General features: G+C 40.4%; 4 protein-coding genes and 2 pseudogenes across 6 annotated transcripts in view; 4 read left to right on the plus strand and 2 right to left on the minus strand.

Annotated features, from left to right (window-relative positions):
- The window catches only part of CIMIP5 (ciliary microtubule inner protein 5), a gene marked incomplete at both ends in the record, with an annotated part of 5,557 nt that extends 1,119 nt beyond the window's left edge, over positions 1 to 4,438 (plus strand). The window contains 3 exon segments of the mRNA XM_082672181.1: positions 1,727 to 1,848; positions 4,153 to 4,163; positions 4,165 to 4,438. Of these exon segments, the coding sequence (XP_082528307.1) occupies positions 1,727 to 1,848; positions 4,153 to 4,163; positions 4,165 to 4,438 (407 nt within the window).
- An 11,112-nt stretch (positions 4,439 to 15,550) lies between these two features.
- Positions 15,551 to 27,451, plus strand: SLC66A3 (solute carrier family 66 member 3). Its single transcript, XM_082672656.1, has 7 exons — positions 15,551 to 15,811; positions 18,508 to 18,590; positions 18,665 to 18,734; positions 21,221 to 21,278; positions 23,747 to 23,867; positions 24,601 to 24,642; positions 26,332 to 27,451. The coding sequence occupies exons 1-7, from the start codon at positions 15,669 to 15,671 to the stop codon at positions 26,421 to 26,423; spliced, it is 609 nt and encodes a 202-aa protein (XP_082528782.1). The 5' UTR covers positions 15,551 to 15,668; the 3' UTR covers positions 26,424 to 27,451.
- Positions 27,452 to 28,320: 869 nt separating this feature from the next.
- On the minus strand, positions 28,321 to 166,011 carry ROCK2 (Rho associated coiled-coil containing protein kinase 2; the record flags this gene model as incomplete). The annotated part of the gene is made up of 34 exons (XM_082672788.1): positions 28,321 to 31,710; positions 32,966 to 33,065; positions 41,895 to 42,108; positions 42,196 to 42,457; positions 43,506 to 43,584; positions 44,018 to 44,106; positions 45,110 to 45,180; positions 47,382 to 47,550; positions 48,061 to 48,240; positions 49,026 to 49,120; positions 49,215 to 49,308; positions 51,078 to 51,264; positions 51,429 to 51,532; positions 52,262 to 52,331; positions 57,118 to 57,302; positions 57,670 to 57,830; positions 60,412 to 60,571; positions 63,208 to 63,314; positions 63,699 to 63,945; positions 64,165 to 64,256; positions 64,351 to 64,486; positions 65,065 to 65,113; positions 65,277 to 65,356; positions 67,456 to 67,467; positions 68,045 to 68,105; positions 69,659 to 69,818; positions 70,633 to 70,724; positions 72,817 to 72,955; positions 75,320 to 75,464; positions 84,062 to 84,322; positions 95,463 to 95,600; positions 110,661 to 110,761; positions 111,991 to 112,072; positions 165,871 to 166,011. The coding sequence occupies 33 exons, from the start codon at positions 166,009 to 166,011 to the stop codon at positions 32,978 to 32,980; spliced, it is 4,251 nt and encodes a 1,416-aa protein (XP_082528914.1). The 3' UTR covers positions 28,321 to 31,710; positions 32,966 to 32,977.
- On the plus strand, positions 33,103 to 35,823 carry LOC309833464 (pantothenate kinase 3-like; annotated as a pseudogene). The gene has a single exon. The product of its transcript is annotated as a pantothenate kinase 3-like (transcript).
- Positions 78,062 to 78,615, plus strand: LOC309833795 (large ribosomal subunit protein uL22-like; annotated as a pseudogene). Its single transcript has one exon. The product of its transcript is annotated as a large ribosomal subunit protein uL22-like (transcript).
- Positions 166,012 to 233,196: 67,185 nt separating the features above from the next.
- Positions 233,197 to 254,759, minus strand: E2F6 (E2F transcription factor 6). Its single transcript, XM_082671877.1, has 7 exons — positions 254,173 to 254,759; positions 245,538 to 245,592; positions 242,496 to 242,712; positions 240,781 to 240,937; positions 239,587 to 239,700; positions 237,076 to 237,229; positions 233,197 to 236,614 (listed from the first exon to the last, which is right to left on the minus strand). The coding sequence occupies exons 1-7, from the start codon at positions 254,680 to 254,682 to the stop codon at positions 236,565 to 236,567; spliced, it is 1,257 nt and encodes a 418-aa protein (XP_082528003.1). The 5' UTR covers positions 254,683 to 254,759; the 3' UTR covers positions 233,197 to 236,564.
- Positions 254,760 to 270,310: the final 15,551 nt, after the last annotated feature.

Consider the following 270,310-nt stretch of genomic DNA (forward strand, 5'->3'; position numbering starts at 1 on the left):
TTAGAAAGAATTGAAATGGTGGGCAGGGGTGATGACGTTTAAGAAACTGGGGACAGCGGGGCGAGTCTGTGGTGGCCTGAGCTCGGGTGGAGGAAGTGGAGCTGGAGATCTGTGGAAGAACGCAAGGAATGTTTTAGTGGTAGAATTACGACAATTGCTGATGGATTGGAGAGAGAGAGAGAGAGAGAGAGAGAGAGAGAGAGAGAGAGAGTGTGTGTGTGTGTGTGTGTGTGTGTGTGTATGTGTTGGGGTATAGGGGACATGTACAAAGACAGGACCGTCTAGTGCCATTTAATTTTTCCAACTAATAATAGAATAAAGGAAGTTTTCTTTTTGAAAAAAGGAAAAAGAAAAATAAATTACTCAGAAGAACAGTACAATGGAAACCATGAAAGAAGAGTTAAAATCCTAGGGAACAGGGCAAGAAGATCCAACATACCTTCAAACTGAGCTCCCCAAGGAGAGAATGGGGGACATGAACTACTTGAAGAGAAAATGAGAACTTTCCAGAACCACAGAAATACGTGAATGCACAGATACTGGAGGATGTGCTCCACAACCACAGAAGGGAAAACAAGCAAGGAAGGCACAGGGCCCAGAATGAGGGGAATCCCAGCATGGTGGTCCTGGAGAGCAGCCAGCCCCAGGGAGGGAGAGGACCCAGGGTCCCAGGGCTCGGGCTCTGGAGAAAATTTTTTTTCGTTTTTTGGCCGTGCTGCGTGGCCTAGTTCCCAGACCAGGGATCGAACCCAGGGTCCCGGCAGTGAGAGCGCCAAGTTCCAGCCACGGGACTGCCAGGGAATTCCCTGGAGAAAACATTTAAAAGAAATTGTTTATGACCTGATGCATTTGATTGTGTGGAAAATAATATTGAGAGGGAGCCTTACAATTTATTTGGAGAGTTTGGAATCAATGATCAGTACATAGAAACCTAAGATAATCAGGGAAAATGTCATTATTAACGCTAGAAAAAATTCTAATCTGCACAAAGAAAGGAACTGGGATCATATTATGCAATAAGTAGTATAATTAGTTCATCAATGAATAGGATTTATATAATTAGAAGGATATAAACCATACATATCAAGTGAACCAACATCTATAATGCAATGGTTTTGGAAGAAATGGGGAAGAAGAAAGGGTGAAGAATGCTAATTCATTATCTCCCCTAGTAGAAAGCCAGTAGGTAAGCTTACATTTTTAGGACGTCAAGAAATGGCAGTGCACGTTTATTCTTTCAGAATATGGAGGTGAAAGGCTTGAAGAAACAGCTAAGAAACTGACTCTAGGTTGTGGGTCTCGCGGGGTCTGAGGATTGGGGCAGAGAAACCTGCTTTTCTTCCAAGTCTTACAGAATTGTTTGACTTTTAAAAAATAGATTAAAAATTAAACTACCAGCACAGCTGACACCATTTTTCTCATTGTCACTTTCCCTCCCCCGCCTTACCTTCCTCTGCCACACGCACTGGAAGGTTGCCAGGCTTTGGGGAAGTGAAAACTGGTTTTTCTTTGCGAAATACTGGCAGATACCCCAGCAGACCCCGGCACAGGGTGAGCCAGCATCCGGGTTCCTGACGCACCTGTTACACCCTCTGGCATCAGTTTCCACTCCACTGAAATGTGTGTTCATTGTACAGGCTCCACCAGAAACACTTGTTGATCCTTGGCATCTGTTCCACTTACTGATTTTAGTTCCTCCGTGATGTAATCCATGCATCCGTGGCAGTAACTGATTCCTGTGACCCGGGGACAAACATGGTCAAAATGTCGCAGGGAGGGCTCACACTGCCGCCGTGTTTTCTATCCAGGGGTCAGAATTGGAGTTTCCTGCAAGACTATGACCCCATGGTAAGACAAACCACGTTCCTGTCTGACATACTTGCACTTAGAATGTTTATTTATTCATCTAATGTTTATTGAGGACCTACTGTGTGCTTGATGCAGAAGTGTACAGAGACCAATAAAATACAACCTTGTGTCAAGAAACTCGGGGTCTGGTGGGAAAGAAAAGACTTACGTATTTAGAAATTACTTTTCCCCAGTGTTTCTTGATTTTAGTGAGACGAACCCATTGGAAACGACAGGCATCAGCTGCTGAAATGTTTTCCTTTGCCTGAGGGTGTCCGCAGTGTAGAGTGAGGTGGGGTTGGCGCCACAAAGAGAATGCGTTTGGGTGAACACGCTTTGTAAACTAATTCCCTGTGTCTAATATCACCACCGCCAGTCCATCCTCCACCAGAGTGATTTTCCTAAACTGCAAAACTGACTATATCTCTCCCTGGCTTAGAATCCTTCAGTAAATCTGCATTTTTCAGGATGGTTTACAACACTTCCCATGATCCAACCTTGCCTCCCTCCCCGGCCTCCTTGCTCACCCCACGGTGACCCACAGGTTTTTTTGTTTTTTTTTTTTTGCGGCACGCGGGCTTCTCACTGTTGTGTTTCATTGTGGAGCACAGGCTCCAGACGCGCAGGCTCAGCGGCCATGGCTCACGGGCCCAGCCGCTCCGCGGCATGTGGGATCTTCCCGGACCGGGCCACGAACTCGCGTCCCCTGCATCGGCAGGCGGACTCTCAACCACTGCGCCACCAGGGAAGCCCACACAGGCTCTCTTTTATCCATGCCTCTGTGCATGCTGTTCCCCTGCCTGAAATTCCCTTCCCACTTTGTCAGCCTGATGGCCTCCTATTCATCCTTCAAGACCCCGCCCGAATGGCTCCTTCTGAGAAATCTCCCCTTCCTGAGCAAGCATGACCAGACCACTGTGGTCTTCACCCACTGGCACATCGAATAAAGATGGCTTCATTACTGCACAAACACCCCCAGCACCCAATAACTATTTAGCACTCAGTTCACGTTGGAGGAATGAACAAATGGGAGAAGTAATCTGGCTGTATAAAGCGTGGTTAGAGACCAGATTGGAAGCCAAGCAGTGTAACAAGCCAACCAAGGTGGTGGCCACACTGGCCTGGCCCTTGTGGGCTTTAGGGAAGGTTTGACATCTGTATGGCTGGCCTTGAGGGGTTGCCGTCTGCCCTGCGATCGAAGATTGAGTTCATGGGGCCTGAATTCCTACCCTGAGCCCCTGGCCCAGTCTCTCAGGCTACAGAGCCTCTCCCTGCCCCGGGCTGTGTATGAGCAACCTGACCCCTGAAACCCTCGGCCCGCCCAGACGATGGGACCACCTCAGCGTGGACTTTGCCGGCTGAGAGCCTGGATCCTATTTCTTAAGACTGGTCCTGTCTCTTATGTTTGACACGGGGCAGCACAAAGTTAACTCTAAACAAGGGCAGGGAAGGCTCATCAGATTCGTCCTAACTCAGACATTTACTCACTCCTCCATCCATCAGTTACGGAAGTCACCAGAAAGCATGTCCAGGGCAGCACCGCTCCTAAGACCCCAAAACTGGAAACAAACCCAAACGCCCCCGTGGCAGAACAGATAAATAACTTGTGGAGGATTCACCCAAATCACACGGCGGAATACCGTTTAGCACTGAGAACCAAGGGCCTGCCACCACACGCGGGAACACAGGTGAATCTCAGGAACACATCCTTGAGAGAAAGGAGCCAGAGGGAAGAGACCGGGACCTGTTTAGGTAGAGTTCAACACCAGGCAAAACAAGTCAAGCCCAGGTCGCCCTGGAGGTCGGGGCAGTGACTGAGGGGTTAAAAGGAGGCATCTGAGGTGGGTCTCGTTCTATTTCCTGGTCCAGGTGGGGCTGCACGGCACTCATCGCGTGGGCGCTGGTTGAGCTGTACAGTTGTGACTGGTGCACTTTTCTGTGTGTGCGTTAGATTTCAAGTAAAAATCAACCAAAAAACATGGCGTCCCCACCACGTGTGAGGCGGTGTCTTAGGCCTGGGGGTGGGGTGGAGGGGGTTTAGGGCGTGGTCCCTCCCTCGGCTGGCCAAGCATCACGGTGAAGGGGTCCTGGAAGCACCTGTGTAGGGAGCCCTGGGTGCAAGGAGGAGGGAGTGTGCATCTCTCGGCTGGAGAGTTGAGTCCCGGGTCCGGAGCGGAATCTGGGGTCGGATCACCCAGGCGATGCTTCCTGCAGAGGCCATCTTCTCCCGGCTCCCTTCTCTTTCCTGCTCAGGCCTCTCCTGTTTTCCCACAGCCGGTGACCCTAACAGTCCCCTCTCCTCAGGGCAACAAGGAGCCCCGGGAAGTTGCTGGAGTGCGTGCCTCTCTTCTCTGACATGGTCCCCAATTCCACGAACCAGGCTGTGGGCAGCAGGGTGGACACGCCCCTGGGGAAAGCCCACATCAGCCTGGACTTCTCCTTTGTGGAAGGAATCCGGAAGAAGGAGCTGGAAGACGAGCTACGGCCCATCCAGGAGGAGGGCCAGGCGGGCCTGCCCCCCGCGGGTGTGGGGCAGCGGGGACGCTGCTGTGGGTCCGGCACCTGTGCCCCGGACAGCACCCCTGCATAAGCCGGGGGTCGTCATCTCTGAGCCCCACGCGAGCCTTAAGAGGCCTCCTGGCTCATCTGCGCACCTGACATGGAGAGGACTAAAGAACCTGCCTGAGGCCATATAGCCGGCAACAGTGGGGCTTCCCTAAGGGTCAGGGCCCCATGAGGGGTCAGGAGCGCCGTCCACTGGGCTCGGATCCTGCTGACTCAGCAGCTGCAGCCTTGGGCGCGTTGCTGGGGCCTCTGCGCCACCGTTTCCCCACCCGTAGCATGGTGTGTTCATTTCCTGTCGCTGCTGTAACCAGTGACCACAAGCTGAGAGGCTCAAAACAACACACACGTTATCTCGCGGTCCCGGAGGCCAGAAATCCAACGTGGGCCTCACTGGACTGAACTCAAGGCACTGGCAGCGCTGCACTCCTTTCTGGAGGCTGGAGGAATCTGATTCCTCACCTTCTCCAACTTCGGGAAGCTGCTCACATCCCTTGGCCTATGGCTCCTTCATCCTCAAGGGCAGCAGCGTGGTATCTTCAAATCTCTCTTCCTCTCTCCCTCCCCCACCGTTAAGGACCCTGTGATTACACTGACTCGCCCTGATCAGCTCATGGTCCTCAATGTAATCACATCTGCAAAGCCCCTTTTGCAGGCAAGGTGACATATGCGTGGTCCCATGGACACCTTTGGGGAGCCACTTTTCTGCCTACCACGTATAGGGATAAAATGGTACATTTTGGGGCTTCCCTGGTGGCGCAGTGGTTGAGAGTCCACCTGCCGATGCAGGGGACACGGGTTCATGCCCCGGTCCGGGAAGATCCCACATGCCGCGGAGCGGCTGGGCCCGTGAGCCACAACTACTGAGCCTGCACGTCCGGAGCCTGTACTCCACAAGGGGAGAGGCCGCAACGGTGAGAGGCCCGCGTACCGCAAAAAAAAAAAAAAAAAAAGGTACATTGTGTAGGGTTGTTGTGAGGATTGAATGAGTTACCCTGGGTAATTGTTTAGAGCAGTGCCTGCAACACGGTATGAGGATGTGTTTGCAGAGGACGGCCCTCTCTCAGGAGGGAGAGCTCCATGCTGGTGCAGTCACCCGGGGAGGATGCGGGTCCTCAGACAGGGGCTGCTGAGAGGGTCGGGTCTCCAGTGAGGGTCTCCATCTTCTTTGTTACCCGTGTAATGGTCAGGGTGGTCAGAGCGAGGCTAAAGCCAAGAGGGGGGAGCCTGCCTACAGGGGACCTGAGTCGAGGTGGTGCTGGCCGCCGTCACAGGTTCCCTGGATCCATCCACATCCTCTGTGTTGTGGGGCAGGCAGAGAGGCACCTGGACCTGGGCTCGGGCCAGAAAGGGAAGCAGGGAGCCTGGGGTCCAGGTGACGCTCACGTGAGCAGTGGTGGCCCAGGGCCTGGAGGGAAGGGAACACTTGCTAAGTGCTGGTCTCCTTCCCCTCCCAAGGGTCGTGTTAGCAGCCCAAGAAAACTTTACGAAGGGACTGTTTTCCAATCTGCAGAATCCTTGATCGCCACCAAGAATAGTCCTCAACGGTATCAGGAGTTACTCAGGACGCACTATTTCCACACAACATAAAGCCCACCCCACTTCACTGCCAGCCCTTGACTCCTGCAAAGTGTAACGGAACAAACCAGGCCTGATTCTGACCCAGCTGGGAGGAGACAAGGTCACCCACAACAGGACACAGCCCTTTGCACTTGGACCTGGAGGATGCAGCCTTCTTTTTCAGAGTCTGAGACGGAAGCTGGGTTCCCTGTCCAATCTGAGATCACATGCCTGGGCAAAAGTCAGTGGTCAGTACAGTCAGGGTCAAGGTCACATCGTGGCAGCATCACAGGACAGACAAGTGTCCCCTCTTGGACTGGGCTGGTCCAAGACAGCTGCTGTGGCTCCTTAAAGACTCTATCTGCATTTTTGCCATAAGGATGCTCCATTTTATGTTTATGCCCAGAAAAAAAAAAAAACAGCACAATAAAGTTATTTCCATTAGAGAGACAGGGTCAAAGCAAGAGGTATTCTGGGAACTACCAGGAAGTGAGAGAAATCGAGGTTAAACATCGATGCATATGCCTGCCCCGAGAGGGAAGGCAGGAGGCCGCTGGCTCACACTTCCTGGAGCACGGCCACCCAGAGACGGCGCGGTGTACTGCGCACAGACGCTGTGCCTGGCACATCACCCAAATCGCCTCCTTGCTAAGTATCATTGTCACCATCTGAGAGATTTGGAAACTAAGCCAAAGACTTCATTCAGTCTGGTCTGGGTCCCACAGCTTGCAAAGAGTTGGGATCCCATCTCACGCCATCTCCTCTCCAGGCCTCAGTCTCTACCTCGACGGGGGAGGGGAGACAGATTCCTAGGACATCCCCAGCTCAGGGCTCCGTGCTCTGAGCATTCGGTGAGCGCTGAATCACACAGCTTTGGGGGCTCTTTTAGAAAGTTGGTACCGTCATGCAGTGGGACACACCAGCCCATTTCTTGCTCAAAGGTCCACATGGAGCTGGGGCTCAGCCAGACTTGGCTCCAGGCTTCGGACTGGGTTCACGTCTGTGCACCTGTCTCTCGTGCTCTTGGACCAACAGCTTCCTGGGCACGTGCTTCTCACGGCACGTCACTACAGCCCAAGAGCCAGACCGGGCAAGGCTTCCGTACACCCCATCCGATAACATTTATTGGCCAAAGAAGTCACGTGGCCAGCCCCAGCCTCACTAGGGCAAGAAAGCATACTTCTCCCCCAGCGGGAGGGTCAGAGGGCAAACACCTGACCGATTCCACAAGCTTTGGACGAGAGTTTTCTGTAAGACACATAAAACACCATCTGAAATAGAGCCCTGGGTCTCCGGCTGCCTGCAAAGTCTTTGGACTGAAAGGATCCCAGACCTGGTCTGTCCAGACTTGGACGAGCCCTTCTAGAGCCAAGCACCTGCTCCTGTTTCTGCTCCAGCTTATGCCTGACCCCACCCTGGGGCTGGGGACCCTGGACCTCTCAGCCTGTGGGAGCTTAGACACCAGGTGCGGACTGATGTCTGTCTGTGGCCCCGACACCAGCCTCATGCCTCGTTTGGGCCAGAGCAAAGGAGGCTGGATGCAGCAAGCCTGCAGGGTCAGCCCCAGGCAAGGCAAGAAGGGGCTTTATCAGCAGGTAAATGGGGGCATCGCAGAACCCAGGGGCTAGGAAGCAGCAGGTTCTAGGAAGGACTGGAATCGGGGCTGATGAGCCATAGCGAAGCCTGAAGGCTTCTTTCGTCCATTTTTATCACTGCTTCTCTGAGCACGCCTGCCTCACCCTCCTCTCCATGGCCAAACCAATATCCCTGCTTCCATGGGATTAAAAAATGACCACTGTTCAGGGAACACCAGCCCAGGGCGCCTTCCTGTGCCAGAAAGTAAGGAAGTGTTCAAAACAGCGGGGAGAAATGTCAAAGGGACAAAAGTGCCCACCTGAATGGGCTCCCACGGGCTAAATTTGGGATAATTTGAGCATCTAAATGACATTCATCCCTGACTGCACCTGTGAGAGCTAAAGCCAGTGCCCACAAATCCCACCCGAGAACAATGCTACTAATACAGCATCAACAAGTTCATACCAATAATTTTTAAAATTTTAAGTAGAGGAAGAAAAGCTCTTCTCAGCTGAAGAATACAGGAGAAATGATATAAACAGAAAATTACCATTTTATAACTAATTGATTTAAGCAAGAATCCATAAAAGACGCTGTAACCACTGGGTCAGAGACTCTTAGGGAGCAGCAGGTGGTGAAATCTGGGAGATTCCACCTTAACCAAATACTTATGAAATGTAACCTCCCCATCCTAGGCTGTTGACATCATGAGTCTCCTGGTGGGACCCACAGGGGCAGAGACTCGCCCGGGGAGAGCTCCCAGACACCTCACACAACCTGAGGGCGACTGAGGAAACACCAGGTTCCCCTCAAGACATCAATGTCATAAAAGACAAAGGACAACTGAGGACGTGATCCAGGTCAAAGGCAACCTGCGTTTAAGGTTGTGACCAGCTCTAACGGACACTTTGAGACTAAATATCAGATAATGGACTAAATATCAGATAACACGAGCTAAGTATTAGACAATAGCACTGTATCAGCGTTCAGTCTTCGCAGGGTGATAATTATATCTGGGTTAGGCAGAAGAGCGCCCTCGTTCCTGCAGGATGTATGCTGAAGTATTTACGGGTAAAGCCACGTGAGGCCTGTTACTAACTCGAATGTGGTTGAACAACAACAACAAAATGTGGGTGGTGTGTAAGTCGAAAGACACGTAAAGCAAAGGTGGATAAAAATTTTAACAATTGATAAACTTCAGTGAAGAGCATATAGGTGTTCATTGAACTATTCTTGTAACCTTTCTACGGGTTTGGGGATCTTCAAATCAAAGCGGGGGTGAGGGGAATGGCCATGACCAATGGCCCCTGAGTTGAAGGCTTCCCTATTGAAGAGCCGGGGTGAGAACGGACCACTGGGGCAGCGGTTCTGAATGGGACAGTCAGTCAGTGCTTGATGCCAAGGTGTCTGGGAAGGTATTTCCAGACCTACTTCAGTCAGGGAGCTGCCCTGCTCCGGTCAGCTGTGGCCCTGGGAATGGGGTCAGGTTCATGTGACAGGCTGTGTCCATGTAACCGTGTAGAGGGCAAGAGGCAGCGTTTCTTTCAGATGAGGACACTTATTACGGGCTGCAGAGATATCCCAGTGGGTGTGCACTGAAGAACGCCCCCCCCCCATCCTAGCACTCCCCACCTTCCTGAGGATACAGAGACGCCCTGGAGATCGGCCATCATGCTAGTGCGATGTCCCAGCTGGGACGTGGGGGCTGGGACCCGCACACCTTCCTACGGGGCCCACACCTGACTCCACCTCGGGCCACTCTCCCCCACTGCTTCAGGAGCAAAGCCAGTGCCCACAAATCCCCAAAACGTTTTGCTAGTTTGCACGTGGTAGGGAACTACCATATTTTGAGCACCAACTGTGTATCTCTCAATAACCTTATGAGGTGGGTATGGTTACCCCCATTTTAAAATGAAGAAACTGAGGCCAAGGAGAGTCAAGGGCTTGCCCAAGATCATACAGCCTGTAAGGGCCATGCTGGGAGGGCAGCAGAGGTTTACGCGACACCCAAGTCCTATACCCCACGTCCCGGGTTTCAGAGACATCCCTCAGGCAGCCAGCTCTCCCAGAACAGCAGGGGTGGGCTGGGCCCCAGGCTGAAGCAGCTCTCCTATGGCTGGTCCTGGGGCAACAAGATAAACAGAGTCCAAGACGGGGGTGGGGGGACAAGAAGGAGCCACAGCCGTGTGACAGGACTGGGAACCCCCAGCCAGGACCACCTCGAAATGGGAACAGCCTCCTTGCTTCAACAGGTAAGTGGAACAACTTAACGAAAGTCAAACACCTGGCACACAGCAGGCACTCAGCAGATTCTAGGCACATGTATAGCGGTCACTGCTGTTGTTGGTAAGCCTCTGATGCTTGTAAGATAGCTCTTTGCTTCAAAATAAACAAATGGGACCTAATCAAACGTATAAGCTTTTGCACGGCAAAGGAAACCATAAACAAAACGACAAGACAGCCTGCTGATTGGGAGAAAATATTTGCAAATGATGCAACTGACAAGGGCTTAATTTCCAAAATGTACAAACAGCTCATACAACTCAATATCAAAACAGCAAACAACCCAATCCAAAAAATGGACAGAAGACCTAAATAGACATTTCTCCAAAGTAGACATACAGATGGCCAAAAAGCACATGAGAAGATGCTCAACATTGCTAATTATTAGAGAAATGCAAACCCAAACTACAATGAGGTATCACCTCACACAGGTCAGAATGGTCATCGTCAGAAAGTCTACAAATAATAAATGCTGGAGAGGGTGTGGAGAAAAGGGAACCCTCCTGCACTGTTGGTAGGAATGTAAATTGGTGCAGCCACTGTAGAAAACAGTATGACGGTTCCTTAAAAAAACTAAAAATAGAGTTGCCACATGATCCAGCAGCCCTACTCCTGGGCATATATCTGGAAAAGATGAAAACTCTAATTCGAAAAGATAAATGCACCCCAGTGTTCATAGCAGCACTACTTATAATAGCCAACACATAGAAGGAACCTAAGTGTCCGTCAGCAGATGAATGGATAAAGGAGATGTTGCATGCATATATATATATGATGGAATACTACTTGGCCATAAAAAAGAATGAAATAATGCCATTTGCAGCAACATGGATGGACCTAGACATGATCACACTAAGTGAATTAAGTCAGACAAAGACAAATAGTATATGATATCACTTATATGTGGAATCTAAAAAATAGTACAAATGAACTTATTTACAAAACAGAGACAGACTCACAGACATAGAAAACAAACTTATGGTTCCCAAAGGGGAAGGGTGGGAGAAGGTTCTGGAAGCTGTTCCTGAGAGACTCTTCCTCCTACCTGCTCCTCGTCCTTCCAGTGATCCCGCGCTCCGCTTAGCACCTCGAAATCATGATTAGCTGCCTAAGGAGGAAGATTCTGTAGCTTGTAGTCGAACCCTCACTGACACACTCTTCTTGGCAGAGACCCCTTCTGGACCCCTCAAAGTTCCAGAACATTCTGTTATCTCCCGGTACTCTGTCTGGGTGGCTCATGGGACTCATTTTGAATTTGCCACAGAGAGTGAGCTCCCAGGCACGCAAATCTGTGACTCGAAGAAGAGTGATGTTGACTCTTTCGTTCCCGAAGGCTGTGGTGAGAGCGGGGTGGGCTGCTCTCAAGGTTACTTGATTTTTATAAGATGGTGCAACAGGACCTTCCATGCAGCCAACTATCAGGAAGCCACTCCTGCCCTGAGTCATTGAAGATGAGCTGCACTTTAAATGGATGTCAGGCCTGCAAACCGGTCCATCTGGACCATTTTTCTAGGTTCCACATATATGCGTTATGCGTTAATAACACATATAAGCGTTATGCGTATATGCGTTAATATATGATATTTCTTTTTCTCTTTCTGACTTACTTCACTCTGTATGACAGTCTCTAGATCCATCCACGTCTCTACAAATGACCCAATTTCGTTCCTTTTTATGGCTGAGTAATACAGAGACACAGATGTAGAGAACAAACGTATGGACACCAAGGGGGGAAAGTGGGGGGAGCTGGTGGAGGGATGAACTGGGAGATTGGGATTGACATGTAGACACTAATACGTATAAAATGGATAGCTAATAAGAACCTGCTGTATAAAAAAATAAAATAAAATAAAATTCAAAAATTCGAAAAATAAATGGATGTCAGGGAGTGGCACTTTGAAGTCATTGGGTCCATTACACACGTAGCAGAAGTTTGGCCAAGTAATCAATGTTTACGACGGAGTCCTACAGGGAGGGCAGTCACCATTCTCAGTGCTCCAGCCACTGCTTCTAAGCCCGGTGTGCATTTTATATATATATATAAGTGTATGTGGGGATGTACAGAGTGCATATGAATATATATATATGTCTATTATGGACTGAACTGTGTTCCCCCAAAACTCACATGTTGAAGCCTTAACCTACAATGTGATAAAGTTTGGAGACAAGGCCTTTAAAGAGGTAATTAAGGTTAAGTGAGGCCATAAGTGTGGAGCCCTAATCCAATAGGATTGGTGTCCTTATAAGAAGAGAGAGAGACACCAGGGCTGTACACACGGAGGAAAGGCCACGTGGGGCCACAGCGAGAAGACAGCCATCTACAAGCCGAGGAGACAGGTCTCATCAGAAACCCATCCTGCTGGCACATTGACCTTGGACTTCCAGCCTCCAGACCTGTGAGAAAATAAATCCCTGTTGTTTAACTCACCCAGTCTGTGGTATTTTGTTAAGGCAGCCCATGCAGACAAATATAATACACACACACACACACACACACACACACACACACACACATGCACACGCACACGCATGCGCACACACACGCACACACACACGCACACGCGCACACACACACGCACACACGCACACGAGTGTCCTGAGAGGGCAAAAGCAATGTCATCTCAAGAGCAATGGGCACATCCAGTCCCAGTGAGACAGGCTGGGACCTGGGGCCCTTTATTGGAGAGCTTGCAGCTGGACAAATGTCTCCTTGAGCAACAAAATACAAAGACACTTTAAGGGACCAAAAATAACTGCATGCTTGTGCAGTTGGGGCAGAGTATGAACAGTAAGATACAAAAAGGCCAAAATTCAACTGCCACTTCTGAGGTGCTGGGGGCAAAAGCAGGGTTTCACGCACGACCCCTGCACACAGCACCACCAAGGGGGTGGGCACACCACCTAAGCCACCCTTCCGGTGCGACCCACCAATCTGCTGGGACCCATGTCCCAGTAAAGCCTCGCTTGAATTTCTCATCTGGCTTCTTATTGATTTCTATTGCTTCAAGAGTCCCAGAACCCAGATCAGTAACACCAGGACTAGATCTAGTCCCGGAACTCGGGCTCCTTCAACTTTCTGGAGCTCAGAATCCACACATTCAGAGTCACAGCACTTCATGCTTTTTAATGTGGAACATATTAAACCTATGCAGAAGTAGACAGTCTAGTATAATAATCCCCCATATACCCATCACCAACTTCAAAAATTATCAGCTCATGGCTCTTCTTGTTTCATCTACATCCCCACCCTACCACCCAAAACCCCGATACTTTGAAGCAAGTTCCAGACATATTATTTCATCTGTAAATATTTCAAGATCTCTAGAAGACAAGGACTAGACCCACCGACACACACACTCTTTGTTTTCCTCTGAAAGATTTCTTTCTATGCATCCCATTCTCCCTTAGACGTGGAGAAAGAACTCAATACCTTCTGGGTTTTCCCAGCGGGTGGGGATCACGGCCAAGTGCAGGCTGGAGGATCAGGGACGGAAGGTGGGGCAGACAGAGGGAAAGCCTCAGATGCCCTGCTGAGGTTCACAGCACAAAACCACAATCATGGTGTCCACTGAAAGAAAAACACACATATTAAAAGTTGTGAGTTAAGTTTTTTTTCTTTCTTGGTTTTTGAAATGATTTTATTTTTTTAAATAGATCTTTATTGGAGTATAATTGCTTCACAATACTGTGTTAGTTTCTGTTGTACAAAAAAGTGAATCAGCCATATGCATACATATATCCCCATATCCCCTCCCTCTTGTGTCTCCCTCCCACCCTCCCTGTCCCACCCCTCTAGGTGGTCACAAAGCACCGAGCTGATCTCCCTGTGCTATGCGGCCGCTTCCCACTAGCTATCTGTTTCACATTTGGTAGTGTACATATGTCCATGCCACTCTCTCACTTCGTCCCAGCTTACCCTTCCCCCTCCCCGTGTCCTCAAGTCCATTCTCTATGTCTATGTCTTGATTCCTGCCCTGCCACTAGGTTCATCTCAATATCAAAAAAACAAACAACCCAATCCCAAAATAGGCAGAAGACCTAAATAGACATTTCACCAAAGATGACATACAGATGGCCAAGAGGCACATGAAAAGATGCTCAACATCACCAATCATTAGAGAAATGCAAATCAAAACTACAATGAGGTATCACCTCACACCAGTCAGAATGGCCATTATCGAAAAATCTAGAAACAATAAGTGCTGGAGAGGGTGTGGTTAAAAGGGAACCCTCCTGCACTGTTGGTGGGAATGCAAAATGATACAACCACTATGGAGAACAGTATGGAGGTTCCTTAAAAAACTAAAAATAGAATTACCATATGACATGGCAATCCCACTACTGGGCATATATTCTGAGAAAACCATTATTCAAAAAGAGATGTGAGTAAAGTTTTATTTGGAGACCTTATTGAGGACCATAGCCTGGGAGACAACTTCTCAGATAGCTCTAAGGAACTGCTCAGAAGAGATAAGGGAGAGCCAGGATATATATGAACTTTTTTGCTGGGAAAAACATGTAGTCAAGCATCAAAAGATTACTGCTAAGCACAAAGAACAGACATCTCAAGTTAATGATTTTAGGGCTTTTCTCTGTACAGGAAGATGCAAGAATCTGGGGTCATTAGACGTTTTTCCTTAAATGTGCATCTTAACTAGCTAAAAGGTCAGTAAATCCAAACCACAGAATGCTTCCTGGTTTTCACCACCCTGAATTCCCCTCAGGCACACTGGTGGTGGGCAAGTGCAGTGGCTAACAGGCTTGATCCTATAGAACTGGAACAGCAGGCAGCATTTTCTTCTTTACAGTGGTTTCTGGCATTGTATTTTTGTGACTTTTCTGTTTCGTTGTAACCTTGACTCAGTACCTATATACCATTTTGAGCCTGAAAATGCACCCCCAGCCCCTCAGTCTAAGTTACCTTCTTTTGTCAATAGAAGTCTATTTTTACCTCCTTAAGAAAAAAATTCACTCTCAAGTGCAAGTCTCTGGAGGGGAGTGTTCAGGGTTAAGGACCAAGCCCTCAGGAAGGAAGCCTCCTGCCCTTGGGGAGGACACGTCCCCAGTCTCGGCTGGAGGAAAGCGCGGCCCCGCAAGGACTGTTTCTCCGTATGTAAATCGAGGAGGACGCACAGAAACTAAGTTGGGTCGTTTTAAGTTTTTACCTCTGAAATGCTTAGTGAGAAAAACAAAGGAAAACACTTTTCAGGAGTGAAAAATCCCAACAAAATGGCCCATTCCCCGTGAGGGGTGCCCCTTTGCCCTCCTGCGGTTCAATTTCTGCCCATCCAACCCGTGGGAAAGCGAGAGACGTCGCCCGCAGGCTCAGAACTGCACGAGTTGGTTTAACACGGAAAAGTGAATCAGCAGCGGTCAGATCACGCAAAGGCCAGCGTTGACCTGCCCCTTGGGCAAGAGGCGGACCCCGGGGCGGAGGGAGAGGGCCTGGGGAGGGGTCGGGGCGAGGTGGGGGACAGACGACTGGAGGGAAGAGGAGCGGACCCCGGCCGTCTGGACCCGAGAGGGGCGGCTGCAGGCGGAGCGCTCCCGGGGATGGGCCGGGCTAGCGGGGAGGGGCGGAGCGACTGCGGGGACGGGGCGGACCTGGGGAGGCTTCGGGGCGAGTCGGGCGCCGCGCAGACAAAAGGGCGGGAGAAGGGGCCCTGGGCGGGGTTCTGGGCGGAGATCGGGGCGGAGGGGCGGACCCCGACTGAGCGGCCCGGAGAGGGGACAAGGGAAGGCGGAAGGACCGGTCGAGCCCGGCGGCCGAGTGCTGAGCGGCTCCCCTTCGCGCGGCGGCCGGATCCTCTGAGTCTCGGAGTCCCAGCCTCGCCGGCGCCATGGAGACGCGGCTGCTGTGGTTCTGCAACTGGAGCGTGCTGGGCGTGAGCGCGACGCTCAAGCTGCCGCAGATCTTCGCCGTGCTGGGGGCGCGCAGCGCGCGGGGCATCAGCCTCCCGAGCCTACTTCTGGAGCTGGCTGGGTAAGGCCGGGGCGATCTGGAGCCGACGGGAGCCCGGGAGACCCTCGACTCTAATACAGTCGGGGCGGGGGAAGCGGAGCCGAAAGCGCGGGCCTCTCACTTCCCCTCCGAATTTGCTGCTTCCCCCAGCCTTGCGCGGTAACGAAAGACGGCGCACGCCCATTTTACAGATAAGAAAACGGACACTCAAGGAAATCATCACTCCGCCCATTAGTGACAAAACTAACCATGCAGCTTTGAGCAAGGCCGCTTGCACGTCGAGGCTCTCTCATCTGCATCCTCCCTAAAGCCACCCCCCACCATCCCCGCCTCCGTTCGTGGGTCTCGGTTTCCTCGCTTGTAAAATGAGAGGTTGGACCCTCTGGCTTTTAAAAGTTACACTTTTGGGGCTTCCCTGGTGGCGCAGTGGTTGAGAGTCCGCCCGCCGATGCAGGGGACACGGGTTCGTGCCCCGGTCCGGGAAGATCCCACATGCCGAGGAGCAGCTGGGCCGGTGAACCATGGCCGCTGAGCCTGCGCGTCCGGAGCCTGTGCTCCGCAGCGGGAGAGGCCACAACAGTGAGAGGCCCGCGAACCGCAAAAAAAAAAAAAAAAAAAGTTACACCTTTGGGTGCGGGGGGGCGCGGGGTGTCAGAGAACGTAGAGCTTTTGGGAGGGAGAGGAGGACTTGACCTGGACTTGGGCTTTAACTGGCGCTTGAAAAGCGGGAGCCGAGACTGCTCCAAGGGCCGGTTTTTCTATCAGAATCGGGGATGGGTGCCCTGATCCAGTATTTAAAAACCTGAACGTGACGGATGTTAACTAGACTTATTGTGGTGATCAGTTCACAATATGTACAAATATTGAAACATTATGTTGTACACCTGAAACTAATATAATCTTGTATGTCAAATATACCTCAATTTAAAAAAAATTAAAAAGTACTCTTTTAAATAAGCAAAGTAATAATAATAATAAAGACCTGAACGGTGAAAAGCAGAGTTGTGAGACTTGGTGGGGAAGACGTGAAGCCAGCAGTCTAGCTCCCTGCAAGGCCGGGCCCCCTCCCCTCTGCTCCTCACCAGCCCGGGGACCCCAGTTACCCTCCGGCGGTTCTGAGGGCCGGTCCTCAGCGGAAGCAGTCCTCGGAGGGGCGGTGGACCCTGGTTTCCCGGGCCAGAAGGAAGGCGGGGGGAGAGAGGGAGAAACAGGAGACCTCCAGGGCACAAGGGGTGAGGGGCCACCCTTGGACCTGCGGGGTCCCACCCGGGACACCCCCATCTGAGGGGCCAACTGTAGGATGTGTTTGAGCCACAGGCCCCTTGGGGAAGCACATCCTGCCTCAGAGCCACCCCAGTTCTCTGAGGAAAACAGATAATTACTGGGAGGAGAAGTTCCCCATTTGGGGCGGGGGAGGCCCTGATCTGTACCCCAGGAGGGTAGCCACCTTGGCGTCCTCAGGCAGGAGAGGAGGTAGCCCTGTAGAGAGAGGGGCCCTCCAGGCAGGGGGCTTGTGGTCAGAAGCCTGGAGGCTGGACTGGAAGGAGTGAGGCCAGAGAAAGAGGCAGAAGACATGACCTTAGGTAACATGTTTAAAGCATCCGTGTGTGCAGATACAGAGCATGTTGTCCCCATTTCACAGATGCGGAAGCTGAGGCCCCAGAGGTTAGTAACAGCCGGGGATCGTGAGCCCAGCACCCTAGCCCTGGAGTCTGCACTCCACTTACGGCTCCACGCTCAGCAGGTGATGCCTGCGGGACCAGGCCTGGCAGCCTCGGGAGGGGGGCTCAGCAGGCGGTGGGGGGCAAGCGCTGGCTGGGGTCACCCAGAGTGCCGCCTGATGAGGGCATGGGGCTTTGTGAACACCACGTCCTGGCTTGGAATGTGTGAGCCATTAAGTCCACGTCGTCTGTGGAGGCTCTGGCTCACCCTGGGGGAGCAGGTGCGGGGATGGAGATAGGCCTGAGGGGACAGTGAGGGCGTTTAGGTTCTGAGGGAGTCGGCTGGCCGGGTGTGAGCTGGGGAGGCAGGAAGCTGGGGCCTCTTCTTCTGAGAGGAATGGGACTCTGGGGTCTGTGTCTCCCACCCCTCCAGGCTGAAGCCTGTCCAGAGCTCGAATTTTCTTGAGGAACTGAAGAGTTGTCCCTTCTGTCCCCACCGCCAGCCTGGGCAGCGCTCTGGGAGGCCACCAGACTCATCTAGGGATGTCCTTCGTCTTCAAAACATAGCCTCCCCAGCTCGCTGCTGGGCCCTACGTGCTCAGTCACTTAGAAGCCCTGCCCATGGAGCCCCACCCAGGGATGGCTCTCAGCCCCCCTCAGATATCTTTCTCGGCCTGTGCGGCTTCTTGGGTGCGACCCTCTGAGGGATCTGCCTGGGGCCTCGAAAGAGCCCAGCCTTAGAGACAGGCAGGCCCGGGTCCAGAAAGCCCTGTCTCTTCTCATCCTGCTCAGTGGTTCTGTAAAATTCATAAAATTTGTCTGTAACTGACCATCCAAGGGACTTGACAGACACCAGTGCCCAGCTTCAGAAATCGGGGGGATGATTAAAAATGGATATTTTATCCTTCTTATTCTGTACCTCCCTCCTTGACATTTGCAGACTCCCGCCACCAGTTCTAGGGTTTTGCAAATGAACCTGTGCTCCTGGGTGGCGGCCAGGCCTCCCGGCTGTGGGTCAGGTTGGTCTGAGCTCAGATGCACCCTCCCTCTCCCCAGGTTCCTGGTCTTTCTCCGGTACCAGTGTTACTACGAGTACCCACTGCTAACCTACCTGGAGTACCCCATCCTCGTTGCACAAGGTAAGCGAACCCCTGCGCCCAGCCTCGGCCCTCGGGGCCCCTCCTTCTTCTCACTCAGAGCCTTTCTTTTCCAGATCTCATCCTCCTGCTGTGTGTCTTCCATTTCAAGGGGGATGTGAAACGGGCAGCACCGTACATCGTCCTGTATCCTTTCAGCATCTGAGAATCCGAGATGGAACTGGGGGTGTTCCTTGCTAACAGGATGTTATTAAGCAGGGTCCTTTACCAGATATGTATTCTTTTGGTGTAACTAAAAAAAAAAAAAAATCTCCAATGCAAGATTCCATTTGAGCAAATATCTCCACAGCCTAGAGATGCTCTAGAACAGTCCCTGCCCAGGGGCCACCCCTTTGAGACTAGGGAGCCCCAAGGTGCCCTGACCCACCAGGTAGACTTAGTACCTCACTGCTGAGCTGCAGAAGCACTCCTGCTAAGAGCGACATGTCCAAATGTATTCTTTAGGGGAAGGGAGATATTTCTTCCTTCCACCCAAATGTCCCCATGTAATAACGAGCATGTCTGGCGTGTAACACGCTGCCACTAACACACTTGGTCGTCTTGGCTTCTTACTGCCTGTTGGTGGGTCTGGGCTCCTGATGGCTGGTTCAAAGTGAAAGTCAAGACATTAGGAAGGTCTCCGTGGATTCTGGTCAGTCACACAGACCTATCCCTGCTCACATCACTCAGCATCCTCTGTGAACGAGGGCCAGCCTTCCATCTTCACTCTCCTTATAAAAGCTCTTTTATTCTCTTGTTGAACTTCACTCTCCTTCAAAGGCCAAGAAAGCCTTTTAAATGGCAATCAGTTAATCTGCCGCATCTGTGAAATGATCTGAGCTGTTTGTTTATATGTCTTCAGGGTGGAGGAAAGAGGGAGGGGACGGCCAGGCCCCGTCTGCGCTGAGCATGTGAGGAGGTGGGCGTGGAGTGGTGGGAACTCCCAGTGCCACTGCCATCGGGGTGGCCTTGGGCACTGGCCTCTAAGCTGCAGTTGCCCCATCTGTGAAGAGGGATCATAGTGCCTACCTTTTAGGGTTGTTTCCAGAACGAAAATACCAGGAGCACAGGACGAGCTGAGGACGCGGCAGGGTTGTGGTGGCTCTCGTGCTAAAAGCCTGTCTGCAGAGGGAAGCTGGGTGCGGACTGAGTCCTGACCCTCTGCTGTTCAATGGAGTTGTAAGCCCCCTGACTCAGTTTCCCTTTGCAAAAAAGAGGCATCGTGTGGCTCTACTGCCCCTCAACACTTCGAGGTCAGCCCCAGCTGGTTAAAGGTTTTTGGAAACAGAGCACTTTGAAGAAATGAAAAGCATTGTGTGATTTACTTTTTAAATAAATACAACAGCTTATCTTTGTGCAAATGGTGAGGCTGTAGATTAGAAAACTTGGGTACTGATGGCAACTCTGTAGTATCAGCAAGATGTTTTATGACCTCCTTCTGCCAGTTGTGACTTACAGAGAGCCGATAAGCAGGGCAGCCATATTAACAATGCATTTTTTTAAAAGTAATAGTATGTCCCAGATATTACACAGGACATACTTATGCTAAAAAAGTATTTGTTGTTGATCTGAAATTCAAATTTAACTTGGCGTCCTGTATTTTTATTTGCTCAATCTGGCCACCCTACAAATGAGTCGTCTCTAGGATCTCAATTGCTGCTACTACTGCTGAAGTTTTGTAAAATGTATAGTTGGAATGAATGGAATGAGGTGCAGTGGTACAAAACTGGGCAACATTAGTTTAAGACTTGAATTAGAGAGTGTTCAAAAAGCAAGATTCCATCCACCTAGATTCAGGCTGCCTTTCTGGTGTTGACTAGTATCTAGTTCTACTGACTTTGAGCACAGGGCATTGTCTATTTCAATCTCTTCATTTAAATAATGTTATTAATTATAATCACAGCTGCCTGTTGGGTCCCTATGATGTGCCACAAAGCCATGAGAAGGTAGACAGGGCAGGGAATGTTAAGTCAATTTTGCAGATAAGCAAACCAAGGCCCAGAGAAGGAAAATGACTTGCCCAAGCTCACAGCAGAGGCTCCTGGCCGTCCCCTCCCTGGCCTGGCCACCACCTCCCTGTGTTTGCTTCTGCTTCTCTAGCCGGGCTGTCTTCCTGCAGCATCAATGAGCTTGACGAAAAGCTGGTATCATTCCTCCCATCTCCTAGCATCGCTCACCCCAGCCGTGTCATTTTTACACTGGAGTTAGTGGGAAAGAGGAAATCAGTAAACAGCTTCACGTGACACCAGTTTTGCAGAAGACACCTGCTTTATCATTTGAACCTAAGTACTTCACTGTTGACATTACGTTGGAGAGGTCTGCGTGGTCAGGAGTTAAACTGGCAGTTAAAATCATCAGGGACGTTCCCAGCCCTAGGATCGGTCCGAGAATACAAGGTTCTTTGTAATTTTCTTCCAGAATCTGCTTCTGTGCTTTTGAACTCCTAGAAGGTGTTCACTTGGATCATTTTTGTCTTTTCTGAATCTGACGAGGTCTAGCAGAGCTGTTCCCAGTTCCACACTTAGCTTAGGTGTGTAACCTCTCTGGTCTCGGTTTGTTTCCACACGCACGGGGTTGGGAGGGGAGTGGAGCTGCCGGCCAAGCCACTGCTGTGTCCCTTAGCACATGGTAAGCTGTGTGTCTGCTTGGTTCATCCTCACCCTGCAGAAGTGGATCATAGATCTGGCCATGGTGAGTAAATCGCCCATGGAGAAGAAAGTGTGTTCACAGCAGTCTGTCTACCTCTTCTCTCCACGCCACCTGCCCTGCAAAAAACTTTATAGATCAAATGTTCAACCTGCTCATTTTTCAGCTGTACCAAAGGATGGTGGGATGAAAGCCCAGTGCTATCCAAATATTAAGAACATTATTCTCACTTAAATGTACGGCACAATTTTTTTACTTCCCTTTTTTTGGGGCCCTAGAGAACCGGATTGGGATTGGGTAGGTAGTAGTAGAATGAAGAACTGAGCATAAATTAAAGAGTTTCAGGTTATTATCAGGTAAATAATTACATATGGGTCACGTACTCATTATTTTTCTAACTTCTCCCCCGCACTTTTTTTTTTCTTCCTTGGAAAAGGGTAAGCCCTATACTCTTTTTCCTTGCTTGGTTAAGGGCCAAAAATTCCCTGCTGTGAGAATAGGATTCTGGCCGTGGGTCAGGAAGCATTTGACCAAATGGTGGCTGACGTGAACTTTTCCACCCAATGGGAAAAGAAGCAGAACTAATCGGTGGTCACTGCCTGCCCCACCAAGACTCCTGAACTTCCACCCATCCTCCCTCCAACATCTAGTTGGAAAGTGGACTTGGCTCTCAACCTTATGACATAGGGAAAGCAGATTAGTAGGGTTACCACACTGACAACGAATAATTTTTTAGTATAATTATGTCCCAAATATTACATGGGACAAACTTGTGCTAAAAAATTATTTGTCGTTGATTTGAAATTCAAATTTAACTGGGAGTCCTGTATGTTTGCTAAATCTGGCCGCCCTACAAATAGGTCATCTCTAGGCTCTTCGGAGCTGCCACTGTGGTCACGTGGGTGCAGGTCTGGTTGTTTGGGGGGTGATGTTCCTTCACCCCCAGGAACATCATTCCGGGAATATGCTGCTATAGGCTCGTCAGGAATCAGGTCCAAAGGCTTCGGGTTTTTCTGTTTCTTCTGTTCCCTTCTCAGCGAATGCTCTATTCTGACCACACGGTGATGCTCTAATCGTTCATAAACTGTAGTTCCTTTTTCCCTTGTCAAGCAGGGACTGTCCACAACACGTGTTTCCTAGGTGCCAACTCGACAGCAGCCACTGGGGCCTCGGGACAGGGTGGCTGGCTTGAGGGTCCTGAAGCCCCAGAGAGGAGAAAGAGCTTGGCTTTCAGAGCTCCCGCGGGGCAGCAAACCCTAGGATCCTGTAGGGGAGGGAAGCTGTTTGAATTCATGAAAAACCCAAGTTATAGAAGGTTTACAGTTCTATGGCTTTCAAGAGCGAGTCCCAATTCGGACCGACAGATGTTTTCCACAGAAGTCCTACATTGTACTTTCGTGGTTAGATAAATTGATAAATCACCTCCTCTTAGTTCATTCACAAAGATATGATTAAAGTACTTAAAAATGACCGGCGTGGGCTTCCCTGGTGGCGCAGTGGTTGAGAGTCCGCCTGCCGATGCAGGGGACACGGGTTCGTGTCCCGGTCGGGAAGATCCCACATGCCGCGGAGCGGCTGGGCCCGTGAGCCATGGCCGCTGAGCCTGCGCGTCCAGAGCCTGTGCTCCGCAGCGGGAGAGGCCACAGCAGTGAGAGGGCCGCGTACCGCAAAAAAAATAAATAAATAAAAATAAAAATGACCGGCGCAACAGTCTGAGCACCCTTCACCTTTCCCGTCCTGTTCTCTACTAGACTCTGTGTTATGGGAAAACCTAATAATCTGCAGTTGAATGTGTATCATAAGATTGTGCAAGCCTTGGTTATGCCCCCAAACAAGACCACTTCATGATTCTAAAGACGGGAAACCAGTTGACGGGGTGTTTCAGCTGATGTAAAGCCTGGTGAACAGCAGCCTGGGCCCGGCTTAGGGTGGAGGGTGCTATACTCTTACCTTGCTGGGGAGCAGAGGGCAGGAGCCTCACCACGTGGCTCATCAGAACAGCCAGAAACCCAGAGCCCATGAGCTCCAGCTTGCTGCTTTGAGTTTCTGAGTCTGTCAGTGCAAAGCAGCATGGTTCCCCCCAGGCTCTAAAAACACCATAATATCTATACATCTATTTGTTATTGGCAGGTGGGGACAGATAAGCCTTTGTAGCCAGTGCAGATTCTTTCTTACTCTCAGCTTCCAACTACCTGCTGCCCATCAGTTACTCACTAAGCAGTGGAATTGGTGGGTTATACATAAATGTCCCACTGCTGCGTCCATTCTTTATCACGAAACTTGGGTTTTGTCCTTGTACAAGTTGGTTATTACTTGACATGAAAATTGGGCTTCAGAAGCGATTTCAGGGAATTCCCTGGTGGTCCAGTGGTTAGGACTCAGCCCTTTTCCGCAAGCCACACGACGCAGCCAGAAAAAAAAAAGAATGCTTTAAGTATCTGGTGCTCTTTCAGTATCTAGTTTCTGGTGAAAGTAAGGAACTCCTAACTTTCTCCTGTTTTATCTTCAAACAGAATTTATGTACTTTCATCAGTGCAGCCAGTAAGTTTGCACAGCTCCAGTACCTGTGGAAAAGCAGGGACTCGGGAGCCGTGAGTGCTGTCACGTGGAGCCTTGCTTCATATACCTGTGCGGGTAAGAACAAGCCTCTAATTGGTGGGGTGTCCTTTGTCAGTGTGGGGTGTCTACCCAGAGGAGTGCGTTATGTCATAGACCCTTGAGCTTAAATCCTTTGCAAGTAACTATTCAGATAGACCCTCCCAGTGTATCCATATTTACAAGGCTGATTTAATGCACACCACTCTCCATTTTCTGCCAGTTGCTAAAAAAAAGTGAAAGCACTTTTCTCCAAAAATCTGGCCTAATATTAACAGTCCTCTCTTGTTGTTTGAAAAGCATCATGAGTTTGGTTATATTGAATCCACTAGCTTGTTTTAAAAATGTGAATGTTTATGATGTAACAGATTCGAGAGACGAGAATCATACACTGGCTTTTGCGAATGAATATAATTTGCAGCAGTGGAGTTCTTCTGGAGCCAGTGTTTGGTCTCAACTTTAGAATTTCCACTGCTCATTTGGATTCTTGCAGGAACTACCTAAAATGAATACATGCTATATTTAGGTAGGAACATTTTAAAAGTTCAGAGCTATTACATTAATTAGGTTTACTAGTTTTAGATATTTGAATTATACTTCTTCATGTTTCGTCTATACCTTAAAGGCCCATTTTCTCCATCCAGCGTTCTCTTCTACCCAAATCTTTCAAGAACAGTTAGCATATATTCCTGCATTTAAAACGGAAAGATATTAGCTGAATACCAGAATGTCTGAGAAGTTGATATTTATTGCTGAAATTTTGCTTCTACAGCAAGAATAATGACAACTTTAATGACCACCAGTGATCTGACAAGTAAGCAAAATATTTTTCTGCTCACTTGCTTTTTGAATTTTATGCCATCTGTGCCTCCTTCACTTGTAAACTGTCTTAGGGTTTAACGGAGCCAGTTGGCCCCACTGGAGGCCAGTGACAATACACTCTTGGTCCTCATCAGTCACCATGTATAGTATTAAGCATCTGCTTGCTGTACCTGGGATAGAATATGCACAAGATAGTAGATTCCTATCTTCGTGAAGCTTCCACACCAGCAGTGGAAATGAACAGTGAAGTCATCACACAATTAACTATTGAAAAATATTGTGAAACATTTTTTGAAAGAGTAGGACAGGATGAGCACCGAACATGGGAAACTGACCTAGTTGGAGGGAGCCGGGGAGATTAATTTGAAGAGAGAGATCGGGAGGAGGGAAGAGACTGCTACCAGGAGAAGCATGTGTGGAGGTCATGAGCAAAGAGGATGGAGGGAGCACCAGTGGGGCTGGCGGGAGAGCATGGGGGCGAGTCTAATGCGAGGGAAGGAGGTGGTAGTGGCCAGATGGTCCAGAGCCTCAGAGAATTGCCCACAGGCAGCAGGAAAGGCAGTGACGTAATCATTCGACTCCATGTTCTTGTTCTGTTATTTTTAAAGGAATACTGTGATGGAGGAGGAAATAAAATATACCTGGGTTAACCTAAAGAGAATTTCATTAATTCCTTAGGTTGAGTTTTCAACTCCCAAATAAAGCATATACATTTTTGGAAAATGATTAAAACAGGTGGTGTCACCCATTCTATGAAGACTAGAAATATGTCCCTGGCGTGTAGACCTTTTAAATAAGCTAATCATTGAGAAATATCGCCACGGAACAGCAGGGTACATTTGCTAGTCCCTTCCCGGAGGCTTTTATCTTTGGTTCAAATACTTTCCATCAGCTCTGAGAGAAGGAGTAAAAGTGTTCTGGCCAAAGCATAAACTTGGGTCAAGTGGGGAAGGGAAAAGAGACCTGAGTCTTCCCTACAGGACTTCAAGAATTCTCTGCTTGGAAAGGAGAGTCGAACCATAATTAAACAACAAAACAAACCTCATGTTAATTGTGATTTGTTCTGTATCTAAGGGGACAGCTGTTCCTGAAAGTGATCGATAGATCTGAGAAGAATCTTTTAAAAACAGTTTAGCTATCTTAAAAGTGTTTTACAACCCCAAAGATACATTAAATCTCATAAACCTTATTTATCAGGAGTGTTTGTCAAGTCACTACGGTTATTTTTCTCTTTTTAACAAAGAGCCACATTTTCGTGGTTACCTCAATATAAAACATGCTTTGACGTTTGGGCTAGTTTTTCACAATTACCTTAACTGAGTGCGGTGTACCACCTTTGCTTAATTAACATGGAATGTTCTGAGACACCGTCACCCTCAAGACTTAGAAAATGAGTAACGGGGTTTTAAAAAGTTGTAATATTCACCAACCAGAGTCAGATTCCTCCAAATTAAGCATTTAGGATGAAATTATTCATGAAGTCAGGCCAAGTGACCAAAGGTAGTCATGATAGGAAGATCACTTTTCCAGAAATATTTGGAACCAAAGTTGTTCAAAAGTCCACATGATCCATAGTTCTGTTTCACTTGGGGGGCGGGGGGTGGGCTTCTCCTTAGAGAAGGTGATTTTATGTGAAAACAGTATTTTTTAACACATACTTCTTCTTTTTGACTGATTTCAGTTCTTATACGTTTTGTGATCATGCTGGCCTTAAATACATGGGTAGCAGCTACAATACTTCACTACCAGAAGACCGATGTGAAGTCTGAATGATGGGTATATTATTCCCACATACAGAGTGGATTTTGAATAACTGTACCAGAGGGAAAAAAAGCTCATTGCTAAACCAGGTCTTTTATAAATTTAGCCAACCGTGCCAAAGGTATTTTAGACTTGGAAGAGCCCGCTTCAACGCTTGTTTAAAAACATCGATTTTTAAAATCCCTGTCCCCACTTCATTAGGTTAAGGTAGGGCTCAGACATCTGCAGTTCTGAGAAGGCTGCTGATTGATGGAAGCCTCCCAAGAAGCCCATTTTGAGGAGACAGCGTTGACCCTTATTCTTAAAGTCATGATTAAGTTCCCTCCGAAGAGCTAACTACATCTACTTCTCAGCTTTCACAATCTTTTAAAAAATAAATCCTCTCCACAACACAAACATGAATGGAGTGGGATTTTGCTCAAGTGGAATTGTAGTAAATTACCAGAGTTCACTTTCTGGGATTAATGTTTGTAATATAGACATAACAGGATGGCCTTATTGTATCATATTACTGTATAAAACCTCCTTAGGTTACAGCAAGGATACGAAGGCAAGCAAAAATTTAACTGGCTTGAATTCATATACCAAAGTAATCCACAGTAACTTCATACTGTGCCTTCAAGTAATTCGTAACAAAAGGTACCTGCAGTCTCTACTCATGAAGAGGCAATCCCAATATACTTTGATTCAAGCACAATGCTGCCGTTTTTAAAAGGATCACACCTACACAATACCATTACTGGAATCTGGTACAAAATACAGCTGACCTCGACCAGGTTTTGCCTATTGAAAGTATATGCAGTGCAGGGTATTGCTGGGGTCTACCAAGTTCTTATGGATTTTATTCTCATTATAGTATCATACTCTGAACATGATGTTAAGATTACTGTACACTGTTTTTCTGTAAAAGCTTATCAACTCTAACATTTTAAGAACTCTCTTTCCCCTAATAATTGAATGGCATTATTCTATCATATGCAGTAAGTAAATGATGCTTACTAGAAAATGTTTGTTTCCTATGTAAAATAAACTTTATTTTGAACTCTTCTGAGTCTTAAAACTCAATTGTTTAAATGTGATTAGTTTTAGGTTATGTAAAATGCAGTTTTAAAAAATATAAACTGTGGTTGATCCTTTTAGAACTACTGCTTGGGACCAGCAGGAAGAGAAACGTGGCATCTAAAAGTAAATAATAAATCACTCTGTAGTTTAAAAAATCATAGTTATCATTTAAGAAAATCCAAATGAGTCTTTTCTCATATGCAGTTATAATCTGACCATTAGTATAAATTATGTGATTTTTAGTCCAACATATTTTATTTAGATATACTTTATCAATGCTTAAAGCAACTCCTTAAAGAAAATATACTATCCTAGGTGAAGAGTTCTCCATTTCTCCCCTTTGGGAGGGAAAGGAACAAACATTAGAGCTACCTGATATTCTATACACATCATCATACTTAATCCCGCAACAATTCTGTAAGTGAACAATCTCCATTTTACAGATGAAAACACTGAAGCCCAGACTGAATAACCTGTGCCAGATCAGACGGTTAGCAAGTATCCTAGAAAAGACCCAAAAAAAAAGTGCTTTCCAGAAAACCACCTGTCAGCACAGTATTCCTAACAAACAGGCTCCCTGCCTCTTTTATCGACACTCAAATGAGATTCTCAAGTTTGCATGCCCCTTAAACTACTGACATGAAATCAGACACAAACGCCTAGTTGAAATTCGATTTTGTATTCTCCATGGATTAAATGATAGGGCTGAAGATACCCAAGTCGGTAACCTTAGTTGAGACTTCTTTGCTATATCCATCTTTCAGGGCAGGTAATTTTGAGGGGTAAATTTTAGAATGTTGCAGCATTCCAGGACTATTTCACAGGAAAAGTATGAAAATGCTTATGTCTTAATTTCTTTTATTTAATTTTTTAATATAAAAAGCAGGCATAAAATACAATTACATTACTACAAAGATGCAACAAAATTAAAAAATATCAGGGGTATCATTTTTGTTCAAGGGGACAGCTGATCCAATATTTATGATTATCTAAACCATGCAGTTCATAACTTATTACAATTCCAAACAAAACTATTATGGGGAAGGGAATCAAGGAGAGGCCCCCCAAGCATAATATTCAGCACTGTCACACAGTGCTTATCTTCAAAGTGCTTTACAAACCAGCTATGGTATCTTCACAATATAGGGAAACTGACATCTTATCCCAGGGGAGGAGCGGTGAGTCAGTAGCAGTGTCAACAGAGACCGAGAAACTCAGAAGTGACTTGCTATCATCGGATTTTTAAAACATGTTATTTAAAGTATGTTTCAATAAGGTAATATAGTGTCCAAGTTTCTCTGTTTTACCACCCAAATCCTGTAAGAATAGATTAACAGCAGCAGCATAACTTCTTAAAAATTGTGGTTTGGCAACCTAGAGTATTTCTTCTTGAGGATCTGCACATAAACTGGGATAAAGGAGCTCCTTCAGAGCCAGAATGGTGTTAACTCTAGCATAGTTTAAAAAACACTAACCTTTATTTTAGATTTATTGGTATACTTATCCTTTAGTTAGCTCCAGAGCATTTTAAACTTTCAGACAGATTTTTTTAAATGTTGCTTCTAGACAGCATTTGTTTAATTAATACTTTTCAAAAATGTGCTATACAGTAATCCTCGACAGTAATCCTGGCATCAGTGTTCCTTCTACTTTGTCTCACTATTCCCACAAAAGTAAAAAAATCCAACTAAGAAAATCCCAGTATTCACTACTTCTTAGTTCTCAAAAGGAGGTATTTATGGCTCTAGGAGAAATCAAGGTGTGACAAAATAAGCAACTTTTGGTCTTAAATTTATCTTGGAAGTTTTGGAGCCTCAAGAAAAAGAGAAGCTGGCACGAAATCAGGCTGTTAAACCAAGTCAATGTCATATATTTAATGAGTGTTGGGAAGAGAGCATTTGGATGGGTGTATGCACTCATGTATGTACATGAAACCAGCAACAGGGTATAAAGCAAATTCTTACCCAAGGTCAGAATTTTTTATTAAGCACATTTCCATTAGTTGAACAAACAACCTTATAAATCCTTATGTCAAACCATATAATGTGAAGAATCTTCATGGAGAGATTTTTTTCGCTCCTTAGGATATCTTTTTCCCCCCCAAAAAACTTCACATTAATTTTCCTCATATAGTTGCATCACACCATGATTCTCCATATTCTTTAATATATACAGCATTCAAAATTTAAACTTTTGCCATTTTTACTCAAATATTTCAATTACTCATGTGTAAACTTCAAATTATTTCACCTTAATAAAGTTTATTAAAAATATATATATATATATACTCTCCAATTCAGAATAATATGATAGAGCCTCCCATAGTGTAACAAAATCTTTATATAAAATATTAATTCAGTCTCCTTTTAACAAGTCTAATGAATGGAAATATTTATTCTATATAAATTTTATATATTTTTCATTTTTTAATCTTACTTAAAAAAAAAAAAAAAAGAAAGAGCTGTGCCCCCAAACCAGAACATACCTGCAAGGGAACTGGCATGCATCTCTAGTTTTAGCACAGACAGCATGAAAGAGTGCAGCCTGGATAATGTAATAACAAGATTCAGTTTCAATATATCAGTAGCCAAAGGCCACTCTTCAATTTCCACAATAGTATCTATAACTGGGGATCTAACTCTTTAAACACCCTACACTGACCCCAGAAGGAATCAATGAAAAATGTCTACTTCCTTCATAGAAATATTAGATGATGTATTTCAATATCACACCAAACTCTGTGTATGTGTATGTATATAAAGAAAGATTGATAAAAGACTACGTAATTTTTTTTAACTTGATTCTTACTGATGTACACTGTAGCAGTATAAAACATACACTTTTCTGGGATAATGAGAAATAAAGCAGGAATAGTCCTGCATAAACTGTTAACTTTAACAGCATTTAAAAAAATAAAAATCAAGTTAAGTGCCTTTGAGGCAACTTCTTCCTAGTCACCAGTTTTCTTAACCCAATACTGAAATATTGCCATACACAGTTGTGTGTTTAAGGAATCACATTTAAATATTTAAAATATATCTACAGTATGTCTTAGTTTTCTTTGTATTTGAGATAATTTTTGAAACTTGAGTGTGAAAATGTAAAAATAGTCACAAATATCTTTATCAGAAATAAAAACATACCTAGGGTAGCCAAGAAATTAAAAGAAAACATTTCATAGTCACACACTAATACTGAGGTCTGTAAAAAGGGTTGAATAATAGATATACATAAAAGATATATTAGTTCCAATACTATCCATTACTGTTTCTATCACCAATACTTAAAAAAAATTCTTATACAATCAAAATAGGCTGACATTGATAACTATTATGTGTAAAAATAGTGCACTATTTTTCTTCTGCAAAGCAAATTTGCATCCTAAGCGCTGGTAAACACTTGTTTTTGTTTTTTTTTTTTTAAATACAGAAAAGGGTGGAGATTTTGAAAAAAATTAAATTAAGGCATTCAAAATGGGTAAAGTTGCCTATTATGAAGCATTAGGAAACTGATATAATTAACTTCAAACTTGTTACAGTAATTGCTTAAACATGAACATGCAGTTTCCATCAGGTACACACAAATGAGTGATATAAACTCCAACATTATGGCTTTATACAAATGCATAGTTGCAACTGCAGTAAGTAATGATATCTGATTAATGTTTATAAAAAAATAAAGTGGGAAGTTAAAAAAACCCTCTTGCAGTATTACAGTACTATATAGATGTGTGTGTGTGTGTGCACGCGCGCATGTGTATATATACATACATACATACACACACACACACACACAGTATAATGGTCACTTCTTAAAGATGCAGTCTATATCACTGTAGTGGAATCCATTCCCAGATTCTTCTGGCAAATGTGCTGGTGAAATCTCTCTGCTGAAGCTGAAAAGATGGTTTCTTTAACTCTTCTCAATCCTTTTATTCAATGTAGTGTGAGTGATGCTAAGAGAGCTTTATGGAACAAGTTTGGAAGAGTTGCACATGATATTCTTACTCTATTAACCAATCACTGTTGGTTCAACTTGTTGCTCCAAAGGAGCCCAGAAAAATCTATCCAACATTTAGAATTTACATTGCAGGAATAAAGGGAACATATATGTGTGTATCGGTCTCTCAGGAAAATATAGCTTTTTAATAAATTTTGGGCCATCATATTTCAGTCTTGTTTCAACTGTAAGAATATGATCACCTTGAATAATGACTGCATTCATAGAAGGCAGTTAGCTGGAAAGAAAAGGAAAGTAAAGTTAGTTGATACAGTGCAATAATTTAAGAGATTGTTATCAGTTCTCTGAAAAGGCATTCCATTTACATCAAACTATATAGTCTTCCAACTACTATACCTTTAACACCTGAATCATGCATAAAACATATTTACTGTATTACTTTTCTCATTTTCAGGTACATGCAATTATATTCTTCCTCATATTTTCTCACACTGGCCACAAACATGACACACAAGTTTTAATATGATTAACTGAATATTAGGGTGAGACAATATGTCACTGAATAATTCAAGTGAATGTCAAGTTTGACTTGGGGTTTAACTGTTAGCTGCCTCATGTAGCTGAAAGAAGAGTGCACTTATGGACCAGGTTCTACTTGACTGTTTGACCCTATGCCACATTTTTTACATCTATGAAATGGGAACAAACATGTTATAGTAAATATATGTAAAAATTACTCTGTAAATCCTGGTTATAAACAGATCCCAATAATGTGTGATTTAAGTATGTATTTCGCAACATGTTGCTTAGGTTAAGATAGACCTTACTTCTTTTAAATTCATTCCATATAAAAGGTTTAACGCACGAGTTTCAATTTTCATTCAAACCTTTTAGCCGCTGTTAACCAAACCACATTTTCTAAAAGCACAAGAGCTTTCACAGCATACCATTAGCATTCCTCAGCAAGAGTAACATTAAACTTTCAAAAAGTAAACATTTCACATCACAAAAAAAGCCAAATCAGAAACAGCTAGTTCACAGCATTTATTAGACTTATGAAGTTTTTATGGTTTCAATTCTTGCAAGTTAGAAAGAAGGAAAGAGGAGGGAAGGAGAGAGGGGTGGAGGGAGAAAGGAATCCCATGCTATGTTCACAAACTAATACAGCTGTAGGAACTTGAAAACACTGTAAATTTTACTTCTCTGCATATGGCTTCTTTGGAATGAACAGAAAGTAACAGAATTAGCTCCATTTGTTATTTCTACATGTTTCATTCCTAAGATAAAAAATTACAATTCCAACTGCACTGAAAATATATAGCCAATAAAGAATCTGAACATAGCATTTCACTTTTGTACTTAACATGGAAATTTCAGTTAGAAACATGTCTGAAAACTACTTTTCAAATAAGTACTGTCAAAAACAACTTAATAAAATTTCAAACTGGTCAAAAATAATGAAAACCCAAAGTGCAAACCACATGCACTACTTGGAAATACTAAAACAACTCATTTCTCATTTTTTGATTTACCCATTTACTTCTTCAGAAATCAAAAACATCGTCATCATCATCACCACCATCAACATCATCAAATGACCAATCCCAGTCTTTAAATGCCAAATCAAGCAATCTGCAATAGGAGGTTTGCAAATTTATACTCTAACACTCTTTAGAAACAACAGTTTAATATGCTATGATCAAAAAATCACACTTTGTGCTGTAAGCATTTTAACTTTCCCTTCATTTATAACATGATTAAAATTAAGATGGAAGCACGCAGGGAAATCTTCTTTCTCTTTACATGCAAATGCATATAATCATGTTGACCAAGTATGCTTTCCAAGCTACCAGAGAACTGAGGACAGAGATAATATTTAGGGGTAAGACACAATCTTCTTTCCACTGGGCCCACATGAAGACGTAACCACCCTGATGCCCAGCTTGATTTAAGAACTGAAAGCTCAGTATGTGTCAACGTTCCCTTCACAAAAGTGCCCAGTTAGCTCACATTTTCGCAGAATTGTACCATAAGCCCTAGTATGAAAGGTGAGTAATATTAAGAATGTAGCTTTCTCAATTCCAGCAGGACCCTACTTTTTCAACGGGTCACCAAAAGTTAAGCCTTCCATAAAAAAATTACACATAAAGGGAAAAACACAGGTAGATAAGCAGCATTAGCAACTTATCTTGGCCAAATAAACTGGACTTAGAACAGGGGTATACGTGGTCTTTTCTTTCCAACCCAACCCAACCCAACCATCTAATAGTGCAATCATTTTTATTTTTAAAAATAGGAGTAACTTTCTCATTGTTTATAACTGTGACGTTCATGAGTACATTTGTGCCAAGGACCCATCTATGGTCACTATGTCAGTGGTTCTTAAACTTTAGTGTGTATGATTTATCCAGAGCTATGTATAATGCACATTACCAGGCTTCATCTCAAGAGATCCTGATATAATTAAATTGGGGGTGGGGGGTGGGGGAAGTATTTGCGTTTTAAGATAAATTCTGAGATGAATTCTGATGCAGCTCCTTGACTTTGAGAATCACTGACAGAGTAGGTTGATGGATGATTACCCGACTCAAATTACTCCAATATGTGCTAAATGCAGAATACTTGATTAATAAGCACACAAACTTAGATATAGTTATTTATTCACTTAAAATATATCGCAGCCTAGCATACACTCATACTAATTTTTTTAGGCTTACATGTAAAGTAACTTTTAGCTATGGTTTCAACTACTACTTGGGAGACTGAGATCAGTAAGCCTTCCTGGGTATCCAAGCCACCGCTTTAGCATACTTTATGAAAAATCTGCATTTCATATCCTTCCAAAACCTTTGAAGAATGTGTGAAGCGTGTGCCCATGTCGCAATCTTCAAATTTTAAAAGTGTCATCACTAGGCTATCAGTGTAATGCACGACGAGACTTCCTTAAAACCTCTCCCTCCTCCCCTCCCACTCAGTCATCTAATTCTTGTCATTTCAACTTAAGAATCTTTCTTTAGAGGGCGGCGGCTCGGGGCCCGGGGCCTTTTGTTTGGGGCGGCAGGGGCCCCGGAGCGGCGAGGCCTGCGGTTTCCCCTGCTCGCTCGGTCCCAGCCGCCCCTCGTGGCGGTGGGGGTGGCGGTGGGGGTCCGCCCCCCGGGCCGGGGCCTCGTCTCAGGCGCCCCTGCCCCGCCCGGCCCGAGGGGAGGAAGCGGCCCAGCCACCACCGGAGTCGCCGCCACAGCCCTCTGCGCTCCGGACCGAGGCCGCCTCTCGTCCCTCCGGCCGACGCCATGAAGATCGAGGAAGCCAAGAAACCCTCTTTCCCATGGTGTGGCATGGACATCGGGGGAACTCTGGTAAAGCGCTCATATTTTGAACCTATCGATATCACAGCAGAGGAAGAAGAAGAAGTTGAGAGCTTAAAAAGTATCCGGAAATACGTGACTTCTAATGTAGCCTGTGGATCCACTGGTATTCGGGCTGCACGCCTTGAACTGAAAGATTTAACACTTTCTGGCTGGACGGGGACTTGCACTTTATCAGATTTCCAACCCAGGACCTGCCTACTTTTATCCAAAGGGGAAGAGATAAAAACTTCTCAACATTACACACGGTGCTGTGTGCTACAGGAGGTGGTGCTGACAAGTCTGAAAACGATTTTCACACAGTTGGAAACCCCCACCTGCACAAACTGGATGAATCTGACTGCCTTGTAAAGGGCTTGCTGTAGACAGATTCTGTCAGTTTCAGTGGACAAGCAGGGTGCTATTATTTTGCTAATGCCTCAGAACCTGAGAGATGCCAAAAGATGCCTTTCGACCTGGCTGATCCCTATCCACTGCTGGGAGTAGACACTGGTTCCCAGTCAGTATTTTAGCAGTCCATTCCAAAGACAACTATGAACAAGTAACTGGGACAAGCCTTGGAGGGGCTACCTTTCTGGGTTTACGTAGTTTATTGACTGGCTGTGAAAGTTCTGAAGAGGCTCTTGAAATGGCATCCAAAGGTGACAGCACCCAAGCTGACAAGCTGGTCCCTGATATTTACAGAGGAGATATGGAAGATTTGGTCTGCCTGGTTGGGCTGTAGCATCTAGTTTTGGGAATATGATTTATAAGGAGAGGCAAGAATATGTTAGTAAACAGCATCTAGCAAGAGCTACATTAGTTACTATCACCAATAACATTGGTTCTGTGGCACGAATGTGGGCTGTTAATGAGAAAATAAACAGTTGTCTTTGTTGGAAACTTTACGTGTCACTACTCTCGATAAAACTCTTGGCATATGCACTGGATTACTGTCAAAAGGTCAACTGAAAGCATTGTTTCTAGAGCATGAGGGGTATTCTGGAGCAGTTGGTACACTTCTTGGGCTGCCAAATTTCAGCTAAAGCATCGGGTTTCTCTTTGTTAATAAATGTCATTCGAGAGGAACTGAAGACCAGAGGTGTTATTACTGCATTGTTTGTCACCGGGAACCAAAGGATAAAAGAGTAGCACTATTCCTGTTGATTTTTAAGTGTCAGAATGGTAAGCTGCTATATGTTGCGATATTAAAAAGAGAGCTTCAGTAACGTGAAGTATATTTCTAAGTGAAATGCTTTCCCTTCTGTATACAGCCAGTGTTAAATCCTTAAATGCAATACAGCCTCTGATTATTGAGCCTCCTCTGAAAAAGATCTTCTATTTATTTTATTTTATGTAGCCAACATTGCAGTACTGTATGTTCAAACATGAATCTTAAAGTCTCAGAAATGTTTAGCTCATGAAAAGAATTGATTCTGAGTATTTTTTACAAGTCTGTTCTATGTGTGCTTTGGTTACTAGTAAGTGGACAGTAACATACCCTGTATCGAAACTCACTGAAATGGCAATCAAAGATGATCATTTTTATGTGATTTTAGAAATGTTAAAGCAATATTAATTATCCATTACTGTTGCTTTCCAAACATATCTTCTCCCAAAAAGCATGTTTATGTGATCTTTCCCCAGAAGTATAACCTTTCTCAAATGCCATAATTTAATTGAAATACTATTGTTAAACATTAGCCTGAATTTTAAAATGAATCCTAGAAAATGCACATAATTGGTGATACTGCATTTTTTGTATTTTAAGTTTATCAGATAGTACATTTTAAAATGTTTTTTAATTGGAGGCTTAATTACTTATTTGAAAGTCCATTCAGTGAGGTCCCAGGACTATTTGAATGGAGTATGGTTTATATGTATTGGTAGGGTTCTGTGCTCTTCTCTCTATACCACATTTATTATCTTAGGCCCAAAGTTAGCCATTTCTGTTTAATTAGGTCTGAACCATCAAAGCTAAAGACTGTCTTCTACTGTGAACAGCAACAAAATCATTTACTCTAAATGGATGTTATGGAAATTTAAAAGACGAGTTGTTTTGAAACTATGGGCATCTGAGGCTGTATTGCAGAATTATAAAAGGATCAATGTTTCATACATTCTGGTAATAAAAGCATTATAGTCCCCCCCACACACACACAAAAAAGAATCTTTAACTTGGTTTCTTCTCTCCATTTTCACTGTCAATACTTTAGTTCAGGATCTCATTAAGTCAAAACATACTCATCTCTTGTTGAAAGCCTTCTATCAGAACAAAATCAAAACTCCTATAGCATAGTGAACATGGTCCTTTTCAATCTGGCTCAGAGCTTTCTCTCCAGTGTCATCTTCTACCGCTTCCTGTTATTACCCTCGCCCCACCCTAACCCAAGACAACATTACAAACACATAGGTAATTCTGACAACTAGTGCCTCTACACATAACATTTTGCCTAAAGCTGTCTTTTACCTTATTTCTTTGCCTGGGAAATTACTGATCCGCCATTTTTTTGAGACCGTTCTTGATGTTTTAATGGCAGAATTCTCTATGCTTTCCTTTGTTCTCCCATAACACTTGCTCATGCCTCCATAATAAACAACATGTTAAACAGTACTGTAATTATCTGTTTGATTGTCTGTGCTCCTCCATTAACTGATCAATGGGTATACACTTCAGGCCTGTAAAACTTATTGCCAAAGACTGCTTCAGAAGGGGTTTAGTTTTCAGTTCTACTAGCATTTAGTTTTTTTTTTTTTTTTTCCAGTACGCGGGCCTCTCACTGTTGTAGCCTCTCCCGCTGCGGAGCATAGGCTCCGGACGCGCAGGCTGAGCAGCCATGGCTCACAGGCCCAGCCGCTCAGCGGCATGTGGGATCTTCCCGGACCGGGGCACGAACCCGTGTCCCCTGCATCGGCAGACAGACTCTCAACCACTGCGCCACCAGGGAAGCCCTAGCATTTAGTTTTGAGTTCTACTTAGCAGCACATGATTGGGCTTGTTTCTTTACATCCCACCAATACTAAGTTTCTTAATCCTTACCACTTTGGCAGGTGAGAATATTTTTACAATATAGTTTTAATTTTAATTTCTTTGCTTAGTAATCAGGTTGATCACTTTTTCATATTCATGGTAATGCCTATATGTTCCTCACTAATTTTTATATTGGGAAGAGTCAATTCCCTTTTTCTAAATGACTTATATAAGTACTCCATGCACAAAGATCCTAACCCATCTTTCGCAGATGTATTGTAAAATATGTGGTGTTTTTAAACCTACAAGGCTTTAATTTTTGGTTAGTCAATCTTTTTCTCTTTCTTTGCTTTTATTATTAGGAAGTTCTTCTCTAATCCAAGATCAGATACATATTCCCCTATTTTCTTCTACTTCATTTATGGGTTTATTTTTGACACTTCAGGTTGTATATAACTTTACTATTTTTTTTCCCAATTAGTCTATTAATGTTCTAATATTTAGAACTGAAAAAAATAGAGATGAGATAATGATAAAATAATAGCTCCCCCCACCCTTAAGTTTTAACTGTATTGGCAATGCTTTATTTCTTAAAACTGAATAAACTAGTATTGGTTGCATTTTTGCTTTATACTTTTCTACGTGGCTTAAATAATTTTAAAAAAATCTTTAAAGAAAAAGATAATTAAAGATAAATGCCCCCAGCAGGGACCAGTATTTTGTGTCTTGCACTGGAACAAATTAGGATCTCTCCAAACTGTCTTCATCAAAAGTCGGCATTTTATTCACAAATTTCTTACTTTTCCAGCACAGTATTTTTAATTCAAAATTACCGAGGAAACATTCTTCTAGAATAGCATTTCTATACATTGCTTTATAAAATGTCAATTAATTCAAGTCTACTTGAATCACTGTGAGGCAGTGAAGTATTACAGTTGAGAATGCAGGATCTGGAACTAGACTATCTGGATCTAAACTCATGGCTCTGCTACTTATTAGCTGTGTGACCTTGGGCACACAATGTTTCTCTGCCTTAGTTTCCTCATCTGTAAAATATAGAGATAAATAGCTAAATCACAGGGTGGTTATGAGGATGAATTAGTACAGTTAAAGCTCTGAGAAGAGTGCCTAGCATATTATAATATGCCCTCGAAAATTATTTTATATAATAAAATTATGTTATTTTATATAATAATAGTAGCTAACACTTATTACTTTAAAGCACTTCACTACAGAAAAAGGGAAGTGCTGCAAAGAGAGGTAAAAGGAGAATCAGAACAAAGAATGTCACAGAAGCCAAAGGAAAAAAATATAATGATGCAGTTGTTAACAAAGGAATAAAAAAAAAAGATTAGATGAATATTTATGGATACTATGTTTTAGTGTGTATAGAAATATATATATTTGATGATGTCTAATGAAGCCAAACATTTGTTTTAAGAAAGACAGCATGTGAGTTAGTTCAACAAAAGCTAGACTGACTAGTGCTAAGACTAATATTAAATAAACACAAATGAAGAGGTAGATATTAAATTACTGGTGATACACACCAGAAATTCTGTTCCTAGGTTTTCTTGGATAATCGTTTAAAGCTCTACCCATTCTTCCATAGGAATAAGTTATAAATTAGTAGGGTATTGTAGACCATCCAGTCCAATGCTTGACTCCCCAAGAGCCATGCTACACGACATCAGACTGCATACACAGGACAGATCAAGGAGCGCTGCTCCCTCACATTTCTGCCAAGCAGTCATCTAAATCAGGTGCACACCTGTGACGACAGGGCACTCACTATTCTACAGCAAGCCGATTCTTTCAATTTTGCAAATCTGACTGCTTGATAGTTCTTCCCAGCTGACTGAAAAATATGCCTCTCTGCTTAGTTCTTCCAAGGAAAAATCCTTTAAATCTTTATTTTTATTTATGATCTCCCATCCTTTCAAAACACTTACTCAGAAGACTAAAGTATCCTTAGTTCCTTCACTTGCTACATGTGTATGTAACACCTTCAAATGACCCACTACTCTCTCAGTAATTCTCTTCTGTATACCTTCCAATTTGTGTATGCTACTCGTAAAATGTGACACCCAAAATGGAATGCAAAAGTAGGGTTATTCACCTAAGGACAGACACAGATACAATTTTGTGAGTTAATGAAGCAATGGAGGCACAGATGTTAAAAGCAATGGAAATAATGTTGCAGAGGCATAATAAAATGCAAAACTGTATTTTAAATTTGCCCATCTTTACATTTAAAAATTTCAAGAGCGTATTAGATTTTAAAATTCCAAAAAAAATCCCTGTACATTTTACAGTCAGTTTTGGTATTAGTTTTATCTACATGCATAGTTGTGAGAGAAAGAAATCCCTATTACTTACTGTTGCTATGCAAAATGTATTAAAAAAAATCAGTGAAGAATGATTCGAAGGGCAGGGCCAGAACTAAAAAAAAAGTAACAAAAATCAAAAGTAAATGTGCTTTCAAATAAATCATAATGCTGAACTGGGGGACAAGAAAATTATAAGTCAGCGAGCATGAAAACTTACGTAATTGAAAACATGCCTCACTTGGTCTGAAAACTGCTTCGTAAACTGTCTTAACACATGTAGTGAAATCATTAACTTGTCAAACAGCACAAAAGAATAAAATATACTAAAAAAACTATAGCTCTTATAGTCTTGAATCTAACAAATTATCTTCCTTTCTGGAATCTCAAAAAGAAAAAGAGTAATACCTATTCTACTCCATGAGTATTTTAAAGATCAAATGAAAGAATATATAGAAAGTTAAAAGAGAATATATTGGGTTGGCCAAAAAGTTCGTTCGAGTTCTCCCATAACATCTTACGGAAAAACCCAAACGAACTTTTTGGCCAACCCAACATATGGAAGCACATTGGAAGCTATAAAGCACTATATATTGTCAGGTATTAAAATAGCCTGGCATTTATGCATTAATGGTTCTACAATATTAATAACAGAAATTTAATTTTTAGGTGTTTTGTACAGGGTACATGGAATGACCTTCAGTGTCTCTGAATTCTTTTGAGTTTCTTCAGGTCAATTACTATCATATAATCGCTAATTCTACAATATTTAGTTTTATCATAGCTCACACAAAAATTCAACATTTTCACTGCTGAAACACTAATTCTACCTTTGTCATTCTAAATTATTTCCTTGAGATATTAGTTTCAAGAACAGTTTCATACATGATGTTGTGGCTAGAATGAAAATATTTCTCATAATACAGCCAATACACATCATTATTCATATACTGAAGGTCCTGTGTTAGGGAAGAAAAAGGACACTTGAAATCAGATACATGATCTAAGTATATACTTTATCCTTTAGCTAACCAAATGTTCATTTCAATGGATAGCAGTATTTATTTATAAATACTGCATTAGCTAGTAAGTCAAGAAATGGTTATTCTGAATCAAAAATTACTATAATGCAGCTATATGAAAATGGCTCCATCCAAATGTTTTTGTGCAACAATAATCTCTATCCTTACTCCACATTCCCAACTCACCTCAATTATAAAAAATGCCCACTATATTCATTAGTTAATATTTGCATTTTTAAAGCTGATCTGTATTACTCTTTAAATCTGAGACAAGTTATTATTTTAAACTTATAGATTTGAATTAAGATTTCAGTCCTGCCCCAACAAGTCTCTAACATAAGAGGTTTAAGAGGTTTGCAATAATAAAAACAATGTGTGTGCCTGACACTTAAAGGTCTGTGTGTGTATCCTGTCTACTAAATCAATAAATTAAGTCAATGTGCTTATAAAATCCTAAAATATTGTGATTATGTATTGGGTTGGCCAAAAAGTTCGTTCTTATGGGAAAACCCGAATGAACTTTTTGGCCAACCCAATACATATACATGACAAAAATGAGCCCTTCATATTATTTTTGGTTGAATTTAATATACGTGTGTGATTTAGTAAGTAAATTTATTACATCCAGCTGAATAAATGAATGATACATGCACAATGAAATAGTTTCAAACATTTGGTATTCCATAGATCATGAAAATACCAAAGAAAAATTGCAATTAGGAAAGTTTGTAATTTGAGTATAAACAGCAAAATATTTTTTTAAACACTTTAAGTTTTACCACATTTTAATTTATTACCTTGGTTTGTTTGGGGCAAGCTGTCGACTTGGCCGCCTAATAGACTGGTTTTGTTGTATTTTCATTGAAGTTCTAGGAGATGACCGTGCAAAAGGGTCTGGAGCTGGAGGCTTTTTAGGTATCTTTTTCACTAACCGACTAACCCACTTCTGCTGCTCTTCTGTAGAATTTGCTAATAACAATAGATTCTTTGCCGATGAAATATCATAATACACTATAAAGAAATATTTGAAAAAGATTAATATGTTTAAAATGATCTGAACATAAATAATATTGATGGAGCAAGTAATTTACTATTTACCTTTGCAAGGTGCTATAATTTCCTCCTTTTTATCCATGTGATCTTTATGACACTTAATGTGACAGCGACGGCACTCTAAAGCAGGAGGAGGTTTAAACATATGCCACAATGGCTTCATACATGCCTCACAATTGGTTGGGAAATGATACAGAGTAGGAATAAATTCATGTCCCTTGTGGCAAATATAATTTGATTTTTCTCCCACCGGCTCCACTGGAAATTCTTGTTCCTTCTTACTTTCCCCTTCATTGGCATACAGGATCTATAAACACCAAAAAGAACAATGAGTGATCTTCAAACATAGGTTATTTTTTTATGTAATAATGATTTTATCATTTGTAAATAAAATTAGCCTAAACTATTCAATGAGAAGAAAATGCATTTGATGTTCTAATGTTAGTAGGTTCAAATCAAGAGCTCAGATGAGAAAAGTCAGTGGCCAGTCACTTTGGTTCACATTTCAAAAGAATCAATCCTGTTCAAATGATGCCTCCTTATTTTCTCCATGTCATCTTCCTATGTTTCAGCAATTTTATCAGAATAGGCTAGCAAAAGGTAAATCTGCACTTGATTAGTGTTAGAAAGTTTTTCTGGGAGGGAGTGTTCAAAACACCTGAAGAGATGTGGCAATTATATGAATTGAGGCTCTGTGATTCTCAAAATAGACAACTTGGTGATAACTGCAAATATAGCTTTAATTGAAAAGATTTGTATTTGGAGAGTTGAGGAAGAAAGGAAAAGAGGAAAGGATGTATAATATACTCCAAATAAACATTCTAAGCATTCAGAAAGTAAGCAGCCAACTTTCCCACAGTACACCAAGCACAACGGCTTTTACACAGAAGGAACTTGGTAATTGTTGGTTTGACTAATTTTAAAATGGAAGTAATAAAGGGGAGAATTTGTCTTCACCTTAAACTGGAAGTACAAGGGCTCCTGGGGGCAAAATTTAACTTCACAAGCAACTTTTTTAACTTTCTAGAGAGCTGAGCATAAAACTAAAAACAGGAGAACATTCATGCTCAAAAAATATCATAACCAACCTTGAACAAAAGGATATAGCAAAGGCTGGAAATGTGATATAAACACACTACAGAGTTTAACAAGTAAAATGGAGAGAAGAATTAAGATGTATCTAAATAGCATAAGCATGAAAGTCACAAAGGAACAAACCACCTTTAAATGGGACTAAAATTGAAAGATAATCTGAAAAAGCCCCAAGAATAAAGAAATTTGTTATATCATGTCATGCTGAGAATGTATAAAGGTGAAAAAACAAAACAAACAAACCACAAAATAAAACGGTTTACCTGGAATATCCTTGGAATTTCTTTAGCATCTGCTCTATATACATCTGTCTGTGTAACTGGTCGGACATGAAATAACTTACTATAAAAGATTTTTAATAAAGGAGTTAAGTATTACCAAAGGATCAAATTATTTTAGTTATCCTATACTTATGTCAGAAATTAAAACTGACTACTTTGACCCTTGTTAGAAGGTCAGAGAATATCCTGCTCTATAAATTCAATCACTCCTTGCATTTTGAGAAATTTCCAGTAAGTCAGAAATTTTCTAATTAGTTTCAGAAAATAACATATTAAAGACCCATGAAATAAAGATGTTTTAGCCAACTCTATATCCCAGACTTTCATCTGTATGAAGCAAAATAAGAAAATGTAACAGTATGCTAGCAGCTATACTATATGACTATATACATTGTACTATATGACTAATAAATTACACTAACTTGACGAAAAGGTCACGTTACTCTTAAACTTTAAAAGATAAAGTTCCTAAATATTCTAATAAAAATACTTACTCTATATCTAAAACCATGTAAGGATTAGATTGTTCTTTATCCTGTTCACTGTCATAGAAAAGGATCTTCTTACTACTTACAATCACATACTGTTAAAAAGAAAGAGGAAAGGAATTAATGATTAAAGTTAATATATCTTATTTATTTTTCTTTGAAAATAAATTCTAAATTAGCAATAAAAATCATAGAAAATATAAATTAAATATCTAAAAAGTTATCTTAATGTATCCTTAAAAAAGTCTTCCTCAAAATAACAATAAATTTGTTTGTATACACTTTAAACAAGCAAATTGGGGGGGCGGGGGGGGAATAAATTCAAATATTTTTTGGACTGATTTCGCTTCAAGATCCAATAGCATAAGTAACCTTATTGCTATGGTTTGGATGTTTATATTCCCCCAAATTCATATGTTAAATCCTAACACCTAATGGGATGGTATTAGGAAGAGGGGTCTTTGGAAGTTGATTAGGTCATGACACCAGAGCCCTCATGAATGGGATTAGTGCTGTTATAAAAGGGGTTCCAGAGAAATTCCTACACCTTCCACCATGAGGACAGAGCAAAGTCTGTAGCCTGGAAGAGGACCTTCACCAGAACCCAGCCATGCTGGCTGGCACCTTGATCTGAACTTCCAGCCTTCAGAACCATGAGAAATTAATTTCTGTTGTTGACAAGCTACTCAGTCTGTGGCATTTTTTTATAGCAGCCTAAGGCTAATAAGACACTTATCAAAAATGAACATAATATCGATAATCATAGTACCAGAGGAAAAGAAACAAATGGGACTTTCTGTCATATCCAGAGTTGTTTTCCCACTGAAACAACAAAAGCACCAAGGTCAACAGGCTTCTATTTTCCTGACACCAAAAACTATTTTATTATTAACAACATGGTAGTGATGAAAAGGTTTTTTTCATCACTACATAAAGTATCTTACGTACATAAGATACATAAAATTATATTATTCCAAATCAGAAAGTGCAAACAAGTTTTATGTGTCTAAAAGTTCTAGTTATATATATCTTACAACTACAAAAGTGAAATGGCTGTAGCTAAACTAAAAGCAAAACAAAAGAACCATTTTCAAATACCTTTTTAACCCATCCAAACTTCTTAGTGTTGTTTCGCACAGGCAATGAAAGCCATCCTTCTAGTCTTGATTCTATAAATAAGCACAAGATATGAGAATAAATACAAGTCTCTTAAGAAAATGAGGAATTTAATAAACTTTTAATATGAAAGTCACAAATCAAATATGCCGTTCAGAATTTATCATTATACATCATCTAAAATATAATAGTAATGCAGGATCAGTATAAGCAAGTTATATAATGCAAAACAAAATCCAGGTTATATCACACTGGAAATACATATCCTGTAGTTTATAACGTCAAATGCCCTGTTAATTAAATTCATGCATTTGCAAAGTTCCGCAGAAAAGTTGCAAAAAAGAAAAGCAGCTCTCTATTCTCACCAGTACACCTGTATTAGAATCCTCTATTTTTCCTTTGGAAGAAGGCCTAATTACAGGTATAGTGCACATCTTCTTTGAAGAGAAAACATTTTAAGTGAGTAATTACGTGTTCAGAGAAAATGGACTTTTAGAATGGCTATAATAAAATGAAATAAAATTGTGTAAATTACAGATCAAATATGGCTCATAAGCAGCAATAAACCAAAAGATTCCTAAATTCCAAAATATTAAAATCAATAAGGTTCTAGTTCAACCAAGGAAACTCTTTGAACCCTTAGAATTTGTTCTAATGGTAATTGATCAGTTTATTATTTTAGTGAAATAAATAAGTGAAATAAGCATTTTTGGAGGTTATGCTAATAATAAAAGTGCCTATCACTTAACATCTAATATGTGTCTGAACTGTGCTAGACACTTTATATAAATCTTCTTTAACCCTCACAACAACCCCACAGAAGGTCACATGGGGACACGTCTCTGATTCCAAGGCTTATACTCTCTCTATCACATCAATAACCTTCCAGACTCCATGAACAGAAATGCTGTCATTATAAACAGCCATATTCTCAACTGTCTGGACATGGTCCTATGCCAATTCAAGGGACTAATCAGATGACCTCTAACAATATCGTTAAGACTGAAATCATTTTATTGCTGAGATCTGAAACAACTTCAGTATAATCACCTATGATTTATACTGATATATACCTGGGAAATGTGACGACAATGTAAATAAATATAGCTAGTTTACTTTGAATTCAACTAATAGATTAAATTTTCCTTTACATTCAACTGCTTATACACAAGTTTCCTGTGGCATTTACTTTAAACGTTTTTTGTACTCACACTAACTTTGTGTTAAACATAACAGTTTATGGGTTTTCCATCTGGTTTCTTCACTTAAACTATAAATCTTTTCAGCACAAGGATCAGGTCAAATTGTCTTATGCTTTTTTTAAGGCCCAGCACAATGATGATGCAAGGAAAACCTAAACACATCCTCTAAAACAGTCTACACGTGCTTTTTCTGTACTGTCATTCTTGATATGAAACTTCAGAAAGAATTTCTTCTTGGTTAAAAATGGAAGAAACAGACAGTGAAACCGTATGTTCTTAAATGATATAAAGTACTGCTCCATTTCTTGTAAGCTGAAAAAATAAATCTATCAATTGTAATAGCAATGCCATGTGAAAATACTTAAAAAAACAAATTCTTTGTTCATGCAGCAGTTTCTTTTTAACTGAGACTTGTTAACTGAGCAACTTGTTAGAGTTAGTGAATATTAGTTAATGTTACAACAATTTTTCAAAAGGACTAAAATTATGGGTAGTGGAAAAAAAAACCCAGAGGCGAAAGACTTTCAGGATATCACCTGTACCATTAGGTTCCGATGAAATAGGTAAGTAAGGCACAGATTCTTCTTCTGAGTCAGAATCAGAGTCAAGAAGCATATGAGAACTGGAAGGCTTAGTGGCAATATTGAGAGAAGTAGAGGAACGTTGGTAGGTGAATGACATGGATTCCATAGTGTGTGACTGAGTGATATGAACTGAACACCCAACATAAAAGGAAGTAAGAATGCAGAAAGAAGTTAAGAAAAAATAAAATGAAAGCTTTAAAAGAGAGCTATGTACAATATATAAAGAGTTAATTTAAATAACTAAATATGTGAAATTTACAATTGTATTTTTTAATAAAAAATTTTGTGAAAAATAAATAAATAAAATAATTTAAATTGTCATTGGAACCTCCACTCTAAGGAGTAGGTTTTCCCTTAAAGAAATGACAAATATTTTTCCTCAAGAGCAAAGTCAGTCAATGTCTTAAAACAATCAATTGATTTAATTTAAGACAAAAGTAAACATAAGGACTGGAAACAAATCTGTACCTGGAAACCCATCATCTGCTTCAGCATCCCCTGGTCCACTGCCTATACTGGAACTATCCAGACCAATATGCAAGGCCTGGAGCTGGGACCGCAACTGCTCAATGTCACTGTCTTTACTGTCCAGTGTCATCTGTAGTTCAATTCGAATCTGACTCTCTTCAGCTATTTGCTACAAGAAATTAAATTATGTTAAATTAACTGGATGTTATACATCTTACAATTTTGCTTCCTAGTTCAATAATACAGTAGTCTCTCCTAGTCCAAGGTTTCACTTTCTGTGGTTTCAGTTATCCAAGGTCGACTGCAGTCTGAAAATATTAAATGGAAAATTCCGGAAATAAACAATTCATAAATTTTAAATTACATGCCATTTCTGAGTAGTGTGATGAAATCTCACATTGCTTGGCTCTGCTTGCCTGGGATGTTAATCATCCCTTTGTCCAGCTTATTCACACTGTATATGCTACCCACCCCCTTACAGTATAGGAAAAAATATAATACGTATAGAGTTCAGTACTATCTGTGGTTTCAGGTACCCACTGGGGGTCCTGGAACATATCTCCCTTGCATAAGGGGTGACTACTGTAATTATTAATAGAAATGCTCCATAAGCTATAAAATATATAGACATGAAAATAATTCTACTTCTTAAAAAGACGTCTTCAAAAAGTATTCTTACAGCCTGCATTTCATTCAGTTCTTTCTGATACTTGATCATCTGCTGAGTCAGTTTTTCACGTTCAGATTTAAGCTCCATATGTAGCTTTCTATTCTCCTTTTCTTTTCTCCGCACATCTGTGTCACTACCACGCTTGACAGGTTCTTTCCGATTCATGATCTCGGCCAACTTATTCACAGCCTTAAAAACATAAAGATAAGTATGTAAATAAATAAAATAAATGATGCTGATGATTTCTTGGTCATTCACCAACAGCAAGTTACAAAACCTTCCCTACACACAGGGCCACAAAGAAACACTTTCTATATTTAAAAATACACCCTCTTCATGACTCGTCATCCTTTTCCAACCAATACTCTATTATTTTTTCACTCTCATATTTTCTGAGAACTGTAATTTTAAATGTTTATAGGTTCACTCTAATGTCACCTTCTACCACTTTGGGTTTTTAGTTCCAAGAGAGACTTTTACGAGGCAGATCTTCTTTTATCCTAGAAGAGAGTTTTGCACTGGCATCACACTAAAATACAACATGTGTCCAACCACAGAGCAGAGCATCTTGGACCCCACAAGTATTCATGCTGTATATACAATCATGAGAGCTGAGAAAATAGTAGTTAATAATCATGGTGTCTTTTCAGAGTGACCCTTTTTTAGGCTGTCAGCAAATGGTCATTCTCTACCGTTTCTTAAAAGCAGAAAAATTTATCAGATTACAATAAAAAATTAGGATGGATTGTGATTCCATATGGAAAAATTAAGAAAAACTTTAATAAACACTGAACTCAACAATGTTAATCAAATCTAGCTTCTCCCAACCTGGTAAAAATCACATAATCCTGACTGTTCACAAATACTGATACAAGCAATGACTGCTACAGCCAATCTGTAATGTTAGAAGTAAAATGTAAAAAAGGTAAACTAAGAAAAATTTCAAAATCATATTTAGAGCATATTATACACACTTGAGTTTTGAGTGTTCTCTCTGTTAACAGTTGCTTCTCAAACTGTGCTTTAATAGCTGCAGCACTTATCTCTTCATCCTTCAACCGTGAAAGTTCTGAAACAGAAAAATGTAAAAATTATACTGATAATTCAGCAGCTGACAAGCGTTAGGCATATTGAAAATAAACACTGTTCTTATTAGTACATACGCTCTTGGGCATCTTTCCATTTATTATTTAATTCTTCTTTCTCATTTGCAAGATTGGCAACATCACTAGTCAGTGTCCTATTAGCTTCTTCGAGCTAAGAAATGAAAGTAGAACAAAAATCATATCCTAATTTACAAAATGTTAAGTGTTAAAGCAGTACTTCAAAATGAAAATATCCTAGAATGTTGCTAAAACTCTTGTTTTTCTAAGTACATCTATCTCTACACTTCTTGCCTTTGTCGTACCTTACCAAACTTCACCCTTGATGAAAATTTGCTAACCACACCGACTTCATATGCACCCCAGGAAGCCAAAAAATTGCCCTCTTTCAAAAATCCTTAGCAGTATTTTAAATGAAGAACAATTTAGTAAACTAAAAAAAGCAAATACTATAACAAAGCTCTGCATTCCATCATGCAGAATAAATTTTAAAACCATAATTTCATTTCTTACCAAACATTGCTTTAAAACAGAAAATAAAATTTTACTAAAGAAGTTGACATTCTTTGGTATTCACTTCAAATCCTATTCCTCTTCTTCCTTCCTGAAGGATATTTTATTGTGAATTATATGTTCATCCTTCCCAACCATGATTGTATACTTTTATTACATATACGTGAAATAATATAATGCGGTTTTATGTGATTCTAAACTGTCCATAAATAGCATCATACTGCATTTATTTTTCTGTAACTGCTTTCACTCAACATTATATTAAGATTTAAACTGTTGATATATATAAAGACCTACTTAATTCATTTTAACTGATATAGTAGCTCTGTCTTCTACCACGTTTCATTTATCCATTCATTCATCTATTAAAATAACATATGAATTTTTTGCTATTACAAACATCTATGCTGCTAGGAGTATTGTGTCCGAATTTCTCTCGCACATTTATCTTATTATGGACTTTCTCTGGATTGTATGAGTAAACATCTGCTCATATTTCTAGGTTTTCTCTTTTGGCCAATTTTTCCTTTGGATTATTTAACTTTTTCGTATTGAATTGTGGGAGTTCCACTTATATTCTAGATACTAATCCCTTGTTCAATAAATACATTACAAATACCTTTTCCCTGTCATTTATTTGCTATCTTCTGGTATAAGTAAATTTTGTATTCCATTCTAATATTTAAAAATTATTATTTTTCATAGTTAAAGTTCTTAAGATAGCTAGAATTTACCACTGTATATGGTAAATGATAACAAGAAACTAAATTTATTCCTTTCCACATAAAAATACAGTTATTCCAAAACCATTTATTAAATCTGTATCCTTTCCCATTGATTTGTATACTGCCACTGATACCGTATGCCAAGCTCCTGTATGTGTATGATGAATCTATTTCTGGCCCCCCTACTCATTTCCACTGAACAGGATTAAATATCCCTGTTCTAGTGCCAAACTTTTAAATAACTGTAGCATTTTAATAGGTCTGGATAATTGATAAGGCAAACTCAACTACTTGATATTTTACTTCTATTTGAAATTTTTCTTGCAATTTTTTCAACCTACATATGACTATCTTCATGATTAAACTGCATGATTAGTTTTAAGGTTCTTTTAAACTAAGACTGGTTTAACAAGGGAAAAAAAAACTGTTTTCTTTTTGGTATTTCCCTTTCACTTTAGTCCTTTAACTCTGAATTTACCAACAGGTGAAGCCATTGGAAGTAGTTTTCTTTTGAGCCTCTCTCTGCCAAACACTGAGAAGCTGATGGTTCACTAGGTCAAATATTTTGCAGCCAGCATATACACTTTTTCATTTTAGATCTATGTTACTTTCTTAGTATTTCTAAGGAAGACTTATGATACAGTAATTTAATTAGAACCAAAAAAGAACCAAGCATTTTACTTACAGACGCAATTGTAGCATCTTTTTCAGTGAGTTCCTGTTTGTGTCTAGCCATCATCTCTTTGATCTCCAGCTCTTTCATGATTTTCTCTTTTTCCAAATCAGAATATTGTTCTTCAGCAATTGAGCGAGCCAGTTGCTCAGAATCTGCTTTGGTTAAGGTAATCTCCAGTTGAGCAGCCAAGGAGTCCCTACATTTTAGAGGGATAAAATTTTAATGTTCAATTTTTTACTACAAAGTCAAATTTTTGTCTAATTCACTTCATCAACAAAGTTTTATTTGGAGTATAGCAGGCACTGTTCTAGGAGTGGGGTTCATGGCTATGAACAAAAGAGACAAGGATCTTTTCCTTACCTTTCATCCTGTAATTCCTGTTTCTTCTGCTGTAATTCTTTACAAAGTTTGGTCTTTTCTTCACATTCTTCTTTAAGTTCCCTAACCTGTGTTTTATAGAGGGTCTAAATAGCAAAATATAATAGAAATATGTATCATCATCATCATGAATATTATTTCTATATTCAAAAGCTATCCAGACAAAAAGTCCAGTTGAGCACATACAAATATGCTCATAAAACAGTAATGTTGAGCCCATGAGCAAATTAATAGTTTAAAGAGCTTTTCTATTTTCTGGTAATCAACCAATTAACTGATAAAAGTTCAGCTAATAATTTAGAAGCGTGATTTTCAACTGGATATCACAGTGAGATTTCTCATTAAATGACACAGATTGATAGGATGAAGAGGCAAAAAAAAAAATTACTAATTTAGACAAGAAAATTTTGTTGGCTTAAAATCAGTGAAACAGAGGTGACAGTTACTACTTCGTATTTTAAAACTGATCTCAAAAAAGTACAAATGTTAAAATGACAATTTTCTTTCTTTCATTATGAAAATATATTCTTCCTCAAAAATCAATGCTTTTATTAATCAACTTCATAGGGTATGAATATGTGCTTAGAACCATGTTTTTAGCAATGACAATGGATTTCTGTTAAACTATCTACAGTCTCTTGCCCAGGTGTTCCTTTTGTATGTGTGTGGTACAAAACATTCATACAAAATTCTGTCTGGGGTTTGCTATCAGAATCTATTCTAAAGACAAGATCAGTCTCCTGGTTTTGCAGCAAAAAATTTTTTACAAATTCTACAAATACAAGAATTTTCAAAGTAACACATCTGGAACTTACTGAGAAATACTGCTCTGCCTCAAGCTGATCTTGGAGCTCTTTCATTTGCCCATCTGCATCTTGACGTTCTCTGTGGGGACATTGAATCAAAGGTTTAAATAAGTTAGACACATATTATGCCAGCAACTCTTAAAATGTGGTCTAGGAAACCCGTGGGAGTACTGAGACCCTTTCAGAGAATTCATGAGGTAAAATTATTTTCATAATACTAAGAATCATTGCTATTTTTAAAACTTTAATTATCTCAGTGTATATGGGCTTTTCTCGAGGCTGTATGACATATGATGATTTTATCACTCCAACAGCTAATGGAATGTGTGCTTGTATGCTCCTGTGTTTTAAAATTTTCTCAGTTTCAATTTCTAACACAAAAAATAACTTTAGATATAACTCACATGAACAATAACTCTTTGGGATCCTCAAAAATTTTTAAGAGTATAAAGGGATTCTGAGACCAAACTGCTATATTAAACCAATAACACTAAATTACATATTCTCAGGCATGCATTTGTCATCAGCCCTTTATGCCAACCAAGTAGCAGAATTAAAAGAGCACCTGAAAATTGATTATCTTAGAATGAGTGAAGAAATGACTGGGAGGGGGCCTGCAAAGAGGTAAAGAGTATAGGTTTTTATATCTAAATGTAAATGGTAACTGCACAGATTTGAACACTTTGTAAAAATTACTGAGTTCTACACTTACCATTTGTTTACTTTTTCTGTACATATTTTAATCTTCAATAAAGAAAAAAATTAAATAAAAAATGAGCCTAACAATGCATTTAAGAGGTTGGGTTGAAATAAGTTAAAGTCTAGGCTTATTAACAAAATATATATATTACAGTTATTCCAAGTCAAAGCTAAGGGGAAAAAAGTAAAGTTGGAGAACAACACAACATATGATACAATTAAAAAAACAAAAAACACAAAATAAAATCTGCAAAAAACTCAACCCTATAAATATGGTATACATGTACAGGTACAGGCACAGAAAAGGGTGTGGAAGGATTTTTCAAATAACAGACTGTTAAGATATATTACCTCTGTAGAGATTAACTATGTCTGCATTCATAAAGGAGACTTTATATTGTTTTCGCTTTATCTTTTAATATAGTTCTGAATATTTTATAGTGAGAAAATATTTTACTACCACTTAGACATTTAAAAAATGTATGTATACAGCTGGACTTCCCCGGCGGTCCAGTGGTTAAGACTCCACGCTCCCACTGCAGGAGCCATGGGTTTGATCACTGGTTGGGGAACTAAGATCCCACATGCTGCAGGGCCAAAAAAATAAAATAAAATAAAAATGTAGATAGCAAGAAAAAACTCAGAGATTAAATGATTTAATCACACTATCTTCAATTTAATATTACTTAGGACTTTCATCCTTATTTGCATTTAATATAATTTGGTCACTTTGTTTACTTACTTGGCCCTTCAACTTCTGGGTAAAAAGGAAATTATCACTCAATGTCACTTAATTGTGTAAATTCTCTATTTTATTATTGATGAGTGTATTATTAAAGAATCATGATTTTTATTTCTCTGAGCGGAAAATGTGAAAGATACTAATTAATAACACATGAAAGAACAAGTTTTAAAAATTTAAAATCATCATCACCAGCTAAGCCCGCTTGCAGCAAACCCCAGTGTAATTTTAATATCATGATCTTCTTGAAGAGCTACCATTCATTATATGTAACTTTTAAAGCTCAACATTCATTAGGTATTTAAGAAAAAATATTTTTCAGAAAGTAACCACATAATATGCACATGGTTACAATTAGACAGTACAGACTAGCACAGAAAAAATTCTAAGTCTCCTATCCATATCCATCCATGGGCTAACCCTATTCCCCTAGAGAAAATCACTTTGTTTCATTTCTATGTATTGTTCTTTTGGTGGTTACCGCCACATCTCAGCTTATTTCTTGACATACATTTTAATTATTTACCAATTCCCTGCTGTCAGATGTGAGAATTTAGCTCTTACCATCCCTAACCTCTCCCCAACCCCAGGCTTTCCTCAAATGCCTAGTGATGAGTAACCAGGAGGCATCAGAAATTTTAATCTCTGGGTACAGGGGAGGGGTTTTCTAAATAGCAAACTTCAGTTTAAAATGAGAGGCTTAGGAAGTCAGTCATAAACAGGAAGACCACTAAATGCCAGAATGAGAAAGGCTTTTCTCTGAGCTGCTGACCCCATACTAGCTGCTGTAATTACCCACAGAGGGTACGCCCCATTTCTGCAGAGGGAATGCTCTGTAGGAACCCTAGTGGCGGCAATGCCTGACACAGACATTTCTGCAAGGGGTAGTGGCAGAGTATGACCAGCAGATCGCTCCATTTATAACATCACATCTTACTCCAGCCCTCCAAGGTATTTGCTTTGAATAATGAAACATTTTTCTTCTTCACCTATATCCCACTTCATATATACTCCTGGCTGTTGCTTCTGCTGCTCTACTTCATTAGGCAGAAGGTTTCCACCCACCTGCCACTATCTCATTAACTAAAGTAATTTCCTGTCCTCCAATCCACTGGAATGACATGATGTGGGTTTACACATTAAAAAAATTCCTCTACTAGAGTTTTACTGGAATCTTGGAAGGAAGAAAAGAAGTCTATGTTGGCCATTTTCAAGTGCAAGGCTACATAGCACTTCATATGTAAATTCTCATTGCATATATATATATTTAACTTTGTATTCCAATTATTTATGTACTTGCCTTACCTCTTCCTAAGGAATAACTTCTGATAAAACGCTAGTAAGCTTAAGGGTAGGAAATACATCTGACTCATCTTTGAATCTCCCATAGTGGTTATCAGTGCCTTACACATGATAGATATGCATTCATTCATGCAACACTTACTGACAATGTCTTATGTGCAAGAAATTAATCAAGGGTTGGAGATAGCAAAATATAAGTGTTTTTTTTTGTTTTTTTGTTTTTGCCATTCAATGAATTTATACTCTGTTAGGTAATTAAGACAGCAGATGTGGGTATCTTTGGCCAGGAGGGGTTAGGAACTGAGGGATTAAGAAACAATAGATCCAAGTGCACTTATGAAGAAAATAATAGGCATATATACTAAGTATCATAAATTAGGTATAAACAAAGAGTAATTAGAACAGGAGAAGAAACACAATCTAGATATTTAACTAGCCTTTGTATTCATGTAAACATTGCTGTTAGAATAAATACTATGGAGAATAGCTGTGCAGTCAAATAGTTTTAAAGACTATGTTCCCTAGAACTGAGGATCCACAGTTTATGCTCTTGACCAAAGCCAGGCAAATGAGTTCCATCTCAGGACTTAGAGATCCAGAAAAGCCAAATCAGGGTCGCTCCACATAAATGAAGCTATAAGACATATCTCTAGAGTTTGTCCTTCTTGAAGGACCAAGTTTTCTGTTAAATAAAAAAATGAGAGAGAAGAATAAAGCTAACACACAAAGGAAAAAGCAAGAACAAAAAAATATTGGACAAAGATGCCTGAATACTGTTCAAGTTTCTAGTTCCAATTTTTAAAAGTTAAAATCTCATGAAGTTTAAGAATCTAGGTTTACCTAGGCAATAGATCAGCAAAAAGAACAAACTCTTTTTGACCATCCTTTCCTAGGAGGTGTCAATATTTGAATATTTGACCATCCTTTCCTAAGTAGTGTCAATCTTGCTGACCTGTCACAGGTATGTAAAAAGCAGGCAATTAGCAAAAGTGATAGGAACAAAGTAATAGTCCTATAGTAGACATACTAGTAATAGTAACAGTAACAGTTGTAGTAATAATGGTCCCTACCATTTACTGTGTGCTAGATGCTGTAAATAAGTCATTGTTATCCTTTACAACAGTGATCCCCAACCTTTTTGCCACCAGGAACTGGTTTCGTGGAAGACAATTTTTCCACGGACCAGGGTGGGGTGGGGGGATGGTTCAGGCGGTAATGCCAGCGATGGGGGGCGATGGGGGGTGATGGGCAGTGGCAGACAAAGCTTCGCTCACTCGCTCCTGCCGCTCACCTCCTGCTGTGCGGCCCGGTTCCTAACAGGCTGCAGACCGGTACCAGTCCGTGGCCTGGGGGTTGGGGACCCCTGCTTTACAAGATCCCTAACAAGGAAGCTATTACTGCCCCCCTTTTGTAGGTGTGACAAAAGGTTCAGAGAGGTTAAAATATTTTGCCCAAAGTTGATCAGCTAGTAAGTAGTGGAAATGGGATTCACACCTTGATCTGTCTGGCTCCAAAGCTTATTTTCTTTTCACTCTGCCTCCTATCAAATAACTGGAATCCAATATGACCTTTGGTCATGATTGGGAAGAACTAATTATACTACTAATGACTGAATGGGGTAAATTTTAACAGTATATTACTGTATACTTTAAAAGTATTTTACCAATGTTTTCTATTTTCTAAGTAAATTAAATATAGCACTAGAGTGTATCCTAAAAACTGATTTAAAAATTTATATGGTGTTTGCTTAACAGTCAAACATTTCCAAGTCCCAGAAACTAAAGAAACAAACAAAAAGCACTTATGTTTGAGGGACAGTCCTGAGGAAAAATACTAAGAGCACGGAGTACAAATACCAGATATTTTCTTCTTCTTCAACACCAACACTCTATATATTATATCATAAGGTGGCAGTAGTAAAAAAACTGTCAGGGAAGCAAATAAAATCTTTTTGAAGGACAACAGTGGCACTTAACACATTACTTAAAACAGAAAGAAAGAGAAAATGTGGTCAAGAAAATAAAAGGGTCAAAAGAAAATCCCGAGATAAATCAAAATTAAGATAATTTACATGTGGATAGTTGTGCATATTAATAAATTTTGTCTCAAACAATTAACTTACTTTCGAAGTTCAGCATTCTGTTTTTCCAAGCTCATTTTCATTTCTAGGAGATGATTATTCTCTTGTTTCAACTGCTTTTCTGACATTTTTAGTGTGTTAACTTGCTGTGTTTGCATCTTCAAGTCATTTTGTGTAAGGCAGCGCTTCTGAGTTTCCTGCTCTATTTTTAATGTCAAGTTTCTAACCTAAAAAATAGTGTTATTGGTATGTAAGTAAATTATTTTGACTTTCTTATCAATGAAGCTGGCAGTAAATATGATGATGTAAAATAGATTTTTCCCCTTAAACAGTTAATTCACTTCAAAATAAAATATTTCTTGGATTTTCCATAATGACATATTTTCAAAATAAAATGTGGTCTTTAAAAAAGTTTTAATCATGATTCATTTAGTATATCATCCAAATTCGGTAAAATTGAAAGATTATGGAATATTATTTTACAAGAAAAAATTTTAAATTATAAAACCATCACTGAACCTTTATAAATAAACCTAGTTTACTATTAATTCATTAAATCGTTTACTATTATTTATTAGTAAACTTCACACTTACATCCTCATTTAGCACATCTTTCTGTTTGAGGAGTTCGTTTATTTTCTGCTGTGACTGTTTGAGGTCACAGTCCAATATAGAGCATCTTTTCTCAGCCTCCAGCAACAAGTTCTCTACTTTCTGTTTTAAAGTTCTTTCCTCCAAGAGCTTTTTCTCCATTTCTATTGCCAGAAAAATGGACATAATCATGAATCAAACAAAAGGAGCATAACAAACACATGACACAGTGCTAATAAAAATTACAGTAAATGATGCTGCCTTAATAATTTTTTAAATTTCCAATTTAATATTTTCATCTCTCCTCTTAATATAATTGAATGTCAACAATTTCATGCTTGAAAATCAGGTGTTTCATTTGCAGGGTATAAAATTCTACCACACTCCACAATATTACATCCATTTTAATGAAAGCAAAATAATTCTGCCTTTACTTAATGTTTCTAAAAGACATGTACATCTTTTTAAATAAAGATTTAGTTTTCTGCTACTCTGTGCTTCTCAGTGTTACTCTTCTTGCCTAAAAACATTAAGCAAGATCCTAATCATTATAGAGGTAGATGCTATGACCTCAATGGCTCTTTCTATATTAGCATATTACTATGCAGAAGATGAAAATTATGTTTTAGGGAGTTGGCAGAGGACAGGACTCTAGAACCAAACTTCTTGAGTTTAAATCCTGGTTCTGACACTTCCTAATTATTTGACTAGCCAACTTAATTAACCTCTCTGAGGCTCAGTTTCCTTATCTCTAGAATGGTGACAATAGCACCTACACCCATAGGGATTTTGCAAAGATTTTGCATTAGCACATGTGTAGTACTTAAATGCTGCCTGGCACATGGCAAGCACTTGATAAGTGCTCACACAGGAGAATTTTCAATGACCTAAGAAAATGTTCACAATATTTTTTAAAAGGAAAAAAAACAAAACAGTAGAGAAAATTGAGAAAATATACAAAATATCATCCTGATTTAGTAGCATTCTGGTTAATCTTTACTTTTTATTTTCCTCTATTTTCTAAATGATTTGCAACAAACTTTTAATTTGTTTTATTAATCAGAAAAGACTTCTAAAGACATTTTTTCAGTCTCAAAGTGAAGAGCAGACAAAGTTTATGTCTAATCAAGTGATTTCATAGTAACTGCAAGTTATTACATGTAAAGGATTACTGATGTACCGATTAGAAAATCTGTTCAAATTCAATAGATTCTTCTGCTCCTTCATACCTAATGTTCAACCTCTAATTATCATTTATTACAGAGTTATATTGGGTAAAAATTAAACCTTATGAATTTTCAGTTTTTAATGAACTGTCTTCAAAAGTGTAGAAAAATGAAACCATTTTTCACATACTACTAAAAATAGCTAGCATTTCTAAGCACTTTTCAGGTATCATTATACTTGGTTTTCACAACAACCTAATACAGTAATTGTCCCTTTACAGGAAACAAGGCACAAAAAGGATAAGTAACTAGAGAAAGTCACATAACTAGTAATTCATTGCTAAGCCATATTCTTAAACAAAGAATGCAATGCAATGACATGCATTGGAAAAGACCAAAGGCTTTATACCAGATATACCATCTATAAAATTTAAGTTTTGTGTATTCACACAAAATATGAAAGTCATCTGTACCTTATGTTACAGCTGTAAAAAGGAATTTTAAAAAATGAGTTACATGCTAAATTGGTTTATTTTCAACACTTCAGAGAATAATCTATAAACAAATGTACTCATTTTAAAAACTAATCACCCTAATATGGGCACAGAGAATAGAAAGAGGCATGAGTGAACTCACTGAGGTGAGGAAAATAAAGATTCTGTATCTTGTTTTGGGTAGTGATTATATGTATGTATTACAAATGTGAAAAATGTTTGCATTTTATTGCATCTAAATTATGACCTCAAAAGAAATTCAACTTTGTCTTTTTAGGCCATGGACAGGGAAACATGGCGCACTAACTTTCTTGTTAGATATTTCTAAATAAAGCACTCATTTCATTTTATATCAGCTAGAATCAATGCCTTAAACCAAACTGTTTAAAAAAAAAATCTCCAATTTTAATTACATTCAATAATTTAAAGGCTATTTTTTGCTAAGTTATTAATAAATGTTATGCTTTAATATGAAGTGAAATTTCTTTTTAAGAGTTTTATAAATCTTTGACAAGAATACTTTACTGATTTCCTTTGGAATTTCAAATCCATCATATATGAACAGTCAGTTTGGAAAACAAGAAATTATCTAAAAGACAATTAATTCCAAGATACGGGCTTGGTTTGTGGAAAAGTTCACTTTGCTATCTTACCCTATACTCATTAGTATTGTGTGACTTTGACCAAATCTAGCTAGTATATTTATCATGTCAGATTTCAAAATATTCAGTGAACTTACATTCTATAAACTCGCAAGACTTTTGTAACACAAGCTGGTGAAATGTCAAACTAAATATTATAAAAAGAGCATATCCCCCAAATCTGAATAGATGTATCTAGGGCTTCACACTCTGTATGCCTGTCACTGTTGATAGCACTGAACTATTAATTTCTCTCTGATCTAGAAATTCGGTTGAGTAATTCTGTGTTGGGGGCTTACTACCTTAGAAATGGATGCTGCCTTCAAGGAAAAACATATATGTAAAGCTTTCCTAATACTTTTTAAAATATTTTTCAAAATCAGAGTTGAATACAGAATCAATTCCGTAAAATGCTGCTGAAAACCTTCTTATGAAAATGCGTACCTTTCATGGCTTCTGATTTAGCTTCTTCAATGGATTCATAAATCTTATTTTTATCTGCCAGCCGTGCTTTTGTAGCCTTATGTTCAGCCTCTTCTTGTTCTAGGCTCTGCTGTATAACTTTTAGTTGGTATGTCATATCTATTTCCATGTTGTTCTTCTCCTATTAAAGATTTTAAATGGCAGCTATCAGCAAAAAAGACTGGCTTGCAATTTCAAAAACGTAGAGTCTTTTTTTTACAGGCTTACTAATAATGTTCAACATGTTCCCTCCGATCTTCAAACTTCTTGTAAAAGTAATCTATGCACTCTACCTGTTCACTTCCCTCTGTACCCATCTCCCACATCTCCACTCTACTGTTTTGAGATCTTCATTGAGATTGCTTGAGCTCAATAAAGTGACAAATGATATCTCAGTATCAAATTCAACAGACATTTATAGTCTTTATTTCATTTGAACTCACTGTTGCCCTTGAAACTATTTCCTTGACATACCTGACACTGAACTCACTTGGCTCTCCCCATCCTGCTCTCATCTTTTCTGTTGCATGTGAAGTTTTCTCCCAGCTGCCCCTTAAATGTTGGGTGTTCTCTGGAGTAGTGTTCTTTAGCCATAATGCTTCTCCTCTTCCTATATTATCACTTCTCAAACTTTTAAAACATACCTAATGCTTCCCTTTGCTATATCTAAAAAAAAAAAAAAAATCTCAGGATCCTCTACTATTCACCCTTATTTTCCACCTAGGAGACTTGTTTTAATTTGAGAATCTTTAATAGAAGTCAGTCTATTTTCGATATATCCTCAAAAGATTTTCTAATTCTTTGTTTTCTATAATTTATATCGTAAATATAGGTATTTCTTTTGTTTTTCAAGAATAAAAATGATTTTTTTCAAACTACACAATCCACCAACAGACTAATTTACTCTGCTCTGAAAAACCAATGTTCTAAGCAATCTCTTTGCAGATGGGCTCTTCCAGTCACATGGTTTGAGTTACTTCTATATCGATGACTCTCAAATATTTCTAGCTGCTACTACCATAGCTTACTTCTTTGTAGACATCCTAATTTGGCTGTCTCACAGGCATCTCAACTTAGGACTAAAATTGATTTATCACTGTCTCCTCTAAAACAGCTATTTTTCCTTTATTCTTTATTAATTAATGGTACCACTATAGATTTCGTCACAAACTAGGAACCCAGAACTCGTTCTTGAGTACTATTCACACGCCATATCTAATCAATCACTAAGTGTTCCCAAATATTCCTCCTCCAAATATTTCTCAGATTCATCCTTATTTTCCATCCTTTGAACTACTGTACTAGTTAAGTCTCCATTATCTAGGTTACTGAAAAAGCCTCTGACTAATCTACCTACGTCATCATGTCCTCCTCAAACCTAGTTTCCACATGGTACATAATGATCTATCTTAAATGTTCCTCTAATAAAATCATCCACTTCAGTGGCTAGTCCATTACTTAGAGCAACTAAGTGTTGTTAACAGAGTATTCAACATCTTGCATGGCCTGGCTCATGCCTGGCTCTGTAGCCTCACTCAGGCCAGTGAATTCATCACACTTTAACATTAGGTTTTCAGGCCAGTTTTAGCCTGACGTCTGTTTTTGTAAAATTTCATTAGATCATAGCCATGCCCATTCCCTTTACTGCAGCAGAGACCATATGGCCTGCAAAGTCTAAAGTATTTACTGTCTTTCCCTTAAAAGATTAAAATTTGTTGACCCCTGCTCTTTACTCCAGAAATACTGAATCATTTGCATTTAAATAAACTGACTATGACTTTTTTATTTTCTATCCTCTGTGCCTTATGCCCATGCTGTCCTCCCCAACTTTACCCTGTCAACCAATCCTGCCCTGTCAGATTAGGGATTCATTCTGTGCACCCAATATACCCTGCTCATACCTCTATCATTCTACTTACCACACTGCATTAGAATTATCTGTGTACTTTATTATTACTTTAGAAATTACCCATTAGACTGTGAGATTGTTAAGGGGAAGAACTGCATCCTGATATTTCTACCACATGGTACATTAAATACTTAAGTGAATGAAAATAAAATATTAACTGCACAGAGCCTAAAAATTATCCTTGGTTTATAGTACTTTTTGGTAAACTTCTAAATGAAAAGTCACGATAACTTTATGTCATTTTAAAGACATATTGTAAGATGGGCTTCCCTGGTGGCGCAGCGGTTAAGAATCCACCTGCCAATGCAGGGGACACGGGTTCAATCCCTGGTCTAGGAAGATTCCACATGCCGCAGAGCAACTAAGCCCACGAGCCACAACTACTGAGCCTGCGCTCTAGAGCCCATGAGCCACGACTACTGAAGCAAGCGTGCCTAGAGCCTGTGCTTCACAACAAGAGAAGCCACTGCAATGAGAAGCCCGCTCACCACAACAAAGAGTAGCCCCCTGCATGCAGCAACAAAGACCCAATGCAGCCAAAAATAAATAAATAAATTTATTTTTTTAAAAAAAAGATATATTGTAAGTCAAAATTTGCATTTTCCTTGGATGCCCAGGAAGAAGCATCCTCATTATACACCCCAAGAGACTCTCCCTTCATAAGCATCTAACATCTAAGGGCTGCTTGTAGTGTTATGGTATGCCTTAAAATACACATCCCTAATCTACATAACCAAGTGTGAATATAAGAAAGTACATGAGTGTTGGAAATATTTCAGTTACTAATTTTCCTTATTTTAAAATAAGTTTTTCAACCCGAAACTGTCTAGTCATTTACTTACACAAACGTAAAACTTAACATGTTTTACCTTTTCCAAATCAGTAAATCTCTCCTGTAGTTGTCTCTTCTCAATCTCTACTTTTGCTAATAAGATTTTGCCATTCTTTAAATCTTCTTCTAGGCCAGATATTCTACCTAAAATTGAAACATTTTTAAAAACAATAAACTCATATAGTATACATATTAAACTTAGAGTAAAAAATCTGGAATTCACCTCATTCTTTAAAGTTGTTATAAGCAGAACTTTTATAATTGTTGGTGTAGTGCTTTAGAGTTAATTCGACTGGAATCCAATCTACCACCTTTAGAAGTGGTTTGTTACTAAAAATACTTCATACTATTTGAAAGTAAATCTTTCATCCATAAAATTTTGTAACAATGTATTTCTAATATGCTAACCTTACATAACAGAGTATTATATTCAGACATGTACTATTCTAGCACATTATCCATCATCTAAGGTTATGTCCAAAACACAAATCATTAAGATGAACTCAAGTGCAATATCTACTTTAATACCTTGTAAATCATTAATAATCTCTGATCCATGGGTTCGGTCCCTCCTTTCAGATTCTAGAACTGACTGAAGATTGATAAATTCCTTTTCAAGTTTTAACTTGGCAGTCTCCAGCAGGCAATTTTTATCTTGCAGATCTCTATTGTTAGATTCCAGCTGCTGAATCTGTTTTGAACTTTCTGCCTGGGTTTTCCTTAACCGGGCTGCAGTATCAGATTCTGTTCGCAGCAAAGCATTGGTTTCATCCAGCTGTTATTCCATTCAAAACAAAACAAACAACAAACAAATAAACACAGGTATATATGATGAAAATACCTTCAATTATTACCCCATTACTATTTAAAATAAACAAAAACCTAAAAAATATCTTCCTAATGATTTCCTCTTCGTAACACTGCCAATTAAAACAAATGTTAACAGATAGTCATAAATAAAATTTAATATCCTTATAAACTGGGATCAACCTACTTGTCTCTGGAGTTGATTCACTTTCTCAGTGGATATTTGAGAGTTCTGATTTCTTTTTTTCAAATCTTCAAGTTGATCTTTTAAACTGTTAACTGTGATAAAAAGCATTTTAGCGGTAAGCTTCAACACAACACACACATACACACAAACATTTTCTCTTAGTATTTAATATTCTACACCACAAACCATCATTCTCCAAATTTCGCTTCTTGTCTGCTTCTTGATCAGCTTTCCGCTGATATTCTGCATTTTTGTGCTGAAGAAGCGCCTTTTCTCTTTCTAATTGTCTTAATGCTGATTCCACATTTTTCCTTAAGGTAATCTGAAATAATGCTTGAAGTTATTATCAAAGGAAAGTATGTATAAAAATCAAACGAAAACAAAAAATATTTCAGTTACATCAAGCAAATAAAAAAGACCTTTAAAAAAGCTATTAACTGCCCTTTTGTTAAAACTACAATGTTTTCCATATTTTTTAAATAGTACACTATTCTTAAATAATCAAGACCATAAGTGCTTTGTTTACTATTGAAAATCAAAATTTCTGTAACATTCCATCACCACTGAACCATCTTTACTTAATACAAACTATGGGTCTGAATAAAAAAAGAAACAATTGTCAATTTCTATTTTTAAGTCACGTTAGTAATATGAGTGCAATTTTCTTTTTACTTGAAATATCTACACATACTAAATTAACTCATCTGCAAAAACATAACAAAATGAAGCCTATTATCATGGTTACCCTATAATCTGAGAGTCCTGTCCACCAATACTACAAGGTAGATTTTACTATATAACAAGATATGTATTAATATGGTACTAAAAGAACTCTGTAGATAAGTCAGGCATCAAAACTTTTTATGAACAAAAATGTTAATAAAAGCAGAGCGACTTTACCTCTTCTTCTAGCTCCTTTGCTACTTTCTCTAGGCGAGTATTAACAGATCTAAAGAATTTCAAAGGCAACAGTAAATAATTCTCTCCTAGTTTACAATAAAAACATTTACCATAAATTATAAAATTATCATATAATTACTTTTTAGCTCTTCTTTTTTAGTAAAATGTTTAAACTTACATTTTAAAATATAACAATTATCTACAAAACATACTTGCACTTCTGCTCTAGTTCCTCTTTGGCTTGTATCTCACTGCTAAGGTGTTCTTCTAATGTGTATAGTTTTTTCTGAATCTGTCAGAAAATAAGAAACTATAATTATAAAGTCTGATCATATTTAAAAGGTGAGAGGCTTAAAGAAAACAATGATAATCTCTTTTCTTTCAACTTAATATAGGTACAGTTTTTGTACATTCTTAATGTGATTTTTATTGACAGAGAGAAAAAATCCTCCATCTCTTGCTTTCTGTTACAGTACACATGTATGTATGAACACACTATGTAAACATAAGAATAAAAAGCTCCGATCTTGGCAGAATTCTTCTATGACACCAAGTTTCTCATTCATTATGAACAAAGGATATCCTTTGATACCCTCTATCATTCTTTTGTAGATTATTTATTCGAAAATACTGTCACCATTTGTGCTTATAAAGATAAAAGGTCTCCATCTGAAACAAATATTTGGAATATTTGACTGAACACACTCAAAAATATATTACTTTTCTTAAAAATAATAAAAGCTCTTCCCATTTTTCCAAAGAAGGCATGCAGATAGCCAAGAGACCTATGAAAAGATGTTCAACATGACTAATTATTAGGGAAATGCAAATGAAAACCATAATGAGATATCACCTCACATCTGTCAGAATGGCTATCATCAAAAAGACAAAAATAACAAATATTGGAGAGCATGTGGAGAAAAGGGAACCCTGGTGCAGTGTTGGTGGGGATGTAAATTGGTACAGCCACTATGGAGAACAGTATGGAGATTCTTCAAAAGATAAGGATAGAACTACCATACAATCCAGCTATTCCACTTCTGAGTATTTATCTGAAGAATATGAAAACACTAATTCAAAAAGATATATGCACCCAAGTTATGGAAACAACCTGAATATCCACTAGTGGATGAATGAATAAAGAAGATGTGGTATATTATACACAGCGGAAACTACTACTCAGCCCTAAAAAAAAAAAAGTGAAATCTTGCCATTTGCAACATGGATGAACCTTGAGGGTATTAGAAATAAGTCAGAAAGTGAAAGACAAAAACCATATGCGGAAACAGACACACACACACAGAAAAGGAAAGAAAATAAAACAAAGACAAACTCAAAGACAGGGAACAGATTGGTCATTACCAGAGGAAAAGGTGGTTAGGGCTGGATGAAATGAGTGAATGGGGTCAAGTGTATGGTGATGGATGATTACTAGACTTTTGATAATGATCACTTTGCAATGAATACAGAAGGAGAATCATAATGTTGTATACCTGAAACTTATGTAATGTTACATAAGTTTTCCCTCAAAAAAAGATATATAAAAGCTCTTCTTTATATCTTCCTACACTGTGCCAGGCAAAATACTGTGAAAAGTTGTCAACAATAACTCTTTTGGATAAATGACAACTAATTAATTACAAGTCATCTTGCTATAAGGCCAGATATGTCGGGCTTTAAACAAACTAAAACTACAGAAAGCATTAAATACTGCATTTTGGGAGCCTTACTGCCTTTATAAAGGATTTAACTTTTCAAGTTCCTTTTGTGTTTTAGGTACAGTGGCAGGCACTTTACAGATATTGTCTCATTAATCCTAACAAAACCCCTAAAAAGATGGGTAGTATTATATCTATTCAATAAAGAAACTGAAATCCAAAATAGGTGAACAGTTGGGCCAAGATAGCATAGCTAATAAATGGCAGTGCGCAAAAGATCCTGATCTATTAGATTCCATGGCCAATGTTCTTTCCACTATTCTTTCTAGTGATTATGTTCTCCATGACTTCTTAAATATTTCATATACCTTAAGCAAAACTGTATACTTCCCTAGTAAGAAAATACAGGCCAATGAACTAGTCAAGTTTAACAGCTTTTGGCTACTACTACATTAGTATAATTCGATCACACTAGTTATCACATGCCAATCAAAAGTTCTTACTGCTACTTATATATCCTTAATAAATAAAAACAAGAAAATTATACAATATATATTTTAAACAACAGATCCATAGGAGCAATAATAAAAAGAATACTTGGTAGAAAAAAGGTTGAGAACTTCTCTCTTGGGTAGGTGTAGTACTCCAAATGCTAGGTGGAATGTGATTATAACAAAACATCGCTAGAGTGATGAGATTTTCCTGTTTTTCAACATATTTGACATCAACATACCTCTTGACTCTCCTATTTAAAACAAAACAAAAACATTAAAATGCTTGTTATGCTTTGTAAAATTCCTAAAACACAAATCATACCAAAACTACCTAACTCATTTTTTTAGGTTTTGAAGAGAAAAATGTTTAGCATCCTCATTTATGTGTGTGTTCATGATTTAGCTTTGTATAGAGGTCACAAAATATTGTAACATTTTGATAAAATTATCCTTTATATGAATTCATTGCTAAATAGTCAAAATTTAAATCATCTACTATTTCTATATCCTTATAGCTTATTATCTGTACTCTTTTATAGTACTAAGATCATAAAATTTTCTAACTGGTAGAAAATACAGCTGTTTGTAAACCTATTCTATCACTTTTGCTACTAAAACTAAGCCTAAAGCCATGTACAAGTCATCTTTTCACTAGCCATTGGATCTCACACAGTGATACTTGTCAAATAAATGAACCACTTCAATATTATGCTGAACTGGATTGCAAGAAGGAATGCCATCTAAAAGTAGCATCAAGTGAACTTTAAAAATACAGGGATATTGCTAAAATATTTGAACACGTGTAGAGTAGTAAAAATTTATACATACTTCGTTTTTCCTTGATTGTATCGAATCATTTTCTTTACAAGATGGAGAGTCACTTAATAACCTAGAAAGAAAGGCAGGAAATAAATTCTTTTGCGTGTCATTTTAACTCATTTTCTAATACCAAGTTATTCTCAGAATTAAATTCCAACTACAGATTCTCTTTCTTTTCACTTCAACATATTTAAAATGAAGTAATATTTTCCCCTCTAGAGATGTATAACATTTTCAATCATTTAAAATGATAAATATTTCTTGCCTCTCACTCTTAAGAGGATGTTCTAGTCTTTAACATTGTTGAGACTGGAGTCACTAAATAGCACTACATTTTTCTCCCTATTCATCTCATTTTGAGTTCCTGTAACTATCTTATTCTTCTTTTCTAGAAATCTTCTGGAAAGAGATAGCTCTCCTCCTTTTCAAAAATAACATCTCTTGATCTCCAGGTCTTAATACACAAATCATCACTTCTATTTAACTGTTAATTTCTCGCTTAACTGGGTCCTTCCTCACTGTGTATAAACATGCTTGGGTTTCTCCTGGCACTGATATCCTCAATTTAGTCAGCATTACAGTAGTTTTCAGAACACTGTCCTTAGCAGGATGACAATTCATGCTGGGTTGCTTGGGATTTTCCTGGTTTTAGCATGGAAGTCCCACACCACATCCCAGGAAACCCCTCAGTCCTGGGGAAACTGTAATGGTTGATCACCCCAACCATTACACACATGGAAATACCAAAAATTTCTCAAATATATGTTTCTCAAACATCTTTAATACTTCATTCAACTATTTAACAGTTTTCAGTGGCTCTTTGCTGCCTGTCAAAGTCAAAAGTCCCTTAGCACAGCACACAACAATCATCTGTTGCATTATGCTTCCCCTAAACTCCAACTCCAGTCTATTTTCTAATGTTATACCCAATAATCACTCCAGTTGACCAATATGTATTGAATGATCTTGTGCCAGGCTCTGCACTACATGGAGGGATTACAGGCAAGAAAATCACAGTTTCATTAAATCCTCCAAATGGTCATGATACAGTGATATATATATATATACCCTATGTTTGAACCCTACTGGACTATACTACTCTGCTCCCAAAGTATGCTTACATTTCAAACTTTTCCTTCCAGTATTCACCTCCCCACTATACTCACCTAACCTCCTTACATCTCAGCCTTTCAAAACCCTTTCTTAACTTTAGACTTGGCTAAGATGCTACCTCTTCCCTGAGGTCTTACCTGACTTTCCCCTACCCTCGTCCCAAAGAGATGTGACTTTTATTTTTCTTCTGAACCATTTCATATCTTTTTGGTACGTTTCTTAAGGCAAATATCACATTCTACCCTTTATTATGACTATATAATTCTCCTATATCCCTTATTAGTTGACAAGCTCCTTCAAAAGCAGGTGTTTGGTCTTACTCTATATCCCCCAAAGAACACAGAACATTGCCTTACATTCATTTGTAAATGAATATCATAAAATATTCTATGAAAAAACTCAGTTTAAAACAAATTAACACTTTATCTTCTATAATTCAGTCTCGAAGTAAGACAACTCTTTATAGCTAGATGCTGAAAACAATAAATATGTAACAAACAAGTCACATACAAATTTTCTCTATAGTAGGTAAATCCTATAAAAGGCAGCTGATTTCCCACAAAAGCTTTAGGAATTGGGAAGGTTTCTACATCTCCTTTATCATCTTCAATGTCATCAAAATTGCTGCTATCTATGTCACTGCTGAGTTCAGGTACCACAGGAGCTGCCGCTATTAAAAGAAAAGAAACAAGTTATTTAATAATAATATATCTGATTTAAAATTATATAAATGATCCCTGTTTTGTTTTATATTAGTGATTATATATTATTAATGTTATATAAATATTAACATATTACATATTGATTCATTAACAGTACTATATTATTATGATTTACTATAGAATATTTTAGTAACAGATTTTGTTTTATCATTTCAAAGAACTGAAATTTTATGTTTTATTATTATATTAGATTGGTTTTAAATATAGATAAATCAATCAAACAAGGAAAGCAGGATGATATTATTCTACGTGTTAAAATTACAAGCAGCAATAACTTGCATATACGTTCTTTAGTCTTCGGTTTTCTACATTCTTTAAGTAGAAATATTTCTTACTCTTCAAATGAATTAATGTTAAATATACATGAAGTTTAAATGAATTACTATGCTTACCCTAGTATTCACCAGAGTATGGTCTCCATAAGTAACTAATTACTGATTTATTAATTCAAACAACTGAATTAAAGAATTGTATTTCCCCAATTCTGAAAATTACTGAGATCCATAAAACTTAGCTTAACAAATTAAGAAACCTATGTTTATCATAAAAGCACTGGGAAATAAAGACATATTAGTTTGCTAAGATACTGAGGTAATATTAATTTAGTTATAAGTACTGCTTCAGAACAAATTGAAATGAAACCTCTCAATTTAAAAATTAGTTAGCATTAAGTGTACAGACATGTTTATTAATTCAGAAGAGGAATCAATTTATGAGATTTAAAATGTGATGAAATGGAAATATTTAAATTTATTGACTTACTCTCTCTTATGTTATCCCAATTCCATTGATCATTCTTAAAGAAAGGATGTTGTTTGATTTCTTCTACCCCATTTCTTCCAAGTCGTACCTCCCTAAACAATGCAGTTAAAAATTGTATTATAAAGAGTAACATTATATAAATACAAAAATATTAACTCTTATCTCAACAAGGATCAAAATAAGGATCAGAAATGAGTTTAAGATATCTTTATTAAAAGCTTCAGCTTAAATGTTGCTCAAAAATAAGCAATCTAATTTTATAGTATATGATTGCTCTAGATAGTAAATGCCATGGAAAGGGAAATATGTTTCCACCTGTTTTGTGTCAAATGAAAGTACGAGATTTTCAATGAAAAAAATCATCTGCGTGTGCCAAAACCACGTGACCAACTTTAGGGGGTAAAATGGATGGAGATTTAACTTTTGGCATAGAAGAGTTTTTTAAAACCTTTCTAATAAACGTTATTTTAAAAAATCCTCCTCCTTTCTTAAAAAGAACTCACATATTATGTTTGAAGCTATCCATGTTTACTCTGGATATATCTACATCTATATTAAATATAAATTGTTAAATATATATTACATTTATATTAAAATTATCATTCTGAATACAAAAAAATGTTACTAATAATTTCATTTTTTGACATGTTGAGTCTTCAGTGAAGACTATATGGAAATAAAAAACATTTTTTATATGTCCCTGGAGCTATGTTTAATATAAACAAAAAAACCTGTAAAGTTTAGAAGGAAGTGCTCTTAGCCACACTGATGGCATTAAATTCTTTTCAAACTATCTTTTCTCCACCTACAATCATTACTTAGACTGCAACCACACCTCCCCATAAATTGCTAAGGTAAATATTTCATGAATGGTACTCCTTTCATTAGCATATGCTGTATCCTGTTTTATATTTTACCCTTCAGCACAAATTATGGTCATTCCCATCAACTCCATCTAGTCCTCAAATCAAACATTATTTTGAGTTTATCACCATGTATTATTATTCATTAATCATGTAATTAACAATCAAAGTTTTATTGTACAAATGATTGATAAACATATAAAAATGATTAAGCTGTCTAATGAGGAAAAATATAATTTTCTTTCTTTGTATGGAAAAGAAATAATTCATAATACTTAGTTTGACAAGAATGAGGGAAACAATTATTAATAATGGAAATATACCCTGATGTGGCTTCTCTGGGGGTCAAATTTGTAACTCAAGTAGGTCAATTTTAAAATGTATCTCCTAGAATTCCACCTTTAAGATTTTATCCTACAAAACGTATGCAAAGATAAATGTATAAGGATAGTCACTGCAGTACTGGTTCTAACAGCAACTGGCTAACAGGCAACAATAAGGTGTGCTGAGGAATCACAGCATCTTAGGGCAAGAAATGTTCTTAGTTATCATCTAATCCGATCCCATCATTTTAAGGATGAGTAAAATTATTTCCCCAACAAGTAAAATAATTTTCCTAAAATCATAAAGCTAGTGAGGTAAGTCTGGACTGAGGTGGAAGCACCCACTTATATGAGTTAGTCCTTTAATAGGATGACTCCTATTACAAATATAAAATGGGAAACCAGAAAAGAACAGAATAGAGAGGGCAAGGAAGAAACTTCAAATAGTTTTCTAGCTTCTCTTTTTAAGGCAGGTTTTCACAACAATGTTCATCTAGTTTGTTTCAAGAAATATAGAATTTCCAGGATGGACTTGCTCATATTCAAATGCAAATTAAAAACGGTTGGGAAGGAGGCACTCTCAAATCAAACACAGATAGTTTTTAAGATTATTAACTTTTGAGTATTTATCTGCACAAAAATGTTCTCTTCTCAAAAGTTGTACACTCAAGAGCAGTACGGCTTAAATCACCTTAGAGGATAAAATATGAATAATACAGAAGTTTTATTTCTCTCAAATGCATTATTTTACCAAGTTCTGTTTTTTTCCTTTTAGACATGAGGGTTAAGATTAGAGTTAGATTACCATTAGGCTGCACATACAAAATGACAAGGGTAACCCAACACCAGGATTAGCAGTAGGAAAAGGCTAAACCAGAATTAAATGCAATTTGGATAAAAAGATTGATTTTATATGTAAATAAGAGTTAGGTATGCTTTCATTTCTACAAATCCAGAAGTTAAAAGGATTCTCTATAAAGAAATTCAATGTATATTACCTATCTGTTAAGAAGGCACAGATGAGATTCTTCGCATGTTTAGAAATTTCTGCATCTTCAGGGAAACATAGTGAGTTTTTATGATCCATAATTTTGCTATATGTTCCTACCAGTGAATCTGCATAAAATGGAGTATCCCCTAAAGTTCCAAGAAAAAAGAGTGTAACAGAGAATGCAAATTAAACATTTTTCACCTAATATTTAAATATGTTAAGTTTAAATTTGTCACATGCATGGAAGAACGAAAAGGTCTACGGGCCAGGAATCTCAGTCAAAACAAACAGGCGCACACCAAGAATATATTTAAATTATAATCATACCAATGAACCATGAACTTTTAAGAGCAAAATAAAATCAATACTAACTGTAGAATTTGTTGGGTTTTTAAATACATAATGGGAAAAAAAAAACAATTTACTGGATAATTTAAAAGATTACTAGGTGGGGTCAGATCAGTTAGTGCTTAAGCTAAATCAGCCTTTTATGTTACACAATACAATAGTCACTAGCTACAATTGGCACTTTAAAGTTAAATTAATTACAATAAATAAAATGAAAAATTCAGTTCCCTAGTCACATTAGCCATATTTCAAGTGCTCGATATGGCAGGTGCCTACCGTACTAAACAGTGCAGACGTAAACCACTTTCATCATGATAGACTGGACAGTGCAGCTCTAAGAGTTAGATCAGCCCTATTGTTTTACATATGAGGAGGCCAGGCCCAGACAGATGACATGTGATTTGCCTAAGATGACACACAGCTAGAGTTGAAAACGGCAGAAACAGCCTCCTAATGCAGTGTTCCTGCTGACTGATGACTGTGATAAATAGGCATTGAAGCAAGTGTAAAGACAGAAAATGTTCACGGCATCATCTTGGCCAGTATTCATCTAAAGCCACAAGAGTTAAAGGCCCTGCCAGTATGCCTCAACCACAAGTCACCTTAGTACAAATCACTTTCCCAAATCAGCCAAAAAGGAGTGTTCAGGTAGTTAGTTTTTGTTTTCCAAGGGTGGCAGAGGAGAGTTTTGAATTCAAGATTTTTCTAGTGCAACTTTTAACTGCAGTAGACTCCTTTAATTGAAGTCCAGTCAACCAACCTGATGAGCAAGCACCAGAGTAGGCTCAGAATACTGCAAATTAGTGCCATTCAAACTCATTAAATTCAGCTCTCAGCGCTGAAAACAGCAGCAGGAATTTAAATGGTCTCTTCAAACCCAGGTGACTTCCTCCAAAGTATATTATTTTTTAACCCCCTGGGAGAGTCTAGGCAAATGATGGAATATATTCTACTTTCAAAAGATTACAAGACACACCCAATGAATCATCAGATAGGGCCTAGAGGTGGGGAGAATAGATAGCTACCTGAGAACATACAGTGTGTACAAAGAGACCCACTACAAAAACAAAGGCCCAAAACAAAGTAGGTTACAGAAGGACATGAGACTACGCATAGCAAGATCAGTGCTACACATACACATATGGTCATCAAGAGAAGGCACTTTAACCACAAAAAAGTTCCATGACTAATCGTTATTTAAATTTGTACTGATTTTTTTTAGCAATAAACATACTCAGTTACTATACAGATTTTACAGATTTCCACTACTAATTTCTTTTAGTCATCTTCTAGAAAATAAATTCCCCAACTTCTAAAACTATATTTTCAATTCTAAAGTCATTTCATATAACGCTATTAGCCTTAATACATTTGACTCTTAAAGAAGAATTCTGCTACATCTCCCTCAACCTGAAACCAGGGGAGTCAGCCACTGGCTTCCTTGGCCAGAAGATATTTTTGTGCCCTAGTACTTAGGAATAGGAAATCTTAAAAATGAAATCTATGATGTAAAGAAAAGTTTTGAAATACTTGAATCTTTCAAATTTTGATCTGGTCAAAGTAAAAGAAATTATTTAATTTGCCTCTAAGTTTACTGAGACTGAAATATTATTATAAAATATATTTATCTTGATAGTCAAATGGTCAATAACTATATTTATGATTTATTTGACTAGAACTACAAACCAAATATATATACAAGTAATAAATATAAGAAACACAGTGTACAAAAATTAATTACATAACAATTACATAAACTAAGAGTACTTTCAGTTCCTTATTATAATTAGAATACCAGCCTTATAATTTAAATATTTACAACAAATACTCCTGATTAAGAAAATCTTAGAATGAAGGCCCATTGCAACTATAAACTTGCTTCTTGTTATAATATTTTCTTAATACAAAAGGTCTATTGGAGGAATATTTCCTAGCAGTAGACTTTCAATTCCTTTCATATTCTACTCCATTACTGTGCCAGAATGAGGATTGGTTTTAATTTTCCAATCAATAATCTGTCGTATCAGACACTACTAATTCAGTTTTCAGAAATACTACTTTTTCCCTAGAACACAAGCAATTCATTTTTTTATAGTCTCACATTCTTGACTTAGAACTAAAGTGTTATGAGATGGGTTTTGAAAAAAGAACAATTTACTTACCCACCAGCATCTCAAAAAGGAAAACACCCACAGACCACCAATCACATTCTCGCCCATAGTAACCATCACCCCCTTGTGATTTCAGGACCTCAGGTGATATATAATCAGGTGTTCCAACTGCTGTATCACAATGCACCATGCCTGTCTGGGTAAAGTGCAGAGAGAGAGAGAAAAAATGTGTATAAAATGTCTATAAACACACACACACATAAGCGCAACTAATTCATTAATTATTAAATATACAGTGACTACACATGGCTACCAAGAGACCTTCATTGCTGACATGGCTTTGGGAGGACAGGGGATAAATGCATTATGAAATGCATAAAAATGTCTGGATTATGGGAGATCAGGGATAATTTTCCAACTCTAAAATACAGGAGGCTTCATCAATGAAAGAAGAAAAAGGTGGTTAACTCCATGGGAATTCCATGCAAATCAACATCTTTTGTTTCTTTTTCTTACACCATGAAGGAGTTACAAGAGAAGTACAAAATGTGGTCTTAAGGCACCTGATCCGGGGAAAAGAAAAGAATCATTAGAGAAAGGAAACTTTGATATTTCCAAAGAAACTGCAGTAATGAAAATTACAAAGGCCCCAGTTTTGGAGGTTGTATTAAAAAATAGTTCTTATTATACCAAGAAAAAAATGGGGGGAAATAGATCAAATGTTTAAATCAAAAGATCTTTATAGTTTGAAAGCTACACCTCCAAGCTGCATGTTTAGAAATGTGGAGCTGTGGTATCAAGATATTTGGCAAAATGATTACAAACACCTTTTTCTGTGTTTAGTTTCAGTGGGCAGTAAGATAATCCCTATCTTATGTCTTTTTGACAAGGACAAGAACCACTGTAGATATTATCTACGTGTGTGTATTTTGCAGCATGTATGTGTTTGTGTATGTTTGTGTATACGCTGCAAGATTAAATCATGACAGTATATAGTAGTGTGATCCTAAATAGTACCTGTTAACCTCCAGCTATGTACAAACATGCAAAGACTTTACAGATTAACTTAAATGCCCTTCATTTCCTTTACCTGCCTGGTTAAAAAGTGTGTCACCTACGTTCCTTATAACCAAGCTATACAACTACCAAAATACTAAGTATTATAACCACCTTGGAAAAAGGAAGTTCAATGTATTTTATAAACATGATTTATATAAACGTTTTTATTTAAATTCAATAAAATGTATATTAAACATGAGAGATTAATTTTAGAAGCAATCTTTTCTTTCCTCAAATCAGCAGAAATAACTCCATGATTTTATTTTCCCAAGTATTCAGCAAATAGAGGTCATTTTAGTTTGAATATAAATTAATAAAATAAAACATTTGGAAATAACTGAGCAAATTATGATGGTAATACTCTGTAAGGGTTATTACTTAGGATAAAAAATGAAGATGACAGTGCCTGACTACAAAAGGCAGTGTATAAAATTAATTTTTATCATTAACTATCCTACATTTTAGACTTCTACTGAAGGAAAAATTCATAGAGACTTACTAGGGTAAATAAAATCTCTTTATTTCACATGTATCCATATAAATTAGACTTCAAAAAAATGAATCTTGTGAGATCTTAAGAGCTAAAACCTGGCGAGACACAGAAGTACCACTAAAAGAAAAATTATTTAGCATTCAAAGGTTCAGAAGAAGGAGAGCAAAGGATAACATACAAAAAAGAATTGGCGGACAAGTTAGACTTCAGAGGAGAGAGGGTTGGTATGGTAGCTTAGACAGAAAAAAGAGCAAAAACAAAGGAACAAGAATGACTTTATATAAAACAGGTTGAAGAAATGCAGTAAAGTCCAAATCAGCTAAATGTAAAGTTTCACACTGATGAAGCTGGGAAAGGTAAGATGGAGATCAGTTTGAATAACCGATTACTTGTAGAATAAATACTTTGGTAGGAGTAAAGAATTTTTACTAGGTAAACTCTGTTACTGGTACTCTGTTTTTGGAAAATTAATATTCTAACCACCATCTTTGGCAACCACCTATTGAGAGTTAAAATTTTTTAAAATAAACATTTGGGAAAGATATTTAAAAACTATCTCATGGGGGCTTCCCTGGTGGTACAGTGGTTGGGAGTCCGCCTGCCAATGCAGGGGACACGGGTTCAAGCCCCGGTCCGGGAAGATCCCACATGCCGCGAAGCGGCTAAGCCCTTGCGCCGCAACTACTGAGGCTGCGCTCTAGAGCCCGCAAGCCACAACTACTGAAGCCCCTGTGCCTAAGAGTCCGTGCTCTGCAACAAGAGAAGCCCCTGCTTGCCACAACTAGAGAAGGCCCGCATGCAGCAACGAAGACCCAACACAGCCAAAAATAAATAAATAAAATAAATAAATTTATTTTAAAAAAAAAAACCCTATCTCATGGGGAAGTTCTCAAATTATATAAATATAAAATCTACATTTATTACAAATGTAGGAAATACAGGAAGCCTAAAATGCAGAAATACAGGAAGGCTAAACCACAAACTAAAGAGATTGGTTTACCTACAGGGAGTGAGTGGGAAAAGGGTAGAAAGAAGCAAGTACAAGAATGGGATGGTGGGATAAGGAGGGGGTGATCCTTCTCTGAGCATGCAATTTGTATAGTTCTGACTCTTAAACCAGAGGAGTGCTTCACATATCCAAAAAACAAAATCAACCAGATGTGGGACAACTCTAAATGGAATACAAACAGTAAGAAATGGACCTGGCTTTTCCGGTAAGTGGCCTGAGGTGACCTCTAAAAATGGTTCGCTATTCACTTGACCCAGAAAACCCCACAAAATCATGCAAGTCGAGAGGTTCAAATCTTCGTATTCACTTTAAGAACACTAGTGAAACGGCCCAGGCCATTAAGGGTATGCATATCCGAAAAGCCACCAAGTATCTGAAGGACGTCACTTTAAAGAAGCAATGTGTGCCATTCCGTCGTTACAATGGTGGAGCTGATAGGTGTGCCCAGGCCAAACAGTGGGGCTGCACGCAGGGTCGGTAGCCCAAAAAGAATGCTGAATTTCTACTGTACATGCTCAAAAATGCAGAGGGTAATGCTGAACTTAAGGCTTAGATGGAGATTCTCTGGTCATTGAGCATATCCAGGTGAATAAAGCCTCCAAGATGCGGCGCAGGACTTACAGAGCTCATGGTTGGATCAACCCATACATGAGCTCTCCCTGCCACACTGAGATGATACTTACTGAAAAAGAAAACACTGCTCCTAAACCAGAAGAGGAGGTTGCCCAGAAGAAAAACATATCCCAGAAGAAATTGAAGAAACAAAAACTTATGGCCTGGGAATAAATGCTGCAAAAAATAAATGCAAATAAAAGTAAAAAAAAAGAAATGGACCTGTTTCATAAATTAATAACATAACCACACCAAAGAGAGTAGAGAGGAAAAGAACTGACCTAGGTTACTTTGGAAAACAGTTGTAGTGTAGATAATGAGAGCCAGTTTTCTCACTATCCAAAGAAGTAATCATGAAACAGAAAGGAGGAAGACTAGAATGAACCCTGTGGTGTAGGACTAGAATCAGAAGTATCATATGAACTCATAATTTTTAATACACTTTATATACAGACAGGTACAGAATTAAATATGAACATGTGTGTGCATGTGAGTTAGTAGACACAGTATATACAATATACACACATCCACTGACAGAGCCTAGAAATAATGACACTCCAGGAGCAATGAGTACATCCAGCACCCAAATACTGATTTTTAAATACCATTCTTAAATAAAAGGAATTAGAGCTTCTTGGAGAAGTGTTTGATTCCAGGCCTGGGACAGAGAAAATATACGATAAGTGTTCAACAGATGGAAGGGAGGGAGGGAGGGACGGCGGGAAGGACGGAGGGAGGGAAGAAAAAAGAAATAAAGAAAAGAAATGCTCCCTAAAGGGTACATTTGGAGAAAGACATAGAAGCCAACTTAAAAAGCCTTCACAAGGTAAGCAAACTCTGGACTGAGTTTCAATGTGTGAGTAGGAATTTGCCAAGCAGTGTATATTCAACAGCCTATATGAAGGCTAGGAATCATAACATACCATGGTATAAAAAGAACTGTATGTAATTTAAGATCTCTGAACCACAAGGTACAAGAGGTCAAATGATACAGAATGAGGGTGAAAAAGTAGGCAGGGATCATATCACCATAAGAGGCTTCATATGACTAGCTAAGGAGTTTGAACTTTATTCAGTAGGTGACAGAAATCTACTAAAGGGTTTCAAGCTGGAGAGCAACATAAACAGGTATGCATTTTCAAAAGCTTCTTCAAAAGTACTTTATCTTAAATGGATCAGATAATGTGTGTTTGCTAAATACATGAGTGTTTTATAACTGACAAAATATCATAAGTCGAAAGATTTACTGAAAACACAAAATGGGTCAATCACAAATCTTGGAGTTGCTCTAAGAAACTATTCAAAATGCCTGCTGTTGGGACTTCCCTGGTGGCGCAGTGGTTAAGAATCTGCCTGCCAACGCAGAAGACATGGGTTCGAGCTGCGGTCTGGGAAGATCCCACATGCTGCGGAGCAACTAAGCCCGTGCACCACAACTACTGAGCCTGCGCTCTAGAGCCTGCGAGCGACAAGTACTGAGCCCTTGTGCCACAACTACTGAAGCCTGCACGCCTAGAACCCGTGCTCCGCAACAAGAGAAGCCACCGCAATGGGAAGCCCGCGCACAAAGAAGAGTAGTCCCTGCTCACTGCAACTAGAGAAAGCCCGCGCAGCAACAAAGACCCAACGCAGCTAAAAATAATTTTTTTAAGTTATAAAAAGAAAAGAAAAAAAAAGCCTCCTGTGAGGGTGGAAAAGAAAAACTGTAAGTGAAATTCTTAATTATCAGAAGCGTTGAAAGCTTCAGCTTGACTACTACATAGTCTGGAGCGTATTCAGTCCATTTGAACAATTAAAAATGAGCACTTGCACCAGGGGCTACTTTCTCAGAGAGGCGTGTCCCCTCCCTGCCTCGTAAGACTGCTGGCTAGTGGAAGGTCCTGCTTCTTGTGCTCTATCTAGAAGACAGCCCAGTTGCTTCAGAACTCCATTTCCATCTGCAATTTGCGGCACACACAGGCGCAAAGCTGCCTGTTATTCCAATCATCTCCCTGGATACCAATTATTATTTTCGTTTGGGCTCTGGTTACAAAGCTGCATAGCTTTTGAATGGTCTGTTCCTATTTCTCCCATAAACCTGTCCTTTTAAATGTATAATTTTGCAGAAAATAGGGCTTTTCAGAAACATGAGTAGAAATGCCTGTATTTTAAAAATTGATGTCACTTGTAGAAGGGTTAAGAACACTAACATTTTACCTGTTAGCTTTTAAAAATTTATAGCTTCAATCTAATCCAATGGTATACACTAGAATATTAATGGATAAAATCTTATACTATTTTCAGTAATTTAAAATACTAATGTAAAATTGTGCCTTAAAAGGAGGTGAAGGTTGCTATGAAATGCATAATGACAGGCATAGAGGGAAGTCAACTTATCTGATCAATGCAGGTAATTTTAAATAGCAGTACTCCTTGACTGTCACTGAGATAATCTAGATGTAAATATACTAACTGTGACTTTCACTCACACCCAGATATTTATTTCAGGGAGAAAAAGGATAACAACACCAAGAAAATTGTGTAACCTGCAATCTATCAATGACAGAATTTAATGAAACAGCATTACTCTTATCAGTGATAGTAACAATTTTAGTCCTTATATAAGGTTATAATTTTATAGTTGTATTTTACTTTGCTTTTATCCACGGAATAATGTTTTACGTGAAGCCAGAAGAGCTAAAAAATAATTCGAGCATCTCTGTCTTTATTACAGATAAAGGGTTGGCAAACTTTTTGTATAAAGAGCCAGATAGTAAATATTTTAGGCTTTATGAGATACATAGGGTTTCTATTGCATATCTTCTTTTTAAAAACAATTTTTTTAAAATGGAAAAAACGTTTTTAGCACAGAAACTATACAAAACTAAGCCACAGGCCAGATTTGGCCCTGTGCTCTAGTTTGTCAATCCCTTCTATAGATATACAGATGAATAAGAATGAAACTGTGAACATTTCTAATGGCTCTAAGACCATAATAATAATCAAAGGCAAACGAAGTGATGAACCTGAAACTTGCAATAACACTATTCTCATTAACAACTAACATAACAAAATTATAAATTCTATGTACTATAGTTTTAATTAAAAATTCCTTTGTTCTTCAACATTACATAGTTACTCTCATTATTAATATTACTGGAGGAACGGGGGTTTGGCGTAAAACAAACAACAATCTAAAAGTTCAATATTAACAAATATATTTGACTACATCATAATTAAGGATTTCTGTTCAAACAAAGATACAGATGAGTAGCACACTGGAAGATGATTATCAGTGATATCTGTTGAACCAGTATCTAGATTATATAAGGAATCCCTGCACATCAACAAACCACCAATTTTTAAAGGGTCAAAAGTACACAACACAGGTTAATTCACAAAGGAGACTGAGAAGTATATGGAGAAAGGTTTGACATCAACTGTTAAGATTAATAAAAAATTTAAAAGATACTACTTTACACACCAATGGAATTTGGTAAGATTTAGAGAGTGAATAAAAGGAAGGGTGAGTGAGGATATGGGGAGACAGGATCTCTCATGCACTATTAGCAAGAGGTTATAACATTTACAGCCATTCTGGAGACCAGGTAATACTTCATGTATCCTCTGAGATCGTACTCTCACTTCTAGGGTTTATATTTAGAGGAAACCCTTGTCAGAATAGACAGACACGAGACATGTATGAAAATGTTCAACATGGTACTGTTGGTAACAGGGAGCTGGATGTGACTTAGGGGGAATAATAAGTAAATAATAATAACACAAGGGGGAATTATAAGTAAAATTAAGAGATACTATGGAATACTAAAAAGCAGTGAGCTACTTTACATATCAGGAATAGACATAAAACAATGTTGCATGAAAAAGGTTAACAACAAAATGACAACAATCCGTTAGACTATTTATACATATATACACTATACTAATAGTCTCTAAGAGCTTATAAACACATTACAATGGCTGTGTATTAGGGGAAAAGAGAATAAGACAAAAACTGAAAGGGGGAAAACATAATTTAAAAAAAAACAACAAGATGGGGCCTTTGTGTATACTACTAATGACAATAAGCTGTGAGCCAAGGAGCATAATTAACTGAACCATATGTACCTAAATTAAAAATAGTAAACAAAATTATATATACCACATTTTTATTTTGCCTTACAAAGAAGCAAGATACTTAAGTAGCTGAATTTAGTACTCACTTACATGCTTATAAAATTATCTTGTAAACAACATATTCTGTTCCGTTCCTCTACACCTTCTTTCCTTAACCACCTTTACCTATCCTAAAAACATGTGGTGTGATTTCTCTGCACCCTCCCAAGTTTTCGATTTAATGAAAATCAGAATACACTCATAGATGTGCAGCACATAAACATTATTCGTTACGATTAACAGACATTAAAAAGTTTAGCGTTCTATTAGAAAATTATTTCTACTTTATTTTCATTAAATATGATTTTCACTGTTAATCACTTCATACTGTAGTATGATAAACACCACAAGAGGGAGCTTTGGGTACAATCAAATACTCTACCTACTAAACATTAATATATGCAGAACACAAACATAGTAATACTCTATGAAGAAGACCAAAGAACCAAAGGGATGTTATGTTTTAGCTGGGCAAACAGGGCATACAATCCTAGATAGATAAAAGTGGCCTGTGAAGTACAGCACAAATTCTAAATAAGTAACATTATGGAAATTACGACAGAGAGTGATCAGTCAGGTTAGGATTATTAGGCAGCACTTTCTATAGGAGGTAAAAATCTGAGCTGAGCTTGGAAGACTATGGATCACTGATGATGGTAGGACAATCAATAAAATTGAGTATCACACAGGAGGCATAAATAAGTTAAGAAGTAAAGAGAAAAGAAAAATCAACTTAATTCAAAATGAACATCTTGACAAGATAATTAACAAGAATACATAGGAAATAAAACATGATCCCTCCCCATCAGGAATTACTGCCAGGAATTACAGTACACTTACAGAGAAAAAAGACAAGGGATATAAATTTCGCAACAAAAATAAATCAACACCATAGTTAGCTATGAAGTTAATGCTACTGAATCAATTAATCATAATATGAACTGTTCAACAGGTAAAAGCACAACAATAAACTTGCCCCCAAGTTTATTCTATGTGGTTGATACAGATGGGGTTGGTAGGAGTTGGTAAATTTCTACCTTACCTCTTTTATTAAAGGAAAAATACAGAAATAATAATGATGATAGAAATACCCATGTACCTTAATTTGTATTTTGTGTCCTACTTCTTCAACTAGATCATTATATGCACACGAACTAGTTTTGATTGGTAGCAAATGTTTGTCAAGATTCTATGAGGAAGATAACTATTTATCTGATAACTAGTTATTTCAGTTTTTATTTCTCTTGGATTCACCAAATCTACAAACAAAGTACTCTACAACTATATGAATGATTAGTAAAGTAAATGTTTTGATTTGGATATTTTATTACCTTGTCTGAGTCATTACACAGTTAGCAAAACTAAATTTATCTTTGTTTAAAACTATGAAGTCCAGATTTCAAGTGTTCCTTTATTTTTGTCTCTCAGAAAACTACCATTTTTTTTTTACTTGCTTGTTACTTACTTCATCCATCTTCATACATGTGCCAAAATCTGCTAATTTTAGATGTCCATGTTTATCCAAGAGCATGTTGTCAGGCTTCACATCTCTGTGAATTAAACCCATGGAGTGTATGGCATCCAAAGCAAGAACAACTTCAGCAGTATAAAATTTGGCCCATTTTTCAGGTACATCATAGTTACTCATAAGGTTTACAAGGTCTCCACCAGGCATGTACTCCATTACCATGTACAGATACTTATCATCTTGAAAGGCACAAAAGAGCTGGAAAACAAAACAAGAAGGAAAAAAAAATTTTTTAATTTAAAAAAAGAAAAGAAATGAAAGAACGAAAGAGAAAGAAAGAAAACCAAAACCATTAAGAGAACAAAACCCCAAAGCTATTACTGCTATTGAAAAAGATAAATTATTGTATAACCAAAACAGCATTAAACTTTAGGAAATCTGTGATTTTAGATTTGGACATCTTTAATGAAAAAACCGCTATCCAATAAAACTTTTATATGGGTATCTTCTTCATGCTTACTTAAAAAAATGCATAAATGTATCATTTTCCCTCTCAGAGAATACAGGAATCTATTTAAATAGAAATATTTTAAAAGAGAAACAGATTAAGAATGAGGAACATAAAAGGTGAAAGAATGACAAAAGAACAGATAATAAAAAAAAAAAGCCCAGCTTTCTGAAAACAAAACAAATTACTGCACATAACTCACAATGAAGAGAGCTGAGGAAGCAGGAGAGGTTTAGAAAAACCTAAAATGCCAGATTCAGTAGATGTAAGAGGGAATAAGTCCCATACCACTGGGAAGAGTAATTCGTAGCCACATTTGGAACTGGGCCTTCTCCTCTCTTCCCTTCCCCATCATCTTGCTCATAATCAACAGTAAGTGGCAGTGATACCTGCACTCAGACTAAAGCAGTGGCACTGGGACCAGAGAAACAGGACACCAAGCTAGGTTGCTACTGATCCCCTGGAGAGACAAGAGAAACCACAAATTCAGAAGGAAAGGTATCTGTACATTCCACCCAACGACATGTCCCACCCCTCCTGAAAGCAACCAATGTAAACAGAAAAGATTTCTACAAATAGGAAAAAGAACAAAACCAAGAATCAACATTTCAGAAAAATCAGTATCATGAAATAGAGGCAAAGCAATTCAAGAAACAGAAAGTTAACAGTCAAGGAAATGCTTAAAATAGGACAAACTAAGAACAGCTTTAAAAATGTAAAAATCAATACCCTCAAAAGAGTAACAAGCCACAGCAATTAAACAAGAGGATGATATGGGGGAAAAACCTGAAGCTTTGGAATTAAATATACAACTGATGATAAGAGAAAAACAAATTACAGAGCTTGAAAACTGAGCAAAGTAACTTTCTCTGAAGACACTGAAGGATTCGGAGATGAAAAACAGAGCAAAGATAGCAAAGCTCTGACATCTAAAAGCAGTCTGGAAGAGAGAAAATAAACCAGAAGAAAAAGAAAAAAAAGAAATAGCAAACAAAAACTTCTAGAAATGAATAAAGTCAAAAATCTAAGATTGAAAGATCTCAAATGAAACAAGAGAGAAACTAAGACAGTCAGTGCTAAACTCTCAGAAATCCAGCAGAAAAATTCTAAAAGTTTCCAAAGAAAAAAAGTACCTTATGTACAAAAATGTAAATCATATTGTCAACAAACATCTCAGCCAGCACAGAATACAAAAAACAGAGCTGTATCTTCGAAACTTTGAAGGAAAATAATTTTGATCCTAGAATACGGCAGTTTAAAAAAAATCAATACGATGGCAAAATAAATATGTATTACATCATTCATATTCTTAGAAATCTGATAACAAACCACTTCTGAAAGAATTGTTCAAGGATATAGTTCGACACAATGAATAAATCCAAGTAAGAGAATTACGAGATACATAAGAAAAAGGGACAAATAAAGAATCCAGAAAAGCTTATTACTGACATAAAATTAAATATTTATTTGAGAGAGTCAAGCCAAAATCAGAATAATTTTAAAATGGAAGGTGGTGAGATGCAGGGAAGGAAGGGATGAAAAGGCATAAGGCTGGTTACCAAATTGAGAAAGTGTGTGTGTGTGTGTGTGTGTGTGTGATGCTATTAACTCTAAATGATAAAAGGAAAGATGTATACAAATGGAGAGACACTCATGTTCCTGGATAGAAAGACAATAGTATAAAGATGGCAATTCTCTCCAAATTGATCCACAGAATCAATGCAAACTCTATATCCCAGCAAGTTTTCTTTCCAGAAATTAACAAATTGATTATAAAATTTCTATGGAAATGCAAATAACCCAGAGGAGCCAAAACTATCTTACAACAGAATAAAGCAGGAGCACTTATACTTTCCAATTTCAAAATTCAAAACAAAACTAATGTTTTCAGGACAGTACTGGTATGGTATAAGGACAGACATACAGATCAATGGAACAGAAGTGACAGCCTAGAAATAACCCTTATGTCTATAGGTCAAGAGTTTGTTTTTTTTTTTTTTAACAAAGGTGCCAGAGTAATTTAGTGGTGAAAGAACAGTCTTTTCAATAAATGGTGCTTGAACAATTGGATATTCAAAGACAAAAATATGAACATTTTTAGATCCCTACTTCACATCATACTCAAAAACTAACTCAAAGTAGATCACAGGACTAAATTTAAGAGTTAAAACTAGAAAAATCTTATGAAAAAACATAGGAGAAAAATCTTTTATCACCTTGGATTAGGCAACGATTTCTTCTAACACCAAAAACACAATTGACAAAATGAAAAACTGACACGTAAGATTTGATCAAAATAAGAATTTTCTGGCTTCAAAAAATCCTATTAAAAAATGAAAAGACAAATCACAGGTTGGAAAAAATACTAACAAGTGATATATATAATAAAATACCTAGACTACATAAAGGACTCCTACAACTCAACAATAAGACAAGTAACAATTTTTTAAAGGGCAAAAATGTGAATAGACATTTCACCAAAGAAGATATATGAGTGGTCAATAAGCACATGAAAAGATGGTAGTCATTGGGGAAATTCTAATTAAAACCACAATGAGATCCCACTTTATACCCACCAGAATGGCCATAATAAAAATGACAGAAAACATCAACTGTTGGCAAGAATATGGAGAAACCGGAACCTCATCTATGCTGGTAAGAACGTAAAATGGCACAGCCACTTTGGGAAACAGTTCGGCAATTTCTTAAAAAGTTAAACATAAATTTCCCACATAACTAAGAATTCCAGTCCCAGGTACCTACCCAAAAGAAATGAGGTATGTCCACAGAAGACTTGCATGCAAATGTTCACAGCAGCATTATTCACTATTTATAATAGCCCCAAAGTGGAAACAATTCAAATGTCCATCAAATGGTAAGTGGACAAACATAATAGGGTATATCCACATACTCTTTCCACCTCAACTGGGTATACAATTCTGATGCCAAGCACCTAGAGTTAGCATCACATACCACAAGCTAAGAGGCCAGTCTTTCACAAGACCCTCACTTCAGACATCAGCTGTCCTTCCGTACTTTGGAAGTCCCCAAGCCACCAGCATTTCTGATTAACTAACTTCAAATTCTGGAGTTCCCATGACCCACTCAGGTTCGATAATTCACTGGGTTGACTCAAAGAATTCAGGAAAGCACCATACATATGATCAAAGTTTTACTGTAAAGGATACACATAAGGTGAGGTCTGGGAGGGAACAGAGCTTCTGCAACTTCTCCTTGTGGAATCAGGGTGAATCACCATCCCAGTACACCAATGTCTTCACCAACCAGGAAGCGCCATTGAGTGTCAATGTCCACAGCTTTTATTAGGGTCTCATTATATAGGCATGATTAATTAAATCATTGGCCATGTGATTAAACTCAATTTCCAACCCGCTTCCAGTACCCCAAAGGCTGGAAGGCTGAAAGTCCCAATCCTCTAATCACATGCTCATTCTTTCTAACGATCAGTCCCCATCTCATCCAAAAGTTATCAAAAAGCCACCAGGAGTTGTCTCATTAGCATAACAAAGACACTCTTAACACTAAGGAAATCCAAGAGCTTCTGAAGCTCTTGTGCTAAGAACTGGGGACAAACACCAAATACATTGTTGATTAAACCACATACAATGGGCTATGCTATTCAGCACTAAAAAATGAAATACAAGACATGCTACAATGTGCATGAACTTCAAAAATAGTATACTAAGGGAAAGAGACAACATGTTGTATGATTCCATGTTTCTGAAATGTCCAGAAAAGGCAAATTACGGAGACAGAAAGCACATTTGTGGTTACCTGGGACTGGAGGGGAATGGGAAATGACTGTAAGTAGTTATAACTGATCATTTGGGGACGATGAAATATTCTAAAAATCAGGTTTTAGTGATGGGTACACAATTCCATAAATTTCCTAAAAATCATTTAATTGTACAAGTTGACCGCAAACAATTTAATTATTCGTAAGAGACGAAAACTGGAAACAACCCAAATGTCTATGAACAGATGAACAGGATAAACAAACTGTCATATATCCACACAATGGAATACTATTACGCAATAAAAAGAAATGAACTACTGATATATCGCATCACGGATAAATCTCAAAACAATTTTGTCGAAGAAAGCCAGATGCGATGGGATTAAAGTTTGAATGAACACTGCAGAAAAAAGATCAGTGAACTTAAAGACATAGCAGGGGTCCCCCTGCCCCCCACGGGCCACTGACTGATACCAGTCCACGGCCTGTTAGGAACCAGGCCGAATAGCGGGAGGTGAGCGGGCGGGCAGGTGAGTGAGCGAAGCTTCACCTGCCACTCCCTATCGCTCGCAGCACCGCCTGAACCATCCCCTCCACCCACACCCCATCCGTGGAAAAACTATTTTCCAAGAAACCAGTCCCTGGTGCCTAAAAGGTTGGGGACTGCTGAAACATAGCATAAAAACTATACAAAATGAAGCACACCTGAAAAACAAAAACAGAAACAGACTGAGGAAAGAAAAGAAACAGTATCAGTTACCTATGGGACAACATCAAGCAAATTCCATATGTGTAACTGTAGTCTGAGAAAGGGGTTGAGGGGTAAATGGATGGAAAGTGAGACAGAAAAAATATTTGAGAAAATAATGGTCAAAATTTTCTCAAACTTGGTAAAATCTGTAAACCCACAGGTCTAAGAAGCTAGTCAGGGTTCATATCCAAAATAAAAACAATTCCTACAAATTTTTTTATTCAATCAATTGACAGACAACGTAATGGGAAAATGAGCAAGAGACTTAAACAGGCATTTCACAAAAGAGAATATTCAACTATGAAAAGGTAGTAAATCTCACCAATAAACTGGAGTAACCTGGATAAGAGATATTCAATGGTTTCACTTATATAAAGTTCAATAAACAGGAAAAATATAGTTTCTGAGTGCTTGTTTAGGTGGTATACTGGAAAGAAAACAATGAAACAATTACTAATAAAGCCAGAAGAACGTTTATTCTGGGGGGAACACATGGAGGTAGTGACTGGGAAAGAGCACAAGGGGACTTAACAGAGTACATACTGGCAATGTTTATTTTTGACCTGAGTTGTGAATACATGGGTGTTTGCTTTGTAATTAATCATTCTGCTGCTTTTTATGTACTTTTCTATGCATGTTACAAATAAAACCATTTTTTAAAAAAATAAGCAGAATTCAAAGAGAAACATAACTTCAAATGAGTTTATAGGTATCTCTCCTTATCCTCTCATTACCCAATATTCAAACAGAGATATCTGTATTGGAAAATAAGGACTGACAAAGTCAGGAAGGTAAAGAAACTAGAAAAGAACAATATAAACCCAAAGAAAACAGTAGCTAGAAAAAAAAAAATTTAAGCAGGAAATAACTAAAAAGAAAGCCTAAAAGGTATATTTTGTAAATAAAACGAAAAACACATTAAGACCAAAAAGTTTACAAATATGCCATTCAACAGAAAAGTGAAAAAGACAGAGTCACAGAAATATAAACGAACTCAAGAAATTAAAAAACCTGACTCAGTCAACAATCATATGAAAAATTAAAAGGTTGGTAGAAGATCCAGTTGGGAAGGAGGGAGGGAGAAATTTAAACACAGGAGTGGCATAAATTAATTTTAGGATAGCAGCTATCTCTCAGAAGAAAGGCAGGGAAAAAAGATTGGGCCAGAGAACAAAAAGTAGTTCAATCATTTTGCTGTACAGCAGAAACAAACACAACATTGTAAATCAACTATATTTCAATAAAATAAATATTTTTAAAAAGTATTTCAACAGTTTTTCAAAATTAGAAAATTAAAATTAAGTATGGTAAAATTTGCTAAATGTGTGTAAGACTGAAACCAAAGGAAGTTTCCAGATGCCTTATTTGTTAGACAAGCAAGAAAAGCTATTTACCAATGGTGAATACTTAAATTGTGTTTGGTTTTGCATCAGCTGAAGAAATGTGTCTAGAGAAAATCAACTTTAAGACGAAATCTTTCAGCAACAACAGTTGCTCAAAGATTTGAGAATACTGGGAGCAATATTAATCACCAATTTTAAAACAAATGATTTCAAGTGTTTTTCCTTGACTCTTGATGAGTCAACAGATATTATTAATACTATTCAGTAGTTACTGTTTATTGGAGGGGTGCCAAGTTTGAAGTTGAATACAGGATTAGCCTCTATGAACAGTCCACATAGATCAACTACAGACAAAAATACTTTAAAAGAAATTGAGCAAACATTAATTCAGTACAACCTGAAGTAATACCTGGTAAGGTGTGTTACAACAGATGCTGGTAAAAATATATGTGGAACAGAAAAAGGCTTAGCTGGACAAATTTACAAAGCTTGTGAAAATGTATGCTGTTCAAAGTCTATGGTTATTTTTCATAATATTGATCAATAGGTACAGTGTGGAAAATATATTTGAATCTCATGTGTTAATAAATAAGTAGTATTGATGGTGTTATTTGCTCTTGTTGACTTAACCATCACCATCAGTTCTGTGAATTTTTGCCAGAAATAGAAGCTGAATATCCTGACTAACCCTGCTACACAGCAGTTCAATGGCTTAGCAGTGGTAAGGTTCTACTGCAATTATTTGAGCTCAGAGATGAGACTGAAATTTGTCTGATCAAAATCACCCTCAACCACTATGACTGAACTGAACAGCTTTGGAAATTAGCTTTAGCTGCAACTTGATAATGTTTCTTAATACCTAAATGACCTAAAATGGCAAGGCAAAACAGCGCTATATGCAAAACTTATTCTATGACACAATCATTTTTATGACAACTAACATCAAGCTACTGTATATACTTTCCCATGCTATCAAAATCAAAACAATACATGAGATCTCTATTTCTACACAAATTTGCAGTGGATATACTTTCTGATCTCAGACTACAATCTCACAGTTCCAGCAGCATTTTTTGGACATGAATGTAAGTGCAAAGGAAATATCCATTAAAAAATCCATTTGAGCTTTGCAACTGAGAAGCTTCTACCCAACCTTCAATTGGAATTGATTAATCTGCCATGGAATGACAGTGCTAAAAGGTAAACATCAAGAGAAGAATTTAACAGAATTCTATAAACGCCTTCCAAGTGACAGATATGCTCAATCAAAACCATGTACTCAAGGTCAACACCAAGAGTCACAAATGGTAGGTTAGTATGTACCCTTGATATGATGTGATGAAAATGGCACTTTACTTCTGTAGTTTTTCTCTCAAAAACCCATAACCCTGGTCTAAATAATGAGGAAAACATCGAATTCCAGTAACAGAGCATACACAGCCTACAATAAAACTGAGAAGTATTCTCAAAGCTATAAAGGTCATCAAAAACAAGGAAAGTCAGAAACTGTCACAGCCAAGAGGAGCCTAAGAAGATATGATAACTAAATGTAACATGCTATCCTGGTTGATCCTGGAACAGAAAAAGCACATTAGGCAAAAACTAGGAAAAATCTGAATAAATTATGGACTTTAGTTACTAATAATATATCAATATGGGTTCATTCATTGTAACAATGTACCTTACTAAAGCAAGATGTCAATAATAGGGGAAACGGTACAGGGGGTATATGGGAGTTCTCTACTATCTGCTCAATTTTTCTGTAAATTTTTAAAACTGTCTTTAAAAATAAAGTCTACTGATAAAAAATAAATCATATGCTGGTGGATAATAGTATTTAGCAGTAACTAGCTGTGTGAAAACATATTTTCTGATAAGACAAATATATAAAATCTTTTTATACATCAGTATTAATAGAACATCTACAATCGATTTTGATAGGAACACTGATTGTGAACCCCAATTTTGCAAACTGTTATTGCCTCAGAAAATAATTTCATTCTTCTCCCTAACAGACCTGTATTTTTTCAATTGTATTATTATATTTTGAATTTCATCAATAAAAAATTTGTACAAATTTGTTTGCTTGTTATGTAAGTATCTATATAATATCTTTGATTTTGCCTCTTGGGCCACAAAGCCTAAAATATTTACTATCTAGCTCTTTACAAAAAAAAGTTTGCCAATTTCTGGTGTGACTGAAACAAGACTGGCCATGACTGCTGTTGAAGCTGAGTGAACAATACATGGGGATTCAATATACTTTCTTTCTTCTTTGGGATATGTTTGAAATGTATCATGATAAATTTTAAAAATTAAAAAATATATCATTAAATACACTGACATTTTTCCTTGAAAGATCTGCAAGCAAGTTCAAACAAGCCTCATGGAATGAATAGTTTCTACTTTATTATATAAACTGTACCAAAGCTCAGAAAAAAGTGGTGTGCTTTTCAACTGTGTCTGTTAGGGTGATCTCACTATGATATGAAAACCAACCAGAAGAGCCTATGTTAAAAATAAATTAAATTAAATTAAAGGTCATATGTCACTTATGCAAATAGATGGATAATTACTTAAAATGTAAGTAAGTCAAATTTGGTATTCTATTGAAAATATCATATTACAGCAAATAGCACTTACTTTAGATTTTACACTACCCTGAAATTTATTTTTTGTGTGTACTATAATAACAGATTAAGCAAGAAAACCATCTCAAAAGATGCTGAAGGAAACATTTCAAATACTTTAACATTACTCCTGATAAAAAATATTTGATAAGCTAAGAACAGATGGGCAGGCCAAATCCTTTACTGTCTTAACCAGAAAGCTTCAGCAAACATCAGATTTAATAGTTAACTATCAGAGCTCTACCCACTGAAGTTTTAAAAAAAAAGATAAGGATGAAAAATTTCTACTATTCAATGCTACACTGAAAGACTGAGCCAATTTTATTTTTTTTCTGTGTATCTACATTTTTTTTCTGAATATCTACATATTTTAAAAATTATTTTCTTATACATAAGTTTCTTCTGATCTTATTTTGGGGAAAAAAGTAATACGGCTTTACTGAAGATCAATCTCTATACAAAGAGACATACTATTATTGTTATGGGAAGACCTAATAGTTCAAAATAATAAAAACAACCCCCCCCCAAAAAAAAAGCCTACCAATTAAAGCAATGCAAGTCAAAATTTTAACTGTATTTTTTAACAGAATGAAAGGCTGATTCTAACTTTATAGAGAAAAATTTTAAGAACTGACAAAAAACTATTATAAAAGGAGAATAATGAGAGAAGACATGCCCTACCAGATACCAAAATAAATGAAAAACTACAGAAATTAAAACAATGATTTTAGTGTATAAACCAATAACAAATCAAAGTAATGGCAAACAGTCCAAAAGAGAAATTCATGTGTATACATGAATACACATGAATGATATACAGGACCTTTCATTTACTTCATGGGGAAAACATGGGCTTTTCCACAAATGGCACTGGGGAAATTGGCTACTCATTTGGGAAAAAGAAATCCTACTTCATAATAAAAATAATAAATTCCTAGTGACTTAGAAACAGAACATCCCCCCTAAAAAAGTAAAAATATAAAAAGTTAAATAAAGTGTAAGAGAATATTTTTATAATCTTGGGGATTATAAACTCCCCATCTTAGGGATGGGGATGGTGTTGCCAGCAAAAATTAAAATATGCAGTCTACAGATTTGACTACATCTAAATTTAAAAACTCAGTAAACAACAGACAAGTAGTAGTCCAAGAGAATATATTTCCAACATATATAACAAAGGATTAATATCCATAATGTATTAACATTCTAACAAACCAATTTTAAAAAAGCAAAACAACACATTAGAAAATGGGATAAGCAGTGGAGAAGGAATACAAATTACTAATAAGCATATGAAATATGCTGAACCTCATAATAAAAAAATGCAACTTAACACAATAACATCTTATTTCTCAAGGATGCAACAAATAAAAATTTAAAACAATTACAATATGCAGCATTTGCTAAAAATTTAGTGAAATAAAACATCTACTGGATAATTAGAGTGTAATATAAACTTGTAAAAAAACTTTCTTTACAAGGCAATTTGGCAATATCAAACAAAATGTCCAATGTGTACACCATATGTCCTGACAATTCCAATGCTAGGAATCTATTCTAAAGAAATATTCACACATGTACAAAAGATGGACCTACAAGCAAGGTTAACTCCATGTGAAGGACAGAAAATGTACAAGACAGGTCTGGAACACTCTGTTATGTATCAAGACGGCAAGCTAGCTATCGAAGACTAACTAAGGCTCTGTCAAAAGGACTCAGTGCCAACCTGAACATGATCACTGCTAAAGGTGTCACAATTTGAGTATGAATAAGATAAAGGACTGAAACACATCAAATAGGTTTTAAGTCCATGAGTTTAAACTGATACTTCTCCCAAAATTGGTCACCTTTGAGGATAAAAGTAAACTAATCCCTTACTTTGAAAACTGGTAAATACAGGGAAAGAATAAAGTATTTATCCTGTCCTTCCTCTGTGACCTGTACTACTGGGTAACCAAGTAAATTCCTTACTTCACAGTCAAATAAAAGGCTGAATTAGGAATCCCAATAATGTGTTACATTATAGGTAATATGAGAATTTTCAAAAATTTTAATGTAGAATTTTTCCCCCTCTTCAAGACAAGCTGATTATTGTTCCTATTATGTAAATCATGAGAAAGAGTAGGTGGGGAACAATGGCATATTGGTAATCAATCCAATTCTTTATAAAGGAATTAAAAAAGAGAAAGTTGCAAGTAATACTTGCTTTTATACAACAATTATTACATGTCTATATAACATACTATTTTGGAAGATTAAACAAGTGTAATGAATCAGATCTTATTAAAAAATAACTGCACTGTCATTACGTGAATGAGATATAGGACTTTCAGCATGCAAAATCAATTCTTACAAATAATAAGCACTCATGAAAAGGGGAAATAAACTTATAAAAGTTAGTATGCTTACCTGAACCACCCAGGGACTGTTGGCAAAGGCCATAATATCTCGTTCCTCCCAGAAAAAAGCAGAATCTGACCTTTTTATCATTTCAAACTTACTAAGAAGCTTCATAGCATAAACTTTCTGTGATGCCTTATGACGAACCTGTTGATTTTTCAAAACACAAGAATTAATTCTTTAATTTTATGAGAAAATGGTGAACAACAGATCATACTATAATGCTGTTCTTAAAGACTTTAGTTACAAAACAAAATGATCCTTAGCTAACTAAGTAAAAACATAACATTTTTAATGAAAGAGGAAAAAATTCCCCACAGCCTAAATATTTCATGAAATATACAACACCTTTAAATGCTAGATTCAATATATAACTACCTCATTTCATCTAAATAAAACTGAATTCATGAAGCTTCATTCCCTCATGTTAATTAAGCTAACCAATTTTAAGAATAAGATGTTGTTAAATGAGAAACTTGTAAGATATATACATGTATCCATCACAATTTGACCATAAGAACCTAATAAATTTAGATATCAAGGGTTATTTGTTAAGTCATCCTTATTTCTTCCTAGATATCCTACTTAAAAGTTTATTTTTTTTAAGGGAAAAACTACCAATAATATGGTTATTTGATCAATTCTTATCTTCTTCATTAGACTGCTAATTCCATAAAGGCAAGGACAGTGTCCATTTTTGACCATCATTTAAATCCTAGAATATAACATAGCAAACTCTACCACAGAGCCAATAAATATTTAATGAATGATAAAAGTTAACACCTACTGGATAATTAATAATAAATAATAACTGCTAACATTTATACTTGGATATCTAGTAGGATGACCAAAACTGAACTCCAAATCTTCACCCCTGAATTTATGTCTCCTATAGTCTTCTCTATTTTAGTAAATGGCATCCTCATTCTTCTAACTGCTCTGGCTAAAAACCTCTGGCTCCTCTTTTTCTCATATAGCTCATAAAAACTCATCAGCAAATCACGTCAGTCTTACCTTCAAACAGTTTCAGAATCCAACCATTTCTAACTACCTCCACTGATACCACCCTGGTCTGACATTTTTTACAGGCATACCTTGTTTTATTGCACTTTGACTTATTGTACTTTGTAGATATTACATTTTTTACAAACTGAATGTTTGTGGCAACACTGTGTCGAGCAAGTCTGTTGGTGCCATTTTTCCAATAGCATTTGCTTACTTCATGTCTCTGTGTCACATTTTGGTAATTCTCACAATATTTCAGACTTTTTCATTGTGATTATTATATTTGTTACAGTGATCTGTGATCAGTAACTGTTCTGGGGTGCCCCAAACCATGCTCATATAAGACAGCAAACTTAATCAATAAATGTTTTATGCGCTCTGACTGCTCCATTGACCTGCTGTTCCCCTGTCTCTTTCCCTGATCTTGGGCCTCCTTATTCTCTGAGACACAACAATATCGAAATTAGGCCAATTCATGATCCTACAATGGCCTGTAGGTGTTCAGATGAAAGGAAGACTCGCACATCTCTCATTTTAAAGCAAAAGCTAGAAATGATTAGACTTAGTAAGAAAGGCATGATGAAAGCCAAGAGAGGTTGAAAGCTAGGCCTCTTGCGCCAGTTAGCCAAGTTGTGAATGCAAAGAAAAAGTTCTTGAAGGAAATTAAAAGTGCTACCCCAGTGAACACACAAATGATAAGAATGCAAAACAGCCTTATTGCTGATATGGAGAAAGTTCAGGTCGGAATAGAAGATCAAACCAGCCACAACATTCCCATAAGCCAAAGCCTAATCCAGAGCAAGGCTCTAACTCTCTTCAATTCTATGAAGGCCGAGAAAGGTGAGGAAGCTGCAGAAGAGAAGTCTGAAGCTAGCAGAAGTTGGCTGCCCGTGAACTTTCCCCATAATGTCAAAGAGCAAGGTGAAGCAGCAAGCGCTAATGTAGGAGATGCAGCAAGTTATCCAAAAGATGTAGCTGAGATAATTAACAAAGGTGGCTACGCTAAACAACATATCCTCTCTGTACATGAAATAGCCTTATACTGGAAAAAGAAGCCATCTAGGACTTTCATAGTTAGAAAGGAGAAGTCAATATCTGTCTTCAAAGTACAGGCTGACTCTCGTGTTAGGAGCTAATGCAGCTGGTGACTTTTAAGTTGAAGCCAATGCTCCTTTACCATTCCGAAAATCCTAGGGCCTGTAAGAATTATGCCAATCTACTGTCTATGCCTTATAAATGCAACAATGAAGTCTAGATGACAGCACATCTGTTGCCAACATAGTTTACTAAATATTTTAAGCCCACTGGGGAGACCTATGCTCAGAAAAAAGATTCCTTTCAAATTATTATTTCTCATTAACAATGTACCTGGTCACCCAAGAGCTCTGATGGAGATGTACAATGATAGTAATGTTGTTTTCATGCTTGCTAATACAACATCCATTCTGCTGCCCATGGATCAAAGAGTCATTTCAACTCTCAAGTCTTATTATTTAAGAAATACATTTTGTAAGGCTATAGCTGCCATAGACAGCAATTCCCCTGATGGATCTGGGTACAGGCAACTAAAAAGTTTCTGGAAAGCATTCACCACTCTAGATGCCAGAAGGACATTCGTGATTCAAGGGAAGAGGTCAAAATATCAACATTAACAGGAGTTTGGAAGAAGTTGATTCCAACCCTCATGGACGATTTTGAGGGGTTCAAGACTACAGTGAAGGAAGTTACTGCAGACATGGGGGAAACAGACTCATTGTTCTCCACCCCAGAACTCGGTTTTCTTCTGAGAAGATACCATAACTTGCAATTTTTTGATGCTGTTTCCTTGTATTGTCTGAGTCCCATATTAGAATGTAAGCTCAACAAAGGTAGGGATTATCCAAAGAGGAAATAGCAAAGGTATGCCAGAGAGCAACTGCTACGGGGTTGATAACAAAACAGAGACACCAGATGTTAAACAGCATTGCAGGCACATTCAATTTCCAGCCAAATAAAGAGTGGAGTAACCTTGATGATTTCCTGCACATTGAGGTGAGACATCTTGGGAGAAAGAACCATGCTCTAAAGCAAGGCCTACTCTAGCACTACCTAACATAGCCTTGTAATACCAAACCCTAAAAGATCAAAAGGGGAGTAGAGTTTGGAGTCCTTAAAAGGACTTGGGAAACAACCTGGTCTTTAAACACATCTATATTTACAAAGTAAAAAACTAAGGCTCCAAAAGTTAAGGGTTATCAGCAAGTAACTGGACATCTTATTAAAATGAAAATCAACACTTGTCAAAGAAAAATAACAAAATTCAGAGTCTCTATCACATATCAAAAAGGATCTGTACATAATTTTAAAATTACCTGACAGGCAAAGAGGAAAATGTGACTCATCATCAAGAAAAAAGCAGTCAATAGCAAACATCCCCAAAAGATGTTGGATTTAGCTAACAAATAGTTTAAATATTTCTTATAAATATGTCCAAAGACCTAAAAGACAGTATGTTAAAGAAAAAAAGGAAAAAATAGTATCAATGAGTGAACAGAAGTAAATACCAACAGAGAAATGGAAACTAAAAAAAGAACCAATTGGAAGTTCTATAACTGAAAAATAACTAAAATGGAAAATTCTTTGGAAGGACTTAACAGAGAATGGAGATAGAAGGACAGTCAGTGAACCTGAACACAAATCAATCTAGAGAATAAAGAGAAAAATGAATAAATGAAAATGAATAGAGACTTAAGGGCCTACAAGACAATTTTAAACAGTCTGAAATATGTGTAAATATAAACGGACTAAACACACAATTCACAGGCAGAGATTATGAGAATTAAAAAGCAAAACCTAACCTCATATATTTTAAATATAAGATCAAACAGGTTAAAAATAAAAAGATAGGAAAAGATACACCATGCAAACAGCAAGGATAAGAAAGTAGACAGAGCAATATCAATAACAAAGTAGACTTCAAGGCAAAGAGAAAAAAAGGATAATTCAGATAAAAGGAGTAATAATTCATCAGAAAGGCATTAAAAATTCTAAATATGTTTGTATCTAATAAATAAGCTTAAAAATTCATGAAGCAGGGCTTCCCTGGTGGCGCAGTGGTTGAGAGTCTGCCTGCCAATGCAGGGGACACAGGTTCGTGCCCCAGTCCAGGAAGATCCCACATGCCACAGAGCGGCTGGGCCCGTGAGCCATGGCCACTGAGCCTGCACGTCCAGGCTCCACAACGGGAGAGGCCAAAGCAGTGAGAGGCCCACGTACCACCAAAAAAAAAAAAAAAAAATTCATGAAGCAAAAATTGACAGAACTAAAGAAAGAAACAGGCAAATCCTAATTTCAGCTGGAAATTTTAACATCCCTTCTCAGTACTTCATATAACAAATAAATAAAACATCAATATGGATAGAAAGAAAACACAGCCCAGGATGAAAACTGCCTAATCAAATTATAATTAGAAAGGTTATTATATCAATGGTTTATATCACTTATTATTTTGAAATATTTTGAAATTTAAAGTATTTTAAAATATTTTGAAATTTAAAGTGTTTTGATACACTGTAACTTTACATGAAAAGAATCCTATATGCCAAGGGCCAAATAAGTTATGATGAGGGTCACAGATTATATCCATCTTCTGTATTAAATTACTAAACTGGAAAAACAATTCCTTTGATTTATATGGTGTTATGCCATTTATAGAATGCTGAAAATAAATATATGGGAAAGCAATATGAAAACATGGGTGGGAGGGTGGGGGATTAGAGTATGAAGAACCCTAGTCTTAAAAGTAGAAATCCCTTCCACAGTAGATAGACCAGCTTCTTACTTAGCAAATTATCTCAAAGCAAATGCTCACTCCAGCAATGCTTTTAATAAAATGTTGTGGTTTTTTTTTAAAGTTTAAAACATTACTAAAAAGAGACAGCTAAGGTACTCTCTCTTCTGTATTTATGCCATTCTTCAAATGTTCACTTATTCTAAGAATAAATCGGATTTCAGTGTTATCTTAACTTCATTAGAAAAAGCAATCATATAACAGTAAAAGCCAATTAATTTATACCATAATATTATTTATGCTTGACTCAGACCATGACAAGAGTTTTAAGAATTCTGCTATAAAGAACAGCTATGAACAGAAACTAAAAGATATTTGTCAGCTAGTAGGAAAGAGTTAAACATTTATTTACGTTTAATCTTTTATATATGAATTAACAAAAACAAACCTAGAGAAAAGAGCCGTTCATTCAAATAAACAAAAACACAGGCATAAGATGATTTTCTGAACATGAGAAAAATGCCTGTTCTTGGTGCTTTATTCTTGGTGATTCTTTATGCAAAACTGTTTCCCTTTCTGTCCAAAATGCTTACAATAATCTAATATCAAAATTAGTTGTGTACATGTCTGCTTCATAAGCTCCTTTAAGAACAGAATACAATACAAACTTTCATTTGTGAGGCTGCCTAGTGGTTGGCACAATGCTGAATTATCCAATTTAACAAATTCAGCAAAATTATAGCTATGAGATCTATAAAACTTTTAATAAATAAAGACAATTTTGGTTAGATGTTCTAGGTAATGAGGCCTGAATTTCATTTAAACTACTGTAATAGAACACTTCACAGGCTCATAACACAAGAGTCAGGAACCACCAGCTTGTAGTCTTTGACTTTATCTACAGAACAAACAGTAAGAGGCAATAGTTGTATTCATGCCAAACGTCTGCCTCATACCTTAAAATACATTAGTACTAGTATTACAAAGTACTACAGTAAAGCACTGTTATTTTAGGAAAGCTGGTTTCCACTGACCTTCCTTGTGAGGATGTCTCCTTCTGAATGATTCTATTATAATCTTCCTCAGCATCTCTGTACGCTCCCCTTTGTTCTCTAGCTCTTTCTCCTTTATTCAATATGGATGGATAAATAGATATAGTAGCAATTCATTACAACAATGCAGAGAGTACTGCTTAAAAGCATGGATGTAGACGTCAACAAACCTGGGCAAAAGTCCTAACTATTTATGTACTATGTGGCCAATTCACTTAATCTCTCTAAATTTCACTGAATTCATCTACTTAAGAATCTCACAGAATTGTTGAAAAGATAAAACAAGATAATGAATATAAATACTTAGCACACAGAATATAGTCAATGAAAATGTTAGCTAATTCCACCACAGACAAATGGAACTCAGTTCATTCTGTTATGAAACTTTACATGTGTCTCCCCAATGTCACTAGTCCATGATTACCTAAAGGACAAAAATATTGCTTCTCTTCCAATGTCTCTATTTGTTAGAGAAAAGAATGCTATATTCCTAGTTTCTAATTTTAAAAGTGGATGAATGCAAAAGTACCAGCTAATTGACTATACGTATGTGGGGAAAAAAAAGATAATAAGGGTCAAAACAGTTAACAGTTTTATCTCAGCTGATGGAATTCTGAGGGATTTTTATTTTTTTAGATTTGCTTATTTGTGCTTTTTATAGCTAATATGTACTTCTTTAAAACAAATTTTTTTTAAGTAGATGAAACATTCCTAAGTGTAGCTAGAGACATGTTTGAAAAAGTCCTAAAATGGACCTAGATCTCCTAGCGCACTGTGGACAAAAACTTTTGAAAATCATTCTAACCAAAATGCCCCATTTGAGGCTTTAAAATTTATTTTTAATATCAAAAATTACAATAGATTATTTTTACAAAAAGAACCAATGCATCTATTTGACAGATCTGGAACAGTTATTGTGTGCTGCTGAGGTTTCCACTAAAGACACAAGAAAAGCGTGTCCTGCTTTCTGCCAGGTCTGGTTGTGGCAGCTAAGACTGAATGGGGGAATACAGGAATTACAAAAACATGGAGGAAGGGAGATAATTTACACAAATCAGAAATAACCTTGTAACCAGCGAGGAGCCTGTTTTATTCCAAAAAGGACTAAAAAATCTGAGTTCACATGCCAAGTATTAGAGAATCATTTCCCATACACTCTTTCCTTCTGGTTGGCTCCACTTTAAAACCTTAGTTTAAAACCATTTAAATTAAGAGCAAGCCAGTAGGAGATTTTAAAAAAACACAAAAACACCAAAAAACAAGATCTTCATCTCATATCAGCCTTGAGTTCTATCACTGAGAATCTGTATCCTCTTAGCATTCTGGATCCCCAGGGAGCACCTGAGCCCAGGGATCAGGAATAATCACAGTCAAGTCACATCAATGAAAACTTTCTACATTTCAGGTTCTGTGCTGTACAGGATATAAAAAGACAAGAAAAATCCAATCACTTATATGATCTAGCTGCACAAACACGTCCTTTACCAATGTTCAAGACTGAATTAACAAATGGCTCCATGGTGAGGGTTCCCCCCTTTCTCCCTGCTGCTCTACAGATATTCCTACTAAACTGTGTACTTGACTAAAGAAGATCATCTTCCCAGATACAGGTGAACTATTTTCAGACACACAGCTATGAACTCCTCATGGGAATGCCAAAAGTACTGAAAAGACACAGTTCCTGCCCTCAAAAAATTTACAATATAAAAAGATTCAAAGAAGTATACATATAAACTACAGCACAAGGCATAATATGGGAAATTAAATAAAGCAATCATAATTAAAAGATGCAGATGAGAGAGGGCACACTCAAAGGGTAGGAAGGAAAGCAAAAGGAATCAGGAAACTTCTCTTTTAAAATAAGCACTGAGAGTGAGTGAAACAACATTTTTGGAGGAACAAACAAGTAAACGAGAGCATGCACTGAAATAAGTAGCCTGCTCAGAAAGGAGAGCATGATGGAAAATAAGGGTTAAAAAGATTAATTGGTGATATCTTAAATAAGAGGGCCTAGAAGGCCGGGACGAAGACTTCAATGCTTCATTTAGTAGGCAAGGGAGCCATGAAATGCAAAGGAGAGATACAATGAATATATTTTCGAAGGGTCAATTTGGCAGCAGTTTGTATTAGATAGATCTATACTTCCCACCTTCATGTATCTCATTATAGAGAAGTGGGGAAATAAAGAAAACAAAATGAAACAAAGCATGTATGTTAGAAAAGCCCCATAGTTGATTCTATTATACCCTTATTGGGGTAGGAGTGGTATGTGAAAATACAAGGCTATGAAGTATGGGGAAAAAAGTCTGCCAAATAGTAATGTGGGTTCAGCTGAGCTTGGAGAGCATGAATCTGCAGAAGATTTAATATATCCAGTCTTGGCATTTTCTCCATCAGCACTTCCCGATCCAAAATCAATAGTACAATGGTGAAACTGTTAGCAGAAGTAGAAAACAAAGCAGGACACAAAGTAGGCCCTCATACCTGACTGGGAATGAAAGGGTATCTTGGAGAAAGGCGATGGCAGTGAATACCCCCCCAAAAGTGGAGAGACTAGAGAAATATTATGAGCAGGACTTACTGAAAAATTAAATATAAGAAATGAGGGGAAGAGAAATCAATAATGACTCCCAATTTTTTGGCTTGAGCATCAATTGGGTTGATGCTAGAGTCATTTATTTATTAAGATGGGAAAATAAGAGAAGGAACAGATGGAAGGAAGAGCAAAGTTAGAGAGGGAATCAAGCATTCTAATTTCACATATTTTAGATGTCTGTGATACATCTTAATGGAGCTGTCAAATAAGCTACCATGAATATGAGTTTGGTGAGCAAAGTAGAAAGTTCTGAGCAGTAGCTATAAATTTGAGCCTTGACATCACATGGATTGTATTTAAAGTTAGAGGAATGCATGAACTTGCCTTGGGAGAAAATGCAGATCAAAAAAAATAAGAGCCTAGCCTTTGGGAACTACAATACTTACAAGTCAGGAGGAAAATGAACCACTAAGGAAACTGAGAAGGAACAGCCAGTAATGTAGAAAAAATGGTGTTTCAAGAAAGGAGAACTAAATACTTGTAAGAGGTTGATTAAGATGATAGTGAAACACCATGTAGCCAATAAAATTACATACAAAGTCTATATTGGCACAGAAAACTGGTTATGGCCATAGAGCAAAGAGAATGGACCCTGGAGTCCTCTGCCTAAGTTCAAATCTCAGTTCAACCACTTAGCAGCTGTGTGAACTCTCACAAGTCATTTATCTTATCTACCTGAATTTCCCCATCTGTAAAATGGGAATAACAGCAGTTATACCATCTAGAAAGACTGTTGTAAAGACTGGTTACTATATACCACTTGCTTAGCAGCCTGCCTGGCATGTTGTAACTGTTATACAAGTGTGTGTTACTATTTACTGCTGCATAATAAAACACAGGTTGTAAAACCATGTACATAATATGGTCCCTTAATATACATATATTACACATATCTTTAGAAACAGAAAAGTTGGAAAACTATACATCAAAGTAATAAAAGTAGTTATCTCTCAGTAGTGGGACTGCAGGTGATTTTAAAAAGTATAATGTTGGCTTATTTTATTATTCTACTATGAACATATTTGATATATAAATAAAATAATTTTTAATTTCAAGAGAGAAAAATTAGCATTGATGCAATTTTTATAACTCAATACAGGAAGGTTTCAACTTTCCTAGAATGAAAATAATAAAATATAAATATCCACTGAAAATAATTTGACACTAGTTTTGCAACAGTCCCCAAATATTTCTAATTATCAAAGCACTAAAAGATTACCAACAGGCTGGTTACCTTTATGTTTGAAAATGGGAATCGAGAGAAGACATGATAGAGATTTTCATATTTTACCTAATTCTAAGTAATTTAGACCTTTGAGAATGAGAATACATTCATATATTAATCTGTGGAGCTTTAAATAAAACCACCAAGAAAAAATTTAATGTCATATTTTCTTAAGGAGAATGAGTAGACAATATCGCAAAACCAATTAAAGGTTTCCAAACTCCAAAATAATAAGATATAGCTTCAAAATAAAAATATTTCCACTGTTACCATGAAAACTTGTTTTTATACATCTCACCCGAATAAAGAATCACATATAAGTAATTCCTAACATATATGCATTACATTTAAGAAGATTAATTTATAACTCTACTTTTAGAACCTAGACCACAGTTTCTTTCTGAAACTATAACAGTTTCAAAACAAAAGCTCCATGGATGTAAAGGTGCCTTGTCTGAGTAGTTTACCTGTTTAATGTGTTGACGATACTTATATGCTTATAATGATACTTGACATTTAATAAACATTTGCTAATCAACTAACCAAAGGAATATCTGAAGAACAATGTATATTCTACTAATAGAGAGGAAGACTGTATTTTTACCTTAAGAAGGCATTTGCAAGGTTACAATTTATAACTTTCTTTTTCAAAGAAAAGAAAATTAGTGTCCAAGTTAATAAACATAAACAAAAAAAGTAAGCATGCATACCATGGTCAAAAGGTTATCTCACTGGAAAGTTCATCCCAACATACATACATACATACATACATACATACTGTAGTGGGGTGAATCATGTGTCCCCCTCACCCACAATTCACATTTTGAAGCCCTAACCTCTAGTACCTCAGAATGTGACTGTATTTGGAGACAGGGCCTTTAAAGACATGATTACATTAAGAAGAGGGAGTTAGGGATGGTGCTAATCCAACCTGACTGGAGTCCTTATGAGAAGAGGTGATGAAGGACATACAGAGTGACACACCAGGGATGTGCATGCACAGAGGAAAGACCATGTGAGGACACAGTGAGAAGGTGGCCATCTGCAAGCCATGGAGAGAGACCTTGGAAGAAACTAAACATGCTAACACCTTGATCTTGAACTTCTAGCCTTCAGAACTGTAAGGATATAAATTTCTGTTGTTTAAGCACAGTCTGTGGTATTTTGCTATGGCAGCCCTAGCAAATTAACATACATAAATATATATGAAAGTAAGGACAAGACTTCTGATTATTTATTCAAAATTAAAACTCATTTAATGCCATAAATCCACAGAAACTGACAATAGTGACAACAGCTAATATTTACTTGATACCTACAATGTGCCACGTCCATGGTAAGTACCACATATGTATAACATAATTTAGTCCTCAAAAAACCTCTTATAAAAGTTCTATTATTAGTGCCACTCCAAGATAAAGAAATGAAACCTTTGATGACAGGAAATCTGCATACCATAGAACAGAAACAAAAGTAGATGGCTTTGACTGTTTTTCCACAGTACCAGAGTACTTTATGCAAAAATATCTATTAAAAGTTGAACATTACTACCTTAACTATAAAAACATGTTTTGTTAAGCCAATATGTGAAATTAGTAAATGAATCTTTAAAAGGACCTTAACTGCTTTTCCAGCAGGCTCCAATTTTAGCCTACAATTTATTACCTATTCACTATGTGTCAGATACTATTCTAGATATTTTCCATATATTAGCTCATTTCATACTCATAGCAACCTATGAATAATGAACTATTATTATCTTCACTTTACAAATGAGGACACTAAGTCACAAAGAAGTTAGGTAGTTGAGAGGTCTAGCTCCAGAGTACATGCTCTTTTTTTTTAAAGCCAGTTTTACATTTATTTATAAATCCATTTCAAAATCCTTGATTCACCTTTTTTTTTTTTGGCCACACCTCGCAGCATGTGGGATGTTAGTTCCCTGACCGGGGATGGAACCTGCACCCCTGCAGTGGAGGCACAGAGTCTTACTGGACCACCATGGAAGTCACCAGAGTACATGCTCTTAATCAATATACTACACTGACTCATATTATGTTCCATCGAAATGAGATGTGATAAAATATTCCAAAAGAGTAGAATCCAAAAACAAGAGGGATATTAGATAAAACCATCCATTGTTGTGGACCTTTCATGATATAAAAACATAAATGTACATCTCCTCTGTAGATAGGGGAAATAAAGACAAAAGACAACAAGCTGAACAAATTTTGCCCTCCAGGGATTATAGAACTTTTCAATCCACGAGAAATGCCTTTTCTGATGAGGAAATCTACACCCAAATAAATTAAATGACTTGTCACTCTCCTGACTCTGACATTTTCACATGTGTTCCTTCTGTATTTTAACTCCCACTCCATCCCCACTTCTTCATGTGGCCAACTCCTTTAACTTAACTCAAATGTCACTTTCTCACAGCAAGACCTTTCCTAACTGCCCAGTCTGAATAAGGCACATTCCTCCATTATTCTCTCTCATAGCACCCAGATCTTTTCCTTCATGGCATTTATTGTAATCTGAAAAAACTTTACTTGTTTAAAGTAAAATTGTTCATCTCCTCCACAAAACTACCACTTTCAGCAAGATAGAGGCTATGTTACTGTATCTTTAGAGGCTAGCACAGCTCCTAGAACATAACAGATCCTGATTAACTATTTCATTGACGGATATAGATAAATGCTCTGTTTTATGTCTGACAATTAATTGCTAACATTTACTAAACACTTATTATTGAATATATTCCAAGAACTGTTCCAAATGCTTTATATATATTGTCACATTTAATTCTTCCAGTAATCTCATGAGGTATAAACACTATTGTTATCTTCATTAACAGATAAGAAACTAAGCACAGAGAGATTAAGTAACTTGTCTGAAGTCACAGCTAGACAGTAAAAGAGTCTAAATTCAACCGCAGGTAGTCTGGACTCTAGCTCTTATACTGCGGTATAGTTGCTGTGACATACCAAAGATACTTTTACAATAAGAATTTTCTTTGTGGAAATTGACTGGTAGGTCCTCTGTGACAACGTATTTTTACTTGACCAGAAAAAGCATTTCACAAGGGAAGACACACTTGCACCTACTACTGTAACACTTTCTTCAGATGAGTACAAAAAATAATCATAAAGATGTGCCAAATATGGAACATTCCCTACGTATCTGCCTAACTAACTTATCTTCCACATACGAATCAACTTCAAAAGGCTATGGGAGAAGCACTTGGGCTTTTCCCTTTTCAATCTCATTCTTCTTTTTAAGAGTCCCTGCCTAAGGTAACAACCAAGAACTAAAGCCAAAACAAACATGTACAAGCTCTCAGGTCAGGTCATCAAATTAGTGGAACATTAAAATATTTTTCATTTTTAAAAACATATGACTTTGTTTCTGCGTATCCTGTGGCCAAAATGAAATACGGGATGGAAATTAACAACAAAAATAAAAGCCTCTGTTTCTATGTTTTCCCTTCCTTTAACATATTGAACTTTAATGATCAAATTAATCTAACACAGAACAATGACTACCCTGACACAAAAACATGACAAGTTAAGGTCTGTCATATTTCCCCCCAAAAATGCAACTTCAAATTCTAGTGTTTATTCCCTAACCACAATGAAATAAGTATGAAGAAACAATGTGCCTGTTTCAAATACATGTATTGTATTTGAAACATGCACACAGTAGTATGACTCCTATATCAAATACTAAATAATAATAATGGTTAACACTCAGAGAACACTACAACCAGGCTTATCTATTTTGTTAATTCATTTAGTTTCCTATAATGACCCCCATAACATAGTTGTTATTATCTGTAGTCTACAGGTTGGAACTCAGAGAGATTGAGAAATCTGCCTGAACTCACCATGATCTTTTGAGTCTGACCATGGCAGAGCTAGGATTCAACTACTTTATAATTCCCCTATCTTATGGAAACTGTCGTATCAACAGTCATGTAGTCTAATCGCCCACCCTACCCACTGGAGCATTCTACCAGCTGAAGCTTCAGCACTTTCACTAAGAACAAAAATAAAACAAAAACAAAACCCCATTACTTTCAAAGGCAGCCCATTCTTCAAATCTACTCCCAATCAACATCTCAATTCCTTCAACCATACCTCAGATGGCATTATTTCAAGTCCCTGAGCATTATTCGTCCCTTTTAAAACAGGGCAACAGGGCATCTAGAGTGGATTAAATATGCCAGGTATGGCCCAGTCATCTCAAATGAGAGAAAACCTTATCTCTATTATCTTAGAAATTTATTACAGCAGTCCAAACTTTACTATTTTGGGTAGCCACATCACCAATGACTTTTGCCTGGTTTACATTTAGGAAAATTGTTCTTTAATTCATAATCACTGTTAAGCAATCTATTCCTTGAGTTCTTCACACCCAAGTACTGGTCATTATTCCGGTTAAATTTCACTTCTTCTATCTGGCTAATGACCTCCCCATTTGATGATTTCTGGGTTTTGGCTCATCTTCATACTTCAGTTGTAACTCATTTGCAAAGTTATTCAACATGCCACCATTGCCTCCATACAAGTCATTAATAAAATGTTTAATAGGAGAAGAAAGAATCCTAAAACCTGACCTTGGAGATCTCTGTCCAAGGAACCATTCATGCCTTCATCGGGCTCCTTAGAATACAGCTACTAACGTAGTTATAAAGCTCCCTATCCATATGCTTATTCGTTGACACTTCTCCATATCATCCTCAAGTATGTCAAACTTTTTCAAATATCTTATGGATATATATTACACCTATTGCACTATCCTGATCTACAAGTTCAATAAGCCTATCAAGAAAAGAAGGAATGAAAGAGAAAAAGACAAAAGGTTAGTCTGTCATGACTTGTTCCTAGAGAAACCCATGCTGGCACATAGTCAGTTTTTCTTGGTGCTCCATCATGAATAAAGCACTATTAAGTTAAAAACAGAATTTGAGTCCATAGTTTAACTATAAGAAGAAAAAAAAAAAAAGAAGAGTTTCATATTCGGGTGATGAAAATAGGAATATTACATTATAGTTCTTCATATAATAATATAAATAAAATATCTGAAATATTTGAAAACATTTAGAAGTATTTCCAGTGCTACCACTTTGGTCTACAAAGGTAAATTTTATATTTACTTTCAGTTATTAAAATGCCTTTGTTGGGTTTCTCGTATATCTAAATAAATCTCAGTTAATTAAGCAGAGATGTTATTAATCTGAACATACTAAATAAAAACACAGTAGTTCTGGAAGAATATTAACTGCTAGGCAGATCATGAGTGAAGCCAAGTTGGCCTTATTCTAAATCCCAGTGTTTCAGAGCTGGAAAAGACCTGGTATTTATAGCACAATTATCTCTTTTTATAGATGAAGATACTAAGGCTCTCAGAGATGGAATGACTTGACCAAGCTCATAAAACTAATTTTCTGGCATGGCTGGACACAGAAATTAGATTTACTCAAGGGCCACTGATAATGTTTCACAAAACCATGTCATTAAAAGAAATAATAAAAAGAACAAAACATATTCTTTCTTACCAGCTGGACTTCACCAAAAGCACCTCTTCCAATAACTTTTACAACATCATAGTCTTCTGCCTTCATCTGTAGACCTCTGATCTTTTTCACAATTTTCTCATCTACAGTAAAAAGATCACCATAATATCAATCACCATATTGATAAGCAACCTTTTAAAATAATCACCATATTTGTAAACAAATTTTTATTTCAAGAAACTGGGCTTAGTTTCCAGCTAAGTCCGTCAATTTTTAAATGTTGCTATTTAAAACTCTAAGACACATACACTTTACATCAAAGGACAAAACTCTCTGGCTTAACACATATAAACACATTAATGACTACCAAAAAGTAGCAGTTAAACTATTCTGTTTCTGACTCTGTTGCTTGGCAAGTTATATGACAGCTGAAACTATGACGATCCAGGCAATCCTGGAGTACACTCTGAATCACTGCAGAAAGCTGCTATGAAAGTACACAAGGCTAATCTCAATCATCAATATTGGTAGATCACTTCTTTGAAAAACAGTAATCACATATTGTAGATTTGATAACTATAGATAAGATTTTTTAATTAGGAAAACAGCCTAGTCTCTGATTAATTCCAAATTAAAGAGCATACTGTGTTCACATAAAGTGTATATAATTATTTTGAGAATTTCTTATTCTCAGAATTCAACTTCATTTACAACTTCATTGCAACATCAATACTGGCATATATTAATAGTTACTACGTTTATGGCAATAACTGTTATCACATTATCTTTCATTAACTAGACTGAAATGTCTACATTTATACAAACATAAAGCTCATTAAGTCTTCTGGATAATGTAAAGCTAAGTCTTAGAGTTGTTAACATTAATTAAAAACTTCTCTTGGAACTGCCATAAATGACCTGTCCTGAAATTCTAAGCAATCTTAATTTAATCAAAATCTTGAACTTTACCTACTTTACATACTTTGATTTGGCAATTCTGCTTTGAAATAAAGAATATTAGTATTTAAATAAATCAAATAGCAAACAAAAAAAATTAATAAGTTAAAAGTTTGTGGACTGTAATAATACTAATTAAACATAAATCTCTATCAAAAGTAGAGTCAGGGCTTCCCTGGTGGTGCAGTGGTTGAGAGTCCGCCTGCCGCTGCAGGGGACACGGGTTCGTGCCCCGGTCCGGGAAGATCCCACATGCCGCGGAGTGGCTGGGCCCGTGAGCTACGGCCGCTGGGCCTGCGCGTCCGAAGCCTGTGCTCCGCAGCAGGAGAGGCCACAACAGTGAGAGGCCCGCGTACCACAAAAAAAAAAAAAAAGTAGAGTCATATGATCAAATATGAAATTTACACATACTTACATCTATTTAAGAAATTATCTATATTTTTGTTTTTCCTCAAAGCAGGGAAATCCAAATCAAGGACCAAGGAATTTAAGCCATCCTGTTTAACAAAAAAATAAAAAGAGAAAAAAGAAAGTTGTTACAATTTTCAAGCATTCAAGATAAAAAGCCTTTAAATTTTATTGTTTTGTTCTCACTGAGTAAATGTTAATCCACTTTGATATGAAACTGCCCCCAGTGGCACCATATCCAATAGCTTTAAATAGTTTCCTAACTTCTGCCAGAGAATATTAGGGTTGACCCTATCATGTTTTCCATTGTACTTTTAGCCAAGAGAAAAACGTCATTTTAGAATATGCATCCACTATTATTTTTGCTAGTCAGATGTCTTTTCTCTCTTCCAATGTCCAGTAAAATTTTACCAAGCTTTTGACTTTAAGAAATACACCCAGACTAGTTCCCATTCATTCAACAAGCATTAATTTTGTGCCTAGTGTATACAAAGAATAGAAAATCTAAAAATAAGTGAGACACTAACTATCCTTACCCTCAGGAAATTCAGGCTCAAAACTAAATTTCCCCTAAAAACATGAAAACAGGATGATGCACTGTTCAGGTTTCTATTTTCTTCTGTAAGTTTTCTGTTATTTTCCAGACTTTCTACAACAAGCATGCATTAAATTTATAATCAAAATATGAAAAAGTACATACATATAACTTGGTGGGAGTGAAAAAAACTAGTAAGAAACAAACCAAGTCACAAATTACTTAATGGATATGCTTGTGAAGAAAACAGTATTTTTAAAACACTAGTGCATATATTGTTTCATCCCCAAGTAAATGAGGAGGGCAGAAGGACATATTCTCATTTAAAAAATAAACTAAAGTTCAGAGAGATTAAGTGACTTTGGCATGCCCAAGTCTTGCTATTAGAAAATGATGTAGCAAAATACTACCTAAATCTTAGAGGTTCAATATACTTAACTCATCTCCCTCATCTCAACCACCAGTGGAAGCTTGGAAGGGGAAAGAAGGAAGCTGGAGGATTACAGAAAACAAAACAGTAATAAAGAGAACTTTTGAGGATCTGGGTAGGAAGAAAATGTGGGGAAAATTACATGCAAAACTTAGAAAGGTAACTTGAGTTTTTAATTTACTAATTCTAGAAGAACTGAAAGTTATCACAGAGAAATAGAGTTACACAAAGATTAAATAAACAGGAAAAAATCTGGAAAGTTTATAAATATTTTCCCATAATATACCCCACTAGTGTAGAGTCAGAGAGCTTTTTCAGCAGTTGGAACACTTGAACAGTTGCTCAACTCAACAATAATACTATTTTGGTTTTTTAAAACTATTTCTTAAAGATCACATACTATTTCATTTGTGCATTAAGTATTTTGGTAATATTTATTTTTGAATAATACTAATACCTTAATTTGCTAATAGTTTACATCAGAAGATAATGTAGGGGTAATACATATTTATATATTTACATTTATACTTGAGGTTCTATGTTTATAAATTTTTACATTTGAAACTTATTCTATTTAGTACCAATTTTTAAGAAACAAATTCTCAATTTTTAAAAGATACTAGTATTTTCAGTACACAAAATTGATACTGAGTTACAGTTGCTGGATTACCTCAAGACTTGAATGAAAGCCCATGTCTATGACCATCCTCGTTAAGCAGTTTCATATAAACCTTAGGAGGTTAAGATTTTTTTTTTCAGTGTCTTGTGATTTCAACTGTGATTCTTTTCATAGAAAGTGATAATAAAGCTAAGAAACTTTTAAAAGAATAAAACTTATATTAAAGAAAAGCCTACAACTAAAACTTCAAAGCAATGAAGAAAATTAACACTATTTGTCCCTTTCCCTACTTTCAAATGCACAGAGATGACAGGAGAACATTTAAAAGTCATAGCCCCACTGAAAGGAAAAAAACACCACCACCACAAAATATTCAAGAACGAGAAAGAAAAATGCTAAGCAATGTAGGAGCTAAAGTAGGAGCTAAAGTCACAAAGATCTACTGGACTTCAGGGCAGAAAGCAATTAGACCAATAACTGAGAATTAAAAGAACCTAAATGTGGTAATGGGCGAAAACCAGACTGATTACTGGGGTTTAAAACAGTAGCTGGAGTGAAAATCCCAGCTCCTAAAAAAGACACTAAAAAAAAATCTTACTGCCCAAGTTTCATATGAAACTGCATAAAGAGGTAGAGCAGACACAGCTTTCAAGTAAATCTTAAGCTAAGCCCCCAGAACTTGCCCAGTTACCAGATCTCCCGCATCTCTAGTATCACTGGCTTAAAATATGTGAATCAGCTGTAATACTGGAACTGACTTGGGTTGTCTGTACGTAAAAAGTTAGCATCAGAGGACAGTAGAGAGAAAAGTGATTTATCCTACTCTCTTTCTGAATAAACAGGTACAAGCCAACATCCAATTTTTCCCATTACAATCGTCATGGTGGAAAAAAGTATGTACAGAATGGCCTATTTTCCTAACTTTTCCTGAACACAGAGCCTTTTATACTTTAGTTGCCAAGAAGGAACTACTCTCACTATAAACTGCTTCTAAATATCTAACTGTTTTTCAATCTCCAAATAAAATGCACCCACCAAGGAAAAAAAAAGAAAAAGAAAAAAAAGGAAGGAGGTTGGAAAGACTTCACCAACCTGGAATGTCTAAAGTGATAAGCAAAATGATGGAGACATCCTTCCAGAAATTTCAATTGTTAAATGCAGCAAATTATCTTTTAGCTGAAAGTTTCATAATGTTATGAGTTGTGAGTATATGGGTGGTATTTAAAGCCATAAAACTAGATAAGATCACTAAAGGAGTGAGTGTAGACAAATAAAAAAGGACCAAGGACTGAGTCCTGGGATACACCACTTATTAAGAGATTGTGGAGTACAGGAGACTGAGAAGCAAGCAGTAAAGGAGGGAGAAAATCGAGACTGCTGTGGTACCTTGGAAGCCAGGTGAAGCATGTAGCAAAGAGGGAGAGAGTGATCCACAAAATCAATATGACTGGTAAGTCAAGTAAATCAAGACTGAGACATTAGACACTTTGAGATCATCAGTGGCTTCTATAAAAGCTATTTAGATCATAAATTTGTTGTTTCCAAACCACCGTGCACCACTTTCTTAGCACTTGTTTTTCTATAATTGCTGCGTGTTTAAAAAACAAAACAAAAACCTCCTTTAAGATGTTACTGGGAATTCCCTGGCGGTCCAGTGGTTAGGACTCCGCACTTTCACTGATGAGGGTGCAGGTTCAATCCCTGGTCGGGGAACTGAGATCCCGCAAGCCGCACTGCGCAGCCAAATTAAAAAAAAAAAAGATGTTACTGTGAGTTCACATTCATAGACCCTAAATAATACCAAGCATTCAACTTGACCATAAGTTATGTGATACCTTACGGTCTATCTACCAAAAACTATAACTAAATTACACAGGTCAATACAGTATTTATTATTAATAATAGGAACTTTTCTTGACTACTTTGTACCATGTGTTGAGCACAGCTCAACCAATCAACATTTTAATCCTCACAACAATGTATAAACTAGGTACTATTATTATACTCACATTTAGTAAGTACAGAAACTGAAGTTTAGAGAGGTTAAAAAACCTGCCCCAGCCAATACATTTTATAAGTGACAGAATCAGAATTTTATGATACATTTATACTTTATTACTGAAATTAAAGTTAATAAAGTTATTCCTCTAACAGAATACTGAACAATATCCACATTTTAAAGTTAAGACAACAAAATAGGAAACATATTTCTGTGTATCTGCTGTACAGATAAGTGACCAGGAAGTGTCATGTAAATGAATTTGTAATATTTACATTTTCGCCTTCTGTTATTACAACTCCAAATACAAACACAAAAGTAAAAACAGTGGGGCCAAACAAATCCATCGCTAGCGTATAAAACATAGATTTTAAAGCCACCCTCTATGCATGCAGAAAACCTTCTGAATCTTATGTATATGCCATATTATTTTTTATAGTAAACTTTCTATTTCACCTAGAAAAATCTAAGTAATATTAACTAATCTGCTATCATTTATCAATATCAGTTAAATAAAATACTTAATGCTTATTTTATAATATAGCTTTGTAAGTACATTAGTTTAAGATCTGTCAACCAAATTAATGACAAACTAAATTTATCCTGTCTCCTATCAAAAAAGAATATTTGAAGGAAAAAAAAAGTTATCTAGGAAAGTAAGAAATTAAAGAGTAATGGGTGAAAGTGTATTGCACATATTTTGTGTGATATATGTTAACTTCACCATAAGCTTGAGTAGCTACTTTAACAAAGCGTAAGAATTGTTTTCTGGTTTGCTTTTATGAATCTTTACCTATAGCTATAGTAAAATCAGCTCTTAAAGCTCTCTACAAAACAATATAGGTGGTACATTAATGAAGTAATAGGTGTCTAAGAGAGTAATATTCATATTTAGAACAGTTAAGGGAATATTATAACAAAAACTTGCTTAAAACCTGAACTCTGAATTGTGGGGAAGGGGAACCTCTGAACAAAGAATACAGTTCCCACTGATCTTAAGCCTTTCATGCTATATATCAATACATATAGTATATATACTTTTCTCTCTCTCTCTCTCTCTCTCTCTCTCTCTCTCTCTCTGTGTGTGTGTGTGTGTGTGTATGTGTGTGTGTTATACATCATTAAAACTGTTTTGGATGTACTGGACAACAATCAATTAACTGACAAGATAAAAACATCACAGGGCAAATAAACAGTAAAACATTTAAAAACCTGTATGCCATCACTATTCTCAGGTATTTTCACATATCTTATCTAATGTACTGTCTACTTCATCAGAGAGGAAGTATGAGACAAAAATTAGTTAAAAATTCCCCAAGTTTGCTAAGTTTCAATGAAGGTTTTCTATTATAGAGACTTATCCTCCAAACACTTTTAAATCCTTATTTGTGTTTGAAGCTGGGAGGGAAGGGGTCATGCGGAGTCATACAACCTTAAATTCTGTATCCCATCTTCCAAGTAAAGAAAAATAGGTTTCTTGTAATCTTTAAAACCAATCCGGCAATTGTAAAGGAGAGTGCACTGCTGAGTGAATCTGAGATGGAATTAACAGAATTTCAAACACAAAACTGTCCTTCCCTATTATTAGACATGTCACTATTATTTGATATGTCACTACAGTTCTCACTAATATTTTTTAAGACTACAGAAATTTAACTCTTTCATTTTATATCCCACATAAAAACAATCACTGAAAATATTTCAGTATCACATCCATTATACTCACAAACATAATATCCTCAGTTTTCCAGGCAAATATTAATCAAATCTAAACAATGAACTTCTTAAGGCGCAACCAAGTACTTTACAAACCAAGTTCACAGGAAAATTAAAGGGCAAAAATATATACCCACAAATCACACTAGGAAATCAACATTCATTAAGCCCCTACTTTGTGCCAGACAGAGTAGAATCACTTTCTCATTTAATTCTCGTAAAAACCCCCACTGGAAAAGGAATGTATTAGAAAATGGAAAAGTGTTTTGGGACAGAGCCATTTTGGTACATAACAAAAGCAAAACTTGTAATCAGAAGTAGCTCTTTCTGCTACCCATACAACTACCACTAGGAACGGTGAAGAACATTTCGGCAAAACAAAAATAGTTGTTGGTGGTTGTTTTTAAAGCACATGCTCTTTTCTCCCTCTGACTACTTATGTAGCTGTACAGACTCAATGGTCCACCTATCTATCTATCTATTTATTTATGACTGCGTTGGGTCTTCGTTGCTGCGTGCGGGTTTTCTCTAGTTGCGCCGAGCGGGGGCTACTCTTCGTTGCGGTGCGCGGGCTTCTCTTTGCAGGGGCTTCTCTTGTGGCGGAGCATGGGTTCTAGGCGCACAAGCTTCAGTAGTTGTGGCACACGAGCTCAGTAGTTGTGGCTCGCGGGCTCTAGAGCGCAGGCTCAGTAGTTGTGGCACAGGCGCTTAGTTGCTCCGCGGCATGTGGGATCTTCCCGGACCAGGGCTCGAACCTGTGTCCCCTGTACTGGCAGGCAGATTCTTAACTACTGCACTACAAGGGAAGTCCCTGGCCCACCTACTTTTAATGAAAAAGCAAAATATTCTTCTCAGTAGAACTATAGAAGCAAGGTGTACCTCCTCCTTACCCAGGAAGCAGTATTTCTTCTACACATCTGAGGGAATTTTTTTTTTTTAGTAACACTTCTAAAAATTAGAAAAACTTTTAAAACCTTTTAGATTCAATATCTGTCCCATCTCTCTTTTGTCCACTGTATGTGCACTTCCCTACAAATAAAAGAAGTGAGCAAGTCTCGGTAAGGGAATCTAATGCACTATATTTTGGTCTGTTTTACATTTTGGTAGTCTATAAATTTTTATTTGGCAGAGAAAAGGTCTCATTGCTAAAACAATTTGAAAAATAGTAGTTTAGGCAAATCTAAAGTTTCTAAACGCCGATTACCAACTATCATTTCATACAAAATTCCGCTGCTTATTGATCAATTTCTGGCAATAACTGTACTTCAAGTAGGAACAATTTCTTGTCAATCAATTTAGAGACACGTTAGTATCACTGATTGAAAAGAAAATTACTTAAAAACACTGAACATAAAATCATCCTTAACTGGAACTCACAAATAGCCATAATTTCTCCTACACTCCAAGGGAGTAGTTAGCGAAACAAACACATATGTGAACTTTATTCTGACAACCATCTTCTATGGCTGATAGCTCTATCTACTTCTACCCTAGTACTCAGTATCATATTTCCAAGTATCCAACAAATATCCAACGGACCTCAGAAATCTCCCAAGTTGGGTAAATGTACTCAATGCGAATGTATAAGATGATCCACTGAGGTGCAAGAAGAAAATATTACAATTTTACACATTTAAGCTTAAAAAATTTTAAGTTTAACATAGAGGTTTTCAGCAACATCTCACTCTTGTTACCTTTCATTGAATTGTGACATACTACAGCTGACATGTACCCAGATTTTTAAAAATTTACTAGTAGAAAGATTACCAAGCAGATTGAAAAGCATTCCATTTTGGGGTGCAGACATATGCCAAGGTTTACCAAACTGTACAATTTCATTATGTACAATTTATTTTATGTCAATTACACCTCAATAAAGCTATTTTTAAAGTGAATGTAATGTATATAATCACAGATTTAAGATAATACCAAAATGCAATTAGTACAAACAAACAAAAGAGCAGTGTTAACTCTTAACCTACTCCTTATATAAGCTCTTATTGCCCAAACTATGAGGCTAAAAACAATGGCAAGCTAATCACATCACCGCCCCCCAAAATTAAAGCCTATTTGAAATATGGAATTACATCCAAAATCATTAATGATGTACTGCTATAATCTGAATTTCTGTAACACAAATTATCCCATATGTAACTGGCAAGTAAGGGAATAATTTGAATACTAAGTAAAATATGTGATTTTTTCCAGCTTGTTAATGTTTTTAAATGATGGGCAAACTTTCTCAAGTTAAAGAGAAAGCCTTAGCAATATAGAATGACATTAAGAAAAAAGCCAAAAATCACGCAGAAATGCCTTACTAAAGTACAAATAGTAGCTTCAAAATCCCCTACACTGTTCATGACATTAAGCTATCTAGTAAGGTTACAAGTGCAGTTGAAAAAGCTGAGAAGATATTTTTCCTTTGTTAAAAACAAACAAAAACCTGATAAAGAAGGCTATAGAAATAAAGGCCTTCATAGGCCTAAATCTCAAAGAAAAAAGCTCAAGCCTCAGGGTTTAAGGCTACTGATATTCAAATGTCTGTGATGCTGGGTACAAATGTCAACAGAGATTTAACTTTGTTGCTATTTTTATTTGAATTATTGTTTTTGTTAGCGTTATGGTTAAAATTTGTATAGGTTTTGCACAGTCTGTTCCTACTCTATTATTCTCATAAGCCGTGTTATTTATGGTGCATGATTTTTGCAGAACACAAAGCTTTTCAGAAATTCATATTTCATGTTAATGACTGAAGCCATCACAATTTAAAACCTAAACAACAGGAACATGAAAAATATCTCTATAATTATTTGCATAATATTTAATGCCTGTGTGCTACCCAGAATTTTACAAATTTTCATTGAGCTTAATGATAAATGTTTGAAAGCCTTGTGTTTTAGTTTTGTTTCTTTTTTAAATTATTTTTATTTTTTATTAAAATAAAAAAATAAAACTTGTTAGTTTCTTTAACATCAAAAAAAGGTTTCTTTTTTTTATTTTTTTGTTTTTAATTCAGACATCATTGGGAAACACTGGATTTTTCTAATGGCTGAAATGTATGAAAAACAATATGGTAAAAAACTAAAATACATTTTCTTGAGACCAAGTATCTTTGGAACGCACACACAAAAAAAATTGAAAAAGTTGATGTAATAAGCAACAAAATAAATTACTCCATAAAAGAGGTTTACTACACAATTGGAAGAAAGTACACACTTCTTCTAACCTGATCAGTTAAAATATGGTTGGATACTGTTGTAATGAAGAAAATATACTGTATTCTCAATAGTAAATTACTTCTTTAATAAAACTAAATTTGAAGGAAAAACCTCTGTAACAGTAACCACTGAGAGAGCTGATACTTTAGCTGAAATACAAAACTGCCTCTAGAACTACATTACATATAGTATATAACATGCAATTCATTCAGTGAACAGCTTTTAGAACTAAGAAATTAAATCCGTAAGAGCACAAAGTGCTATAATGGCATCAACACTGTAAAATTTATAAAAATAAGATTTTTAAAGTTGACAGAACTTTTCAATTCTTTGTAGTGAGATGAAGAACGACCATAAAAAATTTTAATTTCACATAAAAGTTTTCTAGCTATCTTGTCACAATGAACTTTAAAAAGCTATTGAACTTAGAGATGAATTACCATTTTTCTTCTATTCTATAAAAAGGCAAGTGTTCCAAATCTGATCTTGCCTATGATAACGAGTACTTACTAATAGTATGCTGGCAGACATTTGGGGGAAAAAATTAACAGATTTTGTCTCAGTAAAGGTAATATGTTAACAACAAATGACAAAAGAAAAACTTCCTTTTTAGAAGAAATTCTTGCTATGGAAGGAATATTTTTGAAAAAGGGTGTGTCTGGAAATGTTTCCATCCATATGTGAATTTTACAGATAATAAGATGCTTGGCCTATCAAAATTGTTTTTTAACTTTCACATCCATGTTTTTAAAATTTGAAAACATAATTTTCTGACCCAGTTAAAGATGTTCAGCCATATGTTAAAATATAAAAATAAATTATTTCTGATTTGCTTTCAAGAACTGTACTCATCAGAGAAAACAGCAATTTACTAACCGAATTTCAACAACCACACAAAAAAGTTGTATAGCTAGTGGACGGAACTGAAAAATGAGTATTGTGATTAATAACTGCAGCCACTGATATACTGTGCTTCTTCCACTTGTATCCATGTATCTTTGTGAAATTAAAAAAAAAAAAAATCCTGATAGTCCTTAAAACGCAGTAGCAAAATAAACTGAACTTCAAACCCGATCTTCAATTCACTGTACAACATGAAGCCAAAACTTTTAAAAGCAATTAAGCATATTTAATTTAATGAGAAAAGTTTTTCTGGTGTCATAAATATCTAAAAAATATGTTTATAGATTTAGCTTATACTTTTGAACTCCTGTTTCATGTGTATTTTATAACATACACAGTATTTTAATAGATGTACACAAATTATAAATAAGACATGTCTATTTGAAGATATTTCAAAACTCTTTTACTGATGTAATACAAGAGTAATAGTTTGAAGATCACAGATTCCTTAAACGTAATGAATTTTTTATTATCCTTAAAGGTAAACATTTTTATTTTTCATATTTAAAGTAGCGAATATATGCCCCAAGACTGTTGGGTAAATAAATATTCAGCCAGCATCTTGGCATCAACATAACCAAAACAATTCATATTTTCTCATTCAAATCTTACCTACTCTATATCTAATAAGCAGTGCCATTTTATGTAAGTCAGATTCAGAAATCCTTTTCTTTGTCCTTTACATCAAGTCATTCCCTCTGTACTGCTGATACTTCCTCTAAGGTCTCACAGGTGCTTCCTTCTCCACTCCAATCCCCATTATGCTTTGCTCAGATTCTGATTATTTATTACCTACTAACTTGTTTCCTTGACTTTAATCACCCACTGCTCCAGCCCATCTCCAGCCTACTATTAAGTAGTCAATCTTCTTGAAATTTAAATCTGTACCTTTCATGCCCTCCTTAAAATTATTCGACAGCTTACAAATGCTTAGAAAAGGAAACCCTTAACTAGCATTCAAAATTCTGTGCCATCTGGCCCCACCAACCTTCTGCAATCTTACTTCCCATTGTTCTACTATTCTTCACTCATATTTGTTCTAGATCTGTACTGTCCAATACAGAAGCCACTGGCTACGGGGTGGCCATTGAGCACTTGAAATGCGATAGCCCAAACTGAGATATGCTGTAACTATAAAATACACACTAGATTTCAAAGACTTAGTACCAAAATAAGAATGTAAAATATCTAATTAATATTTTTAAATATTTTTTACATGTTAAAATAATATTTGGGTTATATGGGTTAAATACATTATTAAAATTAATTTCACCTTTCTATTTTTTTTTTTTTTTGGCGGTACGCGGGCCTCTCACTGTTGTGGCCTCTCCTGTTGCGGAGCACAGGCTCCGGATGCGCAGGCTCAGCGGCCATGGCTCACGGGCCCAGCCGCTCCGCGGCATGTAGGACCTTCCCGGACCGGGGCTCGAACCCGTGTCCCCTGCATCGGCAGGCGGACTCTCAACCACTGCGCCACCAGGGAAGCCCACCTTTCTATTTTTTTAAATATGACTACCAGAAAATTTTTAATTTTATATTTGACTCACATTATATCTCTATTTAAGAGCACTGCCTAGACCAACAAAACTTTAACCTTTCACACTGATCTTTCTACCCTCATAACTTTGCTTATATCAGCCTTTCACCACAGAACATTCAACACTTACTAACCATTTGTCAAGGGGCAACCATGTACCATGACTGAGTGCTAAGCATAAGAAAATATTCTTCATGATCATCTCTACTTGCCAGATCTTATCTCTGCTTCAAGACCAGCTCAAATGCAGTTTATTTCCATGAAACCTTCCTTGATATGCCAGGATAAAAATTTCCCATCTTTTGAACTCCGACATATTACATGTTCTTCAATGAACATGTCACTTTCTACTTACAACAGTTATTCCTACACAGTGCTTATCACATCTATTAGCTGTAAATTCCTTAAGTACAGAATTCTTCACATTCAATTTGATTCCTCTAATGGTTCTGTCATGAAACCTTACACAGATAAGAGTCTGCCCTCAAACACTGGTGATACAATTATCTAAGATTAAATAAGTTACACTTAGTAAAGCAAGAAAGTAGGTATTTATCTTAGCATTATTCACAATTCAATTATTATCTTGAACTTCTTTATGACCATTCCTTTCACCTTCCTGCTCAAGCGGAAACAGATTTCCTTACTTTTTCCCTTGATGACACTACCTACCTTACATTACAACCCTCTCAAATGGTAGATCTTGCAGGTGGGGTAAATGTTCTCTTTGCTTCTAGTGGTCAATCTTAGATCACTCTTCTTCCTCTTTCTGCAAACTGTGAGCTTTGAAACCCATCATCAGCCACCCACCACGCCCCTTCTTATGCACCCGCCACCCACTGTCACTAACCCTCAGTCTCTGAAGATTTTAGTTCCTTGCTAACTGACACACTCTCTAACACTAATCCTGTCATAATTCTTGGTGATGTCATTATACTCCTAGATATCCTAATACTCTGGACAATCCACTTGTGTGGTCTCCTTAACCTTATCATTACCAATAATTGTAACACCTCATAATCTCAATTTTAAACATCCTACTCATTGACCACCACCTCCTATCTTTCTAGCTCACTCTAATACTTCAACAATCTTTTGACGAAAAAGGGACCTTCAATCCAGATCCTATCATTTTCCACTGTCCTTCATCCTCTCAACTCTTATGTTTACTCTTTACATAATTCGTATTCCAGTCAATCATCATAATCATTGCCCTGTGCTTACCCTCGTGCTCCTCTTAATCATACTCTCCTGGAAGAACTACATCACCAGTTAAATGCAACTCTCTCTACTCAGTACTTGCTTGCGCCTCCAGAACTAAATGTGACTTAAAAAACACACAACCATGCTCAAGTGGCCCTCTGCTGACTGACAATCCTAGACTATCTCCCTGGTCCATTCTCTCTCCCACTCTCCTGCATGATTTCACACTTTCTCCTCTCTTCTCAAACCTCAAAAATCTCCTCTCCCAACCTCATTCTCAGCTAAGGTCTTGGCTTCTTACATCACTGAGAATTTACACAAGCTCTCATCACCAAATCTGTTCATATTTCTGCATTTATACCCATATATTCTTTCTTTTCTGCCATTATATTATATATTAATCACATTACATTACATTATATTCGTAGTTACAGCCGACCCCTCACCTATACACTACATCTCCCATCCCCTCCTGCCTACTAACAGACAACACTGTAACTACTCCCCTCTGCCCCCACCACAGCCAGCCTATCATCTCTTCATCTTTTATTCTCTATTTGATTACTGCCACTGGCATATTGTTATTTCTTCCTCTCTTAAGAAAATAAAATCTCTTGACTCGATTTCCCATACAGTTATCATTCTATTTCTCCCTTTGCCTTTATAGAGAAATTCCCTGAAAGAGAAATCTATGCCATCACCCCCATCCTTTCTCTTCCTATTCTCTTTAAAACTCACTCCAATCAATCCCCCCCAACCACCACCACCACCGCCACCACCCTATCTAAAAAGTTTTTCTCAAGCTTATCAATGACCTCCACATTTTGAATCTAATTATCATTTCTCAATCCACATTTTACGCTTGACTTCTTTCTTTCAAGAGCCTAAGTCCAAACACCTACAAATCCTGCCAGCATTGCCTTCAAAATGAATTCAGAATTCCACCAGTTTTCACGACCCCTACTACCATCACACTAGTTCAAGACACCACCCTATGAATTATTGCAAAAGCCTACTTACCAGGTCTCCCTGCTTCCAGCTTTGCCCTTCCTTTCTCCTTCAGATTATTTTCAAGGAACACAGAGACGATCCCATCACTCCTCTACTCAAAACCTCCAACGCCTTCCATTTCATTGGGAGTAAAGCGCAGATTCTCTGCTATGACCTATGAGGCTCTTCACGATCGTACTTCACCCACTTAATTGGTTAACTCTCAAGCCTCATCCCCTATTAGTTTCATTCTCACTCATTCTACTCCAGCCACACTGGCCTTCTAAAGGTTTTATTGTTTTTTGTTTTTTTGGCAGTACGCGGGCGTCTCACTGTTGCCGCCTTTCCCGTTGCGGAGCACAGGCTCCGGATGCGCAGGCACAGTGGCCATGGCTCACGGGCCTATAGCCGCTCCGTGGCATGTGGGATCTTCCCGGACCGGGGCACGAACCCGTGTCCCCTGCATCGGCAGGCGGACTCTCAACCACTGCGCCACCAGGGAAGCCCCTTCTAAAGGTTTTTAAAATCACAACAGGGGCCCTACACAAGGAATAAGTGGAACAGAGTAGAAAGGTAGTTCGGCAGCTGCCAGGGCCTTCACAAGACGGTACATCTGAGCAACATCACAGTTCTGTGGGGTGGTGAGCTGGCTGCATACAAAAGAACTGAGCAAATTAGTAACTATATGATAATAGGAACCAGCTCTTAATTTTGGGAGAACAGGTACAAATGTGGGGGGGAAAAAAAGCTAGAATGAATACAGGGTGTTGGGCTAGAATTGGAGGTATTGGTGTAAATTTGTGATTTCCAATATATAAAAGCATATAAAAATATGTAGATATCTATATGGGTGTACACATAGACACCCCCATGTTTCCTTGGCCTGTCCACTGCAAGGGTCTGAGTGCAGGGACAGTTCAACAGCCATGAGCTTACCTGCCACCCAGACCATGGTTTTGAAATACTCTTCTCCACTAAAAAAAAAAATTAGGGCTCCCTGGAGAAATAGCTGATTCCAGAACTAGAACAGGAAAATTTTAAGATGACCTTGTGCCAAAAGTAAGGAGGTGCATAGATGATAAAACTGAATAGAACTATACATATGCATTGTATCAATGTCAATATCCTCATTTTGTTAATGTACTACAGTTAAGTAAGATATAAACATTGGAGGAAATTAGGTGAAGCGTACACAGGACCATTCTGGACTATTTTTGCAACTTCCTGTGAATTTATAATTACTTCAAGATACAAGTTTTTTAAAAAAGTAAAGGGAATTCCCTGGCCATCCAGTGGTTGGGACTTTGCACTTCCGCAGCAGGGGGTACGGGTTCGATCTCTGGTCAGGGAACTAAGATCCCACATGCTGTGTGCTACAGCCAAAAAAAATTTCTTTTAAGTTAAAAAGATATTAATTAATTTTCTTTCTTACAGTAAAATGCCAACTAATAAAAGTCGAAGGAATACTTGAATCAGAATATCACGCTTTGGCAACCACCATGGTAAAAATTAATTTAGGTGAAAAACATCAATGGATGCTAAAACTAGTGGATTGAAGTGGGAATAGAAACATGATTTACATAGTCTCAAAGTATCTCCCCCCAAAATACTTATTAATTATGGGGGTGGGGGGGGCACTAGAAACTTGACAGACATCATCTTTAATCAAGTGATCTAAAGTTAACACTACCTAATAGGATAAACTGCATGCCACCAAAAAGGATTCATTAAGAAGAAAACAACATAACTTCTGTGAAACTGCAGCCAGAAATACATATCTTGAGTCTAGTCATCAGGAAACATTAGACCACCCAAATTGCAAGACAGTCTACAAAATGAGTGGCTTGTAATCTTCAGTATGTGAACAAATGAAAATCAAGAGAGACTGAGGAACTGTTCCAAATTGAAGGAGATTAAAGAGAGCTGGATGCAATTCATGGTCCTGGATCAGATCCTTTTTGTCTCAAGGACATTATTTGGGCAATTAACAAAATTTGAATGAGGTCTCTAGCAAAGTGTATACAGAAGTGTTTTTTAACTTTGCTGTAGTTTGAAACTGTTACCAAATTAAAAGTGTTTTTTAAAAAACCACACCAAGGCATGTTCTTGACTCATGGCCTTTGGATCTGCTATTTCCTTCTGTCTGGAATGCTCACATCCACGTTTCTGCATGCCCAGCTCTCCTACTTCCACCAGGTTTTTACTTAAAAGGCACCTTCTAAACTATCAACACCCTATATAGTCATATCTTCCTCCTTGTTTTACTCTTTTCTCTTTACCATAAATCACTATCTTACATACAATTATCTTAACTATTTATTATTATCTGGCTGCCCATTAAAATCTAAACTGATGGCAGGGAATTTCTGTCTATTTTGTACAGTTACGTTCCCAGGGCCTAATCCAGGCCTAAACCAGGACTTGGCACGTGGTAGTTGCAAATAAATATTTAGTAAATGACTGAAAGTACACAAAGTCCTTGGAACACAAAGGACTTAAGATACAATTACAAAATAAGTTCCCTTTCACAATCATAGCAAAGGAATACTAAAACAGGTAAAAAGAACTCTACTGTTAAATTTGATAGTTCTGGGATATCGTTTTGCCAAATATGTCTATAGCACAGATGAATGAGATAATGTCCCTGCTCTAAAGAGCTTAGTGAGCAAACTTATTTCCATCAGAAACAAAGCTGTAGTATTGCAGTCAGCTAATACAGCAAGAAAATATCTACCAACAGCATGTACAACATACAGTATAAACAATCCAAATGCTGACAGACAAGAGTTAGCTGTATCAGACTTGATTGAAAAATACAGATACATAGAGAAATCAAGTTTTCTCTTGGGAAAAAGAATGATGGTAAACTCATATTCATATTAAGTCAATGGTGTGAACCACAAGATGTAAGTAAGTAGAGGTCTCTGATATTTTATTGCCATATTTCCTTGAAAAACTATTGATACCAAGACTATAATTAAGCTAACCACAATGATCTCAAGTAGTTTACAGTATAATAAAATATACTGAATTGTTTGTATTTAAGAAAAAAGTATAAGTCCAAAAATCTGCAAAATGATCTAACAGTTTCTACATATAATTTAAAGTGGTCAAATCAGTAGCATCTCACTTTATAAATGCTATTTTCTCCTATGGCACTAGGTAATACAGCTGATCTTCCTTTCTTGAATAATTGTCACCAAAATAACAGGCAATAATATCTTAATACAAACATATCTGAATCTAACCCAATACTTCTAAAAATGAAAAACATACACACAAAACTGTATGTATGTGCGCATGTACATATATATGTATTAATAAACATGGTTTGATAATCATTAATTAACTACACACATGACCCCCATCCATCTTACAAACTAACAGTAAATGAAATCCAAATGTATAAATCCAATTCTAATTTCAAATAGAAATAGTATTACAAATTAGGGTTCTATTCCCAGAAACCTTATTTCAATCACTCTCCTCAACAACTGCCAAAAAGTAGTAACAACAAAAAATAAAAGAACATAAAACACAAAAAGGTAGTTTAACATTCCTAAGTGTGAAACCAATCATTTAATATAAAAGCTGTGTCAACATTTTTTGAGGGGTTTTATGAATGGGTTGAACTAATTAAGTACAATAAAAGTCAAACTAAGATGGCCTGAAGATACTTTCTTTTCCTGGTAAATTTCCCTGTAACAAGTATTGCCATGTTTTACTTCTCCTTCTAACTTAGTCCACATTATGGTAATCTGATCCCAAAATCTGGGGAATTTTTTATTGTAGTGTAACTATATTTGCGTTACCTGTGTTACCACTGACTGCAACCCTCAGGAAATCCTAAATATGAGTTTGGCCATTACTGTAAAGTCTTACTTACAATAAAAAAAAAATTTTTTTTTAAAGGTTAAAGTTAGAGTTGGGATCAAAAGTCAAGCAAATTGTAAGTGGGAGATTCCTGTACTTACTCATATGGTTCAGACTTCAGACTTCATAACTGCCAACATTATTGTAGTATATGTAACACTGACAGAATTCTGAGGGCTCAAAAGTCTCTGAATCCTAGATAAGTTCTCAATATAAAAGGCAAATAACCAGATTTATATAAAGGTCATCATACTGAGAGCATGAATACCATAAAATATTCCATTTTGTAATTATTCTTGAGAACACAAAACAATGTTTTATATTTCAGCATGTTCAACATTACAACCTACTATAAATCCATGCTTTATAGCCAAATTTATAAAAATATATGATGCAAGAATCATAGGTTGTATATAAGAGACACAGTGAGCACAACTGCTATTGACAATTATTTTAAGTTACACTAAATTACTTAATTTACTAGAATCTTGACCCATATAAATGATACACACTAATTCTCATCTATCCTCATTTTTGTGATAAACACAGCAAGGAAGACTCTGCCTCTGTGAGAGAGATCTATCTGTTGGAAGAGTCCAAATCTATTCAGGACAATGAATCTAATCTGTCCCAAATCTGAACCTATATCCTAGATTTTACCAATAATACATTTAGTTCCCTAATTTACTCCTCTCTCAACTGGCTCTGAATTCAGCCTAAGAATAACTACTACATATCAACCCCCTAAAATTCCAATATCTGGTATACTGAACTGAGACTCTTAAAAAAGAAACACGTGGGCTTCCCTGGTGGCGCAGTGGTTGAGAATCTGCCTGCCAATGCAGGGGACACAGGTTCGAGCCCTGGTCTGGGAAGATCCCACATGCCGCGGAGCAACTGGGCCAGTGAGCCACAATTACTGAGCCTGTGCATGCAAAGAAGAGTGGCCCCCGCTTGCCACAACTAGAGAAAGCCCTTGCACAGAAACGAAGACCCAACACAGCCATAAATAAATTAATTAATTAATTTTTAAAAATAAAATAAAAAAGAGAAAGAAACACGTAATTCATGGACAATGTAACAGGAAGATTTCTACCTCCACCAACTACCGACTTAATGCTGCAAGCCAATCCTACCACTGAGACTAAAATTGGAAAGGAGGGAAGGAGGCACAAGGTGGTGAGCCTAAATCATCTAAGCAGATGTTCATATACAATGTCCAGCAGTCAGTCAAGCATTAGGAATCACACCAGACATAAAACTATCATTAAAACCTAGAAAAAATTTTTCTTAAAATCAGACCCACAAAAGATCCAGAAATTTAACAAACTTCAAAATCACCACTACTAATATGTTCATGATAATAAGATGGAGAATTTCAGCAGAGAACCTGAAATTTTATTAAATAATCAAATGAAAGTTCTAAAACTTAAAAACAGATGACGGCTTCCCTGGTGGCGCAGGGGTTGAGAGTCCGCCTGCCGATGCAGGGGACACGGGTTCGTGCCCCGGTCCAGGAGGATCCCACATGCCGTGGAGCGTCTGTGCCCGTGAGCCATGGCCGCTGAGCCTGCGCGTCCGGAGCCTGTGCTCCGCAACGGGAGAGGCCGCAGCAGTGAGAGGCCCGCATACCGCAAAAAAACAAACAAACAAACAAAACAGATGAAATTAAGAATTCAATAGGCAGATTAGATACAACTATGCCCTTTAGTGAATTGCCTAAAACCTTTAAAACATTTTTCTATTGATATCTGAGGCTGTATGGTGAATTTACACAAGCTCTTTATATTAAGAATATTATCGCATTATCTACCTTCTCGGGCATATGGTTTTTCCCAGTTTGTTATCTTTTAACTTTCTCTTTTAGGTGTGTTCACTTTCAGCAAATAAAAACTACAATTTTGTCTTCATGACTGCTTTCATATCAGTTATGCTTAGATCAGATAGGCATTTCATATAGCTTCATGCTGTTTATGGTTTTATATTTTACCTTTATCCCCAACCCGTCTATTTGGAATTTATTTTGGTGCACGTTATAATGAGAGAAAACAACCTCATTTTTTCCCTCAAATATTTAACCAACTTTTTAAGGAAAGCTTTTCATTATAATCATAAACTTATACTTTGTTCTTATTGTAAAAATGTGTAACACTAATTGAAATGTGGGAAATAACAAAAAATAAATTCTAGCCTTTTCCTAGAGCCTGCATAAATATATAAACATGCATTTTAAGAATATCATTTGATACTTAGATGTAAGTAATTAAAATGACTTAAAAGTCCTTTAGTAGGGGTAATGGATAAATAATTTATAACACATCCAATGGAATACTACAGAGCTATTAAGAAGAATGAATAGGACAGAATAAACTGATGAGGATGATTATAAAATTTTTATGACCTTTTTGTTTAAAACTTTGCTAGTTCTTTAATGTTTTATTTTCTCGATATAAGGGACACTTTTTCTCTTTTCTCATAAGCTATTTATAACTTATAGCAATTCAACAAATTATACCATTGTAAACAGAAATAAAACATTAATTTTTCTCCCCCTGCAAAAAAAAATGAAGTAGATTTAAATGTGAAAAGAGTATATTGCTCAATGAATAAAACATAGTATATTTTTAAATGGATAAGAAAAAACTATTCAGTCAATAATATGCATTTCAGAGTAACAATAATGCTCTCCTCATAGTCTAACATAGCAATTAAAAACATTACCACAATGTGTTTTGATTTGCTACTCTTTTTTTAACCAATTTTAATTTTGACTGACCTATATGCTTTGTCTACATGCTCTATAAAGGAACTGATTCAGACTTCGCATATCTGGCTTTTTAGTCACTATTATACAATGAAACACAGGACTGTTAAGTACATTTAAAATATCATATGAATGGTTTAGGACTACATTTGCTGGCACTAATATAATCTTCAACATATAACATGCTATATTCCATAAATAAGGTCTCATATCCTCCACATTTTACAGGACATCAAATTCAGTAAGTTTAGAAAACAAAATATTAACTATACAATTATTAAATTTGCTTTTCATGCTGCCATGTATCAGAACACTGTTGAAATCAACTTTTAAAAGTTACAAAAGCCATATCATAATTAAATTTGGCCAGTGTCTCAGCACCCATGATTCATGTTTGCCACTGAAGACGTTCTTCAAATAGCTAAACCATATTGCGGCATGTGATAAAGCCAGGCAAATAAGATGCTTAAATATGGATGTCCTTGAAAAAATACTCATCTCGTTAAATGGCATATCCGAAAACTATCCCCAAGAGCTACAACGGGGGAAAAAAGTATATTACAAATGAGACTATAGTCCTTCAATGCAAGGAATATGTCCTAAAAACTGAATTATTCTTTTATTAAAATTTCATGCATATTCCCATCCACAGGCAAAACCTATGAAAACGGATAATCCAATTATCTAAATTCAATTCATCAAAAATTAATTCATCAAAAATTAATTCAATTCATCAAAAATTATAGTAAACTATATGCCATGTACAACTGCTATAAATTGGAAATGCAAATATAAGTAAAATAACTTTATTTATATCCTGTCTCATTGCAAATAAGATCTAAGGTAATTAAGGCATAGTCCTTAAACTCAAGTGGCTTATACACTACTAAAAGACAAAAACTTAAAGCACATAATTACTATAAAAGGTAAAAATTTTCTTAAAATGATTATATTCAAATTACAGACATACCCCTGTAATCAGTGTTACAAAAGCACCATTACACAGAACACTATGTCCAAATTATATTCAATATTGTGGTGCGCTTGTTTTAAAGTTTAAGAAAAAATTAAGAATATCTAGGGAAATCCTTATGCCACCATGTTAAGAACAAAATGACAATGAGGTACATTCTCAACAGTTTTTAAAAAATTTTAAGATTTAATTAGCAAAACAGAAAAATAGCAAAGGGGAAAAAAAACCCAAAACACAATAAGAGTAATTATCTCTGGGTGGTTATAAGTTTTTATTTTTTACTCTTTACATTTCCAAATTTCTATAATAACCACATATTACTCCTAGAATCAGGAATGTAATAAACATCTAAAAAGATATCCATAACTTTTTTCTGGCAAGGCATTTAACAAAGAACAAAGTCCTATCTGCTAACTAGGCAACACTATATAATGACTTCTGAAAACTTCCTCAAAATATAGGGAGAAAACTTTCATCAAAATGTAGGAAGGCTTATATGTAGAGATGAATGATCTCACCTTTCTAAACAACCTCTGCTAAAAATCAGAACCAATAATTATGTTATTAAATGACCTATATCTAAAGTAATAAGAATCGCACTAGGTCACAATCTGATTATCGGCATTTCAGATACTCAACAGGTGCTCTATTTCTGTGCTGTCCAATATGGTAGCCCCTAGCCACATGTGACCATTGAGCACTTGAAATAAGGCTAGTGTAACTGAGGAACTGAACTTATTTTAATTAATTTAATTAACTAAGCCACATGTGGCTAGTGGCTACCATATTGGGCAGAGGCATATTTGGATACAATTCTAAGGCAGCTCTCTTAAAAATAACTACTCAATACAACTACCCTCAACTGGTAGCACTCAAACGCGAAAAGTTAGAAAAGTAGATAAGTACTGTAAACGCAAAAGAAGAAAAAACAAAACTACATAATATCCAGTATCAGAGGCTGGAGGAAAGGGAGGCAATGGAGGCAATGGCATTTACACAACATTTGTATATATAATATTATCAATTTTAAACAACTTTCCTTGTTAAATTTACATCCATACTTCATCAACTACTAAAGAGAAAAATTATACCAGATTTATAAAATAATAAAAGTAGCGTTAAGAATTTCTACAGCATAGTGAACATCTGACCAGCTGGGAATGGCAAATTCTTCCATACTTTTTAATTTCCTGTACTCCAAAAAAGGAAAGACTCAACAAACTAAAAGGTTATACAAACAAGGGCTTATTCTCAATAGTTCTGGCATCTGTCTCTTCCACCAGGGAATTTCTCTTTCAGGTATGCAATCAGCCTTTATTTCACTTAACAGATACCAAGTAAATCGAGTTCTAGAACACCCAGGCTTTAAAGATATTTTTCATAACAGACTACAAAAATTAAATTTCTTTAAGAAGTAAATGTTTTATGTGATCATGTATTTTAAGTAATTCTTGGCACTCTTAACGCTCCTAGGATGTGATGTGTTTGTCCTGTGACTGCTATCATGTCATTACTGAACAATAAGACTAGGCTAAAACAAGAGAATGAAAACCAAAAATGCATCAAAATTTCTCAACAAATTAAGAATCTACAAATAAACTAGAAGAGTCAAGTTATATTCCTCAGATCTTAACTACAGTAAATTAAGGCTAACCATGCCTAAAACTAAATCTTTAATTGACAAAGAACACTAGAATAGTTAAATGACTTAAGGCAAAGGCTAGGTTGAGACCTTCAGAATAATTATCATCTATGATGTAAACCTTAAGGTTGAATTACCACTAGTCTAGGGTTTATGGCAGTTTTCAACTCTGCAGATTCAGGGGAGTTTAACTTCTCATTCTTCATTAATAACCAAAGAAATAGTGGCCTAAAACAATTAGTCACTTGCGCAGTGTACCCCCTAAGTAAAGGGATTAATTTACCAACCAGAAGTTGTCTCAAAAATAAAGATTTAAAACAAAGGTGTTAGAAAAGGAATGGCTTACTGAAAAAAGAGTGATTTTGGAGTCAGACAGACTTGAAATGGAATATGAACTCTGCAACTACTACCAAGTTACATAACTTCTCTGAACCTCAATAGCATCAGTAAACAAAGATAATATTACAACCCTGCCGGATTGTTGCAAAAAAGACATGAAGGGAATGAAATGATGTCTGTAAAACATAAGACACGTACATAAAAAGGAACTCTAACAAAGAGTAACTATTAATTTTTAAAACTTATTTTTAAAAAACCAAATAAACTGCCCTTCGCTACACATTTCTAAGCACCTTATTTCCTTGACAATATTAAGGAAATGATGGGAATTTATCAGTTCAAATTAGGTTCAGCTGCAAGTGATAGAAAACTCCCCTCAGTGCCTTCTTGTCTGCCTCAAAACAGTTAAGGGTCAATGATCATCAAGGAACCCAGGTTTCTCAGCTTTGTTACCTCAACCTTAAGACACTGCTTCCACATCATGATGTGGGACAGCAAGCACCAACAAGAGCCGTTAAAAACGAATGACAAGAAAAGGATACATAAGCTCCCTGTAAGGATTCTTCCAAGATGCTACTCACAAACCCCTTTATGTTCACATTTTGTAAGCCTCAACTTGTGTGGCCAATCACTCACCGCAACAAAAACTGCTAAAAAATATATATATTTTTTGACATACAGATATTTTAACACATATATATGTTAACATGTACATTTATGTGTGTATAGTTGTGTGTACACATATACAGTCTTTATTACATTCAGTTCAAACCAAGTAAATCTTGGGGGTTTTCCCAGTACAGAAGTAGAATATAATAGATATTTGGGCCAAAAGGAGTCTCTGCTATAATTTATCTACTTTCTCAATATTCTTTACCACTACACCAACTCCCTTCAATAGCACTCTCTCATGGTGCAGTTATAATTAACTGGATTAGATCTCATCTTAAATAATTAACATTTAAAGAAAAACATCAACATTAGATCCTTTGATGAGATAATAAGGATAACAGTTCTGCCATGTGCCAGCACTGTGATAAACACTTTACATAAATTATGGCATATAATAAAATTTATTTCATACAGGTCTTACCATAGTCTGATAATGGATTTTTATTTAACATTTAGGGAATTAAGTTAAAATATCTACAAACTTCACTTTTAGCCAAGATGGAGTAATAGGGACTGGAATTATCCACTTACCCATCCCCAACCTAAACAACCAAGAAAAATAGTGAAACAACAATTTTCAAGACACGGGATAAAAATTAAGGACAGTGATCCCTGAGAGGAAAGAAACAGTGAGCCCTAAAACGACTGCAGCTTACCACCTAAAGACAGTTTCCAGATGCCCAATTCCTGGAGAGAGAACCTAGGCTGAGGCTAGCGGTCACCCTGGATTGAGGAGATGAGAGCTAGAACCCAGGGAGGCCAAGGCAGCTTAAAGGGCAGATTACCAGAGAGGAGAGAGATGACAGAGCGTAGAAAATAGTTCCTGTCATACTAGCCATAGTGTAAAACCTTGCAATTCACGGAGCTTGAGGTAGATTACTCAAGAGTTTTTGCCTCAGTAGCATGGAAAAATTACCCCTACATTAACCACTGTTCTTTACCTGCACAACAAAGCAAGACACAAAAGAATCGAGAAACACAACCACATCCTAGAACAAAGTTCAAGACCGTTTATAATAATACAGAAATATTAGCACACAAAAAAGGTAAAATCAGTAATACCTAACAGTGAAAAGTTACCATGTAAAAGCCAAGGAGCAGGAAAACTCCACACATAATAAGTACAAAAAAATCAATCGCTTAACTAAACTTACTGCAGTAATCATTTCACAATATATTGATATGTAGGTCAAACCATTATGCTGTATACCTTAAACAGTGATGTATGTCAATTATATCAATAAAACTCAAAAAACAGATGTCAAAAAAATCAGTTAATACTGATCTTATCTACAAAATAGAAACAGAGTTACAGATGTAGAAAACAAACTTATGGTTACCAGGGAATTGGGGGGGAGGGATAAATTGGGAGACTGGGATTGACATATACACACTACTATATATAAAATAGATAACTAATAAGGACCTACTGTATAGCACAGGGAACTCTACTCAATACTCTGTAATGACCTATATGGGAAAAGAATCTCAAAAAGAGTGGATATGTGTATATGTATAACTGATACACTTTGCTGTACACCTGAAACTAACACAACATCGTAAATTAACTATAGGCCAATAAAAATTTTTAAAAACTGATCAGGAAATGACACAGATGATATAAATAACAAACCAGAGCATTAGAACAGTTAGATGACTGTATTCATTGTGTTCAAAAAGCTACAGGATATAAAAAAGAAATAAAGTACTAATAGATGCTACAACATGGATGAAACCTTGAAAACATTATAAGTGAAATAAGCCAAACACAAAAAAACAAATATTGTATGATTCCACTTACATGAGGTATCTAGAGTGGGCAGATTCAGAGACAGAAATTATAACAGAGGTTACCTGGGGCTGGTGGTAAGGAGGGATGGGGAGTCATTATTGCCTAATGGTTACAGGTTTCTGTTTCAGTGATGAAAAAGTTTTGGAAATAGACCATGGTGATGGTTGTACAATACTGTGAATGTACTTAGTGCCACTGAATTGTATATACACTTGAAAATGGTTAGAATTGCAAACTTCATGTTATATCCATTTTACCAGAATAAATAAAAAAGAGGTTTGGGAAAGACTGAAAATGCTAAGTAGAGGCAAGTAATATATAAAAAGGACACAAATCAAAAATCTAGAGGTAAAAACTATCGTGTGTGAAATGAAAAATACATTGAATAGGACTAACAGGAGATTCGAAATTGCAGAAGAAATGACAAGGGAACCTGAAGACACAGCAACAGAAATTAACCAAAATGAGACACAGAAGGGAAAAAAAGACAAAAAAAAAAGAATAGACTATCAATAAGTTGTGGGTCAACATGAAGTAACCTTAATATACAGGTAACTGGAATTGCCAGAGAGGGAAAAAGAAGAGAAGGGAAAAAAATATGTGAAGAAGTTCTTGAAAGGCCTGAAATTCTCTATATTTGATGAAAACCAAAAACCGTACAGGATCAAGAAGCTCAGCCAAGACAAAAACAAGAAACATAAAGAAAACTACAGCAAGCATATCATAATCAGATCGACTAAAAGTCTTTTGAGAGAGGGGGGAAAAAAAAACCCAATACATTATGAACAGAGGAATGATGCAAGTCAGAAGACAGCAGAACACCATTCCTAAAGTGCCAAAACAAAAAACCATCAACTTAGAATACTATTTACAGCAAAAGTATCTTTCAAAAATAAGATGTCATTAAATAAAAATACAATTTATCAAAATTCATGGGTGGCAGCAAAAGCAGTATCTAAAGAGAAACTTATACTAGTAAATGCAAATTTAGATAAAGAAAAGACCTAAATTCAGTAACTTAAGCTTCCTTACAAAAACTAGAGAAAGAAGAACAAAGTAAGCCTACAAGCAGAAGAAAATAAATAAAAATTAGAGAAGAACCTCATATTCATTAAGATAGCTACGATCAAAAAACCGCAAAACAACAAGCGTTGGCAAGGATGTGGAGAAACTGGAACCCTTGTTCACTGTTGGTGGGAATGTAAAATGGTGTGGCCACTATGGAAAACAGTATGGTGGTTTCTCAAAAAATTAAAAATAGAATCATCATATAATCCAGCAATTCTACTTCTGGGTATATACTGAAAAGAACTGAAAGCAGGGTCTCCAAGAGATATTTCTACAACCCTGTTCACAGCAGCATTATTCACAATAACTGAAAGGTGGAAGTAACCCAAGTGTCCATCTACAAATGAATGGATGAACAAAATGTGGTATATACATACAATGGAATATTATTCAGCCTTGAAAAGGAAGGAAATTCTAACATATGCTACAACATGAATGAACCTTGAGAGCATTATGCTAAGTGAAATAAACCAGTCATAAAAAGTACAATTCTACTTAGATAAGGTACCTAGAGTAGTCAAATTTATAGAGACAGAAAGTAGATGGGTGGTTGCCAGGGCTAAGGGGAGAAAATACAGAGCTGTTTTTTAAAGGGTAGGGAGTTTCAGTTTTGCAAGAAGAAAAAAGTTCTGGATCTTGGTTGCAAACCAATGCGAATGTGCTTAACACTACTGAAATGTACACTTTGAAACGGTTAAAATGGTAGATTGTATGTTATGCATTTTTTACCACAATAATAAACAAACAAACAAACCTGGCATTTGTTGAAGACTCACAACATGTCTGTCACTATCTGCTTTTGATTACTTCATTTAAACTTAACAACTTTATAAAAGACGTGTTATTCTTATCCCTCATTTTACTGAGACGAAACTAAGTTTGAAGCTTACGTAACTCATAAGGAGACACAGTAAAGACAAAAAATAGACCCAAATATGACTCCAGAGCCTGAGTCCTTAAATATTGATACTATGTTATACTGCCTCTGTTAAATGGCTATCAATTTTATGAAGGAAGTGTTATCAAAAGAAATGTTCATAATAAATATAGGGGGGAGAGTTCCCAGCTAAAGCAATTTATGTGTTTTGACAATACGTGATACTTTTTTTTTTTTTTTTTTTGCGGTACGCGGAGCACAGGCTCCGGATGCGCAGGCTCAGCGGCCATGGCTCACGGGCCCAGCCACTCCGCGGCATGTGGGATCTTCCCGGACCGGGGCACGAACCTGTGTCCCCTGCATTGGCAGGAGGACTCTCAACCACTGCGCCACCAGGGAAGCCCCAACGTGATACTTTGAAATTTAAAATTACATGTACAATGGAACAAGTCCATGTTTATATTCCAAACAATATCATTTCACTATATGTTTGTTGCTATGCAACAATACCTCTATAATACGTATGACCAATATTTTTTAGTCATCTATATGAAAGGGGACTCTTTTTGGTGGTCCTATAAAGTTTTACACACACATACATATACAAGGGTATGACTAGGTCTTTTGATTTGTTTTAATCCAATGTCACTGTTTTTTAACAATTTTCAACAATCCTTTCTTCAAAATTTTTAATTTTCTAAATAATTTACAGAGTACCGATTTTTAAATGCAAAATAGTCAGTTACACATTTATTCTCAATAGACAGTTTTACTCAAATATCCTAATACAGTATAATGAAAATGACACAGGTGGAAAAAATTTATCCCACTCAAAAAGGTTAAAACGTGTTTTCTTTTTTATTAAAAAAAAAATCTGCTGTGTCAATTATTTAATTTTCCTCACTGAAAACACACTTTATCTTGGAAGAAAAATAAAGATTTTAACCAAACTTCACAGAACCAAAGCTTGTGGCCTGGATAAGAGCTCATTTTTCATTCAGAGATATAATGAAATACATCCATCCAAAGGCCTATACATGGTCCCCACTACCAATTAAGGAGAGGAAGATTATCCTCCCCATTCCTCCCAGTCTATTACAATCCTAAGGTGTGAGATGCTGGGTAGCCCAAGCAAAGAATCTGGAGCCATACTGCAGAATCCCAGCTCCCCTACTTAAAAGCAATGTGGCCTTAGACAAGTTATTTAGCCCCTCCTTCCTTCAGTGTCCTGTTCACCAAGATCGAGTAGATAACAGTATCTTTTTCACAGAGCTGTAAGGGGTACCAAATGAGTTAATACACATAAAACTGCCGCAGATAACATGTATGTAAGTGTTTGCTATTCTTACTATCACCATTGTTATCATCACCATCTTGCAACATGCAAATCAAGTCCCTCTTCCTTCATAATGCTTTTCTACTATTTCCAAAGTGTGGTGACTGCTACCTTTTCTTAATTTATGGTGTTCACTGTTGCTGATCAAATAGCAAGTAAGGCACTATTTTACATTACTGCATTGACTGCTCTTCAGTTCATCATGTGACTTTCCATTTGACAATAAGCTTTACCTTCCCAAATAAACTATAACTTCTTAGGAAGTACCTGGACTATGTCTCAAACATTATCTTATATGAGGTAGAAAAAAATATATTTTTAATTGCTAATTTTATCATTATAGGATACCACAGTTGTGAAGAGCTCCTTTCCTCTTTCCTGAGTCATGCATTCCATTTCCTCCCTAACTTGGTCAAACGGTCAGTGAACAATATCTACACTAACACTAGTAAGTTGTAAAAATACTGTAATTTCTTAACCATTATCACCTCTCCCCAATTTTGCTATCCAAACATAAATAAAAGATAGACGCTTCCATCACCTCCTTTATTTTAAAAGACATCATTACCATTTTCATGTGTATCCCAGCCAGACCTATGAGAGAAAATGTAAGGCTATCTCAATTGAAATACGCCACTTAGCTACCCTGAAGTCTGACAGCAAACCAGTATGAGAGAGCAACAGCAGTCCTCCTTACAGTAATTCTTTGCAATTTGGGAGGTAATGCTATTTACTCATCACCAGCAATGAAAATAAGGTGCCAACAAGAGAAAACTAGACAGATGAAAGTCCACGATTCAGGTTGCAGCTTCATCATCTTAAGATTTATTAATCTGCAGAATTCCACACATATCCATATTCAAGTGTTCCACAAAAACCCTTAAAAGATGTATAAATAAAAAGTGATCATTAGGGCTTCCCTGGTGGCGCAGTGGTTGAGAGTCCGCCTGCCGATGCAGGGGACACGGGTTCGTGCCCCGTTCCGGGAGGATCCCACATGCCGCGGAGCGGCTGGGCTCGTGAGCCATGGCCGCTGGGCCTGCGCGTCCGGAGCCTGTGCTCCGCGATGGGGGAGGCCACAGCGGTGAGAGGCCCGCGTACGGCAAAAAAAAAAAAAAAAAAAAGTGATCATTAGATAATTTACTGTTCTGGAACTGTCCATCATATTGTAGCCCTCCAGTAAGTGTAGATCATACAGAATTAAATGCTGTCTCCACTTACAGACATAAAAAACAAAACAAACAAAAAACCCAAACCAAAACAAACAAAACTCACTACTCCCTTTTGGAAAAGATCAACCCGAACCTAAGGGGATTTTAGGGTGAATAAGTTAACAATCACTGATTTTTAAAATATTCTGAAATTTGAAATCCTTTTAATGTTAAAACATTTAATATTATTTTTCTAAGATATCTATCCAGCTCGTCTAAAAATAACAGCTACCGATTTCTTATAAAGAGCTTGAAGTTTTACTTAAGAACACTATCTTGGAACTCTAAAGACAGACTCTTTTCCAGTTCTACTGTTTATTAGCTGCATTTCTTTGAACAAATTACTTAGACCTCTCCAAACCTCAGTTTCCTCGTCATTCAGATAAATATGAAGAATAACATCTGCCCACATATTGCACAGATTGTTATATCAAATGAGACATCATACAAAGGTGCTCAATAAACTATTAAATCTAAAGACTACTAAATCTTTTAGCTACAGAATAAGTAAAACCTTTACTGAAAGAATTGGTGAGATTATACTAATAGATAATACACTACTCAGGCTTTTTGACTTTAATACAGACAGGTAATAGATTTTTTCCTTACGTTTGCAAAAAGCAGACAACTAACTCTGTTCTACCTAGAAGGGGTCATAATTTTTTAGAAATATTTGAAACCATATCTGAATTTATACATATTTTGAAAGACAATATTTTTAAAGAACATGTCATTTTGATGCTACTGGAAAAATGAAACAGAACTCTAACAAATTAATAAAACACTTCAGAACAGTGCCTGGTACACAGCAAAAACTACGTGTCTTGCATAGCAAAAACTACATGCTTGCTAATATTATTATTACTATTATTTTTATTCATTATAATTATCATTATTATTAGTATTGCTACTGACAAGAACTTCAATGATACATGATTTTTAAAAGCCTCTATTCAACATGCTAAGTTTCAAGTACTTATCATTAAGAACTCACTTATCTATTTTCTAGAGTTTAAAGAAAGTTTTATGTCCAGCATTTATACTACCATTTTCCATTAGCCATGTTTTATACACACTTCTCATGACAGAAATGCTCACAAGAAGTATGAGCTCACATTAGCAACCTCTACCTGGAACACTTCTCTAAGGAAATCCTCTTTTGAGTTCTATAAACCAACTGTCCATTATAATTAACATTACTAGATCACTTTCTGAAAAATATCATTGTATATATAAATTTGTCCCCCCCATACAGAATCAGAGTTCAAACTAAACTAAGTACAATGTGGTGGAAGCATTCAATATTTCCACATGCTGCATATCAGTAATATTTGTGGAGTTAGCATTTTTATTCTAAGCAAAGGGATCTGCATTTTTTTTTTTTTTTTTTTTTTTTTTTGTGGTATGCGGGCCTCTCACTGTTGTGGCCTCTCCCGTTGCGGAGCACAGGCTCCGGACGCGCAGGCTCATCGGCCATGGCTCACGGGCCCAGCTGGGCCCAGCTGCTCCGCGGCATGTGGGATCTTCCTGGACCGGGGCACGAACCTGCGTCCCCTGCATCGGCAGGCAGACTCCCAACCACTGCGCCACCAGGGAAGCCCGGGATCCGCATATTTAAGAAAAGAAAAAAAACCTTGGAGATGGGAAGGAAGCAGTTTCAAATGAAGTTATTTAATATGGGTAGAATTTGGGAGGAAGGGAAGAAGTGACATGAAATAGGGTTGGAGAAGTCAGCAGAAGTCAGATCATTAACAATCTTGTAAGAAATAATGAGCATTTTGGTTCTGAAGAACCTAGGGGCAGGAGAGGAATAAAGATGCAGACGTAGAGAATGGACTTAAGGACACTGGGAGGGGGAAGGGTAAGCTGGGATGAAGTGAAAGAGTGGCATGGACATATATACACTACCAAATGAAAAACACATAGCTAGTGGGAAGCGGCCACATAGCACAGGGAGATCAGCTCGGTGCTTTGTGACCACCTAGAGGGGTGGGGTAGGGAGGGTGGGAGGGAGACACAACAGGAAGGGGATATAGGGACGTATGTATACTTATAGCTGATTCACTTTGTTATACAGCAGAAACTAACACAACGTTGTAAAGCAATTATACTCCAATAAAGATGTTAAAAAAAAATGAGCATTTTGAACTTTTCCCTGAATGAATGGGAAGTTAGTCATTTAAGTACTTTAAATTTGAGAATAACATGATTAGATTTGCATCTTGTAATAAGTAGTTTGGCTGGAGAATAGAAAAAGAAGGCTAGAAATGCTGGAGGAAAGAACACCAAGGGAGAAAATACCGTAACAATTTAGAAAAAAACATGACCACTTGAAAAAAGAAAGTAGCAGTGAGAAGTGGATGATTTTTAGGAGATAACACTGACAGGATCTGGCGACTGACTGAATGTGAGATTAAGGATGCAGTTACCCAGATTTCTGGCTTGATCCAAGCTAGGACAGTAGAAAGAATCACTGATTCCTGATTAGAGGAAATGAAGATACAAGAGCAAAGAGAAAAATATATAGCTGGAGATATGTTGATCTTGAAGTGTCTATGGTATCCAAGTGGAGATGCCTAAGTAGGTGGCTGGAAGTGTGAGCCTGAATCTGAGACAAATTTTCATATGGAAAAAGGGAAGTCAGCAACATACAAAAGATAAAGAAAGTCCTAAAACTGATACAAGCTTAAGAAGAAGACAAAGAATGCATTAAAAGGCGGGAGGGGTTCCCACTCAGAGAGGAAAAAGAGGCAGCAAAGGAGCCTAAGAAACAACTAGAGATGCTCTGAGTAACTGTTACAGAAGCCAAGAGAAGACAGTAATTCTAGAAATTTTAAGTACTTCTGAATATTCAATAAAATGATAGCTTTAGCAACAAGGAAGTCAGCAGGACCTTGAAGCAAGCAGTGTTAGCTGAGTGATGAGAGAAGACAGACTGCAGTGTACTGAGTGAACAGAAAAAAAGTCTAGGGCTTTATTTTGCTGGGGAGGTGGCAGAAGGCAGAGAGAATTAAGATTTCTTTCTAGAAGTAATTTGGTTATTTGCTTTGTTTTAGGTGAGATATTAGGACAAGTTTAGCAAGATGAGAAAGAATCAGAATTAAGAGAAAGATTAAAAGACAAAATAGAGTTAATCAGCAGGAAGGATAGAATGAGATCCAAAGCACAGCTGGAGAATCAGGCTGAGACAGAATGATGGACATCTTATCCTCTGAAACAGAAGGAAAAGGGAGAACAAATGGTACAGAGGAGATAAACTGATGAGTCAAGTAGCAGGAAATTTAAGGGATCTCCTTCTGATGGCTTCTATTTTCTCATGAAGTAGGAAGACCATCTGTGGAGAATACTTTGTTTCTTAAGTTTAAAGAAAGAAAAAAAAAAAGTTTAAAATAGCAACTATGGAGAATGAAAAGAATTGCTCTGCAGCCCTGACAGCTCTTGCAGGGACTGGAGACCATGAACTCCTCGTACCACTAATCGGGGCAATTTGTGATTTTTCTCCATCAGTACTCAACAAACACCTTTTGTGTAAGCCACAGAGACAAAACGACCCAAAATCTAGGTTTTACCAGATGCATATGATAGAAATTCAACAGAGCAAGGAAACTGAAAATTCTAGCAAGAGTTTTGAAGTGACAGACAATGGATTTTTGCCTGCTTATAAAGGAAGCATTTGGTGGAGAGAGGTGTCAAGGAACTGCAGATCTTGCAAGCACTGATGAGTGGGTTTAGTAAAAGCGTAAGGGATCAGTGTCAGGAGCAAGAAGTTTAAATTAATGATCTCAAAGGTGAAGCTGATTTCAGGTAATAGTGAGGTCCAGAGTAGCTTCATGGGAATAAGCAAATGAATCAAGTGAAGATAAAGACCACTAGAGATGAAACCGTGTGAAGCCAGGGCCCTGGGTACTCTGTTCACATAAACACTGATTTCATCTGGAATGGTGGCACAACCTTGCAGAAAAAGGAAGTCTGTAAGCCAGAAGCCTACGTCTTCAGTAAGCAAGAGAAGATGTATACCCTCAACTACACAAGACTCAACAACAGGAATTTTATCAGGAAGGTTTTATAGGCACTGCAGTGGAACGAAGGAAACCCCCTCCTACCCTTTCCTACACTGAGATATGTAGAGAGTAAAAGCAGGTACAAGTTCCAGAAAAGAGGGCCTTCTCTCCAGAGGAAGATAGGTGTTATTTAAACAAATATAAAAGTAACATTCAGAAAAGAATTTGAAGATGCAAGTGATTATGTTAACCTTAGAAGAAGGGTGGGAAAGTTTTTAAAAAGCAGGGGAAGAACAGGCAGGGGAACAAGAGTGAGAAGAGATATGTGTGTATAAGGGCTTATATCTTCAGGCAGGAAAAGGCAACAATGAAATGAGATTTGGTGTGGTCACTTCACGGGAAGGTAGCTAAGAGAACAGGTTTCAAGAGTTCTCTGGAAGAAAAGACATCAGGCCTCTCAGGAGTCTGCCAGTGCCTGGAACAACTGCAATTAGAAAAGTCTGTTTCTAGTGTGTGAGAAGACTCAGACTTCTTTTGGAAGGAGCCAAATGAAATTTGGATGAATTGTATTGGCTTAAGGCTACATGCTAAGACCATCAGGCAAAAGCCTCATTGCTTAGGCTTGGTCTGTTAAGAACTGAGAAAAGTGTACCATCTATCTCAGATTATAGAAGTCAACATTTGTCCCTGACCACAGATAACCCCCTGTTTGGAGCTTTGCTATGATTAGCACTAGGTGCTATATCACAACACCTAGTAGAGTGTGATAAAGAAATAAAAATATCTCATTAACCAAATAAGATATCCCTCTTTTAGATCTGATTCCTCGTTTGTAAAATGAAGGGGTTGAACTAGAACCACTACCATTAAGTTAAGAGCCAACCCTCTCCCTCCCCCACAAAAGGAGGCAGCAAACCTTACATATAAACTACCAGTTGGGAGTCAGACTAACCATTTGCTAAAGCTTCCTAAACACATACTAAGTGCTATAGGCTCTGTGCTAGATACTGAGAAGAGACATAAAAATGAATACTATATAACTATGTAAGGTGATGGATGTTAATTAACTTACTGTGGTAATCAGTTTGCAACCTATATAAGTCAAGAGATTATGCTGTACATCTGAAACTTATGCAGTGCTGTATGTCAATAATATGTCAATAAAAATGAAAGGAAAACAAATTATCTTTAAAGCATTTATGCCCCATTACCATAAAAACTAGATTTTAGTCCCCATATTGCCAATAAACTGAGATATAAAAGTTAACAAAGAAGGGGCTTCCCTGGTGGCGCAGTGGTTGAGAGTCCGCCTGCCGATGCAGGGGACACGGGTTTGTGCCCCGGTCCGGGAAGATCCCACATGCTGTGGAGCGGCTGGGCCCATGAGCCACGGTCGCTGAGCCTGCATGTCCGGAGCCTACGCTCCGCAGTGGGAGAGGCCACAACAGTGAGAGGCCCGCGTACCAAAAAACAAAAAAGTACTTGTAAGCTTTAATTTTTAAAGTTTTTTTGAAGTGGACCATTTTTAAAGTCTTTATTGAATTTATCACAATATTACTTCTGGGTTTTTTTTATGTTTTGGTTTTTTTGGCCACGAGGCATATGGGATCTTAGCTCCCTGACGAGAGATCGAACCTGCACCTCTTGCATTGGAGGGCTAAGTCTTAACCACTGGATCGCCAGGGAAGTCCCTGTATCTTTTTTTTAATGCAAGGGGGGGGAATGAAACACCAATATGCTGTTATATTATGCACAGAGAAAGGGAAAGTGATACCCTGATGCGTTAAAAAGTGGTTGTCTCAGAAGACTGAGATCAAAAAGAGAGGGCTAAGAAGAGAACTTACATTTACTTCCATAATTTTTAATTTTTTAGAAAGACATGTATTACTTTTGCAGTTAAAAAATGAAGTTTATTTTGTTTTTTTGTAAATTGACAAAAGCAGAGGAGGAAAGAGAGCATTCCAGGTAGAGACAAAAGGTAAGAGTATAAAAAAACATGATATATTCAATTATTGTTGAAAAGATGATTGGTTCTGTTCACTCTCTTCCTTTTCACATCTCTGAAGATAAGTCTCTATTCCCCAAAGCCCATCATCTGTGAGCCATGTCCTGCTATTATGGAGACAGATAGATAGGCACCTAAGCATAGAGACCAACCACAAAACAGAAAACAGTCTATGCTGAAGACTCTCTATTCTAAGAAAAAACATGAAATTAAAAAAATAAAAGTAGATAAAATTCATTTCCTAACTCATAAATGCCACAACAGGGAAAGTGTTTAATGTATCACCATAACAGTGGCTACCAACAGAACTCTCCCCATATTCATTTCAATTATGCCTGGATAGGGAATTCCTTGGCAATCCAGTGGTTAAGTCTCCGAGCTTCCAATTCAGGGGGTGAGGGTTCGATCCCTGGGAACTAATAAGATCTCAGATGCCACGCAGTAAAGCCAAAAGATTAAAAAAAAAAAAATTATGTCTGGATACCAATTCAGTTTTTCTAGTCTGTAGAAATACAAATTACAAATTCATGAGGTTGTTAAACAGTTGACAATGGACTTATACAATAAGACCCACCTCTGTTACCAGATCCTAAGTCCCCAAATCAGCTCTGAAATTACATGAGCCAAGAAAATCAGTTACTGATTGCGTGGCCGTCAATACAGAATGATCATATACTATTATGCTACCTGTGTATATTTTTCTAGATGACAAATTTATAATTACCCTGGTATACCTAAAGACCAGAATCTATATCAGAGGTAATACAGCATAACATCTGCAATTTACATCTTCCAAACCATAGTTGATCACTGCTCCTAAACTTACCTGTGTTAAGAAATGTAGGCCAGGGGACTTCCCCGGTGGCACAGTGGCTAAGAATCCACCTGCCAATGCAGGGGACACGGGTTTGAGCCCTGGTCTGGGAAGATCCCACATGACGCAGAGCAACTAAGTCTGTGTGCCACAACTACTCAGCCTGCACTCTAGAGCCCACGAGCCACAACTACTGAAGCCTGTGCACCTAGAGCCGGTGCTCCGCAACAAGAGAAGCCACCACAATGAGAAGCCTACGCACCGCGATGAAGAGTAGCCCCCACTCTCTGCAACTAGAGAAAGCCCACGTGCAGCAATTAAGACCCAACGCAACCAAAAATTAATTAATTAATTAATTTTAAAAAAGAAATGTAGGCCAAAATTTGCTAAGTTCAAGCCACAGTTAAGAACTGTTGGTGCAACCCAAATGCTCCTGTAAACCTTATATAAAGCATAATTAATATTCTTGCAAGTGAATAATGCAATGGTTTAAAATTTCTGTCATGACTCTTCCTCATATATTTATGTCAGGATTTCTGAAATCTTAAACATTACATAAGAACACCAGACTCTGTTTTGATAATTCAGTATCATACCTACTGAAAAAGAATAAACATCAGTTGGGAAAAAGTGACATTTGCAGTGCAATAAAGTAATCCAAAGAATGCATATAAGCAAATATTCACCCAATGAAATGAATTATCCTCATTAAATTAAAAAATAAAAATGCCACCACTTTTCATTCATTAATTTAATACTTAAGAGAAATGAGTATGTGCAAATTAATGTGCTACCTTTTTGGAAATATCAGGCTAACATCAGGAGACTGATTCTGTATGCACATACCTTTTTGAAGACAGAGACATAGAAAACATAGGCTGTGTTACACATAGTTCTGCAACTGCCTGTAAAACAGCTAAAGTTCTGTTCAGTTTACAGAAACTAGCACATATAGTTAGTTCCGCACTGAATTTAATCTTCACATCTCCTTGAGGTAGACAGATAGAGTCTTGTAAATTATCACTCATGGACAGAAAGATAATTAATGAAACACCTAATTAATTAACACCAGTCTTCTGAGTCTAAATCCAGCATTCTTTCCATTATACTACTCTGCTTCTCTTCTAAAAATACGCTTGAAAAGAATCCAGCCATTTCATTTTTTTCCATCTTTACTACCTTAGACCAAAAAAAAATTCTTAAGGAAAAAATTCATCTGTATTTTCATATATGAATAGAGCTTAAACAGGATTCATTTTATGGACTTATTACAATGGAATTTTACTTACAGAAAATAATTTGAAATAAGCAAGTCATTGTTCAGATTTTTTTAACTTTTATTTCACAAATTTATTTTAACTTGAACCAAACTGAAAAATTCTGTTTATAAGTGAGGACAAGAAGCACAGTAAAACACTATGCCAGGGACTCACATTCTCCATATCATCTTGAAAGACAAAACTTCCTTATGCTAAAATTTATAGCAATCCCCTCTCTACAACTCCCTCCCTCCAAAATCAGTAATTAATTTCTTAAAAATGTAAGTGTTTTACTTTATGACTTCCCTCTGAAGGAAATTTCATAAGCCAATTTTGTACTAGAGTTTCCTTTTATTATTTCTAAATTTAGTTTTATTTGTATCATCCGTTGTTTTCCTATTATGGAAATGTCTTAAATGTGGAAAACAAATCTGTTTTCAGTAATGCCTTCAAAATTTGTAATTTTACAGCTTCCCCTTTTATACAAAAATATATGCTTGCAGCAGAAATAGTTTATCAGAACTACCAGTAAAATCCTTTAGTTCAGTTTTCTCATTCTTTTATAATGTAATACCTTGCTTTTGTGACTAAGTTTTTCACTAGCCTGAATATAAGATTAACAAAACACATTCATAATCTAATTTTAAATTTTGCAATATATTTCACTTAAGCTACAGTCAGGAATAATACCTTAAAATTTTTTTAGCATGGATATGGCATAAGGAACCATGAAGTCTCAAATTAAATTGCATTTTGTCAAGGATTTAGAAAGCTGACTAAAGCAATAAAATACTGAGGTATTATGGAACAGGAATTCTAATCACTAATCATTGTAAAATGTTTCTAAATCAGAAAAACACTTCCAATGAAATGTTAGTAAATTATATGTAACAAACTTCTAAAGACAATAGCAGAAGTATATTAAGGCAGTAAAAGAAGGGTCACCCAATTTCAGATGTTTCACATTTGTAGTTATCTTTCTATTTAGCAATCATTTGGAAAGGATGGATATGTTTTAAAAGATAAAACTGTCACAAAAATTTAGGGCTTTAAAGATACTCTTACCTATGTATCACCCTAGTCTCATAAGTATTAGTTAATTGTGCCTTGGCCACAATTATGCAGTTTTATTAGCCACAAGATAAAATCTACAAAAAGTGAGTTGCTGAAGATTTCAAACACTAAAAAAAAGACAAGTCACAACTGCTATTCCTCTAAGAGCTTAACTATTTTGACAAGAATCAATAAATGCAAATTTTAATTTTCAAATGTATGAAATATGCACATATCCCTTAACCACCAAAATTAAAATGGCCTAAGAACAGGAAATCTGATATACAAATACTTTAGTGAACGAAAACTACGGATATCTTAAACACTGCCTATGAATCATCTGGATATCTCTAATTTTAAATGATGTGAAGAGAAATAATTGCAAAGAATGTATACTTTTAAAAAATCTAAACAGTAACATGTTAATAAGAAGACTATTAATGTAACCAATGACTTGAAGGCTGCTTTGAAAATAAAATTTCAAAATAGTTTAATACAAGGGTTTTGAATATTTTACAATATTTTTTTGCTTGCTTGTAAAGAGACCACAAAATAATTTTTGAATGATTTTATTATTTTTTTCAACACAGATAACAATCACAGACATATAAACCATCCTGCTTTAGGTGCTATTCTCTGAAGGACCATACTTTTATAGTGAAATTCTTCTTCCTAAATTAAATCAACTGTCAGGGAATAAAAAGACTGTCACTATTTTCCCATCGTCATTTGTTAAATGTAAAACATCAGGATTATATATTTCTAGGACAGTAAGTCTCTGTAGACTATATTTCCCACTGAAGGGTAAGATGTAATGATAACATTTCTACATTGAAATTTGTATTGTGTATATTTTACTACAATAAAATTTTTTTTATTTCTCTTTGGTGTATCTTGTCTGATTCTCCTTTCATAAAAGCTCAGCAAGTTAAATTTTCTTCTAAAATGAGAAAACGAAAAGCCTTGGTCTGATTCCTATGGAGCTCTAAAAAAGGATACAAAATGTGATGACACTTGATATTTCAGAAAATCTGGCATCCCTCCATACGCCAGCGTTTTCCACATACACAATTCTGTGTGCCAGAGATCTCAACCATTTGATTTTGGCTTTTTTCAATCAGTATAAGAAGCAACACATAGTGTTTCTCAAACTCTGACCTGAAGATTACCTGAATCAGAATCAACTGAGATGGGACTTCCCTGGCGCAGAGCTAAGAATCCACCTGCCAATGCAGGGGACACGGGTTCGAGCCCTGGTCCGGGAAGATCCCACATGCCGCGGAGCAACTAAGCCCATGCGCCACAGCTACTGAGCCTGTGCTCTAGAGCCCTGGAGCCACAACTACTGAGCCTGCTCGCCTAGAGCCCGTGCTCCATAACAAGAGAAGCCACTGCAATGAGAAGCCCGCGCACCACAACGAAGTAGTTGCTCACCACAACTAAAGAAAGCCCGCACACAGCAACAAAGACCCAACACACCGAAAAATAATTATTTATTTTTTAAAAAAAGAATCAACTGACATGCTTGTTTAAATGCAAATTCCTGGCCCCACTATAGACAATCTAAATCACAAGATCTGACACCATTTCCACCAAGCACCCTAGCTGTGATTCTGGCTTTCATCAGGTAATTCTGACTTTCTGGCTTCATTCAAGCCTCTCTGAGCCATAAATATAAAAGAAGAAAAAAAAATCCTCCTTTTCTCAGATACCTTTTGCACCCAATGGACCCTCTGCCAATCTTTGAATACTGCACCTCTCAGCTCAGTGGTTCCCACATTTTCCTGCACTTGAGAATCAGATGTGGAACTTTTAAATCTCCCGATCCCCAGGTCACACCACATACCAATTATATTAGAACGGGTGAGGGTGGATTCCAGGCATCAATATTTCTAAAAATCTCTAGTTGAGTCCTATGTATAACGAGGTTTGAAAATTACTGCCTTAGCCATTGGCTTTAGCAGATATAGATTAGAAAAATCTTAACTAAAAGGACCTCTAAGAGCTAAGACATAAACTGTATTGGTATTAAGTTTTTAAATTTCCAGATATATGAATATATTCTCCCCTTTTATTTTAATCCAGTAGGGAAATTTTTCCAATGCATTTATTAAATTAAAGCTTAAGATTACCTTTTTGAAAGAATGTAAAACAAAAAGAAAAATTGTTTCACGTTGAATGCAACTAATGTAGGATCATACCATGCATTTAAAGTTCAGAGAAAAAATTCGTCATTATTTCATTTGCATACTAATTTCAGTGATTATATTTTGGGAAATATAATCATGGAAACCCAGTATAAAAATTCAAAGTCTGTGTTTTAGATATTTAAAAGCAACTCCAAATATTCAGGTAACTCCAAACTTTTCTAAATTTAGAATAGATGGAATATTGTTATTAATATTAATACTACATTTTGCATTATCTCTTTTCCCAATTTCTGACTTGGCATATCATTTCCCTGAAACAAAATCGCAACCTTGATATCTTTTCCCCTATTCTTTGCTAATTCCCATAGATGCTGGCTATATAACCTGTTAGCAGCACTTGATGAAATCTAATGGTCCATGAAGAAAATATTTTTTAAATTTTGATTCTTTTAACAAAGGCACACTAGTCAACCATAATACACCATTTTTAACCATTCAACTTCAACCTGAACTTTATCCACTTTGTAACACAATAAAAAATGGCCCTATTTATTCAATGCACAAAAGTCTCAAGTGCCACAAACTGTAACTCTATAAGTTATCCCCAAAAGGTAAAGCATTTTTCAAAATCATACTAATGTTTAGACATATAATACTTTAAATATTTTTACAGGGTTTCAACATACAAAAACACATTTCACTACACCTTGCAGGCCTCAAAGTGCATGACAACTGTGCTAGTGCACTTTCCTTGTAGAAAAATAAATATCACTATGACCAAAAATTTTTTAAATTCATCTTTAATATATTAAAGCATCTTAAACATTAAAAGAATTATTTCCGGGCTTCCCTGGTGGCACAGTGGTGAGAGTCCACCTGCCGATGCAGGGGACACGGGTTCGTGCCCTGGTCCGGGAAGATCCCACATGTCACGGAGCGGCTAGGCCCGTGAGCCATGGCCACTGAGCCTGCGCGTCCGGAGCCTGTGCTCCGCAACGGGAGAGGCCACAACAGTGAGAGGCCCACATACTGCAAAAAACAAAACAAAACAAAAACAAACAAAAAAAAAGAATTATTTCCTAAATTTTCCCTTCAATGCTCAAAAAAAGTCCCACATGTGGTTATCTCTAATAAAAACTAAAAAAAAAAAAAAAGAAATACAATCATCTAAACTAAAGCTAAAGCGAAAACTTCAATTTCAATAAGCATACTTTTATGACTTCTAAAGGAATCATACTGAAATACAAGGTGAAACAGTAGGGTCATATCCTGATACAGAATGCACAAATAAGGCAGTTACTGTTATATCTGAAAAGAACACTATTTTGGTTAAGTTCCAAAACTTTGCACATAAGGTAATCCCCAAAATCAATATCCAATGCCACCTACAAACAAGAAGAACCTTTTTTTCGTTGTTAAATTCAGGTGGGTACTCAAAGAATAAACCAAAAGATGAACGTAATATACAGCGTTTTAAATAGCAATAGTTATCATCCACCCTCAAAGGAACCAAGTTACTAAACTGATGCTAAGAATTGTTGCCTGATCTTCATGTAAAACAGAAAAGTATAGGGCTTCCCTGGTGGCACAGTGGTTGAGAGTCCGCCTGCCAATGCAGGAGACACGGGTTCGTGCCCCGGTCCGGGAAGATCCCACATGCTGTGGAGCGGCTGGGCCCGTGAGCCATGGCCTCTGAGCCTGTGCTCCGCAACGGGAGACGCCACAACAGTGAGAAGCCCACGTACCGCAAAAAAAAAGAAAAAAAACAGAAAAGTATAAAGATGAATGTTGGGTCAACAAGAGAGAAATAAGCTTACTTCAAGATGCTCAAAATAATGAAAAAAAAAAAGATGAGCACAAAGCAGAATGGAGAAACATTTAAAGGCCATATGTATGTCAGGAGTACTTCAACTTTAGCTTAGGAATAACCCAACTAGTAGAGACTCTACTGCCATTACAGGGCCTACACAGCTCACCAAGGCTCATACATTACTTGGAAGAAAAAGGTACCATAACAGGGTTTAAAAGAAAAAAAGCCTAGTATTAATTAGGAGGCACTAGTGGAGACACTAGCAGAGGCACTAGTCAGTAGGATAATTCCACCTACAAAGGGCTGTGATCTGTATTTATACACATTCTATTTTTAAACATCAGAATTCGCCTGTGGCATACAAAATTAAACAACTTGTATATACCACATTCACGGTAGATTAGTAAAATATCAAAAGAACAAGCAAAATTGACAAGCACGTGAAATTGTGTTCAGCCTCACGTGTCATTAGCAACATGCACTACAATGGCTATAATCACAAAGACAGACCACACCAAGCGTTCTCTGAGGATGTAGAGAAACTGGAACCCTCATACATTGCTGGTGGGAATGTAAAATGGTGCAGCCACTTTGGAAAACGTTTTGTTCACTCCTTAAAAGTTAAGCACAAGCTTACCATATGACCCAGCAATCCCACTCCTTGCAATCTAGCCAAGAGAAATAAAGACATTAAAGTAATTTCATAAACAAAATGTGGTATATCTATGCAATGGAATATTATTCAGCAATTTAAAAGAACAAGATATTGGGCTTCCCTGGTGGCGCAGAGGTTGAGAGTCCGCCTGCCGATGCAGGGGACACGGGTTCGTGCCCCGGTCAGGGAAGATCCCATATGCCGCAGAGCGGCTAAGCCCGTGAGCCATGGCCGCTGAGCCTGCGCGTCCAGACAACGGGAGAGGCCACAACAGTGAGAGGCCCGCATACCACAAAAAAAAAAAAGAACAAGGTACTGATATATGCTACAACGTAGATGAACCTCAAAAACATTATGCTAGGTGAAAGAAGCCAGAACAGATGACTGCATATTGTGTCATTCTATTTGTATGGAATTTCCAGAAAAGAAAAATTTATTGAAACAGAACAGAATCAGTGGTTGGCTGGGGCTAGTAATCAGAATGCCTGATAATATCTGAAAAGTTTTCAAAACAGTCATTCATAGTGACTTGTAATAACACTCTTGAATCCTGATCAAAATCTCTCATGCCCTTTGGCTTTGTTTTTAATTTTGTTAACGAATATTGCCTTACCATTAATCACAGCGAACATGCCATTTTAAGGAATTTCACCCTGCGAACACACCACCAGCATTTCATTTGCCCTTACTCATGAAACGCTGTTTCAACACAGGCATCACCTAGGTACGTAAGAAGGAACTGGATATGTTTAACCAGAAGAAAAGTTAGGGGGTACAGAGAACAGAAGACACATGATAAATGATAAAGGTTGTTCAGTCCACATGAGCTGTTTTTACTTCACCTAAAACACTGAATAAAAGCTTAAATACTTTCCAAGACAAACTGCTTCAGCACAATCCAGAAAATATTCAAATCACAATTCACTTTCCTGCTTGACTTCCAATTGATTCTACCACCCAAACCTTCCAATTAATTCTATCACCCATATCCTCTCTGCATATACACGTTTACTTATTTTCCTTCCCATAGAGAGATAAGAAATAAGTGACAAGAACATATACCAAAATTTTTACTTGGGGAATACTTTAGTATCTCTTCAAGCAGGGATATATTTCTACAGTTTATCACTCCTGTTACTTAAAAAAGAATTATTTGTTAGTTTATTCAACAAATATTTACAAGACATATCAAGAGGAAGACAAAAAAGACCCAGGTCCTAAAAGAGCTTGTATTCTGTCCATTAAATAAACTCAAAAGCCAAGAAGTACATAAGACTAAACTTGGTTTCTTAAGCATTCCTCATCAAAAACATCCAGGTAATTAAGATAATGCCAACCCTGCTCTGCTCCGTTTCTATCTAAATAAAGTAATAGGAGGCTCTACTATTCATTTCCATGGCATAAAAAATAACCCCAACAATGAAATGTTAAAAATTAGTTCCAAGTCTATAATCTCTTGAAAATAAAGAAAATTTCTATCAGTTGCTTTAAAACTTAAAAAGTCTGAAACTCTTTTAGAGAATAAAAGAAATTACACACTGAGTACTAAGTGATCAGTTAACTATAACCAAAAATAAAATTATAGAGCACTTCAGATATCAGACCTGAAAAATCCATACCTTACCAAAATGAAGCAACAAACCATATAATCATTCTTGGACTTTGAAACATTCCCCAAAGGATTATCAATGATGAACCAAAAGTGAACCTCAATATTTCCTTTTTCTCTGTCTCTGTCGGTCTCTGTCTCTCTCTCTCACACACTCACACACACACACACATACACACACATACACATATAAACACAGAAATGCTAAACCCAAATGCTTTCTAAAAAGATAAGTGAGGGTCATCTGGGACACTGAAATGAAGAATTTACAAATATATCTCTGTAATTTAATCATACTTCAAAGGAAAAAAAAGTACAGATGACACAGATGAGAGGAAAGGAGAATGACTCCAATCAAGGATAAAGTGAGGGCCTCCCTGGTGGCGCAGTGGTTGAGAGCCCGCCTGCCGATGCAGGGGACATGCCGTGGAGCGACTAGGCCCGTGAGCCATGGCCACTGAGCCTGCGCGTCCAGAGCCTGTGCTGCGCAACGGGAGAGGCCACAACAGTGAGAGGCCCGCGTACCGCAAAAAAAAAAAAAAAAAAAAAAAAGGATAAAGTGAGAAGAGACAGTTTTAGTAGAGTCCCAAATGCCACCACGATTTCACATCAATTTAAATATTAGGGACTTCCCTGGTGACGCAATAGATAAGACTCCGTGCTCCCAATGCAGGGGGCCCGGGTTCGATCCCTGGTCAGGGAACGAGATCCCAAATGCACGCTGCAACTAACAGTTCGCATGCCACATCTAAGGGACTGGCAAGCCGCAACTAGGGAGCCCGCCTGCCAGTGCTACTAAGACCTGGTGCAACCAAATAAATAAATAAATATTTAAAATAAATAAATATTAAGCTCTATAAAATAAGCTAAGCTACCAATGAAAATGTTATTTTGTGGTTTTCTTCCCCCCAAAGGCTATATTATAATAAGCTGCTCTCAGTCATCCACATTCTCTTTACCAGTAACCCTTATCACTAACAGCTCATATTTATATATTTTTGGAATATATGTATATATACATATATAAGCACAGAATAGGATTTTAAGTATAGTTGCAAAGTTGTATAATTTCCATGAAGAAACTCAAGAAGCTCAAGTGGAGACCAAACCTATAATCATTACCCTCTCTATTCCCCCAAGCACCACCCTCCAAACAGAAAGTTATATGACAATACAGAAATATAAACAGAGGCTCCCAACTAATATTTTGGGAACTCTAGTGCTGATACTTAGACAAATCTCCTGATAAAATCTTTGTACCCCTACTTCATACTTTCCATCAGAATTCCAAGTGAAATAAAAGTAACATTAAAAATAAAACCAGGGCTTCCCTGGTGGCGCAGTGGTTGGGAGTCCGCCTGCCGATGCAGGGGACGCGGCTTCGTGCCCCGGTCCGGGATGATCCTGCATGCCGCGGAGCGGCTGGGCCCGTGGGCCATGGCCGCTGGGCCTGTGCGTCCGGAGCCTGTGTTCCGCAATGGGAGAGGCCGCAGCGGTGAGAGGCCCGCGTACCGCAAAAAAAAATAAAAAATAAAAAAATAAAACCATTAGAGTACTAAAAGAAAATTCAGGTCTATGATATCATAATCTTGATAATGGAGAATGTCCTAAGCATGACATCTAAGCCAGAAATCACTCTACAGTGAGAAGACTAATAAATGTGACTACATAAAAGCTTCTATTATTCATTAAGTGTTAAAAACAACGACAAAGCACATATATAGCGTAATTTTACTTCTTTTACATTTTAATTTTTTCAGACAGATATTTACACCAAAATGTTAAACACTGGTTATCTCTATGTGAGGAGACTATGTAGAAGGGTCGCTTGCATTTATACCTTTCTTTATTCTCTAAATTTTCTACAATAAGAACATACTATTTTTATAATTTAAAAAATAACAAATCTTACTTCACTTCAAACAATAAAATCTATGTTTCCCTGTCTCAACCATGGTTGCCTGCCCATTTCCTTCAGGTAAAATGATATAAATTAAAAATTAAAAAATTAAAAAAGAATTCTGAACAGAGCATGGGTTAAACAGGAGAACCATGAGTGAAGACTTGATATAGTTACTAAGGTGATAAAAAAGCAAATAAAAAGTGCACCTATCAGTAAACTGATTTCTGACAAAGGTGCCAAGCAAGGCAATCCAACAAGAAAAAGAAAAATATTTTTTTGAAAACTGGTGCTGGTGACTATAGTTAATGATACTGTACAGTAGACCTGAAAGTTGCTAAGAGAGTACATCTTAAATATTCTCAACACAACAACAACAACAGCATGGTAATTATGAGAGGTAAAGGGTGTGTTAACTAACCTTACTGTGGTAAACAGCTGGCAATACATGTGTATCAACTGTCAGTGTTAAATGTCAATAATATCTCAATAAACCTAGGAAAAAATGCTGTTCGACAGTCAAAATAACTGGATTTGGGGAATATGAGGGAAAGAAATGAACCCTGACCCCAAACTAAAACTGGCTTAACACATATCCCAGACCTAAAAGTAAACCTATAAAGCTTCTAAAAGAAAGGAAAGGAAAATTTCTTGTGACATGGGGATAGGCAACAGTCTCTTAGTCAGAAAAAGCAATAACCATGAAAAAATGTGATTAAAGAAACAGACACGCCACATATTTGACAAAGAACTGGTATCTGGGATATATAAAGAGCTTGTACAGCTCAAAAAGAAAGAACATAATTTTTTCAAATGGGCAAAATATCTGAACAGATGCTTCACAAATGAAGATATACAAATGGCCAGTTAAGTGCATAAAAAAGTACATCATTCGTCATCAGAGAAATGCAAACTAAAGCCACAATGAAATACTACTACCCACCCACAGAACGGCTAAAATTTAAGACTCAGTGTTGGGGAGGAACTGGAACTCTCCTAGGTTGCTGTGTTAATGTAAAATATGACCATTTGGGGAAGATATCTGACATTTTTCTAAAAAAACTAAACATACACCTACCCTAAGACCTAGTAATTCCACTACTAGATATTTAACTCAAGAGAAATGAAAATATGACCTCACAAAAGCTTACTACAAGATTGTTCACAGCAAAGTTTATTAACAGCCGAAGTCTATATACAAAATAGCCAAAACCTGACAACAGCCCAGGCATCCATCAACAGAAGATGCCTAATAAATTGTGGTTTATACACATAATGGAACACTAGTTAGCAATAAAAAAGGAACAAACTGTTGATACGCAAAATAACAGGAATTAGTCTCAAAAACTATGCTGAACTAAAGAAGCCAGATATAAAAGAGTACATACTATATAGGATTCCATTTATATGAAGTTCTAGAAAAGATGAAAGTAATCTTTAGTTACCCCCCCCCCAAAAACAAATCAGAGGAGCGACTGACTCCAAGAGAATGGGGTGTAGAATTAGCTGAAAAGGCATATGAGGGAGATTTCTAGGTTGATAAGAGTGTCCTATATCTCAATAAGGATTTGCATTACACGGATGTGTGCATTTGTCAGAACTCATCAATGCGATACTTAAGATTTGTTTCATTGTATGTAAATTTAATCTTTAAAGGAAAAAACTCTACTTAATGAAATGCATGCTTAAGTGTTTAATGGAGAAGTGTACCACATCTGCAACTTACTTTAAATGAATCAAAAATAAAAGATGTATTGATAGATGAATGAAGAGATGGCTAGATATAATAAAGCAAATATAGCAAGCTATTAATTAGGTGATAAGTATATGGATGTTTATTATCAATTCTTTGAATTTCACTATACTTTGAAATTTTCCATAGTAAAACGCTGGGGGAAAACTTAAACCCTACCTTGTTAAGTTGAACACAGAATATATTAAAACCCAACAATTCCACTCCTAGATATATATCCTAGCCTACAGAAACTTCACATGGGCTCCAAGAATGATCACAACACTTTCCATGATAGCAAAAAAATGAAAAATAATCTAAATATCCATCAAGTAGATTGAAGCAATATATTATGGTTTATGGTATGAGTGAAAATTAATAAACCACAATGTGAGTAATTCTGAGTGAAAAAGCAAGTCACAAAAGAATATACACAGATGTTAACCCTTTATAAAGTTAAAAGAAAAACTAAACAATATTGTTTAGGAATACATACTAATGTGGTAATCTATGAAATAAAGGAAATGATTAAAAAAAAAAAAATGTTCCAGGTAGCAGATGAGAGAGGATGAAGGAAGACTGAATTCAGCAGCAGCAGAATACGGGTAACTTCAATAGGTTAGTGTTCTATTCATTAACTTGAGCAGTGATTTCATGAATGCTTCCTTTTTATGTTTCATAATTCATATCTGCATGCTATATTCTCTTAGTGTGTTTAGAATACTTCAGAATTGGAAATGGGAAAAGAGAGCTATCTGATCAGGACTCAACCAAAAACAACGACAACAACAACAACTTAGGCTTCAAGATAATTATCCACTATTTCTTTGCAACTATTTAAGGTGTATATAAGTCAGTATTTCCTTACTTAGTCTATGCTGGCCTTACCGTGGGGCAAGATGTTTCCAAATTCAGAATTTTTTGGATTTTCGATTAGTAATAAAGTATATATACTATATACAGTATATTACCGAAAACCCTCTGGGGAGTCTGAGGTAGCACCCTGAAATCAAACACTAATATTTCTCCAGGGAAAGCTATTACTATTTACACCAAGAGAGATGAATCACCTAAAATACTGTAACATCAGATCAGGTCAGATGCTACATCAAATAAGTTTTACCAAAAACTAGGTTTTCAGAGCTCTTTATATATCAGAACTGTGGGGGAGGGACTGTGGACCTGTACTTTCAAAGGGGTTCAACTTCACCTAACTAGTAAATTCTATACATTACTTTTTTCAACCTCTCTAGCTAATTCATTTTCTTTAAAGATTTCCTGACCATCAAAATGCAAGTTTCAAAGTAATATAATCCCATTTATGCTATAAATGCCCAACGTTTATTTCACAAAAGAACAACACATATAAAACCTTCTTTATTCAATTTTTATTCTATTTCACTTTTGTATCTTTATGATAGTCACACTTGTTATATAGTGGGGGGAAAATGCATATACAATTTTATTTTAAATAAGCAAATAACCATCACCAAGCTGAAAATCTTAGCACTGTGATAAGAAATACTTTCACATAGTTCACAGGTATAATAAAATCAAAGTGTTTTGTATTCTAAGTGGCTGAAAATCATAAGTAAATTTTTAATCACCTTTCCCCATCAACACCAGCCTTATGGAACAGTTTACCCAAGCCTGAATCCCACAGGTTATAACAATCATTTACTCTCCTAAAAAAATAAATCAAAACACAAAAGCACAGACCTTTAGAAAGACATCTCTCCATCATAATACTAAAGGACAATTCTTTTTACCATAATATTTGGGTAAGCAGTATCAGAAGCTTAGTCTTGATAACAAAACATGGGTATTTACCCAAAAGTTTCAAACACTGCAAAAGCATACTACTGACAATCCTTCCCTCCAAAAAAAAAAAAAGTATTACAGAAGCAAATCTCTCTCAAAACTCTATTTTTAAATAATACCAAGAAACTCACAATCTGCAACCACAAAGGGATATATTCTCTTCAGATTAATCTTAAGGACCCACATAAAGCCTCCATAAAACGAGACGATGCAGAGAAAAAAAGACAATTTAGTCTCTCTACGGACAGTCTTGGAATCCAGTTCTAGCTATGCCTGATGACTGCAAGCACTTTTCTGATGGCAAATTCAAAAGATAAGGCTACTCATTCAGAATTTTATAGCAAGAAATAGTTGCCAATAAAACCTTTTCCTTTTCAAAGGAAATACAAAGCACTTACCTAGAAATATGCTAAATGCACACAGAAGTGAGCTAAATTTAACGAGCACTACTATGTACCAAGCATTGAGCTAAGCACTTTACATGTTATATAATATTTTTTCCAACAAATAGTTTTACCTTCTAGGCCTAGCCTACAGTACCCATAGAGTAACTATTATACAGTAATTTCTGGTATACTTCATCTTCTTACTTTTGTCATCTTAGGCAGTATACAATTTTAAATGGTACTTTCTAAGTTCCTGAATAAGTAAATAAGATTTGTGACTATGTTTTTATCAGATTATATTACTTTAAATTTTCTCTGTTCAAGGAAAAATATTTTCTATAATAAAACCAAAAGAAATGCCATTTGCAGTAAAACAATGATCAGTTGTGACATGAAGGCTAAAGGGTAAGGTTTCAAATCTTTAAAGTGATCCACACCATTATTTCAGGAAATATGTTTTTATAACACTCTTTTAAAAATTAATTCTTGGGGACTTCCCTGGTGGCGCAGTGGTTCGGAGTCCGCCTGCCAATGCAGGGGACACGGGTTCGAGCCCTGGTCCGGGAGGATCCCACATGCCGCGGAGCAACTGAGCCCATGCGCCACAGCTACTGAGCCTGTGTGCCACAACTACTGAAGCCCACCTGCCACAACTACTGAGGCCTGTGCGCCTGGAGCCCGTGCTCTGCAATAGGAGAGGCCACCGCAATGAGAGGCCCGTGGACTGCAACAAAGCGTGGACCCCGCTCGCCACAACTAGAGAAAGCCCGCGGGCAGCAACAGGACCCAATGCAGCCAAAAATAAACAAATAAATAAATAAATTTATTAAAAAAAAGAAAAAATTAATTCTTGGAATTTCTGTCTGGAAAGATGAAAAAGTCCTGGAGATGGATAGTGGTGATACTTGCACAATAATGTGAATGTTATCAATGCCACTGAACTGTACACTTAAAAATGGTTAAAACAGTAAATTTTATGTTATGTACATGTTACCACAATTTTAAAAACTAATTCATTCTACTACTTGATACAGTGAAATACACATGATTTAAAGCTAACTTACTATAACATGGTTTAGAAAAAATCTTCAGCTCGTCATTTTGCAATAGAAACATCAGCAACCTCAAAGAGTAAAGGACAATTTTTGGCCTGATAAGATTTACTGCAACTCAGAATCCTAACAGTTAATCAGCTAAAAACAGCAAAAACAAAATCCGTCCAGCCAGCAGCATCTGATGTCATACCAGTAGTATGTTACCTTAATAAAGGTGTGAAGTGTCTTGGCTGTATTAGGCACTTAATAAATGAATGGACCAGATTGTTTACTGAGCATGTGTAATGCTTCCTTTTTTAAAAACAGCCTTCATTTTAATAATTTAGAAAATACCTTAATAAAAAAGAATGTATGCTCATTACCATGTATAAATAACTTAGGCTCAAGCTCATAATAACCCTAATAATTATGATGAACATCAGTAAAGACCCAAGAGATGAAAGTGAAGTGTAAAAAATTTCTTTCTGAGGTTGAATATGAACTTGATGAATACTTGAGATTTGCTGTACTATTTTTAACTGAACTTTCTGGCCTTAGGTCAAAGTTTTGCTAGCAAAATACCAAAGCGAAAATGCTGGGAGTGAAGCCCAGAGTCTCTGCTTTGGCCTTGGAAAAGCTATGCCCTTCATGCAACCAATCCCAGCCCCGACTGAAGACTTCTAAACACTATTCATAGTGCCATGCTCCCATGAAAACATATGAACAACCCACTAATATGAAAATCGGGAAAAGGAAATGTCAAACGTGTCTTACAGAATACAGTACATCACTACATTCTGTGCATTGTACAGAAAGACACTCTTTAGTCAGTTCCTGCACTTCAGCCAAACGGTACTGAGTCACTCTGCAAATGATTCCAGAAACCTCAAAGGATAACCAACAGCTTCTGAAGGAAAGTCAGTCAGTCACTGGAAAGGGAAGAGACAGTTTTTCTCATCATACAGTCAATAGGTTTCTCCTGTCAGGGAGTAGAGCTTAACAGGAGCTCTGGAAGGGAATATCTGAAGGACCCAAGGATCGTCTACCTGAATTCTAGTCGTCCAGGGTTAATTTAACATCCAGCGCATCTTTTTCGCTTTCTTCTCCTCTCCAGGGTAAAAACCCACACCCCCTTTTCCCATAAATGCACCTCTACTGCATATTAATCAAAGAGTCTGTGAAATACAACAGTCTATCCTAACAAAAACAAGAAATAAACAAGCATTCTACAGTGCGTTTCTGATCTGTAAATCATGTCCCTTTCTTAAACAAAGCCAACTAGCAGACGTTACGTGGCTATCAATTTGGATTGCAAAGGCCATCTCAGGAAGGAGATACAATGAAAAGGAGAGATTGATTCCATTCTACAATTCAGATGGATTCTTTAGCTCTTGTGTAGTAATCTCGGAAATTAAATTTACAGAAATTAAAATGCACTAAATTGCAACTAGTAACGTTCAAACACAGCTGAAAACAGGAAAACCTTAGCTGTGTGTTTCAAGATTTCAGACTGAACTCTTTGTCCTGTACCCCAGGTGGGTACTGCCCATAGGGACAGCCCCAGGTTTCTCGCTTCCTCGGACTCACGTCCCCACGCAGCATGACGCTCTTGCAAACGGGCTAGCCTGGTGCCTGAAGGACAGCGTACCTTCCACGCTGCCTCCCCAAACCCCCAGGGCAGGCGGGAAGGAGAAGAGCGGTGCTTCCTCCCAGAGCTCCAAGAAAGGGCCAGCCGGGGATGACACCGGCTCCAGGAGACAGAAGAATCAAAGGTGGGTCTCTACTCCCGGAACTTAGTCGCAAAAATGTTTGGTCTCCGACCCGGGCCCCGGCTGCCGGAAGCGGGGCGGGGTGGGGAGAGACCTCCCCCCACGGATGGGTGGGCACGGAGGGGTGGGCAGTCGGGGGAATCGGCGGTGTGAGCGGTCAGCAGAGAGGGCTCCCGGGCCCCGGCCACCTACCAGCAAGCTCTCCACGTTGATGGGCGACCGAGGGTCTCGGATGAGCGCCTCCAGCTTCCTCTGGCGGCTCACGCCCGCGCCGTCCCCCGACACGGCCTCGGGGGCGCCGGGCATCTTCCCCGTCGGCGGGGGCCGGCTCATGCCGCCGCCGCCGCCGCCGGGCCCGCACCCCGCTCCCCGCGCTCCGGCCCGGCCGCCTCGGGGCCTAGCGCCGCCCTCGAACCGCCGGCTCCGGCCGGGGCTCCGCCCGGGCCCACCGCCCGCCTCGAGCTCCGGTTTCGGGTCTCAGCGCCCCGGGGCCTGGGGGTGTCGGAGAGGCCGGCCCGGCCCGGCCGAGAACGGCGAGGAACAGACGGCGTCCCCGCCCCTCAGTCAGATTCGCGCCGCCCGGTCCGCTCCTCCGCCGCGAGCTCCCTCAGGACTCCGAGGGCGGGAGCTGGGAAGTGGCGCCGCCACCGCCGGGCCGGGACTGTCCCGCCCTCTGGGGCTCGGGGAAGCTGAAGCCCAGGCTCCGACAACTACGGCCGCCGCCAGCCCGCTCCCATGACCGTCGTCGGCAGCCTCAGTCCCACAAGCCCGCACCCCTCACACACTCCCGCGCGGCGCCTGTCTACGGCCGCGCGCAGCCGCTACCCACAAGCCCCTCGGCCCGCGGCTGCCGGCGCGCCCCCGCTCGCCCCGCCCCGCGCGGCGCGCGCCACCTCCCCCGCCCGCCGGCCTCCGCCTCCTCTCGCCTCCTTCCTCGTTTTTTTATCGTTTCCTCCTGTCTGCTTGGCTTCGCATTTCTCCTTTTTGAGTCTCTTTTCTTCTCCGCTTCCTCCTCCCCCTTTTTGAGTTCTCAGAGGGTAAATGGCTGGGCGCGCGGTCACTGCCTCACTTGACCCGCGAGCTCCAGCTGGGGGAGGGAAGGGCACGCCGGGGGCTCGGGTCGGCCCGCGGCTCCGCTCCCGCCTGACTCTGCCCGGGCGGACGACCCCGCGGACTCGGAGGCCCACCCCCACCGCCCCGACCCGGCCCGGCCGCACCCGGCGCGGGGCCGGGGGGTGGGGGGCGGCGGGCGGCTTGTAGCGGGGGGATGGGTCGGTCCGCGCCCCCCGCCTCCGCCCGGCCCCAGCTGACTCAGCGCGCAGCTATGCGGGCCTTGCATCACCCGCGCCAAAATAATAGCGACCGCCACTAGCTGCCTTCGCCTGCAGAGCTCTGCGCTTGCAAGGGGCCTGTCTGGGCCACGAAGATTTTAGTGGAAAGGCCGGGAGGGTGTGCCTTGGGAATCGGAAACTCGAAGAGGACGGGCGGTTGGAATCCAAGTCCTGGGGCAAGTGGGCCTGGAAGAGCTGCTTCTGTCCGCAGGGCAGGAGTCCTGGACTCCCGGAAACCTTTCTGCGCATCCCTAACAGTCGCCTTCCCAGCTGGACTTAAACACCAACCCTGAAAAGAACAAGAGGGCGATAGAAAAATGCTTTCCCTCCGCAGACCTTCTCGAGGTCTTTGCCTTTTGGGGGGGCGGAAGAGGGGCGGTCATAGGGGCCGCTCGTCCACATTCCTGCCTCTCGCGGCCCTTGCCATTGGTCAGATCCACCCAGGGAGCAATCTGAAAAGTATGTGCCAAGAGCTGTAAAACTGTTCATTGAGCCCCTTTGACCCAGTAAACCCATTTAAGGAAGTACATTTCTAAGGAAATGATCCAAAGCGGGGTGGGGGGAGAACTTGCATAAAGATTTTTATAGCAGGGCTACTCGGAATGTTCATAATGACCAAAACCTGGGAATGGACCCAGTTGTCCAACAATTGGGGAATAATCCAAACAAGTTCTGTCAGATTAACAGAAGGAATCCTGGCAGGTATGCAGGATTCAAGTCAAGCACGTCAAATTTTGGGAAGTACATGAAAAGATGTATTGGAAATAAGGTTGAAGAAAACAACGAGGACAAAAAATAGTTTGTACACACTACTCAAAACTATGTAAAATGAGTAGCAGTAAGAACTGGAGGTGAATACAGTTGTTTTTAAGTGAATGGGATTTCTTTTTTCCTTGAAGATGCTTAAGAGAACATTTCAATTTCAAAAACTGAAAAACTGTCATAAGATAGATGGGCCACTCCAAAAGTCTACACTCTGATATCCATTAAGTAGTAAAAATCCTAAGAACCTTTCTCAACGGCATGTCAGAGAGAAGCCCATAAAAGGGCAACCTAGTTCCAAAGGCCTAACCTTATAAAAATAACATTTTAATTCAGTGAGTTTTCCAGGAGTCTCATCATTCGTTGTGTTAAAGCCACCCTCACTTGGACTAGGCAGGAAGGGGTCCTGGAGGATCCAATACAGCTTTTTCCTCTCAGATAGTAGCACTGACTTCTGGTCAAAGGTCAGTCCTTTAAGTGTGTATGTTGAGTGACTCATTCATACCTCCACAGACCACACCAAGAGGACAGAGTGAGCAAGACACTACACCTGCTTCTGCACTGAAGCAAAATAATGAGCTAATCCATGATTACCAATCCTTTTACCTGATGACGATATAGTATGCAAAGCAAAAGGAACACCATGTGGTTCTCAGTTTTCAAATTAATTTTTCAACAACTGGCTGGCCGTATATTTTTATGGAGCTTGGGGGACTAACAGAAAGCCATGATCCCACATACTGGACATGAAAACCTTACTTAAAAAGCAAAAGGTAATGATCAACAAGGCACAGGTAATGGGCACGTTCTGCATATGTCCATTTACATAGGCTAGAAAAAGCCACAGTGGAGAAGATTTTTATCCAAGACCTACACCATTGTCTACATGGAAGAAAAGAAGACTAATCTCTTGATACGAGTTAAACCTTAATTTCTTTCGGTCAGTTTGACAATTCTTGTTTTACCTAAAGAGAGCACAAATACATTCTTGTAAAAGTTCACACAAACCAGAAATATATAAACATAGCTTGAAAAATCACTCTCCCAAATCTCCACCCACACACATTCTCTTATCATTCAAGGCCTTTATCCATTCTCATATGTATTTGTATACACCCATATGTATCTTTTTCCCACATATATGGTGTTATACCATATCACAATGTTTTTTTGTTTGTTTTTAAATTTTATTTTATTTATTTGTTTATGGCTACGTTGGGTCTTTGTTGCTGCGCATGGGCTTTAGTTGTGGCCTGTGGTCTCATTGCGATGGCTTCTCTTGTTGTGGAGCACGGGCTCTAGGTGCGCGGGCTTTAGTAGTTGTGGCTCTCAGGCTCAGTAGTTGTGGCTCTCAGGCTCAGTAGTTGTGGCTCATGGGCTCTAGAGTGCAGGCTCAGTAATTGTGGCACACGGGCTTAGTTGCTCCGCGGCATGTGGGATCTTCCCGGATCAAAATGCTCATCTTCAGTAGTAATTAAGGGAATACAAATTAAAACAGGATCCCATTTTGTTTGCCCATAAAATTGGCAAAAATTAAAAAGATTTATAATATTTAATATCGGCAAAGGTGAAGGGAAATTGGCAGTTTCTTCCATTGATAGTGAGAATGTAAACTGGTGTAGTCGTTTTAAAGGACGTTTTGGCAGTATTCGCCACTATTTAAAGTATGCCTACCCTTTATTACAACAATTTCACTTTTAGGAATCTATACTACTTAAATATGTCCACATGAAGGCAAAAATAGAAGGATGTCCACTGCAATAATGTTTGTGATAGTGAGAAAGCACTCATAATATCTAACATTTATTGGGGACTAGCATTTTTCTAAGTGCTTTGTAACAAACATGATGAGGAAACTGAGACACACACAGGCAGTGTGTGGTAGTGGCAGGATTTTAGCCCAGGCAATGCTTCTAGAGCCTGTTCTTAACCACTATGCCCTCTAATAGAGGATAAATGAAAGTATGATACATCCACACTAGGGAACATAGCACAGCAGTTAAAAAGAAAGAGGTCGATCTCTGTGTACAGACATGGAGATGTCTCTAAGACATATGATTAAAGGGAAAAAATCAGTTGCAAAACACTGTGATAGGGACTTCCCTGGTGGTGCAGTGGTTAAGAATCTGCCTGCCAATGCAGGGGACACGGGTTTGATCCCGGGTCCGGGAAGATCCTATATGCCGCGGAGCAACAAAGCCCGCAAGCCACAACTACTGAGCCCATGCTCCACAACTAGTGAATAAAGTACGAGGTAAATAAATGAAAAAGTAAGTAACGACTAGAGAGTAGAGGCATGAGTGGTTAGAAAGAGAGCAAAGGAAGTAAGTTGAAGCCAGATCAGGGAAGACCTAGAGTCTGTCCTAACATGCTGTGTGATGTCACATAAGCCACTGCTGTCCTCCAGGACTTGCTGAAATTGAAGATACTGGCAGAAGCCACCATCCTCTGGATCTGTGACCTCTCTGATGGGCATTAGGGGACTTTTCAATTATGGGTATGATGAGGGAGGGACTTGGGACTCAGCAGCAGTATGAGAAAGCAAAGTGGAAAGAAGCCAGTTTGGGAGATTTGCCATAATCCACAGGCCACCGTATGTAATTAAGTGGTTTATGATCATGAGTAATTAAAAACTTACAAAGCGTACAGAGAAGAAAACTGTAGTTAAAGTGTTCAGTCATTAGAATACAAGGATAACACTTCATTTTCCTAAAAGCCCACCTTATTGTGAAATAAGGAAACACTTTAAACTTCTTGGCCTTTAGAGTGGCAGTTTGATGGCTAACTTGCCATTTGCTGCCTTGGTCTCTAAATGAAGTTGGGCCCTTCATGAAGTGAACACAGAGGAGATGAGCCCACCTGAGTCAGAGCTGTGTGGCCAGAAGTGCAAGCTGGTCAAGGCCATATCTTCAGACAGGCAGTGGGTGGCGGGAACTCACAGTAGAGTTGCAGAAACCTCATTCCAGGCCGAGCTCTGTCCCTTTCTAGCTGTGTGACCTCAGGCAGATTAACTTACCTCTCTGAGCTTCAGTTTCTCTCCTGTGAGGAACAAATAAGGCTCCCACAGCATTCAGCATCCTGAACGTGCAGTCCAGAAAGGCTGATTCCTTCCCACCTGTCAGAACTGACAGGATACCAGTGATATTGTTTCTTTCATCAATTGACTTATTCATTCAATGAAGATATCTATGCGCCTGTCACACAGTAGTAAACAGCAGAGACATAATCCCTGTGGGCCCTTATTAGGCTTATGATGTAACAGAGGGGACAGACATGACACGAATAGCCATACAAATGAATAGGTAATTGCAAATTTGGTAAGCGCTACAAAGGAAAACTGTAAGATGTGAAAAGAATTATAAGAGGGGGGCCTAGTCCAGATGGGGTCAGAGAAAGTTCGTGAGAAAGTAATAATTCTCTGGGAGTTCCCTGGTGGTCCAGTGGCTAGGATTCGGCACCTTCACTGTGGAGGCCCGGGTTCAATCCCTGGTCAGGGAACTGAGATCCTGCAAGCTGTGAGGTGCAGCCAAAAAGAAAGAAAGAAAGTAATAATTCTGATGAAACCTAAAAGGATGAATAAGAGCTGGAAAAACTGGGCCGAGGAGAGGAGGGTGCCCCAGGCTGAGGTCAAGGAGAAAAGTCTCTTTTTATTTAACAAATAAAGGCATTTCGTTACAAGCCCGTAGTTATGCCACCTGCAGTGTGGTTTATTAAGAGTGACACCAGGAAAGTCACAGGCCCACAATGGGTAGAGAGGAAGCCCTTGTTTTTACAGAACCTTGAAATTTAGTACACTGAGGTTTCAAGAGTTTTCTTCTACCTGTCCACACACTTGTTGTTTGCAGGGTTCTTTGTGGCCATTTTGCTGAATACTTTTGGTAGTAACTCTTGGAAGCAGGTGAATCTAAAAGCTCCTGGTCAGGTAGGTCCTTGCTCTGATCACCGCTGGAGGGGGGCCTGATTTTCTCCCTTATCTGAAGCAGCAGAACCCAATGGGAGAAGCAGATGATGGACTCACGAGTCCTGGGTTCAGGGTTTGGGGCCACCATCTATGGGTTATGTGACCTTGGGCAAGTAACTCAGCCTTGCTGAACTCTGCTGCCTCATCTGCAAAAGCTACTCCACAGAGTTGATTCGAGTGTTGAAATAATATATGCGAGGATGCTCTACAAATATGATTCTGGCTCGCATCCAAAGTCTATTCTCTTATATCCTGTGATATTCCCAGCTTTCACTCTGGGCGTGGAAGAGGAGAGAAAGGGAGGAATCAAAAATGACCTCCACGTTTCACTAGGCTTCCCCAAGGAAGTAACCAAGATTGACTATTGCATCTAAATGCTGTGAATTTATCTTAAGGTACATAAAAATAGATAAATTTGAAAAAAAAAAAAAAGAAGCAAGTAATAGAATCGTCCTCTGTGATTCTTTTGCACTTTTCCAGAAAAAAAAAAAAAGAAATATATTGTGGCAACCACCAGAAGCTGAATGCCAATGACCACAGTCTTCAAATCTTTCCGTCTCTTGTTGACATTCTCACTGACAGTGTTTAAACAGGGCTGGGCTGTTTACACACGTTCATTGCTCACTGTAGCCCAGCAGGACCTATAAGGGAAAGCCATTCAAACCTTGACGTATATCACCTGGTCACCTCAACCAAGAGGTGTGAGCCACAAGTCTGAAGGAGGGGGCAAGCTCTACTTTCATCTGCTTTACCACAACCCTCAACGAAGGGGCGCTGAGATTTCACAGCCAGAGCTGAGAGCTGGGAAGAGCTCAGCAGAGTAGAGATGCTCTGGAAGCAAGACGTGGGTGTCGTAATTTTGTGTTGTCAGAAGTGGTGTGAATTCCCAGAGCACCAGAAGCATCTGCCCTCAAATATAATCCACATTCTCATTCCAAGACCACATGAAAGTGACTTAGGGATGGGTGCACCAACACCCCCTCCCCCTGCCTCAAAGAATGAGAGCAGGCTTAAGGCTTAGTCTGGGGCAGCATCTTTTAGCGCAATTCATAGTGGTACGTAGTGGAGCTCTTTATTCATCAACCAAATGGGTAGAATGCCTACCATACATATGAAGGGGAACTTGGAGATAAGTAAGGCAGTCATTGACCTCATGATCTGGGGAGGGAAATGAGACACACACGTAGGGCTTGTCAAGGAGTATGCACTCAGCTTATTACCTGAACAAAGGGTTGCCTGAGTGAATGAACGTAAGGCCATAAATGCAAGCAAGCCCGTGATACAGAAGAAAGCACAGGATCTGGAGTCTGAAGACAGAGGTGACATTCCAGCTCACCCACTTTCCAGCTAGGTATTAAGCTGGAGACCTCTGCTTGTTCACCCTCCTTTATGCCCCAGGGACTGGGCTGTATGGACCACCTTCCCTGGGCTCCCCTGTTGTCTGTCTTCTGGCTGTGCTCAGCCAAAGGGCATCCCTGGAATGATATTGGGAAGGAGGACAGGGTTTCTTCCCCTCCTCGCTGGCTCGTCCTCTAGTAGCAGCCCTGTACCTGACACCTGCAGCCCCACCACTCACTACATTCCCTTCTCACTGGGATCCAGGAACAGTGGGTCGTCCCCCTGCCCTTGTGGCCCTAGCTTCTCATTGTTGCTGATGCCTGGAAACCTCAATTTGCCTTGCCTTCCTTTAATCCCGTCTACACCTCTGGAAAGAGTTCCTTCCTGGAAACCACCTGAAACAATTCTGTTTCCTGTGGAGGCCCAACTCATTCAGTAAATTAGAACATGACATGGAACTTCTTAGAGTGTTAGGTTCTTCCCTTTTGAAATGAAAATAATAATAATACTTAGTATCTAGCACCATGCTTGAACATGGGCCCTCAATAAATGTTGGCTGCTTGAATAAATGAATGGATGGATGGATGGGTGGCTGGCTGAATGAATGAACGGATGGATACGTACGAGAATTAATGATAAGATGTTAATGTATCAGGTATGAAAATATTTATTATAATTCTTATTAAATGGCGAATGAATGTAATCGATAACATTAACTCTCTTGATATCATACAACGAGCATGGGTCAAGGATCAGAAAAACTGAGCCGCTTTTTCCCTTTGCTAATTGTGTGATCGCAGGCAAATTATTTTCCCATGCCGTGCCTCTATCTCCTCTTCTATAAAACAAAAGAGTTGAGTAAATAACCTCTAAGGGGCCATTCAGCTTGGACATCCTATCAGGACCAAGCATTCCAGAGAAACATACAACAATTTGAATTGGAGAAATTAGGGAAGCGCTCAGGGCAGAGGCAGAGATCTGAACAATATAGTAAGAACTAGAACAGTAGAAGGACATTCCAGTGAGCAGAGACTGGAGGGGATGAAGGGGAGAGAGGTCAGTCAGTTCTGGTGGCCAAGAATAAACATCCGGCTGGAACAGAGATCTCTCGTGGGATCTCAGGGGGCCTGGAACATCAGGCTGAGGAACTGACAGTGTAAAAGGAAGGGGTCTGACTTCCTCAAGGCCCCAGAAGCCACTGGAGAACTAGGGTTCCAGTTTCCTCCACTCAACTCTCTGAACCTCCAGCAGGGTCCCTGTCTTCATCTCCTGATGGCCGCTGCCTCCTCCCTTTTGTGATTCCTTTCTTTGAGGAAAATTTTATTGGGTGAGGAAACCATTTGGTAAGGGATATTTCTGGCACTGTTCAAATCTTGGCAAAAGGCTTGTTCCTGTCATCATCCTACTTGCATTTTAAAATCTGTTAGTTTGCAGAAAAGTCAAATTAAAAGAAAGTGGTTTTTTTTAATTACTGCAAAAGTATCAATTCAGACAGAAAGTTTATTGGGTCTTCAGCAAGAATATTACCTTGAAGGACCTTAGGTACGCAGTCAAAGCACTTGGAAAAAATTATGAAAATTAACAATAAGAATAATAATCCCAAACTACGGTAAGATACATGGGGTTACTTGACAATGTGGCTATAGCCCTGGGAGTTTAGGCATGGCCCTTTATTCTCGGGCCTCAGTCTCCCCATATGTCAAATAGACCCAATGCTGGGCGGGGCCTGAGCTCCCAGCTCTTTCCCCTCTGCTGAGAACAGCATTCCTGGGAGGGCACAAGGGAACGTGCACCACTTTGGTTTCTATTTGCCTGGCCTCTGACCCCTGTGTGGCCCCTCAGAGCTGTGGAACTGAGGCAGCTGCCCAGCTCTGTAACCTCTGTGGCTTTGGCCAGAGATCAAGAGGAGTCAGCGCCAGACTGCAGTCAGGCTGGGCCTCTGTGAAGGGGTCATCTAGACATCAGCCTCACTGTCACTGCTGGGGACAGGACTCGTCACCTCTAGTGAATGCTCCCCAGGGTGGCCCCCTGACCACTGCCCACACCATGTGGCTCACAGGGTGGCCATTGCAAAATGTTCGTCCGTGGTTGATGTTAGTCCCAGCTCAAAAACGTTGGCAAGGTCTTCCCTGGTGGCACAGTGGTTAAGAGTCCGCCTGCCAATGCAGGGGACATGGGTTCGAGCCCTGGTCCGGGAAGATCCCACATGCTGCAGAGCAACTAAGCCCGTGAGCCACAACTGCTGAGCCTGCGCTCTAGAGCCCACGAGCCACAACTACTGAAACCCACGCTCCTGGAGCCCGTGCTCCGCAACAAGAGAAACCACCGCAATGAGAAGCCCGCGCACTGCAACGAAGAGCAGCCCCCGCTCACCGCAACTAGAGAAAGCCCGCGCGCAACAACGAAGACCCAACGCAGCCAAAAATAAATAAATAAATAAATTTATTTAAAAACAAAAAACAAAAACCTTGGCAACAGCCCCTTATTGAGCTGCAGCAGCGTTATCCCCAGGAGGCACCCATCCTGTAAGATGTTCCTCAGCAGCCCAGGCCACGTCACTTGAGTTTGGAGGACGCAGCCTGCTGTGTCTCGCTCTCCCTGGCAGAGTCCCAGGGCTCCAAGTCCCCAAGGAGAGAGACCTGTTCAGGCCCATCGAACCCAGTCTGGTCCCTGGTAACTCTCAGCCTCACTTCCCACAGCTCCTCTGTCTGCCCTAAAGTCCAGTGCAAGTGAGTTATTAATTGATAGTTGATCATTTTTTTGAGTGTGAATGTTGTAAAAATATAAACTCGGAGAAAGAAAAGGAGAAAAAAGCAGGATCTTAAGCAGGAATTACCTGAAGGAGCCTAGGTTTCAGTTCAAAATCCCTTGAAAAGTTCAATTAGACTAATTATTCTCTCATTTCTTTTGTCCATAAACTATGAGTTCTCCACCCCTTCCACCGCCCGCTGGCCTTTGTTCATGCTGCTCCCTCAGTCTAGGAAACCTCTCCCCTCTGTTTACCTATGAAAAGCCATCCATCTTTCAAAGCTTTATTCAAATGCCTCTTCCGAACACCCTCCCCAAATTCCATACTAAGAATTTATTACTCATTACTATGCGTAATTTATTACTCATTACTCACAGGACTTTGCATGAATTTCGCTTGAAGTAGTCTTCTTGATAGCCATGCATAAGAGCTGTCATTCATTGATACCCCTCTGTACCAGTATTAAATTTTGTAACCAGTATTGCCAGTTGTGTGCAAGAGGCATACTCGTTAAAAAAAAATTAAAATAGCCCCTGTTCTCCATGATTCTGGATCCCCTCCTTTTAGATCATTTCCTGGGAATCTCTTCCACGGACACGGCTCCATCTGGGTCTGTCTTGGCTACATCGGTGGAATTTAGGCATCAACTTCCCTCATATAAAAATAATCTGTTGAAATCAGAAAGAAAACGCTTCTGAGCTCTAAAAGGAAAGAAAATGAGGTCTTAATCAGCAATATTTCCCAGATTAGGAGGTTTAATTCTTTGGCATTCAGACGGTCAGAAAGGAAATTGAGAGCAAAGAAATGGGCACAGCAGGTCCCGTGGGGATAGGCAGAGCAGATGTCATAAAGCACCGGCATTAAATGTTAGGCTTTTGCTCAAGTCTTTTTTGTCTGGAACCAACCCTAACAAGCCAGTGACATCTTAGAAACAGCAGATGAAAGTTTGGGGGTGGTGATGTAAAGACACTGCGAGATGCGAGAGCTGAGTGGGTGACATATATAAAATCTGTGCAAAAGGAAAACAGATTTGGGGCCATTGGGTGGAGGGGCAAATAGTCCTCTGGACGTCGTAATCTCAGCCTCTCTGGACATCACTACACGATAGTCCAAAACTGATGGTCACAGAAGTGCCTGAATTATCAAAAAAAAGAAAAGTTAGATGACCTGCTGTATCCTCTCTTAGAAGACAGTGAAGTATATATAAGCTCTTTGGGAAAAAAAAATCATTGTAAAATTATAAGTGTTTGTTCAAAAAGTTAACATTTTCCCCAAGAGATCCTCACAGTTTATTCCTCTTGTTTCCGGGGCTGTGTTTAAATATCACTTTCTTGAACCTTGATTTAAATTGCAGCCCCACTCACCCCTGGCATGCCTAAGCTCCTTTTCTTCATACCACTTGTCACTAAATGTAATATGTAACTTAGTGTTTGGTTATGAGCCTTCTCTCCTATCCCAAAGGCATGTAAACCCCACGAGGGTGAGGGTTTGTCTGTTTTGCTCACTGCTGTGTCATGGATGAACTATGTGTCTGGCACCTAGTAGGCATTCATTCTTTACTGAATGAAAGCGTGAATGAATAGACTCAGTTATTTGGAAAACACATTTAAATTTTTAAAAGTCATTCTGTGGAAATACTGGCTAAATGCAGAAAAACTATTTGAGAATTTTTAAACATAGTCACGTTAATTTGTTGGCAAATACTTAAGGTCATACTCTCTGCAGACATTATGCATTGGGGATTTGCTTATTGTGTTCACATTCACAATTTTGAGTGCCCCAAAACTCCAAGTATTCCACATGCAGAGTCACTGACACACTTGAGAGACACATGAGTGCACACACACACACACACGCACGCGCGCGCGCACACGCAACATTCTTGTTCCTCCAGTAGCCTACCTTAGGTTTTATCAGCTCTCTTATGTAAGGGTTTGACAAGTCTGGTCTATGTCTCCTTCAGAAAATTCTTAGAAATAGTAAGTGATGATATTGATTAGAAATGCTAGTGTTTTCCATGAGTGAGCCTAGAATCAATATTTAATCACCATTTATTGTGATGTTGGCGGCAGAGACTGTGCCCTGGAAAGTGTACTGGACGTAGAGCCAGAAAAATTGAGTGCGAGCCCTGGATCTGCTGCTGAAATGCTGAAGGATCTTGGCAAGTTGTTTAACCGCAAATACCTCACTCAGAGGTTTTTTCTGTACAGGACTTGGTAAGCTATAATGTGCCGTACAATTTTAAGAAATAATCATTATTTTGGTAAGAAGTAAAAAGTGCATTACCTGTCACCAGAAATAGAGGTGACGTCAGATCCTGATGACTAATGACCTTTGAAATGCATGGGTGTCAATCTCGATATCTTGCCCACCTTCACTGCTGTGTAATTTGTTGTGTGACCTTTACATGTAGGGCCTCAATTTCATCATATACAAAAAAGGATTCTACCCAGTTCCAGCATGCTGGGTTGATTTCTCTGATTCTGATCGCAACTGACAGGGTCTGTAGGTCTGTAGCAGCAAATTGGGATGGGTTCCAATCGATCATGCAGTCTAACCTGGTAGTTTTCTAAATTCAACACTATAAACTTCATTCATTCATTCACTCATTCTTTCCTTCAACAAATACTTGCCGAATGTCAATTATGTGGCAGAGGCTGTATTAGATGCTGGAGACAAGAAATGGCAGAGGACACAGTGCCAGCACCATCAGTGATCCGAGTTGAATTGGAGAACCAGTTTGATAAACATATTGTGTTGTCCACGTTAGGACCCACGAGGAGACAGCCGCAGGGTGCAGGGGACCACAGAGCGAGGCCTGACTTACTCTGGAAGAGACAGAGACAGCTTCACACGGAGATGGATTTCAGTGGGACGTCAGAGGACAGGTAGGAGGTAGCCAGGCAGGGGCTGAAGAAAGGCATGTCATTAAAGGAAGGAAAGAATGTGGAAAGGTCCAAGTACATTTCACTTGGGCGGTTTAATAGCACTTATTGTGTACCTCTTGTGTGCTAAGCACTGTAGAGGAAAGCAGATAGGATAGAGCTGACAAGGATTAGATTGTCAAACGCTTGAATGCCATGCTCAGGACAGGCGTACAGCATTGTTGAATGCAGACAGAGAGATTACAGAACATGATCTCTTTGTGTAAAATTATTTACCCTCATCATGCAAACATTCAACAGATATTAAGTGCTAATTATAATATATGAAACACTAGGGATCCCTATCTGAGAAGAACATGTCCGTAAAGTGTGATAGGTGCACTGATTACAGGAACACCTGTAACTGGAGGACTGAATCTAATCTGGGAGGAAGGATGGCTGAAGGAGGACTTCCCAGGGGAGGTGACGTTTTAAGCAGAACGTCTAAGGGTGAAGAGAAACTATCTAGGTGGCTGGAGAGGGAAGTGGTCCAAGAAGAAGCAGAAGCTAGTGTGAAGGCTGGAGACCCAAGGAAGGAGCTGGGAGATGTCAGTGAGCCTGCAGTAGAGTGCACAGGAGGGATGTGGCCTGGGGTCTGCGCTGCAGAGTTTGGGTTCCGCCCCAAGGGAAGCCATTGGTGGATTTTAAGCAGACAGCGACATGATAAGATTTGTATTTTGGGTATGTATGTCTATATCCATGTAATTGACATTTCCCACTTCACCAGCTTGGTGCAAAAATGTCATCCTTCCTGAATATTCAAAGCTTAATGGCCAGGAGCCCCCCGCTCACCCAGATTAGAAGAAAGATTCTATCTTTGAGATTCTCTCCCCCAAATATTTTTTTAATTGAGATAAAGTTGACATATAACACTGTGTAGGTTTAAGGTACAACATGCTGATTTGATATACTTGTTATTGCAATATGATTACCTCCCTAGAGTTAGCTAACACCTTAGTTACATCACATATTTATCCTTTCTTTTTTGTGGTAAGAACGTTTAAGATCTAGTCCTTTAGTAACTTTCAAGTATATAATACAGTACAGGTAACAATAATCACCATGCTGTGCATTGGATCCCCAGAACTTATTCATCTTCTAACTCCAACTTTCTATCCTTTGACCAACATCTCCCCGATTCCCCCACCCCCCAGCCCCGGTTGCTATGAGTTTGGCTTTTTTAGATTCCACATATAAGTGACCCAAATATCTCTCAAGACCCGTCCCTGGTCTGTGAATCAGTCTTTACAGGCATGTCCTTGCTGCCACCTCCCAAAGAACATGAACGTGGCTGTGTCCTTTGAAGTTGCTCCCCTCGGTGGAAGGCCAGCTTCTGTCCGCTGCCTCCAGCGTGGTGTTGCTGCAGTCACTGACGTGGGGTCCGTGTCTTTCCAGAGCAGTGACCTTCTGGGCAGCCAGAGGAAATGCCAGGGTCCCTCTGCAGCCACCTGTGCATCTTCTGCCTACTCGCTGCCTCCGTGGTGGCCGGTACAGGCCTTCTGTTTCACCTCAGTGTCTCCTCAGGAGAAAAGAGGGGACCCTCCAGCCCATGTCACTTCCAGAAAAGGCCTCCCGCAGCAACTAGGGGACAACTGTGACAGCTCTTGTGGATCAGCCCCTTCTATGCACAGAAGCAGAAGACCACTTATCAGAAGGCGTGACTGAGGACTGGTGGGGTCATGTCAAGAGTGGCTCTGAGGTCAGCTACCTGCTCCGCCCAGAAACAGCGTGCTCTCTGACCTCCATCCTCCTCCTGTCCGAAGGGTCATTCCTAATTTCTTTCACTGCTGTCCAGGGGGACACCGCTCTTCCGGAGGATGGAGACCACAGTCCATCCCACTCACTCACCAGGCACGTTTTGGGAGGCTGGCCACCCGCAGGTCGAGACAGCTCACCCCCGCCACAGGGACTCCCTTCGAGCACCCCAGGGCAGGTCCTGGGCCCGTCCCCTCCTCCCTCACCCTAAGACCAGCCTTATTTCCTGTCCAGGATCATCCACTTTGCAGAATGAGTGACAGTGGAAACGTCACATCCTTCAGGGTTGTGGTGCCATTACCTCACAGAGAGTGACGTCAGCACATTGTGTGACATACGGCAACAGGGCGCACGCGCGCAGAGAAATGTCTGCAGGGCTGTTTCCCCACATTTTAATAGCAGTACCTCTGGGTTTTAGTGATTCTTGCAATCTTCATTCTACTTTAGTATCATATTTGAATTTTTTTTTTTCGCAGTGACTATGCATCGTATTGTATTTTCAGGAAAATAATTTAGGCTTTGGAATCAGATAGCCTTGGCCTATGGCAAATCAGATCACCAGTTTCCTCATTTTACAAATGAGGAAAGTAATAATATTTCAGAAGATTGTTGAGGAAAATTCAATATTATTTCTATTATTTTCTTTTATTTTTTTTAACAGATTTTATTTATTTATTGGCTGCGTTGGGTCTTCATTGCTGCGCACGGGCTTTCTCTAGTTGCAGCGAGCGGGGGCTACTCTTCGTTGCGGTGCACGGACTTCTCATTGCAGTGGCTTCTCTTGTTGTGGAGCACGGGCTCTAGGCACGTGGGCTTCAGTAGTAGTGGCTCACGGGCTCTAGAGCACAGGCTCAGTAGTTGTGGCACACGGGCTTAGTTGCTCCGCAGCATGTGGGATCTTCCCGTTCCAGGGCTCGAACCTGTGTCCCCTGCACTGGCAAGTGGATTTTTAACCACTGCACCACCAGGGAAGCCCCTCTCATATTTTCATTACTTGTAACTGACCTGGATAATTTTACACAAATACATAGACATGATTACCTTATATATACAGGTGAACTTTCTTGGAGTCTTTTTTTTTCCTTTTCCTCTGTTTTGACTCCTCCCTCATGCTCTGGTCAGCGCTACTCCTGTCACAGCTCCTGTTACAGCTCCTTGTCAAACCCAGGCCAACGGCCCATCTCGCACAAACCATGATGACAACCTAGAAAGAACCTTCCATATCTTCCTCTATGATAATACAATAATGAAAGCATATTGATATATACGCTTAAGTGAATATACATAATCATATAAAAGGTTTTTGGGTCATTTGTAAAAAGAGGTCATATTACACACAATTTTACGCATCCTACTTTTCTCACGCAAAATATGTTCTGGAAATCCATTCTAGGCATCTGGAGAAGGTCTCATTTTAATAGCTGCATGATTTTTTATGATTTGGAAACAACATACTTTATTCATCTCTTCCCATGTTTATTGATATTCACTTTGTTTCAGCTGCAACACATATAAACACACACACACATATGCACACACACTACCCCTTTGTTACATAATCAATTTTATTTCTTTGCAATAGATTTTCAGGAATAGGATTTCTGGGTGAAACAGATATAGCATAGCCAGTCAACAATGTTTCAAATGTATACCTGTTACATAGTAATTGCTCAATAAAATGAAACCTGTGTTTATTCTTATTATTAGGTGAGAAGTTATATTTTGGAGAAGTTGAGTCATTTATTAGATTCCCCATTTAGATAAATGACATACACTTTAAAGACATGGGTTATCTGTAATAACCAAACTAACAACTGTCCTCTCTTTGTTTATACAAAGTCCAAAGGAAATGGGACTTCACTGGAAAACTAAAATAGACATGAAAGTTGACCTCCTTGTTTCCTCTTTGCCATTTCAAATCCATTTCCTCAGTGAGGCAGGAACTCAGAGGCCAAGGGCGCTCCCATAATTGGAGATTCTTGTTTTGTATTTTTGAAAATTGTTATCAGCTTATTTGTATATCTGTTTGAAAAGCAAAAAGAGGGCTCATTAAAGCATTTTCCCTGCTGTGAATAAGGAGCCAATTTGTAGCCTTTGAGTGAGACTGATGAATAAGTTCCTGTGTCTGCAGCCTCAGCCCTGCCCTCCCCCGGCAGAAGCTCACAGAGAAAAATCAGGCAATTTCTAGTTTGAAAGTTCTCGTTTTATTCAGCTGCTCTCAACGAAAATTGAGGCAGCACCTTGTAAAGAGAGGGCAGTTGTGCAAAATGCAGACTTGGTGGATTCCGGACATGAGCGCTCCTAAGCCGTTTGACCAAAAACGTCAGCACATGACAAATTTCAAACTCCAGACTGAAATGGAATCTTGCAAGTTGGCCGAGGGCCAGGGGCTGGGCCCTGGACACAGCCTGAGCCCAGAATGTGAGAGAGATTCTGGGAGAGAAAAGGCACTCACAGAGTTTTAATGAAACAGGAAATAGGTACCTCCGTTTGCCTACTGCTTTGTTCCCTTTTCGTCTGGACACCAGAAAGCCAAGGGAAGCTGGGAGGCCTGTGTGGGCATCCTCGGATTCTAAGCCGTCAAAGCAGGCTGAGCTCCCATGTCCCAAGTCCACACGCATGAAAACGAGCTTCAGGCCCACAAGTCTCTCTCAGTCATTGTTTCTGCTCTTCTTACCCTGTCTTTCCCAGTCTTGTCTACATTTCAGTGAGTGACTGACTTTCTGGCTTTTGGAAAATAGTTTTGGCTTCACTATAACCCCTTGGACAGAATTCTGCTCTTCTGCTTCAACTCTCATGACACCCTAATTCAGCTTTGCTTTATACGCTATAGCTTTTCCCACTGTGATCCAACTCCAGTCCTAAAGCTCTGTGCCCCCTCCCAGGCCCACGCTGTCCCCTTGGAAGGAGGGTCTGGAGTTATAGTGATGGGGTCACAGACCCAATTCAGAACAAGAAGGAAGAAAAGCTGATTCACAGATGCTTTCCTAGTCTGTTCCACATCCATGACGCCTTGGTTTTTAAAAGGCTCTAAGGCCTGGTCCTTATTTGTGGAGCACCTACTGCACGTAAGGCCAGGCCTGAAATCAATGTTCTTTGGGGATAAGAATAGCTGGGATATGAAGCATTAGGCCGAGTCCCTGTCTGCAAGAAGCCCAACGTCTGGATTAAGAGACCCACGTGCTCGGTAGATAAATGTCTTAGTTCAGAATTTGCTGAGTTACCGGCCAATTGAAGGCGGAGGAGGTAGTGGTGTGTGAATTCAGAGGATGGGATGCACTCGGGGGCTGGAGTGGAGAGGACGAGGACCAGGGCCCTTGACAGATGGAGAAAAGAGGGGAGACAGCAGCTACTAAGCACCTACTACGTGTCAGAGTTAGTGTAAGAGCTGGGGTGGTTATCTCTGGTAATTCCCAAGATAGGAGTTGGAAGAGAAGAGGGCATATCCATGTTAATGGTGCAACGTTAATGGTTAATGTTAATGGCACAATTAACATTAATGCACATTATTTATAACATTAATGACAGCCTGGTCTGAGCTTTGGCGGAATCTATTCAGGTTGGATGTTTGTCTAGACTAGCTGTGCTTCTCTGCCAGTGCAGAAACAGCCACGATCTACATGTCTTAAATAGTTAAGGAGCAAGGTTAATTGGCTTACGCTGTGGTCATGATGAATTCTTTGAGCGCCTGCAAGGCTTTGGGGACTGTGTAAATTATGAGATGGGCAGAGACGATTGTGGATCCAGGCACTGGCTGGAAGACCTTGGCCTCAATGATTTCAAGATGAGAAAGATTATGGGGACTTTTGTGGCCTTATTGAAGAGTCCCACCCCTAATATCATTTCTCATCTCATATCTCGAAAGAAGAGTGGTGAAAAATGACAAAGGAATGAATTTAAAAATCAGACAATGTATGTTTAAGTTTTTAATACCTCTATTTATTCTGATAGCTTGTTCAACAAGTGTTTTCTTGAATGCCTCTGTAGCACTAGGACAATCATGGTGCACAAAATAAAGTTCTGGTTCGTGTGTTTACAGTCTAGCGGGAAAGGTAGATGTTAAACAAGGCAACACACAAAGAAGTATGTCATTACAGAGTTATTATGTACAAGATCTGGGAGCTGTGTGAGAGAAGAAACATGGAAGGTGTCTCAGAGGAGCTGACGTCTGAGAAGAAACCTAAGCAATGAGAGGATCCAGATGGGTAGAGAGTGGGGCTAAAGACACTTGGGCTGGCCGTGTAGCCCATCTGAACTCATGAAAGGGAGATAACAACGATGCGTCAGCCCAGGTTGTCATGGAGACCGTTTAGTGTCTATAAGTCACCTGACCTGGTACTTGATGCATATTGGTGGCACTGAACAAATATTTACTGAATCTGATCCGGAAGTCCCTCCTAGCCCTAGCATTCCAGGGTTCCAAGTTTCTCTCTGACTTTGACCCCAGGGAGCCTCACCCTTGCTGTCGGGGCCTGATGTGGCCTCTGGCTAGCTGCACAAGCAGGGACGAGCTGGGAGCAGGACCCTGCAGGGACCCACAACAGTGAACTTCCTGCGATGGTCCTTGGTGTCTGGAGTCAGCTTCCCCATTCGGCAGTGAGGGCATGCACTGCTCCTCCCTGGGAAGAAAGCCGTCTGCTTTTTCCCACTTGGCCATGCTAATGACAATAACCGCAGTCCTGAACTCGAGACAGTAGATGTTTGGAAATCCTTAAAGAGAGTTAACCTTCTCTTTACAGCTACAAAGTACGTACCCATCATCGTATATCAACTGACCATCACGTGTAACTTTAGCAGCCAGGCAGGCAGATACCAAACCATGCTATTTTGCAGATAAAATGGAGACTCTGGGAGGGAAAGTGATGTGCTGAGGGTCACGCAGATAATTAGTGGCCTGGGCCTGGGTCTCCTGTCACTGGTCCGGTTCTCCCTCCACGTGGCTCCCTGTGTTGTCTGCCCAGAGCAGGCCCCAGGGAGAGGACGGACAGACAGGTGGGCGCTTGTACTCTGCCCCTTGTTCACATTCAGGTGCAAACACCTGTCGCGTGTTGTCCTCCGCCAGGCCCTGCTGTAGGCCCCATGGATGCGTCGGCCTCTTTGACGGTGGTGTTTTAAGGCCTGGGGTGGCAGGGAGATGTCACAGGGGAATGATGGTATTTCCACCCACTGCTGGAGACTAAGCCTGCATCTGAACATTCCCTGGTCTGAAGGCCGTGCCAGCCCTGTGGTAACACAGTTAACCTTTGAAACCGAATCTGAACTGATCCGCTGCTGTCCTGTGGTGTCTGGGCCTCCGTCAGCCAAGGGGACAGCCAACAAGGGGCTCAACGCCCTCCTTCATGAGCCCGACTTTCCAGAACAAGAGGCAGAACCCCGGCTGTCCCCACTTGTGGTGAAGCTGTCCCTCCAGGTTTCCCTGCTGTCAGCCTTGGGGTCATTTCTCCCTCACCTCCTCCATTCCTGGCTGGGTGCGGAGCGTCTGTCACCTCCAGGAAGGATGCTCCCTAAAGTGCCCAGCCTCCCACATGGGAGACCGTCTCAGGGAACCCACAGCTGGATCCGGCAGGTGGGCCCCAGTGCCAGCCCCTATAAAGGCGGACTTCCGTAAGCTTCCAGACCCCCGGTCAAGCTAGGGGTCTTGGGGCCTTTTGCGTACTGTTCTCTGTGTTTGGAACGCCCTTCCTCCTCTGGCCAGTCCTCCGCCAACTCAACCTTCTGATGCCAGCGGGGCTACCCCTCCCCGGCACCTTTCCCTAACCTCTGTGAGCACTTTGCACTGACTTCTAGAGCCCCAGAGACTTTTGTAATTAGCTCTTCTTTGTTTAGATGCCCTTTGGACTATGTCTCATTCTCCACTGCATCTGTAGCGCCTACCCAGCGCTTGGCATATGGTAGGTCCTCACCGTACTTAATGAATGAAGGAGAGTCATCTAACCTTCCACACCCCAGCCACGTTTGCACCAAGAACTCTGCAGCCCCCGCTGGTCTTTCATTGGGGGTCTTGCTTGATGACGCGTTTGACACTTCAACTGAAATAAGCTATGCATTTTTAGGTTTCTACTGCTTGCTTCCTGTCTGTCTCTCACCCTGCTGGTCAACACCATGATGTGTGAAGGAGCGTTTGGAAGTACATTCCATGGGTGCGTATGTCAAGATAGGGGTAAGGTGGCAGCAGGAGTCCCAGCTGCTGGAGGGGTTTCACCCATGAGGGTTTGCAGACAGCCACCTCCGCGCCTTCCTGTCCTTTGGGGATTTCAAAGATGAATAAAGTAGTCCTTGCCCTCCAAGAGCTTAGCCTGAGGATCTGGGGATGCAGGACAGAACTAACAAAGGGCAGTTCAAGAATGAATGCCGTTAATAGCAAACACTATTTGTTAAGCAAATGTGTGGGACGCTTAATGGTCACCATCTTTCTTTTCTATAATGACCTTGCAATTTGTGAACTAGTGCCATTTTATCGGCTACAGAGTTGAAAGAGATGAGCTGCCTTATATTATCAGAGAGTAGAACTTCTGGGACCAGGATGTGAAACCAGACCTTGCCAAGGAATGACCCCAAAGATACCACTTGGGCAGCCTCGTCTGAAGAGTGCCCGTGTGCTTTCCTTCCGGTCCTGGCCGTCTGGAACCCTCCTCCTCCCTGGACTCTCACACAGCAGAGCTGAGGGGCAGGGCCCCCAGCAGCGATGAGAACACCTGTGTCTAATTTAGCCGGTGACTCAGAAGTCCCATTCCCGAAATAGGCAGCACAGGCACACGCCAGCTGTGTGTCCCTTTCTTCAGCCTCTTAACAATAAACCCAAACTTCTGACCCTGTGTTCTGTGATTTAAAAGAAGCAAAGCAGTGGCGAACACTGTTCCCAACCTGAACCTCGTACCCAAATGATGTCAGCGGGTACAAATCAACATGCCAATTGTTAAGTGAGAAGCTAAAAAAAAATACAACTCATTGAGACTTAGTGGCAGGGCTGTGTGTGTGTGCGTGTGCGTGTGCGTGTGCGTGTGTGTGTGTTTAGTTTGTCCATATCAGGGGAAAAAGTTATTTACAGAGGTTTCACCTTTACTTTCTCAAACCTAAAGAGGTCATCACATCGATATGCCAGTCATGGGGGGGGGACTTGACGACCCCCCAGCCGGGGGTGGAGCCCCGCAAGGAGGGCCCTCCTTTTACAACTTGGTGTCCCCAGTGCGGGCCTCGGCAGCTGTAGAACCGAAAAAGTTCTATTTTCCCACTGAGTAATAATAAGTCTACAGTTAGAAGCAGGACTTTATCCTCTTTTTCTTAAGTAAAAATAAAGACAAGTTTTCTTCAGTTTCTAGTGTATCTTGAATCATTCATTTTTACACCACCGAGACTCGATTTCGCAGGACTTTATTCTTGATATACTTGGAGGGAGACTTTGTTTGTAAATGAGTCTGTTTAAAACTAATAACAGCCACTCCCCTGACGGACCTTCGGGCGATCAGACATCCTTGGAGTCCATTCAGGATGACACGCCACAGCCAGACTCCACCGTCTTAAAGGAGAGAAAACATGACACAGGGTGGGGGTGGGGGGAGCAAGCTGGCCTGGGCCCCCCCACCCTTGCTCTCGGGGCTCCCCCTGGGAACCTAGGGCAGTGGGTCTCCTCATCCGGGCTGGCGCGTGGGCCCCCGTCTCCTGCTGCAGCTCCTGTCTCTCCCATGAAGCGCTTCCTGTAGCAGACACAGTGCAGTGCTCACAGAGGTCTCTCTGTGGCATTTCTGGAATGTCCTTCTTCCCCAGTTCTGCTGTTCTTTTTTCTTAGCATGAAGGCAGGGGAATAAAGAGGCCTATTTATACTGGTCTGGGCTTCTGCGGAGCACATCTCATTGCGGAGCGGTTAAGACAGTTAGTGTTTCAGAGACAACCTGGGCACAGCCGGGCGCCTCCCCAAAAGGCTGGCCGTGCAGTTGACACCCCCACCCTTGACTCGGGCGAGGCTGGGTGCTGCCTCCAGGCCGGGGGGCGTGTGGCGTTGAAGGCACACAAGGCACTGAGCTGCTCACTCGTGCCTCTGTGGAGGGGGCAGGGGGCAGGATCAGAGCCGGGCTGGCCACGGCGACTACCCTCAGGAGAGCGTCACCAGCCTCCACCCAGCCCCGTAGACTCGACCGAGTCCTTGCACGTATGACCCATGTTCTCACAAAAACTCAAAAGAGGCGGGTGTTACCATCCATATTTTAAAACAGAGCAATAGGGCTTCCCTGGTGGCGCAGTGGTTGAGAGTCCGCCTGCCGATGCAGGGGACGCGGGTTCGTGCCCCGGTCCGGGAAGATCCCACATGCCGCGGAGCGGCTGGGCCCGTGAGCCATGGCCGCTAAGCCTGCACGTCCGGAGCCTGTGCTCCGCAACGGGAGAGGCCACAACAGTGAGAGGCCCGCGTATCGCAAAAAAACCCAAAAAAAAACAGAGCAATGGCCGCAACCCATCCATTCTGTATAAAATCACGGGCTGTTCTGGACAGCTTTGGGGTGCCTGCCCCGCCACCGAGCCCTCTTTACTTTGAGAACTAACCCTGCCTACAGCAGGCTCAGGCAGCGACCTCGCCTCACCAAGCTTTAGTTAAGTGGACTAGAGATGGACCAATGACCCAAGCCGGGCCAGAAGGATATTCTCTCTCCAAGCTTTGACTCGGAAATGCTACTCGCCTCTGCTGGGCCCTAGAATGGGAGACCCGACAGCGGAGGCCTGAGGCAGCCATGCCGGCTATATGCAAAGATGATCAGAGGATGCTTGTCACACAGCACGTGATGGACCCGTCCCCCAATGACCGCTAGCACGCGAGAGACAATTCCGACAGCTTCCGTTTCTGATTCCAGCCACTCTTGAGACCCTTTTGTTCCCTGAAGTATCCCTCTGTCTTCTTGTAACAGAATGTTCTATTAGGGCTTAAATTTATGCAACAGAATGACCTATTAGAATTAAAAAAAAAATTTTTAGTGGAAAAATCTCCCAGCTGCTATCAGAGGAGACAAAGACAAAAGGTCAGTGTGGGGCAGGTCCTGAGCGGCCTCACTTGTTCAGTGAACCACAGGCGAGTTCTGACTTAGCAAGGCCAGCCGCGCCAGGTGGCCTGCAGGGCACCGGCAGGGGCAGGCCCGTCCCAGGAGTGACCCAGGAAACTTCGGTGAGGGAAAGAGCACTTTCTACCTGGTACTTGGAGACAGGAAGGGCTATTGGGATAAACTAGGATGTCCCAGCCAAAAGCAATGTCAGAAAAGCACAGCGAGAGGTCCTCTGACCCCCCAGGTTGACTTCTGCTCCAGATTCCTCTGGTAGATGCTCAGTAATATTTATTGAATGCACGATAATTGCCCAAGCTTTGAATTATTAGGAAAAGAACATTTAAGGAAATGAGAAAATTTTGGTAAGGTAGGAACCTGGGCCTGTTGAAAGCTAAACTCACTTTCTGATATGAAGATCCCGGCCACACACTTCCCTGGAGAACTGTTTATCCCCCTCCTTTGCTGCCGGGCTACAGATGCCAATGACCCGTCTAACTGCGCTCAGTGGACGAAGCCACCCAGAAAGGGCTTATGCAGGCTTGGGCGTCGTCTCGGGGGCGGGGCGTTTGATGTGTGGGGATACTCCCCACCCCCATCACTTTTATTATTCGTTTGCCTGTTAAGCAGACAGAATCCATCAAAGATTAGCACTCTGCCGGAGTTTCTGGGTCGAGTGATAAAACACAAATATTTCCCTTTCCAAGATGCTCTGAACTCTCTGTAGTGTTTCTATGGCTGTCACTCTCCTAGTCACAAAAATAAACCCAGGCTAAAGTAAGCTTCTCTTTCTCCCTTTGCTTTTCCAAGCCTTGCAGTATCCGAAATAACTGTGTTTGTTGTAGCAGCACGTGGTGACATCGTCTGCTGTGATAAATGATCCCTTCCCCCAAACCATCACTGCACCTCATGGGAACTTTCTTCTCAGTGCTCTGAAGAGGGAGCGTGTGGGTGGGCCGGTGGGTCCTGGGCTTGGGTGCTGTGTGGCCCCAGGCTGGCTCTTCCTCCTTAAAAGGGGAATGAGAACAGGTTTTAGCATCAGATTGAGCCTCTGTGTTTTAGTTCTTTTGGGCTGCTATACCAAAAATCTCATAGACTCAGAGGCTTAGAAGACAAACATTTATTTGTTACCGTTCTGGAAGCTGAGAAGTCCAAAATCAAGGCACTGGCACATTTGCTTCCTGGTTCTTAGAAGGCCATCTTCTCGCTGTGTCCTCACATGGCAGAAGGGTGAGAGAGCTGTCTGGGGTCTCTTTATAGGGGCACTAATCCCATTCCTGAGGGCTCCACCCTCATGACCTAATCACCTCCCAAAGGCCCCACCTCCCAATACCATCACACTGAGAGTTGGATTTTCAACACATGAATTTTGGGGGGGCACAAACATTGTCTGTAGCCACCCCCCCCATTAAGGCACTCATTAACTGCACAAACCTGGACAAGTTATTTTATCTCTCTGAGCCCCAGGTTTCTAACTTTATTTGGTTGAGATGAAGAACAAATGAGGTAATCTATAAACAGTGCCTGGCTCAGATCAGACCTTTATAAATGATAATCCATTATTATCAGCCTCCTTACGCAGGCAGGGAAAGATGTGGCTCTTGCCTGGTCTTCTAGACGGCTCCCTTTCACCCACAGGTGCCTGTTCCACTGTCTGTCCAGGCTGAGCACTGAGCAGAAAGTTCAGAGAGGTAGGTCACCCATCCTACATTCTGCCCTGTGCCTACTTCCAGAGCTGGGCACACTGAGTCCCTCATTCCTTTGCTCACTCTCTCGTCCCATAAACATGAAATGGGTGTATACTGTGCGCAAGAGACCGCGCTAGGCCACAGGGGATACAAAGACAAGTAAGACACGGTCCCCACTCTCAGGTACACAGATCTTCACAGGACGTGTGTGACCCTAACACAGTTGTGTACAATGTGAACACAAAATGCCATGCACTGGAGGGAGAGAGGTCTGACGTCCACAAGAAGCTTCTGGAAAGGCTTCGTGGGAGGAAAACCTGACTGTCAAGCTCCCCAGAGGCTGTGGGGTTTCCTCACTCGCAACCAGCTTGCAAACATTTATAGCTCATTTAACCGTGCCAAGGGCTCTCATGAAGCTGGACCACGGAGGCCAGGGAAGAGGGATATTCTGGGCAGGAAGAATTCCATCTCAAAGGCAGCGAGGGGTCCCGAGGCTATGAGTGTCAAAGGAATGGCCAGTAATCCAATGTAGCAAGAGTAACACAGAGTGTTTACTGGGAAGAGTATGTGGTAAAGTGGGAAAAAGCAGCTCACGAAGGGCCTTGGGGACCTGGATCGTCTCCAGACACAGGCTGGCAGTCCAGATGGTCAGAGGCCATTAGAACAATGGCTCACAGACTTGTGAATTTCACATATCACAAAAAAATTATTTAAAAAAAATTGGGAGGTGGCTAACATGGGGTTGACAACATTTTGTTTTGCCTTGAAAGGGCAATAAAATAATTTTCAGTGGCATCATTTCATAAAATTAAAGGTATTTTTAAAACCAAAAAAGTGAATACATTTAGTTTCTTGAAGAACTCACTGCATCATCCTTATTCTTCTGATTGTGCTTCAGACTAAAAAACATTTTTATGTCCTGACCCTGGCTCCTAGACTAGCATTTGGGAAGCAAAGATTAGAGGACCAGACAAACCGTCAAGCTGTCAGGGGAGACACAAAATTTAGATCCTTTAAGGCACGGCCACACCTTGGGTGGTGGGAAGCCCACCTCTGTGCTCGTTTGTTCAGCTCCGATATGTGCTAGCTCTGTACTTCCAGCCGGCTTCAAAGGAGCTTCCCAGGATCAATGATGCAAAGTGACACACTTGGGAACAAACTCTATCGGGGAAGCAGGGTGACTGGTCACCCGAGAGGAGCCCAGTGACATCCTGGGGGCTTTGACCTCCCCATAGGTGTGCATGGGACCACGTGCTCTCTAAGGGGGTCCCTGGCTCTGACATCAGCAGTCCTAAAAACTGATTACTCTAAAGCAGTCCCAAGTTTGGGTCTAATTTCCTGGAAGCTAAAACGAAGGGAGGAACGTATTGAGTTACCTAGTTTTCTTTTTCTGACCAAAGAATGCCTACATGTTGATTTGCAAGAGCCCGACATTTTCCCGGAGTGAAGCTCCGGCCAAAACTTTCTCTGAGTGTCCCTGTCAAAGAGACACTGGGTTTTGGAAGGGACCGTGGCTTCCTCCACAGTGTTACATAAGACCCATGGATGTTGTTCAAACAGATGATGCTTGTATGGCGTTTCCAAGAAGGCAGAGATCACCGGGAACACCTTAGCTCATGGAAGGCGCTTCTGCCTCTGATGTCCCTGTGCTCTTAGGAGAAGCACAGGACGAACCTGATGAAAACATTGTCTCACCTACATCTCACAACCCAAGCAGAGTCCTCAGCATGGCTTTACTGCAAGGACCCATCGAGGTTCTGGCTGTGTTCCATTTCTTGACCTGAGCAACGGATATTGACTAAGCTATACATTTATTTTGTGCCCTTTTCTGTGTGTACGTCACGGTAAAAATATAAAAAGAAAATCTGGATGGATTTTTTTAAATGTACAGTTGAACTCACAGTTCATTTGAGATGGTTAGTTTTTGTTCAGTTCATTTTTTAGCTTAGTGTTTTAAAAATGAAATAATATATTTTTCTAATAATTGTAACAAACATGTTTTCAGGCAAGTCTCTTTTGCATCTTAGGAGGCCCCATGCCATACTCAGTAGGATCTGTTACATACAAGACTGATGTTGGGTTTGTCATTCTAGCATTTAAAGTTTAAACTATGTTTGTTTACACAAAATAACCCCTGAAGAAAATTACTGATGTTCCTTCAGAACAAATGGGGACATCAGCTCTTGTGTGAGTGAACAGAAAAGCAGTTGATCACTATTCTTTGAAAAGAGTACTCTGTTGTCTGCATGCCATAGCCCCCTGTTGGCCTATTCATGATTAAAAACCTTTGAAATTTCTGTAGTAAAATAATGTGATTATATCTTTGATAACCCTTCCTAAAATTATTTGACCAGGTCACCCTTTTGTAATGTAGAATATATATTGAAAATCTCATGGAATTACTGTCCTGTGGAACACACTTTGGAAAACATTGAATTAGATCATTCTTCTAATTTTAAAGTTAGAGAAACTGAGGCCAGAGAGAAGTAACTCACCCAGGGTCACACAGTGAGTTCTAGTTAGAGCCCCTGTGTGCTAAGATGCTTTGAAATGAGGGAGTACTCAGCCAGCAGTCACACTCACCTATTCTTGTGGGTTTACATTTAAAAATAGAGAGAATAATATAACAACATTCAGGTACCCACCATGCAGCTTAAAGAATAAAATATTGCAATCACCTCATACCAGTCAGAATGGCCATCAATAAAAAGTCTACAAATAATAAATGCTGGAGAGGGTGTGGAGAAAAAGGAACCCTCCTACACTGTCGGTGGGAATGTAAATTGGGGTAGCCACTATGGAGAACAGTATGGAGGTTCCTTAACAAACTAAAAATAGAACTACCATATGGTCCAGCAATCCCACTCCTGGGCATACTCCAGAGAAAACTCTAATTCGAAAAGATACACGCACCCCAATGCTCATAGCAACACTATTTACGATAGCCAAGATATGGAAGCAACCTAAATGTCCATTGACAGATGAATGGATAAAGAAGATGTGGTACCTATATACAATGGAATATTACTCAGCCATTAAAAAGAATGAAATAATGCCATTTGCAGCAACGTGGATGGACCTAGAGATTACCACATTAAGTGAAGTAAGTCAGACAGAGAAAGACAAATATAATGTGATATCACTTTTATGTGGAGTCTTACAAATGATACAAATGAACTTATTTACAAAACAGAAACAGACTCACAAACATAGAAAAAAACTTATGATTAGCAAAGGGAATGGTGGAGGGAGATAAATTAGAAGTTTGGGATTAACATATACATATTACTCTATATAAAACAGGTAAACAACAAGGACCTACTGTATAGTGCAGGGAACTATATTCAATATCTTGTAATAATCTATAATGGAAAAGAATCTGAAAAAGTATATATATTAATATTATACATATAATATGAATAGCTGAATCACTTTGCTGTAAACCTGAAACTAGCACAATGTTGTAAATGAACTCTACTTCAATTTAAAAGATGGTTAAAAAATACATTGCAAAGATAATGCAAGCCTTCTGAGTATTCCTCCCTCTTAAATTCTGCTTCCTTCCTCATAGAGGTAACCACTGTCTTGAATTTTGTCTTTGTTACTCCTAGTCATATTGTTATACTTACATCACTGTGTTAGTTTGCTGGGGCTTCCATAACAAAGCACTGCAGAGTGGGCAGCTTACAGCACAGACACTTATTCTCTCACAGTGCTGGAGGCTAGAAGTCCCCAAGATTGAGATGTCAGCAGGGTTGGTTCTTCTGAGCTCTCTCTCCTTGGTTTGTAGTTGGCCGTCTCCCTCCTCTGTCCTCTTTTTTCCTGAGTATGCACATCCCTGGTGTCTCTTTGTTCAAATTTTCCCTTCTTATAAGGACATCAGTCAGGTCAATGGTCTTCCTTCTGTGCTTGTCTATGTTCTAACGTCCTCTTCTTATAAGGATACCAGTCATACTGGGCTAGGACCGCTTTCATGACCTCATTTTAACTTAATTACCTCTGTAAGGACTATGTCCTAATACAGTCACATTCTGAGGTGCTGGGGGTTAGGACTTTAACATGTGAACTTTGAGGGGCACAACTCAACCCATTACAACCACCCCCACACAAATCTATCTCCTGTGGATAGATTTCGGGCGTTATAACTGCCACTACGATGAATATCCTCATATGAAGCTCTGTGGCACATTTACGATCTAGATTTGTGTGCACGCCTGGAAGTGGAATACTGAGCTATTCGGGTTATTTATTGACTAGACCATCCTTTTCTTTTTGATGCACGATGTCACGTATCATGTTGCCAAATATACATGAGTCTATGTCTGAGTTCATCAGCTTGTGGGTCTATTGCTCTCTCTGGACCAATTCGTAAAGGAGAGGGCCTCTGCTATGAGTTGAATTATATGCTCCCCCCCCCCCAGTTCATATGCTAAAGTCCTAACCCCCTAGTACTTCAGAATGTGAACTAATTTGGACATAGGGCCATTGCAGATATAATTAACAAAGATGAGGTCATACTGGGGTAGGGTTGCCCCTAACCCAATATGCCTGGTGTCCCTATGAAAGGGGGAAATTTGGACATAGACACACGAGGCGGATGCCATATGGAGACGAAGATGGCCATCTATAAGCCAAGGATGCAGGCCTGGAACAGACGCTCCCTTGCAGCTCTAAAAAGGAACTGTGATTTTGGACTTCCAGCCTCCAGAACTGTGAGACAATACATTTCCGTTGTTTAGGCCACACAGTGTGTGGTACTTTGTCATGGCAGCTGTAAGAAACTAAGATAGCCTCCATTTTGCTTTTTACTTTTGACGTTTCATCCCCGTCTCTCTTCACTGCTTGAAAAGCTAGAAATAACATAGGATTAGTAAGGACTTGTGGGTGTATTCAGGACTGGCGTTGCTGGAAAGAACTGCCAACCTCACCCTGTACCTCCTGCGCCACCATTGTGAGAAAGTACAGAGCAGTGATATGGACCCAGACTCCCGGGAATGGGGTTGAGTCCTCAATCAGCCACAGATGGCCTGTGTTTCAGACAAGTTGTTGACCCTCTCTGGGCTTTGTTCTCCTCACCTGTACAATAAGGCTATTAAATGGTGGTTGCCAGGGGCTGAGGGGAAGGAGGGAATGGAGAGTTATTGTTTAATGAGTACAGCGTTTTATTTAGTTAGTTAATAAATTTATTTATTTATTTTTGTCTAGGTTGGGTCTTCGTTGCTGTGCACGGGCTTTCTCTAGTTGCGGCGAGCGGGGGCTACTCTTTGTTGCTGTGCGCAGGCTTCTCATGGCGGTGGCTTCTCTTGTTGCGGAGCACGGGCTCCAGGCACGTGGGCTTCAGTAGTTGTGGCGCACGGGCTTAGTTGCGCTGAGGCATGTGGGATCCTCCCCGACCAGGGCTGGAACCCATGTCCCCTGCATTGGCAGGCAGACTTTTTTTTTTTTTTTTTTTTTTTTGCGGTACGCGGGCCCCTCACTGTTGTGGCCTCTCCCGTTGCGTTGCAGAGCACAGGCTTCGGACGCGCAGGCTCAGCGGCCATGGCTCACGGGCCCAGCCGTTCCGCGGCATGTGGGATCTTCCCGGACCGGGGCACGAACCCGCGTCCCCTGCATCGGCAGGCGGACTCTCAACCACTGCGCCACCAGGGAAGTCCATGAGTTTAAGAGTTGTACTTTTACAAGATGAAAAGAGTTCTGGAGATGGATGGCGGTGATGATTGCACAACATTATAGATGTATGTGATACCACTGAACCGTACACTTAAAAATGGTTAAGATGGTAAATTTTATGTTATATAAATTTTACTGCAAGAAAAAGAAATTGGGGGAAAAATAAGGCTGTTATTCTTGGGATTTTCCAGCTGTTCTGTTTATGGCACAGCGTTTTAGGGCAGCAGGAATAAAAATATTCTGCCGCCTCCCACACTCTGCAAACTTGGGTGGCAAAGATGATTTCAGTTCTCCTAATTATCCGGGCTGTGGATGGTTCTGTCTCATCCTCAAGATGAGCTTTTTTTTTTTAATCTGAGCCTCTGCTGGTTTCACAGATGGTTATCTGTGAAAATCTGTCTATTGTAAGACTCTGTGTGTGTGTGTGTTGGAATTGCTTATAGTAATTGCTTATCCGATTTCATAAGGATGCTGTCTGGCCAGTGTCAGGATGACTAAGTCCCAACAGAGCTCGGCCATATTTGAACCAGAGCTCCACATAACGTGTATAAATCTCCCCTATCCCTGGACCGTGGGTAATGGAAATCAACAGACACCGAGCAACTGGTGCGCTCCAGAGGTTTCGGAACTGAACGTTGGCTCTCTGGTTCTCTGCCTGGCATCTGGCCTTCGTTAGGTTATAAAAAACAGTTTATGGCCCTTCTGGTGAGAACAATAACTTTTACAATATTCGTGGTGGCTGAGTGGTGATCAGAGCAAGCCAGCCAAACAAACGTCACTGCGTCCTGGCTCTTTGTCACGGTGGTGCCTGCCATGTGTGTTAGCCTTTTAACCTTGCGTCAGCCCTGCAAAGCAGGTGTTTTCAGCTTTACCTCAGAGAGGCTTAGAGACTTTACCAAGTTCACACAGCCAGCAGAGCCTGGGTTCGAATCCAGGTTTTCTGATTCCCAGGCCAGCATTCTGTTCTCGTTTCTCTATTTCAATGCTGCCTAGCCAATTTGTGATGACAGTTTTACTTGCTAAAATTTTATTTCTTAGTTCAGCTAAACCCTGAGCTCCTGCGCCTCTGCAGGCTAATGTCTCTCACTCAGTAAGATAGCGCTTCTGTGCTGGAATTACTAGACCACATTCTGTGAGGACAGGGCCTGCATATGTAGGTGCTTCATAAATGTGGGTTCAGAGGCGGAGCGGGTGGGTCCCCAACACAGTATACTGCGCTAGAATCTGGTTTCCTGTAGCTTGCTCTGATTGGTTCCTAGTGCGCCCTCTGCAGCGAGGGTCCCTTTGGTGGACACCATGATGTGTCACCTAGACCCCCTGCACCGGAGGACTCGCTTCCCCAGCTGCTGGGAGTGCTGTCTTCAAAAAACCTCAGCCATCAGCCCCTTCAGGGTCTGCTCCAGCGGCGGAGAGCTGGCTAGTTCAAGGTTTTCCACTTGCCGTGACGGCTGCATCCAACGGGGACAGTAAAAAGGCCTGGTCAGCTCAGTCCCGAGGGAGACAAATGTGAAAGTCATCCTGGCTCCCGTGTTCCCTGTGGAGGTGACAAGGCGACCGTCAGGCCGCATCTTCTCCCCCTGCACAGCCCTGCTTCCTTCCTCTCCCCTCCTCGGGGGATGGTTCCACGACACTCCTCAACGAACATCCTGTGTGCACACTCTGCTGAGTCTGCTTTCCAGGGCACCCGCCCTGTACCAGCACCCACCTCCCCCTTCTTCTACAGGACAGACCTTCAGCGACTGGAGGAGTGGCCCGGCACCCTGGAGGCTCCTCTTCTCCGAGCTACACAACCACACAAACCTTGGCGTGGCCCTGGCTTCTGAGTGTGCCCTATCTTGGGCACTCTCTCAGGTTCTTCTGAATTCACTCTCTGGGGCAGGTGGGGAGCCTGGTTTTCTGGGGCAAGCCCACAACACTGGGACTTTCTCGTTGACTATGGAGGCTGTCACTGGACTGCTTCCAGCACAGAGGGAAGCGTCACTCCCTACCTCCACAGGAGCGAAATTTAGTTAGAAAACCTAACAGGTAGGTTAGGCAAAATCTTGGCAGGTAGTACGGGGTTGCATTTCATCTTTCCAAGTCTCTTCTGCCCCAAGAGGGGAGCGAGCTTATCAGGCACCTGGGAAAGACAGTAACTAAGTAGATGCAATTGCTGAGGCTCCTAAAAGATGCTGCCTACCTGCCTTTGCAGAATCTCGATGGGATCCGAGATGCAAACAAAATTTATGACCCTTTCGCTCAGCAGGTGGGAGTGACTTTACTATTTTAAAAGCCTGAGGCGTGGACCCTGGGTACCTGGATTCCTTCAGGGTATCACTGCATGCGCCCTGCCCTCCATGTGGTGTCTCCCTGCTGAAAGGAAGTACATCATTTAGGATTCTCTGGTTGCAAAGAACAGAAATAATGACTTAGTTTAGCAACAGTAACAACCGAAGCCAGAAGGGGAAATTTATTTGAATGTGTTTCACCAAACCTAAGGTCAGAAATGCTGCCAGGACCCAGAAAGGGCTCAGGTGCATGATCTGGGACCTCTGTCCCTGATTCTGCATCCGTGCATCCGTGTGCACACGTGCATGCGTGTGTGCGTGTGTATGATGCACGTATGCTTCTGCACATGTGAACGTGTGCACATTCTGGATGAGGTGCCGCATGAGAGCAAATTGCCGATTGTCCACTGCAGGGCTTACATTTCACCACATCAAGATACTAAGATTCTAACTGAACTCTCTTGGACCCAATCCTAAATTCCAGGGAAATACAATGTTATTGGTAGGTTTTGGTCAGACATTAACTTCTGATGCAATTAGGCAAGGATACTAGGGAGGAACATGTAGTGCAAACCTGCTGCAGGAACCCAACCCTGTGGATGTGATCGACAGACCAAAGAGTGGGCGCTCCCAGCCAGCCTTGGAGATCACGCTGTGGCTGCTTTTAGCTAGGCAGCTCACTTTGCTCTCTGACCTGGGTAATGATGGTTAGGCTTCTGGCTAAAGTCATTAAACCCCACTACTCCCCCTGCATTGCATCCAAGGCAACCACGCAAACCTTTCCTGAGCTCACCTTGGTGCAGAACCCTGGAAGGTACAGTCTTGCCTTCAATGAGCACGCAGCCTAACGGAGGACTAAGGAGAGGTGAAAATACAACCAACTGTGAAAGATGGTGAGAATCTCTGTGTTCAATAAGAAACACTATCAGTTGTTGAATGACTGTTATATACCAGGTGTTTTATATATATTATCTCTAAACTTCACAACCAATTTGTCAGGAGATAGTATTATATGCCCATTTTAGAAAACGGGAAACTGACACTCCAGGAAGTTAATTAACGCATCCAAAATCACATTGGTAGTAAGTAGTAGAATTTAAGATTTTTTGTTTGTCTTTTCAGTTTCTTTTTTCTTTTTTTTTAAAAAAAATACAATTTAGGATTTGATTCCAAATCTGGTTAGTTCTAAAGCCAATAGTCTTCCCAGAACAATGTATCATCGTCTAAATAACTAATAGATTACACAAGTAAAACCTTAATAATTCATACATTGTATGATTCAGGAATGCCATAAGGGGCTGTGTGATGCCAAAACCATTCAAAGAAACACTGGAACATTCTGTCAGTCATCGGCAGCCCAGACTTTAGTCTAGACTGATTCCCTGTAATTTATGGGATGGGAAGACTTCAGTAAATTAATTCACTATGCCTGGTTTCTGCTTATTAATTGCTTTGACAATCCTCCAGACGCCTGTGTTCACTTGGTCCAGGCGTGTGGTGCAAGCCGTCAGTGACACAGGGAAGGAGGAGGGCCTGGACGCTTTGCTTCCAGGGTCTCTGATTGAGGCAGGGAAGGGGGGTAGGCCCAGCCAGGGGTCGGTGTGTTGCCTGTACAAGACAGGGTGGGGGAGTGGAAATGGCACTGGATTTCGAGCCCACATAGCTGGCTTTCACTCTAGTACTGACTCCTAACAAGGCAGAGTCACTCCTCATCCCTGAGTTCCAGCTTTCTCATCTTGAAAATGGTCTTATTAAAGCCAGCGTGCCTCCCCCTCTGCATTGCAATGATCATGGTTATTAGTGTGTGGCGATCATAGTTACCCTGCAACAATAACGCTTACATTTTACTGACACTTTCGTTTATTTCCTCACACCCCTAAGAAGTTGATCCTATTATTAGCCCCATTTTACAGATGCGGCCACTGAGAGCTCAAAGGATGAAATAATATGCCCCAAACCAAGTCTGCCAGGACCCAGAGCCTGGCCTGGGTAGTCTATCACTTGTCAGATTGTCATGATTGCCCTGCAAGGCCCTAATCCAGGAAGCCCTGGTGTGACCTATGCAGGGTGGGAGCTGGGGAGGGGCAGGTCCTCTGAGCTTGACTGCCTCACCTTCTTCATCATCACCAAGGAAATGAGCTCTCCCTTGCGGTTGCCATGGAAACCGTCTAAGCTCCTTCTTTCTCTCACTTTCACCATGGAGACAGCCAAGTGGAAAGCAGCTCTTGGAGTGGGAGGAAAGCCCCGCAGAGGGAGAGGGGAGAGCGTGCCTGCAGACACTTCTGTGTTGTTTGTGAGGCAGCATATCCAGTAGGAGCCCAGAGCCGGGAATTCCCGCTCTGTTGAGGAATGTGGAGTCATTCCTGGAGCTGTGTACAAATACAATGTCAAAGCCAGGATGTCCCTGGGGAAACACAGGTGACAAGAATTGTTTTCTGAATTTATTTCTAGAGGCTGCCTTTCCTTTAGTCAACCATTGTCCAGTTTAAAGGAAATTCCTAAATTTTCATGTCCCACAAGTGCCAAAAACCTGCCCGGCCAGGTCTTCTCTTTGTCTAATTTTACTTCCAGCCTGCTGGGTGACATTGGGTAACTCAACTATTTCTTCCTGGTACCTGTCAAATAAAGCAGATGGGCTAGCTCAGTGGCTCTCAGACATCCAGATTTCCAAGCCAGTACGAGTTCTTTAAAACACATGAGGCTCCAACCTAGGTTGCCAGACTTTTATTTTGTAAGCTAAGGACATAAACATTTAAAAACTGTGTTATCTCCAGAGGAAGGACGGTGTGATGGTGAAGTGCGTGCAATGAAACCAGACCACCAAGCTGAGGTCCTGACTCCATGACGTCCCCCCTCAGGATGCGTGCCAGCTTGACCTCCATGTCTCCGTTTCTTTGGAAGTAAAATTGGATTAATAATAGCATCTATCTGCTCAACGTTGCTAATTATTAGAGAAATGCAAATCAAAACTACAATGAGGTATCACCTCATACCGGTCAGAATGGCCATCACTAAAAACTCTACAAATAACAAATGCTGGAGAGAATGTGGAGAAAAGGGGACCCTCCTGCACTGTTGGTGGGAATGTAAGTTGGTGCAGCCACTGTGGAAAACAGTATGGAGGTTCCTCAGAAACTAAAAATAGAACTACCATATGATCCAGCAATCCCACTTCTGGCACATATCCAGACAAAAGTCTAATTCAAAAAGATACACGCACCCCCATGTTCATAGCAGCACTATTTACAATAGGCAAAACATGGAAACAACCTAAATGTCCATCAACAGAAGAATGGTTAAAGAGGATGTGGTACATATATACAATGGAATACTACTCAGCCATAAAAAAGAACGAAATTATGATATTTGCAGCAACGTGGATGGACTTAGAGATTATCATACTAAGTGAAGTCAGAAAGCAAAAGACAAATACCATATGATATTACTTATATGTGGAATCTGAAATATGACACAAATGAACTTATTTATGTAATAGAAACAGACTCACAGACATAGGGAACAGACTTGTGGTTGCCAAGGGGGAGGGAGCTGGGATGGAGTGGGAAGCTGAGGTTAGCAGATGTAAGCTACTACATATAGATGGATTAAACAACAAGGTCCTAATGTACAGCACAGAGAACGTATTCAATACCCCATGATAAACCATACTGGAAAAGAATATTTTTAAAAATGGGGGCTTCCCTGGTGGTGCAGTGGTTGAGAGTCCACGTGCCGATGCAGGGGACACGGGTTCGTGCCCCGGTCCGGGAGGATCCCACATGCCGCGGAGCGGCTGGGCCCGTGAGCCATGGCCGCTGAGCCTGCGCGTCCGGAGCCCGTGCTCCGCAACGGGAGAGGCCACAACAGTGAGAGGCCCGCGTACCGCAAAAAAAAAAAAAAAAAAAAAAAAAGAATATTTTAAAAAATGTATACATACGTATAACTGAATCACTTTGCTGTACAGCAGAAATTAACACAACATTGTAAGTCAACTCTACTTCAATTAAAAAAGATTTGGTCACAGGAAATCAAGGGCAATGAAGAATAAAGGATGGAAAAATACTTTGAAACGCTTTATTTAACGATATATTTTTTAGTAATGGTAAAAAATGATTTAAAATTCTATAAAAATGTTTATTGAATCAAAAAAATATATAATAGCATCTGTCTCTTCAGCCCCTGTGGTGACGAAATGAGACAAACTGCGCAGAGCTTTCAGCACAAGGCCCAGCACAACGGCAGAACTCAAGCAGTGCTAGCAAATATGATCACCATCACCATCATCTCATACAGGAAATTTTAACAACAAATAAAGTGAAAAAAAAAAAAAGGACTCAATCTAAGTCAAAAGGACAGTGTTTAAACTGGGTATAATTTAGCTTTGGGGGGACTTCCTTGTTGGTTCAGTGGTTAGGACTGCGCCCTTCCATTGCAGGGGGCATGGGTTCCAGCCCTGGTCAGGGAACTGAGATCCCGCAAGCCACGTGGCCAAAAAAAAAAATTTAGCTTTTGGAAAAAAGTCATTCTATTGTCCTCACTGACTCTCCATTCCCTCAGGGTGGAACCCAGAATCACTGGATTCCACGACATTAGGTTCCTTTTGCTCTAAGAGGCAACGCGTTTAATTCTCAAACAGCCTTGATTAGCCAAAGGACAGCCCAGGGGCCCAGAGCCAAAGATGCGTGACAAATCAGGTGCGCTTAGTGGCCATCCTAAACTTGAGGCAGGCCCGGCTCTAAGCAGCAAAGACGTCTCTGTGCCTGACGGTTGCAGGAAATGAGGAAGAACTGACACCCGATCCCATCCTTCACCAGCCTCCTCCCTGACTCTGTGACGTCAGGGTTAGGCCACACCGGCAGTTAACTGAAGGCCTAGGGTCCTGGTCTGGGATGCAGAAACTCTAACTGCCCCTGTTTTGTCCTCCGCTAAAGCTGTCTGGCCCAGTTCCTGAGCTGCCACCCCAGGCGCACCCCGTCTCCCCGCCCTCGGCTGCTGCAGGGACGTGCAGAGCCCTCCAAGCAGAGGCTGATTTGCAGAGGCCTCATCTTCCAATTTAGTCTCCCTCCGCCTCTCCCCACTGGGACTTGGGTGGTAGAAGCAGTCGGAGGAAGAACAAACAGACGGAGGCAAGGACCCTGAAGAGCTCAGAATCCAGAGAGAAAGGCCTTCAGAATCAGAATGAGTAAAAGCAACTTCGTCTCTGGGACTGCATTTTTCTTTGCTGTAAAACAGGGGCAATCTTGTCCACCCTACAGACGGGATGAAATAACGCGTGGACTCATAATCATAATATTAATTCAGGCGTGGGTCCAGGTTTTGTGGGGCCTGAAGCTTATTCCGTTTGGAGGGGCCTCTTCAAGAAGAAGAATAAAAATTTACAAATACGAAATTGAACATGACAGGAAGTGTTTACTTAGGAGAAAAAAAAGTCACAACAAATGACAAGTTTTTAGAAAAACCGCAAATACTACAAACATCACAAAATCCAGGAAAATAACCTATTTCATTAATTAACATATGCTTCTATAATACTTCTTCCTACATTTTTGGGGCTGTGTACACTGGTAGCCTCTTTATAGGACAATGATTTTATAACATTTTCTATAGAGAGATTATAAAGTTGATTCGGTCTGTTCTCTCGCACAGTTGATCCAAGTTTGTTTTTTATGATTGATAGTTTCGAGTGGATGTCAAGAAGGAAGAAGTTTTCCGTTTGCAATCTCATGCATTCATGATGGGAAGACTTTCCCTTGGACTTACTCTGACTTGCTGCTTCTCCACAGCGCCACATTTTTGCAGCCAGCATGTGTTCATTTCACAGTATGGCTTTTAGTCCTGCAACTTTCTGTTACGATGCTTGGTGGGTCCACACAGCAAGTCCTCAGAGGATGCCTAGAGGCCATTCCTCCCCCAGAATGGCTGGCAATAACTTAATGGGAGTGATTTTGAAACATGTTAATAGATCCACTAACCCAAACCAAATGTGTCTCTAGGCCCACTCCTAACATTTATGTAGCCCAGGACAAGCTTACATATAGAGGTCCACATTCTCACGTTGAAAATAAATACTTGAAATTTATCAACAAAGCCAACAAAGTGTTAAATAACTTATCTTGGTAACCTGGAAGGCCAGGTTCAAACTTAGAATTCTCAGAATGCTCGGAGCGCCATATTAGAACGTGCTGTGTGGGGAAAGCTCTTCCGTGCCCCGGCTCACGGCTTGTCTCCTTCCTCTCCAGGCGAGAGCACTGATTTTGTACCTACACAAGCACTGGACACTGGCTCTCAGCTGTGGCAGGCTGACCTCATGAACTGCATCCTCGGGCATAGCTGCTCTGGCCTCCAGTTGGGTTTGGCCAACGGGAGGCACCTACAGGAAATGGGAGGGGGTGGGAGGACAGGGCCATAGGGTGTTCATTTCTCGGGCTTGGCGATGCTCCTGCCTTGTGGCCTTCTCCTGCGGCACAGCTCTCACTGAATTCCAGTAACGGCTCCCTCTCTTTGCCTCTCCAGGCTCATGGATGGCAGGGGCTTTCCTGCTCTGGCTGGCCCCGGGATGCTTTACTTTCCCATCCTGGTTTCGCTGACCCTGCTTATACCTTTGTAAATAGTCCCTTTATTACACTCCCATGAATCACCTCTTTGAAGGATGCCATCTGTTTCCTGCTGGAAGCCTGGGTGATATAGCTGTTATTACTATCCCTTTTAGTTTAAGAAACATGTCTGATTTCCCGTGTGATCCTACGGAGTCAGCAATCCTTTCCCGGCCTCAGTTTCTCCACCTGTTAAATGAGAATATAATACCCCAGCCTTTCCTACTTCAGAAGGACATCGTAAGAATTAAATGAGTCAATATAGGTGAAAATATTCTGGGGAATAAAAAGTACAATAGTACCTCTATTATTAGAATTATTAAAGGTAATAATAGTAATAAAGTTGTTCCTGCCCAGAGATCTCATCTGATCCCTCTCCTCTCCAGCACGGGAGCAGTGACTGAGGCTTCACTCTTTGGCAAAGCTGGTGTCCTTTGTTGCAAAGTCCTGTGCTGCTGAAAGATGAAATTCTGACCGAGATACACAATTCTCAGAGCTGCTGCCACCACGTTTTGACAGATGACCACAGTGGGCCCAAGGCTGGGCTTCAGCCCCTTGGAGCTCCCTCTCCTGGGCAGACCCTGCCGTGCCCTTGCGGCCTCTGGGCTGTGTTTGCAGAGAGCAGAGCCCAGGGCCCTGGCTGAAGCCACATGAGCCCCAGAGGCCCTCCCGTGGGAGCAGAGGGTAGGTGGAGTCTGACTCAGCGAGAGCTGGTATGGACTCAGGCTGCTCCAAGCTCCGGGCAGAAAGAAAATAGCTAGCGGAGTATGTGTGGCCAGGTGGGCTGGGATTGCCCCCAAGCTGAGAGTGAGGACGGTGGCCCTACTGGGCACGGTGTTAGTTTTCTCTGCCCATTCAGAACAGGAGCGTGCCTCTGAGGGCTTCTCCTTGCCGCTCCGGTCCAGCCTCTTAATCCATCAAGTATTTCCACTGTCCCTTTTTTCCAGCACATTCTCTCCACCAGGCTGACAAGGGAGGGACACTAGGATTAGCAAGGTTAATCAGTGGCCTCTGTGTGCTCCAGAGATCTCTGTCCCACGTCGTTTGAAATCAGAAGTCAATAACCCTGGAGCTATAGAAAAAACAACAGTAACTCAGTGGTCTGTTTCCTTTCCAAAGCTGACCCCAAAGTCTCACCCACGATATCACTAGCACAGCGGGGTTACGTGGGTTTCTATGGTCTCGCCTAGGAATCTAAACCCTCATTAATTACATGGCACCCATGGGAAAGTCTGTTCTGATCTCAAACGCTGCGATTCAGTGCACCTCTTGGACATAGACCAACCTTACGTTGGGAAATGGCTGAATTAGCTATAGTCAGACATGTCAAATCCAGCAGTGAGGCTGGCCTTGGAAAGCTGTGTGGGCTTTGGAGAAGGGGAGAGCAAGGGAGAGAAATACAGGTGACACAACAGTGTGACAACGCTGGGAAAAGGCAGGGGGCTGCAGCACGCATGGTGACATTCTGTGGCAGTCGCCAGACAGCTCAGAAGGGAGGCTCCCCAGAGCTCATCTCTGTCAAGAGACTCCTCATTAGCACCCCTTTTCTGTCTGGCTCTGTTGAACGGAAAACAATGTCTGTGGCCCACTCCCTCTGGGACTTCGCCTCAGGAGAAGCTGTGGGAGCACAAGTGTGAGATGGAGGTCTTCCAGAGGCTTCCAGATTTAAACCGATCCCATGGAGATAAGACAGATCGCCTATAAAGAGTTGTATTATAGCCAAGTGCCAGGGTATATATTCATCTGTGCCTGAGATTCTTACCCCTTTTGAAAGAAAAAGCCACATATCTGGCCAAAAGACAAAGCGGAAAAAAATGTACTGTTGACCAAATACTCACGATGGTTGCTCAGAACGTTCGAAATGATGAACTGTGTGGAAAAAAAAAAAAAGCCTGGGGCAAATTGTCAGCAGACTATATTTGGGGGTCCAAATTCAGGGCGCCTGCCAGCTGATTTCACAGCCCTAGTGTTTTTCCATGCCTATTTATAACTGTCCACACATTCACACACAAAACACGCAGTGGACATCCGACTTAATAGTTTTTAAATGACTAAAATATTCTAAATGTATCAGGTTACAGCACGTGAGCGCTATTAATGCGGCTGCGATTAGCCTTACTTACTGGGAAAGCATTTATCAATGTGCAGAAAACAACGTAACAGGACCCTTCGGGAATTTGAAAGTATGAAAACAACTTTTTAGAAACGTGTAACTCACTTCAACAAAACTTTATTGGGCAACAATCATCTGAACGGGCTCACTTGAGACCTAAGTATGAGGAACACACAATCTCTGGTCCCAAGGACTTTTCTTGGGGGTACAGATAATGGAATAAAATGCACGAAAAGGACGATCAGTGCCTTAACACAACTGCTGACGAATTTATTAGGCACACAGAAGAGGGAGTGAACCTAATGGGCACTGGATTGTCTCCCAGCACCCATTCTTCCTGCTCCCTTTGGGAAGACACGTGGTTCCAGGCAAGTAGATGCTCCCGCCCAGCTTCAGACGTTGAACACATGACGGCCTTGTCCAATCAGTGCACTCTGTTTTCCTGGGCAGTGATTGGCTCAGGGGTGACCATGTGCTCTAAGCCGGACCAATCAGAGTGAAGATCAAGCTTTCAGCTAGAAATGCTGCAAAGAAGACTCCTTCTGTTGGTTGTGAAGGAAAAAGCCCCAGGAGCTGCTGAAAGCTATTTAGTACCTATGAGGTGAGTCAGCCTTCAGATGAGGTTGAAGGCAGAGGGTGAATGAAGAGACAGAAATAAACGAGTCCCTGAATCACCATAATATTCCTTGCCTAACACCATTTTTATTTTTGATGTTTCAGTCACATGAGACAATAAATTCCTCTTCTTGCTGACATCAGTTTGAGTTGGGTTTTTTGGAACTTGCAACCAAAATCCATCCTTACCAATACAGGATGAAATAAGGTGTACTTCCTGGAGGAGGTGGCTGATAACCTAAAACTTGAGGATGAGTGGGATTTGGATCAGTGATATGGGAGAGGGCAAGGATGATTCTGGTAGTTGAACAGCTGCATGACGCTGATGTGGGATGAGGCGTGTTCCTACTAAACCGACCCTGTAAAGATTGGGCTGGGTCAGATCATGCAAATAGTGAAGGACACGCTAAGAAATTTGGTCCTAATTTTGTAGGCAGTGTTTGTGTGGGTGTCACAGGAGGTTGTCCCCTGCTTCCTCAAAGCTCTTCCCAGGTACCAGGGGTTCATTTAATCATTAGCATTTGCTGTTCAAATCATCATGGGTCAAACTTTACAGCAAATGGAAGACAAAGCCAAAATGTTCCAGTGAAAAAGCAGGGACTGACTGTGTTAGTTTCCTAGGGCTGTCATAACAAATTACCACAAACTGGGGTGGCTTAAAACAATAAAAATTTAATTCTCACACAGTCTGGAAGCTGGAAGTCCTAAATCAAGGTGTCAGCAGGGTCACACTCCCTCAGAAGGCTCTACGGGAGGACCCTTCCTTGCCTCTTCCAACTTCGGGGGCCCCAGGCGTCCCTTGGTTGTGGCAGCACTACTGTAACCTCTGCCTCTGTCTTCATGTGGCTTTCCACCCTCCATCTCTCTGTGTCCTCTCCTCTCCCTCAAAGGACACCAGTCACTGGATTTAGGGCCCACTCTAAATCCAGGATAATTTCATCTTGAGATACCTAAATAATTATATATGCAAAGACTCTATTTTCAAATAAGATCACATTCTGAGGGTCCAGATGGCATGAAGTTTGAGGGGAGACACTAGTCAACCCACTATACTGACCAAAACCCAAAGCCAACTTATGCCAGTTGAACCATGAGCCCCCTCCTGATGGCAGCACTGGGGCCTTTGTGGGCATTGCTGGGCCCTCAGCTCTCCTGTGAGCCCCCTGTGCCCACCTTAAAAATTTCTTGAGAACTTGTAATCTAAGAAGTACTGCACTAGGGAATTGCCTGGTGGTCCAGTGGTTAGGACCCGGTGCTTTCACTGCCAGGGGCCCGGGTTCAATCCCTGGTCAGAGAACCAGGAACCCACAATCCCACAAGCCACACATCACGGCCAAAAAAGAAACACTGCACTAAAAGTCTCCTCTTCAAGTGTAGGTACTCCCCTTGGCATCTGACAGGGCAAGGCTTTTCAAGGAAGGAAGATAGCAGGAAAGAAGGAAGGACATGGCAGGGAGACCTTACAATCCCCCTGTACAGATTCAGCTCAAAAAAGCAAAGTGACTTCCTTAAGTGGAAGGCACAGTGCCGGGATGTAAGGACACTCCTTCTAATTCCACACTGATGCTGTGAACCACTCTCATACTGCTTTCTTGACTCAGAAGGACGAAAATAAAAGATAGCATGAAAGTCTAGTGAATTACCTTGACTCTTGTCTCTATGCTGATGGCCAAGTCAAGAGAGAAAAAGAGAAGGTCACTGCACAGCATATCTGAAACCCTGAGCTCCACCTCTGAATTTACAATTTATACTTTCAAGTGCCTTCAATGGAATAGTGTTGGAAAGGCATAGATCAACAGCAGGTTAACCTGATGCTTTCAGGACATTTTGTTGCTGGGCTGAGCAGCGGCCTGACAGTGGAGGGGGCAGGTGAAAAGGGAAGCCTTTCAGGGGACATCATCCAATTCATATATATGAAAAAACTAGTGACTCAGTTTTGACAGGGGCCCAGGAGACAGACTTTGGATTGAGTCATCATGGGTTATTTTCTGAATCCAATAGGCCAAAGTGATTTCATGGCTCAGAAGCCTAAAACAATTGGGACAGGATTTCTCAGGGTTTTGGAAACAAACCAGAATATGTTATCCTTCTCTTGTGCAAAACGACAGTGCCTTCATGCCTGGCATTCTGTGTGCATTTCTGGCGGCTGGACCTCAAGAAAACTACTGTAATTCCTCATTTGTTTCGCTGATGGGAGATAAGGTCTACATATAAGTGAATCTTTCGGGTAATTGAAGATTAACCAATGGAGAGCTGAAAAACACTGAAATTCTGACCATTTGGGGAGGACCTTTTCCAAGTGGTAGTACACATCTTTGCACCTCCTGAGGCTAGAAAACGAAAGGATGAATCAGGGTCAGTAGTAGGAGCATCACCTACCCTCCTGGACTGTCCACAGCAATGCTGCCAGTGGCAGCACAGCTCAGTGGTGAGTCTGGGCCTTGAGTCAAACTGATCCAACTTTGAATTCCCAGTTATGCGATCTTATAGAAGTGAACTACCCTCTCAGACTCAGTTTCCTCAAACATAAAATGAAAATAGGGAATTCCCTGGCAGTCCAGTGGTTAGGACCCCATGCTTTCACTGCCGAGGGCCTAGGTTCAATCCCTGGTCTGAGAACTAAGACCCTGCAAGGTGTGTAGCACCACCAAAAGAAAAGAAAAGAAAAGAATTCTTACCTCCTGGGGTTGTTGTGAGGATTAAAAGAGATCACGTACATACATAATACACACAGCGCTTTTAGTAGCACATGTGACAAACAGAATGTGCCTGTGTCATTATTATCAACGATGCAGCAAAAAGCCAGCTATTATTATTGCCCCTGTACTAACCACCCCCAAAGACTGTTATTTTCATTGGAAGAGCACGGAGTTCACTGAGTTTTATGTCTGTTTTGTGTTTTTTATGATCTCTTTTTGAAGCGGGGAGGTGGTCTGGTCGTGTCCTTACTGCCCGTCTCTTCCTGCTGGGGGCACCTGTCACAAGTAGCCTCCCTCATACTTTCTCATTCCATTCACTCACCTAACATCCATTGGTGACAAAATACAAAGTAAAACATAAAGGCCAAAAAACAGTTCCAGATACAGAGTTTTGAAAACTGAGAGGAGAGGGGGATGAATAAATGAATGAATGAATGAGTGAGTGAGTGTGTCATGGATGAAGGGATTGACAAGAAGGTCAATAGAGCAAGAGGAGATTCCATCAACCTGATAGGCCTCTCCCAGAGTGCACGCCTAATTTTCCATTGTCATCAGACATCTGCAAACAGCATCACAGAGTTTGCCTTTAGCATGAGTGAAAGGTCTGGAAGAATCTCTCAAGTCCTTAAGAACCCACCCTTCAAGATGCAGTTATTTAAACTTTGGTGCCTCAGACTCAACAGATCCAAAATACTAAGTGCTGGGAATTTCCTGGCAGTCCAGCTATTAGCACTCGGCACTTCCACTGCCATGGCCCCAGGTTCAATCCCTGGGCAGGGAACTAAGATCCCACAAGCTGCGTGGTGCAGACATAAAACAGAAACAAACAAACAAAACCAACCACCAAAACCCAAAATACTAGGCATATGACATTCACAGCCAAAGCTGTCTCTCCTCCCTACACGCCTGTTCCATCTGCTGACAATACATCCAGGGATGCTGCTGAACATCTGGGAGATGCTAGGACTCTGCCCCCTTGCTTGCCTCTCACCTCCAGTTACCACGAAGAGATTCTCCTCTGTGATAACTCCTCTGCTCCTTTCCATTTCCCTTCCTCACCTCTGGTCGGAATTCCTTTGATTCCTTACTTAAATATTTGCTTGTGCCTTCTAGTGAATGCAATGTCATGGATGCATTTAGGGAGGAGGAATTCAAGGAGATGGGACTATGGCATCAAAGCTGCAAAGCTCGGGAAAAGAATGCAGGCTGGGAAAACTTGGTACACTTGGCAATAAGAGGTTTCTTTTTTTGGTTGTGATTGACTTGGGTGATTTTAGTCCAAAGTGCAATTCTAATCAGCACTGTACTGAAATATCGATGTGCACAACGACAGAGACTTGCCATTAGCATGAGTGTCAGATCTGAAAGGACTGAATGATTCTCCATTCCATAACCTTTATTCTGCAGCTTTGAAAATTGGGCCCAGAGAAGTAAGTGGCTTGCCCAAGTGACTGACAGTCTCCGAGTCCCTAGATTCAGAGCCTAATGTTTTTTTCCACTGGATCACTGGTTCTCAGCCTGGATTCACATTAGAATCACTTAGAGAGCTTTTTAAAAAAAATACCTATGTCTGAGCTGAGCTTTGCTCCGGGACTCTGAGGTAACTGCCCTGAGATGGAGCTCAAACCACTGGACAAGAGCTAGATCCATTCTATTCCTAGCTGAGCCTTTTACCCTCTCTCCAATTCAGTCCCGTCATATGAAATAAAGAAAAAAAAAAGACTATTTCAATTCAAATGAAAAGCAGAATATAGTTAGTGAGTCAGAAAACATTCGAACCCAAATCACGTGAGAGATAAATTTGTCCAGTGGTTTCTTAAAAATTTAACTGTGGATGCCTTTATCCAAATGAATTCTTTTTTTTTTTTTTTTTGGTTTCGCAGGCCTCTCACTGTTGTGGTCTCTCGCGTTGCGGAGCACAGGCTCCGGACGCGCAGGCTCAGCGGCCATGGCTCACGGGCCCAGCCGCTCCGCGGCATGTGGGATCTTCCCGGACCGGGGCACGAACCCGTGTCCCCTGCATCGGCAGGCGGACTCTCAACCACTGCGCCACCAGGGAAGCCCCAGATGAATTCTTAAGGAGTGGCCCATTACTAAAACAGTTAAGGCTGGAGCTTGTTAAGTTGCTATGGGCATGAGGGCCCAAGACCAGGCAGTGGGGACAGCAGGGAGAGGCAGGGAGCCCCCCGCGGCAGTGACGAGCGAGGTGTTGACTGTGGTCTTCAGCACCCGCACCTGTGTTTCCCTGCTCATCTGTCAGGGAAAGCAGAAGAAACTCAGGGAGGAGGAGAACTGATTCAGTGGACCAGCGAACGCAAGTGGGAGGGGCCTGGGAGTGTGTTTCTCCCATTCTAAGATGTTGGAGGTTGTAAAATGTACTGTTGATTGATAACAGCTTTGTGGGGATAAAAGCACCGCTATTTGCTGATGTCCACAATTTAAGAAAAATTAATGGAGAGTAGCATCCTTTTATCCGTACAGCTGATTACATAACTTTCTTTTTTAGTGAACAGCTAAAATTTTTATTTAAGTTTATCCCGACCCTGAAAACTCCTGTGAATTCCCTTCTGCTGTCGGCAGGCATACACAGCACCCAGGTGACGTGTGATCTTCATACGTCAACTTGTAACCTTGGTCTCGTGAGCACCTTCACAATTGACCAGCCTATTGGGGTTCTAGATGGGCATTTCCTATTTGGTTAAACTCCTAGTTTCACTGGGTTTTTTTCCCCCCCTTAACTGAATTACCTATTACTGGAAATAAACCGATTTTCTTGGAAATCAGCCAGGAGCTTTTCATGAATGGCTGTTCCGGAGCCTAAGGAAAAATTACTTTTTAGTTAAGAACCGACTGCATTAATCTTGCTTAACTTAGAAGAATCTAAGATACATTCTGAGAGATTTGGTGATTTCAATGGCATTTTAACGTATTGGTATATGAGAGGCAGTCTTTGGCATATAAATAATTTTTGTCTCAAGGCTGCAGTGCAGTGTAAGATTATGAAGACAAATTTAGATGAGTTACTGAGATCCGCATTTAAGATTCAGCAATGCACGATGGCACCAGCGCAAAGAATTCAACGGCGGGGAAGACGGGGTGAGCACACACCTTCCGGGAAGAACGCAACCTGCGCGTGGGCAGGCGATGACCGTCAGACCACTCGTCATGACCTGGACCCAGAGACGCTCCGAGGGTTGTCTTTTAATTTTTGATGTTAGCCGTAGGATGCATCTTTCAGAACTGTGAATCATGTAAGAAAATATTAGGTAAACATGGAGCCTGAAGAGGGGAGTCCAGGGAAGGAGCTCGGATTTTCTGTAGTTTGGGCGGGTGGGGACACAGAGTCATTACAGTTTACATACGTTCTTAGTTTGTAGCCCCAGATTGCTGGGATCTGAGGCCGTATCAGATACAGTGACATATGGATAGGGAAGTGAGGGATAAACAGTTTTTAAGAATTCATTTGTTATGGACTGTGTTTTTGGTTTTAAGACCTTGAGTGAGAAGCCCGGGAATTCACAAAATTGCAAAGGAAATGGTGAAGGCAAGACTCAAAGACTTGCCTTTGGAAGATGGCATAATCCATCACTCCAGAGCAAAGATCTCCTGTAGCCCCTGCACGTGGAGGAGAGATAAACCCCCTCCCAGACCTAACACGGAACTCCAGACCACGATTAACGGCTCCCCCTTTTCTTTCCAACTATAAGGGTCCCTGTTGGGGGGCGGGGGAAGAGAGAGAATACGACTGGCTTCCATTTTCAAGGTTTGCCCTGACAGATGGTAGTCCGAGAACAAGCAGAGGCTTTATAATCCACAAAAAGGACTAGCTTGATGAAAGTGAGCTTGCTGTTGTGAAATCAGAAGCAACAATTGAGACTTAATTCTGACCCAGTGACACCACCATAAATAAACTATTAATAAAATCATTTCAATTTTGTTTAGTAAGTTTAGATCGCGGACAGGAAGGTCACACTGTTTTGCTCTCCAGGTGCCTGAAGCAAAGTTCTGGGGTTTTCTCAACAAACCCATAACGGTTTCTGTATGAAGAGAGCTGGCAGAATTTCAGTAGCGTGTCGGGCATTCTTAACCATCGTTTGGAGGCATCCCCTTGGCCATGTTTGTGGACAAGGTGGTAAGGGGCATCCAAATCTATGCATGAAGAGGAAGTGGTCCTAGAGTTAGATGGGCTGTATGAACCCACTTGGACCACCTGATATTTTGAGACTAAAGAATCTTTCCATTTCTCAGACTCTGGCAGGAGTAAGAGAATGTCCTGAATATTTATAAAATTCAATGACCTCTTTCATCGTTTAATTTCTGGACCTCAGTTTTCCAAGTCTTTCCAGAATGGAGAAGTACCATTAGCTCCCCCTGCAGGTCTGAGTCTCTCCTGCCAGGGAATTCCTGGAGGTGCGCTGTGAAAACGGACTCAGGAGAGAGAATCAATCATGTGTCACAGATGGAACACTTCAACTGGGTGGAATTGACCCGTCTTTCTGCTGGGAGCTGCACATCCTGGGAAAGCACCTGGGTCTGAGCCTATAAGAACATATATATGCCACAGGAGCACACGGACTCAAACAGGAATTCCAGGGCCCAGGTAGTGAGTTCCCTGCACAAAATGCGTTTTTAAATATTCTCTTATCTCTTTCCTTTGTAAGCACCATGATCCTCTGGTAGATTCATCACGGCTAAAATTGCCTCTGTGAGAACCTTGGGCTAAGAAGTGACCCATGTACCCATGGTGTGTTAAGTCCACAAGTTTTTTCTCAAGAAGTTTTGGACTGTCCCAAATTTTAAATGCTAGTTTGCTGATCCATTCATTCATCCAATAAATATTGCGACAGGCATCCTTACATGTGACCGCTATGTGACAGATCTTGTTTTAGGCACCTGGATAAAGTGAGGACCAAGACTGACTAGTCCTGGCTTCACGGAGCTTAAGTACCACTGTAGAAGACACAGTAAACAAGGACACGAACAAACGTATAATTTCATGCGGAGATAGTGCTATAAAGAAAATAAAACAGGATAAAGGGTTGGAGTGACTGGCAGGGTTTACTCTTTTCTAGAGAGTGGTCAAGCTCGGTTCACTCAGAACCCAGATAAAGTGGGTCAAGATGTGGGTGAAGAGCCTTTCAGGGGCGGAAACAGCAAGTACAAATGCCCAGGGGCAGGAATGAGCTTGGTGTGTGCCAGGAACAGCGGGAAGGCCTAGAATAGAGGGGGTTAAGGGGACAGTGATAGGAGCTGGGGTCTAAGAAGTAGGGGAGTGGGCAGGATTCATAATGTAGGATCTTATAGACTATGGTGAGAAGTTGGGATTTATTGAGAGATGAGAAGCCATCGGAGCCCTGGGAGTAGTGGAGCAATGTGGTCTGATTTATGGTTTGAAAACTTCACGCTGGCTCCTGCGTGGAGGAAAGGCTCAAGGAGAACACGTGTGCAGCCAGAGAATCTAGGCAGGTGGCCACCGTAGAAGCTTAATAAGGTGTTGGAGGCTCACTGTTAGTCAGCGTAGTGGGAAGAAGTGGATACATTCTGGATGTGTTTTGAGGGTAGAGCCTTAGGACTTGCTGGTGAACTGGGTGTGGGAAGCAAGAGAAAGGTATTAAGTATACTCCTGGGGTTTTGGTCTGGGCAGCTGGGCAATTAGCTGAGCTTGGTAGACTGGGGGAGGCACCCACTGGAGGCAGTGCGTGGAATCAGGAGTTCTGCTTGGACAAGTTAAGTTCAAGAAACTTCTTAGTCATCCATCTGGAGATGTCGGGGTGGCAGCTGGATACACGAGTCTGGAACACATGCTCAACGCAGGAATAACTGGGAGAAACTATTTCTGGAAAGAGGAGCTCCGTTCTGCAAGATGTCGTGACACTGGGTTGGGAGCCTGCTCCTCTGCTGGGTCTCGGTTTTCTTACTTGTGAAATGGTGGGCTTGGCCGGTCTCTAAGGGTCCTTTCCGAGAGGCAAGTATAAAATAGAACATTAGCTTTACATTCAGGGAGGAGCAGCGTGGGCTAGGCTGCTGCAGTTGGGGCATAAAACCAAGAAGAGGTCTAAGACCCACAGAAGACTGGCAGCTTATCTTAGGAATTGGAATTGGAAATGCGTCTTTGCTAAGCAACCGCAGCCGCTGCTTGTTGCGAAAGTGGGGGAAGGAAACCCTTCAGCAGCAGAGGGTGAACTTGCTCAAAGCAAAGCAGTGAAACATCCGGTATAAACAGGGTCTGTGGGGAAGGGCAGTGAAGTGGTGCAGCCATCAGAGTCCCCTCCCCTTATCACCATGACCAATACCAGGGGACACCTGTGTCTGCTAGGAGCACTGCAGTTCAAGAAAGAAATGCCAAGAGGATTTCTGGTTTGGGTTTTTGCTTTACTTTTCCCCCATACTGTCCTAAATTGCCTGGATTCAAGTTCAGTTTAATTTTTGTCTCATTTTTCTGAAGGAGTCCTTAGTGTCATACAGCTTTACAAAGTGCTGTCACATCTCTTACCCCCTCACTTGAGCAGCAGAACAGTCCTGTGGGCTAGGAAGGTTATTATCTTGCTTTAGAGATGAAGAAACTGAAGGTCAGAGAGGTTAAGTAACACGTCCAAGACTGCAAAGACAACAGAGGGATGAACTTATTTTTGAACTCAGGCTTTGCAGATCCCCAGTTCTTTCCTCTTATCATTATTCCATTTGACTTTCCAAACTGAGAGGCTTGATAAAGATTACTTGACCAAATTCCTGATACTGCCATGGCACAATTATTTAGTGCTTTCCTTTTTAGATTGGAATGTAATTTTAAATGACCTTGGTTTAGGTTTTCATGTTGCTTTATTAAGTTTTCCTTACATTGCTAATGTATCAAGACCTGTGACACAATTCTGAAATCGTTTTTTCTTAAGTACTTCAAATAGAACCATTAGGCAGTGCAGCAAGTTTAGAAGTATTGGGCTTTCTCTTCCATAATGATATTCGGCAGAAGGGAGGGAAGACCACAGCAATAGTAAGAGGGAAGATTTTTTTTTTTTTTTTTTTGCTGTACGCGGGCCTCTCACTGTTGTGGCCTCTCCTGTGGCGGGGCACAAGCTCAGCGGCCATGGCTCACGGGCCCAGCCGCTCCGCGGCATGTGGTATCCTCCCGGACCGAGGCACGAACCCGTGTCCCCTGCATCGGCAGGCGGACTCTCAACCACTGCGCCACTAGGGAAGCCCAAGAGGGAAGATTTAAATATAAGTTCATGCATTTCAGTGCGGATGAGTTGCAGAATGAGACAGTCAGGTGATTCTGATCCAGAAGAACTCTACAATTTGTTGCAGTTACTGTTGCTGCATAACAAATTATCCCCCAAATAAGGTTAAAATAACCAATTTACTACTCTCACCGATTCTGCGATCAGGCATTTCAACAAGGTAGTGGGATGGCTCTGGAGCCTCATGATGTCTGGAAAGGTGACTCAGCAGCTACGGGATGGACACTAACATGTCTGGTGGTTGATCTAGCTGTTGGGTGGAACCTCAGATGGGGCTGTTGGTTGGAGAATCCACGTGTGGCCTTTCCATGTGACTTGGGCTTCCTCACGGCGTGGAAACTTCTTACATGGAAACTCTGCTCCAAAAGTGACGTTCCCAGAGAACAAGGAAGAAGCTGCATTGCCTTTTTAATTTAGCCTCAGAAGTCATGCATCATCACTTTTTTACATCTTGTTGGTTACAAGCAAGTCACAAGCCTGCCTAGATTCAAGGGCAGGGGACATAGACCCTGTCTCTTGATGGAGGAGTGGCAAGGTCACATTGTAGGAGAACGTATAGGATGGAAGATATTATTGCAGCCACCTTCGGAAAAAAATTACCTGCCATTCTAGTGAGGACATGTTGTCTTTGGGTTTCACCAACAATAGTGAAGGGACAGACTTATCAAGCAAACATCATTAAAGCATGTTTGGGTGTGTGGCTTACGGCCAATCACAGCTGATCAAGTTTGAATCTGTTCCCTCAACCACCCAACCCAGGAATCAACCTGTCTAAAGCAACACCTAATAAGTGGCAGATACTGAGCTAAGAGCCAAGGAAACAACAGTGAATCAAAAATGTGTCCTTCCTCAAGGAGCTCCTGGATCTTAAACTTTATGTATGTAAAGCTATAGCTGGGGTAGAATTTTCAAATACAGATCCCTGTCTCCCTTCCTCCACCCTAATTCAGTGTGTCAGTTCCATTGAGAGCCCAGGAGTCTGCACTGTAACAAGCCCCTTGGGTGGTTCTGGGATAACAGAGGAGGGCACTTTGAGACTCATGGGTCCAACAGAGCAAGCAGTTTTGTTCAGAGAGTGAGCTTCAAAATCATCCTTTTTGCCTGCCCTGTGAAAACTCCTCTGGGCCCTTTAAAAATATTTAAGTAGGGCTTCCCTGGTGGCGCAGTGGTTGAGAGTCTGCCTGCCAATGCAGGGGACACGGGTTCGAACCCTGGTCTGGGAAGATCTCGCTATGCCGCTCGGCTGGGCCCGTGAGCCACAATTACTGAGCCTGCGCGTCTGGAGCCTGCGCTCCGCAACATGAGAGGCCACGACGGTGAGAGGCCCGCGCACCGCGATGAAGAGTGGGCCCCGCTTGCCACAACTGGAGGGGTCCCTCGCGCAGAAAAGAAGACCCAACACAGCCATAAATAAATAAATAAAATATTTAAATATATTTTACCAGCTGGCACAATATTAAGCTTTGTCAGTAGAGGGCGCTAGAGAGAGGTTGCAGGAGGAAACAGGTTTTGCTTTCCGGTTCTGGTGCGCGTGCCGGGCGGGCTCCTGCAGCATGTGCAGCTTCCCCAAAGTGTGGCTCCTACAGGGCACAGTGGCCAGCAGCACCTAGTGGCCAGCAGCTTTCCCGGGCAGCCCCTCTTGGGCAGTTCTGTAGCAGAGAGCCTCTAGTGAGACACCTCCTGTGAACAGCTTTCCCCCGTAACTAAGAGGGTGATTTCTGACAAATCCCAGAGTGCAGATTTCCAGCGAGTTCCACAGCACCACAGTGACTTCTGAGCTATCCAGTGGGCCAAGGCTGGCCCTACCCCTCCAGTAGGATCTGGATCTCAGCACTGGGGGTGGGTGGGGTCTGTACCTTGGACTCTTGTCTCAGTCCTAGGTGGAATAACTGCTCCTTGGATCTGCTATTCCCGTATTCTTTAGCATTTTCTTTACTTCTTTTTAGCCAATCCTCTGTTACTCCAACCTCCTGTTATAGTTAATAATTCTTTATATTAAACTCTGCTTTTTCAAATTACTATGTGGTTCTTCATACAGCTGTCCAACAAATAGTCACTCCCTTTCCATCAGTCTCTATGCGGGAAACGTATTTTCCTGCCCCATTGATGTTGGGCTTGTTTGGCCATATGAACTGCTTTGGCCGATAGATATGGGCAGAAACCTTGGGTTTAAGAGGCATCACACGGTTCTACCTGTACCAGGTGGCCAGCACCATCCCTCCAGCCTGGGTTCCTAAACGACACTGTCCAATACACAGACCTGTGAGCTTGCGGCTCGATTACTAACATTTTAAGCCACCGCGATTGGGGGTGGGTGGGTAGGGAAGATGTTACACAGCATTATTGTGGCAATAATAAACTATTTCAGGGGCAGCGCTGCAAATACGAGGTGGGACACGTGGGAGAATTCATTCATTTGTGCCCTCAAAATTCTGCCTTGTGTATTTGATGACTTCTTTTCATATTTATAATGGCACAAAGTGAAAATAATGCACACTTCGCATTTTATCGACAATGGTTTGCAGTTCTGTATAGAGGTGTTTACATTTCACTTTATCATTTTCAACTCATCTACTTAAAATGTTGAGTAAAGAATGCTATCAATGCTTTCACTTCGCGAGTCATGGTTTTACGTAGTGTATACCCCATAATCTGCACAGGAAAGGGAGAGTCTCAGAACCCAGATAAAAATTGAATCCTCTCTTTCAGATCTTTCCACTGTGTGTACTGGTCATAGCGATTTCTCGAAGAAAGGTCTTGATACTACTGCCAAATTGCAGCTTCATAAACATATGCCGAGTGAGCTGTTTTCCACGGGGACGACTCATCCAGTTGGCGTCATCCTACACAGTGAGCTGCTAAAGATACCACGGTCTCAGGGCTGATGCCAAGTGGCTATGAGAATTCTACACAGCTGATAGCTTGCTCTGAGTCCCAAATTGGAAACATGAGCTTTGCCCACATAAGAGGTTCCAACTAACTTGACAAATGAATCCTCAAATGCTCCTCATGACCACTTGTTTAAAAAAGCTCAAGTGATTTTTTCATTGGTTCAACTGCTGTGGAAGGTTGCCTATTACCAAAAGAAAAAAAAGACAAAAATCAAGTGGAATATCTCCTAAGGCAGGGTAGAAAGAACAACATATCAAAAAGGACAGGAAGTTCCACTGTTGAAAAAAAAAAAAAAAAAGATGGAGATTCCTGATCAAGGAGCCACATTTTTTGGAAAGTGAGCTGTACTGTTTTATTTTTAAAATGAGATGCCCTAAATGACACACACTTTACAGCAGGCATTCTGTGTACTAACCTCTCCCCTGGTTTCATTTATTTTTTCTACCTTTATTTGCCCTTTGCCCCAATTTCCTTAACTCTTGTTTTTTTTAATCCTGTATTGCATGTTTTTATAAGATGCTGGAACGTTAATACAATGTAAGGTGCTAATAAGTAAAAATGTCATATTTCAAAGTATTAATAACTTTATAAATTTCTTGTGACAGATTATTTTAGGTGAGTCTGCTTAAAATAGCTCAAATCAAATTCCCTAATTGAATATAAAATAAACATTCCAGATTTCTGAAATCAAGAGCTAAGCAGTTACCTCAGAATACATACACATTTATATATATTCAGATATATATTGATTTCAAATCTCATATATATATATATAGGTATACATATATAGGTATATACATATATATATATATGTACACACACATATATATATATATATATATGTAATGAGACTTTAACACAAACTTTCAGCTACAGTTCCAGGGGTTCACTGCCCAGCTAAAATAGCCTTATTAGTGAATTATGACACCAAACTCAAAAACCAGCCCTACTGCTTTAGTCAGATTGCCTCTTTTCACCTGGTATCATTATAGTGTATGTATTCATCAAGGGAAAAAAGAATTAATCAATAGTCGAAGAAATGGAACCAGGTAGTAATATGGTTGTCACAATATGATAGTGAACATTTGCCCCAACTTCTAAAGAGCTGTCCGACAATTAAGACATTTTCTCATGGCTACAGCATGAACGAGAAGAATGTTGAAGCCTCAAAACGCATGGACTAGGAAGGGGGTCACCTCTGTCTCTAGAGGGAGTCTGGGACTGTGAATCCTGCTGTCTCGGGTCCAACTCCTGGTTTTCGTGTTAACCAGCAGCGCAGCCCTAGGCAGGGAGGAGTCCTGCCCAGTGTAGCCCTGGGCACCTTAGCCTCTCAAGCCCCGGCTCCCTCATTTCTAAAATGAGGGTAATGATCCCTATCTGACAAGATAATGTGAAGATTCAACTATTTATATCTCTTACGCCAGTGACCGGCACGTGACAAGGGCTCAATAAAAGCAGTCATTATTATGCCTAGATCATAATTAGAACAGTCATGAAATGTAAAATGATTCATAAAAGCACAGCAGATCTAGATGTAGCTGAAACTGCTACAATTCAATGCCCAAACAAGATTCAACTTTTACCAGCAACCCAATTTTCCTTCTGCACCAAATTAAATACTGCAGTGCGACAGAGAAGAATGATTCTTTGCAAGGATTGTAAATATATTCTCAAAGTGAAAAATGAAATGAGAGCCTGTCTATAGACAACTGAGTAGGCTTGTGATGACGTTTCTACTGAAGCTGTCTTTAGAGGATCTGAAAGAATTTTGCAGAGTACTGGACGTGATGTTCAGCTACTTCGAAAGCTGACAAGTCCTAAGCAATATATTGCCTTGTTATAAATAACAAGTCTATATTGCCTTGTTATAAATAACAAGTCAGTGTTACAATCTTGTCTCTTGTTCACCAGATTACATGATTGACTAAGTTGCCATATATTTAAGTGGAAACAAAGGCTTTTAACTATGTTTAACTATGTTAAAGCCTAAACTAAGTTAAAGGCTTTTAACTATGCAACGTTTCCATCTTTCTTCTAAGTCTGATTTTTTTCCACCCCGAATACGTTTTTAAATTAATTTTTATTGGAGTATAGCTGATGTACAATGTTGTGTTCGTTTCTGCTGTACAGCAAAGTGAATCAGTTATACATATACATATATCCATGGTGTCCACGATATCCATATATCAATTTACATCCCCACCAACAGTGTAGGAGGGTTCCCTTTTCTCCACACCCTCTCCAGCATTTGTTGTTTGTAGATTTTTTGATGGTGGCCATTCTGACCAGTACAAATACATTTTTAACTCTCTTAACATTACCTCCTAAGTCAACCAGAGGTTGTTTAAGAAACAGACAAATGTAAAACTACCTTACAAAATGGGAAAGCAGTTCAATGCATGGGTTCCAAGCTCCGTGAATGTCAGCATGAACCTGTCTCCCAGGATTGGCTTCTCTCCTCGCACGTGGTCTGTGGCCGCCTCATCTGCCTTTATCCCCTGCTTGGGCTTGGGTAGAATCCAGGTGCAAATCCTGCCATATAAGAAGAGTATTTGAAGCTTTATTTATTTAGGTCTTCTTTGATTTTTTTCATCAGCATTTTGTAATTTTCTGCATACAGATCCTGTACATATTTTAAGTGTATAACCCAAGTATTTCATTTTCTTTGGAGTAAATCATAAATTGTAGAAAGGCTAAGAATTTTTAAAAATCAAGTTATTAATAACAACAAAGTGCACAGATCTTAAACGTGCAGTTCAATGAATTTTAGCAGTTGTATACAGTTGCTACATTTAGCAATTGTATACACCGTCACCACGAATACAACATAGAGGACATTTCTGTCACCACAAAAAACTTCCAACATTCCTTGTACCTCTTTCCCATCAGTTACTGATCCCATATTCTCATACTTACCCCACAATGGCTTCTCACTTTTTCCCTAGGGCTAAAGTTTAATACATGGAATTTTATATCATCTTAGGTTAGACCGTCCCACATAATGGTGACTGTCTGATATCTGCAACCACTTATATTGGAAGAATGAGATATTGATGCCAATTAAGATATTTATGGCCTTGTTCAAAAAGTATTTCTTAATGAAGTTTTAAAAACATTTTCTTATAAGATTATAATTAAAGTGATAAAAAATTTTTCCATTTCAAACCTTGAGTTTGAAAGTTCATTATTCTGATAGAAAATTTTATTTTGGCTGTTTCAACTATGTGTAAAGATAGATGGATAGAAATACAACTAGGAAGAAATGTGGATGATTCTTGCGTGTCTCTGCATTTTCCAATTTTTTTTGCTGCAAGCATACACTGCTCTTAGAATAATGCAATAACATCCATGTAAAATGTATTTTTTTAATAATCATGTTGAATCCCTTTATATTTACTTTGGTTAAAGTGTCAGAGAAATGTTTTTATTTCAGAGACCCCAAGGTCTTCAACTGTGGCACTTGTCCTGTTTCTTCTCACACAAACGTTAATTGGCCCCTTGGTGCTTTTATATGGACTGTAACACATTCTGGGAAAAGATAGAAGATACCATTATAGATAAGAGAAAGTATTAACCAGGTTTGTTTTACTTACAGGAATAGGCAAAGTTCTGTTTCTCAAAGTTTTAATCTACATTCTTTCCAGCTCATAATACATAGGGATCCTATAATTTCTTTTTCCCTCTTTTTTGAAGAAAAATGAGTAGATATTTTAAAAACAATGTGAGTTTAGTGAAATGGTCATGACACATGTGCTGGGCTGGATTTACCTGGCTGTGAATACTCAAAACCCTGAGGCCTCACAGCTGCTATCAATTGCGCGTCATGCAAGCTAGGTATTGAGTTTATATTTCATTTATATGCATTCCATATTTGTTGATACTATAAACTTCATGCTAAAACGCTTTATTGATAACTACGCCACGAGATAAATCAGCTTAACTGCTTTAATAACTTTATTCTTATTATGACTATAATTAATATTTGACAATAAAACATTTCTTGATTAAACAATTTAAATAAAGAAATAAAATTGGTTTAGCTTAGTTACAGTCTATTAACCTTTTTTGAGGGGTGCTATAATAAAAGTTTATAGCAGCGCTGTTCACTAGAACTTTCTGTGTGACAGAAATGATCTCTGTGCTGCCTAATGTGCAAGATACCAGCCACACGTTGACCATTGAGCCCTTGAGATGTGGCTGGTGTGACTCAAGAATGGATTCCATTTTATTTGATTTTAAACTAATCACAATTTATATTTAAATAGCCCCAAGTGGCCAGCGGCTACTGTTTGGATGGTGAAGGTTTTTTTTTTTGGCTGCGTTGGGTCTTCGTTGCTGTGTGCAGGCTTTCTCTAGTTGCGGTGAGTGGGGACTACTCTTTGTCGTGGTGCATGGGCTTCTCTTGCTGCAGAGCACGGGCTCTAGGCACGCGGGCCTCAGTAGTTGTGGCGCACGGGCTTAGTTGCTCTGCAGTATGTGGGATGTTCCCAGCCCAGGGCTGGAACCCGTGTCCCCTGCATTGGCAGGAGGATTCTTAACCACTGTGCCACCATGGAAGCCCCTGGATGGTGAAGTTTTAAAGAGTAAGGTTCAAACCAAGATAAAAGTCAGCCCCTACTGCATACAGCTGTTTGTCCTGTATAAACTGGGAAATTCTGTCTCTATCACTTTTGTGAGAAACAAGAGGTCTGCTGAGACCAAAGAACCAAAATGACGACTGTTTTCATCTTAATGTGATTTAGGGACACATCAGACCAACCAAGAACAGATTCCTTTCCTGATATAAAAGGAAGAGATCAGGGCTTCCCTGGTGGTGCAGTGGTTGAGAGTCCGTCTGCCGATGCAGAGGACACAGGTTCGTGCCCCGGTCCGGGAAGATCCCACATGCCGCAGAGCGGCTGGGCCCGTGAGCCATGGCCGCTGGGCCTGCGCGTCCAGAGCCTGTGCTCTGCAACAGGAGAGGCCAGAACAGTGAGAGGCCCGCGTACCGCAAAAAAAAAAAAAAAAAAAAGGAAGCAATCAAGTCAGTATAATTCATACTGCTTTAACTCCCATGTATTTGTAAGTTATTATTAGCTTAACATGGCCTGAACATGATCACTAGGATGAGTGTTCATGTGTTCTGGTGTCAGGTGTTCATTTCCTTGTAAATAATTATTTTAAAAACATGAAGTATGTCTTCTCCTTACATTACTGAGAAAGGGATGTTTTCCTCTTGAGAATTACCCAGAGCCCAAAGTTGCACCATCTCTTCTTCTTCTTCTTTTTTAATAGATTTATTTATTTATTTATTTATGGCTGCGTTGGGTCTTCGTTGCTGCACGGGGCTTTCTCTGGTTGTGGCAAGTTGGGGCTACTCTTCCTTGCGGTGCGCAGGCTTCTCACTGCGGTGGCTTCTCTTGCTGAGGAGCACAGGCTCAGTAGTTGTGGTGCACGGGCTCAGTTACTCCGCAGCCTGTGAGATCTTCCCGGACCAGGGCTTGAACCTGTGTCCCCAGCATTGGCAGGCGGATTCTTACCTACTGCGCTACCAGGGAAGTCCTGCACCATCTCTTCTTAATGGGACGTTTCCTTTCATCATTTTCTTCATGAAATTTGACCACTCCATCCCACGTTTTCAGTCTTATTCTCCATTCCAGGCATGGAAACAGCTTTGTGGAAAGGCTGGCTTTGCATCGTTATCAAGAGGACAGTGTTATAAGCCCCAAGCAGCCTTGCGGCCCTTGGATATGAAACCCTACCCCACCATGCCCTCCGGCCCTGTTGCTTTACGTCCGGGCTGGCAGACCCGACTTCACCCAGGACCCCACGATCCTGCCAGCTCCGTAACTCCACCATCTCTCGTGAGTCACTGGCAGTGAGATGAAGAATGACATTCTCAGGTCCTTACTCGTCCTTCCACTCATGGGCTCCCCATTTAGACCTAAGAACATCGGCGATCAGCTCACCTTCTTGACAACAGGTCTAGGTCTACTCTGAATAGTTTTCCTTCCCCAAAGGAGCACGTTTTTCTGTGGAGATTTCTGAAGACAGTCCACTGATGACTTTGCATCCAGCCAGGTCCTCCCAGACCTTGTGGACCAAGACATCTGAAACAGTGCCACTGCCTCCATGGCTTTCCCTGCTCCGGAGAACGGCTGGCCGGGAGGGCCGCGTGCACACACTTCAAACGGGACTGAGAAAGCCCTGGGCATGATCAGAAGCCTCCACACTGTGGAGCTGCTGCCTCTCCATGGCAGGACTGCAAGGACAGCCACGGGAGGCTCAGCGCACAAACACGTGCCCTTGGGGACAGAACAGTCACAGCCGACTGTATTAGTTAACCACAACTGGCTCCAAGCTCTCCACCTCTTGGGCTTCCCGGAGCTGATACACAGGTAAGGACAGCTGGGACCTTTGGACACTTAGTCCTGAAGACAACAGCACTGTGGCAACCTTAGGAAATTAACAGCACAAGTGTTGTAATTTCTCACTTTCTTAAATGGAAGATAAAATCTGTGACTCCCCATCTATTCCTCTGGGAGTTGGAACTCATGTGGCTGCAGCTGGACCTTTCGTTGCAACAACGATCTGATCATGGAAGGCTGGAATGTTCTGGATTCCCTGATCCATCACTCTGCTAGCCCACGGGTCAGAAAAGCATCCGTTAGAAGCAGCAATGTGCCCGCTACCGTGTCAGAAGCCCCTCTGATGGATGGAAGAAAATTCAAAGTATAAATATCTGTTTAGTTACAGCCTCAAAGCAGAATTCGGATCAGCCTCATTTCTGTTAGATTTTTTTAAATTTATCAAATACTTACATAGTATTTACTGTGTGCCGGCCCTGTACATTAGAAATACTTCAAAAGTAAGTAATTAGAAACATGAACTCATTTAATCCTCATATAACAACCCTAGGCATTTGATTGCTTTTTTGGATACGTAGTAGATATATCTCCTTTTCATCTCCCCAGTCCAGTTCCCATCGGATACTAGGACCAAACCAGGAACCCAAACTAAACAGACATCTGTGTTCCAATGCAATTCCAAGCCACTTTTGGAAATTTAATCAAAGTTATTAAAAGCAAAACACCCTAGTCTATAACTTCAATATAACCTATACATTTTCTAAAATGGCTGAAGCAGAAAATAAAAATAATCTTGTTTCAATCTAAACGTCCATCAACAGATGAATGGATAAAGATGTGGTACATATATACAATGTAATACTACTCAGTCATAAAAAAAGAATGAAATAATACCATTTGCAGCCACATGGATGGACCTAGAGATTATCATATTAAGTAAGACAGACAGAGAAAGACAAATACCACATGATATCACATATATGGAATCTAAAATATGATACAGATGAACTTATCTATGAAACAGAAACAGACTCACAAGACATAGAGAACAGACTTGTGGTTGCCAGGGGTAGGGATAGATTAGGAGTTTGGAATGAGCAGTTGCAAATTATTATATATAGAATGGAACTATATTCTACTATATAGCCCAGGGAACTATATTCAATATCCTGTGATAAGTCTCATGGAAAAGAATATGAAAAAGAATGTACATACATGTATAACCGAATCACTTTGCTGTACAGCAGAAATTAACACAATGTTGTAAATCAACTATATTTCAATAAAATAAATTTTAAAAAATATTTTTTCCTTGCCAGTAGTCACTTCTCTCCTCAAGCCCCCTCCACCACGAGAGGGAGAAACCTGATATTTACTGAACACTTATTTTAAGCTGGATACCATGTTTCCCTCTCTCAGACTGACCGCTTTAATGGGTAATCACCCTGAGCTCAGAGAGGTTAAGTAAAGGACTTACAGGCTTATGCTATTAAGTGGAAGATCCAGGATTCAAGCCCCCTTCGTCCCCCTCTTTGAAGGTGGGGACCCTGCCTGTTTGTCTTTGCACATCCAGCGCTGACACAATGTACATCTGTGGAATGAATGAAGGAACACATTCCAATCTTCCTGACTCTAGGTGGTTTTCCCTAGGATTACTGTGCAGTCGTCTTTCTAAAATACAAATCCGACCTTACCACTGACTGGTAAAGAGTGGCAACCCTTTATCCTACAGGAACTGGAGAGCCCTGAAAGCTCTATCACAGTGTTTTTCAAACTGTGGCTTGTGACTGATGAAGTCTTTAAAAAGTGAAATGGAATCCATGGAAGAGTGTACTGCAAGGGCGTGAGGCAAGTATTGTTTGGGAAACATCTGTGCGCTGGACATTTAAAACGTCATCCTCGCTGCCCTCTGACCTCTCTCTGCCTTTGCACATATTGTTTCTTCATCTGGAATGTTCTTCCCTTGCTCTGCCTGGGGACCTCTAACTATCCTTCAAGTCCCAGTTTAAATGCATCAGCCACTCGATTCTCAGCCATTTAATTCTCATCCCTTCCTCTGTTTCCTGGGTGGTAGTTACTTGTTTGCTGGTCTCTCCTATTGCTGGGGGTAAAGGCAAGGACCACGTCATGTTTTGAGTTTTTCTTTTTTTTTTTTTAATTAAAAAAAAGTTTTTGGCTGCACTGTGCAGCATGCGGGTTCTTAACTCCCCGACCAGAGATCGAACCCACACACCCTGCAGTGGAAGCTCAGAGTCTTAACCACTGGACTGCCAGGAAAGTCCCCTTTATCTTTTCAACGCCTATAACAGAGCTTGTCTCAGAAAGGACTCTGCTATGTTCACTCTTTTATAGACCTTTGCTTGCAGTTAATCCTTATTGAACATCAATTTCTTAATATGCCTTATAATTTCCCATTATTGTCATATTCAGCTTTTTACAAAAATTTATTTTTTATTTATTTGTTTCGGCTGTGCTAGGTCTTCGTTGTGGCATGCGGGCTCTTTGTTGCAGTGCATGGGCTTCTCTAGTTTCGGCGTACGGGCTCTCTGGTTGTGATGCAAGGGATCTAGAGCATGCGGGCTCAGTAGTTGTGGCGTGCGGGCTTAGTTGTGGTATGTGTGATCTTAGTTTCCTGACTAGGGATCAAACCCAGGCCCCCTGCATTGGCAGCGCAGTCTTAACCGCTGGACCACCAGGGAAATCCCATATTCAGCTTTTAACAGTAATATAATTCCTCTATAACTAAAGTTTAAAAATAATGAAAAGTTTGAAAACAACTCACATCCATTGTGATTCTTAGATTTGTCTTGAATGAGGTACCACGTAACACGTTGGTGATGTTATCTGCTCTTTTTTTTCCCTACTCCCAACACTGATGCGACCCCATTTAAATTAAGAATGCCATCGGGGCAGATTTCAGAAGATCCATACATTTCTTAGCGTAAAGAAACCGTGATCAAAAAGAGGCTGATTGACTCTGGAGGAATAAAGCAGAACACAAAGGTTAGTAAAACTTACACTTCGGAATTCAAATAGAATCTCTCTTTATAAATAAGTTGACTATGGGAAACGAAAGATACTTAAAGGAAACAAGCCTCACAGAACTCTGGTTAAACCTGAAAATAATTTTCCCCCATCAATTTCACATATGTTCTTTATTTTTCCATTACAACAGCTGCCTTTGGGGCAGCTAGAATAAATTCTAGAAGCAATGTGCGAAGGAGCTCGGTTACCAATCTGATGTAGGGTGGTTTACTTTTCTTTCTGCCTACACAGCAACCTATGCTTCAGGACTGAAATGCTGCAAAAATGCTGGGCAGTGCTTTCCAGCCCAACCGCATAACCACTCCATTCATGAGTGGAGAGATTCTGTGCTGGAATATGCTCAGCTTACAGACCTGCGGGCTGCATTCCTGGGCCCACATTTCAGAGCAGTGTAAACAGCTGAAGTGGCCACCTTTGTAGATACCACTCCCAGGTTTTAAAAAGACTAAGGTTTTACCTCCTCTCACCAGAGTTTCAGGCTATACATAGAGAACTAGGTACCTGCTTTTCCCACAGCTCGTGCACTGGCAAAAGGCCAGAGAGGATGTAAGGTAACCTTGAGAATAAGAGCCCTGAATTACTGCAGCAAATCCTCGTCTTCACTACAGTAAAGAAGAGTGGAGGTGAAGGAGGAAGGGAGATGACAGCTCCCAATGAGGTTGGTTTGCATTTATGCAGTTCAAACTGTATTACAACACGTACCATCAGAAGGCAAACCTCCAAGAAACAACCCACATCACAGCCATCCACTTGGACTGAGGGTCATCTTGGACCCAGGAATCAATTTAGAATCACAGACGATAGAACTACAGTTACCCCTTGAACAATGCGGGACTTAGGGGCGCCCACCTGGCGCAGCTGAAAATCCACATTTAATTTTACAGTCCGTCCTCCTATTCGCAGTTCCTCTGTACCCGCGGGTTCCGCGTCTGTGGGTTCCACCAACCTGGGATCGTGTGATCCTAGAGTAGTTTCTGAAAAAAAAGTCCACATATAACTGGACTTGTGCAGGTCGAACCCGTGTTATTCGTGTCAACTGTATAATGGAATTTTACAATTAGCCTACAGGTGGGAAAACAGGGTGATTTCTCTAAAGTCATACTTAGCGAAGGGCAGAGTTGGGCTGCCTACACCACGCGGCCGTTATGGGTAGGAAGGACGTGCTGGGTGTTTCCTTTCTCTCAGTCCATCCCACCCTTCTATGCTCTGTTCTGTCACGCTGGGACTGGGCCCTGCAAACCCCGTGGCCTATCCTCCCCTGCTGGCCAGTTGGGTGCTGAGAAGCAGGCAGTGGTGGGAGAATGGAATGCAGGAAGAGGACAGAAGTGACTTTCTTCCTTTCTCTAGCTCTGTCAGTGTCCCAGCAGCAACAGAGGACTGCGCGGCTCCACTTTCCAGATCCCTTTGGTAGCCCCAGCACCGGCCATGGTGCCCCCTCAGGAGTGCCAGCACTAGTGGCTGTAACCCCCTTAGTGGTGTGCATGCCTGTGTCCCACCCCAATCAGAGGTTTGAGTACTAACCATTAGGTGGGTGTCTCCTTCCCCACCAGAGCACTGGTGTGGCATCTCCTCCAGAGATGTGAGGACCTCTCCTCTGGGCTCCCGGGTTACGGGAACGCTGCTTTATCCTAGGGGTGGTAGCTGCTTCCTGAATTGTTAATATGTTACCTCAAGGCCCTTTTTTGCTACTCAGCCTTCTTGTATTAACTCACCTCTGACGTGATACCCACCATGGCTTTCCTACTGGACCCTGCCTGATACTGTACTTGGTATTAAGAGTGTCTGTCATACCGTCTTTGGAACACGCACGTCTTACTGAAACATCTAAGGCATTTACTACTTCCTGCTCAACAGATCCAAAGTCATGGGCCAATGCGATGTTCTGAGGGGAGTGAAGACACTCAAGATCTCTGCAGACTAGATCACGGCAAGAACATGATCTAGATGTGGACACAGCTAGAATATAATGCTGATATCTTAACAGTTGTGACCTCTATGTGAGAACTAGTGTGAATTCACTTTATCAACAAGAACGGGGTCTGTAAATTTAAAGTCAATGCTATTCTCTAGCAGCATCTGCTTAATTGGAAATAAGTGAAGAAATCTGGAAACTCGGAACTCTCCACTAGATGGCAATCATTACACAAATTTGTGTTAGCCTCCCATGACGCTAGTGGCCAACAAATGTATTAATACTCCCATTTTATTGATCATAAGCAACTGACAAGTTGGGAGTGTGCTGAAGGTATGACACTGGTTTGGTGTGAGGCTGTTTTTGAGTCTTTCATTCACTGACTTGCGGCAGACATTGCTAGTCGTCCCCAGACATACTAGTTAGCGCAGGCTGGGTCATGCTGCAGCAACAATGAGCTCCAAATAGATCCCCATGATTTGGCACGTTTCACACTGCATGCAGATGGGCAGGGCAACTCCACGCCGTCTCTTGGGGATCCAGGCTGATGGAGACTCCAGGATCTTATAGCTGCATCACCTAGAACCTGTGGCTTTCTTGGTTACTGGGGCGGGAAGCGCTACTGCAGAACTGCATGTAGTCTTTTCACACGTCACCTCCTTTCATAGCCAACTGGCTAGAACTAGTCATGTGGTCTCACTAGAGGTCATCTTCCTGCCCAGAGGGGAGAATAGGATCTAATAATGTCTAACCACACCCTGTATCTACTCTTCTTCAACAGCAACAGAGCTCCAGCTGTCAGCTGGGCACGTGGCTGTCCCCGTACCCAAGATTACATTTCTAAAGCTAAGTGGCTAAATTGTGGCCAGTGGATGTAAAGTGAAGTGAACGGCAGGAAGTGTCCTCAAGGAGAAGCGTACGTTTCTTCTCTTTCTTCATCCTGCCTGCTGGCTAGTATGTAGACACAACGGCTGGGGCTCCAGCAGCTCTCCTGGACTTTGCAGTGAACTCGGAAATGGAAGCCAAGCCTGAAGGAAGAACTACCTGGAAGGAAACTTGGTCCCTGACCCCTTGGAGGCCACACCAACTCTGGACTATCTGCAGACTTCCTGTATGTGACAGATGAACTTGTATCTTTCTTAAGCTGCTGTTATTTTGGGGTTTTTCTGCTACTTGCATCTGAATTTAATCCTTGCTAATACGGGTGCCCCAGTGCAAAGTCTGTTATGGTTTCTTTTCCCAGTAGGTAACGTCCCTCTTCCCCTTCCACCTTCAGAATTAACTGGTAGACACAGAGGTCTGAGAGACGGACATCAGATATTAATAAGGTATCTCTACCATTATTAACAAAGCTGACTGGAGACACGGCTGTAGGTTAGTAGACGAGGCTGTGGCAATTTCCTGAAGTCAGACAACAATGAAGTAGCCCCCTCCTTTCACGGATGATTTTTCTGTAGCCTGCACCGCTGGTTGCTAGCATTTTACCCACAGCAGAACGTCTTTCAAAATTGGCATCAAGCCTCTCAAACCCTGCTGCTGCTTTCTCAACTACATCTGTCATATTCTCAATCCTCTGTTGTCATTTCAACAATCTTCACAGCATCTTCACCGGGATTAGATTCCAACTCAAGAAACCACTTTCTTGGTTCATCAATAAGAAGCAGCTCCTCATCTGTTCAAGTTTTATATTTATAACAAACATAATAATAACGAAAACATTTGAAATATTACAAGAATTACCAAAAGGTGACACAGAGACATGAAATGAGCAAACGCTACTGGGAAAATAGCGCCTACAGACTTGCTGGACACAGGGTGGCCACAAACCTTCAATTTTTAAAAATCACAGCATCTGCGAAGCACGATAAAATGAGGTACGCCTGTACGCACAGAGAGATGGGTAGTGATGTTCAGGGCAGAGTGGGGGAGGAAGAACCCTGGACGCTAGTTCTGGGGATGCGTACCTTAGCAGCTGTAGAAAGAAGAAACCAACACCAGCAGTTGGAGTGACAGGAGAGAGATTCGTTTATGCAACACGTCTACAGTTCACAAAGGACTTTCGTTTACAAGATCTCATTTTACTCTCAGAGCAATTTGCAAAGTAGAGCATTTGTCACATTTCACAAGTAAGGAACTGCTGCTTAGAAACGATGCTATCACCTGTGGCCCTGCTTTCTTTGTTGGTTTTCGGGGCACCGCCTTCTTTAGTTGTTTATTTTCCCTTCCTCTCATTATTCCTTCTCAGGAAAAGCCTTTTCTTCTGTATTTCCCCTTAAAATAAATGTTAACGGGCCTCCCCCTCTTCTGCTGTACCCTCTCATTAGGTGACCTCATCCACTCTCACGTTTAGCATCACATAGGACCGACAACTGCCAAATCTACAAGGCAGAGCCTGGACCTCTGCACGGAGCACCCGATCTCTACACGCCCTTTCTGCTGAACTCTCGGGTTCACCACAAGCGCCCAGGAGAAGCAGCACGGCAAGCAGTCCCGGGCCGACACAGGCAGCCGGCACGGTCTGTGAGGAGGGGAGAGGCTGGAGCTCAGCAGAGGGACAGGGCCGCAAAAGCCGCTGGAGCTCAGAGGTGTGCCAGTCCTCAATGCTCAGCATTATTTTTCAGTATTTTGATTGTTGATTCCTATGCCAACTCTTTACACATGGTCTTAATTTCACGTTGCTTCAATTCTTTCTTTGAAAGTAAGAGAAGTTTAAAATATGAATTTGAACGACACAAAACCCTTGTACGTTATATAAGCCAAGGATTATTAGTCTAATTTGACCATTCACTCACTCACTCACTCACTCACTCACTGATTTGTTCAAACATTTACTGAGCACTTTTTATGTGCTAGGCGTGGTGCCAGTCGCTGGGTTTAACAATGATTAAGACAAAGCCCCTCAAGGAGCTCACAGTCTAATGGTAAACTACTGAGTAAACTGAGGCACAGAGTGGTAAATGACTTACCCAATGAGGTAGAAATAGCTAGGTACTTGGAAACGTGGGACTGGAGCTGAAGAGAGGGCAGGTACCACTAACTCATCGTAAGTAAAAGATCCCCTTTGATTGAAGAGCAAGGCTGCATACAGAAACATACATAAACCCTGCTTGCAAGGAAGGTTAAAATACTTGCCAACTCTCATCATGATTGAATTCATGTCTTGCAAGGAATTAAGCCATGACCTGATGGCATCTGTACACTCGCCCCTAAAGCTTGGGGCATGCCACCAGTCTGTTCAGACACAATGACTCTGTAGGGAGCTTAAAGTCCAATTTTAGCGCTGGGAACCATACTGAAATACCTTCATTAAATCCATGAACTTTAAATGTATAGCACATTTATGATACTTCTACATGTAGAAGTTTGGGAAAAACTCTCCTCTAACCCTCATCCAGAGGATTCTAATAAGTTATAGATACCACAGCAATTAGAGAATATGTCTGTTACTTTCCATATATACATCATTTTGGCTGTACAAAGGTGAAAAGTTTCACTTCGACGTACTTCATAAGTGATCTAAACATTATACAAATATATACAAAGACATCATGTCCAGATGCGTGCGTACACCCATCCACTGCAGACATGAACCCGTGTAAGGCAATTTCTTTTGTGATAATGACACATGATCCACGCAGCAAAGGGCAAGGTCCACTGAGAACTGTCCATCCAGCCTGCCTGTCTGTTTCAGTGATACTCTGGGTGATTTAGTAATTTCAGTAGGCAAAATGTCTATTTCACTGACAAAAAGCAGTGAATAATTATAAAAAGAGTTGTTTCCAAATGAAGAAACCGTAATTATTCAGTAATCTAAGTAGTGAACTACTTGAAGGTACTCCTGGCCTTACTGCTGCTACTGAGAAAATGTCTGGGATGATTTATTGCTCTGAGAATCACATCTAATGCATAATTCATCCACACAGGATGTCCCCAAAAGACTCAATGCACGAATCCTCAAATGCCATCAATTGCTCACTTCAAGCAGTTCTTCACTTTGCTGTGGAGGGTTTTCTTCTGAAAAATAACAAGCACAAGAGAAACCCTCCTAAGTGAAGATATGAAAGGCAGACAGGTAATAGAACATACAATTCAAGTGCTTAAAAAAAAATAGGAGGACCTCGGTCAAGAAGCATATTCTTACGTTAACGGCATAAGGCTAATGTTTTGAGTCTCACAAGAATAAACGAGAACTCAAGCATGTGCCTGAGAGGCCGGGTCAGAGGATGCAAACAGCCTTCTCTACAGAGACCACACTCTGGGACCAACTACAATTCTAAGTTTTCACGGCTATCAAAACTACACAGAAACAGTCTAAACTACAGTTAAGAATTACCCTGTAATTTTTTAACTCATGTTTTTGTAGCTAGGAAGAGTAAAAATACCTATAAGGCCATAATATTCATTTATAAAACTCTATCTATTTTAAAAATCATTAAAACCTTAAAAGTTTCCTAATGACAAGATTGGTCACTCACCTTTCTCAGGGCCGGGCTGCTCTGGATGTCTGCTTTCAGATGAAGAGGCGCCGACACCGTCCGACACGCTACTGCTTGGGTGGCTCTGCTCCACTTCACATAGATAAACATCGATAGGCCCCTGAGTGCTCCTGATATGGACCGTGATAGAGTCCTAGCAAAGACACAGGAAACATCTAGATGAATGAGAGAATTCATTAATTATGTTTTTTCACTTACTAGAAGTGTAAAAGTTTCAAGGGACACTTTCGAAAATTCTCATTCAGGTAGTTTCCTTTCTGTCACATATTTGGGAAAATCACGTATTTATTAGTTAGCTTGGGTCACAGGAAGCCACTGGCCAGTTCACACAGGTAACACAGTTACTTGATTGTGCAGCAGTGGTTTCAGAGCCAGGAGGGGCCCCCTCAGCACTCAGGAGCCCGTCTTTCTCTACTCAAGACATGACCCCTTTAAGGAGTCTGTACTTGAGACTCAAAGATCAGTATTTTGACGACAAAGAAATCTAAAACACCCCGCAGACTCAAATGATACGGCTGTGTTAAGATGTCAGACCCCTGAAGAGGTACTGAGCTAAATGAAAGGACCATTCTTCCATCCACTTGAAAAAGAGGATGAGATCAAGACAAAATATACCTCTTGTAATTTAAAACATTAAAACCCAAAAGATATCAGGAAATTGGGTACTTCTACTGAGAATTATGCTAAACTCGTAAGGAACAGTCCCGGTTATAGATGATTCTCTGTTGTTTTGATGCGAGTGGGTTCAATAGTCAAGGCTATTTTCTCCCCTCTCCTGTGGTTAGGCCTGGGCTTGGTACCAGGTGCCCCTGCTCTACACCACCCTGTGATCTCACAGCAGAGGGGCTCCCAACCTCAAGGGCCACCTTCCACAGCTTCCCGGCAGCAGGCAGGTGCGCTGAAGAACATCTGCTCAGCTCCTAGACGCGCAGGCCAGGTCTTGTTTGAACGGTACACGTTGTGCAATTCGACAGATACTTCTGAGCAATAGGGAAACCACTAAGCTGCCCAGAAGCGGCAGCTGAGGACCTCATAGTCCACTCAGCCAGGGGCTGCCCACGTCTCTGTGCAGCGCGAGGTAATACTGTTGACTTTGTGGGCCATGCCATCCTTCTCACAACCACACAACTGCCATTCTAGAGTGAAAGCAGTCAGAGACAAATCTAAACGAACGGGCGCGTGGCTGTGTCCCAAAACAATTCTCTACAAAAAGCCAGCAGGCTGGATTTGACCCACAGGCCAGTCCATCTCCACCAGGACTAGATCCCCAGATCTCCCTGGAGTCGGACTCTGTGTCTATCGGTCCCACTGTCTTTCCTTATTGCTGAGAATGGCTGGCAAGAGGGCCCACGCTCCTCAGCTTTTGAACGGGATCTAAGAGACATCTTGGGCACGATCGAAGGCTCAGCAAGATTTGACAATTACAGCCTGAAGCAGTTCACAGCACAGGGAAAGAACCAAAAACCCGTCAGCCACTGCAGAATGGACTATCGTGCCCCCAAGGAAGGACGTATTGAAAGATTAGTGATGATGTGTGAATGCGAACATGTGAAATGATTCATATTAAAGATAAGTGTTACTTAGGAGACTCGGAATGTACCTAAATCTAAATAACACACCTAGGAAGCGTCAGCAAGAAGTCACAACGTGAGTGTGACTGGAATCAACGAGAGCTGTTCCTTCGCCCGTCTGTAACACACTGTCAAGTAGCAACTGGGGTCTCACATGGACAGTGGCCTTCTGGGGATAAAAGGAAAGGTGGGTGGCGAGGATTTCTTCACGATGAGGGAGTTAAGTCCCTATCGCAGTGAAGTGATGACTTCAGCAGTGACAGTTCTATCAGGCTGTCAGCACTGGATCTGTCCTAATGGTCACACTCCTTCGTTCTGATTCCACCCTTACCACGCAAGCTTCTGATGACAAGTATCTTTCAGTACAAACTTTCCTACAAGCAGCTGACAGCGGACAGTCTTTTCATTTACAAAGCAATTTTACTTTTCATTTTAAATGTGTCATTTAGTGTTCTCTTTTATTCACAGTCTTTTATGAATTTGGTTAGTGAGTTAATTCCCTAGAGCCCCCGCTGACAGTGAACCGTAACACTGAGGCAGTCCCCGGGGAGTCCTCTAAGAGGCATGAGAGCACAACGGTTAAGAACAGACTGCGGGGGGGGAAAAAAAAAAAAAAAAAGAACAGACTGTGAACCCAAACTACCTGGGTGTGAACTGTGGTTCTGTCGCTTACTGTGGATGGTGAGGAAGTAACTCATCTTTCTGTGCTTCAGATTCCTCATCTTTAAAAGGATAATAATCATGGCTACCGCGTCTGTTGTGTTACGCAAAACAGCTCAGAATGTGTAAAGTGCCTCAAGCTGTATCAGGTATGCAGCTACCACGCACACACTGGTGATAAGGCTGGGACTGCAATAAAGCACAGCCTAAGCAACTGGCCTGCCTCCCTTTAAGACCTTAAAAATGCAAGGCTACCTACTTCTCTGGGCGCTGGAACATCCAACCTGGTTTCTGCCGGAGCCTTAACTGCAATTACAATCTGTTCATGGAAGGCTTGAATGCTATGAATATCTTGATACGTCACATATGCTAGTGTGAAAATCAGTCAAGGGTCTCTAAGCAGAGTGGGGAGATCATTTATCTCTTATAATACATGAATCCAAGTGTAATCTTAGAATATCATTAGTTTTTATGGGATACAAACTCACAATTAAGGAAAGCAGTCAGGAAAAAATTATTTCATATATAGTTCTTATTATTTCATAAACAATCCTTAAGATTTTATTAAGTGTTTTACAATATTTATAACTTGAAGAATCCCTTTAAACTATACTATTGTGATGACGACACTTTCTGGAGAAAAATATTAATGAAGTCTGGACCTCTAAAACAAATACAACCCACGAAGGTATCAAACCTCCCCCCGCCCTTCCCTATGCATTGCGAGATCTTACTGTGAGAACCTTTGGGAAAAAATATTCAGAGTTTTGATGAGAATGTCCTAAAATGTAAGGTGGAAAGAATCGGTAAGTAGGAGACACAACTTAGAGAACCAGTTTTTCAGGACTATGATGTACTCATGGGATTTCCCTCATCCAAAATTATTTTCCATCTCGCTACCTGAATTTTTCCCATCTCCTTTTATTGTGTTGCCTGAAATTTTTACCAGTTACATGATTTACTGGGTTTCCCCAGCATTCCTTTTTTTTCCCCCTTATTCCACACATCTTTTGATTGAGTGTAGTAATAGCATTTACCTTCCTTCTAATAACTGTATTGTGGAAACGGGAGTTTTGACTGGGGTAGAGTCTAAGTAAACTTGAAGCACGGAACAGCTCAGAATCAGCGACACCTCAAAAGGTGTTCACCCGTTCCGTGTGGGGAACAGGGCAGCCAAACAGTCTAGGAGACCCGGGAGGAGATCAGTACCAAAGACAAATCTCCCCCTCTGGTCCCAGAGACATTGAACTTAGGAGCAGTACGATATTCAGCTGCGTGTTATGCTTTGTGGACTAGAATGGCAATTTAAGTACCATTTCTATGGCAATTCACTCACTTCTAAAGGTCTTATTTTGTATCTTAAATATATTAATTAATCCCCAAGCTGACTCTACCATATAAAGTAATCTGCTTTGGAAGGAGAATTTTTTTAAAGGCACAGAGTTAAAGGATATCTTTCATTTTCTTTGTCGTCTGTTAACTTGAACAGCTGCTGAGCACAATCCTTAATTAACTCATCCAGAGCGTCCTCCATCGCCGATAAATCAGAAAGTTCTTCCTGCAGCTTCTTCTGTTGGGGCACTGCTCCAAAATTGCTCAGATCAGACCCTCTTTAAAAGAAAAAGATCACCATCAATAACATCTAGGAGATTACAAAAAAATACAAGTTACGTTACTGGAGCTTCTCCAAACGTTTACACCAGGTGTTTCCCACAATGACACAAACCAGGTACTGAACTCCAGTCCTTCCCTCCCATTATTCTGGACAACCATTATTTCTCCCGGTTTTTGTCCCCATTTCTATTCCCTTACACAGAGACTTTAAAAACAAAACCAACATCATAACCCTGTGGAAATTAGTAGTAGTAGGGAAAGCTTAATGAAGTTTAATGAGCACTGAACTGAGTCAGTAACACCCAGTTTCAGCCCAGCTCTACTTCTCACGTGACTTTTGACAAGTTATGATCTTTTAAACCTTTAGTTCTTACATATGAAAAATAAGATATATTGGCCAAATGATAGTTCTCCTGCTAAAATTCTATAAGTCTTTATTTTTTCCCCACTGTGCGTATTCTATCCAGTTCTATCTGAATATAATGATCATTTTTTAAAGATATATTTTCTTTATTACTGTTTACCCCAATATGACACGACCTGAGCAACAACCAATATTCATTCTTTTCTTCAATTTTTATAGAAAATAAAAAGTGAAAAGGCAGTTACCACTTTACCTTTCTTTCACTTGCTAGTTCTCAAATCTGATTCTAATTAGTGATTCAGAACACAATCTGATATTAACCCCTAAAATGTTAATGTCATTTAGCAAACATGGTCAAATTAGAATCCAATTTGCATTTCCATAATATTGAAAAAATAACGTCCTTTATGAATCCCTTTCCTCTAATAGCTAAGTTAATTACTGAGAATCATTTAATGATCTTTGTTGGTAGATTTTTCACTTGCCTGAAAGGTCTTTACGTACTTATATGCTGGAACTGTTTATTACTGATCCAAAATACTTGCCTATTGTGAGTATAACAGCCTTCCTCCTGTGCGCGTTCCCTGCACATGTGCATGCGTGGACACACACACACACACACACACACCCCTACATTTATACCATAAAGTCTTCTTTCCATGAGATCCCTCCTAATCATATGTTAAGTCTTTAGCTATTGACTTTTAGATATTAAGTCTCCTGATTTTTTGTTTTACATTCAGGGCATTGTGTTTCGAAGTATGATATGCACCATAATCACTTGGGGGTAGTTGTTAAGAAGGTAGGTATCTGTCTTCTCCCAGAACTGAATTACAGCCCCTGGGGAGGGAGGCATCTAAGTGTTTATGACACGACAGTGGAAGAACCACCGTTTTACAGCCTTAACTGCTTTCCCCCTGATGTCAATAATCAATTAGAACTGAAGAAATATTTTTTTAAAATTCCTATACAAATCAGATGTCCCCTTATCTTGAAAAGTGAAATTCTTAAAACTAATCATGACTCCATTTAACTTTTCCATAATATTGGAATGATATTCTATGTCTATGGCTTTTAATTGGTACCAAGTAGGAAAAAGACATTGCTAGTAACTAGTTTGTTTTAAGCACAGTGTTGTCACTTAATAAGAAGGGGAAAAAAAGAAGAAGAAAAGTTTGAAAACAACTCACATCCATCGAATATGGTTCTTAGACTTCTTTTCAACCAGATCAATTCCATCCAGAACATTGGTGATGTCATACACTCTTCGTTTTCGTACACCTAGTTTTGTTGCAACCTTGTTTAAGTCAAGAATACCCCCAGGAGCAGATCGGACAAGATCCATAAATTTTCGAGTTAAATAAACCAGTGATACATCAAAACGAGGTCTCTTCACTTTTAGAGCTTCTGGGAAACAAAACAAACACAATTCATAAAATTTAAAACAGCATTTCCTTCTCAACTCATTAAAAAAACCATTTATTTATTCTTGGTCAGTAAGCACAGACACCTACAGATATTCTACACACTGACCAAATCAGAGCTAATTTTTAGGAAATCGATTTCTCAAACTGGATAAAAATGTATTAGCCTATTGCAGGTAAACAAAGGCTTTAGACTTAAAGGAGTATTTGAAATACGCAACCAGTTTCCACTGAATACGTGAATTTAAAAGGCATCACGGCACCATATCAGACACGAAGTGCTAAGTCTGCACTTGCATCCACACCACTATCTGAAACAGGATTAGAAATGATTTTTAAAATTAAATTTCTCATTTGGTCTTCAAGTTAGGAAATTCTTTATAAAGCAAAGTTAGAGACTTGGCTTTAAAATAAAAAACGTTTAAAATGTTCCTATACACGTCATAGTGTTACCCTGTCTGATGAAGGTCAGGAAGAGCTCAAGTTAGTCTTCCGATTAGGATGATTGTGATATTATACCTTGAGGAAAAGTGACATAACTATTTTTTAAAATATTCACTACCCTGTATTAACTTAACTAAATGAAGGGGGAAACTGAATATTATCATTCTTTTCATCTTTCCCAATTTGATACTAGGAAAAAAGTTCTTATGGTTTAGTGTACAGAGGAAATAACTTTCATGAATAATTTAGTTGTCCTTCTGGTGTGGAGTACATGATTACTCTTTTTTTCTACTTCATGGCACACCACAGTATGCTTCAAAAGAAACAGTCATCCTATCTTCAATCAAAAATGCCCTTATCCAGAACCTCTACAATGTCATATTCAGTTTAAAGACCACTGGTGGTTACTGCAAGAAAAAAAAGTACATATTTTATAATGTAAATGTCTTCCATGTGGAGACTACTCCTATACTTAAGATTGAACAGGATTAAAGAGGAATTAAACTTTTAAAAAAATGGAAGCAGAAGATAGTCACAATTCTACAACATATCTTGGAAGATTACAAATGAGAAACTCTGGCTTTAAAAACATTTACATTTGACCCTCGAACAACGCAGGAGTTAACCTGCGTATAATTTATCGTGGCCCTCCGTATCTGCGGATTCAATCAACCAGACCATTTAGTACTGCAGTCTTTACTACTGAAAAATATTCTCATCTAAGTGAACCTGCAGAGTTCAAACCCTGTCAGTCAAGGGTCAACTGTAATGATACTAAATTACTAACAAGACATGGTCTTATAAGTTCAGGATAAGTATATTCCTATCATGCCAGTCATTTTATAAAGAACAGATATTAATTGAACACCTATAACGTGACAGCTGCTGAAGGGATATAAACATGATTAAAATGGTCTCCAAAACAAAGGCGTTCCATGTTCCACAGTCTAGCAGGAACTCTACCCAAAACCCTGAGATGAGTGTGCCAGAGGGATTCAAAGTTACATAAGATGAAATAAAACCTTAACTGGAGTGGGAAACAGGGGAGGCCTCCTAATGGGCGTGTGCTGGGAACAGAGCATAGAAAGATGGACAGGAAGGTGGAGGGCGACGGGGGTGAGTGAGGCGCAGGAAACAGCAGAGCCCCGTGTGAGAACATGGCGTTTGTAGGGACTCCACAGCTGTACAGCATGGAGGGGAGGGTGCAGAGTACTGGGAGATGAGGCTGCCAAGTGGAGCGGGAAATGGCCATCAAGGGCCTTGTGCATCTGTCTGTCCGTTCTCTGCCTTGTTTCTTAATAGAATTTAATAGAAATAAATGAGGAGTCAGGGTTTTCTCCATATGTAACAGAGCATCACTGCAGAAGTTTAGGTTGAGTGATACCATCATCTAATTGCTGTATTAAAAGATCACACGGGCAGTAGAACGGAAGAGGCGAGGGGGTGGAAGAGCCTGGAGCCGGTGACTGACTTAGATGGCCAGGCCACTGCTTCCTGCCCGAGAAGCAGCAGCCTGACCCGTGGGTAAGACTGTGGGCTCAAGTCTGAGCATGGGGTTGAATCCTGACTGAGCAAGTTACTTAATCTCTGGGCATCAGTTTACTCATCTGTCAAATGGGAATAATCATCCAAACCTGAGTTTTGAAAGGTTGTTGTGATAATCCATGCAAAGAGTTTAATACAGGCCAGGCGCTGTACAAGCTCCGTAAATGTGAGACATGAGTGTAAGCTGGTGGTATGCGGCAGACGAAGGAAACGCTTCCAGAGTAAAACTGGCCAAACCTGGGGGCCAGATACGGGTGGGACTGTGGCAGGGCCGGGGAGAAATGAAGGTTGAGGTTACGGTTCCTCGTGGGCACCTATGCACCACCTACCCACCGAGATTAGCACCAAATTAAGAAGAAACGGGGGCGGGGCCATTTGTCATAACAATTTTCAGAAAGACAGGGAACTACCTGACTGACTCTGAACACTGATCCACGGCAGAAGTAGATGGGAAGGGCACAGGGAATCAAAGGAAACCAGGAAGGCCAAAGACTGTCCACACGCTTGCTGCCAAACTGCCTTCAGTTCTGCTTGCGGTGACAACTGCTCTCACAGAACTCTGGGAAAATACCCCGACAGAGACCATTCTGTTTTAAAAATGACATTTCCAAAGCAATGGAGAATAAACTGGCATTGGTGCACGTTAACAGCCCACAACCTCAGGAATTTTCGCTGAAATTCCAAGCTTTTACATTTCAGTGTACAAACAATGCATTTTAAGTTACTCATCAACTCGTGTGCATTTAAAATAAATCACTTAAATCATATGAAGTTCAAACTACAAAACCTAAAACTGATTCAGGAATCGAATCAACTTACTTCTCATGGACACATATTGTACATTATCTTCTAAATTAATCCTTATTTTTGATGGCTGGAAAAAAGAAGATACAGAAATTTAAACTTAGTAATTTAAATACAAGCAAATGAATAGCAAAAAATAAAAGCAGAATTGTTAATAATTATTGCCCATCTCTTATTAATAGCGGCACAGTGGTTAATCTTCTTTATATGAACTAACGTGCGTGCATAAGGGGCCTTGTTTACAGATTAAAGGGGCCAAAAAGGGTAAAAAAAAAAAAAAAAAGCAGAAGCAATGCAAATGAACAACATTTTTCTGGATAATATAAAAGTCTTTTTTTTCACCCTGGGGTAATAATTTTGGTGTGAGAAAACCAGTCTTCCTTCTAAACTATATCTACTCTAACTGTAATCACATCTGACAATGTTCATCGACTTGAATTTCTGAAACTGCATAGGCCTCCATAAGTATGGAAGTAGTAGTTAAAGAGACGGCGGTGGGGGAGGAATGGTGCAGGGGGGAGTGGGGAGTATGAGACTTTATTACTAAATAGACATTCACCTATCAACTGTATCAGGTAGTGAGGATAAAAAGCAATAGAGAGGATCAGGACACTGTCCCTGACTCTGGAAAGCGCAGTAGAGATCTAAGAGACGTCCAAAGTGACAAATGCTCACTCCTCGCTAATTAAGTGAGAATGGCTCCAAGAAAAGTGCTCACAAACTTTCACAGGCAGCCATGCATTCCCATGATAATTAATATAAAAACAGCATTTCTAATCATGGAAAATAATGCATGCTACATAACTAGAGACTTTGGTATTAAGATTCATAAAAAAATTCTTTTAAATTCCTGAGATGACCAGGAAATTAGCAGTAGCTCCACCATCAATGCTCACCATTTTACCAGCTATTTGGAGGCTATGAAAGTTTATATAAACTTGTAGTAATGTTTGCAATATATTTAAAAATTGCTTTTGCAAAAAAATAAATAAAACCTAAGCTAAGGTTAATAAACAGAATATTGGCCTCTTGCTTACAACAAAGTATGTATAATGATGCCACGTGTCTCCAGACAAGCTGTGAGCAGGTTTAGCTCCTGTGTAAGTGAAAAAAACTGGCCCCCAAGTGGGCCGCAGCAAAACTGGGATAAGTGAATTTCATAAGGTGCCCTAAGAAGGGAAACAACAGCGCTCTGGATGCACCCAGCGAGGGGATCACAAGGATTCACAGGCAAGGGGACCCCTAGCTGAGCCTTGGAAGACAAGCCAGAATTTGCCGGAACCTATGGGAGGTTGAGGAGGGAGGAAAAAGACAGAATTCCTGGGGCAGGAAGTGAAATGAACAAAGGTATGGAAATATAAATCACCTGGCACCTTTTGAGAAGCCACCTGGGTGGCCAGCGCAAAACCAACTTGATACTAAGGCTGGACGGGAATGCTAGCACCACGCTCGACACAGAAGACCATGGAAGTCATGCTACAGTTTGGACTTTCTGCTGTAACCAGTGCTGAATCACCACAGATTTCTGAACAAGATACGACGTCGTCCAGCTCATGGTTTAGAAATCTAAGTGTGGTGGCAATGCGGCAAAAAGACTGAAGGTGCGGAAACCTGAAGGTGAGGTGAGCAGCTAAGAAGCTCTTTGCTGGTAGTGTCACGATCCTCAGCACAATGATTCCCTTACCATCTATGACAAGGTGACAGCATCTGTCAGCAAGCTAACTCGATATGGAATAATTCCCCTGGAACAGAATTCCACTGTAACATTAACTTAGCTGTTACACGCAAATCTGCTGGGTGCAAAACCAGTCGGGAGAGCCCGTCTTGGGGCAGGGACTCTGCCCCGCTAGCTCTCAGCACAGTGCTAACAGTGACTTGTGAAGACAGTATCCAACAGTGCCACACTGAAGGGCAGTCCTATTCAAGGCAAACATCAGACCAACAGGACCAACTGTCACTGCTATTTTTACTTTCAACCCTTCTGCTAAAACAGTATGAGATGGAGTTGAACTACTGATGCAAGATTCTTAAGTGAAAAAAAATCCATCCTCATCACACTAATTTGAAACACACATCAACAAATACCCTAATTTGTTGTAAATATTATGGTCTGTCTATGAGTTTTCTATTCAGTCCACGATCTGCTGCTTGCGTGTCTGCAGCACACTACTTCAATCACTATAGCGTCTGAACAAATCCTGAGAATGCACAGACAGGGCTACAGAGCAGGTGCCTTGCTGCGAACAGGCTTCTGTTCTTAGCTTAGAGCAGCAGGGCGAGTCCTGCACACGGTACGCAACGGTTTCCAAACAGGCTGGCTCCCTATCTGCTCTCTACACATTCTACAAGGGCACCTTTCCTGCTCTGTACCCCCTCCCTCTGGTCTCCTTATCTAGAATGCCGCTATTCACAGCTTGGCACAGGGATAATACCTCAGTCAGTAACATGAGAAAGTATGACTTGCTTTCCCCTACATTCTTTGCTCTAAACCACATACTGGCTCTGTTGAGATCTGTGGGAAAACAGACACTAACAGCACCCATTCGTTTTTTTCCCTTTGAATACAAAAGCGCTCTCTCTTTATTTGGGAGGAATCACAATAGCATCATGGCCCCTCAGGGGCAGACATCCCAAATAAAGATTGTATAAATCCTACAGACCCACAATCCTGGAGATTTCCAAAGTGCCCACAGTGATGACACATTCATCTCATTTATACTCAAAATAGTTCTTGGCTTAAGATCGGGTCAGGACTACCAGAACTTCTTAGATGCTGGGAGATCCCACCCTTATCTGTAACACAGTGTAGGGATATAACCCACTTTCCAAGCTACTGTGAAGATGAAATGACAAATTTTGTAAACTGTAAAAATCCTATGAAAGCAGAAGAGACTATGGTTATTGTTTTCCTTTTTGAACCAGAACAGTGCCTGGCACATTCAGGCACTTGGTAAATATTTGTTAAACTAATGAACGGAAGAGTGAAATAGGACCTTGTCTGGATGACTTCAACTGACAAACAACAATGAGTATTTACAGACACAGGGACACAGGGTGAAGACTCCCTCTTTGGTACACCATCAATAAGGACCACTGCGAGACTATGAAGCCTCAGTTTCTGTTTTCTAATACAAATTTATCATCTGGAGAGACTCAATCTGACAATCCTGGCAAGCCTTCCCAATTACTCTAACTTTGGTGAACCACACCCAACAGGTAAGCTCGGAGCTTTTCTGGGAGGAAATGGGACTAGATAGGAGTTCTTCTTTTTAAATGGCTTTAAAATCAGAATACAGGTTTTCTCACACAGAAGTTAGTGAGCTATTAAAAAAAAATGTAAATGAAATGCCACCCCTGCACTTGGTCCCTCAGAACAGAGCAGGGCACCCTGCCCTGGAGGAGAATGGCGAGGCTCGACACCCCTGCAGGGACGAGAAACTGGAGAGAAGGTGAGCAGAGAGCTCCCGGTCAAGGTGAGGCACGACCGAGCCCTTCCCAACAAGAGACTGATCGTCTGAGCACCTTTCAGGGAGACCCATTTTCCTTTTGTTTTGAAACAATCTCAGCCTTCAGAAAAGGTACAGAAATAGTACCAAGAATTGCCATATACCCCTCACCCAAATCCTTCAAATGCTAACATTTTACTACATTTGCTTTATCTTTTTTTTCTATACACACATAATTTATTTTCTCTGAATCATCTGAGGGTAAACTGCAGACCCCTAAATAATTCAGTGTGTATCTCAAGGACATTCTCTTAGACAACCAGAGTATAACTACCAAGAAATCTGTTCGAGACTAAGCAGTCTTGAAAAAGTTTGTCAGTAGAAATCTGGACTTTGCCAGTAAGGGTTCAAAAGGAAGGGGAACTTGTTAGAAACTTCAAGAAGGGGGATCCCCGTTATGCTAAGACAGAGCACTTAGCAACACTGTCAACTGCAGATCCATGGAAAGCAGATGGTAATGAACCGGGTAACCTAACCGAGGAGATTTCCACACAGTGTTAATGGGGATTGGGTAGGGGGGAAGGGAGCGAGGGAGGGAGAGAGAGACAGACAGAGACAGAGAGAGACAGAGAGAGGAAAGGACTGTTAAAAGAAAAAGAAGCTATGACTTGGTAGCTTTAAAAAATTCTCAGCCTCTCAAGAAGCTAAAAATTAAGAGAAGACTTCTGAGAAAGACCAAATCAAAGGCACCACCAGAAAAACCGAATGTAAAGGGGAAGGTGAGACTGAACAATTTTTTTTTTTTTCCTGCGGTAAGCGGGCCTCTCACTGTTGTGGCCTCTCCCGCTGCAGAGCACAGGCTCCGGACGCGCAGGCTCAGTGGCCGTGGCTCACGGGCCCAGCCGCTCCGCGGCATGTGGGATCCTCCCGGACCGGGGCACGAACCCGTGTCCCCTGCATCGGCAGGCGGACTCTCAACCACTGCGCCACCAGGGAAGCCCGAGACTGAACCATTCTTGGTGAAGTCCTCAGAGATCAAAGATGGTATTTCAGAGTGCCATTCAGTCACACAAAAGGCCCCTGAAGGAGACTAAGGATGAACCTCACAGATCCTCTCAACCTAAGGACGGGGCCTCTAGGAAGCTGCAGGGCACTGTCCGTCGGCCACCCCAGCAGGAGCCCAAGGTACAGAAGAGTGTATTTCAAAGAAATCTGTGGGTGGGACGCTTGTCTACTGAGTGAACCACAAGAGTCACAGGACATCCACATAGTTTTTGAGAGAATTACATTGGCAAAATCACTGCCAGCTTGATCTAAAAGGGATAAAGACAGTTCAAAGTGAAAAGAGGCCCCTGGACACCCCCAAATTATGCTGACAGGAAGCAGGCTGAAAAAAGTACTCAGCTACAAATACTCAAGAGATATGACCTTTCATGAAAAAAGAAAGACAGGCTCAGATGGTGGAACCAGGAGCCCAGAGGGAGAGGTGGGAACATGGAGAATTGTTCCCAGACCTTGAGACCTAATCAAAAAACGTCCCACATTTCCCAGGCGGCATTTCAGAACTGCTCCAGACCAGATGCTCCTCCGTGACCCCTCTTTTTCTCCTTTATGGACAGGACTGTCTACAGCAGTTATCCCATGTCTGTCCCACCAGTGTACGATGTATGCTGGGTGTGTGTTGGGGGGGCAGGGGTCAGATAACTTGTCTTTTTAGTTTCACAGGCCTAAAGATCTGGAGGAACTGTACCTGAGGAGCTGTACTTAAAGAACTACATCCAAGGAGCCTGAATTCTTACCTTATTCTGTGAGTACAAAATCTGTTACTTTGAGGCTCACACTGTCCCAGATTAGGCCAATGGGAGCCTTTCACAGTGGCTCCTGCACAGGACACTTACGTTTGACCTTCTCAGCATCTTTAGCATGGCCGTCCTCAGAGGAATGCTCCCTCAGACCTCTATGGCACTAACCTGCCCAGGTGCCAGCAGAGATGCTGCTGCTTTCAGTTCTGACAACCCACCCCTGCGGAGGCAGGCCAACACTTCTGTTCCTTTAAGGAAGTCACACTGGGGCTACGCTCAGGTATTTCCCCAAAACGTGCCAAGGGACAGCCCAGTAACAGCCAAACCTCAAGACTGGACGTCCTAGGAAATTTTCCTGTTCAATCCTCAAGCTGCTTCTGTCTCTCTCTCACTTGTTCAAGCCTCTTAGCCTGTCTGTATCTTAGCCGGGAAGAGGCAGAGCCCGCAAACTGAAACCACTGAGGCTGCTTCCAGCGCACACAGCTCTCTAGGCACCAGCAGCTCCTGATGGGCAAGGCAGCACGTTCCCAGTTACTCCACTAGCGCTCCAAGTCCCACAACTAAAAACCTACACTTTTCAACTTGTGACCTCAAAGGAGAAAGAATAGAATAAAAGGCAAGTTTTAGGGACTAAAATCTTAAACACTGCCTCTAAATTGGTTAAAAATCTCTCTACACAGATCCTTCTTTGTACCAATTGCCTGTTTGGGGGAGTAATATCCCTTTAAGAGCTCTCTGGACATATACCTTTTCCCACGGTGACTGCATTCTTGTCACACACTCAAATTTCCCTCGTTTTTCAATGTGCAGACTAAGTTCCATCTTTAATCAGTACCATGTTCCGCCTTCACAGAATTCCAGTTTTCAAGCCATTTGCCCAGGGAACATCAAACACTCAGCCGTACACATAACTATTTTTTGCAGTGTTTAATAATACACAGTTTACTAAATACTGCCAGTCATTAGCCAATTAAAAAATGCTGAGATAGGTGTTTAAATCAGCATTTTACAGCCAGGAAAATAAACACTCATACATTCAAACATTTACGGAGTACCTATTTCATTCATCCAAAAGCTATTTACCAAATATTTTTGCAAGAAGCACCAAATGTGCTGGGGATGTAACAATGAAATGAACAGAGTCGCTGCGCTCAGGGACCGAAGAGCCACACAGTGCAGAGAGGAGGCGGCACAGGGCGCTCTGGGAACACAAAAGGAGCGCTTAACCGAGTCTTGGGAAGTCAGGAAGGCTGCCGACAAGTGACCTATAAACCTAGACCTGAAGAACCATGGGAGGTGACAAGGAAAAGTGTGCTTTAAAGGTTTTTTTAAAAGGGGGAGTGCAGATACACAGGGGTCCAAGAGAATATGGAGATATGGAAAATTTAGCAACTATAAGCAGTTCAGGAAAGATAAATCCAGGGGTCTGATTACATAAAGAAGTTTCTCCTCTATCCTGAGAGCACTAGGGAACCATGACAGATTCTTTAAGTCAAGTGACGTGATCGGAAATATGTTTTAAAAAGACCATCATGGTTAGTTACTATGTGGAGAATATATAGAAAAATCAAGGGCAAGATGAGAGGCAGGAAAACTGGTTAAGAAGATTACAATCCAAAATATAGATGATGGCTAGAAGTGGCAAGTACTGGTGATTAATTTTAACTAGATAGAATGGAGGGGGTCCGTTTGGAAAAGGAAAGGATGATGCCTAGGATACTAGCTTGGGCAGTACGGTGGGTGTGGTACCATTTATTGCGATAGGAGACAGCGAGTTGCTGCTTGCTTAGGCAAGAAGATAATGAATTCCCCTTTAGATACGTGAGTTTGACATCTAAGTAGAAATGTCTAGTAGACAGTTGCAAAGCTCTGAGCCAGATTTATAGATTCGGAAGTCATGACATGGTAACTGAAACTACCAGAGTGAATAAGACTATGTACAACTTCAAGGGATATATGTGTATCTTCTGACATTAAATGCAGAATAAAGTGGTTTTTCCATAGTAGGAGTTTGGAGCTTTTATCAAGTTCTCAAAGATTAAGACCACCGATACCAATAGTAACAGAAGTCACGAGAGTGGTGAATGACACCCCGCAGGAAGAAACCGTGGAGAAGGTAGAAGATCTGAATAACACCGACACGGAAGGAATGGGAAAAGGAAGAGGAGTTTACAAAAGAGGACAGGAGAGGCCATATAAGCAGATGGAGCGCTGAGAGTACGTGTCCGGCGGGCCGTTCAAGGGCGAGTGTCCAACATGAGTGAGCGGTCGATCATGTGCAAACTACAGAAGGTACGGAGTGAGACATCTGCTGGACGCGACTGGCGACCTTGGTTAGAACGTCTCAGAGCTGTGCTTAGGGCAGAGGTCCCCCAGCAGGTGGTAATGACAGGTGAGCAAGCAGACCCAGGAGTGCTGACAACTTTTTCAGAAAGCATGGCTGTGAAGGGGAAGAGATACAGTAGGAGGAAGGGCATACGGAATTTAAGGGAGGGATCTTTCACAATGGAAACGGATTTAGGATGCATTTTAAGTAGTCGAGAATTTACCACCTGGAGTCAGACACTGCGAGGTTAAACCCAGGCCTGTCTACTCACTAACGACAGGCAAACCACTTAACAGCTCCACGTCTATTTTGGCAACTGCACAACAAGAAAAATAAACCCTGAGGACTGCTGTGCGGAATTAAAAGAGATGATGCTCATCAACTATTTTTGAGCACTGAGTCCTCCTGGCGTCTGGGCAAACGGACCTCAGGAAATGTTTATTTACTACGAATGGGAAGAAACCAGCAGAGAAGTCGAAAATACAGAGGGAATGGAAAACGATGTGTTCATCGAGGGTCCTGAGACTCCAGGAGAATATATCGTATCTAGTCCAGAACAAGAGAAAACTGACCTCCGGCAGGGAAGCCAATCTCCCACTTTCTCTGTCAAAGAGGACCAAAGATAACTTGCTGAATGGGAAGCCGCGGAACGGGAAGTGTGAGGTGTGGACACGGTTTTAAGCGGCTGCCCTGAAGAAGAATGGCAGAAGAGGCTGCAGAGAAGAACACACGAGAGAGAGCTTGCAGAGACCCACTGAGTCCAGTGGAGACGCAAAAGCATAACTGTCTCGGGCAAAGCTGGGCAATTTTCTCCAACACTACTCTGGAGCCGACGGAAAAGTCCAGGAGGCTGACAACACGTTTGCGAGCAGACGCAAACAAGACGGCGAGAGCTCAAGCGAAAGACCTGTCTGCTTCACTGGACGCGAAGGGCAGTGCGAGAGCTGGGGGGACCGAGGAGCAGTCCCGGGCCACCTCGAGGAGCGCACGACCGAGACGACGGCCAGTCCGGCCTCCCCGCGGGCCTGGGACACCCCCCACCCCGCGCCCCGGCCCCGTCGCTGGGACACACTTACCAGCAGGCCCTCCACGTTGATGGGGTCTCGGCAGCGGCGCCGCACCGTCTCCTCCGCCGGGTCCACGAGCAGGCTGGGCAGCTTCCGCGCCGGCCGCTGCTGACTCATGCTGCCCAGCCGGCCGCCTCTCGCCTCGCACCCCGCGAGCTCTCCCGCCTTCTCCCGCTCGGGTCGGGCACCGCCCCCGACCCGCCGGGTCCCGGGGGCCAAGCACGAACTGGACTCCTGGCCTGCCCGGAGGCGCCGCCTGGCTAGGCCGGCCCTCGGACGGGCGCGCAGCTGCCCCACGACCCCGGGAGCTGGAACGCGGGCGGGAGGAGAGCAGGGTGACCCACGGCTCTCAGGACGCCAGGCCCGCCATCTTCCCGCATGCGCAGTGCGCCGCCCCCAGTGCGCATGCCCGGCGCGGCCGGAGCGCTCCCAAACACAGACCCGCTCTCGAAGGCCGGAGCCCGAGAAGTCCCGGAGAGCGGAGTCCGCGGAAAGGATGGCGAAGGAAAAGGAAGACATGGAGCAGGAATTCCAGACGAAGGGAACGGGACGAGAGGAAAGAGGCAGCCGGGACAACACAGTGGTCGCCTCGGAATTCTCGACACTAAAGGTACTAATAACTGAAAGTTCTGAGCTCGCAGGGATGTTAATTTACTCTTGAGCTCCCTCCGCACGTCTCAGGCACTTGCCCAGTGTTGATGCTTAGTAAATGTTGGTAACCAAACCGTCCTGGAATTGTTTACTTACATGCATCTTTCCTCCTTTCCCTTTTCTTCCTTCTTGTCATTTGAGGAATAAACTATTGACTCCCTAGGTGTCAGAAATCGTGGTGCGCACAGGAGATATTCGTTTGAATTTGGCACAATCTCAGATTCCGGTGGAGGGGACAGATAAGTAAAGGAACATTTAAAGCTGGAGCCACTTTGCTGTACAGCAGTAATTAACACAACATCGTAAATCAACTAAACTTAAGTTAAAGAAAAGAAAGGAGAGTGTTTCAACAACAAAGGTTACATGTGCCAAAAATCCGCTAAGCAGGTAATAAAAGGGGGAGTTTAAATGCCGAATAAATAAAATAAAATAAAATAAAAAATAAAGCTGAAGCCAGATGGTGTGTTTTCAGATCCTGGCTCCCCCTACTTAGAAGTTTACAAGACCTGAAGCAAGCTGCTTAATCGCTCTGTACCTCAGTTTCCTCATCTGTTAAATGGGACTAATGGCTACTTACCTCATAAGATTGTTGTGAGGATTAAATGAATTAATGAATGTAGCCTACTTAGAACTGGGAGTAGTGTGTGTTTGATATAAAAAGGTAATACCATGTGATAAGTGCAGGGTGGAGGGCAGCTACTGAGCTGTAGACCAAGAGCTTCTACCCAGCATAAGGTGGAAGGTGGGTTCCCACTAGACTAGAAATTTCTTGAGGTCAGAGGCATTCTTTAATCTGTGATCTCCAGCATCTAGCACAGTTCCTGACAAATAGTTAAGTGCCCCATAAGTGTTTGCTAAACGAATGACTTGAAATAAAGGATAATCTAGGAGAAGTCTCTAAAAGATTGGATTATGTTGCAGAATGGAGAATTTCCCAGAGTGGTTAAGTGACACCTTTACCAACCACAGTCCCCTGAGAAAGCAAGCTCTGGAGACCAGAAATGGCTGGGTTTTTTTTTTTTAAAAAAAGACATAACCCAGCATTTGAGATCTGTTTAACATTCTGCTAAATGTTCTGTACACATTTTCTTATGTAAATCTTATATCAAAACTGAAAGATAGGTATTTTTCTGCCCAATCTACAGATCAGGAAAATAAATATTAGCAAGATTTACAAAAATTATCCGAGGTCCTGGCTAGGCAGGGGCAGAGGCAGGATTTGACCTCACAGCTGATTGATTTAGTATTGTGGATCGTTGGGAAGATTCTTGAAGGGTGACTAGATTTTCTAGAGCCAGAGGTGGGGTTGGGGGAGTGAAGGTGGGTGAGTCCGGGGGCAGGGGTGGTGTTGGCGGGCGCTGCAGGCTGCAGACCGAGCATGAACACAGCTATAGAGAGTCAGGCCCGTGACCCTGCCCTCCAGACACTTACAGTACCTGTGATTTGGCTTTTTACCCTGAGACTTAATCATTCACGCATTTTTTGAGTCTGTGCCTGGCAGGAGTACGTGCTGAGGAGAGAACTAAGTCTGAGGGGTCCTTACCTTGTGCTCCAGTGGCCCCCACGGAACCAGAATGCGTAAGTACTAACTTAGAAGGTGTATAACATGCTATGGAAGCGCAGAGAAAGAAGAAAAAAAAATAACTGGACTTGGTGTAAATCACAGGTGCTTTTTCACACATCTTCCTGTGAGGTAGACATTTCTAGAATACTTTACAGATGAGGATACAGAGGCTCAGAGAAGTTAAGTGACTTGCTCAAGGCCACCTCCTCAGGTGGCTCAGATGCAGGACTTCAGCCACCAAATCCTTAGCTTTGTCCATCAAGTCCTACTGTGGTGCACAGACACAGTTCCCAGCACAGAAATTCTAGTATTTCCATTTCCAGTCCTGTTTTTGTGTGTTTTTCTTGGGGCAAAATGGTGCTAGGGCAAAATAGGGTGTGGGCTTTGAGACTTTAAAATTAGGGCTGAGATATAGGCCGAAGGCCCAGGTGCGCTGGAGGAATGCTGAGAGGCCTTATTTGTCAAGGGGTATTTTGCCTTCCTTCTATTGTAAAATTTCTTCCCCAGAAATCTGTGAGGAAATGGCCACGTCCAATAGGGAATAATGGAAATGTTTTACACTGTCCAATATGGTAGCCACTAGCCACGTGTAGCTGTTGAGCACTTGAAGTGTGTCTAGCAAGGAACTGAACTTTCATTTATTTTAATTTAACTTGAATTTTAATAGCCAGGGAACTAGTGGCTACCATATTGGATAGCACGGGTGAAGATACAAAAATATGGTATCACCTAGTCTGGTGAGATTCTACGTGTGGTCTGTGGACCTCAGCATTGCCATCACCAGCGAGCTTGTTAGGAATGCAAACTTTCTGGGTCTACCCCAAACCCTACAGAATCAGAAACTCCGAGGACTTGGGTGTACTCTGCCACGCACTGGTCTAGCCCAACCCCTTCTTTTCCAGGTGAGGAGACCAATCCTCATCCCCTCTCCAAGGGATGATAAACCAGCTATATTGAAGCCAAGTTAACTTTTCTAATGGGATTGAGGGCTTGGGGCAAATCCAATGGTCGCCACTCTAACCTACGATTTGCTAGGCGTTACAGCTTTCTGCATCTATGTCTCACGCCGGCATAGGCGTTCTCAGATCTTCAACGACAGGAGAGGCCGAATGGGAGGCAAGGAGAATGGTTAGGAGGCTGTCGGTCACTGAAAGGACAGCTGATGATGGCAGAACTGGGCAGTGCCAGTGAAAGTGGAGAGCAAAGGACAGATTCAAGAGCTGGAAGATAGATGTAGAAGGAACAGAGCTTGGGGGTTGATGAAGTTTGAGGGAAGACTTGGACCCGAGGTGGCGCTTTGGGTACTTGAAGTCCAGGCACAGGTGAGATTTGACAAGCGCAGGAGTGAGGGCAGGATGGGGCAGGGCCAGAGGGCAACCAGTGTGAAAGGGCCGGCAGATACTGTCACATTGTTTACAATGAGCAGTTTTGCTTTTGTTTTCAAACTAACCAACAGCAAAGGTAATTAAGAGGGAGCAGCTAGGGAAATAGAAAGTGAATCTAAGCTATGGGTGCCTTAGAGGTTAAAAGAAGGGATGTTTTCTGTCTTTCTTCCCTCCCTCCCTCCCTCCCTCCCTCCCTCCCTCCCTCCCTTCCTTCCTCCCTTCCTTCCTTCCTTCTTCCTCCCTCCCTCCTTTCCTCCCTCCCTTCCTTCCTTCCTTCTTCCTCCCTCCTCCCTCCCTTCATTTCTTCTCTTTTCTCTTTTATTCTTTCTTTCCTACTTTGTTTCCTTCCTCTCCACCACCCCCCCCCCTTTACTTTTTTAAGATAGCAGAGACCTAAGGTTTTCATGTTGATGAGAAGGAGCTAGTAGAAAGGGAAAGCTTGAAGATGCAACAGAGAAAGGGGATAACCCTGAGAATGCTGTCAGGGATTCCACACAGAGCTCCAGGAAACTGGAAACAAGGGGAGGGCTCCACCTCCACAGTGATGGGAGCAAAGTGTAAGGACAGAAGCAGACAACCTTATAAGGTATTTTTAGCAGGAAGTTGAAGGAGTTCATGCTCTGCTGAAGCCAAGGTCATCTGCTGAGAGTCAGGGGAGACGGTAGAAGTGGAGATTTGGTAGATATACCAGGCACTCAGTAAACATGACCCAGCGATTCCACTCCTGGGTGTACATCTGAAAAAAATGACAACACTAATTCAAAAAGGTACAAGCACCCCAATGTTCAGAGCAGTTTTATTTACAGTTGCTAAGGTATGGAAGCAACCTAAGTGTCCATCAACAGATGAATAGATAAAGAAGGTGCTGTGGATATGTACATGTATATATATATATACACACATACATGCACAATGGAATACTACTCAGCCATAAAAATAATGAAATATTGCCATTTGCAGCAACATAGATGGACCTCGAGATTATCATACTAAGTGAAGTAAGTCAGAAAGAAAGACAAATACTGTATGATATCAGTTATATGTGGAATCTAAAAAATACAGCAAACTAGTGAATATAACAAACAAGAAGCAGACTCAGATACGGAGAACAAACTAGTGGCCACCAGTGGGGAGAGGGGAGGCAGTATAGGGGTAGAAGATTAAAAAAAGGGTTATTATGGGACTATAGGAAATCATGTGTGTGAAACTTTTGAAAATTGTAAAGCACTATAGAATTTAAACAGTTTTCATTGATAATGATAATAAAAAGATGGTTTCTAGCAGAGCTGCAATCCAAATTCTTGTCTTTTACTTTCTAGGTCAGTACCCTTTTTAGGAAGGTGATGAGGCACGAGGACAAACACTTGGCGGGAAAGGAGTGTCGTAGAGATGGAAGGATGCAGAAAGAGGAGAGGTGGCACGGAGGAAGGAACAGACAAACCTGGACTGGAGCGAGTCCTGCATCCACCCTTGTTAGCCTCACTGGCAAGCATCTTAACCCTTAGGATCCTCAGTTTCTCTGTTTGTAAACTGAGGGTAAACATACCTCCAATTCTGCTGTATTAGAGACAATGGACGTCAAGTCCCTGGTGCATTGAATCCATCTTCAGTGGTAACACAAACTTCCTAGCTTCACAGGGGCTGTTTCTAACCAAGTCTTAAAGCTCCCTACCCCAGTGACTAAAAATGGTTCTAAAACGACATCAAATGGAACAAAGCCGGGCGGCTGACTCTTTGTTCTGAGGTTTTGTTCAGAGTTTGACAAGCTTTCCAGAGAGCTCCCAAGAAGATGCTAGCCCACGAAAGTTGTCATTGGTCCAGATGCACGGATTCAGTCTCTCCACTTAGCAACAGTATTTGCCTCCTGCTTCAGAAAAGGAAACAAAAAAGTAAGCCTGCAGTTAAATACACCCACAAGGGCAAATCCCCATGAAAGCCTGTCAAAAAAGAGCTGTGGGAAAGATGAGCTATTGCTGTACGCCTGGGTGAACTCCAATGAGGAAGCCACAAAGGGGAGGGAGGATGCGCACAGGGGCTTGTCAGTTGCAGCCCCCCAAAGGGTTTCAGCCTTTCCCTCCTCCTGATTCCCACTGCCCCACGACTGCCCTCATTGTCATTGTTCCTGGACTATTTTAACTGCTTCCTAATTCATTCGCCTGTCCTGCCATTTCCAAGGGACTCTATACTATCACTGTCAAATTAAACAACTGCCTTTTGGGGGGTGGCTGTTGACCTTTCATTGCAGGAGAAATCTTTCTAAAGCGTGGGTCTGATCTCATCACTCCTCTGCTTAAAAGCTGTCAGTGTACTTTGTCTGTATTATGCTCGAGGTTAGTGGTTTCCCCTGGGCACTGGTCACTTGCCTGCCTAGCTGTCTCCCGCATCACACTCTTGGAGGGAGGGCAGGGGCTGGGTCCTGGGCACTCAGGGGCCCCCACCACCTTATCAGAGCCATTGGATGCATCACTTTCTCTCAGTCACATTAATCTTCATTCAGTTCCTCAAAAGCTTTCCCCCACTGCTGAGTCTTCTCACATCTTGTTTTCTTTGCTAGAACGTTAACCCTTTGACGCCTCCCCTAGCAAGTGCCTCACCCTTAGTTTGCACATTCTCCCCACCTCCCAGAAAGGCTTCTCTGAACCCCCAGATGAGGCTAGCGCCCCAGCCTCCTTCCCACGTGTTGTCTGATGAGCCCCACAACCTGGACTGATGCCCCCAGTAACCTTTCACCATCCATAGACACATTACATTATAAATAAATAGCATTTGAAAAAAAACTAAACTCTTTACTGTGTTGACTTCAAGATGTAAATTCTAAAGCAAAACATGACAACCGAAATTACAGAGGTAATAGTTTGTCTTAAATCTTTGAAGCACACCTTAACGCTGGATTTTGTTTTATTTAACATTATCAGATTATTAAGTTTAGCAACTTTTATTTTTCCTCCGACTGAATTTTATGATGAATGATACTAACGTTCTTAGTATTTCTTAAATATTGTAGGTTTACGTTAGTTTCATTTTGGGAAAAGAAAATCCATTTTATTAATTGTGTTATTGTGTTATTAATTGTGCTATTATAAAATCCATTTGTATTAATTGTGTGGAAAGAAGACTCACAATCAGCAAACTTGAAACCTTTTGTTTTCTTTGTTAGGTAGTTACACATCATTTTTATAATGAAAAAGATAAATGATAATACCTTCCCCTAAAAGAAAAGAAAGTTGCCAAATATTGGAGGATAACCACGTTGGTTTCAGACTTCTGATACCAACAGTACAAAAATATCATTAGACCTCTGAGAAATTTTGGACAATGAAAATTAAACAAGAAAACTGTTAATTTTTTGAAGAGGCTCATTTATATGGCTCAAAATTCAAAAGGTACCAGAGTAAACAGTGAAAAATGTCCCTCCCACGCCTGTCTCTCAGCAGCGAAGTCTAAAGTCCTCTCTGAAGCTCACATTGCATGGGTTTTATATGGATTGTTGCAGAGATATTTTATGCACAAATAGTGCTCTATGTTATTTCCCCAAGCCTTGTTTGCACACGAATAATCATACTATTTCTCGATTTTTTTTTAACCTAGCAAAATATCTTGCAGATTGTTCCCTAACAGTGCAATAAAAGTTTTTCTCACTCTTTTTCATGTCTACACAGTGTTGCATGGTGTGTATGTACCATAAATCACCCATGCCCTCTCCAACTCTGGACACTTGGGTTATTTCCAATATTTTGCAACCATAAACAACACCAAACATAGAACAATCTCATTCAGCCTACCTTTCACCCAGGTATGTGTATATCTAAAAAATAAGTGGCTAGCAGTGAATTATGAGGCCAGAGGTGACTTTAATAGATATTGTCAAATTATCCTTTAAAGAAGTTGAATCAATTTACCTCCCCTTTAGCAAGGTGGGAAAAATATGATAAATCCATTTTCACTTGGCCTTTAAATTTGAACTGCTACATTTTGTTCCACTTGAATTCTATACAAGCACAATTTAGTTTGTTTGCTAATGTGTTACTGATTGTTACATGTGTCCTACTTAAATGTTCACCTTCCACGCACTACCCCCAGGAAATACCTCAGTTGCACCAAATTCGTTTTGCCCCTCTCACTCTTTCCTTTGTTTATCTAATATTTGATACCCAGGCAATGCGATGCTGGCCGCCGGGTTGTAAGCCGACTTACCGTTTGCTGAAGTGTAGCACCTTGACTCTCCACCAGGTGGAGCAGTCTCACCTTAGGGAGCGCATTGAGTAGGGCCGCTGAATCTGGGGTGGTCAATATTCCTGGTGATATGCAGGTGGAATGAAGTAGAGTGGAATGCAATTGGAGTTGAATTTAAGGTTTCAAAAGAGGATGTGGCACATCTAGTCCTCAGATGTATTAGTGATCCAGGTGACGTTTAGTATCTCTGGTCTGAACCACCTGTAGAAACAAGTCAAGTCCTACAGTTAGGGGTTGATTTGTGTTCCCCATCCCTGCCTCCTTCCACATTCAAACATTGAAGTTCCAACCCCCAGCACCTCAGAATGTGACCTTATTTGGGGAGAGGGTCTTTACAGAGGCAATCAAACTAAAATGAGGTCGCTGAGATGGGCCCTAATCCAATATGACTGGTGTCTTTATAAGAAAGGAAATTTTGGACACTGACACACAGAGAGGGAAGAGGATGTGAAGAGACAGGGAGAAGACAGGCATGCAAGTCGAAGAGAAAGGCCTGGGACAGACAGATCCTTCCCTTGCAGCCTTCAGAAGGAACCAACCCCCTGACGCCTTGATCTGGGGCTTCTAGCCTCCAGAACTGTGGATGATACCTTTCTGTTGTTTAAGCCCACCAGCCTGCGGTCCTTTGTTATGGCAGCCTGAGCAAACCAATATGCCTACCCACTCACCTTCTGGGAGAATTTAAGTAAGCTGGGTTTAAGCACTTACTAGGCTAGAGAAACATTTCCTCCACAGAAAATGATAGCTAATAACAGAAACCGGGTTATAGTTTAGAGATATTTATTATAAGTGAATAAACTTGAAGTACCCTTAAGCCACTCAGAAATTGTCTTCACGTAGAAACAAGCGGTACGCTGATAACAAATGACTCTACGCTGCTTGACACGCACAAATGGCAGCTTTTAAAGGCTGCAGCCCATCCCACTCTACCGCATTTCAATTGGGCGCTGTGGTGGATGTGCAAAGAGGAAGCTGTTTTGCTCAGGCACAAAGGAAGGAGATGGCGTATCGACTGGTATGTGTGATGAGCTAAACAAATATACATAAAACTGGAAGTGTGTGAGAGGATGAGTTTGTGTCTGGGTGTAGTCATGTGAAAATGTGTGTATGTTACAAAGAAAAAGGTATGAGAAGAGTTGGATTTACAAGAAAGAGAAATATGGGTGTAAGCAGAATCTATGTACCAAGGGGAGAAATGTTTGCGTGACAAGGTGTGTGTGTGAGTGTGTGTGTGTGTGTATGTGTGAGAGAGAGAGAGAGAGAGACATTCGGTGTTTGTTGGTGGAGAGAAACGTGTGAGAAGGAAACGTGTATGTATGTGAAGAAGAGTCACATGTATGTTTGAAGTGTGTGTGCATTTAAGGAGGCAGATATGTGTGTAAGGAATACGTGTGCGCAGCACATGCCTAGACGTGTAAGGGGGGGACGTATGTGTGAGGATGTGTGTGTGGGGAGAGAAGAATGTGTGTGTGTAAGCATGTGAGGAGAAGTACATGCGTGCGATTCTTTAGGATAATGCTGGTCAAAGAAGCAAATGTGCCCAGAAGCCGTGTCTAATTGCCTTCCTGACCCCGTGGCCTCTGCGAACCCTGCTTACTGAATGAACTTAGAGATTGACAGCTCCTTTGTAGGTCTGAGGTTGGCCACCACAGTTTTTTAGTTCAGTCCCATGTTTGTCAACAACATTTTAAACTAGCTTGATTCCCCTCATTTAAGAAAATATCTTGAAATTACTTTTTCAAGTTTTGGTTCAAGTTCAGTAAAGACATAAAATGAGTGGGTCAGGTTCGGTTCAGGAAGAAAAAAGCTAATCATTCGTATTTGCGTGCTGGTGTTTAAATCAATGAACTGGGAGCAGAGAGATGATTCATCCAGCAGGAAAATAATACATAACTTTTTCACTGAATTTCATTTCTTGTCTTATTAATCCTTAATTGATAGGAGTCTGTGCATTTCTAAAATTTATCATAGATTAAAAAATGGGATTAAATGGTTTCCCCAGAGTCACTGTATCAATGAGCTAAGGCACGGGACAGCTTCCTAAGAATTTTTCCCTAGCAGGAACCACGTATTCACTTTGATTCTTCTGGTGAATCAAATTATATTTTTGTCTTTATTAAAAGTGACTTCCTTTTTAATGTTGGGTTTCAAGGAAAGGAATTAATTTTTGGAATGACTTTCATATAATGGGGGTTAGGCAGGCTAACTATGGCGCATGGGCCAAATCTGTTCAGCTATTTAGTTTTTTTTTTTTTTTTTTTTGGAGGGGGGTATCCTTTTTTATGGCCCATGAGGTAAGAATGGTTTTCATATTTTAAAAAATATTTATACTTTAATATAAATGGTTATACATTTATACTTTAAATGGTTATATAAGTACTTTTATAATCGAATAGTGTGGTTTTGCCTCTTGGCTGGCAAAGCCTAAAATATTTCTTTTAAACCTTTAAGAAGAAGTTTGCTGACCCTGTTCTGTAGGATTTTATTTGCTTGATAAAGTGTAAGCTGTCAAAATGTAAGGGAAAAAAAAAGTAAGTACAGTGATTATTGGTCTAGCAATTGCAGTAAGGAATCTAAACCATAGAACCAACGTATTGGTAAACGTGAATTCAACACAGCTATTCTGTACGTGTGTTTACTGGAGTGGTTGAAAAACTGTGTATTCCCTAGAAACACAAATTCAGTCAAGAATGTTCACTGCAGTCTTGTTTCTAATCATGAAAAACAGATCAACTCAAAGGTCCATCAACAGAAGAATGTCTGTACAAGTTGTGCCATTCGTACGATGGAATACTATTTAGCAGTTAAAATGAATAACCTAGGGCTATATGTATGACGAGATGGCTCTTACAAACATCATATTGAGCAAAACAACATAAAACAAATGACTGGGTTACAGAACAAAACGCAGAATATGATAACACACAGAAAGTGGTAATATTGGAAAACATGCTATAGTTCAACTCAGGCATACGTAGTAACATGAACACATGCATATGTAGTAATAGTATGAAAACTTGATGGGATGTTTTAGGAAAGTACTGGGGGTTGGGTGGGCGGTGGTGGGGGAAGAATTGGGATCAGGGAGGGCTTTCCGGGGGCTTTAACTGTATCGCGATATTTATTTCCTACATGAATATCTGAAGTAAGTATGGCAAGAGGTTAGGATTGGCTGGTTCTTGGGCACACAGAGAGGGGCTCGTGAAGTTACTTTCTCTTGTGTGCGTTTGAAATATTTCATTATAAGAAAAGGAAAATGATGGTACTGCCAATCAGAGTACAGGAAATCTACGGAGATTGATTCAGGCAACGTTTTTACCCAGGACCTGTTGTGTGCGGGCACTTGTTGGGGGCCAGACCCTCATTCCCTCATTTCCTCATTTAACCGCGCAGCTCACTGAACTGTGACTGTCTCCCCCATCCTCAAGGACACTGTCAGACTGGCCCAAGGCCACAAGGCGAGTCATGGGGGTGAGTGGCGGTGAGGGCGCCGGGCTGGTCGCCCGATTCCAGCTCTGCGCCTCGCAGGTTCCTGAAATCACAGGGGCTCCTCTCTTGCTTAAAAAAAAAGAAAGAAATACTCCTGCCCTGTGCTCATTGCTTGCTCGGTCTACCTGTGCACCAGCCTCCTGCGAGATCTGCAAAGATTTATCGGAGATTCTTTGGTTCGTTCCCGTTCCTCAAGGATTCTTCCCGACACTGAGGCCAGGGAGAGTTGGCTGGGTTCCCCCCGCAGGTGCCCACCGTTCCAGAATCTTTCTCCTCTGTTGGCCTCAGACAGGCTCCCTGGTGGGACACTGGCAGACCCCAGCTGCTGGGGACCCGGGTCCCCCTATCACCCTCTTGCTTGAGCCGGTCCGCTGGGGGCCGGAGAAGGGCGCCCCGCCGACGCGGCCCTCCACAGGGCTCAGCCCGTGCGTCCAGGGGTGGGCGTTCCGGGGCCCTTGGCGTGGAGCCTTCGGGAAGCCTGGGCTGCGCTCCTGCTGCCTCTCAGACCTGCCTTGTCCCCTCTGGGCGTCTGCGTCCCAAGCGACAAAATGACCTCTGTTCTCCGAGGGTTCTTCCAACGTCTGTCCAGACTCCCTTCCCCGCTGAGTCTCCGTTGGTTGGAGGGGCTCCCCGCGTGGCCCTGCGGGAAGGTGGGGAGGTGTGCCAGGGGGTGGGACGGGGAAGCTGGCGGAGGAATCCCTCGGTGAGATCAGAGAAGACAGCGACGTTTCCCGAGAGCAGGCGGCGCCCCGAGGCCGGTGCCACGCCCTTCGGGTGAGGAGGTCGGACTGTGGCGAGGGGGGCGCAGGGGCAGGGAGAGGGGACCGGGCACGCGGAGCGAAAACCCAGGCCGGCGGGCGGGCGCGGGGCTCGGCTCTGGCCCTCGAGCCTCCTCCCCTCGCCCGACGCCGCCCGGTCCGGCCCCGGCGCCGCCCTCGCCGCGACCCTTCCTCAGCGGGGTCCCGGGTCGGCCGAGCCCACCGCCGGACCTTCTCCGCGGTCGGCCGGAAGACCCGGAGAAGCGGACTCCAGGGGGCGGCCGGGGTCAGGGGTCAGTCCCGGGCGCGGGCCGCGCTCCGCGCTCCCCAGATCCGGGCTTTGCCGCGCGCCCCCCGGCCGGCCGAGCCCGGGAGCTGGGGGAGTGAGCGCGCGGGCGGCTGGGCCGGCCCTCCGACGGCGGCGAGCGCACCGGAGCGGGGCCGCGGCGGCGCGAGGACAAAGGGCCGAGGTAGGAGCGGCCGCCCGGCGCGCCGGGGGAACGCCTCGCAGCGCAGCGCGCGGGCGGACGTGGGTACTTTTTCGGTCGGGACCCGCCGGGAGGCTACGGAAGTGTCGGGGTTCAGCCTCGAGGGCGCGTGGGGGTGTGGGTACCGCTGCCTCGTGTGCGTGCGCGCATGGGAGTGTGTGTGTGTGAGTGTGAAAGAGAGAGAAAAAGAGGGGCCGGCAGAGTTGGATTTAGATGGACTTAGAGCGCGCGCTGAGCGCTTGGCACATGGTGAGCGCTCCGTAGGTGAGAGCTAATAAAAATGACAATGATGGTAATAATCACTGTTTTGAGGGTGTGCACGCGTGCGTGCATGCGTGTCCATGTCTGTGTGTTTAGAGAAGCTGGAGCCGGTGGTGGCGGCCCCAACTCCCCAGCACTTGGAACACGGGAGAAAATGGGGCTTCTTTCCAGAACCGCCCTGGGACTGTCTCTGAGGGGCTCCGCCCCTTGGGAAGGCTGGTTCGGGGGAGGAGGAGGCTTAGTAGCTGGATCCCAGTTTTGGGTCTTGGGAACAAAGGCTGCTTCCCTGAAGTCCAAGAAGGTGCGTGTGTGTGTGTGTGTGTGTGTGTGTGGCCGCCAGGGCGCCAGGCGGGGTGGAGGCGATGATGGCCATTCATGGAGAAGGCTGTTGGGCCATTTTGCTGTCAAGCCTCTTTTGATCCCTGGTCATGAAGACCAGCAAAAAAAAAAAAGAGGAACTACTTAATCTGTATACTGAAGCTTTTCTTTAAGAAAGTTTTATTATAGAGGTAAGTGTTACTCAGGACTTGGAAGATTTTTTTAGTGTCTCTTTTAAACAATATGTGCATTTTAACTTGATAAAAACTTTTATTCCTAGCGAGAGCATTTTAATTTTTCCAGTTAACACTGCGTGTTAGACATGGGGAAAGGTGGAGGTCTGGGACGGTTCTAACTTCATCTTACCTAAAGCGTTGTTTTAATGTCACGGGGTTTGCAGCACTTTGTAGGAAAACACTCCTGGAAGTTTTAAAGGCCAATTAGACTCCTACCCCTGTCTTAGAATGTCTTAAATCTACGGGCAGATTTGAAGAATTCCTTATATGCAATCCATTGCTTCGAGAGTATTGTTTTTGGGTTTGCTCAGGAAAGTTTGTTTCTAGGAAACAAAAATCAGATTAAAAATGTGAAACAATGAAATGAAACACAGGTGAGGAGATGTTTCTACAAGTCTGTTCATACTGAAATCTGGTTCATTTAAAGTTTGCATTGTGATCTGTGACATTTTCCATCCCCACAGCAGTGGATGAGGTGGTCTGCTGTTCATTCTGGAGCAATTTTTTTTTTTTTAATTTAAGTATAGTTGATGTACAATATTATATAAGTTACAGGTGTACAATGTGTTGATTCATAATTTTTAAAGGTTATACTTCATTTATAGTTATTATAAAATATTGGGTATATTCCCTGAGTTGTACAATATATCCTTGTAGCTTATTTTATACCTAATAGTTTGTATCTCTTAATCCCCTACCCCTATTGTGCCCCTTCCCCCACGACTCTCCCCACTGGTAACCACTAGTTTGTTCTCTATATCTGTGAGTCGGCTTCTTGTTTGTTATGTTCACTAGTTTGTTGTATTTTTTTTAGAGTCCACATATAACTGATATCATACAGTATTTGTCTTTCTCTGTCTGACTTATTTCACTTAGCATAACACCCTCCAAGTCCATCCATGTTACTGCAAATGGCAAAATTTCATTCTTTTTTACGGATGAGTAGTACTCCATTGTGTGTGTGTGTGTGTGTGTGTGTGTGTGTACACCACATCTTCTTTATCTGTTCATCTGTGGATGGACACTTAGGTTGCTTCCATGTCTTGGCTATTGTAACTAATGCTGCTATGAACATTGGGTGCATGTATCTTTTAGAATTAGTGTTTTCTGGAACAAGTATTCTTTAAAGAATAAGAAGTAAGTTCAGGTTGAAGTTGAAATTCCATCCTAGCCTTTCTTGTTATTGATTAACAAATGGCTTATTTGTGGTTTAAGATGTTTTTAATCAGTGAAAGTAGCCACTTGCACCAATACGTGTAATCTTTTAGTGGGTGGGTAATTTGAAGCTACACTTTAATATCTGTATTTTTGTCTTGTAATTTTTAATAGGAGAGTTTATAATGTAGAGCCTGTCTAAAGGTTTCTATGCTTAGTGTAAAGTTGGTTCATTTAGAAAGCAAGTGACTGAGCTCCTGTGGCATTACAGATGTTCACGCTACTACTGCCATTTTATTTGACATCAGAAAACCCCATTTTAAGAAAATCGCATCTAGTTTGTGGATTCAACATTTGAATTACTTAGTGATTCCAGAGTGTTCAGAGGCAATCTCAAAGGAGAGCTAATAAAAGGTTCATTCATTCAGAATGAAAAGAAGATAGACTATAACTTAGAGAGGCAGACCCCCTGCACCCCGTGCCATGCCCAAGCACAGTGCTCAGAAATGAGCGGAACCAGGACATTTAAACAAAGGCTGTGATATGGACCCTTCATGCATTAAGTGGGTAAAGGGAGCTTGCTTTTAATAATCGACATTTCCCTGTCCAGCATGCTTCAGCGGTTCTGTTCTGTTTCCCCTAGGAAGCCTCTAGGGCTTTTGTGGGAGTAACTGACCATTGGGGCTGGCCGAGGGCAGCTCATGGAGCTCTGATCTGGCCATTGCAGAGGGTCCGTAGACCTCTAATCCTTTCAAAGGATTCCAGTTAATCTCTGCAGTTTGTACACTGCTTAATGGGCACGCTTGTCTTTTTGGTTCAGTTTCTGAATATACAGATAAATTATAGTACTTTAAAGCTAATTGCCCTTAAAAACAAAAACACAGAATGAGGAAGACTGTTGTAGAAGTTATATCTGTGACATAAAACTTAAAAACCTGCAGAAGAGTTAAAAAAAAAAAAAGAAGGAAAACTGGAAATCTATGATCCAGATATAATTACTGTTAATACTTTGGCATGTTCTGGTCTTAAAATTAAGTTCTATATGCTTCTAAACATTGGCCAAAATTATATATATATAAAATATATGTCATTTTGTATCTTTTAAATATAAAAGTTGTATTATGAATATACTTATTATTTTGTTGTGTTTTTTTTGAAGGCAAAAAGAAAACTTTTATTTTGGCATTAATCGCATCAATTTGTTTACATTTATGACATGTTACATATATTATTATTCAAACAACTAACAAAGTCATCAATTTGGCTTTTGTTTTCAAGTTCCTATTTGTTCAAAAGACACCTGTGACTTGAAGATTCTTTTAAAATGAATATTCTCTTCACTGAAATAAAAAGTTGACATTTAACAAGTATTACATTTTACACCTGTAAGTTTTTAAAGTACTGCAGAACTGTACAACTACATACAACATGTATATGGTTTGCTGTCTTCCTAGATATGAACTACTGTAAAATGACATAAAATTCAAATTATTTACCTTGTCCACACTTAACTTGTGAGTCTGTCAAATAGCAGTTATTGAGTGTCCAGTAATTAGAGGAGAAAGTAAAAGGAGGACATGAAGATGCTCTTCCCCTTAGGAACTCACTT

The sequence above is a fragment of the Grampus griseus genome (assembly GCF_964374135.1).
Source record: "Grampus griseus genome assembly, chromosome: 15".
NCBI classification, from domain to species: domain Eukaryota; kingdom Metazoa; phylum Chordata; class Mammalia; order Artiodactyla; family Delphinidae; genus Grampus; species Grampus griseus.

Excerpts from the sequence above, each read along its gene's own strand:
- SLC66A3 (XM_082672656.1), top strand. The coding sequence starts at position 15,669 with ATGGAGACGCGGCTGCTGTGGTTCTGCAACTGGAGCGTGCTGGGCGTG. Across the intron at positions 18,591-18,664 it reads CCCCATCCTCGTTGCACAAG|ATCTCATCCTCCTGCTGTGT; the intron begins GTAAGCGAACCC and ends TTTCTTTTCCAG. Across the intron at positions 24,643-26,331 it reads GACCACCAGTGATCTGACAA|TTCTTATACGTTTTGTGATC; the intron begins GTAAGCAAAATA and ends GACTGATTTCAG.
- E2F6 (XM_082671877.1), bottom strand. The coding sequence starts at position 254,682 with ATGTCTTCCTTTTCCTTCGCCATCCTTTCCGCGGACTCCGCTCTCCGG. Across the intron at positions 237,230-239,586 it reads ATGTTCCAGCGCCCAGAGAA|GACTCTATCACGGTCCATAT; the intron begins GTAGGTAGCCTT and ends TGTCTTTGCTAG. Across the intron at positions 236,615-237,075 it reads GCAGCCCGGCCCTGAGAAAG|AAGAAAACCCTCCACAGCAA; the intron begins GTGAGTGACCAA and ends GTTATTTTTCAG.